Here is a 257,287-nt window from a genome sequence, read left to right as displayed (position 1 = left end):
CAGCCTTTGCCAAATCGCGTGTGCGGTTTCATTGCGATTAATCGTGCAGCCCTAATAGACAGACAGACAGATGGATGGATAGATAGATAGATCAACCCGATCTCACGGTAATTCGTACGAATTTTAAGTGGTGGCTAATTCGTACAAATTTATACAATCTCACTCGTACGAATTCGTACGATTTTTGCTAAATCGTACATATTTTACGAGTTGCCCAATCCGTATGAATTCATACGAATGACCTACTCCTGACCCCGCCCCTAAACCTACCCATCACTTGGGTTTAAACAAATCGTACGAATTAGCCACCTTTTAATCACTCGTACGAATTGGTCGTGAGTTAGATAGATAGATAGATAGATATAGATAGATAGATAGATAGATAGATAGATAGATAGATAGATAGATAGATTTTAGATAGCCACATTTAACATGAACAGGTTCATCTCACTCTGTTGCCTGCCAGATATACTTGTATGATGTTTTCATTAGCCACTGACCAGCACACCTCCACATCGCAACCCAGCCTAGATGCGAGAGCGAGACACTGATCAGACCAGGAGCACTGTGGGTAATGAAATCTGTGGCTTGAGAGTTAATTAGCTGAGCTGACCCTTAAATCATGTCACCACAAGAACAGTCACATCTCAGAGAGCGCCGTGTTTTGTAACTAAAATTACCGCTGTGCGCAGTTTGCGCTTATTCAAGAGATGCGACCTGCATATTCAGTGAGATTAATCTAAATACACCACACCCCTAAAATGAATTACTCATAATTAGCCTGGAATGACATCCGAGCATGTACACCGAGTTCGTTTAAGGAAGTCCAACACATTAATTTCAGTATTTAGACATATTTTATGATATAATGGCTTGTGTGATATATAATAGCCATTGTTTATGGTTGCATGACGAGATGCTTCTGTCTCCTGATGGGGGGCTGGAGCACTGAATCACACACGCTGTCTCCTTGGGGGTACACACAGGATTTTATTCGATCATTCGTTCTTTCTACCTCTTTGTCTTGCGTGAGCTTTACAGTCAAAGTGAGACCCGCTGTAATTATTCCAGTCCATCACGGGTCTGTGATAGCTGATCTTTTTTTATAGTTTTAATATAATTTACAGGCTTTAAAGCACACCCACAGGTGGCATATGTTAGATCTTGACTGTTGCAATCAAGCAGCGTGACATGTTGTGATTTAACAAGCTGTGGGAGGCTTGCGGGGAAAGGAGACAGAGAGGGAGGAAGAAATAAAAATGGATGTGAAAAATGGTGAGAAACGCTCGCTGTCAGACACCTTTGAGGAGCCGCTTGACGGGAACTGTACAGGACTCTGTTGCATCTGTCTTCGTGAACATACATTATTTAAACAATAGGTTCATCTTTATTTTGTGTGTTTTTGTTATATACTGTCATATTTTGATCATTCTGAATAGAGGGGACTGGGCTAGTTGTCACACATTTTACTTTACTGAATAGCCTATTTCTCACGGTGGACTCTTTTAAAGTGAATTTCTGTAAACACAAAAATGTAACTTACTCTTGAATATAAAAAGTGAACAACTGAACATGTTGTTAATAAAGTAAGTTGTTACACTTCTGCTTATGCTATTTGCTATCAACACTGTCCCGTCAGCTGATCTGCTCCAGCTGAGCCGCATTAGCTGCACTGTAAAAAAATTGCTGTAATTATGCAGCTGTTTGCCAGTAACTTACTGTAGATTTAAATTGATGTATATTTACTGGCAACAGTTTGTTCAAAGTTAAATGAACATTAAACATTAACAAGTCTTTGTCTTTACAGAATAAAATTATAAAATAACAATCTAATGCAAAGCATTCTGGGAACCAGAAATCTTCATCAACCTTTTTCTGTTTTTTTCCTTCAGATTTTGGTTCCCATAATGCTTTGCATGAGGCTGTTATTTTAGTTTTATTCTGTAAAGATAAAGACTTGTTAATGTTTAATGTTCATTTAACTTTGAACAAACTGTTGCCAGTAAATAACATCAATTTAAAACTACAGTAAGTTACTGGCAACCAGCTGCCAGTAATACTGTAATTTCTACAGATTTATTTTACAGTGTGGTTAACTCCCCTCGCTGCTCAATGGCCAAGCTCAAACAAGGCGCCCTATTTAAAGCTCATTCACCTTGCTCATACATGCTTGCTGCTCGCTTCTGCTGGCTCGCTGCTCGCTTCTGCTGCCCGCCACCTCCCCAGCTCCTCCTTATGCATAACGTGGCATTTGCTATGTCATGTTGCCTGCTCTGTTCACAGGGGGATATTTTAGCTCTCACAGTCTAAAACTGTGTGAGCGTTCCCTAATGCTGCTGCTGTCGTCCTCTGACTCTCTGCTATTTCATGGTGCTCATGAAAGGTCAGAGGACTCCCTGAACAGAGCCATACCGCCAAATTTCAATTCAGGAACATCAACCTGTTTGCAATCTATTCAAATAATTCTTAATTATTTTGTCTGTGTGTTCTTGACTTAATGGACCTGACAGAAATAAAATAAAATCTAAGGTAAAAATACCAGCATAGTTGTATTTCAAATATATTATAGGTTTTTAATAGCTTTTCAGCAACATTCAAAAATAGTTTGGAAACAGAATAAATAAATAATGAATTGTATAACATTTTAAATGGTAAAAAACAAAATGTATGAGACAACTTGCCTCAATATCAATCAGTTTTTTTTTTTAAAGATACCCCTATTTATGGTTTATACAACAGTTAAAATATCAATCAATCAATCAATCAATCAAGCAATCAATTCACCTTTATTTGTCCCCGAGGGGCGATTAGTATTGCTGCAGTAGCAAGGAAATCAACATACAGTACAAGACAACAAAGACAACAACATCAACATCGATTAAAATAAATACAGGGTCAGACAAATGAAAATAAAAACTAACACATTTTAAATTTAAGTTTGAGTATGTGCAGACTTTACCTATTCTTTACAGAGTTAAGCAGAGAGATCGCAGAGGGTACAAAGGAGAATGCATTTTAAATTCTACATGCAAGGGGTGAGAACTATCAGACATGATGGATTCTGCCTTTTTAAGTACATGTCTATTGTACAGTTCAGTTAGTTTTATCTGCTGAATCCAGATGATTTTGCTGCTAACTTTGTTTACCATTGATAATGTGTTTTTCCGTTTTAAACTAAGAGAAGCATACCAGCAAATACATGAAAAGGTAAAGATTGACTCAATAAAAGATTTATAGAACAATGTCATCAGGGATCTGTCTACTTGAAACTTAGCTAGCTTTCTCAGACAGAAAAGACGTTGCTGACTTTTTTTACTCAGCATGTCTGTGTTTTGTTCAAAGGTCAACTTGTTATCGATGATGATTCCCAGATACTTGTACGACTCAACAATTTCAACCTCTTTTCCATCTATAATCGGCTTTACAGGAGTTACTGGTGACGTCTAAAATCAATGCACATGTCCTTTGTCTTTGTAACATTTAAGTCTAAAAAGGCTTCTTTGCACCAGTTTAAAAAATACGGTAGTACAGGGCCGTGAGATGTTTCAGTGGTGTCCATTAAACGTACTATGACTGTGTCATCTGCAAACAAATAATTATTGGGCAGTTGCAGAAATGCATACAGAAATGTAAAAACGACAGGCAGAAATAAATAGCATTGAAGAAATAAATAGGGTAAAAAAATACAAAGGAAGAATAAAACAGACAAAAATATTATAACATGCACATAAATAAATACTTCAAAAAATAAGTAATTAATAAATAAAGTTGAAGATTATAACGGACAATAAATAAATAAGGTAATTATTACAAAGGTGAATAAATAAAGAAGCTAATTAAAAGATATATATATACATTTATGTCTCACTGTATAATTTAATTTCTACCTATTTATTTGTTTATTGTATTTTTTGGGACAATTAATTGTATGCTTATTTATTTATTGAGCATTTATTTATTTCTGTATTTATTTTTAAATATGGTAGAGTTGGTCCTCCATATATGTTGGCACAAAGACATGTTAAAAATATAATAAAAAATGAAGCCTAACTGGTCCGCACAAAGGGTCAGCATGCGGCTGCTAATGTTTTCGGGGCCAGAGCTTGTACAAGACTTGCTATGTTTAAAAGTGTTCACAACATTGCGTTCAGAAAAAAAAGGAGTAAAAGGACCAGAGGTAATTAGACTATCCCTTAATGCACCCGTTATGACAGATATGACAGAATTGGAGTTTGGAAGACAGAATTCTCAAAAAAAAAAAAAAAAAACTTGAATGCATACACAGACATTTGTGTCTCTAACAATTGATGTTGATTCATTTCTAAATGTTACTGTCACATAAGGTGAACTCAGAAAACAGGTATAGCGGGATCAAAAGGATAGTTGTAATAATGATAAAATAAAAATGGGACACAATGAGCAGACATAAAAATCACATAAATCAACATAAAAACATCCTAAAAAGGGCACGACCTCACCAAGAACACAGGAAACATTAGTTCGCATTATGCTGATTTTTTGTAGCTAACATTATTTTGTTGTTTACTGTAGCCTACTTCGCTTCCAGTTATTTATCTATAGTGGCTAATGAATCAGAAGTTGTGCACATTCACAGAAAATAGCTTAGCTCTGCATTGCAAAATACACAGGGTAAAAAACAAAAACAAGACACAGGTCAAGTCACCTTTATTTATATAGCGATTTTTACAATACAGATTATATGAAAGCAGCTTCACAGTGATAACATGAAAAAAAAAGAAAAAAAAGTTTGTTTCTAGAAGAAAATTGCATCATCGTCCACCTGAAGTAAGGCAGATCAATAATATTGTTGAATATTAAATGTCCCCAACTAAACAAGTCAAAAGCCAAGGCAACAGGTGTGAACAATCAGGAATTAATGAGGGGAACAGGACACTGGAACATAACAACCACTAGAGATGCACCGGAATCGTCCGGTTTTACGTATGATCGGCCTGGACCGGTGATCAGCCGGTCAGTCTCACGTCTTTCCGATTCTGAGCCGGTCCGTTTTGTTGCCAGCGGCTCAGGCAATAACGTCAGCTGCTCGTTCTTGCTCTCTTCTCTCCGACGCCTTCTCTCACTCAGGATTTGCTCAGGATAAGAAGTGCTTGTATTGCACATAATTTTACTCATTCCTGCAGGTTTACGGCTCACAAAAGCACACGCACCACTGATCTATATGAGAGAAGCACACAAGCTGTCTTGGCGAGTATTCAGTTAAACACAGTCAGATTTGGAACCTAATTAGTTGTGAAAGATAAGGCAAGTTGTGTAACAGTATATTGATCTGTGCATAAACTCTTAACGTGACAGCAGCCTAATATTCCTGCTGTTGTCTGTCATGTTATTAAAAGAACAAAAACAATTACTCTTTTTTTGACCGAATAACTTTTGTAACTAATTGTAAGCATTAATCTGTATTTCCAGTATATCCAGTAGCCTGTATATCTAGTGTTATTTTACATTTGATTACTTTAATATCTGTAGAATTTCTTGAATATAACCACCTGAAAAACTTAAAGCTGTGTTTATTTCATCTCTCTTTATTCTTTTGTATTTATTTGTGCTGTTGTTTGAAATTTGTTTATTTGATCTTATTTAAATTACTGTCTTTTTACTTGTTTTTTTTTATGAAAATAAAAATTTCCATGGAAGAAAAGTAGATTTTTGTTTGTATATGCTATTTTATAATGCAAAGTATTGAAAATCAAAGAAAAGCACTGTAAACACTTGCATTTTTGCAACAATATAAGTGTGTCCCATAGGTTAATCAAATGTTCTACACCCACTTGCAGCCTTCATGCCACCTCATACATTTATAAGATTTTTAAACAAAACAAACCATTTTTTTCTGATTTATTTTCACACAAAATCTATTGCTCCATCAATGTTCAATACAAACATTTTTGTCTGCAATCATACACTATGGGAGTAGTGAAAAGCACATGTTTCTTATCCCCATTGTATGCTATACCCAATACGAACCTCTAACAACCCACTGCTATCTGTAGATATAGTACAGGTAGATATACAGACATTTTGTTAGATAACCACTAAGACGAGGCCAAGAAAACCTCTTATATGTTCTGTCACAACTTTCATTGCTAAATACAAAGGACAGCACTTGAAATGCGCTTGAAATAGTGCACTCATGTTTTGTCCAGATCATTCAGAAATAGAAGGTCAATGTCATCTACCGCAGCAAGCTCTTTGACATTGTGTACGGCTGGGCAGAACTGCCTTGACCTGATGATGACACAGCGAGCAAAAGAGCCCATAGACTTCAAGGAATGAATGCTTGTGTGAGCCCAGGTGTTAGCCATGGTAAAGAGACCTTGAGCTCTTTGAGCCATTTGACTCTAAACTGTCGCACTTGGTGTGGGCTCTCTCTTGTCAGTCCAGACAAACATATTGATTGAGAGTGGTGTGTTTGGAAGAGAAAGATCATTAGATAAAGCTTTCAGGAAAGTGGAGAGTTGGAGGGCTCTTTTTTTTCTTTCCGCAGTTTAGCCTCTCTCTAAACTTGCTGCTAGAAATAGTGTCAATACGAGTCAAAACAGTTGATTGTGACAAGACTGTGTAAGTGTAGTACCACTGAGAGTCATGTGGTCAATAAAACCGGATCGATATGTTGTGGAAAAAGGTCCGACAGCAAACTTAGCTTTCATCACAATTTTACAGCCTGAATCCTAATGAAATCTTGTTTATAAAAACAACAGCGGCCTTGCCCTCATTTTTTATTTATTTTTTGGCTTTGCTCATCTCACTCCCAGAGAGTGTCCGCTTGATTGGCATCCACATTTAGCCGACAGAACTGTTAGACATACCCAGAGATCCAGCCTGAGCGAGAGAGACAAGTCGAAAGCTGTTGACGTGGAAAAACAATACGAAAGGAGTAAAGATTTTGTCTGCGCGCTGTGAGACTCTTAACTAGAGCTGGCATTGTCTGAAAAGAGTGTAAGCCGATGCTGACATGTGATGGGCCGTGGAACCTAAACACACGTGCCACATCCTCTAGAGGTCAGACGACGGCCAGCGGGTCTTGAACTCCTTGTGTTCCATTTGTTTATTGAGTTTATTGAGAAAGATTGTGCTCCGTGTTTTTCCACACTGCATATTTAACACCAAAAATTGGGATTTTTTTTCCACGAGTTTAAAAGCAAAAAAAAAAGAAAGTAAAATCAATTATTCATCTTATGATTTGCACTCCCTTCATCATTCCAGACTGGACGAGCTAATAATTCAGGATTTGACTTAGCCTGCAAATCACATTTTCATGGATTGTCAAAGTGGATTTAGGGGAGCGCCACACTCGCAGTCAGCATGAATTCTAAGTAGGTTCTTCCCAGTCCAACACGAGAGGGGGATATGTTTATCTTCTTACATAATTCTAGACAAGAGAGGCATGATCCCACATTTAAAGCTTTTTAAAAGCACTAAGCTTCACACAAGGTGGAAAGACCCTCCCTGAATGAAAACCTTTCACATTTGAAGCTTACTCAACTCAGCTTTTGTTGTCATATATGTGTGTATATGTTGATTAATCTGAGGTATATGACACATAGTATTTTTATTGCTTGTAAATGGTGGAACCGTTTTGGATTAAAGGGATAGTTCACCCTAAAATTACATTTCTGTCATTCTAAACCCGTAAGACCTTTGAAACACAAATGAAGATATTTTTGATGAAATCCGAGATCTTTCTGACCCCTTCATAGACTGCAACGTTATTACCAATTTCAAGGTCCAGAAAGGTAGTAAAGACGTCTTTAAAGTATTTAATGTGAGAATTTTCATATTTGGGTGAACTAACCATTTAATTACATTTAAATCTAATTTTCTTCAGTTGTCAGACAGTCTGTGAGAAAGAAGCAAAGTCATACGTTAAAGTGAAAAGTTAAAGTCAGCATAAAATGAAAATTTAGGTCTGCACGATTAATCGAAATAAAACTAAAATTGCGATATGGCTTAGTGCGATTATCAAATTGCAAAGGCTGTGATTTGCAATGTGTTCTCCATCTCTGCATCTACTATTGCTTTAAAGGGGTCATATAATGCCATTTTTGTACAAGCTAATATGATTCTTTAGGGTCTAAATTAAAAGTTTGTAATATACTTTAATTAAAAATTCTCATTAGTATTGTAAGAAAACACTTATTTTACCTGGTCAAAAACAGCTCTGTTTTCAGCACGCCGTTTCAGTGCATATGACTTTAAATGATAATGAGCTTTGCTCACCCCGCCTCTCTGTTCTGCGCATACACCGTTTGTAACACAATAACCACACGTTGTTCATTATAAACGTGGGATTATGAATTATATTGAGAACGTTGTACATAGAAAACATGCTGTAATGTACCCTGAGTGTAAACCGACGCATTCATCGTGAAGCGTGCAGCTGGCGATTTGCAAAGATTATATAAATATTAATATAAAGATTAATAAAACGTTACACTCACTTTAGTTCTTCTGAAGGTTCAGCAGGAAGACGAATAGGTTCCGATCCTTTATTCAGGTGCAGCTTCTCAGCAAAACCAGCTTTACACTGATCCTCGTTTATAAAGCAGTCCACTGAGAAATGATTCGGCAAACATGAGAGCATTGACGTTGCTCGTGGGGAATATTCCCTTCGAAAACAAACTCAGCCACTGCGTCTTCAGCGGTTCGGATTCAGGAACATTAAAATGACTGTGTTCGTTATTGCACCCAAGAACAGAACACCACAATCGATTAGACGCCATTCTGCTCATAGACAGTGCTCCAGCATATCAACAATGACCGCGCCGATCCGCGCAGACTATGATTGACAGGACGAGCGAGGGCGGGTCTGTGTTGAATCACTGCTGTCAATCAACAATCGTGGGAGGGGCGTCCGTTTTATTGACGTCACAAAAACGAACGGCTCAATTTGAGGCAGGGGAAAACATATAAGGAGATTAAAACAAAAACACTGGATGGATTTTTATCATTATATGATGGTTGTGTACAGGCACTGCCAACACACATTTCAGTACAATCAACTTGTAAAAGTGCATGTACCATTATATGACCCCTTTAATGTGCATTTGGGAACGGAACATTCTCGTTCACCATGGTTTTTGCTAATGTTCTTGGATCAAAATTTTGTTGATTCTGGAACAACATTTCTGTCCCAAAATGTTGTCCTAATCCTATCCCTACCCCTAAACTGAACCCATGAGTTATCCTTAAAATCAGAGGGAAATGACAGTTGAATAACACTGATGTAGAAGCACCTAACCCTGGTTGTAAGCCTAAACTTGACACAAACTGTAAACCTGTCCCACAAATCTGATTGGTTGATTGGAATGTTGTTTTCAGGATCTCCAAAGACGTTGATCAAGGAACATGTTGTAATTGGTCAAATCATGTTCACCTACAGCATCCTCTCTATTTTTAAAAATGCATCTTATTGTGAATGATTCATCCATGTGTTTAAATTTTTTAAGTTGTTTTGACCATATAAGAAAAGATCTGTCTCTACTTCCGTTTCATCACCACTCTGTCCCACTAGCTCCACCAAATGGAATTGCATTTTTTTTTTTAGGTTTCCCCGAACTGCTGACTCAGATGACCCTGTCTGCCATTGGTAATCAAACTCATGGCATTGGTTGAGCTTAATGTCGCATTATATGTTGTCCTTAAATGGTTATTACCAAGAACATTTTTTTAAAACAATGTGTAAACATATCCATTTGATTAAGACGAATTGGACGTCTTTTGTACTGGATAAATCTGCTACGCATCAACTCATTTGATGCCCCCCAACAGCTCCCCTCTGCGAAAAGCTCTTTTCCCCTTGATGGAGAGAGTGTATCACACCAACTCACTCCATGGACGTCCTCTCCTGCCAGTTTCACATTCACAGCTCCTGAGGAGCCCATCAACCTCTCGCTGAGACTTAAGGCCCCTTAGCTTGTGTGATATCACTTTGAAATGAGGCAAAGCCAGGATTACAGAAGCCTATAAGTGATCTTTATTTTAGATCAGTGGGGTCAACCCATTTTTTATAAGAATAGCAACAGTATAAGGTTAATACTTGTTGACTTTGCCTAATCATATGAATGTATGAGAACTGATTTATACATTTATTTATGTATTTATTTAATATTACATGTCTACTACCATTGTAAAGTTTGGAGTCAGTAGGTTTCCCTTTATTTTGATGGTAGCGTTAACACATTCTTTTGACTATAAATAACAATGCACCTACATGTCTTCTAGCTCTCATTAGAGGGTTAGTAGAGTATTAGACTGGTAGGGTTAGAATAAGTTTACATGTAGTTGCAAAGTTACTTATAGTTAGCAGAATGTCTGTTGAAGGACCATCACAATAAAGAGTTATAGCAGATATTAAGCAGACAGTCTATTAATACTCTAATGAGATTTAGTTGATATGTAAGTGCAACGTTACTTATAGTCAACAGAATGTTCAAAAGGGATCATCAAAATAAAGTGTTAAAGTCCCCCTGTAGTCCCTGTAGAAAACTAAACTAGAGGTATTTCGGATTTCATGGAAAGAGAGCTCGATTGCTTACAGAGAGGCTTTAAAAGCTGCTAGATCTGCTTATTTTTCAACCCTATTAGAAGAAAATAAACATAATCCAAGGTATTTATTTGAAACAGTGGCTAAACTAACGAAAAAGAAAGCTTCAAGCTCAGAAGTGTCCAAGCAACACAGCAGTGATGACTTTATGAACTTCTTCACTTATAAGTGAAATTATAACTATGCAACCGTCTACCACAGTATCGCATCAGGGAGTGCATTGTAGTCTCCCTGAGGAAAAATTTGATTAATTTGTTGCTATAGGAGAGAAAGAATTCAGCAAACTCGTTAATTCATCTAAAACAACAACTTGTATGTTAGATCCTATACCGACTAAGCTACTGAAAGAGATGATTCCAGAGGTCATATATCCTCTTCTTAATATCATTCATTCATCTTTGTCTCTAGGATACGTACCAAAAACCTTTAAACTGGCTATGATAAAACTGCTTGTTAAAAAACCACAACTTGATCCTACAGAATTAGTCAATTACAGGCCGATCTCGAATCTGCCTTTTCTGTCAAAGATATTAGAAAAAGCAGTATCCTCACAACTGTGTTCCTTTCTAGAAAGAAATGATATTTGCGAGGATTTTCAGTCCGGATTTAGACCGTACCATAGCACTGAGACTGCTCTCATTAGAGTCACAAATGATTTGCTCCTATCATCCGATCATGGTTGTATCTCTCTATTAGTGTTACTCGATCTTAGTGCTGCATTTGACACAATTGACCACAACATTCTTTTACATAGACTAGAAAACTATGTTGGCATTAATGGAATTGCACTAGCATGGTTTAAATCATACTTAACTGACCGTTATCAGTTAGTAGCAGTAAATGAAGAGATGTCTTATCGATCACAAGTTCAGTATGGCGTACCACAAGGCTTAGTACTAGGACCACTGCTGTTCACTCTGTACATGCTACCATTAGGAGACATAATATATATAGGAGTTAGTTTTCACTGTTATGCTGATGATACTCAGCTGTATATTTCTTCAAAACCTAACAAAACGTACCAATTCACAAAATTCACGGAATGCATATCTGATATATAAAAATGTGGATGACTAGTAATTTTCTACTACTGAATTCTGAAAAGACAGAGATTCTAATTATTGGACAAAAAACTTCCACACGTAATAACCTAGAATACTGTCTAACACTTGATGGCTGCTCTGTTAAGTCTTCGTCGTCGGTTAGGAACCTGGGTGTGCTCTTTGATACCAACCTTTCTTTTGAAAGCCACATGTCTAGTATCTGTAAAACTGCATTTTTCCATCTTAAAAATATATCTAAAATACGCCATATGCTCTCATTGGGAAATGCGGAACAATTAGTTCATGCGTTCATGACCTCAAGGCTAGACTATTGTAATGCTCTACTGGGTGGTTGCCCTCATGCACGCTTAATAAAAAAACTACAGCTAGTTCAAAACGCAGCAGCTCGAGTTCTTACCAGAACCAGGAAATATGACCATATTAGCCCGGTTCTGTCAACACTGCATTGGCTGCCTATTAAACATCGTATAAATTTTAAAATATTGTTGATTACTTACAAAGCACTAAATGGTTTAGCTCCGCAGTACTTGAGTGAGCTTTTAAAGCATTATAGTCCTTCACGTCTATTGCGATCTCAAAATTCCGGCCAGTTGATAATACCTAGAATATCAAAATCGACTGCTGGCGGTAGATCCTTTTCCAATTTAGCACCAAAACTTTGGAACAGTCTTCCTACCATTGTCCGGGAAGCAAACACACTCTGTCAGTTCAAAGCTAGACTAAAAACACATCTCTTTGACCTAGCATACACATAATACGCGCGAGGTTTCACTTCCGGCGCTTTCCGGAAAAGACCGAACCGCCGGTGCCGTCAGATCACTTGGACGTGGCTGTGTTTACAAGAGGTAAAAACGATATAAATACTGTTCGTTTTCTCACACAAACCGCTCGTTTCGTGTCGTAGGCCATCAATGAGGACTTACATTTACGAGTCATTAAATCATGTTTAATTTGGACTTCTCTGTGTATGCTCTTTGAGGTGGACCCCATAGACAGACAAGAACGGTTTGACCTAAAAATATCAAAATTGAAAATACTGTGGACACAAAGACACCTACATCTTGGATGCCCTTGAGGTAAGCTAAAACATATCAAAAAATAATTTCAAAGTGAACTATCCCTTTAAAAGCTGGATTTTCACCACGGGGACTTTAACAGTATTTTTTTTTTTTTAAAGAAATTATTACTTTTGGCAAGGATGCATTAAATTGATCATTACTATATAACTTTTTATCCTTTAAAAATATCCTGAAAAAATATTAAACAGCACAACTGTTTTCAACATTGATAATAATTAGAAATGTTTCCTGATCACCAAATCAGCCTACTATAATGATTTATAAAGAATTATGTGACACTGAAAAGTGGACTAATGATGCTGAAAATTCAGCTTTGCCATCACGGGAATTAATTACATTTTAAAATATATTCGAAGAGTGTAAAGACCAACGACTCTACCTGCGACTCCACCGAGTAAGGACACTGTCAAGGCACTTGAGTATTAATTTCTTGTTGTTTCCTTTCTCTTCTACACAACTTTTCATCTGATCTTTCGGTTTGTGAGCTCTTTCAAATCCCTAACATACGTAAATCAAATGTCACACGACGGAGGCAGTACAATCCTAACAACCTGCGTACCTTTCCGGTGTCTTCTAGTACTTTATTCTCTTTTCCTATTGGTTCCTGGAACTGCCAGTCCGCTGTAAACAAAGCTGATTTCATTACATCTATTTCTAGTCATTCAGGTCTCAGCCTATTGGCCCTGACTGAGACCTGGATCAGACCAGAGGACACTGCCACACCTGCTGCCCTCTCCACAAACTTCACTTTCTCACACACCCCTCGCCTGACCGGAAGGGGTGGAGGTACTGGTCTGCTCATCTCAAACGACCTCAATCCTTTACCACCTCTGTGTGACAACGGCTCATTTGAATCACATTCAAGTGTGATTGAAGTAGCCACTTTCAAGAAACGGCTGAAGACGCATCTTTTTCGGCAGCACTTGATCCAGTAATACTAACACTTTCTCTTCTCCTCTATTCTATTTTTTTATATATAAATTTTTTTTACATGTACTGCGTTAGATTAAACTGAGAGGGGTCATAGCACTTGCATATTGTTGTCCTACTGTTAGTTTAACTGCTTCTATTGTTCTCATTTGCAAGTCGCTTTGGATAAAAACGTCTGCTAAATGAATAAATGTAAATGTAAATATTCAATAGAAAACAATTAAACTTGTTATAATATTTCACAACATTACTTTTTTAATGTGTTTTTATCAAATAAATCCAGCCTTGTTGAGCATAAGAAACTTCTTTTAAAAACACTAAACAAATCTTGCTGAAATTTTGAACGGTGGTGAAGATCAAACTTAAAGGGATAGTTCACCCAAAAATGAAAATTCTGTCAGTAATTACTCACCCTCATGTTTGTCCAACCCCGTAAGACTTTCGTTCATCTTCAGAACACAAATTAAGATAGTTTTGATTCAATCTGAGCGCTGGCTCACTCCTCCATAGGCTTCTCTGTAATTGAAACTTGCCGGCCCAGAAAGTTAGTAAAGACAATCTTTAAAATAGTCCAAGTGACTACAGTGGCTCAACCATAAGTTTATCAAGTGAGGAGAATACTTTTTGTGCGCAAATAAAACACAAAAATAACGACTTTATTCAACTATTCATTTTCTTCTGTGTGGGCCTCAGAGTGAGTTCACGTAGTGTAACTGCGCAGCGCTTCTGGGTTGTACGTCAGAACGTAGGCTCACTATTGGCCAACGCTGGTCATGTGTGTGATGCATCTAAACAGAACATTCCTTTTTTAATCCAGATGATCATATAACTCGAGGACCTTAGTCCACTTCAACTTTTATCCGGTTGATCTTTGTGAGGCTGTGAATTCACAGTGATCTGTGTTTCTGGCCCCCTTTTTTCAGCAGTCTACAATCTGCAGAACATCCTTGGCACTTCTGGAGCTAGACAGTTAGGAGGAGGAAAGGTTGTGTCCAATAAGGTGAAAGAGCCAGAGAGAAAGCAAGCAAAGGCCAGAATACAGGCAGAAGAAGCCAGCACAGAGCCATCTGCCTCCCTGGACTCGCCTGTCAAAGCCATCACGCTGCCGTATGCATGTACTACCTGCTCTGTAACGCACTGTGGCGTTTCTAAGCCAGCTGATGCGTTTTGCACAGTGCATTTGAGAGGTAATAATGACATTAAAGCCATCGGGGAGCCGATCTATTTCAGCAGCCAGGGCAGGCTCCACTGTCATCTCCTATTTTCTGCCCAATTGACGGCAGAATCTCCAGGACCGGTTTCTATTTCGGTCCGCTGTCAGTCCTGTCGGCAGGAGACAGTTATGACCTAAACCAAAGCAATAGTGAGACTCTGACTGACTCCACACACCAGCAAAGGGGAGCTGATCTGAGGATCAACAAGACAATGAGCTCTCTCAGAGACAGAATGAAGATGAGTCTTATTCACCCACAGGCGGCGAATACTGATACGATCCGTTTATCTGCCTGCATGGGGTGCTTTTCCCTTATTTTTTTGCTAGATGTTGGAATAGAAATTAAGCATACGAATAATCCACCGATGCATGACATAAATAAATGAATTCTTCCCCCTTTATCTTTCTTGTAAATATTTAATGAGACTACTTTTCGTCTTTAAGTTGGCATGAAACGGAAGTCTTCTTAGTCTTTTCTTCCCTATTGTGACGTATATCTGAGTGAAACAAGCTGTAGGAAGAGGGACTTGATTTTGGCCATAGGGAATTGATTGGGTGGTTGTGGTTTGCTATTGGTCGATCTCATGTGAGTGACAGGTTGTCCCGCCCTCACGCCAGTAAACACATCATCAAGAAAACAGATGAGGGGTTATTTTGGGATGATTAAGTTATTTTCATTAAAGATTACGAGAGCACATGAATAAAAAAGAAAAGAATGATGTGCACTGATTATTCATTTATAATAAATAATTCCATATTCACATGACCAGACAAATATTATTGGTTTATCTCTGTATCACCGCTTTTGTGTGACACTGTATCATGTCACCCCGTTTCCACCTCAGAGTAACAGTGTAAAAAATCCAGAGCAACATAGAAATACATAGGCATGAAACTCTAACCGAATGCTGATTGGTTCTTCCAACGCTGTGGTACCAGCCAATCAGAAGTACTTCCAAATCCACGTAACCAGATATATCGTACAATAGCCTGCGATCGGAACGCTGCAAAATGTGAAAGCTTCTGTTATACCTCCTCCTCCCCAGCACCACCTGTAGAGATCTGCTATACGGGGTTCTAACAGAAGCCTTTCCTTTGTTTGTTATTTTTGACTAAGCTAAACAAATGCTTGTATTTGATCAGCAGAAGCAGCATAGCAGATCTCGTCCGCCAAAATCAAGCCTATATCATGACCCACGTCAATGAACGCTGGCTGAAACAAGTCACTCCAAGAGTTGTCATGACTGAAATAGATAATGAAAAACAGGTGCCTAGTTAGTAGTGACTTTTTCAGTGTCTTTTGAAAGCTTCACCTACATTAATTTTCTTCATGGTAAAATGTAGAAATAGTACCTCATCTTATTAATCTTTTTTTTTTTTTTTTAAATACCTCAAAGGAATTGATTCAGCTGAGAGGGCACAGGAGACATTTTTACTGAGATTTGACAGGGAGACTTTTAATACATTTTGACAAGATATCTGAGAAAATGTAACCTCAATGCTGACAGATGCTCCCTAGAAACGTATAAATAATTGTCTCAGGAATGATTTTTAACATTGAAACAACACTTTGCCCAATTGCCAATGACAAGCTCTCAAATTATCGAACATTTAGAAAACTGTCTTCCCAGTACCTTGGGACTTCCTTCAAAAGTTCTACTTAAAGAGAGATGGAGCGAGACACTGAAAAAAGGACTATTGTGTGGGTCAACCTACATAAAGCTAGTGTTGAGTGGAAAATCGGAAACGACGTGCACCTGCGGTATACCTTGTGGGGCTTCAGCTTGGATCAGTGTCTCTGTGGCATGAGCTCTTTGACCTTTCCTGTGGTTTTGGGGAATGCACTGGGGCTCTGTCAGTGTCACCAGCACTGCCGTCCACAACACTCTGGAAGTCCTGATGATATAAATGTGCTTTATTTATTAAATGTGTGTTATTATTTTATAACCTTATGACACAATTTTACCTTTTCTTTTCTTTAGGCTACTGTTAGACAACTGATGACACAATCAAAAATGTTCAGCAAATTTTAAAATGTAGCCTACTATTTACCCCCTAAACCAGACTTTTGGTTTTAAAATGTTGAAAGGCTGCTGATATTTAGGCACTAAATAATTACTTTGCTACTGTTAAACAAAAGTATGTTCTATATGTTGAGAATGTAATCCAGATGTACTACATTTGTCATGTTGTCGTGAGACCTACAAGTGTCAGCTGCCGTTCACAAATCCTATCCAGTGGGATAGTAAAGTGTCCATTGAAAGCACACTTCAGAATCTCTCCGGATGTATACTTTGTCACCCGCTTTCCCCTAATGTTTATGAATATGGACTTAGATACATTATGTTTTTCGCCTATACGGTAGTTTGAACATTTCCCCAGTTAGCAAAATATGTTCTAAGAATGTTTGCTAACGTTCCCATTGAGTTATAAAAAAAGTTCATTTTGAATGTTCTCTGAATGTTAAATTGTAATTTAGTTGTAATTTGAATGTTAAGAGAACATCCATTTTATAATTTTGCAAACATTACGGGAACGTTTCAGAATGTTCAGAGAACATTTAAAAAAACATAAATAAAAAACCCAGTTAGATGAACGCCCAGCTAAAACCTTTTAAAAAAAACGATGTAAAAAATAAAAATGCTCTATGAACATTGTAGGCTACAATGTTTTTGTCCTAGGCCGTTTCTCAATATGCGTTCTTGTCTGTACTTGTGTTCTTGTGGACTTGTGAAACGTCATCAGTCACTGCCCAAGTACTGTTCCAATTCAAAGTTCACATCTAGCCAAGTCCAGTTCAAATCCCCGGATGTGTTCCTGATCCGCCCCGTTTACCGAGGATGCATCGAGAGGTGACTTGTGCGGACCATAGACAGTAAAAGAAATGGACAGAGCGATCTCATTGGAACTCAGTTGAGACAGTTGAAGCCCACTTTTAGCGATTTTTGAGAACTTCCGTTCCTGACGCGCAGACTCAGACCGACTCAAACTAAGCTTGATGACGTGAGCAACCTGTCTGACAGATGTTAATCTTCTAGTAGCTGTGCGTGAAAACTGCCAACGTTAATCTTGCAGAGACGGGGAACTTGAGCAAAGAGTTCTTTGGCGTGAGTGAGCAGGAGTAAGAATTCCGTTGCTTTTATGGACTCATTATCTATGGGCTTCTCCCTTGACGGGACGTCCCCCCGATTGCCTGCGAGCTTCTCCTGCTGTCTGTACGGTAACTTCTGTACAGCGCGACAGAGAGTCGAGTGGTTATGACGCAATCGTTAGCCTATTTTTACTAAATCTGTTTCTACGGGGCCATAGTGTAACATAGAAGGTAATGGAGCCCTTTATACATTGTCGTGTTTCTTTAGAAATAAATAATGGACAAATGGAGTCTTTAAACGCCTCAGATGTAAAGTTATTCGCTGTCAAAGTGACGCCAAAATGAATGGGAGTCAATGGAAATGCTAACGCAAGTGAAGTTCTGCTACAACATGGCGGCACCCGGCCGGCTTCAACTTCCGGTCGATGGATTACCCCCTTGGTGCGGACTTGAGACAGCCAGGTATCCCAGAATGCATCTCGCACCAACCAGCAAGCGTCAATAGCAGAGGAGAAAACCCGCGTAATATCAAAATACTACTGTTATTGTGTCATGAAATGTAATTTTAAGAAGATTTCAGGCGAGAATGTGGTTGTTTAAAGCTTAAATCTGTGGTTTATTTATAAAGATAGCGCCTATTTGAAAAATGTATCTGATGTTTTCGGAGTTGTGACATCCAGGCGTTCACCGCGGGTGTTCAATGCTCATCAACCCCGACTGGAACAGCCTTTCCTCGGCTAGTGCTTGACGTTTGCCGCTGGCTCTGATGTCTCTAGTCTAGTGGATAAACTTGACGTATAATTCGTCTTGTGTATAAGTCGATCTTTGGTCTCATTAAACTATTGTTTGTTCCATGGCAAAAAAATCGTTTTGGCTGAGGGCAAAGTGAAGTTTCATAATGTCACGATTTCAATGTGTTTTATCTGTCTTGAGATCTTGTTTCCCCCGTCTTTTGTGACTTTTGGTTCAGTCCTGTTAGTTTTCCCGCCATGTCTGATTAGAAATTCCCTGCACCTGTTTTCTGTTAATCATCCCATTAGTCCCTGTTCATTTAAGCCCTGTGTTTTCCCTCAGTGTTTGTTGGTTGTCGTCCGCGTATGGTTGTGTGTTTTGAAGTCCTGGAGTTCCTTTCCCTTTGTTCTTGTCTGTTTATGGAAGTTAAGTTTGTTAATAAATATCTATATTGCAAGTTCCGTGTCCTCGTCTTCAGCAGCCTGCTACAACCTGACAGAACGACCAACCATTACATAAAGAAGTAAGGAAACCGAAGATGACCGAGCGGGAGAGAGGACATCCATTTGCGGGGACCCGTTTGGCCATATTTCGTGGGACCCGTGGAGGCCGCAGTGGAGGAGGTGGTCGAGTGGAAGCCCGACACCACTCTATATTCTGGCCTCTTTTCGACCCTGGGTTGGTGATGACCGAGCCTGAGCTTCCCTGCACGCCTGCCGAGCCTGAGCTTCCCTGCACAGTTAAGGTTAATTCCGAGTTTGATGACTTCACCGATCTTCCTCCTCTCATCGGTCCCGAAGTGCCCGAGTTTCCTTCACCGCTGGTTCCGTCCAGCCCAGCCAAGCCCGCACCGCTGGTTCCGTCCAGCCCAGCCAAGCCCTCACCGCTGGTTCCGTCCAGCCCAGCCAAGCCCGCACCGCTGGTTCCGTCCAGCCCAGCCAAGCCCGCACCGCTGGTTCCGTCCAGCCCAGCCAAGCCCTCACCGCTGGTTCCGTCCAGCCCAGCCAAGCCCGCACCGCTGGTTCCGTCCAGCCCAGCCAAGCCCTCATCGCTGGTTCCGTCCAGCCCACCCAAGCCTGCACCGCTGGTTCCATCCAGCCCAGCCAAGCCTGCACCGCTGGTTCCATCCAGTCAATTCGTGCCAGAGCCCATTGATCCTTTTGATGACCTGCCAGAGCTTCTTCCCCCTGAGACCGTCCAGCGAGAGCCCGTCGCCTGCCCGCCAGAGCCTGAGCCCGTCGCCTGCCCGCCAGAGCCTGAGCCCGTCGCCTGCCCGCCAGAGCCTGAGCCCGTCGCCTGCCCGCCAGAGCCTGAGCCCGTCGCCTGCCCGCCAGAGCCTGAGCCCGTCGCCTGCCCGCCAGAGCCAGAGCCCGCTGATCCTGCGCCAGTCCTGTCTAGCCCAGAGTTTCCTTTGCCACTGGTCCTGCTTAGTTCAAAGTCCTCGTCACTGCTGGTCCTGCCCAGCCCAAGACTCTCGTTGCTGCCGGTTCCCCCCTGTCCTGTCAAGTTTCCCATTAAAATTTTGGGGGGGCGCCCACCCGAAGGGTCTTCACCGCCCTGGCCGCCTGAAGGGCCTTCACCACCGTGGCCGCCTGAAGGGCCTTCACCACCGTGGCCGCCTGAAGGGCCTTCACCACCGTGGCCGCCTGAAGGGCCTTCACCACCGTGGCCGCCTGAAGGGCCTTCACCACCGTGGCCGCCTGAAGGGTCTTCACCACCGTGGCCGTCCGAAGGGTCGTCACCGCCCTGGACGTCCGAGGGTCCGACAGCTCCGCCCTGGACGCCCGAGGGTCCGACAGCTCCGCCCTGGACGCCCGAGGGTCCGACAGCACCGCCCTGGACGTCCGAGGGTTCGACAGGTCAGCCCTGGACGCCCGAGGGTCCGACAGCTCCGCCCTGGACGCCCGAGGGTCCGACAGCTCCGCCCTGGACGCCCGAGGGTCCGACAGCTCCGCCCTGGACGCCCGAGGGTCCGACAGCTCCGCCCTGGACGCCCGAGGGTCCGACAGCTCCGCCCTGGACGCCCGAGGGTCCGACAGCTCCGCCCTGGACGCCCAAGGGTTCGTCTGCTCAGCCCTGGCCACGCCCACGTCCAGCTCCACCGTGGCCACGCCCACGTCCAGCTCCGCCGTGGCCACGCCCACATCCAGCTCCGCCATGGCCACGTCCACAGCCGGTTCCACCCCGGTTCCCCAAGCTACCAGCTCCGCCCTGGAGGCTTCCTGTCCCTGCATCACCATGCCCTCGTCAGCCTCCAGGGCGCCCACCCTCCCACCCCTTTGGATGTTGTACGGCGCGAGGTCGCGCCTTCGGAGAGGGGGGGGGTACTGTCACGATTTCAATGTGTTTTAGTTCTGTCTTGAGATCTTGTTTCCCCCGTCTTTTGTGACTTTTGGTTCAGTCCTGTTAGTTTTCCCGCCATGTCTGATTAGAAATTCCCTGCACCTGTTTTCTGTTAATCATCCCATTAGTCCCTGTTCATTTAAGCCCTGTGTTTTCCCTCAGTGTTTGTTGGTCGTCGTCCGCGTATGGTTGTGTGTTTTGAAGTCCTGGAGTTCCTTTCCCTTTGTTCTTGTCTGTTTATGGAAGTTAAGTTTGTTAATAAATATCTATATTGCAAGTTCCGTGTCCTCGTCTTCAGCAGCCTGCTACAACCTGACACATAACTTTATATATTTAGGCTATTTAACTTTAACTTTGTAGCCTATTAGAGAGCTTATATGTTTGAATTGTTTGCCTTATTTATCATTGTAGATATTATTGATCTTTAAAACTGACATTTAACAAAAAGAGACAGGGTTGTGTAATTTTATTTTATATACTTAAAAAAAAATATATATATATATATATATATATATATTTATATTTATTTTAACATTCTCTTCACTATATGTACAATAAAATAAAATGACACAACCCTGTCTCTGTTTGTTAAATGTCAATAAAAATCAATAATGTTTCCTATTTTTAAAATGAAAACAAAAAGATCATGTTCATGTTGTTATAAATAAATAAATGCAGTGAAGCGTTGCCTGAACCCATTAGGCTACTATGTTTAAGATTTTTAAATGAAAAGAGGCAGAGTGGTGTTTTATAACATATTTCGTTTTATTGTTGACGAAAAGAGGCAGAGTTGTCGCATATTTCGTTTTATTGTTGCCTAAAATATACATAAAGAGATAACCGGAGTAGCCAGAGCGCGCTGAGTGACGCGATCAAGAACGCACTGTTCCATTTGCAGAATAACCGGACTCGCGTCCTCTCGTCCTCGGGAGTTCGTTCTCCTGAGTCGAACTTGGCAAGTCCGAACTACCAAGGACGCAAGTCCGAAGTTTGCGTACTTGGTATTGAGAAACGGCCCTAATGTTTTGAGAACATTATTGAATACCTGATAACTTTGAAAGAACATTCTGTTAACATTGTTCATTAAGAGAACCTTGCAAGAAGAACCTTTGCCTGTTGCAGGCACCGAGAGAGCAGAGGCTTAGATCCAGGGCAGCAAATGTCATTTTATCTACAAAACTACAAACATACAATAAAATAAAGGAAAGATCTCAGGAAGAACACAAATGTAGAGCACCATTACATAGACAATAACCGACAAGTAACTGAACTCACTAGGAAACTACACGGTTGTGTTTGAAATCTTCAATCACTATTCCCTACATTACTCCACTAATATAGTTCACTTCAGTGAGTGAATGAAAACGAGTGAGTGATTTCAGACACTGACGGTCGGAAGGGCTGCCGCTTTTGCGTTTGTGCTTGCTGTTTAATAATTATTTTAAAATTAGCAAACATGGCTGATCCAGTGTAATGAAAAGATTTATCTTGAACTCTGTCATTGTAACTAGCCAACGCATTCTCATCCCAAAGCGTAATATATTGACTATTTTGACAAAGCGTCTATATCCAACGCACATGGCACCCTTTAGCGTCAATATAACACGCTTCGGTTTTTGGTTTAGGTCTGGGGCAGTGTTAGGGTTAGACCACTAGGAGGCGCCATATATCTGCGTCTCATATGACGCTAAAGGGTGCCATGTGCGTTGGATATAGACGCTTTGTCAAAAGAGTCAATATATTACGCTTTGGGATGAGAACGGGCTGAACTAGCATAATCTTAATCAAACAATTTAATAATCAATTAAAAAGGAATGTATGCCTGTATGATTTTAGGTTGTAGCCACATTGGACCAGTGGTTTGGAAAATGGATGGATGTATGATTCAGATACGAGTGCCATCTTCTGGCGAGACACAGGAATTTATTGGGCGCGACCGTCACATTGCATTATGGGGTGTATGCATTACAGCCGTTGAGCGTACATCGGTTCTATACTCATTATTGCAGTGCATTGTGGGATTGAATGAGTACACTCGATACTGTCCATTATGGTTTCGGACACCAATACAAATGGCTGTCCTGTCTAATATTGCCGGGCGATTTCAGACACAGCCTAGGTCGGCGCCTGAAAGCTTAAAAATGCTTCTTTCGGAGGATGATGGAAGGCATCAAGGCCCGTCTGAACCCAATGTTAGCTTCACTTACTGTTTCCTGAGATACTGTCATCTGGTACATTTTTGAAGGCAATATCTTTCGCTGCCTTTGATATCCCACAATCCTGTGCTTTCCATTCTGTGACAGTTGAGCTAAAAAATAAAGTTGAAAGTTATGGTTTGTGGTCAATTTGTGTAAATGTACGTTTTTGACCAACGTTTTCCACTTCTGATGTCATTTCTAGTGAGAATTTACTATTGTAGTAATTAAATATTTGTTTAGTTTTCACCAAAGCTCGCTCTATTTTGCTGTAAATCATTAAACCGTTATGCTGCCTCAGAAGTCTGTCTGAAATCAGTTTTGTTAGGTAACTTTGTGTGTAAACGCTGTCTGCAGAGAGTCATTGCCTGATAATGCAGCGAGGCAACAAGTCAGCTGCCTAAGATTTCAGATGCAGCCATGATCAACTATAGGGAAGACAAGAAATGAAAACAGGAACCAGCAACACAGAGAACAGAACAAAGCTAAAATCCATTATAGAAAAAAACAACAGAATATAAGCCGGACATAGCAAAGTTCTGAGAACATTCCCTGTTAGCTGCGTCCACAGACTTCATTTTGAGTTTAGGTACTTAAAATGATATTTTATGGATTTGTATGCCAAAGAAATTTAGGGAACGTAGATATTTGAGTTAGAATTCCAAAACATGCCAATTTAGATAAGGTTTAATTAATGGACCCTTTCCACAGACTGTGATGACATGTTTAGAAAACATCGTAAATGTAACGCTTTTTTAATGTTTTAAATGTTATAAAAATACATTTTTATCACTTTTAACATACTTTCTGTTTGCTTGCTTTGGCATTAAATTACAAAAAACTACTAATACTGCTGAGTGAGTGTTTTTACAACAGCTGAGAGAATGATGGAAAATTTGTCATCTTTCTCTCTCTGACCAAAGTAATCAATCTCTCAATATGTTTTTCCTCTTTTGGAAAGTCATAAAAATTATTAGATTTTTTTAAATTTTGCTATTAGGGCAAATGATAACCCAACTATTATTCAATGATGACCCACATTACACAGTAAATATGAAAAGTTTTTTTTTTTTTAATGACTTCATGGATTTAAGATTTACAGTGTGCGGTAATTTTATTAATACTAGTAACAACAACAACAACAACAACAACAAAATAGAATAAAATAAAATAAAAACATTAATTTATTTGGTTTGAGATAGCTTTAGCATTCTTTAGCAAACTTTAGTTTTTAAATTTCTGCGTTTTTAACATTTGTAAGTAAAGGATTGACTAGATTGGCATCGGCACCCTGTTATTAATTCCAGACTAAAACTGACTGGCTTCCAAACTCCAGCTACTAGAGCAGAGGTGGTCCGTGTGCCTTTCCAACCCTGTCCGTAAATCTGCATTAATTCCTCCTCACCTGGGAGAGCTATTAAATACCAGGCTAAACAGCACACTAACTGCACTCTGTTCCATCCGCTGGCTCAACACAATAGCGAGAGGACCAGTAAATAACATACGATTTGCTTAAAACTCATTCTGTGCTCCCAAATGGACCTGATGTGGCACATTATGAATAACTCATGCATTTCACATCGACTTTCCCAAACAGAAGCCTACAAATACAAACAATCATCTCACAGTGGTAAAACAGCAGTGCATGATAAGGTCAGAGAGTGACTTTAGTGCCTATTTCTGTATTTGAGAGCGGACAAAGAAAGCAAGCAAAAACAGAATAAAGCCATACACTTTGAGATCAATTCCGTTATTGAACTCTTAATTGTTTTAATCTTATAAAACTCATTTTGCAAATCACTTAGCCTCCTCCTCCTCATTCTCCCTACCTTCTTTTCTCAAACCTCTTGACTTCAATTAAATGTGATTGAAGAAGAGAAAAGGAAAGTAGAGAAGGGAGATAACATTCTTTAATTGCTATCTCTCTTGTGTAATTACTCATATCAGACAAAGCATTATGATTGTGAAATGCTCCCCTGACTATATCCACTTCAGCCTGTCCTGATTGACACAAGCAAATTTGCACAATGATTTTTTTTTTGTCTTTTTTCATCCAAACATGAGGTATTAATGGAATAGCAGGTCACAGCATCATTGCTTTAATCATCACAACATTCTGAGTTGCTAATTAACATTTTTTTCTCCTGTCAGTGTTAGTAGATTTTAATCAGGTAGTCATTTGTTGAGTTAAAAATTGTTTGCCTTCATCAGACATGAATAAGAATTCAAACAAATTCCTCATTCATACCGGTCAACTGGTCATGTAACTTATTACCGGTGGTGTAATTATATTAGGCTATGTAATGTTGCAATCAAGTTCCAGATCGTTTCATTTAGATTCAAGAGACGGGTGAAAATGTCCACATACTTTTGTGAATTCACCAGTTTTCAACATTGAAATTTAAATGATTGAATCCTTAGTCTCTTTCATAGATGTTAAGGATAACGTATTTGGTGGATGGTTTTATTATGGATTTCTTGTTGATATTCCTCTTTTTTAACTTCGTACTGCATCTCTCCACACAGGAATCGCAATATAAAAGATACTGGGTCACATACTTTCTTCGTTGAAGCATATAAAGCGTTTTGATGTAGAAATGCAAACTTTGAAAAGTATTTATACAGCAGATAGAGATACAATTTTCATTCCTTGCACTAAGTGAGAAGCAATCACACACACAAAGCTATGAATTAATGAATAGCACTGGGTTTGTGTATTACAAGGATCTCTGAAACACTAGATTTTGATTGGTCTGCTTCTTTTTTTAACAAAAGCTGTAAGATAATATTCAGGTAAGATTATAAAATAATTTAAACTGCGTCTATGTATTTATTTATCTAGTGAGTCTCAGAATAATGTACATTCAGCCGGTCATTATTGCAAAATAAACCACTCGATTGAAACTGGATTTAAAGGCCCCACAATAGGATATTGAATATTTCCAAACATATTCACATGTACAAAACATAAGCAGTATTTTCTGACTTAAAACCTAGAAGATCATTTCAACCAAAAGTCCAGGTCACATTTAGTATGTGTAAAATGTTTTGGTATTTTGATTGACAGCCCTGTTCTAACAAGTCTGAAAATATAAACAAACTGTTAAGCTGCCCAACACAATCCCCTGTTTAATATGCAATATTGCTTGATTTCAGTCAGGAGTTGTGAAATGCTGCACTGACAGGTATGAGGGTTTGTCTGCTCAAACTCCACAGATATAGTGGCTTTTGTTAAGTGCTCAATTTTTCCTCCAAAAAATGCAGTGACAATTTCATAAACCTTCTTGTTTTTATGAGTTTTTAAAATTCCAAATAAAGATGTTTTTGTTTTGGATAGCGATATGGGTTTTTGGTGGCAGCCTTGAGTACTCTTCACAGTGGTGTGATAATAGGTTTTTAGACAGCAAAGAAAGGTTTATTGAAAATACGTGTATGTGGGACACTTAAAATTGTGCTTCAGCTCCAGTGTGAGATGAAAAGCGTCTTTATTGCTCAATGCAGCAATGTTCAGCCCTGAGGGTACTTCTGAAATCATGTGTTTTCGTTGGTCTCTGGATCTGAAGCTGGTGCAAGATAGATATTTCCTGCGGTGCATTCCAATCATCCAATAGTGCCCTGCAAAGTGGACTAAACAGAGATTCCAAATCACACAGGGCAGATATATGTTTAGTCTGAAGGGCACTGCACAATGCAAAGAGAACAAGGACTGTTTTCATCACTATATCACTTCATAGGAAGTTTTCAGGAAACTCGGAAACTCTCCTGATGACATTGTTTACACAAGCTGATTGGATCATGATGCATCTGCAGCCAATGAGCTTGCTGCTCAACTTTTAAATAGCTGGTTTGCTTGAGTTTGCTATAGCAGTTTGCAGCGCGCTTTCAGGGTTACTCTGAAACCCTCCACCTTCCCCAGCTCCACCTGTATAAATATATCCATTACCATGCTTAAAATCTTCAAAATTGACTTGATAGAATGTGTGTGCGTGTGTGTTTTGATGAAATTGTATTTCAACTGAATGAATTTCAGTGAAACTTCTGCATGACAGTGAACACTGCGTAAATACAGCTCTAAGCGTTCTGCCTACATAATTTGTTTTGTCATCTGGTGCAGTACGATATCCTTCAGACCTATAGTTTAAAAAGGCCAAACCTTGACTTTCGAAAAATGTCACTGAGCAGCATAGTATTCACAATTTCGCTATGTGGACTCGTATCTTGGCTTGCAAATTCATGCAAAATGCATAAAATGCCATTTATGAAAAAATATATTTATACCTAAACAGAAAAATAGTTCTAGATCCCTCATTTCTCAGTAAAAAAAATAAATAAATGCATGTGTGTGGGTGGGTGGGTGCTGGGTGTGTGTGAGAATTCAGAAAGACAGAGAGAAAGTGTGAAAGGCTGCACACGAAACCACTGAATGTGCTCATTATGGTCCTGGCCAGAGTGGCTCTCCTCCTTCTGCTCTGCTCAACCCTGGAACATAGTGACCTCATTCCTCAGCCTGCCCAACCTCCCTGCTAATGACTGCAGCTCGGCATTCTGGGGGAGAGTGGACCACTGCCTTGCACTCATCACCATCATGTCATCAGCTTTTAATGAGTCATTTCTGCTCCGTTAGGAGAAATGATACCATTCTTTTCTGACAGCTCTCTGGGGGTCCATGTGAGACCATAACTTACAGGAATAAACAGCTGTCATCTGAATCTTCCTTCATTTGAACAACACTTGAGGACTCTTAGGTCCAATTTTCAGTTTAGTTGGTAATTATTAGTGTGCAGCAATTTAGCTGGTCACAACCATCATTATGACACTTGACTGGATGCAGACTGAATGTATAGTAATATTCCTAATGTAATATAATATAATATAATGTGATATAATATAACATCATGCAAATAATTGGGTCTGAAAAAATAACAAAGTTTCTACGATTAATGTTGGCTGTTAAAAATAATGATTGTATTTAATTGCATCATTTGCTTTTTTGGGGGGCTATGATTTTCTTTTTCCTCACTTCCTGTGGCTTGTGTTATTGCTTGTGTTTATTTTGTGCTTTATGAAAATAAAACACTAAACACTTTTCGAGCTCAATTTCACCCAAAAACATTTTGTAAATAAAATGATACAGGCATAATACAGGAATGGTACGTCAGTGGATTATTCATATTTAATTCAGACATCCACTAAAAGTCACCTTGACAGCATCTGGTTAAAACTCATTGAAAAAACTTAGTTCTGAGAATATATCTGGTATCATTTGTTTGCAGGTGCACTTGGTTTAATATTTTGATATGTGATGCAATGAGATTCATACATTTTAAAGGGTGGCTTATAAGAGTCCAAAAATGTCCAAATCATTTTTGCGGCCACTGTATATACCAATGGTAACCGGATGTTTTGGACTATGGACATCATTCACAGAGACTTTGTAATTATCTTCCATCAGCAGCCAGCTGGATTGTTGTCTGAAAGTTTGGCTTGAGCCCTTGACCATCGAGTCAGTTTGTGCTATTTGTGAAACTATGAGGCCTGTCTCTGGAAGGTTGGCTGCCATCAATGGCAATTATCCCATCCCTCAGTGCGTATGATTGCCTCTGTGAAAACCTGAGGCTGCCTAGGATTCTGGGGTGAAAAGATTAAACCAGTTGCCATCTGCCCATGTCAGGCTGCTTGTAATGAATGGATTTCTTTGTAAGTGCTCACAGTATATCAAGCTGATGTAAGTTTGATTGGATGTGAGATATTTTCTAAACGTTAATAAATGCTGTAGAAGGATTGCTCATTGTTGGTTCATGTCAGTTCTAATGTTAACAAATTAAAACTTATTGTAAAGCGTTACCAAAATCTCCTTTGTGATAGTAGTTTTAACAGAATGCAAAGGCATAAAGTGAAATAATTTTATATGGCTGGATGGCATTACACCTGCAGTTCTAGTGAGAATTGCTGCCAAGTCAGCATCAGCTGGTGAAATGAATCTCAATATGAATTGTCAGCACTCCTTTTCCCCATTTAAATAATGTTTTCCTGCAATCTGTGATTATATCACAGTGACCACAAAGGAAACGAACTCAACAACACTACAAATTGCATAGATCTCTGTTTTATGCAGGATAGGCTTATCGTCCCCAGAATAGTATAGTTATGGCATCTACCAGCAGGAGCCATTTGCTAACAAGTCAAAGCTTAATCACTTGGATATCATTTTCTTTTGTCTATATATTCAAAAACACTTTTGTCAAGCTCTGATAGAGGTTGGAAAAATGATTTCACACATCCAAACTTTGAACATAATTTCTGCACAGCGTTCTCAGCAAGACTAAGTGCTATCATCTTAAAGTACATTGATGTTTTTTGAAGAAATATGAACATAAAAAAGTTTTATGAGCACATATATAAGCCCCCCCTCCACGGCATAAAGCACTAAAGCTTCAGATCAGACTTTCCCCTGATGGCTCCCGTGCTTTTGCAAAGAGAAACCTCAGTAACATCCTTGTACTGGTATAATGAAACTCTTCAAGTGTATCTTGAGTGTGTTAATCAGTAGGCCACCATATGGATTTTTATTACAGAAACTTTAATTAACATTTAGCTCATCTGTGGCTTCATTAGTTCCCAGATGTCTCGCTGCATCTCTGCAGACCCCGTGGTGCTTGTGCAGCCGGTTGCAGGTGTTGTGAGTCTGGATTCTCTCCCAAGACTGTGGCTGTGTGGATGCTGTGCTAGATCTGGAGGAAACCAGCCCTCACGGTATGTTTTTCCTCTTATATCAGCACTCTCTCTTTATCGTTCAGTACTCAGTAATAATTTCTTCGACACTGTCTCCTCATGCTGAAGCTTAAGCCCAGGGCCCACAGCCTGATGGAGCGACCCAGTGGTGCAGGAGAAAAGTATGACGTATTAAAATTGATTGCCACAATTTATAATGTGTTTGCTGCAGTAGTGAATTCTGGCATAAGTGATATATAGGCAGGCAGAATTTTCTTAGGTGATAAAAACACAAACACACACTGCGATTCCTCTTTCACTTCTGCTTGCACCATAGAAATAGGAAAAGTGGTTTGCCCATGAAAAAGTTTCTTCTGTTAAAAGCCCAAAATTTTATATTATACACCGTTCGAAAGATTGAGGTCATTATGATTTTTAATGTTTTGAAAGACAATTTTTATGTCCACCAAGCCTGCAGTTGATCAGTAAAGTCAGTAAAATTGTGAAATATTATCACAATTTAAATTATGGTTTTCTATTTTAATTGATTTAAATATAATATAATGCTTTTTTTTTTTTGGTGTGTGTTTAGAAATCCAGTCCTTGAATTTGATTGTCATTGTTTGCACATTCATACACCAGGCGCAATGCAGCGCCAGGCAAGTGTTTTTTGCTAGTTTCAGCCCGACGCAGTTATCATTTTCACGTCCTGCGCCACGTTGTTGAAATAGCAAATGTGTTTGCGCCCATTTGTGCGCCCATGGACGTGCTGGTCTGAAAACGAGGTGTGTTCAGGCTCATTGTTGACACGTTGCTATTTTGAGGCAACTGAAATAGACTGCGCCATTGACCAACTGAAACCTGGTCTAAAGTCAATGGCACAATCTTTTTTTTTGTTATTTAAAGATCGCGTTAGTAGCTAGTATGCGCCTATAGGCGGGTCCACAACGCGTGTACACTTTGTCCCGTAGATGCTCTGCTCGAGTGCTTTAACCTCGCGCACGAGCAGATCCGTTTCCTCGCTAGAGAAGCGGTCAGTTTTTCCACTTGCAAATTTGGCCATATGAATAGCGAATCCACCATGGCGTGAGCACAACTGGCTTTTAAAGGGAATGGGAGATGAGACTCTGATTGGTTTATTGCATGTTACGCCCAAAGCACACCAATTACTCATTAAGAGAATAGGTACAACCCTTTTAGACCATGCGCTGGGCTTCACCGACCATTTTTCCCGTCGTTAAACTAGCAAAAGTGGATTTGCCTGTGCGTATTTGACCATGCGCTTAGATCGTTAAAGCTGCAGTCCGTAACTTTTTTTGAGTTAAAAATGATCCAAAATACATATTTGAGAAAATACATAATCAGCCAGTGTTCAAAACTATCTGCTTGCCTTAGCTCGATTCAAAAAGGTAAGCTTGTAATAATGTTTTTAATTCCAGTGGTACTGGTGGATTTCCGCGGGAGATTCGAGCATGTCTTTGAGTCATTACGTCACATCTGTACACATAAAGAAGGAGTTTCGGCTAGTAGGCTGTATTGCGTGTGAGGATGTTGGAGGTGAAGATTTATAACCTTTTCTCACAGCACTTTATATAATTAAAGTTATCAATTTGATGGCGGATCCAGATAGGTTCAACAATCTCCAGTGACAACAGATTCACCCGTTGTAAAATGCAAAAGACTTCGTTCGAACTTCGGAGTGGCTACAGAAAAAAAGAGACTGCAACCGGACCCATGCGAAAACAAGGATACATAGGACATTACATGTAGTCACGCAATGCTGACGTTGTTAACAGGTTGAGAACAAAGTCTAATTTGCACGGTTTTGCGTGATAAGCGATTTTTAGATTTAATCAGCGCGATTTACTGCAATGTCAGAACCAGAACAAAAGTGGATGTTACTTAGGCTACTTGTTCAGATGACATTTTCCGGTGAAAATTATTATGTTAGTCATACTTCCAAAAAGAATAATCTGTGATTCTGAATGCCAGTATCGAAACCGGCGCGGTGATTGACAGCTGCACACTCTCCTTAATGTGTTCATCCGCGCTGTGCCGTGTCGAACTACAGCTCACGTAAAGTTGATAATTCCGCGAATGACTGCAATTGCAGATTTCGAACTGAGATGGCGACAAAGAGGAAAAAATGCGGACTGCAGCTTTAAAATAGGGCCCAAAACAAACAAACAAACAAACAAACAAACAAACAAACAAACAAACAAACACAGGCTGCGTCCGAAATCGCATATTTTGAATTGTAATTACTGTCCGACTGCTAAAAAAGTATGTTCTATAGTATGAATGTGTGTAGTGCGAATGTAATCTGGACGTACTACATTCACATGTTGTCATTATCATGTGACCTGCATCAGTCATGTCGTTTCACTGTCATTCATGAATACTCTCCCGTGGCCTCATGGGATAGTAAAGTGTCCATCGTATGCACACTTCAGAATCTCACCGGAAGTAGGTCATCCTGGTACTGTGAATTCGGACATATTTCTATTGTCACATACTGTTTTTTTGCCAACTATATAGTAGGGAAGTATGCCATTTCAGATGCATCCAGATAATCCCAAGATAAACAGTAACAAATTAGAGTATTTTTTAAGTATCACTATTATGTTTTGTCAATGTTTTAATGTTTTTGTTAATGTTCACAACACTCTCACTCCGAATCACACGGCGGAAACTTCAGATCCATGTCGCAGGAGCTCTTGGAAGGTGAATTGAGTTCAGCGCTTTGCCTTCTCGAGTGGAAGATGGAACGTCATATGCTATCAATGGACGAATTATGACAAAAGAGTCTCCGGTCGCGTCCGAGATGGCAGAGCTTCCCATCAGTGCGGTCTCTGTGGTATTTGCTCTATTTGTGTCAGGGAGGTCACAGATGTGGCGCGGGCTGGGCGCTTCTGAGAGCTTCCTCAAGCAAACACAATTTAGCATGGTGTCGGGGGCAGTGGCACAAAGCTGGCTGGATTAAGGGGCTGTCACACTCTGTCTCGCACAACAGGATAACAAGCAGTGTTCAAGCAGCTTCCCCCAGGGGGTAAAAGTGACCTGCCTTTTGGTGTGGGGACCACAGATGTAGGTGCAAACGTGCGAGCGCGCATGCAAGTAGACATAAATGCTTTTTTATATTAGGCCTACTCATTACACATGCACTCTCAGGGAGCGCAACACGCATCTTTATTTTTCTGAGATTCTCTGGTGTATTGTGTGTGTGTTGAAATCATTATGTTGTGAACAGAGATGCAATCGCTCTCTTGTGGTTCTAATGAGTATTTAACACCAGTGGAGTTTGCTTGACCTTACAGCGCTACCGTATGCCTGACATGCAATTATACACAGGGCCGACTCATCCTATAGGCGATATAAGCGGTTGCCACATCATGATATAAATAGCAAGAAATACATCAACAACAGCATAATTAAATGCAGAAAATAGTAAGAAGTCGTAATCTGTATAATTTATTCATGCTGCGGTCTACTTATTAAGAAACTGATTTTATGACTTGAATCTGAGGTGTGCATATTCTTAAAGAGATAGTTCACCCATCATTTACTCATGGCGTTCCAAACCTGCATGACTTTCTTTCTTCTGTTGAACACAATGCTTTTTTTTTTTTATTGTCCATGCAATGGAAGTCAATGGGGTTCAGTGTTGTTTTGGACCCCATGACTTTCCTCATATGGAGAAAAACATCTGAGACTTTTTTCTAAATATTTTTTTGTATTCCGCAGAAGAAAGAAAATGTTGTACAGGATTGGAATGACCAGTGCTGTTATTGTTAAATAAAACTATTATTAATCATTTTCATTAATTGAAATGAATATTAGATTCAATATTTCTTACATATGGAAATATGCACTTACACTGAAAATTAGACATATTGCCTTAACTGAAATAAAAATGTTTGTTGAAATACTAAAAATAAAAAAATAAATGATTGCGAAATAGAAATATAAAAAAAACAAGCAAAAATGACTTACATTAAACTAAAATTAAAATGAAATATGAAAATAAAAGCTATTTTAAAAATAATAAACAGCATATAAATAATACTAAAATAACACCTGGACGATACGAGTAAATGATAACAGAATTAAAACAAAATATAGACCTATCCCTTTACATGTTTAAAAGCACATTTGCTTGGAAGAAACAGCATTTCTCACATTATGAAAATATGTGAGGAAAATGCAGAGCAATTAATTTTTAACCTTTCTGCAAAGTCCTGCTCTGAAAAAAGGTCTGTGTACATAGTTATTACTTTATATTTTTAAATGAATGTTTACTATTTTTTTTTATATTAAATGCATATACACAAATCATTTATTTCACATTGCTGTACATGTTTCATTGACTGCTGACTTTTTGTTTGTACAATCTTATAGTCACTTCTTCATTTAGTTATGCCCCAATTGCTGTTTTTTTTGTACATCCTATAATTTATTAACACCATTTATATGAAACATTTCATTTATTCATTTAGCTGACACTTTTACCCACAAATTTGGAAGCCTATATGTTCAGTCGTATTTCATTCACATACATTAGTATTGTACTGTTGTGAGAAGTATTATTGCTGCAATGTTATGTGTCTAATTTCGATGTTATGGTTCTGGATTATTCTATTTTTCACTGTTGGGCCCATTTTCATAATACCCATAGGCCCTGCACTTACACCAGCTGTAAAATAACAATGAAGTTTCAGGCTCTGAGGAAAAGAATGTCAACAGCTACAAACATTTATTCCAACATTAATTCAAAGACTTGAAATAACCTGCTTTAGTGGACGGCAACTTGTTCGGTACATATGCCTCCTTTTTTAAACAAGGACAGACGCGGAGTCATTAATGTGAGCCCACGTCCATTAGGCATCATATGCCGCTGAGCACAGTTCATGTGTGTGTGGTGAAGCCGTCTGCCCCTCCGCACTTGCCCTCTGTGACACCTTGTCAGGTTACAATGTGCTTAAAATGAATTTGTGTGGCAGAATGAAGAAACCAGGCTCCTGTTTGTGAAGAACCATTCTCCAGAGACGTAGGCAGAGGTGAAGAGGTTAATGAGATTTATTTGTACAACCGTTTTTTTTAGCTGAATGTCTCCATGGAAACTGCCTCAGTGTCACGCACTCATGGAGATAAAGACGTGTTTACATGTTGTAAATTATGAGACAAGACACGCCTCACCTAACTTTAAAAAATGTGCAAGAAAGTGTGGAACACATTGTTAAAATCCATCATTTTGTCATTTGTGCAGAGGCCACAACGACACGGCTAACATAACCTGGACTATATTTATAGACCATAAAAAGCAAACTTTGGGGATTTAAAATGTATATTTAATAGACATCAGTCATATAAATTATTATCTGTCATGATGGTATGACAGTGTGTGGGTCTTCACAGATAAATGGTTCTGAAATGTTCATATTTTTGAGCATAGCTGGAAAGAGATCCATGCAGGGCTTGGTGAGATGTCTTAAACCTTGTGTGAGTGTTATAACGTGTTTTTGTTTAAAATTTCACATTTAAGATTGTTTAAGTATTGTGTATATTATTGCTTGATTCCTTTCTGAAATATGTTTTAAAACTTAAATTCCTTTAAAAATTATATTCTTAAATATATAAAAACAAATTGCTGCCTTAATTTTTTAAGTACAATCAACTTGGATGTTTAAGTCATATCAACTCACAGTAAATTAAACTGACTTATAAAATTTAACTGACTTATACATTTTTGTAACTTATTAAGAAATTGCTTAACTTGAGCTGACGGAATTATAAAAACGTGTTGTCATAATTTATCGATCATATATTTTTTACAGTGTACATTTAGGCATATGGTAGATGCTTTTATTCAAAGCAGCGGTGCCACTTTACAATAAGGTTTCATTAGTTAACATTAATAACAATGAACACAACATTTGTTACAGTATTTATTAATCGTTGTTAATGTTAGTTAATAAAAATACAGTCGTTTATTGTTAATACACGTTAGTTCACAGTGCATTAACTAATGTTAACAAATACAACTTTTGATTTTATTAATATTTTAGTAGATGTTGAAATTTACATCAACAAAGATTAATAAATGCTAGAAGTGCAGTTCATTATTAGTTCATGTTAATGAATGTGTTAACTAATGAAACCTTATTGTAATGTGTTACCAAAAATGATTTTATGTTGTTCCAAACCTTTATCTTTCTTCGTTCTAGAACACACAAAAAATGTTTAGTTAACATAACTTCCATTGTATAGACAAAAGAAGGATTCTTTTGATCAAAAATACAGTAAAACAATAATATTGTGAAATATATTTAATATATATGTTAAAATATTAATACATAACTGTTGACTATTTTTGAGCAGCCATTTCAGCATCATTACTCCAGTCTTCAGTGTCACATGATCTTTCAGAAATCACTCTAATAGGCTGATTTGGAGCTCAAGAAATATTTATCAATGTTTAAAACAGTTGTGCTGCATCAGTTTTGGGGAAAACTGGTACATTTTTAAGGATTATTTGATGAACAGAAAGTTTAAAACAACAGCATTAATTAGAAATATAAATTGTTTGTGACAGTGTAAAAGTATTTACTCTCACTTTTGATCAAATTAATCAATCCTTGCTGAATAATGGTGTTAACATTATTGCAACATTATTGTAAATGCCATTGATGTAGTAGTGTTGCAATAGTGCCGTACTGTTTGAGCTACAGCTTTTAGATTAAAACCTGACTTTTCATTCTTGGAACATTGAATTGATTTCCGGAAGTGCGGCAGCATTTCATTTAGACTATATAGCAATTACAGCTCAATAATTACTTTCATTTGTGAGTGAGCACAACAAATACAAACACTGCCTTTCTCTTCATTTGTCTGATATAGAAATATTATCTCAATTAGCTTAAGGTAGGCTATTTTTGTCTTGTGCATGGAAAATCAATCCCTCATCTGTTGTCTTCTACTGTATGTTAAACCTCATCCATCAAGCAGGGTCAGGAGCAGTGGACACAGCCCATTATAGCAGAGCAGTGCATGGCAGGCCAGCGGAGGAAATCTGAACACTACTGTCCTGTCTGCAAGATGAGGTGGTGGCCTGCTAAAGGAAGCGGGGCGGAAATGTGAAGTGCCCTGACATTTCAACAGACACGTCTGAAATCACAAGCCGTCACTCCCAAAGGCCACTCGGCTCAACAAGACTGTGAGTGTAATAACTGGTTATTCACCTGATAATGGCACTTTCTTTTTTCACTGATGTTTTCTTACAATAGAGGGGACTGTCCAGATCAGAAGAATAAGTTGACCATAAGCATCTGTTCATTTTTTTCTCTCTCTCGAAATCTGCACAGTGCTGGTGATAGACCTCTGCTGTTGGGTTATTTTCTTGGAGGTCACACAGGTCAAACAATAAAGCAGCACAAGACTACACCACAGGCCCAAAGACAAAGAGTAAGAGAACAAAAAGACGCTGGAGCATCTAATTGGAATAAAGAACTGATTAATTTAACCAGCATTGAGAAAACCTATTCAATATGGGCCGCAGAAGAATGACGGCACAGAATTTATCTTAATCTTTAAAGGGAACTATTTCGCTTTTATTGAGCATTCTAATGGGATCTTTAATTAACATCTATAAGTAATTTCCAGACTTGATATAATTTGATTCAGGAGTGAAAAGTAATCACAAATTGATTAGTAGCCTAAGTCCTTGTCAAGTTTCCAAACAGTAAAAACATTCAAGTTTATGGAATAGTTGACAAGAAAATGAGTTATTGTTAACTAAATCTTTTATAACTTCTATTTTTTTTTAAATCGCGTTACTTATTTTGATGAGTTAAAGCAATCTAAAAACATATTTTGTCATAACTTATTGATCCTATAATTTTTATGTGTTACTGAAATTAATAAGTTGAATTACTAAAATTACTAAAACTGAAATAAAAATTAATTAAAGATAAAGAAATATAAATGAAAAATTACAAAATCACATACAAATGACTTCAACTTAAACTAATGAAAAAATAAATTCAATATCAATATAATAAAATAACACTAATTTCTCACCCTCATGTTAGGATTTCTGTCATCTATAGAACTTTTTTTTTTCTTCAAAAAAAATTCTCAGGTTTTTTTCTGCCCATAAAATGTAAGTCAATTGGTTCAAGTACAGTCTTGTAATTTTTTCAATGGTATGCGCTTGATTCAGTTACTAGATCACATGTAATTTTCACCCCTCACCATTTTTTAAAAATGTTTTATAGAGTTTTTGTCTTCTCAACAGTTTTTGGAAAGATGTTTCATCAGCTGAATAATGGCATTGTTAAACTAGTGCAATCCAGTGAACACTACTTCTATCCCTCACAGCTTCATTTTCATTCCTTTCATTGAAAATCTTCTTTTGTGTTCTTTATGTGTTCATTTTCGCGTGGACTAACTGCACAATTCTGTTCATATAAGAGCAGAAAATATGCTTTATACACATTTTGAATGCTTTCACAAAGCTAATTCACTAATAACAAGACTTGTAGGCCTACTAACCAAATGAAATTGAAAACAGCTCACCTGTGGGGTTTGAATTACAAGCATGGGCAAACTGATCCAAAGCGGAATAAAGCGAGAAAAAAGTTATATTACAAAAGGAAGTCAGATTCAATGTCACGGTCAGAGATATAAACTATTTAAAGAGGGCTAAAAGCATTCTTTATTAATATGAAATGAATATCGACAAAAGGTAGTTACACAAAGATTTGGGCTTGAAAATGGTCCTGTTTTTGTTGTTATTACCCTTCCCTGTCCTCTGGGTCCATACAGGCTTTCTGAGAATGTTGTAAAAGGCTTTAATCAACAGAGGCAAACAGATTGTAGTGATTACAGAGGGGTCAGCGGGTTCACCGTATTGAACAGTTCACCTGAGTTCAAGCTAAATGAGATGCACAGCGCTGTTTGAATAATTAAGGAAACGCTATATCAGGTAAACATGGCAGATCGAGCCCTGCAGCAAACCTAACGGCAACCACAGACAGAGTCATGTATATTCACACTGTGACCTCTTACCAATAGCATTAGCTCTGCTCAGTTTCTGCAGGGTTCACAGAAATAGTGGACACCCGCTAGGACTGGCAGTTTTCCACAGACGGCCGAACTGGTGTTGGACAAGCATAGGGTTAGGTAAAGGTTACATGAAACACTATAGCCAGAAGGCCCACTTCTCTCATCAATAATCTGATTCAGTGACAAAGGACTGCAAGCTCCCAATTCACTTGGTGACCAAGGCCCCAGAGGCAACAGTCACATGTGCTGCGTATTGGAAATCAATACATGCTATATAATGATGCTCAGGCCAAGCTGTTACATTTGGTGCTGAAATTTGTAGTAAACATCTTTTCATCGGTGGTCAGTTGAAGCCGTCTGGCCCCCTCTGTCCAGCGAATGATTGCTTTTTCCCTGTGGGCTCTCAGAACAGTGAAGTGTGATGATCTTACGGCAATCTGCAACATCGTTTAAAGGGTCACTGAGCTGCTGCGTTGAGCAAAACACAAAGGGTCGCTCGAGTTGGTTTTTGAGCACTGAGGTTTCCACGCTTATTCCACTTATTTTAATGTTTCATATTATTACCATAGAACTGTCCTGCTACACAAAACATAATTTTTCATAGACATGTAAAAAAAAATCCTGTTAAATTTACGCCAGCTGCTGTTTCACCGTAAACAATACGGTGACAATGTTTCCAGTAATATGGGATAAGTTACCGATTGAACTTAAATCTGCTTGTTTACCCTAAAATGTTCTGATAAACAATTGTTGTACAGGTGGTACGATAGAAAGCCACATGATCAATCAGAGTTCACTGTAAGTGGCCGGTTCATAAAACATGACCAATACTTATGTAGATGGTGCACAGAGTCATACACAACATCAGCGTAACACGCATGACGCTAAAATAATGCAATAAACATTGTACATTAGAATAATGTACATTACTGATGACAATAAGTAAAAAAAAAATATTTAAATAAAATGTCTCATGCACTAATAGGCTTTTACTATGCCATTTTTCTGTAGAAATTACACATATTGTTTTTACAGTCCAGAATAAAATGCAAAATCTTGCATAAAGACATTGTCAGATTTTAGTTCTGCAACAATACCGTTACGAAAAAAGTTTATTCAAGTGTGCTATTAGTATACTTCTTTTAAACTAAAAATAAGAAAGTATACCTTCAGTCTTTTTATGTAGCTACTTCTCAGAAATATACTTAAAATTGCACTTAAATACTTGACTTATACTGACAGAATAGTCTAAGTATATTTGGTCTATACTTGTACTCAATCTTTTGATCGAGATATACTTAAAAGTATAATTAAGTATTTTAAGTAAGTTTTTTGGAAAAGTAGCGATTCATTTTAGGAAAGTAGTGATTCATTTTGAGAAAAGTAGCGATTAGTTTTTGAAAAAGTATCGATTCATTTTGAGAAAAGTAGCGATTAGTTTTTGAAAAATTATCGATTCATTTTGAGAAAAGTAGCGATTCTTTTTTGAAAAAGTAGCGATTAATTTTAGGAAAAGTATCCATTCATTTTGAGGAAAGTAGCGATTCTTTTTTGAAGAAGTAGCAATTCATTTTGAGAAAAGTAGCGATTCATTTTTGAAAAAGTAGCGATGCATTTTGAGAAAAGTATCGATTCATTTTTGAAAAGTAGCGATTCATTTTGAGAAAAGTATCGATTCTTTTTTTTTAAAAGTAGCGATTCATTTTGAGAAAAGTAGCGATTCATTTTAGGAAAAGTAGTAATTCATTTTGAGAAAAGTAGCAATTCATTTTTGAAAAAGTAGCGATTCTTTTTTTTTTAAAGTAGTGATTCTTTTTTGAAAAAGTAGCGATTCATTTTTTTTAAAGTAGCGATTCTTTTTGAGAAAAGTATTGATTCTTTTTGAGAAAAGTATTGATTAATTTTTGAAAAAGCAGCGATTCTTTTTGAGAAAAGTATTGATTAATTTTTGAAAAAGTAGGGATTCTTTTCAAAAAGAATTGCTCCTTTCCCTAAAAATAATTTCTACTTTCCCTAAAATGAATAGCTACTTTCCTTAAAATAAATCAATACTTTTTCTAAAAGAATCGGTACTTTTCCTAAAATGAATCGCTACTTTTCTAAAAAAAAAAACACACACGACTTTTTCAAAAAAAGAATCGCTAATTTTTCTAAAAGAGTTGCAAAATTTATTTGAAAAGAATCTATAGACATGTATATTCCAAACTAGCTATATTCATTCGAAATGAATCGATTTGTTTATTTTTTAAAAATCTCTACAATTCCTAAAATGAATCGATATTTTCGTCAAAATGAATCGCTACTTTTCAAAAAAGAAACGCTAATTCTTTTTTTAGAGATATATCAATTCATTTTAGGAAAAGTAGCGATTCATATTAGGAAAAGTAGTGATTCTTTTTGAAAAAGGTAGCGATTCATTTTGAGGAAAGTAGCGATTCATTCTAGGGAAGGTAGCAATTCTTTTTAGGAAAAGTAGTAATTCTTTTTTGAAAAAGTATCGATTCATCTTAGGAAAGTAGTGATTCATTTTGATAAAAAGTAGCGATTAGTTTTTGAGAAAGTATCGATTCATTTTGAGGAAAGTAGCGATTCATTCTATGGAAGGTAGCAATTCTTTTTAGGAAAAGTAGTAATTCTTTTTGAAAAAGTAGCAATTCTTTTTAGGAAAAGTAGCAATTCTTTTTAAAAAGTAGCTATTCTTTTTTGAAAAAGTATCGATTCATCTTAGGAAAGTAGTGATTCATTTTGAGAAAAGTAGCAATTCTTTTTTTTGGAAAAGTAGCGATTCATTTTAGGAAAATTAGTGATTCTTTTTGAGAAAAGTAGCGATTCATTTTGAGGAAAGTAGTGATTCATTCTAGGGAAGGTAGCAATTCTTTTTAGGAAAAGTAGCAATTCTTTTTGAAAAAGTAGCAATTCTTTTAAGGAAAAGTAGCAATTCTTTTTGAAAAGGTAGCGATTCATTTTAGGGAAAGTAGCAATTCTTTTTTGAAAAAGTATCGATTCATTTTAGGAAAAGTAGTGATTAATTTTGAAAAAGGTAGCGATTCATTTTGAGGAAAGTAGCGATTCATTCTAGGGAAGGTAGCAATTATTTTTAGGAAAAGTAGCAATTCTTTTTGAAAAAGTAGCGATTCATTTTGAGGAAAGTAGCGATTCATTTTAGGGGAGGTAGCAATTCTTTTTTAGGAAAAGTAGCGGTTCTTTTTGAAAGAGTAGCGATTCATTTTGAGGAAAGTAGCGATTTTTTTTTTTCTAAGCTGGGATAGTTAGGATTAATTTCCAATCGATCTTTCCTGAGAGAAGGAAATAAAGGAAACTTCTTCTTTTTTACTGTAATTCAGTTTTAGAATATATTCAACATTTCAGTTCACAATACTTAGTGTTAAGATTTGGTTACATAAAAAAAAACATATGTAATCAGGCCGGCATCAGCTTCTTTCTGTTACTGTCACTGGACCACAATTTGAACCGTCGCTGCGGAAACCGTATTTTACCCAACAGCCAGGTTATTACTAGAAATGACCCAACGATTTAAAAAAATGACCCAACATTTTTGGAAAATAACCCAACATTGTAACCCAATATGTGTAACCCAATGGTTTTTATAGGCTATGTTTAATGTCTCACGCTCTTATGCATTTATTTGATAAAATTACAGTAAAAACAGTAAAAACTTTTTAACTGTACTGTAAATTTACATAAACAAATTATATATAACATATAAATAAATAATATATATATATATATATATATATATATATATATATATAAACTAACTTAATTTAAGTGAGTTTTATATTTATCCAGGGTACTAAAACAAAATGTTGGGGACATGAAAATAGGGTGCATAATATAATTGAGTCTGACCCACGTCATCCAGTACGTCATCCGGTTAACTTTAGGCTTGTTTGAGATGCCCCTTGCCTCGCCTGCAATGTAGTCGAGAGTAGGCGGCTGCAGTGAGAGGAGGAGTGAAAAAAGCGCAGGCATATGGCAAGCCATTTTAACATTTAACAGCTAGACTGGATATGTGTTGCAGATATCTGTAATTCAGTTTTGCCTAGTCAAAAAGAACATTTCAGATATCCGCAATTACATTCTTCCTATCCATAATTATCATTTCAGATATCCACAAAGACATTCTTCCTAGGACAAATGACATCACTTTTGCCATTCATTTGTATGGGGTTTGTCATTACAGATATCTACAATTCAGTTGCAGATATCCACTATGTGAATTACGGATATCTGCAACTGAATTGTAGATATCTGTAATTCTAGTTTAAGATATCTACAATTTGATTATGACTAGTACTAACTCCAATTCAAGATATCTTTAATTCACCTCAATTCAAGATATCTACATGTTCCTTTTCAGATATCTTAAATTAAGTTTGGACTAGGCGAAAGTATGTTGTAGATATCTGTTACTGGAATTATAACTAGTCAAAATGGCATTGTAGATATCTCAAACTGGAGTTAGGGATAGTCATAATTTAATTGTAGATATCTATTATCAAGTTATAGATATCTTAAAATGAATTTTGATTAGAGATATCTGAAATTTGAGATATCTGTAACTTTCATTCTGCCTAGTCAAAATGTAATTACAGATATCTTGAATTAGAGTTTTGACTAGGCGAAATGACGTTGCAGATATCTGTATGCAAATTAGGCTCGGCCGCATCCCACTTTAGGCGGGAGCAGAGCGTGTTGTTGTTCAAATCATCAAATCACATAGCACCTGTTAACTGTTCACTTTTAATTAGCACCATGTCGAGGGTGAAGGAGTTTTTAATCGTCTTTTTAATGCTGTTAGCTCATCATGGATTTTTACTGTGGGAAAAAAAAAACTAATCTGAGAACTGTTTTTTCTCATCTAAGGAAGTTCAATCAATCAAATGTTATTGCACTTCCATGGCAAGAATTGCATGCATGTAAGCATCTTCATTAAAGTGAATTAGTGTGAATCTCTCTCAAGCATAAATCTTTCGTCAACAATAATCTACTAATTTTAAGCATGGTCATAAACATAGAAATGCATGGCATTGCATGTTGCCAATATTTTTGAGAGACCCCCAGGCTAATGCAAATGAATACAATTTGTGTCATGCTGGAAACATATAAACATTTTCTGGTGTTTTTTTATTGTTGTTTTTTTTCCGATTAAAGCCAATGCAGCTTCTTTCTTCTTCCAAATAAGGAAATTAACCCACTTCTTTTTTGATTATGGTGGGGAGGGGAAATTACATCATGCACAATAATTTGCACTAGTTATAATGACGTTTGAGATATCTTTAACTTTCATTCTGCCTAGGCAAAACTGAATTACAGATATCTGCAATTGTCATTTAAGATGTGTGACGAGTTGAATGTCGTTTTCAATGACGTCATTGCTGATATCTGTAATTCAGTTTTGCCTAGTCAAAACTGAATTACAGATATCTCTATCTGTCGTTTCGACTAGTCACAATTACGTTACAGATATCTTGAATGACAATTCCAACTATCCAAAATGTAATTACGACTAGTCAGAAAGACGTTGTTGATATCTACAATGTTAATTCCGGATAGTCAAACTTAGCTTTTAAATGCTAAAATGGCTTGCCATACAGGCAAGCCGGACAGATCGCTCTTCTCGCAGTGGATCTGACACCTGTGAGATCAAAGGCGGATATCGCGGGATTCACGGGATTCACGTTCGTGCACGGTGTTGCTAATAAACTGGAAGTAAACTGGATGTTTTGTTGCTTTTATATGAAAATAAATATAATGAACAAGACACCCAAAGTACTTATTTAATTCCATTTTAAATAGGCCTACATGTTTATATGAACCATTTTAAATAGGCCTACATGTTTATATGAATCATTTTTTCTTTAATACAGATATGTGTTTTTTTGTTTTAAATTAAATCACATAGATCGCACTGTCAGAGAGTTTGGGGATATCCACACATAATTTATACACATAAAACATGATATCAGAGTTTTAAAATCAAACATTTTAAAAGAGAAAAATACATCAAGGTTGTTTTTTTTATTTTTTTATTTTTATTATTATTAACAACAACAACATTTCAGTCTTTCCAGTTCACATTCGTTATAATAGTAACAATACAATACGTTAAATGTTGAAAAAAAAAAAACACAAAGAAAAATAAACTTGTGACAGATTTGTATCCCATGACAAAAATAGTTCTAGTGACATATTATCCATTAAAAATTTCTAAATGAATGTTCATTACTGATATGCATTTCTTGCTTGTAAATATTTTCTAAAAATATTACATAACATATAGCCATAAGATGTACATTTCAAGATTTCTTGATATTGATAACAAATGTACTTTTTGTAAAAATGAACTTGAAAATGTTACCCACTTGTTTTATGGTTGTTCATACAGTATTGCATTTTGGAAAGAACTTGAGAATTATATATTATGTAAAACAAAACACAAAATCAACATTGAGGGGAAGAACATTATCACTTATTTTGAATACAAAGAAAATAAACTATGTACTATGATAAACCTTTACATTTTGTTAGGCAAGTTTAATATCCATAAATGTAAATTCCAGAATACATCACGGTTGTTTAAACCAATGAGCATTAAGCTGTGCCGTCAGCAAGTCGTTTCCCATCATGCTTTTGATCAGCGCAGTCGGTGGAGAGCAACTGCGCGCGACTGCAGAATCCGACAAGTGCGCCTTGCTGTCGCGAGAGTTTTTTGACACACGTCAGCATGACATCAGAGCATTTCTAACCGGCATGCATCTCGCGCTGATCACCGGTAATCGGTTCTGCCTGCGCAGATTTTATGGCAAGCCCTTTTAACATTTAAAAGCTAAGTTTGACTATCCGGAATTAACATTGTAGATATCAACAACTTCTTTCTGACTAGTCGTAATTACATTTTGGATAGTTGGAATTGTCATTCAAGATATCTGTAACGTAATTGTGACTAGTCGAAACGAGAGATATCTGTAATTCAGTTTTGACTAGGCAAAACTGAATTACAGATATCTGCAATGACATCATTGAAAACGACATTCAACTCGTCACACATCTTAAATGACAATTGCAGATATCTGTAATTCAGTTTTGCCTAGGCAGAATGAAAGTTAAAGATATCTCAAACGTCATTATAACTAGTGCAAATTGTGCATGATGTAATTTCCCCTCCCCACCATAATCAAAAAAGAAGTGGGTTAATTTCCTTATTTGGAAGAAGAAAGAAGCTGCATTGGCTTTAATCGAAAAAAAAAAAACAACAATAAAAAACACCAGAAAATGTTTATATGTTTCCAGCATGACACAAATTGTATTCATTTGCATTAGCCTGGGGGTCTCTCAAAAATATTGGCAACATGCAATGTTTGCCATGCATTTCTATGTTTATGACCATGCTTAAAATTAGTAGATTATTGTTGACGAAAGATTTATGCTTGAGAGATTCACACTAATTCACTTTAATGAAGATGCTTACATGCATGCAATTCTTGCCATGGAAGTGCAATAACATTTGATTGATTGAACTTCCTTAGATGAGAAAAAACAGTTCTCAGATTAGTTTTTTTTTTCCACAGTAAAAATCCATGATGAGCTAACAGCATTAAAAAGACGATTAAAAACTCCTTCACCCTCGACATGGTGCTAATTAAAAGTGAACAGTTAACAGGTGCTATGTGATTTGATGATTTGAACAACAACACGCTCTGCTCCCGCCTAAAGTGGGATGCGGCCGAGCCTAATTTGCATACAGATATCTGCAACGTCATTTCGCCTAGTCAAAACTCTAATTCAAGATATCTGTAATTACATTTTGACTAGGCAGAATGAAAGTTACAGATATCTCAAATTTCAGATATCTCTAATCAAAATTCATTTTAAGATATCTATAAATTGATAATAGATATCTACAATTAAATTATGACTATCCCTAACTCCAGTTTGAGATATCTACAATGCCATTTTGACTAGTCATAATTCCAGTAACAGATATCTACAACATACTTTCGCCTAGTCCAAACTTAATTTAAGATATCTGAAAAGGAACATGTAGATATCTTGAATTGAGGTGAATTAAAGATATCTTGAATTGGAGTTAGTACTAGTCATAATCAAATTGTAGATATCTTAAACTGGAATTACAGATATCTACAATTCAGTTGCAGATATCCGTAATTCACATAGTGGATATCTCCAACTGAATTGTAGATATCTGTAATGACAAACCCCATACAAATGAATGGCAAAAGTGATGTCATTTGTCCTAGGAAGAATGTCTTTGTGGATATCTGAAAATACAATTACACTGTAAAAAATGATCGTGATTTTAACGGTAAAACACTGTAAAAATGCTACAGTGAAAAACTGTTAATTGGTTAACAGAAAGTTTCCTTATTATATACAGTAAATAACTGTGATATATATAACGGTGCATTTAATTTAATTTTACTGTAAAATAACGTTAAATTTACAGTTTTTGGAAGTGAAAAAGAACAAGTCATTGTATAATTTACAGTGAAAAAATGTAAATTGACATTCCCACAATTCCCTGCGTGACACTTCACATTTGATGTATTTTGTTTTTAAATCACTGTTTCTTCATAATTTTCTTAGTTTTTTTCTAATCAGTTATGTACATTAGGGTTTTATGTTACATTTAATGTTGTTAAATTAATGCTTATTGCATTTTTTAAATTTCAACATGTTACCATGATGGTGTTTAATGTTTGTGTGAATGACACTGTGCAGCTTCTGTATATTAGTATTAACTCTCTTGTGGATGAGCTGCTTATGATGAGCTTTGGTTGACCATTTGACTCCCATCACTGCTGTGATTGTTGGCTGTCAGTGTATTACAATGGAAAAAAAAAACAGATAATACTTCAAAAGGTCAGTATATTAACATTATATCAGATAATGAAATACGGTTTATCGCTGTAAAATTATATACGGTTAAAAGTTGTAAAACCTAAAACGTTGCTACCGTATTTTTAACAGGAAAACTCTGGTAACCACAGCTGCCAGGGTTTTCCTGTAAATTTAACGTTTTTTTTTTTTTACAGTGTATGGATAGGAAGAATGTAGTTGCGGATATCTGAAATGTTCTTTTTGACTAGGCAAAACTGAATTACAGATATCTGCAACACATATCCAGTCTAGCTGTTAAATGTTAATATGGCTTGCCATATTTGTAGGAAGAATGTCTTTGTGGATATCTGAAATGACAATTATGGATAGGAAGAATGTAATTGCGGATATCTGAAATGTTCTTTTTGACTAGGCAAAACTGAATTACAGATATCTGCAACACATATCCAGTCTAGCTGTTAAATGTTAAGATGGCTTGCCATACTGATTTTGCTCATCTCAAACAAGCCTTTTCTTATGTAGTCTACGTTGAATGAAACTGCGCATTATTTTTTTCCGAAGAGCGCGGAATTTTATGACCCAGTATTCTCCAAACCCAACTAGCCTACCTATGTTTTAAAGCATAAAAAAACTTTTATGCAGCTGTTTATGTTTTAAAACATAAAACATAGGCTATACTGTTTTATAATAAATTATGCCTGATAGGCTACAACAAAAGGCAGGAGCAGAAATGTAGATTCACTAATGAAATGTCCATGACTTTCACATAATAGTATTATAAATGATTAAATGTCCATATTTTAAAGCCTGGAAATAACAAATTTTAATAATTATATATCGTATTTCTAGGGTTTTCATAACAACGGGAGCCCCGGTTAATGATGATGCAGCTGTCTGTGCTGCAAAAAAACCCTCTAATTATTTTTTTTGATTTTTTTTGTCGTTTTGATGATGAACTTTTAATGTAATCCAGATCGCTGTGAGCGTCTGCTCGTCGGTTCGGCGGTGTCTCGGCTGTGCTCGGGTGATTCCGTGAATAACTGACTCTTCTCTATTTTGCATACTAGTTCCGAGCGTGTGTCGAAGGCTCTCTGCTCCTGCGATCAGTATCATACTGTGAAGAACGTTTTCCCTGCAATGGACGGGTAAGACTGCGTTGTTTACAGATTATGTGAAATATGTCATTTTCAGAGTATCTTTAGATCGCTTTGAAGCAAGGTTAGTCGCAATCTTTTGCGTTCTGACAAGGCCGCTCACGCAGACTGGTGATGCATCACAGGCAACATTGGCTAATAATAACAAATGCGCGCTAGCTCCGCAGATCAAATGGTATCGCTAAATAGATGCAATATGTATGCACAGAAAATCAAATAACATTCCGAGTCATTTAATATCAGTCTATAAAATGATTCGTGTTATATGATCAACAGGGACATGTAATGTAGTTTAGCTCCACGGCTAACGGTACTGCTGTTGCGCGTGCGGGCGCGTCCGATTCCCTTTGTTTGAATGTAACGGTCACTCACTCCATCCGCGAGCTGAATATAAATGTGTAGTTAATGAATATTACTATAAAACGGCGCACAAGTATTTTTTTTGTGAGCTTTATTCGGCTTATTATAACAAACTGCTGCCAATACTACTGTCCGCATTAAATTGTTTTATGTTGTACTGTTACTGTAACGTTAATAGTTGCAAATGAAAAATGATTGTACCAATGACATTATCTTGTGTTCAGTTGTGACATGATGTGTATTTGATTAAGTGAAACTGTAACAGATCAAACGGCAAAAATGTATCGTACTTTTTCTGTTTTCTCCCTTCAGCATTGCAAGCGATGTTGCAGTTGGTGTGAAGGTAAGTGGTTTTTGCCACTTTTTGCCACGAAGGGAGGGGGGAGGGGTTACAGAATTTATCAAAACAAATCTGAGAGAGTAAACCCGCAGAGGACCATATTATCTTGGGTTGATCTCTAATGTGAACAATAGATACAAATAACAATTATATGAGTTAATACTATATTTTAATCATTTGAACGATTTACTGAATTTGCAGTGTACATCTGTGTCTTTCTAGAGAAGCTCAGATGAATTGCTGTCTGGCAGTCTCTACAACAGTCCAAACTCTTCAGTCACTGGTAAGAGAAATAAACGGACATCAGCTATTGTGTAAAAAAATGCTTTTATAAAATATTTACATAATATACCTGGCAAGGTTTCGTAAAATATACACACAGCAACAAAAATGTAATGATTTATTAGAGTATTTTATAAACAAATGACATCTAAATCCATTCTGCACAATCCCACTGATATTTGTTTTGCAAAATCAGCACAGGAAATGTGAAACAAATTGGCAGATTCCATCTTAATAAATCAGCTGATAACTGAAAATTGCACTTTTTTATGTTTAACTCTTTCTACTGGTGTGGCCATTACCTAATACCACTCACTTGCTAAAAAATAATTCTGTTACCATTCCAGAGGCAGTCATTTAGGGGCTGTTTACACCTGGCCACTTCATGCGTTTTCTCAGATCGGAAACGACCAGGTGTAAATGCCCACCGAAACGCATTCGAGACGGATTTGAATCCGATCGCTCAAACCACTTCAGGAGGAGGTCTGGGCCACATTCCAGATGAAACTGGACAAGTGTAAATGCAACTGGTTGTTGAAACCACATATGTAAATGTTACTCCTCCCAAAAATGCTAAAAAATAAACGTGTGAGCGTGTTATATAGGCTATATGTCATGTTATAGTCAGATATATGACGACGCTACTGCAACACGCTTCACTGCAGCTGAGCATCTATTCATTAAGCCAACGTGCAAACTATCGCAAATGAAAGTGAAAGTAAGCCGCAGACGCTTAACACACAATCATCTTCATTAAAAGTAGCTAATGAAACGAAATTATCTTACCAGGCTGTTGCCGCTCCTTATTGCGGTCTTTGATTTAAAAAATTTAGCTGATGATCAATAAAATGCAGCTTATATTGCATAGCTTATTGTTGCTTTCGGTGACGTGCACTCCATTAAATCTGCATATAGTGCGGGAATTGAAGATCGGATTTATATCCGTTTCGCAAAAACACATTTATATGACCAGGTGTAAATGGAATCGTTTTGATAAATCAGATAGCTATCCGATCTGAGAAAACGCATGAAGTGGCCAGGTGTAAACAGCCTCTTAGAATCTGGGGCTGGATTGGCAAAAATCTTCTTAAGAGAAGTTATGAAAATTCTTAAGATTCATTATTAGCCTTTAGCATCACATATAAATATATTTCTACTTGATCAGAATCCCCATCAGATCTCAATTGGAAGTTATTTCAAACTTGTTTTGAGCTGAAAATTGTTTAAAATGTCTTGAATATTGAGGTTAGCTGGTAGCCTGATATGAAAACATGGGAAATGAGCAGCGGTGCTGACCAATCCTGACTCGGATAAACTTCGCCTTTGTCCATAACCACTCCCAAGTTGGCCTGCTTTGGACCAAGGTATTTGACGGGCCAAAAACTCCTTGCCGTTGGCCCTGAGGAGCCACGATCAAGCCCGGGAAGTGACAGTGGAAACGCGTCTGGCTCTGGCACACACTAGCACACTCGCTTATGGTCCCGACAGTGAAAACGCGGCTCTTGGGAGGTTGGATAACTGTATCATGGCCCAATGTAAGCGGCGTGCGTGGGGAAAGAGCAGCAGAGGCCGTTTCAGCAGTGGCCAACTCCGTTAGGGATGTTAATGGGTTTAAAAAAAAAGATCTAGGCCTAAGTTAAATACTGTAGTATACTATAGAGTATTTATTAAAAGTTGCAAGTTTTATGATCTTGTACTGTTTAATATATAAAACAAACCAATACATTTATTAAAAATCTTACCCTTTGGGTATATACGGCAAGTTGCCAGTTATCCTAACTTTAAGAATTTATTTACAAATGATTTTTAAGAACCTTCTTCACCAGAATTTGAATTAAGTTTTGTCTAAAGAACAATGATAAGAAAAACACGAACATTCTTAAAAGATTAGTTCACTTTAAAATGAAAATTACCCCATTATTGACTCCCCCTCAAGCCATCCTAGGTGTATATGACTTTCTTCTTTCAGACGAATACAATCGGAGTTATATTAAAAAATATCCTGGCTCTTCCAAGCTTTATAATGGCAGTGGAATGCAACCAACAGATTGAAGCTCAAAAAAGTGCATCCATCCATCATAAACTCCACACTGCTCACTTTTTTTTTTTTGCTTCAATCTGTTGGTTGCAATCCACTGCCATTATAAAGCTCGTAAGCGTTCAAAAGTGAACTACTCCTTAAAGAATTATTTTTTGGGAGTACAAATGTTCTTAACTTTTTACTTAACTGCTATTTTATTTTTATTTTCTAAATGTGAATCCCGCCTCTGGACTTTATAATGGACATAACTCTTAACAGACTTTTTTAAATTTGCTGAGGAATTATACATTTTCATTTTATAATAAATGAAATAATGATCATAATGATATATAATTATAATATGACTGTGCAACATACAAATGATACAAAATACACTCACCGGCCACTTTATTAGGTACCCCATGCTAGTAACGGGTTGGACCCCCTTTTGCCTTCAGAACTGCCTCAATTCTTCGTGGCATAGATTCAACAAGGTGCTGGAAGCATTCCTCAGGGAGTTTGGTCCATATTGACATGATGGCATCACACAGTTGCCGCAGATTTGTCGGCTGCACATCCATGATGCGAATCTCCCGTTCCACCACATCCCAAAGATGCTCTATTGGGTTGAGATCTGGTGACTGTGGAGGCCATTTTAGTACAGTGAACTCATTGTCATGTTCAAGAAACCAATTTGAAATGATTAGAGCTTTGTGACATGGTGGAAGTAGCCATCAGAGGATGGGTACATGGTGGCCATAAAGGGATGGACATGGTCAGAAACAATGCTCAGGTAGGCCGTGGCATTTAAACGATGCCCAATTGGCACTAAGGGGCCTAAAGTGTGCCAGGAAAACATCCCCCACACCATTACACCACCACCACCAGCCTGCACAGTGGTAACAAGGCATGATGGTTCCATGTTCTCATTCTGTTTACGCCAAATTCTGACTCTAACATCTGAATGTCTCAACAGAAATCGAGACTCATCAGACCAGGCAACATTTTTCCAGTCTTCAACTGTTCAATTTTGGTGAGCTCTTGCAAATTGTAGCCTCTTTTTCCTATTTGTAGTGGAGATGAGTGGTACCCGGTGGAGTCTTCTGCTGTTGTAGCCCATCCGCCTCAAGGTTGTGCGTGTTGTGGCTTCACAAATGCTTTGCTGCATACCTCGGTTGTAACGAGTGGTTATTTCAGTCACTGTTGCCCTTCTATCAGCTCGAACCAGTCTGGCCATTCTCCTCTGACCTCTGGCATCAACAAGGCATTTCCGCCCACAGAACTGCCGCTCACTGGATGTTTTTTCTTTTTCGGACCATTCTCTGTAAACCCTAGAGATGGTTGTGCGTGAAAATCCCAGTAGATTAGCAGTTTCTGAAATACTCAGACCAGCCCTTCTGGCACCAACAATCATGCCACGTTCAAAGTCACTCAAATCACCTTTCTTCCCCATACTGATGCTCGGTTTGAACTGCAGGAGATTGTCTTGACCATGTCTACATGCCTAAATGCACTGAGTTGCCGCCATGTGATTGGCTGCTTAGAAATTAAGTGTTAACGAGCAGTTGGACAGGTGTACCTAATAAAGTGGCCGGTGAGTGTATATACACGTGACATACGTGGGGCCCTATGATTTCCGCGATGAGGAAAACGTGAACGGAATCACAGAATCATAGAATTTCTGGGGGGGAGAAAGAAATTTCATAGATTTTTTATTTATTTTTTATTTTAATACATGTAGTTGTTTTTATGAATTTAATTAGAGATGCTTTTTGGTTATTCAAATTGAATTAAACCATTAAAATGGAATCCAGAAAACTTGAATTTGAACAATTTGGTAAAAATAAAACATAATTTGAGAAAAAAAATTAACTTATTTCATAGGACCCTCACCCTATAATAAATTTATGTTAAATTGTATAGGTTTCGTGATTTCAATTAATTACACATGCTTTTTGATTATCAAAATTTAATTTAACTATTAAAATGAAGTCGAAAAAAACTGAAGGCAGAAAAATTAAAACATAAAAAATGGAATTTGTATATAAATAATACGGAATTTGGGGAAAAAATAAAACAGATTTCATGGAGACCTACATACTGTACATCAGATAGGTCTCAACTCAGAATACAACGAGCATTGTTATTTCACTAGCCAACTATAGTAAGAGTTTGTATGTGAAAACTCTCTGACAGAACGGGGCATTTATTCATGGTGTGTTCTATTATAAATAATTAGATCATGGAACGCAAAGAAATTAAGACAAAAACTTAAGATGAACGTGAGATGCAATGTACTTTTAAAACTACTTTTCACTTGACCTGCTGTCTTCAAAACATGATGCTCATTGTGTGAGATGCTGAAAAACAGCAAGGGATAGTAAAATGGCCAATAACTTTCACCTGACACATACATAGGTCAAAAATTATAAGGAGTGCAAGCAAAATACAAGAACAAATCCTGTGTGAATGGACTTTAGGTGGTATACAGATGTCACCTGTTTACCACATTTTCACTTATCAATGAAATACAAACAGAATATGGGAAATACCATATTGCTTACAGCAGATGATCTCGAATGGTCTGTATTTTTCGATAATTTCCCCAGTTATTGCCAAATAATATATAGTTCAAATGGTCTTTTTTATTAAATGTCATATAAACCTGAAGCCAGCTTTTGGAGTGCAGCTGTATTTCTGATTTTTTGACAGCTAATGGAGGTGACACTAAGAAACTGAGGGTGGAGGACAGCATGGATAGCCCACCGTCTAGAGTCATTCATATTCGGAAACTCCCCAATGAGGTTTCCGAGACGGAGGTCATCGCCCTGGGATTGCCCTTTGGAAAGGTCACTAATATCCTGATGCTTAAAGGCAAAAATCAGGTATGTGATGAGTGGTGGTGGTGGTGAGGAACATTAAACCCAGCTCCTGTTGAGAGATCTTCTGAAATTCAGTTTACTGTTTAAAATGGCTTGCTAGAAGCTGCTTTTAAATTGAATGAACAAAGTTTTTGCTCAGCCATTTAAGGAAAACACCCGTTTCTTCATTTTGAACACTTTCCCACAATTAGGCATTTTTGGAGCTGGGAACAGAGGAAGCAGCTGTTACCATGGTGAACTACTACACAGCTGTTACACCTCAAGTGCGGAATGTCCCAGTGTTCATTCAGTACTCCAACCACAAAGAGCTCAAGACTGACAGTGCGCTCAACCAGGTTTGAAAACACGTTTTAATGTTTCATAACTAAAATATGGCAGCAACAGAAGTGTGTAACTGGCATTGCTCCTGTCCTAATCTGTTCCCTTGGTTTCCTTCTGAAGCGAGCTCAGGCCGTGCTGCAGGCGGTGTCGGCAGTCCAGGAGGGCGGCTCTCCAAGCTCGGACATGGCCGGTGAGAGTGTGTTAACACCTGCCCCCAGCCCAGTACTCCGAATAATCATCGACAACATGTTCTACCCAGTCACTCTGGACGTCCTCCAACAGGTCACTGCCCACAGCAGGCATCCATCTGGAATAAACTGCAGTTAAAAACACAAGCCAAATGTATTTTTACACTCTCATGCCTCTGAATTAACATGACTTTGCCCTGATCTCTCTTAGATCTTCTCCAAGTTTGGAACCGTCATGAAGATAATCACATTCACCAAAAATAATCAGTTCCAAGCTCTTCTGCAGTTCAGTGACCCCGTAAATGCCCAGCAGGCCAAACTGGTGAGTGGACGAAGAGGAGGATTGAAACCACCGCAAACTCCATAAATGTGTAATGATGTGCCAAAGCACTGTTATGAGATTTTTAATGTAATGGTTATGGCCACAGGCAAATTATGATCCAGTCATATGTTGGTTTAGTACCTTTCTTTCAGTTATGTGATGAAATGACTGCAGTTGTCATTACTTGTAGAGGAGCGTTTTTATTACTTTTAGCCAGGGCCCTACAATATGCGCTGGATGTAATTATTCTTATCCCTTTTCACCCTTGTCATAGAATAACAAACGTGGTGCACTGTCTCTCTCTCATCCTCCATCTCTCTTTCATTAAAGTCTTTGGATGGCCAGAACATATACAACTCCTGCTGCACTTTGCGCATTGACTTCTCCAAGCTGGTCAACCTGAACGTAAAATACAACAACGACAAAAGCAGGGATTATACCCGTCCCGAGCTGCCCGCAGGAGATGGCCAACCACCTGTGGACCCGTCTGTGGCCGCCGCTCTCAGCAAAGATTCCACCTCCCTGCTCGGTATGTTAGAAACGGCTCTCATGTGTGCCTCTAACGCAAACGTTGCTCAATCACACCTTTTAAGACCCATCTTCCCTGTCATTCTCTGACATGCATCATCATCTCCTGTCTGCTTAGCTTTAGTTTCAGAGCAGGGTAGAGGTGTGAATGCTTCCCCTCTATTGTGAATCATGAGAGTTTTCTAGTTCTTTGTGGAAAATGGGTCAATGGTGCCTGAAATGCAATCCCGTCTAATTGATGTGCCATTCAAAAACGTTGCTTTACGTTTATGCCGCTTCCACGGCCCCCAGTCTGTGTTTGATCCCGTAAGACTTTGACTGTACACGTTCTCCTTAGGTACTCCCTCTGGAATGGTAACTTCCTACTCTAGTGGTGGAGGGTTTCCATCTTCTCTAGGTACCTATGCTTCCATTTACTTTCCTTTATCCTTTTGATTTTCTAACCCTACTTGAATGCGCTCTTCCCTCTGAAGGACAGGGACTTTTCCAGTGCTGTCAGAATTGGCAGGGCTTTCATGTTGAAACCACCCCAACCATTTGTCCTGACTTGACATGCAGTATTCATAAACAGTGTCGCTATTTGTCAAAGCATAAATCTGAAGCTGCAACAATAAGCCCTTCCATTCTGCATTATGGGCCTGACGCAATAGATTGACACACACTAATTAGGGGCCCGTATTTCAGACAGACTGGCAATCCAAACTGCCAAACACAAGTTCCCTTTAGCTAAAGCAGAGTACGGCCTATCGAGCGGCTAACTACAGCAAGCAGAAGGGGCCCAAAAAGCAATTTCGTTTTCGGATATTGCTCCAGAGCGCCAGTCTGTGTGAAATCGGTTCAGATAGCGATCTGCTTGGCGGCAGATATTGACTCTGGGATGTGGGTTTGCCCGAGGTGTGTGGTGTTGGCTGGGTAACTGGATGTGCTTGGTGCGTTGGGTGCAGAGAGTTAGAATGCATGGCCACAGGGCAGATCTAGCTGAGATGCTGAGCCGTTGGCTCTTCTTGGTTATGTGGTCTGACACGGTCTTTCCTCTCTTCTTCTTTCTCTCTGTAGGGGCCATTAGTCCTCTGAGTGCAGCGGCGGCGGCGGCGGCAGCTGCAGGGAGGGTGGCGCTGTCCGGACATTCGACACCTGGCGGAGTGCTCCTGGTCAGCAACCTCAACGATGAGGTCAGTACACCTCCACAGAACACCCTCACACAAACATATCCCTACTCTCTTTGTTCACAGTCTTCTCATTGTGTCAGTCAGGTCACCAGTGCACTGTATGTCTCAGGTTGTATATGTTCAGTCCTCATCTGTTTGAGTTATTTTTAGTTTAAGGGTCCCTCAACATCACCTTCATGACATTTAGCAGCAGAGCAGTGTTGACATACTTGAAACGCTGTGTTGCAAGATCACAACATAAAAAAGAGGGATTCTTGGTGATGTCATAAACATTTTCAAAGTTGTTTAATTTGAAGATATTTTTCCAGTAAGTACTAGGGCTGGGTGAAAATACAGATTTTTCATATTAATCTAGTTTTTCAATTGAAAGATCCGATATCAGTAAACCCCATGATGCTTTCAATGCATGCTTATTTTCAGTGCCTAAGTGAATTTTTTTTAAACATCTACAGGTACCTGACACATTTTGTGCTTTCAGTGTTTCGTTCCAAATCTTTCATTAACCTGTAATGGCCCAAAATATTATGATATAATATTATATCATGTCATTCCAAACCCATAATACTTTTGTTACTTTTCAGAACACAAATGAAGACATGTTTAATTTTCTCTCTTAGGGATCTAGACTAACATTTGTGAGCAGTAGCCACTCTCTACAGATAATGGCACCCTCTTTGTTTCTTGGAAATGCACATTTTACAGTAATTTTAGCTGACAGTAGCTTGAGGTGTAAGGTGTAAATTAATTTTTCATTTGCAAAAAACATCTGTAAAAATTGTATCCTCATTTTTATAGGGTAAAATCTAAATATTCTGACCGAGTTAGAACTCTGATTAAAATGGGTCTTTTATGGTATCATATCATACATTTGTAGATCATGATAGCCAGAGGTAAAACCATGCATAGCACCTTACTACCATGCAAAAAGTAACTATGGTTTTTATATTTGTTATAATAGCCTAAACACATTTAGTATAAATATAAATGCAAACAATTGATATATCCTAATAACAAAACAAAAAACTAATTATATTCCATTACTTCTTTAGTACATGTCTACATAATAATAATATTATAATAAAATTTGTCATGATTATCCCATATTTCTGCCACAATACCATGTTTACAGTTAGTGTTACTATAGTAAATCCATGGTAAATGTTTGTCATTTGTGGGTTGCAAAGCTTTCTCACTGGATCGTTGTTGTACAATTTCGATTTTCTGCATCAGTGTTTTTGAGGAAGTACAGTAAGCGCTGTTTTATCTGGCTCTAAACTAGTTTAAATCACAGAGACATTAGTTCGCCTGGCTATCGATTCAGATGTTCCGATTCGATATCGATTTGCAAGTTCTTAATTCGATTTTGATTCTAAATTCGATTTCCGATTCGACTCAATGAATATAGATTTAATACAAATCCTATATTTATAAAAAAAGAACAGTGAACATAAGATTACAAGTGATTAATTAATAAAACGAAAATTAAGAGCCACAAACCTGTATATTAAACTTTTTTTATTCTAGGTACACTTGGGGTACATTAAAACAGAATCCAACTCTATATTTAAAATGCATGCAATGAATATACAGGATTTTGATGCAAGATGAAAAAATTGATGCTGAAAATTAGACAAGTCAGAACAGTCGCATGCCTTGATCGAACAGGATCAGGTTATTTTATGTTTAAGATAAAACAAACATAAAATCTCATAGCATTAGCTGTAACGTGGAAGCTGCAAGCCAATTAACAGTGTAGGAAAACTAATACTGGCTTTTGGGTGATAGATAAATAAATATGAAAAGATTCCTGGCCTTTGAGAATTGATTTTGAATCGACCACATAAAAAAAACAAAAAACGATTAATCGGAAAATCAATTTTTTTGCCCAGCCCTAGTCATTAGTGGTTTGTGTAGGAGAACTCTGCGCAGAACTTGAACGCTTCTCACTGGATCTCTGCGCTGTTTAGTGGTTGTCTTGATCAGGACCTGTCGGTAAGCGAACGCATTCACTCTAACTCGTGCTGCTCTGTCTTTTGGGCCGAGCTATTTAGTCGCAGTTTAGAGCCCTGCTCTTTTCATTTGTCTATCTATTGAAAGTCAATGCAACCAAAACTATTATAAAATAATAATACAAATAACCCCTATTAACAGAGCAGTTTAATCAAATTTTTCTGAAGAGACTTACACCCTAGAAAGTTAGTGCCAGTCTGCAGACTTTGGGCAGTCAGATTTCACAGAAAAATCATAGTGTATGATGGGCACAGACTTTTTTATCTTCAGACTATGATTCCATCTAGTCTGAAAGAAAGTAACGTGACATGACAAATTCCATACTCTGAATTTGTCCTCTGCATTTAACCCATCCAAGTTAGTGCACATATAAACATTATGTACCCCTGCCCCATTTCAGCGCTGTGCTCATTGTGTTCTGTCTTCTGGTAAGATCCTACTGATTTATTAATGAACTGTTTGTTTTAAAATCTACTGACACTTGTTATGACATCCGATTCAAACATTACAATGCTCTTGATAACTTTCGTAAACTCTACAATAAGTAAATCCACTTCACCAGCTAATTACTCGCTGACAGCGACGCCATAGAAATATACAGAGCTACCTCACAAATGCAAGTCCAAACACGTACTTTTAAAGATGGCTATGTGCTTGTTTCTCAGGCGCATAAGGTCTACTTAACACACATAACATATGTAATTGCGTTTATTTGTCACGTCTCCTATTAACAAGGCACATGCTAATTGTTAATGAGTTAGGCCTGTAGTGTGTTTGTCTCTGTGCACCTTATGAAAAAAAAATCAGTGACAATACCCAGTCCTACTAAATACATTTTTAATACAATCCAGGGCTTCCTTTATTATCCCCAAACCACTGTAATCACATTCCCATGTTGACTTTGCTCTCTTGCTGGATGTTTTGAAGCTGATGTCAAAGTCATTTCAGTCACTTTTCTAATGTGCAGTAGATTCAGAATGATATGTTCAGTCACACACAATAAACAATAAGCAGGTGACTTTGTCTTGAATTCAGATTGACCTGTCTCTCATTTCCATCCTCAGTGTATTTCATATATTACGTTCAATGTTATTTCAGTATATTTGCAGTTAGTAGAGAATTGATAGCGAGTAGTAAATGAATTGAAACCTGTAGCTCTTTGTTCTCTATTGTGAAATTTATACTTGCAGAAATATACTGAAAGCATTCTCAGTAAGGTTTTCGTCAAAATGGAGGGTCTCTCTGCAGTCTCTCCTCTGTGCAAATTTTGATCACTGTCTCTCCTCTCTCTTTATCTCTCCCCCTCTCCTCTCTCTCTCTCTCGCACCTTTTCACGAGCGCTCTGTCTGGAAGTAATATCTAACTGTCTTTTCTCTCTAAGCTGTATCTCTCTCTTCCTCTCCTGATGCTCCACTGCCTCTCTCTAAGCTATTCAAAGTTGGTATGAAATGTGGTAGCCCCACCCGCCTCTCTCATTTCTCTCACTCTCTCTCTCTCTCTCACTTTGATTTCTGTCTTTTTTGAAGTGTCTCAGTAATTTCCCCATCATGGTTTTTTGTTTTCCCAAACACTTGTGGGTTTGTGGAGTTTTCGACATGACGTGCTCTCTATTGATGCCATAACTCTGCAAGGTGGTTTTCATGCCTACCCGCTGCATGGCCCCTCCCCCTTTACAACCATAGGCTGCTGTTTTGTTTGGTTATTGTTTCTTAATGCTTTCTCATACCAAAGCCTTCCACTTGCTCTGCATGCTTTGTCCTCCTCTCAGCGTTTCTGTGCTGCAGTTAGCTTGAGTAAATGTGCCCTGCCCACGTTCGGTCTCGGGTGACTACGTTTGGCACTGTTAAACATAGTCGGGGGAAGCAAAAGAAAAAAGAGAACCCTGCCATTTTCTGACCAAACTCCTGCATTTCCTATGTACTGACCTGTATATTATTTTTGTCCCCCCCCCCCCCCCCCCCCCCCTCCTCCAACTTATTTTCCTTTTGTGTATTTTTTTCTCCCTTTTATCCCACGCTGCTTCCAACCCCTCCTTTTTTCCTCTCCTCTCCTCTTCTGACTCCTCTGTGATTGGTTGGCCCTTTCTCTCCTGCAATCCTGTCTCCCCGCCCTCCACCCATTCATGCTTTGTGCCTGAACCAAAACAAATGTTCCTTCTCGGACCGACTTGTCCCAATTAACTGCCTTGACCCATGCTCCATGACCACCTCACCATTCTACGGGAAACCACCCTCCGTTATGGATGATCTGTTCATCTCCGCTCTACCTCGACTCTTCTCTCTTCCTGTCTTATGCTGCTTGCTCTTCTCTCCTTCTAAAGATGGTTACGCCCCAAAGTCTGTTTACCCTCTTCGGTATGTTATCGTTAGCAATCTACCTCTTTTTGTTTATCTATTGTTAATTTCATTTCAGTTGTTTTTTCTCTTTCATTTACCATTTAAGGGTTAGTTAATAATCTGCCACTAGTCTATCAACAGTTTCCTAGTTTTCCAGTTTAATTTTAGTTCTATTATGCCAAATTTCAAATGAAATAGTATTTTTTTTTTTTTTTTTTTTTTATCCTTGGCTTTCGAAGCCTCTGTCTCTATCTTGCTCTATCTGTCTCTCTTCATGTACAGCTTATATTAATGCATGGTTGATTATTTTGCATGTAGGCTTTTGATTTTAACTTTCCCATATCACATGAGCTTGTTTTTGGAGGGCGTATCAAAATGTGTTGTGTCTGTTAGAAAAAACTGTTTTGGACTCTTTGGTGTAGATAATTTGGAAGATTTGTACCATCATCTTCACCTTTCATGTCAGAACCGGAGCTTCTGAAGCACTAACTTGTCCTTCCTGGTTCACTCCTCTCCTCCTCCCTCCTTCCCTCCCTCTTCCATCTGCCCGTCGCTTAACCGAAGGTGTCTACGGTGATGTGCAGCGCGTGAAGATCCTGTACAATAAGAAGGACAGTGCTCTAATCCAGATGTCTGATGGAAACCAAGCCCAGTTAGGTAAGCTGATGCGCAGTTTTTTTGTGATTAACACCATGTAATGTGCTTATTTCATGGCGCACATCCGTGTCTTCGTGATCTAGCCATGAGCCATCTGAATGGGCAGAAGATGTATGGCAAGATCATTCGTGTGACCCTCTCCAAGCACCAGACAGTACAGCTGCCTAGGGAGGGTTTAGATGATCAGGGCCTGACCAAGGACTTCACCAGCTCTCCACTGCATCGCTTCAAGAAGCCTGGGTCTAAGAACTTCCAGAACATCTTCCCCCCTTCAGCTACACTTCATCTCTCTAACATACCGTGAGTATGCAGGAGAACTGTCTTCCTATTACTGAAGATCTGCCGGCTTTGCAGACTTGTACAGTCCTAATGAATGGGAATGGTGATTTTTCTGTAGGTTTTGTCATTGTATTAATGCATGTTGTGTATTGTTCTGGCATCATAAATCTTTGACCAACTGCTGACCATCTTTTTCAATTAATCCCTTGCAGTGTTTTTCAGTTCAAGTCTGAGATTAAAATGTGGCTACTAAGGAAAATTTGTTTTTCTTTTTATTGGTTCATGCATCATAATAACATTTTACCATTTACTCTGAGGAAATGCTAATAACTGCTTGTTTCCCCTCCAGTGATAATGTGACAGAGGAGGATTTACGACTGCTCTTCTCAAACTCCGGCGGTACAGTGAAGGCGTTCAAGTTTTTCCAGTAAGAACACTGCATTTCATTTCTCAGCTGTTCATGCATAGTCATCGCTTTGACTGCCATGTTTGTTTTTCCCTTCTAGAGATCGCAAAATGGCTCTGCTGCAGATGTCCACGGTGGAGGAGGCGATTCAGGCTCTCATCGACCTTCACAACTACGACATGGGCCGTGGTCACCGCCTGAGGGTGTCCTTCTCAAAGTCCACCATCTGAGGATTCCCTGATGCTATGTCACCTTTCCTTTCACCCCCCGCCCAGGAGCCTCAAGTTGAATTCAATTTTACCAGTCATTCCTTAACACCATATCAAACACTTCAATGAGAATGGCCTGTTAAAGGAACACTCGTTCTGTATCTGCTCCTGCTATTATTTGTTTGGCCAGCTGTTATTCTATTTTAGGATGGATTGACAAAAATGTGCCTTACTTAGCAAAATAGCGTCATCTTTTTGTTCCTGTCATTACAGATTATAGAGGTACTTTGTGCGTGATGATTTTTTTTTAACCTTTACAATCACTTTGCTTTGTTGTTTTGAAAGTGATAGTTTACTTAGCTCTTGTGTCCTCACCATGTCATTTTTTTAACAATTTTCTAGCTCTGAAAGCTAGTCGGCTTGCTTTGATTCAAAGGTAAAAGCTACATTTTTTATGGTCTGTTGAATTGAACCTAATTTCATTTGATTGAATATACTCCCAAGTTGTAAATTATCTTGTGCATTTGTAGTTTTTTTCTCTTTTTCTTTGATCAGGCACCCAAGGTACTTTTTGTGATTGAAACCTGTGGTAAACAAAACAATGACAGTGGGGAGCATAGTGTGTGACGTATAGTACCTGCTTTGATATTTCTCACTCACTTTTGCTTCAGTGAATTCTGTTACCCATTTTTAGAAGAAAACCAAGAGCATGTGCTGATGGATCTCAGCAGTTGCATGTGTCAGATAGACCATGTTTGATGTTGTGATGTCTCATTAATGTAGGGACTGTTGGGACCAAAGTAAATGTGCCTTTAGTCTTACTTTATTCTGCATTGTACACATGGTTTTACCTCTGGAATATTTTTAGTAATGGAGAAAAAAACAAAATCAGACTTTCCAACAGACATCACTCATACAAATGATCCTTAATTGTCTGTGATTGTAATTGTGTGAGTCGCTCACTAAATCTACTGAAAAATGCCGTGTTTTTTTTGTGGTTTAGGTTGTGGAAAGGGGAGGGGGGCGTTCTGTACATTTTCTACATGAATTGAGTTTTTACATCTGTAGGAATGTAAAGTCCAGTATAGATGCGGCACAATTAAAAGTTAATTTTTCTACCAAGCTTGTGCTTAACGGTCCCTGTGGTGTGGTGTTGTGCTTTTATCCTGTAGCATGCTGAATAAACTCTTCTCGCTCTACATTCACCTCTGCCTCTCTGCTGTCTCTTTCTCTTCCTCTACTGTCCTTTGTATCACACTTTGCTCATTTTCTCTGATGCACTCTGTCTACGGTTGAAAAAAAACTAGCTTGCCTCATTATAAAAATACTGGAAGTCAATACACCCTGGAAGTAAAACGTTAAAACTGCAATCTTCGACTTTATTTGCAGTAATAACTTTGCCAACCTGTTGTCATGTGTCCTCTGTCATTCTCTATTTCCTCATGCTTATCTCCAAATCTCTCTGTCCACTTTTGACTTTGCAAAATTAAACTGCATATCAGTGTGGCTATAATCTCTGAGAGCAGGGTGTTGGGGTTTCAGATTGATACCCGTGTGTTTGCATGTAGTTAAACGGGAAAAAAGTTGCTTGCCGTATCCAGCCTTTCAACGTGTGCTGATTGTGCGTTGAAGCAATTGGTTGTCTGCTGGAGAAAGGACAATCATCTGGCACTGATTTAAGCTAAGGCGCAAGGTAAAAAAATTGCAGCTTGCACCGTTTTTGTGAACTGGTATAAACAGTAAAGTAATGCAGTGCCAGAATCTCTCTGGGAGAGTGTTTCTGTTTTGTTAAGCATGGCGTCTTTTTTATAGAAAAAGCTTTCAGAGTACAATGCTTTTTCTACAGTCTATCTTGAAGGAGATTTAGCGTAATGGGGTTGTGTTGCCTCTAGGATAGGTTACTTGGCATCATGAAATCTGAATATTTTGGATTTTGCTATGTAGAACAGTGTGATAAGGCTGTTTTTGGCAAATGTCATTGGCCTTAAAAAACATTGAGCCAAAACTAGAAAAGTAATGTGTGTCTTTACACCCAGTAGTTTCTTAAACTTTTTTTTTCCAAAGGATCAAACCAAGTTCTGGTGTTTTTTCTGCAATTGACAAAGCTGCTTGTTTTCAAACTAGGTAGTATTGATATATTAAATTAAGCACGATTCATTTTGTTCTTCAAAACAGTAGTTGTACCCTCAGTTTCACAGACAAGGTAGCCTGGTTTAAACCAGACCATTCTCAGTTGTAACTGAGTTATGGTCTGGCAAAGCGTCATAGACAAATCATTTCCAGAGGGGCGTCACCAACGGACGTCGCGGATAGACCTAAAACCAATCAGAGCGATGAAGGAGATGACGTATGCAGAGCGGCAGAAACATCTCCGAGTGTTGTTCTTTGCTCGGTTTTTAACAAAAAGGAAACGTTTAAATCGCTTAAAACAGACGCGATAGCTGATTCGAACGAGTGATGTTCGACGGCGGCATCCATCTTTGTAATGTAGGTAGGCTACAAAATCTGCTTCAAAATCCCAGCGCTGTCGTCATCGTGTAAAGCCCGCCCCAACGCTTCTGATTGGTGCCTCGATTTCGACGGATTGGAAATGGGCTTGAATGAGCTCTTTGCCAGACTAAGGCTGTGTCCGAAATCTCCCACTACTCACTATATAGTGGACTATATAGTGAGCTCGCCATTTTGTAGTGCTGTCTGAATGTATAGTGATGATTATTATAGGCCTACCCTATATAGTCCACTCAATGTATACCAGAATGCATTTTGAAAAGTAGCGTACAACCGATGGTCACTAACCCAAGCCCTACATACCATCATGCATTGCGCTGATCGTAAAAGACCTATCAGCATCATCTTCATCTTTAACTTACAATTTGACGGCGTCTCGCTAGCGTAGCAAGAACGTACTCGGTTACTAACGTAACCTCGGTTCTCTCTAGAGAGGGAACGAGTACTGCGTAATAGCTTTACGCTAGGGGAAAAACTCTTTTCCCCGAGATATTGAAGCCAAAAATTATCCTTAATTTTTTATTAATGTAAAACGCTTTGCAGCAGCAAGCAGACATAGGCGAAACAGCTCGCGTGCCTATTGGTTGCTCTTGCGGCAAATGCAGCAGCCTATCGAGAGAGACTCTGCGTGACGTAATGACCAATGGGGGCAATTCGCGCCCATATCGTCACGTCCCGCCAGAAAGGGCGTGGTCTCACCCTATAAATATGCTCGTTAGGCTGGTACAAGCTGTTTTTTATCGCTGAAGCGAACCAGAGCGTATTCCAAGCACGGCAAGATACGCAGTACTCGTTCCCTCTCTAGAGAGAACCGAGGTTACGTTAGTAACCGAGTACGTTCTCTTACGAGAGTATCTCTCGTACTGCGTAATAGCTTTACGCTAGGGGAACACAATGCAACACGCCGTGCGTACAGGGATCCAACACCAAAGTCCCAAGGGCCGAAGCCCAGGGCTCATGTAGTGCACCATAAACTCACATAGAGTGGAGGAAGAGAGGCTGGAAGCGTCATTCCCTATAAAAAAGCACCCAGCGGGGCTATCATATGACAATAAAACGCGCAGCCAGGGTAAAAGCTTTCAGCCTGATCTGGGTGGCCATACGTGTGTCAACACTCATGGGGCTGCAGTAAACTCAGCATCTGGGCCGCACAGCGGGGCAGATAGCACTGAATTTTAGACCGCCAAAAGCTTAGCTTGTAAGGCGGGTACCTCCAGGTTATAGTATTTTATAAATGTAGACGGCGAGGCCCAGCCCGCGGCCGTACAGATATCTTGCAGGGAAACCCCGCTCGACCAAGCCCACGAAGAGGCCACGCCTCTCGTGGAGTGCGCTCTGACACCCAAGGGGCACTGTAGGCCCTTTGCAGAGTAAGCGAGCGCAATGGCATCCACTATCCATCTGGATAGGCTCTGTTTTGAGGCGGCGAGTCCCTTGGAACGCCCGCCAAACAAAACGAAAAGCTGCTCCGTCTGTCTGAAAATAGACGAGCGTGACACATAAGCTCTCAATGCCCTGACGGGGCAAAGGAGACTCGCGTCCTCCTCCTCACTGAGAACCGGAAGGGCGGACAGGGAAATTACCTGGGCCCGAAACGGTGTATTGAGGGATTTCGGGACATACCCGTGCTTAGGTTTGAGAATGACCTTCGAGTCATTAGGCCCAAACTCCATACACGACGCGCTTACTGAAAGCGCCTGCAAGTCCCCTATGCGCTTCACTGAAGCGAGAGCCATGAGAAACACTGTTTTGAACGACAGGTGTTTCATGTCCACCAGCTGGATTGGCTCGAACGGGGCGCCTTTCATGGCCTCCAGGACCGTGGAAAGGTCCCACGTCGGGACTGAAGGGGGCCTGGGAGGGTTCAGCCTCCGAGCTCCCCTAAGGAAACGCACAACTAAGTCGTTTTTCCCCAGCGACTGGCCAGACACCGGTTTTGCAAACGTTGCTATGGCCGCCACATATACTTTGAGCGTGGATGGGGTCCTGCCCTTATCCAGTAGCTCTTGAAGGAAGGAAGCACTTCCGAAACCCCGCATTCCACAGGTGAAAAGCTCTGGGCTTGACACCATGCAGAGAAAACAGACCATTTCGAGGAGTAGAGCCGCCTGGTAGACGGAGCTCTAGCCTGCGCGATCGTGTTTAACACTCCATCTGGGAGGCTAGCGGGTACCCGTTGATGGCCCATGCGTGCAGGGACCACAACTCCGGGCGAGGGTGCCAAATCGAGCCCTCCGCCTGAGAGAGGAGGTCCCTCCTCAATGGTACAGGCCATGGGGCAGTGCTGGTCAGCTGCATCAGGGCAGGGAACCACGTCTGGTTTGCCCAGAGCGGAGCTACGAGCAGCACTGGGCAACCGTTCTCCCTGATTCGTTCCAACACCTGAGGCAGGAGCGAGACAGGAGGAAAAGCATATAGGGGGCAGCGGGGCCAAACATGAGCCAGCGCGTCCTTGCTTTTCGAGAAAAACTCCGGGCAATGAGCGTTTTCGTGGGACACGAATAGGTCCACCTGTGCTCTGCCGAACGTTTTCCACAGCAGCTGGACCGTCTGCGGGTGCAGCGACCATTCCCCTGCTGGAACATTGTTCCTGGACAGTCTGTCTGGTCCCACATTCAGGTGACCAGGCACGTGCGCTGCTCTCAGTGAGAGCAGGCCGTGTTGAGCCCAGACCAGGAGGCGTTCCGTCAGCCTGTGAAGGTTTCGTGACCTGACGCCGCCCTGGCTTTTTATGTATGCCACCACTGACATGTTGTCCGACCGGACCAAGACGTGGTGGCCTGTTACCTGGGGACAAAAACGCCGTAGCGCTTTGTCGACTGCTATCATCTCCAAGCAGTTTATGTGTAGGAGCAAAATCAGCCCCAAAATCAACCCCAGCCATCAGCCCCAGCATTTTCTTAAACCGTTTGAGCTGAACTATCGAGCCGTGGCGGAAGGATTTCGCGACGCGCTGAATATTTAGTCCGCGCTCTGGTGACAGGCGTGCCGTCATGGATAGCGAGTCTAACACTGTTCCCAGAAAAGGACATTTTCTGACTGGGAGACAGTGAGCTCTTCGCCCAATTGACTGTGAGGCCCAGCTCCTCGAGGTGCTCGAGTAATGCGGCCCTGTGTTCTATGAGCTCCGATCGTGATCGAGCTAGAATCAGCCAATCGTCCAAGTAGTTCAGGACTCGCATGCCCTGAAGTCTCAGGGGTGCGAGCGCCGCGTCCATGCACTTCGTGAATGTACGAGGTGCTAGGGACAGGCCGAACGGCAGGACTGTGTATTGATATGCCTGGCCCTCAAAAGCGAATCTCAAGAATCGCCTGTGATGGGACGCTATTTGTATTTGGAAATAGGCGTCTTTCAGATCTATTGACATAAACCAGTCCCCGTGGCGCACTTGCGCGAGGATTTTCCTGGTCGTAAGCATTCTGAACTGGCGCTTCACAAGCGCTCTGTTCAGCTGTCGCAGATCTAAAATGGGTCTGAGACCTCCATCTTTTTTCGGTACCAGAAAATATCTGCTGTGTAGGCCCCCTTTGCTCTGAGCTTGAGATAAAGGTTCTATAGCACCTTTGCTCAGTAGTTTCGCTATCTCGGCTCGAAGTAGATGAGATACTTCGTTTTCCACCGTCGTCTCGACGCGCGCCGTATAACGGCGGGGACGTCGAGCGAACTGTAGCGAATAGCCTCTTTTTATAGTGTTCAGCACCCATTCTGATACCCCAGGAAGCTGTGCCCACACTTTCGCGTGAATAGTTAGGGGTAGAATGAGATCTGGGCTCTGGCCGAGACATAGTGACGGCAAGAGAGCTCTGGCGTGCTGTAACGCAGACACTGTGTTTACAGTGTGTGAGGCGGGGGGCGCGCCGATCGCGGCGGGCAGCCTGGCCGCGCTCAAAACCCTTATAGCAGTTTGCTGAGGGAGAGAGAGCGGGGCGAGCCCCGTGGGGCTTAACATGTCTGTGAGTGAATGTGGGCGCAGGACAGCGGGCACATTTACTGCACTGAAAAACACCGTCGGCCTGAGCTGACTGAATGCGTGTTGGTTTCGTTTTCACAGAACCCGTGGGACATGTGGTGTGTTGTGTTTGTGGGCACTGAGATGTAGGCACATTCACTACATTTAGTGCACAATCGACATGAGGCGATTTTGTTTGTGCGAGCCCTGCATTTTTGCGGGCTGTGTTTGTGTGTAGAAATGAGCCCTGGGTTGTAGGCATTTTCAATACACTCATAACACCATCGGCTGTGGCCGGAATACCAGAAAATACACCATTTATGTGATTTATCTGGGTCGCCGTGGGAACAGCATTTGTGTGCAGGCAAGCGGGCATGATACTGGCTTGCTTACTGCAAAATACACTGGAACAGTCACATTTTCTGGAACTGAACGAGCGAAAATTTCAGTGGAAGTCTGGCCACGGCGAGACTGAAACACCGTCGATTTCCTAGGAGGCTAGGAAGACTTGTGTTGGTTTCGTTTTACAGAAACCGTGGTAGTGTTTGTGGGCACTGGGTTGTGGGCCCATTCACTACATTTAATGCACAATTGACATGCGTTGATTTCATTTGTGCGAGCCCTGTACCGTGGCGGGCTGTGTTTGTGTGTAGAAATGAACACTGGGCTGTGAGCATTTTATTACACTTATAACACCATCGGCTGTGGCCGGAAAACCAGAAATACAATGATTACATGATTTTTCTGGGTCGCCGTGGAAACGGCCTTTATGTGCAGGCAAGCGGGCCGTGGTACCAGCTTGTTTACTGCAAAATACACTGGAACAGTCGCATTTTCTGGAACTGAACGAGCGAAAAGTTTCGGTGGAAGTCTGGCCGCGGCGAGACTAAACTTTTATCTGCTGCGAGAGCCGGGATCGAACACGGGTCTCTCGCGTGAAAGCTTCGGGTTCCGCCACTGGGCCACAGGGAGAACTGCACTAGCGCAAGCAGATAAGAGAGCGTCATCACAGTTTTGTGTGTGTCGGCGTTTGTATGCAGGTGTGCGTGTTATACAACAGGCTCATTGCTGCAATAATGACATTTTCAGCCGCTCAAACTAGGAGCTGAGAAATGTTTGAGAAATGGAGATTAGTCCGGCCTCGGCGGGGACTAAAACACACTCTTTTCTCATTTTCCGGTGACGCACGCCCATGGGGGGCGGGGTAGATTTCTTATAACGTAAAGAAAGCTAGCCGCAGTTTTAGGGCTCGCGGTCTTGATGCTGGCCCGTTTCCTTGACGACTCGCGGACAGAAGGCGGAGGTCCACAGAGCTCGCCTGTTGCGCGGCGGTTGTGCGGGCGCCTCCCAATCGAGGCCGATGCTTTCCACGGCCTGAGAGAGCAGACGCATCAGCTCAGTCTCAATGCCGGTTCTCTTACCAGTGGTCTGGCGGGAAACGCTAGCGGAGGGGAGGTCCACGGAGCTCGCCCAATCCTCGCTATCGGATGCCAGAACACGCCTCGGTGGGTTCGTCGAACTCGTGGACGGACGCGGCGGCAGGCGGCGGCCGTTGTCCGTCAGTGAGCGACTCGAGCGAAGCCGGCGGGCGAACCGGCGAGCTTTGGCGGGCTGGAGAAAGCTCGGGAGCGCGCTGGGCGCGGCGCTGCTTGCGGCGCGGCACCACGGCGGGCTGTGGTGAAGGCTCGGAGAATGATGCCAGGCGAGTCCTCAGAGTCACCATAGGCAAAAGCTCGCAATGAGGGCATCCGCCGTCAGCGAGCGCGAGAGCCGCGTGATCCTCACCCAGGCAGGAAACACAGATGACGTGCCGGTCTCCGTCGCTGAGCGGGGCGCGGCACGAGCCACAGGATGGCATCTTTAAAAAGACCCTTTCTGGCGGGACGTGACGATATGGGCGCGAATTGCCCCCATTGGTCATTACGTCACGCAGAGTCTCTCTCGATAGGCTGCTGCATTTGCCGCAAGAGCAACCAATAGGCGCGCGAGCTGTTTCGCCTATGTCTGCTTGCTGCTGCAAAGCGTTTTACATTAATAAAAAATTAAGGATAATTTTTGGCTTCAATATCTCGTGGAAAAGAGTTTTTCCCCTAGCGTAAAGCTATTACGCAGTACGAGAGATACTCTCGTAAGAGAACAGCACGTCGTTTTCTGTGTCTAGAAATCCTGTTTCTTTTGCTAATCCGCAAAATCTTCTGAATCACGAGAACAAACAAACAAAAAAGATAAATATTGAGTGGCATCTCCACAGAGTCTAAAAGCTGTTTTATTAAGAGTATTATGAGCAAGATATTTGATAACGTAGATCTGTTTTTTTTTCCCCTAATGTCGACAGGCAAGAGAAAACGGTGTGGTGCGAAAATGAAAATATATAAAATATGTGTATTCATTTTATTTATGTTTATAAGTTATAATCATGTGTGGAGTAACGCATTATAACAGAAACGGGCAGAAATGACTTTTAATTTTACAATTTTGGAGAAATAAGCTCAATATAATGTAATATAAAAAAAATTAAAAAAAATCTATTTAGCCCAGAGCTGGCTCAGCATCAGCTGATAGATGATGGCGCGTTTAATCAACGGCGCGGAGAGATGATCGAGTAGTGTCCGAAAGTGGTGTTTCTATTATGCTGGTGAGCTCACTATATAGTGCTCTACTCCCTACCCCCTACATAGGGGTTAGGGAGTAGTGGTTTGAGTGGAGATTTCGGCAGCCTAACTTTCAGAGCAAATCTCAATTTGCCGGAAGTTGTCTGGGTTTTCCCAGGCTACAGACAAGGCTTAATGCATGTAAATAATCCAGACTAAAATGCATGTATGAGATGTTTTCATTTAAAGCAACTTGCACTGACATCTTAAAATATGTTGGTGCCATTGTTTTGTCTCAAGATGCACACAAGTATTTTTTTTTTCTAAGGCACGTTTATAAAAGCTACTTAAATGTCCTAATTGAACTAAATTCTAATCCTGGCTTAATCTAATATCTGTCTGTGTAACCAAGCCACAGAGTGGGGGAAATATTGAAATTATGAAATTTCAGTTTACATCTTGATTTTGATTAGCAATTTAATTTTGAGTTGAATTAATATTTTGTAATAATTAATAAATTAAAACACATTTAAGCTAAGCTACCCTGCAGGCCCGCTCCGTGGTTGAGAACCACTGGTTTAGACAAATTGCTGTACTGAATTGAAGTGGCCCATAACCATATTATGGTGCATAAGCACCCTTTTTTGGCATTTGCTTTCATTTACTAGTTCAAAAGCCTTCAAAATGAGAGAATCAAGATTCTTCAAAATCAAGATTTTGCAAAATTAAAATATCGAAGGCTGAAGACTAAATACTAAACATTTTCCAATTAAAATGTATTTTTAAGTTGAAAAAAAGTGCTCTTTTGAATGTGCTAATTTGAACCTAACCAGCCTGCTCTGCAGCTCAGGCTTTTTCCTGAAGCTTTGGGATCTTGTTATTGTGTTGCGAATATTCTGGATGTCAAAGCTCCCCTGAGCAATTCAAGCCCACTCTGCTCATTGTGTTGTTGCAAGGCCATCTGTAACTCTCCACGTAGCCTTTAATACTGTTCATGCCTGGCGAAAAGAACTGCTGTTTCTCTCCGCTCTGAGAAAAGACTGCCATGAACATTCTTCTCTTAGAAAACAAGCTGTAGAGCCCAATACAGGTCAGTTCAAAGACCAACAAAAACTCCTTGCATTATTTGACTTGCCAATTGATCTGTTTTCCTTCAACAACTGATGTAATTGTAGCATAATTGTGGAAGGCTATATTGAGACTTCACGCAGTGCTAAATAGGAGTCTTCAGATGTACTGTGAGAGTGTGTGACTGTCTGGTTCAGAGCCGATTCTCCACTGTAAGTACAGAAATAGTGTCATTGTTTTGCCCTTCCTTAGTCTTTGTAGGTCAAAATGATTTCCCAAGGAGATTAAATATTTAGGAGAGACAAGTATGATCATTCCACTGTCTTTACTTTGGGAAATTGGCATTGGTATTAGAGGTTGCACTGGGTTTGAATTATTAAACAGCTCTCTGACACTCAGCAGATTTAATTAGCATAGCGTAATTATGACCCAAATGTCAACAGACTCCATGGTTCTCCATATATTAAATATATCTCCAACCGATCTCCATATATTACTCTATTTTCCCTTTAATCACTTCCTGTAATGTGTGTCAGTTTGACAATCATGCTCTTTCTCCAAGGTTTGTATCCTCTAATGTGATTTGGGGCATATACCAGCTGTGAAGTTCAGTATGCAGAGTAACCTTGAAGAAAACCTACAGCTCCTGCTCTTAATGCAATTGTTTAGACAAGAAGGAACATTCAGTCAAATTTCACATTGTTCTAAAGCTGTTTGGCTTTCTTCAATGAAACACAAATTGTGAATATTTTTGAAGAATATCTTGGCAACTATTTTCATTATAAGGAGAATGTATGAGGACTGGGGCTGTTACACTACACCTTTTGTTCCATTGACTTCCATACGAATGCTGGAGACCTGAAACAGAAGCTCATGCGAAGAAGTTTCATATTTCGGCGCATTCCAAAGTTTAAGTTTGATGAATTCTGAGCTGCAAATTTGTGAAGACGTGTGACCAATTAGAAGATTGATAAACCACGGCTTGACCTCTTGGCTAAATTAAAATAATGCACATTTTGCAGTAAAGTGGAGTATATTCTATAGGTTTACTTAATTTATTATTTTTTATATGTTGATTTTTATAAAAAGACACCGCAGTGAGTGACCTCAAATCCCGTTGCAGTGTCCGTAATGTTCAGAGGTTAATGTTCCGACGTTTTGAATGTTCAGAGAACATTGAAAATAATGTTTTCATAATGGGAACGTTAGCAAAAAATATAATTTTGTTAGCTGGGAAGCTGAAAAAAAAGTACCAAAACTCATGTGATATAACTCTGAAGTCTAGCTTTTTGTAACAGAATGCATTTAAAGGGGCCGTTCACACAGAACAAATTTTTGCATGCCACTGCCCTGCTTTTCCGTTTTTTTTATTCTTCATAGAATCATTTCTTTTGAATCGCTTTATCTGTTTCACAAAACTAGTCTAAATTATTTGTTTGTGAATAGAAGTGATGGTTTTCGAGTTCACGTAATGCGATCGTGTAGCTTCAGAAGACTTAATAGCGCAAAAGTCATATGACTACTTTTACGAAAGCTTCTGTCCCGCATTTATTAAAATTGCATGGAAAAAAAGCGAAGTTTGCTTTGCGAACATTAAAAAAATCACTTTGTTTTCTACAGAAGAAAGTAAAAAAATAAATGGTGACAGAATTAAAATTTTAAAACTATTTTAGAATAGCTGTTGTTTATGTTGTTTATGGAAGCTTGTTTCCGCCACTGAATGAAAAATAAAAAAGGTAATTGCGACTTTTTATCTCACAATTCTGACTTTTTTTCTCACAATTGAGTTTACATCTCGCAATTCTGACTTTATTTCTCAGAATTGCGAGATGTAAAGTCAGAATTGCGAGATATAAAGTCAGAATTGCGAGATATAAAGTCAGAATTGCGAGATATAAAGTCAGAATTGCGTGATATAAAATCGCAATTGCGTGTTATAAAGTCAGAATTGCGAGATATAAAGTCAGAATTGCGAGATATAAATTTAGAATTGCGTGATATAAAATCGCAATTGCGTGATATAAAGTCAGAATTGCGAGATATAAAGTCAGAATTGATTGATATAAATTCGCAATTGCGTGTTATAAAGTCAGAATTGCGAGATATAAAGTCAGAATTGATTGATATAAAGTCGCAATTGCGTGTTATAAAGTCAGAATTGCGAGATATAAAGTCGCAATTGCGTGTTATAAAGTCAGAATTGCATGATATAAAGTCGAAATTGCGTGTTGTAAAGTCAGAATTGTGAGATATAAACTATTCTGAGGGGTAAAGTTTGTCTTTTTTCCCCCTTAGAATTGGCCTGATAACTCGCAATTGCGAGTTTATATCTCACAATTCTGAGAAAAGATGTCAGAATTTCGAGATATAAACTCGCAATTATGTGTTATAAAGTCAGAATTGCGAGATGTACACTCGCAATTGTGAGAGAAAAAATCAGAATTGTGAGATAAAAAGTCGCAATTCTGTCTTTTTTTCTCGCAATTGCGACTTTATTTCTCATAATTGCGACTTTATATCTCGCAATTGCAACTTTATTTCTCACAATTCTGACTTCATATCTCGCAACTGTGAGATAAAAAGTCGCAATTATTTTATTTAATTTTTTTATTCAGTGGCGGAAACAATAGTTGTTAGAATGTTGTTGTATACAGCATATCGTTTAGACAGCACGTTCTGATTTAGCAGAGTTAGACATATTTTGTTGATCCTGGAACAACATTCCTTTTCAAAAAATATCTGGGAAATGACAGTTGAATAACACTGATAAGCACCTAACCCTTGCTGTAAGCCTAAACTTGACATAAACTGTAAACTTGAACCTCATATCTGATTGGTTGAATAGAATGTTGTTCCAGGATCAACAAAGATGTTCTGCGTTTAGACATTGAGGTGAACATTGATGTTTTAGGCCTTCATGCCAGCGGTTCATGACAGAACAGCTCTGTCAGCGAGTACGAAACACAGTCGGTATCAGCTACAGGAAATTCACATCTTAGCTCAGAGGCTCAGCAGAAATGTGAATGTCTGGCCTCCAAAATGACATCTTTTTACCCACGCTGACAAAGAGATGTAAAAATAAGGAGCGGGGAAAGTGTGTGCAGGACGTTTATTCTTAGATTAGAGTCTTATCTCCTAGACCTAGATCACAGAATGAGGTAGTGATTTCCCAAATCAAATGGGCTATACTAGTGCAATACCCGTGCAAAATCAGTTTTTGTGTGTTTTTAGTAATTGTTGGTTTGGTATGTTTGATTTGCTGAATAGCCTAGGCTACTATTACACAGGAGCCTAAACTCTGAGAAAACGATAATGTTAAGCGCACCAGAATAAAATATAATATTCAGAATTAAACAGTGTGACTTACAGATTCAGTTAAATCGCTACTTTTTCAAAAATGAATCGCTACTTTTTCGAAAGTGAATCGCTACTTTTTCAAAAATTTATCTACTTTTTCAAAAAAGAATCGATACTTTTTCGAAAGTGAATCGCTACTTTTTCAAAAATGAATTGCTACTTTTTCGAAAGTGAATCGCTACTTTTTCAAAAATGAATTGCTACTTTTCAAGTGAATCGCTACTTTTTCAAAAAGAATCGCTACTTTTTCAAAAATGAATTGCTACTTTTTCAAGTGAATTGCTACTTTAAAAAAAAAAAAGAATCGCTACTTTTTCAAAAAGAATCGCTACTTTTTCATAGTTCTATACATAGTTTTTCATAGTTCTATACATAGTTTTTACATTGTAATAAACGTATAATTACATTGCAATAAACATAATTACATTGTAATAATTGTATAATAAGACTATAACAAATGAATAATTACATTTTTTACAATACTTTTTTCAAAAAGAATCGCTACTTTTTCAAAATGAATCGCTACTTTTTCAAAATGAATCGCTACTTTTTCAAAGAGAATGTAACAAAATAATAATGTAACAAATGTATAATAATAATAATGTAACAAATGTATAATAATACTGTAATAAATGTATAATTACATTGTAATAAACGTATAATAAAACTAATGTATAATTACATTGTAATAAACGTATAATTACATTGTAAAAAATGTATAATAAAACTGTAATAAATGTATAATTACATTGTAATAAATGTATAAGACTGTAACAAATGTATAATTACATTTGACACTACTTTTTTCAAAAAGAAATCGCTACTTTTTTCAAAAAGAATAATGTAACAAAATAATAATGTAACAAATGTATAATAATAATAATAATGTAACAAATGTATAATAACACTGTAAAAAATGTATAATTACATTGTAATAAATGTGTAATAAACGTATAACTACATTGTAATAAATGTATAATAACACTGTAATAAATGTATAAATACATTGTAATAAACATATAATTACATTGTAATAAATGTATAACAACCTTGAAAAGAATCGCTACATTTCTCGAAAAGAATCTGTACTTTTTTACTTCAGAAGTAAACAGTGTAGTGGACTTAATGCTTAGCTGACAGAATGTTTATTTTTAAACCACAATTTTTAAACCACAACTCACTCTAATCCCAGAATGTTTATTTTTAAACCACAACTTCAATGTGTGCTTCTTTTACCGATATATGAAGAGTTTGGTTCCAAAACGCGATAAACGCCATTTTGAAAAAAAATTAGTTACTGCAAAAATCAGTATTGTATCTGGTTGGTATTGAAAAGTCAATGTTTAATTTTAAGTAAAATGCGATATCCGCCGTGTTATTCTGTCATGTTTTCTCCCTTTCTTTCCAAACCGCGACAAACACCAGTCTCCCTTCTCTGCAGAATGCGATATATCCGCTCTCAACCAATCACAACGCACCATTCCACGCAATGTAAACAGTAACGGAAGCGCTTTAAATACACCCGGCTTCCTAGTTTTCTTATCGATTTTGTACTTTTCGATCAACAAACAAACAAAAAAAAGAATAATTTTGAGGCATTGATGAACCTGTGGTTGTTTCTGCGGTGGGTAAGAAACGCAAGGCATCGAAATCGAATCATTTACGTGAGGAGATTAAGAAGATGAGGCACTCGGGAGGAGGAAAAATGTTTTCAATCTTCTTTACAGTTCTTAATAAAAAATATTATACTAATAAACTTACGTTGTTGTGTATTTTCAACAGTTTCAATATGAAAAAAAAAAACTTTTATATTGATTCAATGGATTAACTGATTTTGATTTTTTTTTTAAATGGATTTATTGCATTTTGGGGGAAAAAATAATCCGTTTTTATAATAAATCTTTGAAAATCAAAATCTGGATTTTAATTTTTTTTGTTATTATGACCTATAAATGCTATGTGAAAGTTTGAAACAGAAAATAGTGGTTTTCATCTTTCCACTTTCTTGGTAAAGAAAACACATTTTTACTCAAATTAATCTAAATGGATTTATTGCGTTTTGGAACCAAACTCTTCATATTTACCGATATCTTTTGCATTTCTAATCCAAACAATGTCAAACTCGGCACTGCACTTACTCGTGCCCGTAGAAAGACACCCGTCAAGTTTGAAATCCATCGGACTAACGGTTCGAGAGATATTCGATTAACAGACAGACAGACAGACGTTCCTGTAATTTATAGATAGATGCAAATTATAAGATGGTCTTCTTGCATTTATTTTTAATGACTTAAGGAGAGGTTGGCTGTAAGATGCAGAGCATTCACAATGGACGAGATCTCGCTGTGAATGTGTTCAATTTCTCTATTCAGATCAGTGTATTATACCACAGAGATAAAGCAGTGTTTTATGCTTATTGAAACAAAGACCGGCTTGATTGGCCAGATGCCTGCCTTTGTAGGGCAGGCTGAACTTTGGATAACTTTAAACCTAATGTATGAGGAGGTTTGTCAAATTTGGTCTGTGAAAAATGATATACATGATTTACAGACATCTCAACTCACCTACACTGATGATTGAAGAAAAGGAGAAATGCTTTGGTGGAGTATTATTCATTCTAAGTGACTTCAGCTTATATTCAGCCAGTGGATAGTATTGTTATGCTGCGTACACAGAACAGCAGACATTGTAAATCATCTTATTGTTGTATTTTACTTTTCGGCACTGGAATTGGTTCTTGTGAAAGGATTGCTACGCTAAAGGGAATAACCAGAACATCTGTCATGTTCCACAAACTAACAGCTGAAATAACAGTAACTAGCAACTAGCCTACAGACATGTTTAAGACAAATGGGTGATTCTGTATTTAGAGATACATTTGACATCAACCAAAAGTCAAATGTTCTTAATAAGCATTTATTCAGTGTTCAGTTTACTAATTGGAAAACTAAAGAAGCCATGTTTTCTCCATTCATATATTTTAAGGAAAAACTTGACAGGACAGTTTGCCAACTACAAAGAAAGTGTGCGTGAGAGACTTTTAAGTTTAAATAGTCTCGTGTCTATACATTCAGATGTTAAAAGATTTTTTAAGATTATATAAGAATTGTGATATTCATTAATGTGATTTGCAGTATGCTCTTTGAAAACAATAACATGTTTTGTCATTAATCTGCATTGTGGAAAACGTCCAAACTGTGTTCAAATGAAATATATTTAAAAGGTCAGAATCATTATTTACATCTACATTTATACAAGAGAGATTACTGACAATATAATTTTTGTATTATTATTACTTAGACTACCATTCATACGTTTGGGTATAGAGAAAGATTTTATTTCAAAAGTGACAGTAAAGATCTTGTTACAAAATATATCTATTTCAAATGATAGGATATGTTTTCTGAGCAGCAAATCAGCATATTGATTTCTGAAGGATCGTGTGACACTGAAGACTGGAGTAATGATGCTAGTAATGAGTTTTTGAAATAGTAATAATATATTCACAATATTACTGTCATTACTGTATTTTTGATCAAATATGTGCAGCCTTGGTGAGCATAAGAGAGTCTTACACCAAACCTTTGAATTGTAGTGTATATTAAACATGTTATATTTATATATAAGTTCTGCAAGTGGAACGTTGAATAACACATAAACGACTATAAAAAAGTTTTTTTTTTTTGTGTTTTTTTTTGTAGTACAATCAAAAGTCTGAAAATATGGTTCTAATGAAGTCATTTAAGACTTGTAACCCATAACAATTTACATAAAGTTGATGTTTAATTAATATACTATAAGAGCATTGCTGCCACTTGTGTTGATGAAATTTTGTGATTCAGTTCACATGGTCAATCCCAGTACAGCAACCTGAACATGTCTTGTTCGGTCCAGAAAGTCTTTGTGTGATATTTTACCTATTGGTAAAAATCTGATATTCTGAAATAAAATATTTGGAATGAATGGAGATTTGGAATGAAATACAATACAATCAGTCAGTGAACAACAAATATCCATAACCAATCATCCATAAATATACATAAAGAGAATTAGTCCTGTTTTGTCTTCAACTTCTCAGTCTTACAAGGTTTAAAATTAGCAAGTGGCTTCAAAATCTGATTGGCAAACTGTGGAGGAACAGGCAGGGGGGTTATTGGCGTGAATGCTTGAAAATTGAACTGGGATTGTTTGCACCTCAATAATGCTCGAGATGGAAAATTGAACATAATTTCGACTCACTGATTCTCAAGAAGGGGAGAGCGTTAAAATAACTGCCAGTCGTGCACTGCACTGGGCTTTTGTGTGTCACTATATCACACAAACCAAGTTTTGCTTCTCCTCCTCCTCCTCCTCCGTGTAGGCTTCATTTACGTTTGATGATAAAAATAATAAGGAGAGAACTCCATGACTCGATGCAGATTCGATTAAAGACCTACTTACTTTTAACAATAAACTTTTAGCGCTATAGCTCGGTGCCGTGGCTGACTGCTAAAGAAAATCAACTTTAACCTGATCAACCGATGATTCTCCCTATCCCTCATTTCGGGGCTCATTTTGACAATGCTGTAAAAGCTATTTCATAGCCATTGTAAAAGTAGAGATCGATGGTGAGGGAGGATTGCCATCGGATCGTATCTCCTTTGGCCAACTCAAAAACCCAATTGATCTGCTGAAATCCAGGCTCAAAGGGAAAAGCACGAAAGCCTGCTCGCTCGCTTCTTTGCCCCGGCCCCGATAGGCTGTAGTTTAGAGACCATTTTATCCCCTTTTAAAGTAATCACCCCCATTACCATCTATCATTGCATTTGTCAGGGGAGCTTCATTTAACATCTGTGCAGGGAGACCTGTGGAGAAGGCCTACAGTCCACGCTGCTGGACCAGCCGGTCCGTGGGTCAGGACGGGAGGGAGAGACACTTCACTGGCAGCCTGCAGCTTTAGGTGTCTTCATCAGAAAGGGTAACTCCTCTCCTCCGTTGAGGAACGACCTGCAGCGCAGATCTCACCACCGGGGGAAGGAAAACGAGAGCTCTGAAGGTGTTTTTCACGGGGGTGTGCCAAGGCTTGGCAGGAAGGTGCATTCGTGAAGAGAGCAGGCCAGGACTGAGCTCCGGCGTAATGGCTGACCAAATGAGATTAGCATTGGCCAGTGTTCCACAGACATCCTACCTCCACCAGTCCAATTGAATTAAAGCAGCAAACAAGACTTTATATCTTTATGACTGGGAGGGAGCCACAGTATTGAAAACACTGACAAGGGCCATTGTTGCATCCTGGATAGGATCGTTTGTGTTCGTGCAGCTGTGTGCGTGTGGTGTACCATCCTGCCGTGCACCGCTTTCTCGTTTTTAAATATACCTTCCCCACTGTGAGAATTGATAGGTATTTAAATCTACACAAACAATTCAAAACGTGCATGTGATAAACTCATTTAAAATAAACTTGTTTAATTAAGTTACATATTGCAGCTATAAAAATAAACATTTTAAATTCTTATTAAAAAACACAAAGACAATCATTAAAGGAAATTAACTCAAGCATTTAATCATTGGCGGCCATGGCTCGGTGCTGTTGTTTTATGGAGGAAAAAAATAAAATAAAAAATTATATATATTAAAAAGGAAAATTTAAAGAGTCACATATCTTGCAGAAACTTCACCAATTTTTTTTTAATTCTGTCATAATTTCCAGTGTTTTTATTGTTAACCAAAACTATTAAATTGTTTACAGTAACAGAAATAAATCTAAAATAAAATAAAATATTGGATGGAAAGACTTAAACTTACACAACGTTTACACTTACGGTCTGTCGTGATGAAGAAGGAGCCGAGCCGCAAGGCGAAGCTCTCGATTTACCGGTCAATCTACGTTCCTACTCTCACCTATGGTCATGAGCTTTGGGTCATGACCGAAAGGACAAGGTCCCGGATACAGGCGGCCGAAATGAGCTTTCTCCACAGGGTGGCTGGGCGCTCCCTTAGAGATAGGGTGAGAAGCTCGGTCACTCGGGAGGAGCTCAGTGTAGAGCCGCTGCTCCTCCACATCGAGAGGAGCCAGCTGAGGTGAGGTCAGCTGTTCCGGATGCCTCCTGGATGCCTTCCTGGGGAGGTGTTCCGGGCGTGTCCCACCGGGAGGAGACCCCGGGGGAGACCTAGGACAGGCTGGAGGGATTATGTCTCCCACTGACCTGGGGACGCCCCGGTATTCCCCCGGAAGAGCTGGAGGAAGTGTCTAGGGAGAGGGAAGTCGGGGCATCTCTGCTTAGACTGCTCCCCGACCCGGCCCCGGATAAGCGGAAGAGGACGGATGGATGGATGGACTTAAACTTATTTCAGTTAGTTGTCAAGGCAACATTTAAATTTTTTCAGTACTAATTAAAATATATATTTTTAAATGAATTAAAGCTATATAAAATATTTCTAAAATACAAATGTTATTATAATAGTTTAAAAATTAATTTTAAACTTTAATGAAAATATAAAATGAAAACCTCAAATATAAAAATAAAATATTTAAAAAAAAAATAATTTATTCACCCTCATGGCGGTTTAAAACAAAATTGTGATATGTGATAAACGATTTTGTTAAAAATGACCAACTGCTTTTTAAAAACAAGACAATACTAAGTGAAAAAGCAAAGTAAATACCCAATGATGGCCTTTGTTTCATATGTTTTTTTGCATTCCATTTTTGCACTCTGTGCATTCCGGGCCTGCAGTGAACAACACAACGTGGCTCGGTGCTGTTGTCTCTCTCACCTCTTCAGTCTTTCATAGTGGAGAGAAATGAAAGGCTCTCTGCCAGCCTCCTGCCAATGCCAATTAGCCCAGGTCAGAGGTCACAACCCTCACCAGTGGCTGTGATTCGCTCCATGCTAATAGCTTTAATGATTATTGTCACATCCACATCTACAACTTTGCAGGTAGCAACAGTCAAATTAGATTTGTCAAGGGACAGGTCAAACCCGTAGACAATAGGGCCGTCATGGGAATTAGAGGAAAACATGTTCATCCTATTGCAGTCAAAGGGAAAAGCAAAAAGTTAGTACTTGTATATCAGAGCAATGCTGGAGGATTGCCTCAGAACAACATCACGTAAATACCCTTTAGGTAGAAGATGTTCTGGTGATCTTGGTCCATTGGGTCTGATAATAAGACGTTGTGGGGTTACTGAGGTGAACCCTAGTGCAGGCATTTTAGAGCAGTATTCATATGTAACGTTCACAGCATGGTACCCTCTACTGGTTAGCTTATGAAATTTCTACTTTTTACAAGGCCTAGTGAAGAAAAAAAAGGTCTTTTTATGAAAAAATTATTAAGAAAAAAATGGATATTCCTTGTTAACACCAGAAAGAACGAAGGAGTATTATTAGAGGAGAACATATTTTTTTTTGTGCGTAAATAAATCAAGATTTCTGTCATTTTCTCTAATTCAGGAATAATCTATTATAGATTATAATCTATAATAACCTATTAATAAGTAGCTTTAATAGTTTTTTTAACATAAAACAAAACATTTTATGTTAAAACAACTTTATGAAAAAGGAAAGTTTAAAGAGTCACATAGAAGTGTTCTTTTGCGTGGAAAATATAATTTTTCTGACATAAAGGGATAGTTCACCCAAAAATAAATAAATATAGCGCTATAGCTATAAATATTCTGTCATTTGATATTCTGCTATAAAATTCTGTCATCATTTACTCAACCTCATGCCATTCCAAACCATTATAGGTGATTAAAAGGCTAAATTCAATCTGTTCATCATACACTGTTCATCATTAGTTTTGCAATCTCTTTATGAACTTTTTGAAGAGTGGTAGTGGTAGTTGCGTAGATGGTCAATGGAGGGACAGAAAATGCTCAGATTTCATTACAAATATCTCAATTTGTGTTTCGAAGATGAAACGAAAGTCTTATGGGTTTGGAACGAGATGAGGATGAGTAAATGATGACAGAATATCCATTGTATGGGTGAACTAACCCTTAAAACAAAAATGAAAATGAAAACTGAAAATATAAAAGCAACATTCTTTATTATAAATACAGTAATAGTCACCTTCATGTCATTTTAAACTTGTATGATTCTCTTTTTTTCTGTGAGATATTTTAAGAATTTTTTTTCATTCAATGGAAGTCTATGGTAACCAAAACTGTTTGGTTCCCAGTAGCATTATTCAAAACATCTTATTTGTATTCCACAGGTTTAGAATAACATGAGGTTGAGTAAACAATGATTTTTGGGTGAATTATACTCTTATGTGCTATTAGGAAGCCCTGCGATTATGTTAAATTATGACATTATGATCACATCATTGTTTTTTAATAAACATTTATAGATTGCAGAACATGTTTCTTTGCTTTTTCTCAACCTAAGCGAGCATTGAGTACATCCAACTCATACAGTTCTGTATATGTCAGAGAGGAAGAGCCCGTCTCCATGTGCCTTTCGAAAAGACATGGACATTATGAAAGAGCCGCAGCTTCCCTGTGTCACATGTGGGCGTTACGACGGAAAGGTCGATATTATTTTTCTAATATGGCACTCAGGAAGGGGAGCCAGAGGAGGAAAAGAGGGAGTGCTCTCGCTTGTCTTATTAACATTTATGAATAATTTAACCTGGCACGCCTGGCCATGGTCCAGGCACATCATTTCTTAATTGCAATCAGAGGGAGGAAGTAGGTTGATGCACAATGATGTATGAATGACAGGCAGGGGAAGAGCTGCTGCTTCTCCAGCACACAACTTACTGACAAAACTATCACTTTTACTTGTTATCGACCTGGTATTTAAAGGATTTTGTCCCTATATTAAAAAAAGAACAATTTAATATCAGGCAATGAAATGCAAGAGCAGTGGAAATGATTTAAAGCTCTTTAAAAAGTATCTGCGATTTTTTTTTTTTTTCCTTTCAAATGCTGTTCTGGCAGCTAATAATGAGTGCGCTTAAGGGACTTCAGTAAATTTGCTGAACCTTCTCATCGTGCTTGGCATGGTTGCTAATTTTTCAAAGGCAAACATTTTTACAAAGCAAGTTAAGTCTCAGCCAAATTAATGGAGCTCCAGTGCAAACTTTAGATTTATGGAGGCCCGCTTTTCTTTCTAATCCCTTGTTATTGTGCGGCAATAACAAATGATGAAATAACTCTGACATGTCTGGCTGCTGTTTTTCAAAAGCAGCGTTTTCCTGCATTTCAAACGCCAAACCACTCAGAGAAGGAGCGGTCTGCATCTCGGAGATGAAAACGATAGCATTTTAATTAACTCCTTCTACAGCCTTGTCCACTGCACCCAATCGGATGCTTGTTCGCAGATGTAACAATTATAGGAAGATCATATTAACACAACAGAGACTGAGCATAAACCTTTCAGACGGTTTGTATCAGCTCCAATGAATGCGTTGTTTTGCAAAACAAATCAATTGGGACATTAGAGGAACCGTTCTAAACATCATCATTAGAACAATTTGTTCTGTGTCTGTGTTTAAACCTAAAGCTGCTCTTCGAGAAGCCTAAACAATCTGACAAACTGTAAATGAAGCTGTTTAAACTTTATTCAAATTAATTATGGCTCACACTTGACAATTATTTAAAGAGCATGTTTTTGGAGATAATTAGCTGATCGTTAGAAATCTATTTATACATAAATACGTCTTGTGATTTAATTACTTATATTAAACGGCTTAGATATTAGATGTTTCATTATTATTAATCACAGTTAGCAGTCACACAATTCATTTTCCCAAGTTTCAAAATTTGTATTGTGAAAATGAGACTTCAATACTGTCAATTATTAATGTTCTTGCTTTGGTATTCATTTATTTATTTATTGTCATTTATATCAGAGATAACAAAAGCACTTAACCATCTTTCTCAGTCAATCCCCCCCTTTCACTTTTGATTGTTGTATCTTATGGGAAAGGGACAAAAAAAAACAAAAAAACGCACTGTGTTGTTTCGAAATAATGCAACTCTTTTGTGCCAGCACAATTATTCTAGCATAACTGGCTTGGGAATATAAAGCAATTATTTCTGCTGGCTAATTATTCGTTTTCATAATAAAGGTAATTTTTCACACAGCAATTATAAGTGGAATCGATGCTTTGAATGAGATGTCGCTCTTTGGTTTTCTTTCTCTCCGGTCAGGTGGAGCGACAGTGTGCTTTAGTAAATGGGATTAACAGGCAGGCCCCTCTTGGGCACGTACGGCGTTGTCCTGGTAACCATTTTGATGCAGTCGATGATGGGGCACACGCTCAGGCAGAGAGTGCAGCCGGTGCAGCTGTCCATGATTACAGGAAGATGGGTCTCAGGGTCAAACTTAATAGCCTGCAAAAGAAGAGGAAGGGGAGGAAAAAAAAAAGCTATTACATTAGAGCAATTATCGACTCTCCATAGGAGGATTTCCCCACTCTTGGGAGAGCTTTTCATAGAGGTAAAAAAAGCAACAGCAATGACAGCAACGAGCACAACAGTGCCGTTCTTCAAGGGAACTAGCCGGGCTCCTTCATTGCGCACTGGCTTTATTAATTTCAGACTCTTTATGTTTTCCAAATGAGGGGGCCAACGGCGGTGAATGAGCTCTCCAATCGAGTGACCTCCAAAGACAACATTTAATCTGAAAACATTTGCTATCTTACCATATTTCAGCTAAATTAAATCCAGTAGTAATTGCTTTCCCATAAATAGCATGTGCCATAATGTGTAATTATCTGATCTGTGCGTCTGTACCTGGTAGCCCGAGTCATTGCAGGTCATGTAGCATTTGCCACAGTTTATACACATCTCTGGATCGACGAGGGCCTGCACTTGTTCTGTGTTGTCCAGCTCCTGGTAGGCGCCAATATGCTTCAGCGCCCTGGCAATCACATCCTTTTACAGGGAGGAGAGGCAGGGATTACAACGGCAAGATAAACAGCCGTAGCGTCTCAAAGAAACAGTTTGAAAGGCAGCATTCCGTTCTTAAGTTAGCTTAATTAAATCTGCGCTGGAAGGAGCGGATTGGTTTTGATGTCTGACTGGTAGTTTGTGATCTCCATTTCCTCCTAGAGATCCCTCACAGCATAATCACCTCGAGGAATAAAGCCTTTTAATGTTATGAGCAGCATCACTGCGTGTGCTACAAAAGACAGCGTCAGATTACAGGAGGACAGGCTGCTGGAAGTCTATGGTAACCAAAACTGTTTGAATATCAAAATATCTTCTTTATGATCCACATGTTTGGAATAACATGAGGTTGAGTAAATAATGACGTTGACGTGTACGTTTACGTATCGTATGTATTAGAGCTGTCAAATCAGCGTGTTAATGTAGGGTGATTAATTATTAAAAAGGAATGTGATTGAAAAAATGAAATGCAATTAATCATACCCCCTGACCTGTACATATTTTTTCTCTTTTTTTCTTTAAACATGTCTTAAATAATGTGACACTCGCAGCGTAAGATACTTAAAAACAGCGGGACATGATGCAGCAGTCATATGACATTTGCATGTGTACTTATGACAACAATTACAAAATAAAAAATAAATAATCACTGAAGCTAATTAACACTACTGTTCAGAAGTTATGGGTCGGTAAGATGTTTTTAAAAAAAAAAAGTATCTTATGCTCACCAAGGCTGTGTTTATTTGATCCAAAAATTATAGTAAAAACAGTAGGGATGCACGGTATTGAAGAAAAATGCGATATTCAATATGCAATACGATAATGCTTTAAGTGTGTTAAATCAACTTAAATTATATTTAAATAGATTCAAAAACTGAAAATTATATAACCAATATATATATATGTTTCACGTTCTTCTTGGGAAAAGAATGCATTACTACAACTTCTGTAAGTGAACAGCAGTGTTTTAGCAAATTTGACAATGTCATTTTAACATCAATGTAAAAAAAACTATTTTAAATACCAACTAAACTGAATAATTAAATGTAAAAATAAAAAACTGCTTAGTCTTCACATGAATTAAATATACGGTATGACTGATGTATGACTGATGCAACGTCGAACGTGACTGACTGAAAGGGAACTAAATTTGGGATAGCACCCAGTCTGAGAGGTGGTTTTCTGTGCGCGCACTTTTGGGTGTGTTAGTCAGCGCGAGTACCGCAATAAGATGTTTTCCAGCAGGTTATTGCTCTTAATAACTCTACTTAACATTAAGCAAGTCACACGTAAGTAACAGTCACGTGCCTAGTCAATTCTCTGCTATAAGCGTCAACCGAAAACTTTCACATCTTTTTGAAGTAGCCTATTAAAATCATTCAGATATCGCAAGTCGTTGAGATATGCATATTGTGATATGTTCATTTGCGATATTTCTATATTTTCGATATATTGTGCAGCACTAAAAAACAGTAATACTGTGAAATATTTTTTTTCTATTTAAAATAAACTGTTTTCTATTTTCATATCTTGTAAAATCTAATTTATTCCTTTGATGTTAAAGCTGAATTTTCAGCATCATTACTCCAGTCGTCAGTGTCACATGATCCTTCAGAAATCAATTATGCTAATATGCTCGAGAAACATTTATTAGTATTATCGATGTTGAAAACATTTGCGCTGCTTAGTATTTCTGTGGATACGTTAACAGTTTTTATAAAGCAAATACCAAATGTTGATCTGATACTTACTTTCACACTGGGGACGTGTGTTTTGGGGATGTTAACTCTAGCATCACTGGTGTCTATGATCACATTGCCACTGGCGTCTTTTAGGCTTTGCTTGTACTTCACCAAGGCTTGAGTCTTCGTCTGTAAGTATGGTCCAAAGCTAGGCAGACTCTTTTGGAGAGAAGGATGACAGTGTAAATAAGTTCAATTTAATCAAAGGAAGTCTTAAAATATTTGAGAGATCAGTAGTTAATGTACTTTCAGGTAGTTTGAAAGATCATTAAACTTTGATTTGTTCAATTCTGTGTTTGTCTAGATGTACATGAACTACTGATCTGTTCAGCATTCTATAATGTATGATAATGGCGTTTTAATTAAACTTATACCAAGACAAGTTTGAGATGGACGTCATGTGAATTCATATCCATATTTAAATAAAACTCAGCTTTTTACACCAATCTAATCGAAAGTGTGCTAAAACATCCTTGCTATCACTTCCCACATCCATTTAGAACAAAAGTGGTTGTAGTGCTATCTTTGCCTCTGAGTCTTGCACACATGCCTGACCCTCCAGAGCAGCAGGGCTAAAGAGGCGATTCGTATTCACAGTCACACTCTCGTACCGATGCACCGAGCCTGAGAGGTGGCCATAAAAGTGCCTTGAGGCTTCGTTTCTACAAAGGCCATTCGACAGGAAACGCCGGCTCCACTGACGAGAAATCAAGTTTGCCACAAAATTAGCCATCCTTTTAATGGAGCCATAAAGAGGATCTGCAATGAATTGTTAGGAAATCGTATAATACTACCGGTAATTGCAAGGATTAGCTGGTCAAACTAATGGTTTGACACTAAAATGGTAATGAATGGTAATTTGAGGGAAATGGACTTATGGGTTGCTGATGGGCACCGCTTCCAATAACTGATATTTTCAGTTTTATAAATGCTCTTTCATGAAAACGTCTTTTTTGGATTTTTTTTGGGGGGCTAATTATCATATTTATAATTTGAAACGTTCGAGCAAACACTGAATTGACGTAATGACAGTTTCGTTTTGCATCTCTCTTCATGACCTCTCTGTAAAAGAACGGTTCGGTTATTCAAGCATTTTAACAATACCCTATTACACCTTTCCCGCAACAAGTATACCTTACAACGCCTGCCACAAATCCATTCGTCCCAACGAGAGGACATTTAAATTGGTCTAGCATTTTCCCAGTCACACAATCTCCACAAAGCTGTCATCCACAACCCTTCATTTCCACCATGGCCAGATGGAAGTGTCTCCGCTGCAAAGCAAAAGAATCAAAACACGACAGGAAAGGATCAATTATTAGCCGCCCGCATCAAACTTCTCACAAGTCTCTTGGTTTTCGTTTTTTTTTTTTTTAAATAGCTGCCCGAAAGAGAGCGAAGGCCTTTGGTAAAGCAGGACCTATCAGATGAATCAGAGAAACAAATCTACGGTGGCGGTGTTGACTGCAGGACTAATGGCCAGCTTGGGGTGGGGGGGAGGGGAAGGCTCATCCTCCATGTATTTATTTCCCTGTAGAGCTAACACTGGTGGCCCTGTTCTAATCCGGCATAAAAGCACTACTCTCTCGGGCACAGGCTGACAGTCTAATGAATCAAGCGCTCCAGCCCTGCAGCAGACAGTCTGAGGAACCCGTCGGCGGCTGGGGAGATAAACGTACACACACTGACTACACACACAGACCTATTCTCATGCACGCAAAACACACAGGCTAGACAGAGATGTCATTAACAGTGCATTAGTCAAAATAAACAGAGAGATGACTGGCTCGCTTGTGAGACCTTGATTACATGGCAACTTTGAACGCTACTTTATTTTTAAAGTGGAGACAGTTTACTAGTGTGCCATAAAATATGAATTTTTAATATATTATTTTAGGTCTTTTTTGGCTATTTTTGACAGTGATAGTCAAGAGCAGACAGGAAATGATGGGGGAGATCACGAACACAAGCTGAACTTGAATGATCACCACAGCTCAACCACTAAGCCACATATGAAATATTATTACATTAATAGTGCAACATATAGGCACCATATTGATTATCGGCTGATATTAAAGAGTTTTATCATTTATCTGTTTCAGCCGATACAGGTTTTATTAATTGTGCATGTGCATATACCCTATTTTTACTTTTAGATTTCCTTTAAAGGGGTCATATGATGCTTTTTAATGTTTAGTGTGTAATGTTTCCGTTTGTGGATGTATACGATCTGCAAAGTTGCAAAGCTCATAGTCTCCCACAAAGAGATTTATTCCATCAAACAGGGAACACTGATCCAGACTAAAACGCTTCGATCGAAGTCCAGATATTACATTCTCAAATGTCTACGTCACAATGTAAAATATTAGCATAATGCCCGCCCAAAGGCATTAGCAAATAAAGAAAGCGAGGCTTCAGTGAATTGTAGCGTTGTCGTCGCGTCGTGGAAGCACTGTGTGTTTGGATGCGAAAGCAAAACCGCTTTGTTTGGCCTTCTGAAAACTGATACAATTTATTTATAAAGTTGTTCCTGAGCAGTAGAACACAAAAGTTTGCTTGTGCACAGCGCATTTTACAGAGGACAGCTTCTTGTACCAGGGGGAGTACAACACCGGCTAAATACAAAGACTACTTACCACTGTGAAATGTTCTGCTCAAGTCGTGTTTGCAAAGTTGGTTCCGATCGATTGGCTTGACCATCCGCATTTTCAGAGTCCGACTCGGCTCAAACTGATACGGTAAAACCGATGACATTAACTGTGTGTTTACAATTGCAAAAAAAGCCTTGGAAGCTGAAGCTCACGATTCTAATAACGGGCTTTACATTTCCAACACACGCTTGACCAATCACAACGCACTGGGTCAGCTGACCAATCAGAGCACTCGGAAGGAGGGAATTTGTAGAAATCAGCACGTTTCAGACAGACTGGGAATAGAGGTACTGCAATAATATACTGTACAGTTTGTAAACAAAATGTTTCTTGAACATTAAAGCATGTTAACCTATTCTATTGCACCCATTAAACAAAATAATGAACTTTTAAAATAGCATCATATGACCCCTTTAAATCCTAAAGTTAAAAAAAAAAGAGTTAAATCTTCTCAAAAGAAATATCCATTTTTTTATACTGTTAAAATTATGTTGTGATGCCTAAATTTACTTGTAGCATTTATAACAATTGATTTGTTTAATTTTGTATTTTTTTCATTTGATATTGGCCATTTAAAGACATGAAAAGTAAGTATTAATAGTCATGAATTGTTCAATAACTTTATAACTATAACACATAAACCACTGTTGTCCACTCAATCTGACTGATCGGAAAAGTATGAAGCGTGGAGCTAAAAAAAAATGGTGGTCTCGTTTGATTTAAGGCTTGTCGGTTAACATTGAATAGCCAATTAAAAATGTTTGCTTATCGGCTAAATTTGAGCTCATGTTGGGAGTCCATGAGTTAAACGTATAAAAAATTGCCCCTCAGATTTACAAAGAGTATTTCTGTGTTTTTCATATGCTATATATTCATATGCTTGTACAAACTTGAGTTGAAATTCTTTTCTGTAGCCACTAATCAACATGCCACAGATGCTGTACATTCAGCTTTAAACACCATTTCTTCAACGAGACTATATACAATACTCAATTTCAGTTTTCTATTTAGCCTAAAAACAAAAAGCAAATCTACTGTTCCAAAACGACACAAGACCTTTCAACAGAACAAACATCTATTCTAACACACAGCCCACACACACACACAGGTGCCATGAAACAGAACCAACAACACTCGATCACGCCTCACTGGCTTACACGTCCTTCTCAAATCTCACCAAAACCACACACAAAGCAACTGACCACCATTTTGCCTCCGGCAGTCTTGTGAGTAAGTAGCGGGTATTTAAATGGAAACCAGCGGAAATCCCCTACGCCTATAATAACTTCATGTCTTCCAGACACACAAACTGCAGTCTGCCCGACTCACAGCAACCCATTCAGTCCTATTAGATGAGCTCTTCCTGTCTCGCTCTCTCTTTCTCTGTGTTTTCCGTTTAGCGACGAGTCACAGCGTATCTGCTTTATGCTAATTCACTCTTAGATCATTCAAAGGATTCAAAGGAGAGTCTACAAAGCAATACACTTAACAATGAAAAAGAAATATAATGATAGGAGTTTTCACAAAGAATGTTTTTCCTTTTCCAAAGAAACACTGAAAGAAAAAGAAAATGGCATTTGCTTTGGGCGTCTGCTAAACAGACAGGTTGAATACTTGCATATAAAAGCGAGCACACTAAATAACAGTTATTCAAACGTGTTGGTGGAAAAGGAATCTTTCCTTTTTCTTTCTTTCTATTGAGATGGATTTAATTTATTTTTATTTTTTTTGCTGGTCCACTCCACGAGGAGTGCTGTTTTAATGAGAGGAGCTACACGCACTGCCAAATCTCATGTCCCGGGCAACCAGAAAGCCTCTGCTAATTAGATGCAGAGCTTTCCAAAACACAAGGCTTGTCAATTCTCCCATCTCCCCTCTGGATTATAAATCAAGAGTGCAGTGGAGGAAGGAGCGCACATTATGTCAGTGTGGGCTGAGTGATTTAAATTATACGAGAATTAGAATGGCCTCCTATGTTCTGTAGCATTACGCCGATTGCCAAGGGATTCGGCGAGAGAAGCGTTAAGCTTTATCCTTGCCTTGTAATGGCCGCTAATCACACTTTAAGAGCCAAACAGACCTATGCTACGGAAAGCATATTTCAGTAGGACATCAGCTGAATCGTTATTGTTGTCTAGATGTGACTCCCTAATTCTTACACTTATAAATCCTACTGTATCATATTTGATATGTACATTTCTAAGGCCTCTAAATGATCAATATGATCAAAACTTTGCTGAAGAATCTGTTGCACACCATTTATGCCTTCTGTTTTCTGATTGACAGTTTACATTTTTAGTAAAAGTTATTTTTAGTCAAATTAAAAGTCTTTTTAGTATAATTGTAAAAACGTCCCCCGTCAGGTCGTGTGGACATGCCTTTTTTGCTATAAAAAGTAAATGTAAGAATAAGTGATAAACAATTGGACTGAAGCAACTTGAGTTGACTTGAATTTTATAAATCATTATTAAATTGCTTTGCATTATATGTTTTGCCCCCTACAATTAAACTAAACAACTTTGATAATAAAACTAAGCATTTAAATATCATCTTACTAAGACATACTGGGAAATATAGAGTGACAACTCATTTTTATAAAAGTTTTATGTAAGTACTCATGCTATACATACTGTTATAATGATCTCACTGATTTACATTACAAGCTATCAGATCTTTGTTTTTGCCCATATAAATATTAGAAACTGCTCCAAATTTTAGGCCTCTGAATGAAATTGAGGTGTATTTTCTTCCTCGAGTATGAGCTCCATATTCTACATCACAATTTATGAGCCATAAAAGCCTGATGCATCAAATATGATACTCAACAAACAACACATATGCAAACTTAAAAAAAAAAAAAAAATTAGTCTAAAATTAAATGTTCAATCATGTTCCATTATTTCACATGTCAGGCTTTATAAGTTTGACACTTCATAGACGATGAGGGTAAAAGCTCTTATAAAACTCACAGCTATTTTTTAAACACCGAAAAAAATGGGCTTATAATCAGTGTAACTTCATTATTTAAAGTTTGGCTTTTTTTTTTTTTATCCAATAGCGCGTTTTCAATTTACAGGACCTCTTATGTAATGGCACTAAATAATACAGAATAAAATAACAAAACATAAATCCCACAAGCTCATTTTAATTTAAGGAGCTCAGTGCTGGTATCATGGTGGGCATTGATCTCTGCACTTTAATTGGCTTCAGGCAGTGAATTTGCTCTTGTTTGGCACAGAAAGAAATAATGTATTAGTCAAGACCACACATCAGATAATGGAAACCTTTTGCCAGTGTCCTCACTCCATTTCTGAACAACAGCAAACATTCAGATAGCCGTGGGATCTGCTTTACATGCTGTTTTTCTTCTTAAAGGGATACTCCACCCAAAAATGCAAATTCTGTCATCATTTACTCACCCTCAAGTTGTTGCAAACCTGTATGAGTTTCTTTCTTCTGCTGAACACAAAGGAAGTGAAGAGCGATTGGAACTTTGGCACCATTGACTTCCATAGTATTTTTTTTTTTTCTACTATGGAAGTCAATGGGGCCAAACAACTGTTTGGTTCCAATCGTTCTTCAAAATATCTTCCTTTGTGTTCATCAGAAGAAAGAAACTCATACAGGTTTGCAACAACTTGAGGGTGAGTAAATGATGACAGAATTGTCATTTTAGGGAATACAGCGTTCCTTAAAATTAAACATGTAACAACTCTCTAAAGCAAACCAGAACTTGTGTGACCAGCATGATTTGGACCATAAAAAAGACAGAAGTACCTCACAAAAATGACTACAAATCAGACAAAACACACATACACACCAATTCATAAGATTCTATGTCATGTTCTCTCTCAGTGCTTGGATTATAAATTCAGCTAAGAATATCTAAACATCATTAACAAGATAAATATACTTGATAAGCAAAACTGCCAAAACAAAGACTTGTTTATACTGTATATATATTAGATCAGAATAAATAATTTTTTACATATATAATATAATACTTTGCATAAATTATGTAATAAATCATATATTTTAGCTACGTCGTCTATTTTGCACAATTACAAGGTTTATCATCCTTATCTTTAAAATGTTTAAACATTTTTACTGGACAACAAGACATCTTTCAATGTTTTAAAATAAAAGCAAATAAAAGTGTCTACACACCTTCTTATCTCCCAAAACTGTGTGCTTGTTTCTGGACAGAGCTCTACAGACACCCTGTTGGAATGAGAGATATTTCGCCCCTCATGTTTAAAAAAAAAAATCATGTCGTAGTCGAAGAATAGCACTTATCAGTTCACAGTGTTTCCCCCCTCCATCACTTTTAACAGAAACACAAAGCTGTTTATGGAGAGAGAAACATTTGCATATGTTTGTGTGCTTTCGTTTTTATGCTGAGTGAATACGGTGTAGTGATGGGGAAAATATCTTTTTGTGCAACTATGAGATTTCAATGGAGGGCTGAGTTTGGCTGAGACCAAGAGAGAGAGGCAAACATAATCACAATTCGAATAATTTAGTGATATTAAAAATAAATATATGGTAATTCTAGTCGAAAAACACACCAGCTTTGATTATCTAACATTTCAACACCCTCACATTGTTTTGCTCTCTGTGTGTAATGTAATTCACAACTAAAGCCCAAAATAAAATAAAAACTCTCTTCGTTGATATCGATCACAGAAGTATTTGTTAAATTTGTGCAAAAGTAGATGGGTTTCACACCACATTTGACAGCACAGCACAGCTGAGGGCCACCATTGGTCAAACGGTCACGGGGTCACTAACTGGCCTGAGGAAGCCTGGGGCTTCTTTCACGCCAAGCAGAGGAAAGTAAATTACACTCAATCCTTTTAGCATCACCCTCATGGCTATGTTACTAACACCCACAACCTTAAACATCCTTCATGACTCAATAAAGCATTATCTCCACACCAGGCGGATTTTGCCTGTTTAATTGCAACACAAATCACTAAAGGTTAACCAGAAAAAGAGTTTTGTTTTCTAAAACGAGCCTTAGGCGACCAGCCACAGAGATGCTCACCTTTCCGACGAGCTCCTCCACGCGGGGGACGGGTTTGCCCTTCTGGTGGCGTATGGTGGGAGGAGACTGTCCATCCCAATCGTGCAGCTCCTCTATGCTTTTTAGATAGAGCAGCGCCTTCAGGCCTAAACAGTAGTCCTCAATCACTGTGAAGTCCTGGTTCTGCACAGCACTGCACACCTGTTAAATATGCACAGATAAACAGACCTCAGGGCCAAGACTTAGTGAAACACCAGTGATTACACTATCCACATCATCTTTTAGTGTGTGTCTTCTTAAAAGCAGTGTGTATTCAATGGCTCAATGCAACAAAATAGAAAGAAAGCAGATTGTGTGGTTTCAGAGCAATAGGACCGAGTTTCATTTAATTTAAGTTATTTACTGATAATCATCCTCTCTGCTGAAGCCCTGAAATCTCATTCACGTTCACATTCAAAAAATGGCCAAACCTTTGAGCTCCACACAGCCAGAAACAGCTCAAACTCTATTTAATTCTACTGTTTAAGAATAATAGCACCTATTCTGTTCACTGTTTCTGAACATTGAAAAGTTTGGGGTCAGATATTTTTTTAAGAAGTTAATACTTTTATTCAGCGAGAGAATCCACAAAAGATTTGTATTTCTTTTGAACTTTCTATTCATCAGATAATCCTGAATTGTGTCAATAATGGTTTCCACAAAAATATTAAGCAGCACAACTGTTTCTTTAGCATAAAGCCATCATATTTGAATGATTTATCATAATTTGTCATAATATTTTACAATATTACTGTTGTTACTGTATTTTAGAATAGACTTGACAAACATAAGAGTTTCCTTTCAAAAACATTAGAAATTCTCACTGACCCCAAACGTTTTAACTGTAGTGTATATGTCTGTCTGACATCAGGAAGTTGTGGAAGAATGAGTCGTTTCATTTTGAAAGTTCATAATCCATTTTTTCTCTCTCTCAAAAGATCAAGGAAATTTGTATTCCCCATGATATGACCTCCTCAATAATGAGATAATGTCTGCCAGACAGTCTCAAGTTAAACAGACACAGAGACTATCCAAGATTTATCTTCTCCACCATAGAGAGGCTGTTTAACCCCTCACCTCAAACATCATCTATCCGTTTCCCAACAGAAAAGTACTTTGCATCGTTCTTCACTGATAAAATCCAAGGCCATCAGACAAACCACAGCTGGCACTAGTCCTTTTGGAGTGGTTTCTAACTCTCCATCTCCTGTTGTAAAAAGTAAAATGTTCATTTTTCCACTCATCAGCCCAACTAATACTAATCAGGTCACATCACTTATGAATTCTTTAAGGGTCTTTTTTTTCTTCTACCCATTACACGCTAGCTTGCTAAAAACAGTTTAAACTCCTAATTACTGGACATCCTGAACATTGTTAATCAGTTCCTCCAGCAAGGATTTTTCCACATAATTTAAAGACAGCAATTGTTAGGCCTCTGGTGAAGCAAAGTGATTTTCCTCCAATCTTCTATTTCTTTAAAACATAGTATTATTACTGCTCAATAACTCTCTCAACATTAATAATCCTAATGAGACATTCCAGTCTAGCCTCACCATGGACCTAAAATTGCTTTTAACAGATCTGCAAGTAATAAGGTCTTTCTGTCAATCTTAGATCTTTAAGATCTCAGTGCATCTTTAAAACTTTGGTTGATAAGATTGTGCTTGATTGACCAACCTATCAGTTTCAGTCCTAGACTATCCTATTTAAGTGACAGGGAAAACGATGTTGCACTGGGTGCACAGACACCTTCAGATATGTTGTGGTGTTCCCCATGGCTCAGTTCTAAGTCCTTTATTATTTAAACAATATAAGCACCCATTAGCTGGTGTAATGAATCGATATCCTTCATCAGTATGCAGATGATTACAACTTTCATTTGATTTTTTTACTTGCACCAGATGCCCACAAAACAATTAACACACTGCTGGACTGCATACAGAAAGATACTTTAAAAGTTATAAGTGAAGATTAGCCCTTTCTGAATCTAAAGACTCTTTAAAAGTAAATATAGTTTTTACTGTGCAGCATATTAAAAAACAGCATATTATCACTTTCACAGCACTTTCACAACATCTCTTTCCCCTATTGACAGTGAGAATCTCATCTTTTGTCACATCAAACCTTCACCACTGCAATAGTGTGCTGGCCTTTATAAAAGCTCCAACAAACACTTATAAAGAGTTAAGAAAGCATGCTGTACGAACGCTGACTCGTACTAGACCGAGGAATCACATTACTCCAGTGATTAAATCTCTTTACTGTTACTTGTGTGGATTTCAAGATCCTTTTAATGTTGAAATGTCTTTATGGTGTTTCCCCTACATACCATAGCAAACTGAAAACCTGACAACCTACATGCAGTTTTAACAAGTTTATGTTTCTCTTCTCTTCTTGTTCTCTTTCCTTTCATATATATGTATGTGAATGTGTTTATATGTACACTACTGTTCAAAAGTTTGATTAAAATGTATTTGATTATAAATACAGTAAAAACAACAATAATATTACCGTTTAAACTAAAATTTTATTATACTTTAAAAAGTCATTCCTGTGATTGTAAAGCTGAATTTTCAGCATCATTACTCCAGCCTTCAGTGTCACACGATTCTTCAGAAATCATTCTAATATGATGATTTGCTGCTAAAGAAACATTTTTTATTATTAATAATGTTGAAAACAGTTGTACTGCTTCATATTTTTGTGGAAATCATGCATTTTTCAGTATTCTCTGATGAATAGAAAGTTCAACAGAACAGCATTTATTTGAAATAGAAATCAATGTACATGTCTTTGTCACTTTACTGTTAATTTAATGCCTCCTTGCTGAACAAAATGATTAATTTCTTTAAAAGAAAATCTTACTGACCCCAACCTTTGAACGGTAGTGTACACTCTTGCTATTCAGCCAAAAATGCACTTCACGGGTCTTTTAAAGACACTAATATGCTGTTTTTTTAGCCACATGCTTTTTGATTTTCTCATTTTTTATCAATTTACTTTTTTATTTTGAATGATGAAAAAACAGCAAAGTGGCTTTGAGATAAATTAGATTAAAAAAAATGGCTTTCAGATGAAAGCAATGTTCATAGAGTAACTCTCTCTCTCTTCAGTTGTTAATAGGCAGATAAACCCTAGCATTCATCTTTCTGGAGTCACCCTGGAAGACATGCTGAAGTGCTCCTCAAATTGCCATATTAAAAACATTACTGTACATTACTTCTGAATCTGGATATTTTATCTTTAGTAGGTTGAATATACTTTAATATTACTGATAAAGTAAGAACAATGCCACAACAAATAGAATTGCAGCAATGTTTATGAGATCCTAGATAATTACCTCAGTTATATATTTATGTTTATAGAAATATATTTATAGATGAACTACAATTATTCTATCAATACTTGTGCATTGCACACACAAAACATAATGATGGTGATACTCAAAACCACAGCATTATGGGAAGAGATGCACTCCAAGTTATCAACACAACATATAACTCAAACAGAACACCAAACCTGACAACACCGGAGCAAATTATGTACAAAAACGAAAGACGGAAGTAGTAACTTACATGAATTATTCATGCCACATTGGAACATTAAATATATATGACGTACACTCACCGGCCACTTTATTAGGTACCCCATGCTAGTAACGGGTTGGACCCCCTTTTGCCTTCAGAACTGCCTCAATTCTTCGTGGCATAGATTCAACAAGGTGCTGGAAGCATTCCTCAGGGAGTTTGGTCCATATTGACATGATGGCATCACACAGTTGCCGCAGATTTGTCGGCTGCACATCCATGATGCGAATCTCCCGTTCCACCACATCCCAAAGATGCTCTATTGGGTTGAGATCTGGTGACTGTGGAGGCCATTTTAGTACAGTGAACTCATTGTCATGTTCAAGAAACCAATTTGAAATGATTAGAGCTTTGTGACATGGTGGAAGTAGCCATCAGAGGATGGGTACATGGTGGCCATAAAGGGATGGACATGGTCAGAAACAATGCTCAGGTAGGCCGTGGCATTTAAACGATGCCCAATTGGCACTAAGGGGCCTAAAGTGTGCCAGGAAAACATCCCCCACACCATTACACCACCACCACCAGCCTGCACAGTGGTAACAAGGCATGATGGTTCCATGTTCTCATTCTGTTTACGCCAAATTCTGACTCTAACATCTGAATGTCTCAACAGAAATCGAGACTCATCAGACCAGGCAACATTTTTCCAGTCTTCAACTGTTCAATTTTGGTGAGCTCTTGCAAATTGTAGCCTCTTTTTCCTATTTGTAGTGGAGATGAGTGGTACCCGGTGGAGTCTTCTGCTGTTGTAGCCCATCCGCCTCAAGGTTGTGCGTGTTGTGGCTTCACAAATGCTTTGCTGCATACCTCGGTTGTAACGAGTGGTTATTTCAGTCACTGTTGCCCTTCTATCAGCTCGAACCAGTCTGGCCATTCTCCTCTGACCTCTGGCATCAACAAGGCATTTCCGCCCACAGAACTGCCGCTCACTGGATGTTTTTTCTTTTTCGGACCATTCTCTGTAAACCCTAGAGATGGTTGTGCGTGAAAATCCCAGTAGATTAGCAGTTTCTGAAATACTCAGACCAGCCCTTCTGGCACCAACAATCATGCCACGTTCAAAGTCACTCAAATCACCTTTCTTCCCCATACTGATGCTCGGTTTGAACTGCAGGAGATTGTCTTGACCATGTCTACATGCCTAAATGCACTGAGTTGCCGCCATGTGATTGGCTGCTTAGAAATTAAGTGTTAACGAGCAGTTGGACAGGTGTACCTAATAAAGTGGCCGGTGAGTGTATATCTTCAAATATCATCAAATTGTGAACTGGATATTTTATGAAAAAAAAAAAAAAAACGAATGAGAAAAAGCTTGATCATCATGAGTTCCATGGAGAAATATATGCGGAGCCTCTTGAGTCTAAGAGAATTTAACGTTGTTCACCGGGGCAGCTCACTGGACTAATCTAATCCATGCAGGAAATGGAGCTACGATATGTTCCTGTAACCCGCTGGTGACACCGATTCAACTGTAGTGTAGTGAGGACTTGGCTAGTTTACAACTCCTATTACTACGAGCCAGCACTCTGCTATTACATGTGGGTGTGATTAAAATGTTTTAATTCCAGTCTTTTCCCCCCCCAGAACTCCCAGGCACTTGTGAAACGTTATTTCAGCACATAATGAGTGTTTTGATTTATTTATTTAAAAAAAGATTTCGGAGGCTGTGGCATCATGTTGAGATAATGGGTTTATTTGCACTAACAACTTGTTCAGAGCCATGTTGTAAATTGCAATTTGCTTTGAGATTGTTGTTGCTCCTCGGCTGTAGGAGCTCTGTGTGAGCATAGCCATTTCTAGACTCCTTATTAAGGATTGATTAGAACAGACTACTTAATGCACATGTTTAAACTCAGGCGTTAAGCGTGCATATCGTATAAAACAAAAATAATGTGTTTTTACCCAAGCCACGGTTCTACAAATGAGGACATCATCAGGCTGAGGCATGGTATAGCCTAGTGGTTTAAAGTCTGATAAATAAAAGATTGTAAGCTCCAGTCTTACATTCACTGGTGGAGTTGATGGTAGTTGGTGATGAATGTAAGTGGTTACCTGCAGGACAGATGCTCCAGTATGAAGAAACTGTAATCCAGACTCTGCTGAGTCAATGCCACCGGTAGCCAAGATTGGGAAGCCAGGAAGTGCTCTTGCTATAGCTGACACCGCGCGCAGAGCTATGGGACGAATTGCATTGCCTATCCAAATTCAGGACAGAAAAACATTTTTAATTGCACAACAATAATTATATAAAATCAATCAGTTCAAACATATTACAAATTCAACATGTGATCAGAGCACATTTCATACATTTACTACCATTCAAAAGTTCAGGGTCATTGAGGACATTATTTTGAAAGAAATTTACACGTTTATTTAGCAAGGACACATACAAATTATATACATTTACATTAAAGAAATTAGAATGATTTTTGAAAGATCACCTGACCATGTGAATTCAGCTTTGCTATCACGGGAATAAAAGTATTTTAAACTTTCAAATTTGACAAAACGGTTATTTTAAATTGTAATTAACACTTCACAATGTTACGGTTTTAATGTATTTTTGATCAAATAAATGCAGCTTTGCTGAGAATAAAATGTTACTGACCCCAAATTTTTGAATTAATGTACATATCACTATTGCTTCAAACATAAAACTAAAGACGTAACCAATAGACAAATTATTGCTCTGTTTCAAAACTTAGTGAATTTCCTATGTAGGCAGCATTTTAAGACCGTAATTTAAAGTCATAAGCACACTCCTAATGCGAAGGCTGTTCAGAAGGTAAGCGTCTTAATTATTACGCTGCCTTCTAAGACACCTCGTTTTAGTCAAATTCTATAAAAATCTCTATGATTCCAGAATGCAGCTATTTTCTTTTTCTTTTTTAGTACATGGTTGTCGTGTAAACATACCCAGTTAGAATATTTTGCACAAGCGTGAGTATAAACATAACAAGGCTGTACAAGTGGATTAGTAAGGAGCCCCTAAGGGGACATGGTGATGGGGAAAAAGAAAGAAAAAACGAGATTGCAGGTAAAATCTATCACAATGTCCCTTAGGGTCTGTGAAGATTAGTGAGTAGATGAGTTCACCTGTTCAAGATGATGACATTTAATGTCCCTGACAATCTCTGTAGTCAAAAAAATATTAAAAACTCAAAATCATGAGTATGGGATTACTGGTGTATTTTATGTCATAGAAAATATTTTGAGCTTGTTTTAACCACAGACCTTATTTCAGGCATTTAACCAAAAACCCATTAAAAACCCCATTGACTTCGGAATGATAAAACCGGAAGTGCAAAAATGCTTGTTTCTAGGTTTTAAGACTCTCTACTGCAGAACTCTATTGTGAGTCAAATCTCTATTGTGAGTTTTGTGTGGCAGAGTTGCTGCCTATGTAGAGCATTTCATAACAGTCACTTAAGAGGTTTCACATCATTTAGGGTAGACATTGAGGCTTTTTTCTGAGGTCTTGGATCAGAGCGACTGTGTCTACAGGTGTCTGAGTTCACCTATGCAGCAGCACAACCCTCCTCTCCCCGTGCCTTTCTGTCTTCATCTCTGAGGATGGCAGGATTCCCTAATGAAAGCCGAGCGGCTTTCTGATCAGCCAGACAGATGGAAGTGTTTATCACATTACATTTAACCTCATTTTCCCAGCAGGTTCCCATTCATTGATCACAGCCGCACGTTTGTCCACATTCATTTCGTCGGCACGGCTCAGAACTCCACTTCCACCGTTTGATGGCTCGAGACAGCTTTCTTTTTTAGCCCCATTCTGGCGTGCTAAACGATCCTCATCACCCACACTATTCCCAGATTGGGTAGATAAATTCAATCACGGCACATATTTTTTTGCATCCCCATGCCGCATGGTTAATTATGTACATATGGGCGCTTCCCTAAGCCTCTGGCATTTCCTGCCGCCCTCACTTTTTTTTCTGCTCTTCCACCTGTTGGCTGAATGGATGACACGTCAGGTAGAATTTGTCATCTCTGCTCTGTTCTGACAACCTAATATCATCAGAAGACATTACTCGGCTCGCACCGAAAGCCATTTGGGTGTGATTTAGAGATGGGGGTTCGGCTCACTGCAGCTTAAGTCGAGAGGCTGGAGCTCTGAACACATCATTCCTTAATGTCAGTGCGAGTCAAATATGTTTCAAGGTAATAATGTCCCAGTAAGACATCTGGTTCCAAACGCTACAGCTCATTCGGCGATGGGCTATTGCACTTTGAGTGATGTCACAATCACATTAATATGGACACGACTTGTGCAACAGAGGTTGAGAGCCATCAAAGCACTTGTCATCCTATGGCAGCCGACACCGATAATGTTGTCAGGCAGCACACTTCCACTCAAGGAAAGCTTCAGTCCTGTGATATTGTTGTGATGTTATTGTGGCACTGGCTCTGTCCTTCCCTGCGCTTTGTTCTTGTTTTTCACGCCAGCCGCGCTGACAGCTCCTGTTGCTCTGACAACCCCAACATGTCCTTGTCAAACAGGGTCGCTCACGCCTGTTTGTCACCAGTACCTGGTGAAGTTGCACAATTTTATTTAAACCTTCAAGTACAATTTCAATGGTCATCATGGCATAAATTTATACTCTAAATAAATGTTTTGTCTCACTCAACTAACAAGTCAAAACTCATTTTCCTGTGAGTTTTACTTAAACTATAAATGAAATGCATACGATTATAATTTTTATAATCGTATCCAGGGCTTGACATCAACACCAGCCAATATAATAGACATTTTTCACTTGTAGTCTTTAAAAAAGGCACCTGAAATAATAAGTACAATGTAGTGTTGTCGACACATAAAATCGATACTGAAATTTCTGAAATACTTCCAATACTAATTTTCTGCTAAATAGATACACGATACCAGCTGGGCTTTCTCGTTCTCTCATCTCTCAGACAGAGAGTTGACACACAAACCCGCCTCCCCTCACTCACTCATTTCATTTGTTCTGCAGATTTTGTGCGTGCACATAAAACCGCCTCTCAGTACTAAACTGCGTTCGCTTAACAGTCAAATACACACAAAATAATGTTAACATGCCAGTTTTGGCGAGTATTCACGTAAACACAGTCAGTTATGTTTCAAGTGAATACAAACAGTTGGGAAAGAAAACCCATGTGTAACAGTATAATGGATATGTGCGTGACAGCAGTCTAATATACCTGCTGCCAAATTATGATAAAAAATATTTATAATGGCAGGTTTTCCCCATGGTATCGATGCCAAAATTGTGGCCAGTGAAAATGCTGAGTGGCTAGTAACTTTAGAAAACCACTAGCCAGTGTGGCTGGTGAGCAAAAAAAAAGTTAAATGTCAAGCCCTGATCGTAACCATGTTGAAGACAAACTTGACCTGAGAGTGGTCAGATTATAAACTATATTCAAGTTTCATACGCTCTAGTAATTTCCATAGCTATCTGCACTCTAGCGTGTAGTTTGCGTGAGGGTGAAAGATTTCCCTAGTCAGATTCCCAGCTCGGGTTCAAGCTGGTCACTCAGACATGAGGTTATGGGCACCACTAGTACCGTATTTTTTAAGTGTACCAAGTATTTGGGATTGATACATTAATACAAAATTTCTTAACACTTATTACACGCTAGCTCTGTGAAAGTACTCACGGTTACTGAGGCTTCTGTTAGGAACCTACATGTCCTAGGCCTTTTCTTTTCTGTATACTGCTAGTGTCAGCGGTATCACACGAGCTTTATGGAGAGCACAGTCTGTGCTTAGAACAGAGACTATCCTGGACTCGGTAGCGCTCTGTATCTTTCATCAATACCTCATTACTCTAAGCAGTGTCCTATCACAGCTTCCAACGTGAGCGAACACAGCTCCGGACGGGTGCCATCCTCAGTCTGGTCCCGTGCTGAGGTGATTGACAGCTCAGTGAGGACATCGGTGGCATCTGTTAGTGCGAGGCGTCCGCTCCCAGTGCCAGACTCTCTGATTATTAATCCAAACACAGCGCGAGACAGAGCGTGGGGTCTTAGCATCCTCTACGATTTCTATCTTCATCCGAATATGTTGTGCCTCAAAAACACCCAGCTAGATAACAAAAGCAAATAAGAGACGGGGATGACGGTGTAATTACGCCTGCCGATGCTGCCAGGGCGTCTGGGGAACATGGTTTTCCATGCACAATGAAAGAGATGCAATAATATATCTGTGACAGCAGACTAGTCGGTCGGCATGACCAATCATTAAAACACACATCAAATGAAGAGCACGCTGCCAGCTAAATGAAATCACAGTGGGAGGCACAACCAGAGGAAAAATAAAGTGACCATATGATCTAGACTAGAGGTCAGCAATTACCAGAACTGCGGCCTGGATCTGTACCCCGTATTGGCAGATACATAATCATAAACATAGCTGCATCTGAAGCAATGTACACGACTACCATCACAGACTATATAATATGTTACTTTGACAGCAACAAATGTATAATGTGTATATATAAAAAAAAATATATATAAAAAAAAAACTTTTTAAGAAACAGAGAACTGAAGAAAGCCATTCAAGTTTCTTTATGTTGTTGACAACAGATTTTTAAAGGGATTTTTCAACCAAAAATGAAAATTCTTTTGTTCATCTACAAAACACAAATAAAGAGAATTTTATTGAAACGTGAGAGACTTAAAAGCCCTTTTCACCAAATTACGGAGCCCCCCTAGTCCCACTTTGTCAAAAAAAATACTATCTATACTATACTATACTATCTTGAGGCCACGAGTTACTTATCTTGAGGCCACGAGATAGTTATAATAATTTTTTTTGACAAAGTGGGACTAGGGGGGCTCCGTACCAAATCGATGATGCATCTAAAGAAATTAGCGATTTTCTCTCGGTTTATATGCTAAACTGATTTAATTTCGGCTTTTATTCACATATGAATATTTAACAATTCACATAGATAGAGCTCATCAAATATGGTAAACAGGAGCTCAAAAGTGCTTGCTTAACACACAAGAACCAGTGTGCTTTGTTCTTGCATGTACGATTGAGCAGCTTGAAAGCGTAATGGACTTTTTAAATGGAGGGACAGTAATCTTGGGTTTGGAACAATATGAGGTTAAATAAATAATGACAGAATTTTTCAATAATGATCAATAAAGATTGAGATGTTGTCATCTCCTTCTCGTCTTGACCCAGTTTCATATTATTAGATTTGTATACTAACTTAAAAAAAGGTTTGAAGTCAGAAAAATGTGAAAGGAAAGCACTAATTGTTCACACCATAATCGAACCGTGCCACAAAATTAAAGGGATAGTTCACTCAAAAATAAAAATTCTGTCATTAATTACCCGTAACACAAATTAAGATCTTTTTTTAATGAAATCTGAGAGCTTTCTGTTCCTCCACTGACACTCCAAAAACATAATTTACCACTTTAAAGTGGAAAATTATGTTATTTCTTTTGCGCAAACAAAGCACTCGTGTAGCTTCATAAAACTGAGGTTAAACCACTGGAGTCACATGGCTAACTTTAATGATGTTTTTACTAACTTTCTGGGGCTTAAAAGTGGTAGTTGTGTTACGGCTGTCAATGGAGGAACAAAAAGCTCTCAGATTTCATTTAAAAGATCTCTATTTGTGTTTCGAAGATGAACAAATGTCTTACGGGATTGGAATGACACGAGCATGAGTAATTAATGAAACTGCTTAAGATTTGTTTGTTTGGTACCTTTGCATGTGAGGAAACCTTTTGATTATTGAATCAATGGAAAACCCCTGATCTGAACCAAACTAAGAATAAAAACAATTGTGGGTGGGGAACTAACAGCACTAAACAAATATTTATTAATCAACTAATGGTTATAATTAGTCTAAAATTTAAAAATACCCCCTCTGTCTCAATACTAAACATTAGTGGCAAATGCAAAAAACTTTCATAAAAACGGATTTAAAAGTTGTGAGAAAAAAAAAAAACATGTCAGAAAAGATTGATTTTCAACCGCTTGCCACATAAATTAAAGCACCTTAAACCTGGCCATTGCTGCCGAGTTAAACATTAAATTACTGAATACATTAGAGAATCAAGCCAGTTCCACCGAGAGCTCGGGGCGGCACACATTTATGTGCCCCTGGATGTTCTTCACATGCTTTTATGTGCTCTGGATATGGGCTTCTGAAACAAAAAGTCTGAGGAGAGCTACTGTACTGGGAGTAGATAAAATATGTGGGGCCGCATGGGCCCTTTAGGGCCCCGCTGATCAATAGGTTGGTCTCGGGCAGCGTCTTAGACCATTGCTGCAAGGCTGGGTCCCATGGGAGAGCTGCACGGTGAGGCCCATAAGACTTTAAAAGTGAAAAATATGACAGCCAGTCAGTTTTGCTTGCATAAAATAGAGCCTCAATAGTATGAGTATTAATTTTTAATGCAGGCCGTGTTTCTGACCCTGTCCTTGCCTCTGCAGACATTGTGGCAGCTCAGCTGAAGGGAGAAGGGAGAGGTGTGCTGACGTGAAGCTTAAACACACTGAACTCTACACAGCTGAAACTATAAAGCACATACTGTGTGTGAATCATCTGTCATTTATTTAATCTGTTAAATGTTGTTTTATATGTGTGACCACAGAGATTGTCTTTATTAGTGGTAATAAGTGCACAGATGCATACTGACCTTAATGTTCTTTCCGAACACTAATAAAATAAATTTTTAAATACATACATTGTTTGTATAACCTTGACTGTAGTGTACACACATTTGCAGTGATATACTGTATGTACAAAAATATGACACAATTGCAAAAAAAAAAATTAATTAGTTATCTTGTTTATCAGTAAAAATATCTAAACATCCTTAAATGATCAATTTACCGGTACTTTTGTTAAGATATTAAACCATTTTTTTTTCTATTTTCTATTATTTTTTAAGCCTCACTAAATTAGTTTGATTTATGCTTAAAACAAGAAAAAAAGAAAATTACCAATAATGTATGAAAAATAATTTTTATTATTGATTATGATAGGATTAATTGAATGTTGCTTCTCAAATTAATCTATTTTATGTATATTTAAGTAAGACATTTTTACTGGAAAAACAAAATCCTGATTGACATTAAATTTAAAAAATGTTTTCGAATTAAAACATTCATTTGAATCTTAAATTAAGTTTATTTTCCTTACCCCACTGGTAATTTATTTTTTGTTTAAAGTCTAAATTTAGTTGGATTTATGCTTAAAACAAGAAAAAACTATTAACCAGTAATGTATAAAATATATTATTATCAATTAAAACAGTATTATTTGTAGTTTTTAAATGAATTTTAATAAAAAAATTATTTAATTTTTTTATTTAATTTAATTAAAAAAATAGCGATTGGCAAATTAAAGCATGTTTTGATTTAAGACTAATTTGAATCTTGAAATAAGTTTAGCTATGTTTCTTACCCCATTGGTAAACTAGATGTTTCTTGCTTTAAGCATAAGTCACACACAACTTTGTTGAAATTATGCTTAAAAAAAGAAACAAATATTTATCAGTAATGTATCATTTTTTTTATTATCATTTAAAATAATATTATTTAATATTTAAATGATAAATATGTAATTGATTGAATAATATGTAATTATGCTTCTCAAGTAAATCTACCTTGTTTTAAAGATATATTTAAAATATTTTTACTGGCAAAATAAGCTAAAAATACAGATTAACAAAATTATTTTATTGCAGTGTCTTCAAGCTGAATTCATGTCATTTTTACTACAAGCCTCCCACACTGTAGATCCATTTCTAGAGAGCAGAGAGCATGCCCAGTACTTTCACACCTGATCTAGTCCATCTGTCTGCGCAGGCAGGACCAGACCAGAGCAAGCCCAGACATCTCTGCAGCCAACACCCCACACACACACACACACACACACTCTTACCAGAAACGCCACCGTATGTAGTTCTCGCGCCTCTGCCAATCCCAGGCCAGGGTGTGGCGTCGGCTTTGAGAGCCATCAGTCCAGATACGGTGTTGGTGGCTGTGACTCCATCTGCCCCGCCTACAAACATCCACAGAGGGTCTTACAAAAGCCTGAACCAGCCACACTGTGTTGAAGAAGCTGTTTCAGTAATGTAGCAACATATGAATACCCTGCTCTTGGTAACCCTGTCAAAAAGATCAGCATCACCTCACCAGGGCCTCATTTATAACTGCAAGGATGATTCGATTTTGATGCTAATTTGTATGGATGTTATCCCATGTTACGCAGGAACAAATCAAGATTTATAAAAGAACAAATTGAATGTAAATCAATACACAGAAAATCTTTTATTTAAAAAGGTTACTGGCCAACATTGAACAATGTACCCTTCATCCTCTTGTCTTCTATTGTAAAGGACATGAATGAGAATGAATGATGGGGTTAAATGACTTTAATTGCAGTGTAATAAACGGAATGAGTAAGCAGAAGTGAATATCAGGGATAACATGTCTTCGTTTACTCAGAATATGCTGATTAGCACTTAGGTCTGTACACACAGATACAACCGTTGTACATTCTATGGGATAAATAAACATCTAGAAGTAGTAGTAGAATGATTATGCATGTCCTAATTATAATGTCATGATTATGGAAATGTAATTTGAAAACGACTGATTAGGTCATTTAAGATAATTTTTAAAGGTAATTTTTCACTTAATATTCAACAATATTATTGATCTGACTGCACTGACGCTGTTGTATGAGAACTGAACTGAGCTGGACTATGAGATCATTTTTTGCAGAACTGCTTTATAGATGAAATGAACTTATTTAATAATTGATGATCTCTACAACAAAATTGAATCAACACTGAATTTATTTCAGTGTAAAGTTGCTGTGAAACAATCTGTATTGTATAAAGTGCTATATAAATGAAGGCGACTTGACTTGTTGAATGTACACTAGTGTTCAAAGTTTTGGGGTCAGTAAATTGTTTTTTCAAAGAAACTAACACTTATTCAGCAAGGGTGCATTAAATTGCTCAAAAGTGACAGTAAATACATGTACTGGATAATGTTACAAAAGAGTTCTATTTCAAATAGATGTTTTTTTTTTTTTTTTTTTTTTTTTGACCATACATTAAAATTAGGGATGCATATCGGTATCGGCCGATATATAAACATTTTTAATGTTATCGTTATCTGTTCGGTAAGAAAATTTGGCCGATATAAAATATTAAAGCTCATAAAAAATATGATTATTTCCTTGAGCTGAGACAGGTCAGATGCGCACTGTTCACCATGATGGTTTTGAATTGCTTAAAATATGACTGAAATCACTTCAAAAAGGAAAATGAGGTTAAGTGCAGTGCAAATCTGTCATATAGGCTACATACAATTACAATGAGAACATTATAATTGTGTGTTTGAGTCATGGCTTTTAATGGTGAGAATTTTTTTTTTTTAATCAGGCTCTAAAAAATGATTAAAAAAATTGGATTTAGATTTATCGGACAATATATTGGTTATCGGCTTTCAAATACAAAGGGTTATCGGTTATCAGTATTGGCCAAAATTTTCATATCGGTGCATCCCAAATTAAAATAAATTATTCAGCAAGGATGGATGGTCAAAAGTAACAGTTAATACTTCTATTTCAAATAAATGCTGTTCTTTATAACTGTTTATTCATCAAAGAATCCGGAAAAAAGGTATCATAAAAAATACAACCATTTTCAACATTGATAATAATGAGAAATGTTTCTTGAGTATCAAATCAGCATATTAGAATGATTTCTGAAGGATCATGTGACACTGAAGCCATCACAAAAATAAATTATTTTAAATGACTAATTTTAAAATATATTCAAATAGAAACGTTATTTGAAACCGTAATTACAAAATATTACAGTTTTTACTGTATTTTTGATCAAATAAATATAGCCTTGGTGAGCATAAAAGATTTCTTTTAAAAAAGAGTGAGACCCCAAACTTTTGATCGGTAGTGTGTATAAATATATATATATGTGTGTGTAGGTGAGGCTGTTCATACCCTCATATGCAGCTCTGGCGATGTCAACAATGTTGGTGACGTTTGGTGTGAGCTTGGCGAAGAAGGGGATGGTGGTAGCCCTTCGGACCCAGCGACAGATGTTCCTCACCAGCTCGGTGTCCTAGAGTGATGGGGATGAAGAGTCAAATTTCATTACAGGCTTCTGTAGATCACAGAAAGAAAATGCTATTTAAGACTTGTTTTGACATTCATTCTGGACATTCAGGAACTTCCTGCAGTTAATTCAGGGGACCCAAAACGACAAAAAGCACAAACTGGGACATTTGAGGTGCATACCCCATTCATCTGCTGGTCCATTTTAAAGCAGCAAGGCTGCCCTAAATATTCACCGAACACTGGCCACAGAGCACAGAGGCAATGTTCAAAATGTGTTTTCTCTCAATCTCTCTTTTTTTCCCTCACTGACATTCAGTCTCTCTCTTTCTGCTGCTCACCCACCCATACACACATACACACACACACACACACACACACACACACCAAGGACTCCAAATGGTTTAGCGATCCCCTCATGAACTCTCTCAGATGTGGCCAGGGAGGAAAACGTTGTTGTGTCTGAGCATGTCGTCTGAAACACATCGCTGCCTTCATGTTGCTTTTTTACTTATGCGGCTGCCTTTTCCCGCTCCCTTCCCCCCAGCCTTCTCTCAGAACAGCTCAGGTCTCTCATGTCCTTGTCATTCAGTAAGCAACAATATATAATATATAGAGATATAATATTTAGATTAAAACTAAGTATATTGCGTGTGCAACTTTCTGATAGGATTGCAGTCAAGTCCAGTTACACAAATGTGTCTCTAGCAGTGATTTTGCATGTTTGTTTGAAACAAAAATTAAATTAGAATAAATGTAAAACAACCTTCTACTATTGTTACAAACATTTAATAGACAAGTAACCCCGATCACCCCTATATCTTATATTCTTTTATATCCAGTATGCACACCATCATTCAACAGTTTAAAGTCGGTCAGTTTATTTTAATTTTTGAAAGAAATCTCTTATGCTCCCCAAAACAGTAATATTGTGGGATATTCTTACAATTTAAAATTCTTTTTTTTCCTTGTGATGTAAAGCTGTATTTTCAGCATCGTTACTCCAGTCTTCAGTGTCACATGATCCTTCAGAGATCATTCTAATATGCTGATTTACTGCTAAAGAAACATTTATTATTATTATCAATGTTGATATTGTGCTGCATAGTCATTTTGAGCAAACTTTAATACATTTTTTGACGATTCTTTGAAAAGAAAGTTCAAAAGAACAGCATTTATTTGAAATAGAAATATTTTGTATCATTATAAATGTCTTTACTGTCACTCTTGATCAATTTTATGCATCCTTGCTGTAAAAAATGTATTAAATTTTTTTTTTTTTTTTTTTCACCGAGCCTGGTAGTGAACGGTAGTGTATATAATGCATTTGTTTCTTCAATTTCACCACAGAAATAAAAGTGTAACCAGGATCAGTTTTACCCCATGCTATACTAAATATATATGCTATAGATATATAGCACTGCACCTTGCTATTGTCATTGACGTTATTTTTGACGTTTCTAATATTTTTTAAATCAATTTCAATCTGATGTTTTGGAGGTTACGACCTGCTGTAAAAACACCTCCCTCCCTGATTATAGAGATAACTAGGTGTGATTATGAATGAAAATAGGGGGTCTTGGCCTCCCCTAAACCGCTTGTAATTTGAACACTGGTTCTCCTTTATGAGACAAGACTGTAAGTGCAACAAGTCAAATTTAGCTAAAATGTCCTGCATACAGAAATAAAACATTGAATCGGATACAGCTCGAGTCTCTCAGGACTTTTAAACGAAGGAAAATAACCCATCTCCAGCAACATCTGGAGCAGAATAAAGTGTGTTTTATAGTGTAGCCGCATCTCCTCCTCTGTTGTGGTTCTAGAGAGCAACGTGATGGCAGTCCTCCAAATCACCGGCATTCATAATGAATGAGATTTGAATGGCGCGCATCTTGAGAGTAGCGCATCTTGAGAGTAGCGCAAACTGTCATAACTCAGAGATACGGCTGAGATGTGCCAAATGGAAATGTGATGTGCCTCTGTCGTACCAGGCTCCGGGCTCCTCAGACATCTGTTGGAAATGCGATGCTTCGGGGCATTTCTGTTTTCCTCTGAATATGAGCGTGTTTGTTCATAGCATGTGTGGGCCCATAAAACATCTCTTTCTTATGTTTTTTTTCTTTCCTTTTTTTTTTGGCGGAAAAGTGTCAGAGTGAGTGAAAGAAAAGGGATGAGCACAAAGCAACAAACAAAGAGATAGAAATGAGGCGCTTTTGAGGAAAAGCCCTATTGTCTAACTTGCTGTAGCCCATCACGTTTGATTGAAACGCAGCCTCTGTGCACAAGAAACTTATTGTGGATCGTACCCTCCAGCTATAGTTTCTGACTCAAGATGTTGCGGCCTGAACACGACAAGCCGATGGCCGACGCTGACATGGCGTGAGAAGCGAACAACGCTTGAATGATATTGGACAAAACTCACAATGCGATATTTACTTTTTACGCAATATATATTGCGATATGAAGAAATACATTAATGTTTATTTTTCAAATAACAAATCGAGTGTTTAATAAAAATGATTTGATCGTACAGTACAACTGTAAAATTACAATTACCAACTAAATATTACTAATATTTACATCTTAATTCCAAGTTCTTTCAAACGCTTAAAACAATCAAACTTTTATTTTGTCAGGTTACAAATGGATGCATGCTTTGGATGAGCAATGCCAATCTAGAGTCAGTAGCAAAGCTGCTTAAAGGCAGGCCTCCAAGGTTAGCAAAAAAAAAAAAAGAAAAAGTAATGCTTCAGTACACGGGGAAGGAGACCAGAGGCTGTTTTTTTTTCTTTTCTTTTTTTGAATGGATGCCAATGGAGAGAGGCTTCACTACACTCAACAAACTGCTTTAGTGGGAAAACAGCTTATCATTTAATGAATCGACAGCCTATCGGCTAATCTTCAACATGTTTTCCATTAAACATACATTTTGGATTGATCTATTTTTAGAGTTTACTCCAAAAAAAAGCTGTTTTTTAAGAGAAGTCGCATACAATTTGGCAGCAGGTAGGATCCAGTTTACCATTCATTTTGATGGTATCCGCAAACACTGATTGACTGTGGTACAATTCTAAAAAGAAATGAACGGCAAGGCTGTAATGTGATTGGTTATCAAGGTATACGTGATCCAGGTTGGCTATTATGCTTTCTCCAATGGTTGAACCACAGACCCTGGTATCTCTCAATAATAACACCATAACTGTCAGTTGCGCATATATTTATTTAATTAAATCGCAGTCTGCACTAAGCCATATCACGATAGCCATTTTATTTCAATATATTGTGCAGGCCTAATCTGAACAAGTTTCTTTTTGTGCCGAGGAACATGAGGGGATGATATGTGGTGCATTGGAGGAAAATAGCCACCAGTATGGGCCGTGGGAGGGATGTGGGCAGCAAGCATTTATAACAAGGCTGGCAAACCACACACACACATACATGCACGCACACGCACACACACACACACACATACACACTAAATCTTGTCAGAGGGTAGCAACCAGAATGTTCTACGGTCCACAGAGAGAAGACAGAAAAACCCAAAAAGAGAGGGAAAAGAGAACTGTGCAGAGACAGGGTGATCAGGGATGGCAGCGCCAGGGACCCGAGCGCCCTGAGGAATGAAATGCTTGAGCGAGGAGAAAAAACAGCACCTTCGGGCTCGCAGAGGAGATTGAGAGCACATTAAGATTTCCAGAAGCATAATGGAGGCTGGCCAGCAGATGTCTGCGAGAACAAGTGTGTGTGCGTGTCCATCTGTGCATAGGTCACTGGTGGCGGGGCTAAAACATAGTGGCTAACAGCAGGGAGCATGGTCAAGGGAAGGTAGAAAAGCATTAGCGGAGCGCTAGGGCCAGAGGCAGGTGCCTGGCCCTGAAACAGATGCTGCTTGTAAGAACTTAATGTCCTCGCAGAGGGGTGCTCAGCGGCGGTGGGAAGGCCTATGACAGCTTATTAAAGGCCTCTGGCTGACAAGTGTTTGTAAGCTTGGCTTTCAAGGCTCCGAGCTCAGGGCTCGCGCTTCGCTGGTGCTTTGAATGCAGGAAGAGAGGCACCTCTGGCTAGACGTGTCTGGAACCCTTTTCCTCGAAATCCTGGAAGAACTAGTCCCGGTGAGGCTCGGGACACTTATGAGACGCATCAATCTCAAGGAGAGGGCATTGAATCCTAGCCTGGGATCACTCACTGTGCGCACACACATCCGACTCTAAAACATGGGCAAACACACATGGTACGACTGAAGTTGCAGTGGAAGATCAATGAATATGTTGCGGAGGTAATGAAGCTCAGGACTCGAACACATCTGAAACACGGCACGGGCAGTGTAAAGTAAGGCACGGGCGCAATATGTTGTCCACCGGAGACAATATCACATGTAAGGTGGATCTATAAATATAAATCAGGCAGGAAGGGAAAGTACTTTGTCCTGCAGATTGTATGACTGTTTTCAGCACCACTGACAGCTCCTTCAGCTGTGGTGATTGTCATATCACTGATTCTTGAGCACTGCTACAAAACTAAAGAAATGGAAGTATTGTGTATCAAAATAATTATTTGGGATTCATAAAAATGTGTTTTTGCCTTGCCTATAAACTCAACATTGTTAACACTGTTAGACAAAAAAAAGTTACAATTATTTATTATTAAAATCCTGACAACCTGTGCTAGAAATCTTATAACGGGCCATGTTTGGATCTTCCAACAGGACAGTGATCCAAAAACAACCATCAAAATCAAAACAAAAATGAGCACAAAACCAAGCATCTGCAATGGGCATCCCAGTCCCTGACCTGAACCCTATAGAAAATGAGTGGGCTGAACTGAAGAGAAGAAGCGCCAACATGGATCTGGGAATCTGAAGGATCTGGAGAGATTCTGTATGGAGGAATGATCTCTGATCTCTTGTCATGTGTTCTCCAAACTCATCAGGCATTATAGGAGAAGACTCAGAGCTGTAATTGTTCCCAATGGGTTTTGGAGAAAACATCTGTCTATCTGCCTATCTGTCTGTCTGTCTGTCTGTCTGTCTATCTATCCTTGTTGACTTCATAGTAGGTATAAAAATATATATTATTAAATTAGCAACACAGTCTCATGAAAGTGCGTATCTATACCACGAATGTCATTTCTCGTGCCATTTATACGCCAAAAATGTTTTTTGCGTGCATATGCTACGCACTGAAAACCCCTTGGGTAGGTTTAGGGGGGAGGGGGGTGGGGAGTGCGTGCGTATTACACGCCATAAAGTGCGTATCATATGCACGCGAAAACTGCGTATCATATAGACGCAAAAAACATTTTTGCCGTATAAATGGCACGAGAAATGACATTCGCGGTATAGATACGCACTTTCATGAGATCGGGCTCTAAATTAGTAATCTTTTACATTAAACTCTTCCTTCTGTCAGAATAAAGTAACTTTATTAAGAGATCAAATTAATGTAATATAATATAATATAAAGCATTAAGTGAGGACACATGGTTTTAGAGGGTGTGAGTCATAATGTACTAATATTTTATCATAATTTTGATCAAACATGATAAAATAAAACTAAAATGATACATCCGTGTTAGAACATTCTAGTGATCATCTCTGATTAATCACACAGTGACATTTTTTAATTTTTAAACTAATAACAGGTACATTTGAAAATATTTTGTCCTGTGTCTGAAGAATCAGTGATAAACACATGACGACCACAGTAACCCAAAGCTGTAGCACAAACATTTGCCATAAATCATAAACAGACTCTAGTACAGAACAATACGTAGTTCAGTTAAAAAGAGAAATCCAGCTACGCCTCAACCGAAACAATGCATCGCTTCAGATTCCTGAGGTTCTCCAGCATCCGCGCTCGGAGAGAGAAACTGTTTAGCATTAGCATATTTACATCTTTGTGAGTTGATTTCTGTCTTTGTAAAATGTAAATGAGTTTCCCCTCCGACAGTGCTGTGTCCAGATAGAGCTGCATTAGCCCAGTGTGCCGTACGCTCCAGGGTTCAAAGAGAGGGCCATGCTCCCTGATTAAATACCCAACAGTATGGGGCTGCAATCATACATTTTTGTACCGGTGCACAATTTCCTACTTATTCTCATACAATCAACGAGACCTCCTCCTGTTCCCCACAGTAGAAGCAGGAGAGACAGAAACATACAGATGGGGGTGATCAAGACAGGGAAAAATAAATAGGAAGCAAAGACAGAGAGAGACAGACAGACAGACGGAAAAAGCCAGCAATAGAGAGAGAGCACGAGAGAGAGAGCGTGTGGCAAACAGTGTGATTAAATGATATTGCCTTGCGTTAGTTCACACAGAGGTTAGCTGCCAGGAGGCAGGCTGTGATTAGCTTCATATATGTGTGTGTGTGTGTGTGAGGTAGCGCAGGGCTCGTTTAGAGTCTCTGCAGGAGCACAATGGCTTTGTGTCCTGTTTGAGGGGGGAAACAGCTCTTGCTCTCCTCACAACCATAACGAAGCTGAAGGGAGATGGAGAGGAATGAGGTGCCATTAGATGCCTTCTTATGACCAGCTCTGTCCATTTCTTCTGCATTTGAATGTCTTGTGAGGCTTATAGGATCTCCCGGCTGAAAAACACACAGCTTGGGAGCGGAGATGTGGTGCACACATGCTCCATCACCAATGCGAAGTGGCTCTTCTGCAGGTCACCTGAGTTTGAGTCCAACTCGTGCCATTTCCAGATTCATCTTCCGTCCCGTCTGCCTGTGATTTCCTGTCACCTCGCCACTGTTTTCGCAGGAGAGCTCTGAATAAATTCCCAGCGTTGCCTTTACTGATATGACTTTTCTCACTTGCTTAGAACACAAAAGTTTTTCACGTTCATGCAGTTCTAATGAGTGGGAAAATGAAGCTTTTAAACCTCATAGAGGATGCAAAAGCACCATAAAAGTGGTTCCTATGAATCTTCTGCTGTATACCAAGTCAAACCATTTTGGTGAGGAACAAACTTAAATTTGTTATTCACTGACCCCCATAGACCATTTACCAGATCAACTGAAAAAAAAAAGACCTTACACGGAAAAAGGTGTGTAGGATCCACAAAACTATTTTCACTCAGAAGTTGCTTGTAAATGCCAAGTAACACCGAAATAAATGTGCAATTTTGAAGTAGAAAGTCTAAAATTGTATTTTCTTGTAAAACGAACTCCAATCATCTTTGTTTTATTTACATCTTTGAAAAATATATATTTTTTTACAGTGGAAGAACTTTCATGATTAAATCATGACTTTAATCGAGTCATGATTTATACATCACATGAAAAGCTGGATAAATAAGCTTTCCATTGATGTATGGTTTGTTAGGATAGGACAATATTTGGCCGAGGTACAACTATTTGAATATCTGGAATCTGAATCTGAAACATTGAGAAAATCGCCTTTAAAGTTGTCCATTTATGTTCGCAATTGTGTTGCATTCACACAGAAATTTACTAAATATCTACATGGAACATGATATTTACTTAATATCCTAATGATTTTTGGCATAAAAGAAAAATCGATAACTTTGACCCATACAATGTATTGTTGGCTTTTGCCACAAATATACCCGTGCGACTTGTGAATGGTTTTGTGATCCAGGGTCACAAATGTGTTTTCCAGAGGAAGGCAAATCACACAGGTTTGGAACAACATGAGTTAATAAAAACAGAATTTTGTTTCTGAAATGAGGTGCTATGCTATGTATGTGTAATCTTACCTGTCCACAGGCCAGTCCCATACCTCTCTCTCCCATGCCATGAGGACAGGACAGGTTCAGCTCTAGAGCATCTGCATTAGAGTCCTGTTGAGCACAGAAGAATCAAGGAAAACACCAATGAAATAAGTATAAGAATCATTGCACTGCAAAATTAAATAAGCTGAAATATGACAAAATTTCATGCAAAGGAAACAAGATTGCTTCATGGATTTCTACAGATGGACACTTTACTATCCCATGAGGCCACGGGAGAGGATTCATGAAAGCGACGTAACTGATGCTGGTCACATGATAATGAAAGCATGGTGAATGTAGTATATCCAAATTACATTCATACTACACACATTCATACTATATAGAACATACTTTTGGAGAGAGCTTTGGTATATTTCCATATAGTTTAGGAGATGGAATTAATATCTATTTTTCATGTATGTGGCAAAATGTAAGTGGAATCCAATCAATCAAGACACATTATACATGTTTTAACAGACCTTTCAATAATAAGGTCACAAATGACATACAGTGAATGAATGTCCTTTGTTAACAAACCAAATTATATTTACTTTAAAGTCAGCAGAACACTAGCAAAATGTTTCAAAAAAAGTTTTTTTCTTCCATTTTAAAACGATAAAATATATCTATTGATCAAAATAAAGACGTAAAAAGCATCTGGGCACTTCCTTAACAAAAATAAAATGATCATAAAAACATTGTTAATATACTATATAAAGTGTCCAAACACTTTTTGGGGCAGCTGTATGTAAAACAGCAGGAGCCTCCTAGAAACAGGACAAAGAAAAAGAGACAAATCTATAACAAAAAGAAAAAAAAAAAACACCTTGAGCACTTCCCAGCATTCAAAAAGCATAAAATGGTGTTCTTAAAATAGACCCAGAATAACTCTTTGACATGTCAAAGCTGCCACAGAGTCGTCTTATAAAAAGGGAAGCAGAAAAAAGGCAGCACAGGTGGATGGGGAGCGGGTGAGTGAGCGAGGGTGCTGGAAGTGGGAAAGCATTCAACAGGCAATTACGCTCTGGCGGCCGTTCTGAACCGCACTGAAATGGGGAGAGCCAGAACCATTTCTCCTCTACACACCCTACAAACCTGCTGCTTCAGACACACAGCCTTGGCTTTCCGAAAGCCTGACAGCCATTAGAGAGGAGAGGAAAGAGAGAGAGAGAGAGAGAGCGGGATAGTAAGTGAGAGCGAGCGAGCGATTTGGCTTGGTTTGAGAGACACAAAATGACAGACAGGAGATAGAATTGTGCAAATCTACTCCAAGGTGTGCTGATATAAGCTGCGTAATTATATTATATGGCCAAAAATATGAGGACATCTGCTTTGTGAACATTTCATTCCACAAATGATGGAGAATAATATGATGTTGGTCCATACTGCAGTAACACACTTCTCTGGAAAGAGTTTCCAGTCAATGCTGAATTTTTTCAGTGGCTGTTTCCTTCCTGCATCCACATGAACATAACTGGGGTCAGTACTGATGTTGAGCGAATATTGAATTTTGATTAATAATGAGTAAAAAAAAAAAACACAATACGTTTGCGGTCAATAACTGTAGACTCTTGTATATAAACAGTATACATACATACTAATATTCAAACATTTGAGAATTTATTAATGTTTCTGAAAGTCTTCTCACTAAGGCTGGAAAAATCCCAAAGTACAGTATGAACTAACAGTAAAAACTAATATTATGAAGTTTTTATATTTTAAAATATATTATTATTGTGACAACAAAGCCGAATTTACAAAATGACACACCATATGCACCATATACTCTTCATAAAAGTGGTCCATACAGCAATATAACAAAGTTTTTTGTTGAATGTTGAATTTTCATGATCCTTCAGAAATCATTCTAATATGCTGATTTGCTGCTCAATAACTTTTCTTATTATCAAATGTTGAATACAGTTTTTTAATATTTTTGGGGAAATTCTTTGATGAATACACAGTTAGTGGTCAATACTGTCCCTTTTGATCAATTTAATGCAATTAATGCAGTATGTGCATATGTGCACACAAAACACACATTTATATACGTGTGAATGTGTTATAACATCCCTGAAGGAAAAACACTAACCTAAACCATGAAAAAACAGCCCTAGACTATTCTTATTCCTCCTCCGTCAAACTTTACAGCTGGCAACATGCATGCGTGGAAGGTTGGGAATGTGAGTCGCCCTCTCAGTCAGATTCAGATTCTCCTGTCAGTCCGAGATCCGTTTGTCAGACTGCCAGATGGTGAAGAGTGAGTGATTAATCAAAGAATGCATTTCCACCGCTCCTGAGCTCTTCGCCACTCCAGCTGATGCTTGCCGTTGCTCATGCTGATCTTAGATTTGTATGCAGCTGCATGACCACAGAAATCAAATTTATAAAGCCCCTGATGAACAGTTCTTGTGCGGTTCTGTGTTTCCAGAGACTGGCGGACTCAACAAGGAGATTCACAACCAAGGACAGATGATATTTACACACAATGCACCTTAACATTCAACGGCCCCTTTCTGCATTTTTCCAACTGCGACTTTTGTGGGAAAGATTGCATCCTTGGACAGATTTCAAGTAATTCTATTTGTGAATCCTAACAATGCCATGGGCAGAAACAAGATCATGTGTGTAATGAGAGCTTTTGTGTACCACATACAACGGAAAACTTCAAAGCTGATTTCTATTATTCTATAGTATAAATACATCACATCAAGGCTCCCCACTTAAACGGGAAACAAAAGCCAACTGTTGCTTTTGTCGAGACGAAGATAAGTACTTGCATCTATAGTAGGTTTCCATTTGTAAGCTCAGATGATTTCAGTCTTCACATACGGACCCGGCTTTAAGCTGTGGCTTACCTGCAGGACTCTGAAAAATGTTGTGTGTGTGTGTGTGTGCGTGTGTGTGTGTGTGTGTGTGTGTGTGTGTGTGTGTGTGTGTGTGTGTGTGTGTGTGTGTGTGTGTGTGTGTGTGTGTGTGTGTGTGTGTGTGTGTGTGTGTGTGTGTGTGTGTGTGTGTGTGAGTGAGACAGAGTGAGTGGAGGATGTCTGGATACGCTCCATTAGACAGCCAGAGGCCTCAACACAAACACTGATCAGACCTGACACTAACTTTGACAAGAACTAACCACTCCAGTGTGATCAAAGCCGTGCTGCCCGGCCCAATCCAGCTCATAGCTACATCAAGGGACCTTTGATAGACAATTCTGTTGGGCCCTTTAACACTGTGCACTTCTTTAATGAATGAATTAAAGGCAAGCATTAAGAAATATCTCAGACTCTTCTCTCAGCTAAAGTTAGGCTTCGTCGCCACAGAAAAAGGCAGCTCTCATATCTTCTGTCTTTGAAAGTTTCATAAAAGCACAGCGTGTTTAGTAAAGGAGAGCATGACATCCTAATTCCAAACAGCCCAAGTTCAGTGAAGAGCAAAATACACTTTACTCCTGGTGCTAAGATCCGTTTCTGGTGGTCACAAGGGGTCGACTCAGTACAGCTGGTCCAATGACACAAAGTTTCTGATGTAGTAAGTGATGTACACTACCGTTCAAAGGTTTAGGGTCGGTAAGATTAGATTTTATTTTCATATATTAAAATGTAATTTATTCCTGTGATGTCAAAGCTGAATTTTCAGCATCGTAACTCCAGTCTTCAGTGTCACATGATCCTTCAGAAATCATGCTGATTTGCTGCTCAAGTCTCTATTATCAATGTTGAAAGTTACAAAATAGAGAGTTCAAAGGAACAGCATTTATATGAAATACAATATTTTCTGAACAATATAAAACTTTACTGTTATGGCTTTTCATTCAAAGAACTGGTTCATAAGAGAGGCGTTCGTTTCGGCAACGAGACTATACCGGCTGTGCTGTACAGTATGTTTTTGATTCATTGAAAAGAATCAGTTCATAACAGACATTAATTTCAGGAATCAGACAACACCGGTTGCACTGTATATCCTTGACTCACTTAATAGAATCGGTTCATTAGAGTATTTTGCCTTTTAAGAAGATGCAGAATTCGGTATTTTTATAACAGCACATTCAAGACAGATCATAATACTATGTGTAAATAGGGCCAACTTGTGGGTTGTTTTGTAATGTGTATTATATCACAGGGATGTTGAGGAGGACGAAGATTGTCATAATGATACAACACAACAGTAGAGAATAACTTACATGATTGTACATGAAACTTCCCACTAAACTCCCTCACAAACGTCTTCCTTATTCGTCTTGAAGCTCACCGTCACGCCAACCTCCTCTTTGCACGAGCCAAATCTTCTCCTGGGTTTTTCTCAATGTAAACGCACATGTGTGGGATCGTTGAGCGCATTTGTATGTGTGTGTGTGAGGGCGTCGAGGAGTTAAACTGGAAGGTACGAGAGCGTACAACACCTCAATTAGAGCAGCAACAGCAGTAAGTGTTAGTGATGGCAGGGTCCTGTCCGTTTACATACTGAAGGAAACAGCTCCAGCGAGGACACACACATACGTCGGCTGCAATAATGCCAGTCTGCAGAAACCCTCAAGTATGTGTCAAACAAGAAACTCCATTGCATTTGGGAATTTTAGGAAGAGGTTGCCTGTTGGTGCTTCACTCTTGTCTTGTTAGGAAACAGATTGTCAAAACCTGATAGGTTTAAAGGGATAGTTCACTCATATATATATATATATATATATATATATATATATATATATATATATATATATATATATATATATATATATATATATATATATAGGTTTATCATTTACTCATCTCGTTTAAAACCTATATTATTTCTCTTTATCTGTGGAAAACTAAAGTTAAGACAAAAAATGCTATAAAGTATCATAAAAGTGGTTTATACTAACTAGTGGATCTAAACTGGACATTGCAGACAGCAGGTCTGTTCAGTTAAAGTTGCAGACCGCAGTGAAAGAATCATTACATATTTTTGGTAAAGGCCCGTTCACACCAAGAATGCTAACTATAAAGATAACTATAATGATAACTATATTTGCATCCACACAAGCGGACAGTATGTTCTGTTTATTCTAAGCGCGCTGCAGTTTTGTTGTCCGTCACTTTAAATGCTCAAGCTCTTTAAAGCAGGATGGATTCTGATTGGCTGTCAATGTTTTTATCGTTCATCAGCTGGAAACAAATAGCTCTGAAAGTGATTCCAACAATATAATTTCTCTGTGCTGTTATTGTTATAGCTGTGGTGTGAACTCTGCTATTCTTTTATATTTAGAACAACTTTTACAACTATATCTTTATATTATAGTTATGGTTCTTGGTATGAAAGGGCCTTAACACTTTACAATATGGTTACTTTTGTAAACATTAGTTAACTACATCAGATAATATTAAGTAACAATGACAAAAAAAAACACTAATCTTAGTTAATGTTAATTTCATAATTTATTAACACATTTTTCAAATGAAAAGTTGTTTGTGTTAAAATAACACATTTAAAAAAAAATATTAATAAAAACTGTACCAAATATATTTCACATTATCAATGCATTAATTACCTAATGTCACCTATTGGAACCTTATTGTAAAATGTTACCTATTCTATTCTATTCTATTCTATTCTGGCACACTCAAAATTAATGTTGTATACGAAAGTTTTCGGATGATACTGCCCTTGTGGGTCTAATTAATCAAGGCAACGATGTGGACTATAGAAGAAAGGTTGAGTTATTTGTTAGATGGTGTGATGAAAATTTCCTAAAATTGAATGTGGAGAAGACTAAGTAATTGATAATTGATTTCAGAAGAAAAAAAGAAGTGATAGAACCAGTGATTATTAATGGTCAGAAAGTAGAGATTGTTCAGTCTTATAAATATCTTGGTGTCCATTTGGACAGTAAACTGAACTGGAAGAAGAATAGTGAGGCTGTTTTTAAGAAGGCACAATTCTTTCGGAGGAAGTTGAGTTCTATTGGAGTAAGTAGGAATCTTATTTATGTTTTTTTATCAGGGAATCGTAGCTAGTGTTTTGTTTTATGCAGTGCTCTGTTGGGGATGCAGTATCACTGTAGATGATAGAAATAGGATTAATAAATTGATTAGAAAGGCAGGCTCGGTTATTGGCCTTAATCCTGATTCAATTGAGATTACTGTGGAAAAGAGAACAAGGGCAAAATTAAAAACTATTATGTGTTACAAAGGTTATCCACTACATTGTACCTTTAGTGGACTTAGGAGCTCATTTAGTGGAAGATTGGTAATGCCTCAATGTTCTACAGAGCGATTTAGAAGGTCTTTTATTCCGAATACAGTTAGGTTGTTTAATGAAATTGTGTAATTTATTGTAGTGATTGTTGTTGTTTTTTAATGTTTATTTGTTTGTGGTGTCTTTAATGTGCAATGGTGGCGAATGAGTTTCCCCTTACAGGGATTAATAAAGTTTTCTTACTTACTTATATTATATTATATGTATGATTTGTTTTGAAAGAATGCATTCAATTTATCAAAAATGACAGTAAAGACAACGTATCATGGTTTCTACAAAAATATTAAGCAGCAAATCCATTTTCAACATTGATAATAATAATACATGTTTCTTGAGCACCAAATCAGCATATTAGAATGATTTCTGAAGGATCATGTGACACTGAAGACAGGAGTCATACTGAGCCTAAACATGTCATGTCATGTCATATTATATATTGCTGTATGTATCACTTTCATGAAAGTACAATCTTCAACATTTCTCATTTTGTGTTTCACAGTAGGAAGAAATGCCTAGATGAGCTGAGTAAATGATGACAAATGTTCATATTTGGTTGAGCTATGCCTTTAAGTCAAGCCTTTGTTTAGCCACTAGATGAAGAAAAGCACACTTACTCTGTCAAGGTCAGTCTGGCTATGATAGAGGAAGCAGGTTTGTTCCAGCTATGGCAAACCTACATTATATAAAGTTTTACAACGTCTTATTCACAGTTTGTGAGCACAGTTGGCTTCTGTCACCCGAAAGGCTGAAATCCAATGATACAGTATCTAATGCAAATTTAATGTAAAAGCCTCTTTCCACAGAACCAATGAGGCTTTACACTATGAATATGGATGCGACTGTGTTTATCACTGTGTTGAGAATGCGTGTGATAAACAAATGCTTCTTTTTGTGATTTGCTGAGCAAAAAAAAAAATCAGACTTCACAAACAATTCACATTAACAGACTTTCAAACATGTAAATGGAATGGATATCTTGAGGAACAAGATCTTCAGAACATTAACTAATTTCACGGATTCATGTTACATTTACTTTTCATGCTTCCAATAAGCCTGATTACTCTCAGAAGTTGGGAGATGTGTAAGGAGCAAACAGAGCAAACTTGACAAACACACGCAAAGAGAATGGCGGCTTACCTCAGCCATCTTTGCCAGCTCAGTCCAGTCCGCTTGGTTGTAACCGCACATAATACTGGCAATGATAATCTAGACAGAGAAGAAAAGAGTGTGAAGAAGAGAAAAAAAAACCTTAGGGAGAATGAAAATGACTGATGAAGTGTGATTTCACCTGACGCGCTTGCACAAAATCCGCCAGTTTTTCTAATCCGCATTTATTTATTTCATTTTTTAACAGCCCAGCTCACAGCAAAAGCTATTACCCTGCCTTAAACTGTGCTGCTTTATAATTCAGTGCGTTTGCAGATGCCCAGTGGCATGCACGTATTATTAAAACAATAAAAACAGCACGCTGACGGCATTATTCAGCTCCTCTGTGGCAAGGCAGGATTTAGCTGTATTACTCTCTCTGTATGCGGAGACACTGTAATCGCACCATAAAGCGGAGAGATATACGCCACGTGTCTCCTCCTCGCCAGGCGCTTTTAAGGGAAACAAATCGGCACAGAGGGTGCTGGGAGGAATGCTTGGCGGCCAAAGCATGTGTTGAAGTTTATGAGTCCATCCATCCTGGATCTTGCTGGGACCTGGGGGACCTGTAGCGGCTTTAACCCCACCTCCTCTCATCCGCTCACCCCTGGGAGCTCCGCTCAACCGCACATACTGACCACGGCTAGAAAAGCAGCGTCGATGTTTTATTGGTGTCAGGAGGATAACTGAGGGCCGGGTCTCCCTCTGTACATGTATATCTGTGATATAACATCCAGTCGGCTCTTTTTGCTGTCTGGCATTTAGCAGAAAATCGAGCTTGAGATGAAATAAGTCTGTGAATGTACATGCAGGGCATTGTTCTACTATGGAAGCTTGTTTTTGCCACAAAAGTCATTGTTTTGAAATCAAGACTTTTTATCTCACAAATCTGACTTTTTTTCCACAATTAGGAGTTGATATAAAATCGTATAACCCTAATGGCAAGTTTACATCTCATAGTTCTCAAAAAAAAATCTCAGAATTCAGTTTACATCTTGAAATTTTGACTTTTTTCTTGGAATTCTGAGTTTACATATTACAGTTCTGACTTCATGTGAAAAAAAAACAAAACAAAAACAAAACCCAGGTAACTGCGACTTTTTAATCACAATTCTGACTTTTTGCAAATTTATATCTCAAAGTTCAGACTTTTCTTCTCAACTCGCAATTCTGAGTTTATATCTTGCAATTAAAAGAATTAAAAAAGAGTTTGAATTGTGAAATACTGCATAAACTCAAGAATTGACAAAAAAGTCAAGAATTGAGAGATAAAAACTCAATTTTTTTTTATTCTGTGGCGGAAATAAGCTTCCATACTCTACCCCTTTCTAATCAGACAGGGGAAAAAACGAAAGAGAGAGAGAGAGTGAGCAAGACAGGCTGCGTCTCTGAGGAGCACAGGAATCACCCTGTTATCGCTTTAATAACACTGCGCTGAGGTAACCGAGCCCGTCCGCCAACACTAGCAACACTGACCCTCTAGGGGACCCCCATTGCTGTGGAAACTGTCAATCACGCGATGATGTGAGGAAATTAAAAAAAGAGAAGGGGGGCGGGGTCGCATCTTTTTCTACGAGCCACGTCTGTTCTTCAGTTACAGGACTCTCGCGAGCCTCGCGGGCTCACAGAGAGTGTGTTTGTGGGGCTGAAATATGTGAGCCAGTATAATTTGACATTATTGCGGTGGTTTTGTTATTCATTACGCTTCTCTGAGTATTCATTTCATCCAGCGGCATGCGCCCATCACCCCTGACCACGAACCAGTCACACGCTGTGATGAGCTCCGCTGAACACACACTTCAACATTCCCCTAGAGTGTGTTCTGTGCTGGCCCGCGCGGGTCACGACGTGGTGGCAAGGAGCGTTGGGGAAAAATGGAAATTGTAAATAGTAAATGGAGATAATGGGCATGTTGAATAGCTGAAATCTCCCCAAAATCAATGAGCATTATCAATGAGAGTCTTACTAAACAATTCAGTGTGCATATTATGTTTATCTCGCTAGATGTGTGACAGGCAGAGAAAGATGCTCTTTTCCAAAACCTAGTGTGCCGCCTACAGTGGAAGCATTTTAAGGAAGCATAGATAAATACAGACATTTTAATATTGATAAGATGCCTTTTTTTTGGGCATATTCTAATATATCCTTTGTGGAGAAGGCAATCTTGGGAAGCACTGTGGCGAGAAGTGAAAACACAAATCCAAGATGACGGACAAGCTGAAGTGAGAGTAGTGTTGACCATAAATAAATGTACATTTCATTTACAAAGTAGTTAAGTGTAAATACAACTGAATAAATTTACCCACACAAAACGCACCGATTCTCTTGTTGCATTTCTTTATATAGACAGAAACTTCTTTCACATGGAAACGTGTGCTAACAAGGGAAATTTGCATTCAGAGGTTACACCTTTTGAGAGCAGAAGACCATTTGCCTGAAAGTCCCCCTTCTGTGTGCAAGATATTTCTAAACTCTTAAGAACTTTATTACCTTTTGGTTTACTTCTTTGGGAAAGAGACATTTCAAATGATACCAAACATTTATAAAACTGTAAAATAATTGTTCACATTTAAACCATATAGATTTTTGTGTAAATTTCAGGTGATCTCAGCATGAGAGAGAGAGGGTGGGGGAAGAGGGAAAGAGATGTATTCTGAGGTGAGACCTTTGTCTCAAATGGTGAGTTCAAATGGTAATTTTCAGCAAGGTCCTTTGTCTTCTCAGGGTCTGGTCACTCCTCAACCAGACTGTTCCGCATTTTCTAATTTCTCAATTCTTACAGGTGAAACCTGTGCAGTACAATATTTGTGAAAGCCAAGTATTGTAGCAATGTTTACCAGAGAAAATGTCATTAGCCTAGCAACATGCTAATTTAGTCAGACATTAGACGTGAGTTATATAACTTTGTGCTAGCTACGTACATTAAATTGTATTGTATGTCCCTCATTTATTTTCAGATTAATCTTGCATTATTAAAACAATAACAATAGACAGTTAGGAATTATTAAACAGAAATATTATAACTACATTTTAATGCTGAAGCCTCTGCAACTAGTGTTTTGAGCGTTTCCGCATTCTGAGTTGGAATGCAAATTAAGTTGTAACTACAAGGATGTGAGTGCTTTTTGCAAGTCTGAATCTCGTAATTGCGGAAAATGTCGGCAAATCAATCAATCACATAGAGTATATGATATTTCATTCAATACCAAAAAATTTGACTAAAACTAATTATTTTTCCAAATATACTAATTATGTGCTACGCTTTTTTGTTTACTAGTTTATTCCGGTGTAACATGCTACAAAATGCTAACTTCAACAACAAGCTAACTTCAAACTCTAAAAAAAGCACTAATTCAAAGTTCAATTTAGGATTGGATGTTGCCTAAGATAGCTTCCTATGTAGACAGCGAGGTAAAAGCCAGTCTGAAAAAAACCAACAAAAAAAAACAGAGACACATCTGTGTGAAGGAGGGATTCATGGGGTTAGTGTGAAAAGTGACATTGTGCCTCATAATTACACCCTGTAATTCAAAATTAATCTCACCCTTGAGTGAAGCAGGCAGACAACAAAAGTTGAGGAAGTTATTTTGTGCTCAAACGGGCTGTCTCATTGCAAATGATTAGAGAGAAAAGAGATGGCTGATTGCGATGAAAGGAACACTACAAAAAGCTATTGTCATCTGCATGCGGAGCGACAGAGGAGGGAGAAGAAGAGAATGAAGGCCTTGGAAAATCTTCTATTAGTGAGATTCTATTACACAATTACTCGTGAAGCAGTTAACATGCACAGAGCAAATGCGACTCGAGTTACTGAGGGACCGAAAACGAGGGAAAAAGATGGCACCTCTATTATAGAGAATTATGGCTGTTGATAAAACACTGACAGGCTCCCCAGACTCACAAAGTGAGAAACAAAGTAATGAATCACATTATAGAAACAACTCTGCAGGAATAAGAGTAAAGGAGAAAGAGAAATGAGAGATAAAGACAAGAGAAGTTAAACGCTGAGCTGAAAGTGAACTCACATTTTTGGGGAAGTCAGCTTTGAGTTCAGCCACGCTCTTGCACCAGTAGGCGGCTGATTTTTCACTAATGAGCTCGATGTTGAGGAACGAGCCCTGGCCAGGACCGAAAAGGTGGCCTGAGGTGGTCCCACGCACGATTCGAGGTGACACATTGGTCACCAAATCCTGCAAGAGAGAGAAACTTTGTCACTTTTCACTAAACTGCAATTAGCAGTGAGAGAGCACACAAACTGCATTCGCTAGGCTGAAAGTGATCAAACTTGGAGGATGAATGCATTTTTCCTTTGAAACCTTTACACACACATCTGTACTTTCTTTATCATAATGTCAGACTCCACAAATGCTTGCTATATATTCATGATACTAGCATCAATCAAACACATTTCAGCCTTTTTTCACCATTAAGAGAAAACGATGATAAATGAACTGATAAGAGCATGGCCCATTAGTAAGAGCAATTAGGATTCATTTGCATGTGTTAATTAGGAGCCACACAATTTTAAACAATTAAGATAACTAGGGGCATCATGCATTATTATCTTATTTTTATTTTTATTTTTGAGGGGGCACCAGAGGCAAGATAACACATGACCAGAGAAAATAAAAACTTTTTAACTACTCCACTACTTTGATGCCCATGACCCTCAAATATGATGATAAAAATAACAGTACAATAGATTTTATTTGTATATACTGAAGCACCCTTAAAGGTGGCTTCTCAAGGTGATTTACAAAAAGAGAAAAATATAAAAGGCAGCTTTATATTTATGTATGATGACCCACTGTATCATAAATATTAAACATGACTTTTTCCCCCCTGAATTAAATAATGGTCTTCATTCTTGTACTAAAGCTAATATTTTTATATTATTTTATAACAATTAAAAATATTTTGTATTGAGTTAACTTTTTTTCTACTCATTCATGTAAGATGTATAAACAAACCTCTCCAATACACAAACTTTGTAGTTTGCTGTTGTTGTGATCTCATTGAGAGTTTGTTCATCTCATGTGCATGATATAACATAATTTGACAACGTGTTTTATTTGCATCAGGTACACACTGTGTAGGTAACTGTAAAGTTTACTCTATTCTCCTCCCAGTTCACCATCCACTTCCTTTCATGTATTTTGGGAAAAGTGGATGAATACACGCGTTTTAATTCCAGTGTAACACCAAATTCTGAGACCTATCGAATTCTGTGAATTCTACTATGGAGACAAATTTGATTGTCACATAATTTGGTATGACACCGGCAGCTCTTTGATTTTCAGCATTGCAGCGTAAACTAACATGGTGGCGGTCATTGCCTGTTATACATCAACTAACATGATCATTATAAAAGGTGTTTAAGGCTAGCGTTTTTGATCATTGTTACAAAAATGTCATGGCCCCGGGAATATTTTGTTGTATGAATATCTGAACATGCAACATATCAAAAGAAAGAACAGATTCTCTGCTTTTAAACAAACAAACAAAAAAATTCTAGCATCATGCATTTTTTTAATCAACACTTGAATGCAACTTTCATAAAAAAAAAAACTAATTTTTTTTTCAAAGACTTTTCAGCTTGTTTGCCCCACTGAATAAATAATAAAAAGGTAATTTTTAATTTTAAGATTTTTAATTTTAAGAATTTTTATCTCACAATTCTGACTTTATAACTTGCAATTGCGAGTTTACAATCTCGCGATTCTGACTTTATAATTTGAAATTGTCAGTTTATATCTCACAATTCTGAGACAAAGTCAGAATTGCGAGATGTAAACTCACAATTGTGAGAAAAAAAGTCAGAATTGTGAGATAAAGGTCTCAATTACCTTTTAATTGGTTTAATTCCGTGTCTGCTACTTTTTTGTCCGTGTTTTGATCTGGAAATGCTCTACTCTTTCAGAAGATATGTCAACACCCCCTACCGTATAACAGTGAAAACACAGAAAGCCGGAAAAATTTCGTCAATGGTGGAGAAAGAGTTAAACAACAAAATACATTTACTTACGGGATATCAGATATGTTACAATTTAGTCAAAGACAATTTTGAATGAAAAGTGAAATAAAAAAAGATACATCAGTCATAACTCATACGGCATATTGTCTATTATGGCATCGGTGTTGTAACGCTTGGTTCCCAAATGACGATGAAGACACAAATAATAAGAGGATTTATTACGAACACGATTACTAGCCAACATACGAAGCAGTGTGCATCAAACAAACAATAACCAACCGTAAAGAAAGAACAGAGAGGAACTTAAATACACAGATGAACAATGAAGACAAGGTGATAACAGGTGAACATGATGATGATAATCGCTGGCAGGTGCGGGTAATGGTGGAGTGAGTGCAGGTGTGAGCCGGACAGGATGATGGGAAATGTAGAGGGGGAGGTGGAGATTAGCTGGTGACTGTCTGTGACAGGTGTGTCACGTGACAAGCTTGACGTGTCGGCATGGGAATAATAAGGTGATTCATTCCAAAATAACAGTCGGCTTAAATTCACCCCAGCTAGAATATTTTAAACGTGCATATGAACGTTAATAACTAAATATTTCAATTCAATAAAATAATACAATCTTTTATTCCACCTGTAAATTTTCTGTTGACCCCTGTAATTGACTGGTAAATTTATTTCAGGTTTTTTTTACCTACAAAATAAACAATTCATTAAAAAAAATCTGTGGCTCCATGTGAGCTACTAAAAATAACGACAGCACAATCTGTTACCGTATTTAGAGTACAGCAGGCATATGTGAGTTTTCCTTTTGAAAAATAGCAAGAGAAAAACTATTATTACAATGAACCACATGTGATTTTTAGTGAAACTAGAGCATCTTCCGATCACCAACGCCTTCATGAAATGCCTCTTAACGTGAGAACCTGCCAGCGATTTGGTTGCCTTTGCTTTCCTTCCGTTTCAACAACATCTGCCTTCAACACTAATGCCAAGAGTGTCTCCACAGAATGGTATAAGATGCTTGGGTTAGAAACTCAGCGTAATCGTTATTGCAAATGAAGGAGACGTGGACAAATTGTCTGGAGGTATTTGAGATAATGAGAGAGTAGAAAACACTGAGATTACCAAGTACATATACTCACATTACCCACATTTCCAACTACATTTACACTTTCAGCGCGAGTACTCTCTTTAAGGTAATGTGTGTGAAGAATATCCAGTGGTAAGTAAATAATATCTGGTTCTCTGAGCCCATTAGCATGTGTTAACCTGCCAAACATTAGCCTGGGTTGAATTCACACACTTTCTTTAGCATGATATGAGGTCAGTGGTTAGCCGTGGCCTCGTGTGTGGCGTTCAGCAAACTGAGGGGGTTTATCACACCGGCACAGCCCAGTAATCCCCGCTTTTAAGCCAGCACCTCTCCCAAAAGGAACACGCATGATAAGAGAGTGATCAAATGTCATGCCATGCGCCACACTCGAGCGTCGGAGGAAGCCGGCCCGGAGGCACATCCAGGGTAATTACAGACGCCGCGGTTACGCTGTCCCGACGAGCTGCTAACCCCCAATTCCTCTTTCACACTCTCCTCAGAAACAATCTCCGGTTAAATATTAGTCTGCCTGCCATTTAAACAGTTCAGCTATGTTTTAAGCTGACACAGGAAAGCGTTCGGCCACAATTATCTCTATGACTATAGCCGTCATTATGTTGACACAGAACGAGCTGCGAGAGAGGGTCCGGAATCTGTTCCCGCTGCTATTTTGCTGTGTCCTTGCGTGATGAAGGGACGAGTGACCGTGACTGGAGATTGCAAAACAATTAGACTTTACACAACCACTGGCTGCAGGTTTATGTAAGCGAATTCTTTGAAGTACATGTTCGAGACCGTGGTTGTTGACTGCAGATTAGATGTATAGCTAAACAGCTAAATGGCCTTGATGGAAATGACGTACATAACTGCTTTTCCATCTGCTAGCACAGTGCATGTTTTCAGACCTTAATGCCAATGATTGGGGCAAAATAAAGCTTTCAATTTACTGCCTATGTTATTTACTTTTTTGTGGTTTTTCGAAGCAGGTTTTCATAAATCGAACCATTCATGTAGCGTGGATGTTCTGAAAAGTCTAAAAAAAATGACCTTTACTTTTTAAGTCTATACCTTTTACTATTGGAAATGTGCAGAAATCCGTATGTGCAGTATATTGGCTGTGGCCTTAAATCACCATGTTTCAAAACTTTCAGCAGTCATGGCCACTTTACTAATTGATACATTCACTTTTACAGAGCGTTTTCTCTCTGCTTTTCACTAAGTTCAGCAGTCTGGTCCTTCAATTCTGTAAAGTGAAGGGAATCTGAGCTTGTTTGGTGAGGATAAATGTCCTTGTGAAACTTCACATCGACACGTATAGACGGCGCCTTCTGGATTCAAAGGAGCTGTTACAAAAGCTAAAAAACATCGATGGCCACAATCAAATTCTTGATATTTACGGATTTTATAATCAGACCCTCATCTTTCGTACTGTTACACAAATCTATAAATGTTATATTGTGCATAAACAAGAAGCATTACATTGGTTTCGCTTCATATACTACTAGAAAATCACGAACGTTCCACGAATATGAATTGCTTTGTGCAAGGTGTACAGGCAGTAGGTTTCTGAACATCACAGATGGCGTGTCACATCTCGCTAATGAAAAGATATACACTCACTACACGTTTCAGAGCAGATTTCAATGGTATAACTGAGTGTCATTAATGTAGGAAGTCATTGAACAGCACTAAGGACACAATGATGAGAAGGTACAACAACAAGCAAAGATCTCAGTCATTAAAACCCTCTAAGAAAATGATGAATGCTGCTTGTCTGAAATATTTTCCAAGGCCTATATAAAACCAACATTTAGCAGAGAAAAGCAGTGCAAAGGTGTTTTGTAGACTTAGCTCTTGACTTCACTAAGGATATATAAATATTTGTGCTAGTATTATTAGAGTAATACTTCACCCAAAAAAAGAAAATTATGTATTCTTTTACCTACCCTCATGTCTTTAGAAAAGCATAGGTTCTTTCTTTTTATGAAAACACAACTGAAATTATTTAGCTGAATGTTCAAGCTGCTTTGTTCCATACAACAGGGCAACTACAAAATATCCCTATTTTCTGCTATTTTTCGTAACCTGAGAGTGTTTAAAAAATAAATAAAAAAATTTACTGGCACCAAAACATTTTTTACATTAATAATTTAGATAATAAATGAAACAAAAATATACAATTTAATATGTCATTTAATATTATTAAAATATTGTTCCATATACATTTTTCACTCATATACATTTATTAATAAATAACATATTTTTACAAAGAAAACTAGCAATAATAACTGAAAATAATACAGTTATTCTAATTATACATGAAAGTCCAATACAGCCAAAGATTCATAACCACTTTTGCAGGAAAATGATGGCAAAACTGTATTGATTTGCTTATAATTTTCAGCCCTTTCTTACTGATGCTACAAATACTATCAGGAGTCATTCTTTCAGTTTCATCTATGTTAGCCAATAATTAAAGTTGACACACAGAATTCACAGATAAACCTCATAGCTGAACCCTGAACAATGAAAGTGAATGGTGACTACGACTGTCAAGCAAGATTTTCAAGGTAACATTCTCAGTGAATTCAATTTCAGTCTGTTCCACACACAAAACTATCATTTAAAACTTTAGTATTTTTTTACAATTAAACATGAATTTATAACTTTCTTCTTTTTTATTTCTCTTTAGAAAAAAACATGGTGCTTATTTTATTTATCTGTTAATAAGTCAGAGCTTCAAGCGCTGTAGAGAAAAATGAACTCTCTTAACTCTTAGACCTCAAAAAGGTGAGTGTACGTGATTTACATCTTATAAAAATATCTTTGCAACAAAGTATGGAATGAAAAGTTAAGGCTTAAAACTCCCACTCTTCACACACACTGATTAAAAAGTCACTACGAAGCTTTCTCTTCTGTCATGAAACTCAAACTTCCCACACACGACACCTGCATTTAACAAACATAAAATTAACCGCAACATGTTAACATCACCACGCAGGTTTTGCTCTTGCACACACCTGCCATCTCAGTGTGAAGTTTTTAAGAAAATCTTTTACTTTCCGTGCTATATGTCAATTAATGAAGGCCTTGGCACTGTTACACCTATTCAGCACCGTTGAACGCCGTTCCAGCATCTGAAGCACACGTTATAGGCTGAACAGCTATCATACAGCACGCCTGAGGCGATAGTGAATTAACGAGCAGACTCAAGGACACAACAGCAGTATGTTAAGGAGGATAGTGCTTATTGATATACATGTACTGCATTAATGAATAAAAAAAAAACAAAAAAAACCTACAGCTACTTTCAACCCTTTGTTTCTTTGTTTTATGTCATGCGATTTTTGTTTTCACCAACAAATATCACAGACTAGTGTGAAGATTTTTTATTTATGGGCTTTTTGCCTTTAGATAATGACATTCAAAGAAATGACAGGAAACAATAGGTAAAATAAGGGGGTGGGAATAAGAAATGACACAAGCCCGATTTGAACTTGCATAAGTGCCACCTTAGGAGCACGTGCACATCTTCAAATGGAGAAGCTCATCTTTTGTTTGTAAATTCGATATGTTATGCTATTCAATATTTAGGCATTCCTGTAGCTCAAACAGCAAGATCATGGGTTCAGATCCCAGGGAATGCATGCACTGAAATAATATATAGCTATTTTAAGTTTTTAACATTTCCATCATCCAGTTTTGAAAATGCCACTTAGTCAGATGTAGGACGTTAGCAAGATCTATATTCCCTCACAGCATAGTAGCAGCAACTTACAATCCTTTGAAAATGGTTCAGTGTATGTTAATAACAGCACAAAACATGCCAAAAACATCTGAATAATTCATTACAATCATTCATATTCATGCAAACATTACCAATGTAAAGCCATCTAAATTCACCTCTGGGAACAGACTCTTTATCTAGCTCTTTCTCTGGAGTTGTGTACTCAAGGTACCTGAATCAGTACGGGAAAGTTCCGCCCACACCATGTCTCCCTGCAGAGATACGTGCACATAACAAATTGGCATTAATTGCGGGACGGCAGCCGTCTGTCCCCAGCCACCATTGATTTCCTGCCTGCTTCGGCTGGCCCACATGGGCGTGAGGGACTGAGTAGGCTGCCTGTGTTTTGTTAAGGGCCTTAGCAGAGAGTAAGAGAGAGCACAGACGTTCAAACCTAACTGTGCAACAATACATGGAGCTCCTGTAGGGGTTACAGCCTGTCAAGAACGTTTTCAATGTGTTGGGAATACTGTATTCTATTCAGACTCTACTAACTATAGGAGAGTATAACTCTTAAAGAGTGCACCATATTCTAGAGAAATGTGAGCTTTCTGTTTGGTCACAGTCATGCCATAAAAAAATATTCTAATTGACTCGATTGGCGTGAAAAAAATGGACAAACCCTGCTCAAAGCCCACAGTTCAACCCTACTAAACACCTTTGAGATAAATTGGAACAGTGAGCCAGGCACCATCAACCCATCATCCAATGTCAGACTCAGTACCTGACCTCAATAATAGCCATATGTCATAAAATCTGTTCACACATCAACAGAACATGGTTGTCAGTCCTGGTTGGAGTGCTATGTATTGTTAGGTTCACAAAAAGTTTGGTTATGAAAGAGACTGATAACTGCATTCTATAAACATACTGACAGTCTAAAAAAAATGCACGAATTTTGAGATCAAGTTATATATCTGCTGTATAAATGGAACCGCAGTGGACAACTAGGTATCGCTCTTGTTATTGAGTTGTGGGTTGTTCATTGCTGTCAGTCACTTATGTTAGGGCTGTCAAACACTCTCAGGTTACGAGAAATAGCAGAAAATAGGGATATTGTGTAGTTGCCCTGCTGAAAAAAAAAAAAAAATGGTTAGTAGGTCTTGGCTCCTGGCCTGGCCAGGTTGGTATTGTTTGCTGCTTTTAGGGCTCCCATTATGGGAGCATTAAGCATATTAAACAACATTGTGTCAATTGTGATCAGACCTTCTGATTTGATCAAAGTTGCCATCTATGGCTATTGTTAGAAGAGTAGCTTCATTTCGGTTATTTGCTCATAGAGGCAGTATTCAAGACACTCTTGTAAACTGTTGTATGAAAAGGACTATTAAAGAGTCAAAACTGCTAGTAAATACGTTTGTCAATCCCAAACACTGCATGAAGGCAGATTTTGGCTGGGGGTGGGGGACTAAAACCTGTTGATAAATACAGTTGTCAATCCCCAACACTGCGTGAAAGTAGATTTTGGGAGTAAAACCTGTTAGTAAATATGATTGTCAATCTCCAACACTGTGAGAATGTAGCTTTTGAGAGTGAAACCGGTTAGTAAATACAGTTGTCAATTCCAAACACTGACTGTATGAACACAGCTTTTGAGACAAACCTGTTAGTAATTACTCTTATCAGTATTCATCATCGGTGAATGCAATATGTTTAGGTCAAACCAGTTGATAAATATGGTTGTCAATATCAAACACTGATTGTGTGAATATACTGTATTCACACAATATATTCCACTGAGTTTTATGAAACCTTACATGAGAATATATCTGCCAAGAGAATCAGACCAGACTAAAAAGAACACAATGTGCTCACATCCACCGTTATAAACGCTAACTTAATTGGACAAAGCACTATGTAATTAGAGGCTAATTAGGAGATGTGGATCTCATCTGCTCTACTATCCCAGTTTTATGCTGCAGATATTAAGTCTCGTAGCCTGGAGTGGTGTGTTTTAAAGCTTAGGTATGATAAGCTCCTGTCTGAGCTACGACAATGATTGAATGTGTTTCAAACAGCAGGGGATGGGCTTATTTCTCATGCAGGAAGCGAGCAAGTTCTGTCTCTGCACTTCACTCCGATCCATAACCAACCGGCTAAATCAGTAGTGGGGAAAGTGTGTATAGCTGCGGAGCTTTGTCAGGAGCAGCCCAGACAGTGTTATGATGAATGTGTCAGCGAGAGGGAGATGTATTTTTCCGCACACGAAAATCTGGCTCACCTCCTTTCTCGCTAACTTTAAAATTCATCATGACTCTGCAGGGGCATAATGAACTCCATCAAAAAATCAGCCGGCATTAACATCATCTCCAACCAGCTGATCCGACGGCTCAGGATACCGCTCATGTGAGCTCAAGAACACGAGTAATAGGCAATCAACCTCGCATAAAAGAACAATAGCAGCCATCATTCATTCTCATGTACAATTAGCGTAGCGCTGACTGAGTGATGGCCCCTTAGCCCTCCGGCGCTCTGACATGCCACTTCCTGGCTGCCTGCATGCTATGGCACCATGGAGGAAGAGCATGACACTGTGCGAAGTTTCTCACACAGAAATGACTTAAAAGGCTAATTGGGCCTGGAGGTTCTGATACATCAGAGATCTCAGCACCCATCAGCTCTACAAGTCTCGTTTGCCATTTGATGGCTACGATCTGACCATGTGACCTTCTTGTCTGGATCTGAGGACCACTGGGCTCTTAGATCATCAGAGACGAGGAATAACAGAGAAGTGCCACTAACTGTCATGCAAAGCCATTCCTGAGGCTCATTCCAAGTCATTGTGGTGACAATTCCCAAGGGACTCGCATCTTGAGACAGAAGGGAAAAATAAAACATTTACATATGCAATGCATCTCATTAATTATAATTAATGAAAGTGCTGCCTGCTTGCTCAGTGCTCCTGATAGCACTAGGTAAATTAGGTATTCGGCGCACATATACACAGGCGGCTATTTTCATATCTATCGTGACAATGGCTGGGTTGTCCGGATGCTATTGATGCAGCGCGGCCTCGATGGATGTCGCATCTTAGAGTGGCTCAGGAGAACAGGATATTAAAAAAAAAGTCCCCTATGTTCTAATGACAGCACTGCATGGAGACACGGAGAACATGTTGACACTGAGGGGTTTTCTTTATCCTGACTGCGAGAGAGAATGAAAGAGAGAGAGTGCTTCTGTGCAGTCATTCCAACACGTGGAGAGCAATATGAGTTCTATTTACTGAAATATGGCCTCATCTCGCCACAGCAGTGTAAGATTCCAAGAATTATTAGCTAGGGTTCGCTGTTGACATGGGCGCAGTATCCAGTGAGGTGAGTTAGATGTAACATGACTCTCAGTCCTCTGCAGAAAAACAGCTGAACTAGAATGATCATATTCCAGGAAGAGCATAAGTACTGATTTTATAACAGACTGGGAAGAGTTTCAATTTAGAGTAGCATGGCAAAAATGGGGGTTTAGGTGATCAGTATATTTGATATACCAGCCAAAAGTGGGTGCATTTTGAACAATATAGATTTATTTAGTAGTTTTTGTTCATGACAATCCACCTATGCTTTTATGTCTATTTGTTTATTGATTCTCTAAGAAAAAACTTCACAGATTGTAATAAGGCGAAGGGTAGATACTAAAGAATGAAATATTAAATCTATATTAACTTATAGATTATGGTCTATTACGGTTTCAACCCAACATAATACTTTTAAAAAAATCTTTCCATTTTATTTGCTTTGTTCAGAGACTTTAAAATCATAAATGGCAAATCATGGGAGACCTCCTGGGAAAACTGCTGGAAGAGGTGCTAGTGAAGCCAGCAGGGGGTGCTCACCCTGTGGTCTGTGTGGGTCCTAATGCCCCAGTAGTGATTGGGACACCACACTGTCAAAAATTCCATGTCCTTTGAAAAAGAGAAGGGGTGTAACAAATTTGTCCATTGGCCTTTGTCCATCATCATGGCCTCCTAATCATCCCCATATATACTGATTGGCTTCATCTCTCTAGTTGCGTCCCAAATGACACACTATACAATATGTACTTATGCACTATGCATATCCGTGTAATGTATGAATTTGATATGGTTATTTTGTCATTCACCATCGGAGGCTGATAGCCCCTCCCCTTCTGTTGCGTAATTAAAGCTGTGACAGTTGAGTACATGAAGTACCCAACATTCCACACTTCATTTTTTTCAGGTTAATTAAGTGCATCATCGTTCATTTAAAGTGCACTTTTTTTATTAGGAAACTACACACTACTTGCACTATTTATACTAAAAAACACAGAATAGTGCATAAGTACGTGAATTGGGACGCACCTTCAGTCTCCTGTCCACCAACAAGCTGGTGTGTGGTGGGCATTTCGGCGCAATATGGCTGCCGTCTCATCATCCAGGTAGATGCAGCACATTAGTGGTGGTTGAGGAGATTCTCGAGTGCAGAAAAAAGCGCTATATAAATGTAACAAATTATTATTATCATTTGCTTTCTGAAATTCTTTGTGAAATTGACGCTCTGTTCAAAGAGCTACGCAGACGCCTCGCCGTTGCCATGGTGACGTCTGATAGGACTCAAACCATGTACTCTGCCTCTCTTCTTCTTTCTTTTTTAATTCTATTTCCATTTCTAGCTCCACTAATCAAGGACTGCCAGTAAGCCCAGAACAAACAGATGTTACCGATTAATTTTCCCATCACTTGAATTAGAAAGTAAATTAAAACAAAAAGATTTTCTGCCGGAGTTCAATAAACAACTCATGCCTGATTCTTTCTCTTTTTTTACCTCCTGTCAAGAACAATGTTACACCGCTAACAAGGCAGATGCATGGCTGCCTAATGGGAGGGTTGTTGGTTTTGCAGTGTTTTTTTTTTAAAGGCACCAGAATGTGGCTCATTATTGCTGGTGTTAGTGTGTGCATTATGTGTATGAGTGTGTGTCAGTGAGCTGTTTCACAAGCTGGAAAGACTTGCATTATTGTTAGCAGTGCCCAGTGCTGGTGCTTTCATATGCTTATGACCTTTCATGGATTTTTGCCAAGGTTTCAGTTTCTATGATGTTGTACAAAAGACTCTGCTCTGCTGATACTTTGCAATGCAGTGTGCACTTCCCACACAAACATACCACCCAAATCCTACCACGAGTGAATGTGGAGCCTATGGCATTCTCCATGTTGATTTTCTGTGTTCTGTAAATATACCTTGTCCAGGCCAAAGGTCTTGGTGAGGGCAAAGCCCCAGCCCTGCTCAAAGGCCCTGCGGATCATGGCTGCACTGGTTGTGGGTGGAGCGCTGGCCAGCCCAAACGGGTTAGGAAATTTAATCCCGCACATCTCCACGCTGATGTCCACTGTATCGATCTCGCAGTGGAACAAGGGCAGTTTAGGAGTGGTGCTTACTGTGTTACCATGAAGGGACTGCAGAGAAAACACACACATTTAAACCATTATTTTTTGAGCTTGTCACAAACAAAAAATAAACACATGGTTACAGAAAAAAAAAAATCGACATCCCAAGGGAATAATAGTACATATTTAATAATCAGTAATACTACTGAACAGTTTTCCCATTAATATGGTTCTTTTAGAATGTATTTTTTAAAGGAATTTTCTAAATTACAATTATATTTGAGTTGAAATGCATGCTTCTGTTTATATATACAGCAATTAGTCAAAAACAGCCTTCAGCCAGTTACTGCATTCAATAACACACATATTATTATTAATAATAATAATAATAGTAATATATAATAATATAATGTTTTATTATTAATAACAATTTCAACTTTCACACCACATTTTTTGTTGTTGTTGTTGTTGACAATTTCTCACAAGTTGTCACTAAGGCAGGGAGACTTGCTGAGCCTGTACTGAGAGTCATCACTCTAGTTTGTTTGTGACAGGAAATTTATTGTGTTAAAACTGCCTCCGGTATTACCTACCAGCAAAAAAAAAAAAAAAAAGAAGTTTTTTTGCAAGCTAAAAACCCAGACAAACAAGTACACAGTGCGAGAGATCTCATTCCACTGAAGATCCATATACAAAGCCCTAAAACCAAAATTTAAACACAGCACCCACAACAAAATGTGATCTCCTCTTCCAATGATTTACGTGATCTTGAACCGCTGAACCCATTAGCAAATATGTGAACAGCTCTTTCTCTGTAGTCCAAAATTACAGAATGGTTTTGGAGAGGGGGAGGGGAATTGACGAACAAACACTTCAATGTGACTTCCTCTGGCCACAGTTACATTAGCGATTAACCTCTGCATGAACCTTCTCTTTATGCTGCTACTTAGGTCTATGTGCAAAATCTCAGAAAATAGTCTTCTTCTAGGAAAAACGAAGGAAGAAACTTCTACTGTTTGAGTGTTGAAGCCAAAAAGCACTCTGAGAAAAAAAAATCCCTGTGGAATAATGCCCTCGCTATAAAAACAGTGAGCGTAAAACTTGAGTGCTACGCTAATACTGAAAATTGCTGGCACTGACACATAATGTGAAGCAGGCTCTCAGAGCTACACAACTGTGGCCAAACACTAAGTATGTTGTGTAAGACGTCCAAATGCAGAATGAGATGGATTGGCTTATTGAGTGGAGAGCCCACCTGGATGTACTTGTGGATGTGCCAGGAAGCTTGTTTGCCATCGTTGACAGACTCCACGGTGGTGTTGGCCAAGCCGGCGATGTCTCCGCCGGCAAACACCCAGGGTTCACTGGTCTGCATGGTTTCGCAGTTCACCTTAGGTGTCCCCCATCCGTTCAGCTTAACTGGTTCCAGGGCCGCCTTCACTGTTCCAGCACACAATGTTCCAAAGATCAGAGTGGTTAGAGAGTTGTAAACTATACATTTTCATTGAGTTTTCATATAGAAAGACAAGGAAAGGCACACTAGGTATTTAAAATAAATTAATTAATTCTCAACAGTTCAAAAGTTTAGTCAATAGGATTTTATTATTTTTGAAAGTAATCATTACTTTCATTCAGCAAGAACATTTATAGACATTTATATATAAATCATAGGCAACAAAGGATGTATTTTTTTGCTGCCTTCACAAAAGAAGCAAATGATGCCACTTTGGTAGACTGAATGTTACACAAACACAGCATTCAAACGATGCACTGTTGCTTTCCAACCTATGTTCAATGCATTTCAGCTTTTAGACACATACATACACATACACTTTTTAATAGATGTATGTAGTTCCCTTTCAGTCAAGAGCGTCAAACGTAGTCGACGTCTCCACCCCGCCGGCTGCCTCCACCCCGCCGCCGGTGGCAGTTCCTCCGCCTGCTCGTCGCCGAGGGTGTTCCCCTGCCGCCACTCCCGCTGGGCCTCCGCAGCAGCCTCCAGCCAGGCCTCAGCATGGAGCCGGCCGCAGTAGGGAAGCCCAGCTCGCTCCAGGCGCTGCCAAGCCAGGTAGCAAGCGACAGCAAAAGCATTCCGGAGCGGGCCGCTCAGGGATGGAGGAGGATGCTCTTGGAGTTGGTCATCGATCCACTTCCTCCCCCCGGGTGAGGGCCGGGTGGAGTCATTGTTTGTGTGTGTGTCTGTTCCACCGCTGCTCCCAAAAGAAGTGGAGCAAGCGGTACCCACACTTCAAAGAAAGAGCAAATTCCTCTGTTCCTGGGTCCCAAGAGAGTAAGTCTGGCGGTGTGCGACCCTGTAAAGCCTTGCACCCCTCAGTTCCCTCTTGTTCGTCAGCACGGCAGCTGGGTGCGGTTTGAGGACCCGGTCATCTGCCTTCTCACGCATCCCTGACCGTCTCGTGGAGACAGGTAAGTGTCGTGCACCACTTTCAGACCCTGCCTCGGGCCGCCTCCCGGCCTTCCGAGCTAGGTCCCTGTCCTCCACCTCGCTGCCCCACCTCGCGTACGTCTGTGGTTCCCTGGCCCGTGGTGTGTAAGCCTGAAGATGCTTCCTACCGCTCCAGCTGGCCCAGAAACTACCAGCAGACTCGGCTTGCGATTCATTTCGCTTGGCTTCGCCCTGGCTCAGTGATATTCATCATACCTAGGTGTTGAGCTGAGATGCTCCTAAGATTAGTGATATTTATCACACCTAAGTGTTGAGCACTGCTCCTGTCTTGTGCGTGCATGTCGCTTGCACCTACTGTGCTAAGTCAGGAGTGGAACAGGTCTTAAAGGTATTGTAGGTAGGATTTTTTTTTTTAACTTTTTGCCAAATTTGTTTAAACTTTCTATATATATCAATGCATAATTAAAATGTAAGTACTCTGGAAAAGAGAGTATAAAAATCAAGTGTCTGTAGTCCTCTCAGGGCTGTAATAAACACAGCTACTTATCTCCATTCACTTCCACCCCCTCCATTCTGGGCTCCTTCCAAAACCACGCCCCCAAAACACATGAACGCGCGATGCCGACAGCTCACAGCTGGAGGACGCGCTTACCAGCGCCCAGCGGAGAGGAGCAGTGCATGTAGTGACATCATGTCAGACTCACATGTAATAAAATACCTAACTTTATCATTATGAATATAAACAACTAACATGGCTGTTAGTACTCACTATCAAGCTAGCATATCGATACTGGTAAAGTTTAAAATATATTGAGTTTGATTCGTTAACGAGCTAGTAACATAAAGCAAAGCTAAAAACAGGTTGCATTGATACACGTTTTCCCATTACAATCAGTTACACTGTGATGAAGGTGAATTTCGTGCAAGATTCATTATATATACGCCGTGTTTTGCATGTAATTGTGTCTCTTACTAGTCTCTTACCCTCCTCGAGTCAAACGAGTGCGCGCATGTGGGCAGCGCATGTAGCAGCGGGGGTGTTGCCATGGTTGCGAGAGAGTGACAGTCGCCTAAGCCAATCCATTGTTTCGTCCCGGAAGGAAATAATGAGCTGTGTTTAGTGCAGATTAAACGGTCTAGAGTCACTCGATTTTTATACTCTTTTTATCAGAGTACTTACATTTTAATTATGCATTGATATATATAGAAAGTTTAAACAAATTTGGGAAAAAGTTTTTTAGACCAAAAACGACCTACCCTACCTTTAATAGTTGCCCCTTCTTGGCCCAACCAGATCTAGTTCCCTCGACAGCCTTCCTGGGATGGGGCATGATGGCACCCGCGTTCAAAAAACTGGACGGGGAGGTTCAGGTGGCTACCACAAGGATATGGACCATCTCTTCTGCAAGCACCCCCTTAAGATAAGGCAGTTGTGCTTCCCTCTTTATCCTCTTGGGCCTATCTCTGGTGCTACTGCACTGCAGAGACAGCCCCTGAGCCACTGCAGGCAGTGAGTTAAAAATTCTGTTTTTAAACAGTTCTCCTGCTCGCATGGTCTCTACTAAAGGGTCAACGACTTGTGCCTGGAATTCCGGCCGGCTAACTCTCACTAGCTGAGACCCCGGCCTGGATATGTGACCGAAGGTTCCTACCTCTCCCTTAAACTGGGACCAGGTGGTGAGCCTGCAAGCGCTGGCTGGAGGAGGCAGACCCAGCCCTGGCTTTCTCTGTCCGTCCGCTTCATTGCGGTTTTACGTGCACAGAACGCAAGCCTTAGGACCTCAGACCAGCTCTTATCTGTTTAGGAAATCAGCAGAGAGGGAAGACTGTTTCCAAGCGAGGTTGGCCCACTGAAATGTGGCTGCCTTCATCTTGGTGAAATTCCCGAGATGCACATGTCCACTTAGGTGTTGAGCTCCTCTTTACCCCCTGGCGTCGGCGGTCTCGCCGGCGATACCAGCTCACTTTTTTTCTTATCAGTGCAAAAGAGACTCAAATAACTCTTTCGATTTTTGTGATACAGGCAAGTGTTATACATCATTCAAAACTGTTAAATGTCTACTTTTATTTGTGTACGCTAATAATAAAAACAAAATGTTGTGTTTTTCATAAAATAAAGAAAATAAACATGGTGCGCGTTTTGTCGTCTTTCTCAATGTGAAGTTCATTCTGAAACGTGACAGAAAATGATTTTTAACTCAGCAAATACTTGCCACCCACACGTGAGAGTTATGTCTTTATAAAGCTTTAAGTCTCCATTTTTAAATGATGTAAAACATACCAAAAACAAATATTCTCTGTTTAAGTAATCCGTATGAAAGCAACGACATGTACAGTTTCTTCAGCCCGAGCTCATTAGATCTAATGTGACCACGCCCACACGTGCGCGAGTTCAAATTCAAATGATCCACGCGGAGGAACGCAACGCCCTCATCACCTCTAAACAAAGATTCAGCGACTTCACTCCTGCTCTGCTTTTCGTCGAGTTTGGAAGTGTTTGGTCTGGGCACCTTGGATTAACCTCAGACGAATTAGAAGAACACGGTTTAATTATGAGAACGATTTTTAAGGTAAGACACATAATAAGCGTCTTATGGTTGTATATACTTTACATTGTAGCTACTAGTTAAACTGGTTCCAGACTAAAATGTTATGAAATGAGATTGGAGTGAACATACATGTACACACAAGAATGTTTTTATCTTCGATAATTAAACACAGCATGATATAAAGTATGCTTATTCTTCAATGGTGAAAATTATAATGTTTAGACCCGTGTTTACTGTTAAATACTGTGTTTGTTGATATCTGCTCAACCGTAGATATGTATAATGTAACAATAATGTTTCATAGTTTGGAGCGGCTCGATCGCTTCAGTAAACGTTCTCTGCACGCCCTGAGTTTGAGTCACTCGCGCTGCCAAACATTAGGCTTCATGTTTTTCTCCAATCTTATTTCATAACAAATGGAAACATTTGAAGTAACATGATTATCCATATATTTTTGTCTAGTGTTACTGAAGTGTTCCTTTTTAACGATATATAGGCTGCCTGCTATCTATCTGTTATTATTTTATGCAGCCCTATACATAGGCTATAACAATGCACAGCAAACGTGGTGTTTTTATACAGTATATATTTAATTATAATTTTAACCAGAAAAATCTAAAATGTATTCCCAAAATCGTGCAGCCCTATAGTTTCTCTTGATATCAGCATGTTCACATGTGTTTATTTTTTTATTTGATTTTTTACAGGGACCAGATGCCACTGATGAGTCCTGCTGACTTCAACATTCACAGGAGACTCTGTACATGAAGATGGTAAAATGAAAAATCAAACACCTTGGAAATGACAGGTATGTAGTATGTTTCAGGAATGGCACAAAGTTGTGTGACTGTTCAAGCCTCTGTCTTTAGATTTGTCCTTTGTTGTGTATCTTTGGATTATGTTGTGTTTAAAATAAATCCAAACAATTTAAAAGCCATTCTTTTTTAAATCTCATTCTTTGTGCAAGGCTCCTCGTAATGATAGGGCCTGATAGCACCTAATAGGGCCATTTGGGGAGGGTCTTTGTCTTTCTCAGGTGTCAAACCCATCAATATTAATGGTTGGTTAACGCCTCCCGGCATAAAGCTTTCTTACACAAAACACGTCATACAAATTTTAAAAGACTTTATTGACTTATCTGAATGCGTAATCAGGATGATTTTCACATAGTTTTGAAGCAAATATTCTAGGCTATGTGATACAATTTTCAAAAGTCTTGTGAATAAATAGTTAGTATGGGTTTCATGACCTTATTTCAGTCACAATGTTTTTTTAGTTTTTTACACAAACCACGCATAAACATCATTATCTCAAAACTAAAAACTTTTACATACATGCTGCTGACATATTACTGTAGCAGAGTTTGTGCTGCATACAGTGTAATCAGACTTTAGCCATGAAAATGTCACAAGTATCAGAAAAAAGCATAAATATCAGAGCATGTCAGAACACCTCCAGGGCCCAGAAAACACCTCAGACCCCAGAGGGTTAAATGAGTGTGTGCTCCCGCTTAGGCGTTGACACAGAGTGCTTCGCTGACAGATATTCTAGAGTTGGGGGCTGGGCAACACCTTAGTCGAACCGCTGCTTCCCGTGGGCTCCCTTCACATGAAGCCAGTTTCACTGTAAGCACGGTTCGTTGTGTCGGCTTGCTGCGCCATTCCACTCCTATGGACTGGATACATGCGCAATTCTTACTCCAGTTGAGTTCCCCTTTTTTAACCGAACCCTGTCGAGTTCCTCCATACCCTTCGGCAACGGACGTGGCGGAACATCCGAGGCCAGGCCTATCACTCGTATGCACTGGTGGAACCTGTGTTAGGCTGGGTCCATATGCTGTGATCCCTACGGCGATCCCATATGTGTATTCTTCCACGGTACGGCTCCCTGCGGCGAGCCCGTGGTTGAGTCTCCCCCCTGTCTTAGGCTGGAGCCACCCCAGTGACATTCCATATGGTGTACTGCCTAGTCATCCGCCCAGTTCATATGTGTATTCTCCACGTTACCTCCCTTCGGGCAGGATGTGGCTTCCGCAGCGTACCTACCTTCCTTGTACAGGGAACTCTTTCCCAGTGGTCCCGTAGGAACAGCAGTGACTTCCCTGGCCTAAGCCCTGTCCCTTCCCGCCTTAAATTGCGGGGGGATCTGGAGGCTTTTGTCCAGGCACTGGAAGGTGGCAGCTTTAGTGACGTGTTCAATGGTTATCACCATTCAGTCGACGTCGACTATGTCTGACGTTCTCGACTGAAAGGGAACGTCCTGGTTGTGTATGCAACCTCCGTTCCCTGAAGGAGGGAACGGAGGACTTAGTCCCCTTGCCACTACCGCTGGACCACCGCTGACTCCGAGTTACGCTCGGCTCCTCAGCGAAAAAGCAACTAGTGCGTGCATCCACTTCCGTATTTATACCTGCACTGCGGGGGCGGGGTGTATGATGTCATCATGCACGCCAATTCCCATTGGCTCGTTCAATAGTACTCGAAGATGATTGGCTCCCTGGCGTGATCCCCATACAGTCGACGTTGACTAAATCCTCCGTTCCCTCCTTCAGGGAACGGGGGTTGCCTACGCAACCAGGACGTTATTTTTCTTCACAGCCACACAGGTGACCTTGCAGAGTAAACAGTGGAACTTGGCACATGTGAACTACAGTACATAAGTTATGTTTAACAACCATAAACTGTCATAATACTTTTAGTCTTAATTTAATAATTTAAAAAAAACATAGCAAACTTTTTTAAATGTTTTGCTAAAAAAAAAGAACTGCTGTCTTTCAAATAAATGCCATTTGTTCTAATATTTTATATCAAATGCATTTTATTTATTTGTTGACATTTCATATTGATAATTACTTATTTTTGTTAAATAGTCAATAGGCAAGTTGCAAGCGTGCATGAACCATGATTTGCTATTCGCTAGTCAGCTGTAGGTAGTAAAGTGCATCAGTCAAGTTCTGGAAGTAAAAAATCCTATTAATTTTCTCCACAGGGGAATTTGAATGGTAATTTATAAACCTTTAAAGACAAACCTACTGTAAGCTGTGAGTTCCCTTTCGAGGGAACTCGAACTGCGTCGTAAGATCGACACTTTGGGGACGCTCCCTAAGCGTGCGCCTCTGAAGTAAGAATGAAACTAATCCAATCCTGATTGGTGTTGCGTCGTGACGTAACATGTGACGGCATAACCGGATGCATAAAAGTGACGCTGACACATACACATATCAGCTTTCGCTTTTCAGCAAGCGCTCTCTGTGAAACTGTCTGTCTTATTTGGTGTTGTTTGTCTGTGCAAAGCTCTATATATATATGGCGAGTGAACAATACACTAAGTGTGTGCACCCCTGCCCAAGATTATATATATATATATGTGCCACGGGTGGGGACACGCATCAGCTGTGTGTGTGTGTATTGTTTAGGGGCGCAGCACTCACAGTCAGCTCTCGAGAGGGCTGCCTGTGAACACTGTGAAGCACTTCCTATTAGAGTGCTGCGCTCCGGCTTGGTTATATTATTTCCTGATGATGGCCAGGCTCGCGATCCCCACGATTCGGGTCCCGCGTCCGTTGAGGCGGCGCGACGGCTTAGATCGTGGAGATCGCAGAAGGATCTCGCGGATGAGAACGAGACTGCTGAGGCACCTTTTCGTTCATCATCCGCAGATTCTATGACACTCGTTCACGACGCAGAAGCCCGCGATGCGGTTTCTTCTGCCCATGACGAGTGCCCAGTGCCCGGTGCTCGAGCTATCTGTTTATAAGGAAGTAAATGTGCTCAGCATCGGGAATGAGCAACATGAGTCACACTCGCTCGTTTCTGCTTATGTAGAGCTCGTGGAGGTTGTGATGCGTGCTGTGGCCAGACTAAATAAATAAATAAATAAATATATATATATATATATAAAATATATCAGCTGGCCACAAAATAAGCAGGATGATCCCTGTCAAAATGAACTAGACGAGAGATTCCTGCAGCACCGTTCACAACCTCAGAGGCGGGGCTTACTGTTTTTCCCAGATCTTTATAAAGTATTTATTTATGTGTAGATCCTGGGAAAAACCCCACTTTTTACGTATCTCACCACATTCATTATGTTTATTCGAATGTGGTGGGTGCGAGAGAGTCGGGTTATGGCAAGATGCCGCAGATGGAGGAACCTTTAGCGAGCTATCTTTCTCCTGATCCGGCATCTTCGCTTTAAGCCCCGGCGCTGCCCAACAAACCGTGCAGGGACACATCTGCACTGGTTGGCTGGGCTTATATGGTGCAGGAAATCGATGTTGCTCTTTCGCCGTTAAAAACGTTTCGAGACACATCGGTTTCCAGCGAACGCAGGCTGCACTGTCCGCCCCACAGGCTTGCGGCCAGGCAGCATTCGCGTTTGCCAATCGAGAATCGTTTTCGGTCCAGCCCTGCCGGAAACCCGCTTCAGGGGGTCGAGAACGAATCCCGATTAATACCCGAAGCCAGGCTCGAGAGCCTGGTTCCTTTGGTAAAATATTTAGAAAAGAAAAGGTCAGGCTGGTGCGTGCCTGCACTCTATGACGATTTTGCAGGCGTACCAGGCCGATCTTCTTAAAGATCTAAGTGAGGAAAATATTTCCTGTTGGCCGCTCCGCTATCTCCTTCTGGCCTGTTTTCCAACGCTGTCACTACAGTCGTTGACAGGTTTCAGGAAGCAAAAAAAAAAAAGAAAAAAAAGAGTGTTGCCTCTAGAGCCCCTCCTGCGGGAGTTTGGCAACAGAGGAAGCACTCTCAACCGAAGTCCTCCAGCCAGAAGGGTGACCTGAGGGCCGTCCTTCAGGCGGAGAAGGCTTCGGGAAAGAGGTCCTAATGGTAGTGTAGGACCTCTGAGGGCTGCCCCCCCCCCCGCTGTGGAACAATCGAGGTTGTTCTAGCAGCAGGTGCCCTCGGGGAAGAAGATGTTGTCCCGCCGTCTTTGACGCTTCGGGCCACATCGATTTCCAGCGAACGCACACCGTGGCGTTCGCCCCAAAAGCTTGCAATAGGGCACCAACTATGGTCACAAAATCTGTATCGACTTTTTTCCTGCCGGTCCTCCGCTTCAGGAAGTTGAGAATAGTGCTCGAAAAATACCCGAGGCCAGTCTCGAGGGGCTGGTTCCCTTAGTAGATTTTGTAGAAGAATGGCAATGCCGTCCGAATATATCTATATGGGTCCTGTATATTATAAAATATGGTTACAGATTGCAGTTCGGTCACCGACCTCCCTAGTTTGCTGGGGTGGTACCGACTGCAGTGGTTCCAGAACAGGCTCGGGTTATGGAACAAGAGGTACAGACTCTACTGGAATTAAGGGGCCATAGAATGTGTTCCCCTACCAGACAGGGAGTCCGGGTTTTACAGCCGGTACTTTATAGTTCCAAAGAAGGATGGCGGACTGAGGCCAATTTTAGATCTAGGGCTTTTTGAATCGTTCTTTGAGGAGATTCAGGTTCAAAATGCTTACTATTCCCATTATCGTGAACCAAATCAGATCCGAGGACTGGTTTGTCACGATGGATCTAAAAGACGCTTATTTCATGTCTCCATCCTTCCGTGTCACAGGAGGTTCCTGAGGTTGCTTTCGGGGGCGAAGCATACCAAAATCGGGTTCTTCCGTTCGGCCTAGCACTCTCTCCCCGCACGTTCACAAAGTGTATGGATGCGGCTCTGGCTCCACTGAGGCTTCAGGGCATCCGTATACTGAATTACATCGACGACTGGCTCATACTGGCCCAGTCTCGAGAAATGGCAGTTCGGCATCGAGATGTCGTCCTTGGCCACTTTCAGAACCGGGGGTTGAGGCTCAACACTAAGAAGAATGTGTTGGACCCAGCTCAGAAGACTACTCTTCTGGGCGTGGTATAGAATTCGGTACAATGCGGGCACGTATGTCTCCCGCTCGTATCGAATCCATCCTGGCCATGGTGTCCGGGATAAAGCTAGGCCAGGCCATCACTGTAAAGCAATTTCAAAGACTGCTGGGCCTCATAACAGCGGCATCCAACATAATTCTTTTGGGCAAGTTTCACATGAGGCCCCTTCAGTGGTGGCTCAAAGCCAAGGGTTTTTTCCCCAAGGGGAATCCATTCCGTATAATAAAGGTTACGCGCAGATGCCTTCGTTCTCTATTAATATGGAAGAAACCTTGGTTCTTGTCCCAAGGGCCAGTGTTAGGGGCGTCATGTCGCCGGGAAAGTGTTTCGACAGACGCTTCCCTCGCTGGCTGGGGCGCGGTCTCGGACGGCCGCTTTGCCAGGGGTCTGTGGCAGGACCATCATCATTCTTGGCATATAAATTGCCTAGAGATGTTGGCTGTGTGCAGGCCTCTGAGGAGCTTCCTCACAGACATCAAAGGTTACCATGTCTCAGTGGTAGCTTATCTAAACCGACAAAGGACACTCAGATCGCGCCCTCTATCCAGATTGGTGCATCAGATCATTTCATGGTCCCAAGGGAAAATATTATCTATAAGAGCATTATATGTCCCGGGGGTTCTGAATCAGGGAGCAGGCATCCTGTCGAGGCAGGGGCTGAGGCCCGGGGAATGGAGACTCCATCCAGAGGTGGTGGAGTTCATATGGCAGAGGTTTGGACCAGTGGAAGTGGATCTGTTTGCGTCTCGAGGGACGTCCGTCCCACTGTCCACTTTGGTTCTCCCTCACTCATCCAGCCCCGCTGGGGTTGGATGCCATGGTACAGGCCTGGCCAAGGCTTTGCCTGTACACTTTTTCCCCCGATCGCTCTGCTCCCGGGAGTCCTAGAGAGGGTCCGTCAGGAGGGCATCAGTCTTCTTCTGATAGCCCTGTTTTGGCCAGCCCGAGTATGGTTTTCAGACTTAATTTCACTCCTGATAGCTCCGCCATGGCAGATTCCTCTGAGGAGGGGTCTGTTGTCTCAGGCGGAGGGCACTATATTCCATCCTCAACTAGAGCTGTGGAAATTGTGGGTCTGGCCTCTGAGGGGGCTCAGTACCTAGATGCTGGTCTATCATCTGGGGTGGTCGAAACCATACTTATCTCTAGGGCTCCGACTACTAGGAGATTATATGGCCTCAAGTGGAATATTTTTCTACTTGGTGTAGAGAACTTGAGTTAGGCCCAGTTAACTGCCCAATGGCTTCAGTTCTGGAGTTTCTTCAAGATCGTTTCTCTGCGAATCTCTCCCCATCCACACGTAGGGTGTACGTGGCTGCCATTGCGGCGTTCCATGCACCACTAAATGTTGGGCCTTTGGGGAGGCACCAACTGGTCATACTATTTCTCCATGGTATTGGAGGATGAGACCGACAGTCAGGTCCAGGGTTCCTTCCTGGGACCTGGCGGTGGTTCTCGAAGGGCTATCCCTGGCTCCCTTCGAATACCTCTAGTCGGCTTCGCCTAGGACCTCACGTTCAAGATAGCCTTTCTCTTAGCTATTTCTTTAAAGAGACTGGGAGATCTCCAAGCCCTGGCATTATCGCCAGCTTGCTTGGGGTGTGCCCCCGGCGGAGTTAAGGCCATCCTGCATCCGAGACCCAGCTATGTGCCTTAAGTGCAATTTATCACGGCTAGGTCCATGGTCCTGCAAGTATTTCATCCTCCACCTCATGTGTCGGCAGAAAAGGAGAGGTTCCTTGCTCTGCCAGTCAGAGTTCCGAGTATTACCTTGAGAGGTCCTCTTCTTGGAGGAGGTCGGACCTACTGTAGTGTGTTTTGGATCACCTATTAGGGGCTCCCGGCTATACAAACCATAAGTAGGCCTACAAGGTGCACAATTTGCCTTCACCTTTGGCCGTTAGGGCTCATTCTACTAGAGGCATGGCGTCCTCTAGGGCCCTCCTTTCGGGAGTTCCCATCAAGGAGATCTGTGAGGCAGCCGGTTGGGCTACCCCACACACTTTTGTTAGGTTCTATAGTCTGCACCTCCCTAGTACGCCTGGCGCACATGTGCTCTCGTCCTAGCTGAGTGCCTGAATCAGTTTCACTCCGGGGCAGGCCTGTCTTCGGTGCGTGGCCTAGTGGGCATTCGTTCCCCAAAGTGTCGATCTTACGACGCAGTTCGAGTTCCCTCGAAAGGGAACGTCTCGGGTTATGACTATAACCCTTGTTTCCTGAGAAGGGAACGAGACACTGCGTCGTCCCGCCACGCCCCTCGAGGCCTGAGAGCGCCTTGCTTCATCGCGGAGCTGATATGTGTATGTGTCAGCGTCACTTTTATGCATCCGGTTATGCCGTCACATGTTACATCACGACGCAACACCAATCAGGATTGGATTAGTTTCATTCTTACTTCAGAGGCGCACGCTTAGGGAGCGTCCCCAAAGTGTCGATCTTACGACGCAGTGTCTCGTTCCCTTCTCAGGGAACAAGGGTTATAGTCATAACCCGAGACGTTTTTTTTAAGCTTATTTTAAACAGCAGAAATCCTGGTGAAAAACCACATTTATCCACGAGTCTGCAGAAAAAGTTCCACCAATCGGAGAATTGCAACAAATTGCGTCAAAAGAACACTTTAGTGCCCACCCACTCCCATGAAGCACTGTGAATGATGTACAGTAATAGAGTCAGTCTACCTACGCTCTAAAACTACTTAAATATTAGTGTAAATATATGCATATTTTTACAATAAACTTAAAAGATATTGTTTATATACACAATCAACAACTTTAAATCAACAGTTTTATATTTCTTATAATTTTAAGTCGATTATATCAATGCTTTGCAATGCTTTGTGGGATTGTAGTTCTTTCCCTCATTAAAGCAGTTAAGTATACTCCCAGCCAACATGTCCATGTGGGACCAACAAGGTTTTTGTGTGGAGCCCTCCTTTGCCCCATTATTAGGGGCTTTCGCACTGGAGGAACCTTTTCATAGTTCCTAGAACTATTGGCGGAGGAACCCTCTTTTTGGCGTGTTCGCACTGCAGGAACTAGGAACGATTTTAGTTCTAGGAACTCCTTTTGGGGGAACTAAATTTGCTCCTGCTTCAGAGTAGGGTCTAAAACATCACTATCCACCTTATTCCTGAGAAGCTTACTGCGTGTTGAATTATGGGTGGCACTTCCGGTTTGGGGAACTTCCATTCAAAAAGACTGAAATGAATCATTTCAAATCATAAGGTTGCCCTACAAATAAAGCTGATCCATCAGTTTGACTCAATGAGCTGTCAGTTTTCCTTCATGTTTTATTTTCAGACATCATGAGAATAAAGTAACACTTGGTTATTTTAACGTGACATGTTATAACAGGAATATCTATGGCAAAGAGCTCTTTTCAGTCGCAGCATTTTTTTCCTCATGGTTATTTTTTTTACCTTTGCATTCTGCTGTAATAGTATGAAAAAGGACAGCATATACTTTGTGGTTTGTTCTCCGGATTTAATTTACGATATATCCAATTAATAATTCACTGGAATGCATGAAGAATCTCTCAATTTTCTCCTCAAATCCTCACGTCTCTTTCCAGGTTTGTTTTCACAGGTAAATACAATTTATTATCTGTCAAAATGATGGAAATCACATTGAAATAGTATCAAGTTAATGAACATGTCTGATTAAGGCAACGTATGTTACATAATACAGATATATATTACTACAGTGATATTTAACTGGTCCGTTATTGCTGTGGAATGAATCGCTCTTTTGTGGTTATTCATGGTCTGTTGAAAGTACCTTGTTGATGCTTTTACACTTTTAAATGTCCTTTTAATGTTCGATGGTTGAAGGGTGAGTAGAATAATGTCAATCTCATTGTGACAATTAAAAAAAACAACGTATTTTTGCGTTCATAGAGCGAGCCTTTCACTTATTGTTTACAGCTTAACGGAAGTTACACCCATAATTTGTGCAAAGCGTCATGGGGCGTAGGAATAAGGTTGATAGGAACTACCGGTGATGTAAGTGTACGCTGATTGGCCAAAAGCATACGAAACGGACATGAACAACCTCTCAAGTCTCAATTTGTATGTGACTTCAGAAGTGCGAGGTGGGAAATTTCTGATAGCACATGAAGGCAGCATTACTCCACGAACATGGAGAACAGAGATAACAGCATTTACCTGTTGTCTGTGGGGTTGATATGTTGATAAGTGTTAGTATACTTCTTTGCAACTAAAAATAAGAAAGCATACTTTCAGTCTACATTTTATATAATTCTCAGAAAAATACTTAAAATTACACTTAAGTGTACTTGACTTATACTGAGAGAAAAATCCAAGTATATTTGTCCTGTACTTGTACTGTACTTAATTATACTTTATAAAAGTATAATTAAGTATTCGAAGTATACTTGGCTTGTAGTTGTGTTGACTCTTTTGATCGAGTAGCCTATTAAATATACTTTTTTTACATAGTTTTTCATATACAGTCTTATGAAACTTACATTGTTTGAAAATATTGATTAGAATATTGATATAAAACAGATATGTTTCTAATTCTGCGTATCTGAATTTTTGTGTAGGCTAATCCACTGGCAGTGTACATAAGAATTAACTTTAATTCTACTTTACTCTTTCCCCACCATTGACTGAATTTTCCAGCTATCCATGTTTTCAATGTTATACGGTAGGGGGCGCTATGACATGTCTTATAGTACAGAATTTCTGGATCAAAACACAGGAGAAGAAGCTGAAACAAGTGATAGAAGATTGCTCACTCAAGTGTAAAATAACGTGATCATCAAACATTAAACAGCGTGTAAATTAAAACTGCTTAATGTTTCCAAATGAAATGAAGCGCAACACATGAAGATGAAATGACTGTTGGACTCGATCTACTCCATCTGTGTTTTGCACTTTCCACAAACAGTCTAAAACATAGTACCTGAAAAAGTATTATTCAATTATAAGTAGTCAAAATCTATACAATTAAAAGCCTAAATAGGATCATATATATATAAACACAGTTATGTATGAATTGGAAGTATACTTCTTTTTCGTAAGGGATAGGAGATTTCGGGACAGATTTACTAACAGCTTGCGCCAGCACAAACCCTCTTTTGGCGTTAAACACTACTGTCAGGATTTACTAAAGACATGGAGTGAAAAATGAGCACTGAAAAGGCATGGACAGTGATTTTTGCGGCTGACCTTATTGCATATGCATTTGTAGGAGTTTCTAGCCTGGGAAAACCCAGACAACTTCCGGCAAATTTAGATTTGCTCTGAAAGTTAGTCTGGCAAAGAGCTCATTCAAGGCCATTTCCAATCCGTCGAAATCGCGGCACCAATCAGAAACGTTGGGGCGGGCTTTACACGATGACGACAGCGCTGGGATTTTGAAGCAGATTTTGTAGCCTACATTACAAAGATGGATGCCGCCATCGAACATCACTCGTTCGAATCAGCTATCACGTCTGTTTTAAGCGATTTGAACGTTTCCTTTTTGTTAAAAACCGAGCAAAGAACAACACTCAGAGATGTTTCTCCGCCGCTCTGCATACGTCATCTCCTTCATCGCTCTGATTGGTTTTAGGTCTATCCGCGACGTCCGTTGGTGACGCCCCTCTGGAAATGATTTGTCTATGATGCTTTGCCAGACCATAACTCAGTTACAACTGAGAATGGTCTGGTTTTAACCAGGCTAAGGAGTTTCCCTTTCAGGCGCAAAATTATGGGAGGATATTATTTAAATGAATCGCGCAAGGTGATTTACTAAGGTTTGCGGTTGTCAAGGTACTGGTGTTTGCACCATTATTTACCAGCCAAAAAAAGCACTTCTTAAACCAGACGCTACCTGGTAGATTACGTTGGTCATTATGGAAATAATCTGCCTGCGTCTGTGTTCTTTTATTTGCGCGTCGTCAGTAGATCACGAACAGAACTTTCCTCTCCCATCGGCGCTGTTTTGGAATTGCGCTCTCACGCTAATTCGCCCTGTTTAGTAAATCTGCCCCTTTGTCTCTTAGCCCCACTTTTTGCTCTTTCAATCACATAAATTATACATTTACATTCCATCTCCGTCACGAAACCCACAACACACAAAAATGCAGTGTTTAGAGTTTTAGAGTTTCTACTGCTGGTGTGATTGCAACCAGGAACATGGCCCGGGGGTGGTGGAGTTAGTTCTTGGGGAACTATCCTAGTGTCTAGTTCCTAGAAACCCCATTTGGGTTGCCCATGGAGGGCCCAAGTGACAGCCCATCAAAAACTCAAATGGGTACCACATGGAAATGTTGGCTGGGCTGTCTTGTACCTTTGTGTTTTTGTTTGATTTTAAATTACTTTCTTTCTTTAAATCAAACTTTGTCATGTTGTGATTCACCTTGTAGCTGGTTGGTTTGGTTCAATGCTTTATTAAAGACCTATTTTAAAATTCCGACGGGCAAAATACTTCTGGAACCAAGGCCACTGAAAAAGGTGACTGTCACTGTTGCACTATATTATGGGGAGGGACATTCTCATTCTAATAATTATTTGATTAGACTAAAATCTGTGCAGGATGAGTCACCAATATTTTGGTCTATTTCCAAGAAAGGACCTCCGCATACAAGCATATCCATGTTTTCAAAGCTAGTAGACGTCGATTCAAAGCCACAAAACTTTGATTTCGATTGGCTGGGCTCTATAAGTGACCAAATACTTTTTGGTGCCACTGAGGACACATAACTGTTCACTTAGTGAGTGCTGGATATTGTTTAAGCTGAAAAATGAAGACATGTCTTTGATGGAGGAAGAAATGACAGTCCCTCTGGATTCCTGCATGAGACAAGCAGAGGAATTTGTAACCCTGACGGCCCTGTTGATGCTTTGCTGTGGCTGTTATTGTTGAGTATATTTTCCCTTTTCTTTTTTCAAGACCAATCCCCTAGTCCCTCCGTCAGCTCTCCTCGCCTGACGCTCCAGTGATCATGAAGACTGCCGGCCTCATCACTTTCAGAAAAAAAAAAACATCCTCACACCCTCCTGTTTGTTTCCCTCCTCCCCCTCCCCCCTCCCCGTCTCACGCAGACACGCGCGGGCTGTGGAGTGTGACAAATCTAAGAGACTCCTGAGATCTTCCCTTTAAATGAAATGGCCTCCTCTCAGAATCCAGTAGTACTCTCCAGAGAAACTTCTCATACAACTAGTCATTGCTAAGCTGCATTAGAAGATGGAATGCTGTGTGAAACATAGGCAGGAGAGATGCTGACATAAAGAAATGCAACAGCTTAGAGGACACAAAGCCACTTTGGATGGACGAAAGGGGGGGAACAGGATGCATTACTGAAAATGCACACATATGAATTAAAGTCACAAGGAAATCCACATTGACAATTCTTATTTTTGTATGTAATATTAGTGCTTATTATAAATGATTTATCTGGCACATCATTATATACATATTTTTTAATCCATGTTTTTTTTTTACAGGGACCAGTTGCCACTGATGAGTCCTGCTGACATTCACACGAGTCTCAGTACATGAACATGGTAAACTGAAAAAGCAAACAGCTTGGAAATGACATGTATGTTGAACAGGAACCGTTTCAGGAACGGCACAAAGGTGTGAGACTGTTCAAGTCTCTCTGTTAAGATCAGTGAGCTCAATAATGTGCCTTTTTGTTCTTCGTTATGTATCTTTGGTTTTTGTTGAGTTGTAAATAAATCCAAAGCCATTCTTTTAAATCTCTTCACATTCTTTGTTTTAGTTCCCTCACAGTCTCATTCACCTGATAGGGCCATTAAACCATGCATAAACGTCATTTTCTCAAAACTACATACTTTTACATACATGCTGCTCACATATTATTGTAGCAGAGTTTGTGCTGAATACAGTGTAATCAGACTTAAGTCATGGAAATTTTACAAGTAACATAAATAAGTACAAATGTCAGGGCATGTCAAAACACCTCCAGGGCCCAGAAAACACCTCCGACCCCAAAGGGTTAATATCTTGTTGAAAAGAGGGTAGGGGACCTGCAGGCATTCTCAGTCTACAAATCGTGCCTGGAATTCAGACCGGCCAACTCTCACGTTTTCCTGAGACCCAGGCACGGATCCGTGCCCAAGGTTCACCACTCCTTTCAGGGACCAGGTGGTGAACCTGCAAGTGCCACCCTCGGAGGAGGCAGACTCAGCCCTTGCTTTGCTCTGTCCCGTTTGCACTTTGCGCCTATATGTGAACCGAACGCAGAAATTCAGGACCTCAGATCAGCTCTGTCTGTTATGGAGGCTAGCAGAAGGGAAAGGCTGTCTCTAAGCAGAGGTTGGCCCACTGGATAGTAGATACCGTCATCTTAGCGTACCAAACGAGTGAGTCGTACCCCCTGGGGGTGAGAGCTCACTCTAACAGGAGTGTTTCTTCCTCCTGGGCGCTGGCACACAGCGCCTCGCTGGCTGATATATGTAGAGTTGTGGGCTTGGTGACACCCAACACGTTTGCCAGATTTTACAATCTTTGTGTAGAGCCAGTGTCCTCCTGTGTACTTGCCTCAAGTAACCAGTAAACACAGAGGACCCACTCGATGTCTTGCCTGCTGCGAGATTCCCCTCCTAAAGACCGGATACAAGCACCTATCTCGCTCCTCAGATTCCCTAGCTAGCGAACCCTGTTGGGGTTCCTCCTGTACCCTGCGGCAGCATGGCGGAGACGTCTGATGCCAGGCCTAACACTCGTAAGAACACCAGTGGTTGATCCCTGTGCAAGGCTAGGTGCCCATATGCTGTGATCTCTACAGCAATCCCATATGGGTATTCTTCCACAGTACTTCCGTCTTCCCTGTCAGCGAGCCCCTGTCTTTCCCTTGGCAGAGCCCCCTCTGCCAGTATTGACTCCCCCTTAACTAGACCGGAGCTACCCCAGAGACCTTCCATATGTAGCACGGCCCTAATGGCCGGTCCATATGTGTGATTTCCACATGACACCTCCCTACCGGTAGGATGTGGTCTCCGTAGCACTTCTTTATGCTTGGAAAAGGCATGCTTTCTCAGTGTTATCCAATAGTCTCACTTCATGGGATAGAAGGAACAGCAGTGATCGACCTTCTCTGCATAAAGCCCTGTCCCATCTTCAGGTGGCTTACGCGGAGCGCTGGAAGGGGCAGCACCATTAAAGGGGTGGTATAATGCCCTTTTCACAAGATTTTAGCTCAAAATACCTCACAAATATGTTTATGTTTAAGTTAAAGTTGTCACTTTTTGAGGGTTAGCAAATGTTAATATTGAAATATTCGCCAAGGAACACTCAGGTAAGATGACGTAACATAAGAACAGCCTTCTATCTGTACCGTGTTGACTTCTTTGCTCGCTGTTTCGCTATTATTCTCGTGCACTGACTCTTTCACTAAGCTGAACAGCCAATCAGAGATCCCTCTTTCACCGACGGCCCGACGCCGATTTAACATGTCGAATTGGCCGAAAAAAAGGCGACGAGGACCAATTTCAGCCGACGGTGCGGAACACACCGAGAAAACTTAGTCGGCCGACGCACAAAAACTGCCCAACAAGCCTGTTGTACTGATGTGATGACCAGTTACAGTTTTAGTGCTAGTAAGCCTATTTAGAGGTGTGGATTAAAGCAACACCAAGTAAGAATTTTTTGCTTAAAATAATGTTTTCAAAATCGTTTCAGTGGTTCATCAAGTCGTGACATGGTGAAATGCACTTATGCCACCACTTTGCGGTCCTTTATCTGATATATCCACGCTATGTAAGATTGGCAGATCGGGTCGCGTTTCTGTAGTGTGAATGAGACCTAAGAAAACTACAAATTTGACTTGCTTTACGGCAAGCGTTACAATTGCCGATAGGTAGAGCGTACTCGACAGTAGACTACAACTACACTTTCATAAAATTATGCATCATACTCTACCTTGTCTGTGGCCATTGTTGATTCCAAAGCCAGTGCTGGATAAACAGAGAGCATGTGCGTGTGCGTGCCACAGTAGGATGCGGTAGGCTAAATTATTTACGACAGCAGTAATGGACAATTCCGCTTCCAACCTGTAGGGCGACCGCAGAGGAAAAGTCACTTGGTGTTGCTTTAATTCAGGTAGGACTGTGTGTAGACATATTTTATTCTGTGTTTTATGAGGTGGTCCGCGAAAATGTTTGATTACAAATAGTGGTCCACACACACAAAAAGTTTGAAAACCCCTGGTGTAGTCCATACCAGCCATTTGTTGTAGTCCTTAAAAAACGATTTCTTTAAAAGCAAATATCTCCCTTTGCTTTGAACTTTGAGCGTTGTAACTTTGCAGATGTTATTTATGCTCAAACAGCAACATTACACACTAACTAGAGTTAGAAAAGTGAAATCATACTCAACCACCCCTTTAACATGTGGAAAATGCATTACATGGACTTATCCACCAGGAAGTACCACACATGGAAAGAAGTCATGGGGCCCTATCTTGCACTCGGCGCAAATGACTTTGTACACTGACGCATGTATCATTCCTATTTTGCACCCGCGCAAAGCGGACTTTTCCCTCCACAGACGCACGTCGGTTAAAGGTGCCATGTGGAATGTCTGCCAAAAAATAAATTCATACTCCACATATTCCATACCAGATGGGGGCAGTATACCTCCAGAAAGTTGGCCTACTCTAGTCTGTTTTTTAGTTTCGGGTTGTTAATCTTCTAAAACCGTCAAATCGTCCGCTTTGTCCCGCCTCCATCGGTGAGTGATGTAGAATATAATGACTGCTGCGCTTGACAGGGCTTATAACGAGCAGAGAGAGAGAGCGCCCCGGCCGCGCGCGCGCACTCTTACGTCTTCAAACAACACGAGCGCAGTCCTCCTGCTCTCTCTCTCCCTCGCGCATATTAATCAAATCAATTGACACGATAGTAAGACCGCAGTTCATTTGGAAATTTTTTAGAGATTAGAGACTCAATGAACAACATCTCAACACTAAATTATAAAGGCCGGTCTCATATAGACGCGATTGACATCAGGTTCAAGTACGCCCACAAGCCGTGCGAGTTATTCGTGTACTGCAGTTTGGCTGGTGGTTATGTATGTTGCCCGCATACCGCCTCCCATGGCCGAAACTGGTATTACGACACCAGTCGGGCCGGCGCTAGTAATTTAGCATGCTAATTTAGGTTTATATCTCGGCAGCACTATAACTTGTCAACTTTTTAATGACATCATTGCACTTATTTCTTCTCATTCTTTTGATGCGTGTAGCTCATTTTTTGGATAATTTTACCTCAATTTTTACATAGGGCACCTTTAAGAAATACACTTGCGCTCCCCGGGGCGGTTCAGCGCAAAGAGGAGGCGTGTTCCGGCGCAAACTTTCCCTCATGCTATTTTGCTGTTCTATAAAACAATTGCGCCACTGACCAGAAAAAAACTAGTCTAAAGTCAGTGGCGCGTTGCGCATACACGTTGATTCTCTCATCTAAGCAGCAGTTTTCATTTTTGCAAATCATACGATGGATGGATGGATGGATGGATGGATGGATGGATGGATGGATGGATGGATGGATGGATGGATGGATGGATGGATGGATGGATGGATGGATGGATGGATGGATGGATGGATGGATGGATGGATGGATGGATGGATGGATGGATGGATGGATGGATGGATGGATGGATGGATGGATGGATGGATGGATGGATGGATGGATGGATGGATGGATGGATGGATGGATGGATGGATGGATGGATGGATGGATGGATGGATGGATGGATGGATGGATGGATGGATGGATGGATGGATGGATGGATGGATGGATGGATGGATGGATGGATGGATGGATGGATGGATGGATGGATGGATGGATGGATGGATGGATGGATGGATGGATGGATGGATGGATGGATGGATGGATGGATGGATGGATGGATGGATGGATGGGTGGGTGGGTGGGTGGGTGGGTGGGTGGGTGGGTGGGTGGGTGGGTGGATGGACAATTTATTATAAAAGCATGTAGCTTACACATTTACCCAAATTATCATACGCCTGTTTAACAGAAGTTAATTTGGGTGGGTTTCTCCATCCCCAATGTCACTTCTCTGTGTTTTACGGCCCTGACGAGAACTTTGTTCTCCTCGGCTGTGAACCGCTCCTGGCGCGCGCCTGGCAAATCCGCCGTTATAATAGGAATCCGCTTTAGAACAAGCGCGCCTGCTCTTAAAGGGAATGTGAGATGACGCTCTGATTGGTTTATTTCACGTTACGCCCAAACCACACCTATGAATAATGAAGCTACTTCAGACCAAGCCCTTTTAGATTTGCGCCAGGCGCAAGAGGCATTTATCCCGCCGGGAAAATAGCAACAGCGCTGGGATCCGCCCACAAAGTTACTTGCGCTTTACGCTTTGACACTTGCGTTTCAGATCGTTAAAATAGGGCCCTCTGTGGTAGGTCCTACCTGAAGAGGCACATTAACTGGTGACAGAGAAGGCACTCTGCCTAGGGGAAGTAAGACAAGTAAGACCAGAAATCCAATGAAAGAATAAGGCATGGGTTAGAAGGATTAAACCTCCTGGCGCATCTGAGAAAATCTGATTCATGATGTGCCAGTACGGCGGCCACATACACTTGCAAGGTAAAAGGGTAGGAAGGAAAGCACTGACCAAAGTGCGAATCTCTGTGGGTCTTCCCCTCTGGAAGAACACCAGTTTGCGAACAGACTACACTTAAAAGCATATAACCGCCTCATAGCCCGGCACTCCTGGCTCTGGCTTGAGTGATAGTATCTATCACCGCTGGTGATATGCCAGGTCTACCACGTTCCGTCCAAGGCCCAGACGTGGAGATTCAAGAGGGTGGGTGTAGTTGTCAAATTGTGCCCAGTCCCTGAAAAAGGAGGTCCTTCCTCAGGGGATTTCACCAAGGAGCGACTTTCGTAAGGAGCATGAGCTCCAAGAACCAAGTCCGCGAGGGCCAGTAAGGTGCAACCAACAAGACCTGTTCTCCGTCCTCCCTGACTTTGCACAACATCTATGCAATCAGGCTCACTGGGGGAAATGCATATTTGCGCAGCTGTGTGCCAGCACGTCCATGCAGAAGGGGCCTTGGTCAGGGAATACCACAGCAGGCAATGGTTCCTGGAAAGCGAACAGGTCTACCTGAGTTTCGCTGAATTTACTCCAAATCAGCTGGACCGCTTGTCACTTGTTATGAGAGCTTGTCTGCTGCGCTATTGAGTTCGCCTGGGATGTGAGTGGCCCGCAGCGACTTCAGACTGCCGCTGTCAGTTTAGTCCGTCCAGACCAACATATGCTTGTCCTGAAACAATGGTCAAAACCTCCACAGGGCCAGCAATATCGCCAGCAACTCGAGGCAGTTGATGTTCCACTGTAGTTGAGGTCCTATCCAGGAGCCCAATGCAGAGTGACCATTGCACAAGGCATGTCTTGGACAACAACACGCGTGGACACTTTTTCTAAGGGAACCCCTGCCCGTAGAAATGCAAGGTCTGTCCAAGGGCTCAATAAGAGATGACAAATTGGCTTGATGATCATGCGATGTGTGCCGCTACACCATGCCCATCTCGGGACTCGAGTCTGTAGCCAATACTGAAGCGGTCTCATATGCAACAACCTGAGTTGAGTCAACAGTTCACAGGAGAGGAAAAATAATAAATGAATAATGATTGAAATTTCAGAATGTGCCAGTGTTGTTTTAGTAATATTTATATACAATTTGTTAATATATATATATATATTTTTAATTTAAATTGTATTTTAATAGTTTATTTTAAGTTTTAGTAAGTTAAAAATATGCTTTTTATATTTCTATTTAGCTTTAATTTATTTCAGTTTTAGTTTTAGTAATTTTAGTACTTGAACTTAAACTTGTTTTATTTATGTTAGTTACAAAGGCAACATTTCCAATTTTCGCTTGTCTAAGTTAAATTTTTTCATAAAATATTTGTATTTTATTTTATTTTAATTAAAGAAAACAACAACAACATTTAATAGTATTAGCTTTAATTAACAATAACAACACTGGTCTTGATTCTTAAAAAAATCACATTTTGAGTTCCACGACATCATAAAGGTTTGTAACGAATAAGGGAAAAAAATTATGACAGGATTTAGTTTTTTGGTGAACTACATAATTGTATGTCTCAAAACTGCATTGCTCTGAGACCTAGAGGCCAGAATACAAACAACGTCATGCTTCATGGGCTCCACAGTGGTAAAAGTAGCCAGTCAGCTGCTGATCCCGCTGGCCAGTGGTGACCTAATCACAGACCAGCTTGCCCACCCAAGATTGCAGGGGGTGAATTTCTTGCTATCTCAGCTTTTCTCTAACGCTGCAACGCAAACCTCTTCTGTCGGCTCCACCGGCCATTGAAGTGGATAAGTAATTCATATCTTGGGCAAGGTGCAGGGAGTGAGTGGCATTTATAAGCTCGCTATCTCTGAGCTTCAAGCTGGTGATGAAACGACTCTCCGCTCAGAGACATTACAGTGTTTAGGATGGATGACAGGTTCGCCAGAGAGCAACAACATTGGGACAACAAAACGCTAAGTAAAGAAGAAAAAAAAAAACACGAGGAGATGAAAAATAGCTGGATGAATGTGTGCCGACAAATAAACACAATGATATACAGCGGGGTACAAAAGTCTGAGGCCACATCTGGCCTTAAAAAAACAATTTAAACCTGGAAATAAACAGTTTTAGGATCTTAAAAAATATAAAGCGAATGAACATAAAATGCTTAAGATTCTGTACTATTTATAGATCACTCATCAAATAAGAACATTTGTGACACTGATAATGTGTCTCTTTGTATTGATCAGATGTTATTGCCTCCATTTTAAGTCTTTGGATCGGTAAAGCAAAATGGGGACAAACCAAATTATGTTATATATATATATATATATATATATATATATATATATATATATATATATATATATGTTATATAATTTATAGAGAAACTATAGAAACGACAACTGTAAAAAAGAAACAACTGTAAAAGAAAACTATATGTATGTTATAATAGCATTTTTTAAAATGATATAATAAATAGAAAATAAATAAAATACAAATAAAATAGGTAATAATAAAGATAATATATATATAAAATAAGATAATATAAAAATATATAATATTAAATATATAGTCAAAAAGCACAACATTTGTGATCCAGACATAATATGTGAATGTGTGGTTGATGTTTTTGGCTAATCTACTGAAATAAGGTTGTATTTGCGATGGTGGATTGATAAAGGATTCCCATAATGAAACAAGGCTCTCGTTTTGAGGGTCTTATCTCCTGCCTCTCCCTCAGAGTGATGGTTATCACACTGTGGCTACTAAAATCTGCTAAGGAAAGATAAGTGGGGCGGTGCTGAATGCTTATTGACGAGAGAACAGTCTGGATTTTGTGATGGCTCGCTGGGGAAATCTTTCACATGGAACACAGGTACACCAACATGCTCTTTTAAACTACATGAGAAACTGTTTCTAACTGGCCCAGTGTGCAGCACAAAATAATGTGAATGGAATCGTTCATTTGGGTACCTTCAAAATACACTATCTGGTAAACAAATAAAACCATTGTTTCTTACTACATACAACATATTTAGCTTCAAAAAGGAGTTGAAAACAATAATAAACCCATATAAATGTAAGCTCATTAAAACCAACTACAGCAATTGTCCTTTCTGAAGCTCACCTGCTGGATCGTTCAGTATGGAGCCAAAGGCGCTGATGATGAAGTCTGCTTTCAGATGGACAATTTGCTCCTCATCCACAATCCAGGTGCCATCATCCCGCTGCTCTGTGCGGCAGAACCGCAGGCCTACGACATGCCCATCTTTCTTGATTACCTCACAAGGGTACAGGAATGGCAGGAACTCACACTTTTCCTCTTTGGCCACCTCCATCTTAAAAAACAGAAATCGAATGAGAAGCATGTAATCCTAATTGGTATGCTAACATGGAAATGCTTTAAAACAGAGTGAAGAGAACTTTACGCATTCATCTTTAGAATGTGGTCATGACAGTGAAGTTGAAGTATTGGCTATAAGTAGGACTCCTAGAAAACATCACAGAAGACCTAAACATATTCCTAAGCCTGCTTACAGACAGCATTACCATTTTACTGTACCGTGCCATTTACTTTTTGGAGACCCAAACCTCCTAGGGAAAATAGTCAGCAAAGCATTTCTGTACCTTCCACTTACTACTTCACCCACTAGCTTCTCCTACTCCTTCCAGTCTATCTCCTGGTATCTGTACCAGTGCATAATTTCTTTAGCCTAAAGAATCTACTTGAATAAAACACTGCAGTATAAACCATTTGCCAGGTTCACAACCGTTTAGAGTATAAAAACCCTTCCACCTGCACTTTCGACCCCCTCTTCGAACCTGCTTTTCTTCATCTTAACACTCCTATTCATCACCTCCACCTTAACCTGACCTCTCCCAACTTCAGGTTATCTTCACATTGGCTTGTAGCCATGGACATCTGGCAGGTTATGGGGATCTTTACTGCCCTTCCTCAGCAGTGAATAGCAGTGGTTCTCAACTGATGGGATAATGAACAGCAGTGGGAAAAAATAAAAATGAATAAAATAAACCAGAATGGAGAACCACATGGAGTGTGCTCTGTTCAAGTGCATCTCAGGCTACACCTGCAAGAACAACTTCAATGATGAAAATTAGTTTTAAAATGGCACACTCAACAAAAACAGCCCTAATCACAGTGATTGAATTACATGGTCTGCACTCACATCGTTTTCATCATACCTTTAGAAAAGAACCTACAAGATATAATGGAAAGGATCAACTTCATCTCCACACCCATTGGAGTTCCACAGGGTTTAGTACTCAGACCAATTCTGTTCTCTCTGTACACCAAATGGTTTTGTAGTTAACATCACCTCTCCTGTCTTTATCCATCATTCTTATTGAACTGATATTACATTTTTTTTCTCACTTTTCCACCCTCTGATAACCAAGTACCTCACAAAACAACTCATGTCTGGCAAACAGTTCTAACTAGATGAACAGCTGTCTTCTGAAGTTATATTTATTAAAAACAACCTTCTGTGCATCCCATCTAAAAACTACCTTGCCAAGACCTTGTCATTTCAATAAACAACTCTCACCCACACAGTGTCAGGGATGGAACTGGACTCAGACAGGTGGTAAGTGAAGTAGTTTATTAAACAGGTTTAGCAGAAGCAGTCAGAGGTATGATGAGTATGAAGACAGATGATACTTGAATGTTAACTTAACTGAAGATTAACTAGAGTCTCTTTTGCAGATGCAGGTGAAGGATCCCGGGGACGGATGCAGACGAATGGCTGAAGACTGAAGACGAGTACTGAAGGCAAGGTTTGCATAAAGTCCACAGGAAGGCAGGTAAGTAGTGTTGAAGAGTCTGTGTGTCACGTAGCGACGAGATCAGACCCAGAAGTGAGGGGAAAGAGACACTTTATGGGCCTGATGATGGGAAACAGGTGAAGGTGATCAGTGATTGTAGAGTGCCTGCAGGTGTGGGCCAGGGAGGATGATGGGACTTGGAGTGAAGAGGAGGAGCTTAGGTGGTGACTGTGACAGTACTCCCCCCTCCCGGGAGGCGCGACCTCGCGCCGTAAAGGAGATGGAGGAGGTTTGGGAGGAAGCGGAGCAGGCGACGGGCTGGAAACAGGGCTAGGCACAGGGCTGAAGACAGGCAGGTACCAGGCAGAAGGAAGACTAGACAGACTGACGAGCCATGGTGGAGCCGATGGAGGGAGGAGCCACGGAGGCTGAAGGGCAAGGGGTTTGGTGGCGATGACAGACAGAGGCGGAACCGATGACAGGGAATGACAGGGAGAAGACGGAAGTTTGTTAGGACACGGTGGAGCAGAGGGTTCAGAGTGACCGGGGGAATCCGCAGGCTCAGGCGACCAAAGTGTAGCTGGGGGTACTGAAGGGCGCGGTGGAGACAGAGGGACTGAGGACAAAGGATGAGCAGAAGGGAGAGAGGAGTCCAAGGGAGCCGGGGGGATGAAGGGACGAGGCGAAGCCAGAGGAGAGAAGTCCAGAGGCGAGGGAAGGTCGACGAGGGACCCAAGGGAGCCGGGGGGATGAAGGGACGAGGCGAAGCCAGAGGAGAGAAGTCCAGAGGCGAGGGAAGGTCGACGAGGGACCCAAGCGAATCCGGGGGGACGAGGGAGCCTGGCGGAACTGGTGAACTGAAGGACCACGGTGGAGCTGAGGGAGGTAAGAGCCAAGGGTGAGACAGTGGAGTGATGGGCCGATGTGGAATCCTGGACGAAGCAGCTAAAGGCGGAACCCAGGAATCCACAGTCCAGGATGATGCTGGGGACTGGAAGCCCCACAGCGAGCCCACTAATCCACTGAATTCTAGAGGGTGAGTGACAGGGCTGACAGGAGGCAGAGGAGATGAGGAAGGCTGAAGACAGACGAGAGGCGGCGGGAGAGGGAGGCTGGGTGGGACTTCATAGACAGACTGGGGAACAGAATTTTCAGGTTCGACGGACCAGGCAGGAGGCGCTGGCTCAGGACTGGCCAGAACCAGCGGGTATCGCTCGGGGCTGGACGGAACCAGCGGCGAAGGAAGCTCTGGGCTGGACGGGACCAGCGGCGAAGGAAGCTCTGGGCTGGACGGGACCAGCGGCGAAGGAAGCTCTGGGCTGGACGGGACCAGCGGCGAAGGAAGCTCGTTGCTGGACGGAACAAGCGGCGAAGAGGGCTGGACGGTCTCTGGCTGGACGGTCTCTGGCTGGACGGTCTCTGGCTGGACGGTCTCTGGCTGGACGGTCTCTGGCTGGACGGTCTCTGGCTGGACGTGAAGCTCTGGCTGGACGTGGCTGACGTGAAGCTCTGGCTGTGAGATGGCATACTGAGGGATAAAGGACTTCAGGCATCGATTGATCGCGTCTTTCCAGTCCAGACCGGTCAGATCTGGAAGCTCCCTCGGATTGATTTGTCTAGCCCCCATCCGGTAACATGCCTTGATTGCTTCACTGTCTAGGGTGCTGGTGGCGACAAGCAGAACAAACCTTTCTGTGTACTCAAACAGATTTAAGCTCTGCTGAGCCGCCGCCGCGATATGACCAGCTAGTTCCCAACTCATCTTCGGGTCTCCGCTGGATTCTGCATTGTAGGTCTGATCTTCTGTCAGGGATGGAACTGGACTCAGACAGGTGGTAAGTGAAGTAGTTTATTAAACAGGTTTTGCAGAAGCAGTCAGAGGTATGATGAGTATGAAGACAGATGATACTTGAATGTTAACTTAACTGAAGATTAACTAGAGTCTCTTTTGCAGATGCAGGTGAAGGATCCCGGGGACGGATGCAGACGAATGGCTGAAGACTGAAGACGAGTACTGAAGGCAAGGTTTGCATAAAGTCCACAGGAAGGCAGGTAAGTAGTGTTGAAGAGTCTGTGTGTCACGTAGCGACGAGATCAGACCCAGAAGTGAGGGGAAAGAGACACTTTATGGGCCTGATGATGGGAAACAGGTGAAGGTGATCAGTGATTGTAGAGTGCCTGCAGGTGTGGGCCAGGGAGGATGATGGGACTTGGAGTGAAGAGGAGGAGCTTAGGTGGTGACTGTGACACACAGAGAGCCACGAACCCTGATGCCACACTGGACAACAAACCTGTCATTTGCACCACATAAACCAACCACAGACAAGCCACACAGATTCCTCCTGCTAAATATCTAGAGTCAGCATTTTCCTTAAAAGAGAATAGTTCCAAAGGTTTCATTCGTACATTGCGTGCAAGTCAACCCCCGTCACCCCCATTCTGCAAATTCACTCCATTGCAAACTGATTATTATTATTATTATTTTGAAAAGAAACCTTGCATTGGCTTGTTTATTTGCACTAGGTTTTATTGTATCTATATAAGCTTTATTTGTACCAGTAAGCATTTGTATGTGTACACAAATATTTTTTTCCCTAGCAGATAATGTTCTAAACTGCATGCCTACCATCTGTTGATCACAATGGTACCATACGTCAAGCTAAAACACTTTTTAATAATTCATTCTAGATAAAAGCATCAGCTTAATTCCTTAAATGTACATGAACTCAGAGTAGAAGTAAAACTACCCCCTTTGATAAAAATTCCTCCATTATAATTTACGGCCACGGTGCTTTAGCACACCCCTATTTGAACGTTCGCACAGCAAAGGCAGAGCTAATAGTTTCTGTGGTTACACATTTCTAAGTTTAACTTTCTTGACACTGTTGCCATGGCAGCATTGCAACAGTTGTCATTGAGAAAAGAATATGTCTTAATTACTTTGTTAAAAAGCTCCACAGAAAAATAAATCTTATTATATAAAGTGCTGCCCATTAAAACAGCTCAACATGGTCACCTTTACAGAAACTTCTCTCACTTTGTCTCTTTTACTTTTTCTTTTTCCACTCTGCTTTTTGAGATCGGAAAGTATTTCCAATGGTAATCCCAATAAAAAAAATACCTCATCATCTAGCCTATTGTGTTTGACACTACCTAACCTAGACACCAGGTACAGTATATACATTTACATTGTATACAATATAAACTGGAAAAAGGTGAGACTTTAATTAAAATGATATTCATAAACTGTTTAGAATAAAGTGAAAGACGATATCGCATCTGAACCCACAGAATTCTGTTCAAGTCATGACAGTGCACACATGTATTGAGAATTTTTCGCTGCACACACATTTTTCTACCACCATTTACCTACAATAGTTCATTACATTTACGTAATACTTTATACGTATCCAAATGCATAAAAGTACATTGAATGCATTACAGTGCATTCAATACACCATATAATAATACACCATAATTCAGTGTATTATGAAGTCCTCATAATACACCATAATTCAGCTTTATGTTTTAATGTACGTATAATTCTGAACATGTTTATTGTATATAATTTTAGTTGTTTGTACCTGAATAAAAAAATTGTTTTCATGTAATGTGATAACTGTTTAAAAAAAGCTTTAGCCTTCTATATGTTAATAAAGACAAGGTGCCTTTAACATGGACCTGTGTGCTATCCAACCATGGTTTCACATGTTTATTTTTATCTCAGACCTCTCATTCACAGACAAAGATCTAAATTTAACTCCAGCTTAGACCATTCAAGATTTTACACTAGATTTCAGTTCAGTTCTCAAAGATATTTAACTCTGAATCTTTTTACTGTCAGCTTATTCCATTAAGTAAGGCTATTCAATTTTTCTCCGCTGACTTTTATCGCTTTTATTCTGACTGTCTGTTGTGTAATCTATGGCTAGCGGTGTTAACTTTGATATGGTTCCATTTGAAATGATTGATATTTAATGTAACATTTCCACATTACAGATAGAATTTTGCAAGATATCAGTAATAATGAGACAATAGCTTTCGAAACTGGGCTATGTTCTCAATTGAGTTCTAGGAGAAATGTGGATAATGAATATAAATTCACTCATTTTTTGAAAGTGAAAGTCCCTTGAATACATCACATCCATTTGGGAATATTTTTTGTTATTTTAGGGTTTTATGCAACAGTCTGTCAGGCGCAGCACAAGATAATTTGAAGGTGAACTGTGTTATTTCTGTCCACGAGCAGCACCAAAATAAATTAAGCAAAATAATAATAAAAAAAAAAAAATACAAGTAATAAAAATACAAGTAAATAATAATTTCAAACAAAGACGGAATATTTCTTTCTGTAGAGGTACACAGTAAACTGTTAGTTTATCTATTTACTATTAGTCATCTCAGTCAGCAGTAGAGATGGAGAGAGAGTTTGCCCAAATTCTAGTGCCACGAGCAGCACCAAAATAAATTAAGCAAAATAATAATAAAAACAAATACAAGTAATAAAAATACAAGTAAATAATAATTTCAAACAAAGACGGAATATTTCTTTCTGTAGAGGTACACAGTAAACTGTCAGTTTATCTATTTACTATTAGTCAGCTCAGTCAGCAGTAGAGATGGAGAGAGAGTTTGCCCAAATTCTAGTGCCACGAGCAGCACCAAAATAAATTAAGCAAAATAATAATAAAAACAAATACAAGTAATAAAAATACAAGTAAATAATAATTTCAAACAAAGACGGAATATTTCTTTCTGTAGAGGTACACAGTAAACTGTCAGTTTATCTATTTACTATTAGTCATCTCAGTCAGCAGTAGAGATGGAGAGAGAGTTTGCCCAAATTCTAGTGAACCCCCCCCCCCCCCCCCCCCCAATCCCCCATAAAAGAACATGTCAGATCCACACAAAATGTAATTTAAGAAGACAAAAAGAGAAAATGTCTTAAGGACGTAGGGTATACAGATGTTCCTTCAATAGAAATTTATCACTGGCTGCAGGTGCTGCTGAATTGATTTTTTTTTTTTACCTCTTCTGGAACAGCACGAATGTTGGTAAAGCCCTTTCTAAAGACCACAAAGACTCGTCGAGCTCCGCAGCGGAGAGCAGAGGTGGCGCAGTCAAACGCTGTGTCTCCTGCGCCTAGGACTATCACATTCCCATGTAGCTTTGGCAGCTGCGAACGGCAATTACACATGCCTGCAAAAAACAAGTGCCACAGAAAAAGACACAACAAATAACACAAATTGTAAGTAAAATTCAGTGCACAGAGACTTAACCAATATCAAATACCAGATGGCACTAACAGTTTGACCACTGAATCTCACTAATGAAAATTATTCAGGAGAGTCGTGTAATAAACACATTTATTTTCTCCCAGTAAGTGTAATATTGTTAAAAGAGAACAGGAAATAAGTAAAATTACTGTGAAAGGATGGCAACAGGTAGCCAGTTTTTCAAAAGGAAGCCAGTAATTTCACATAATTTTCATGTTAAAAAATATTTTCTCTTCTGGTACCTTTTTTACTGGCCTTTGCAACCAAAGGAAGGAAATCCTTTGATGTGTAGAATCCCTGTTCTGTGGTCAAGTCTTCAAAGATCTTGTCCCTGTTTGCTTGTGGAAGACCTGTATAGCATGAAAAAAGAGACAAATTAATAAATTGTGTGTTAAGATGAATACATTTGGAGGCAATGTGAGACAAAGACTTGTTGCTGAAACTGCTAAAAATAAACGTATAAGTCTGCAGTTATATTCATCCTTACAAAGTATTTTCCCCTAACTTGCACCACTATTAGTCTTGCGTTTGCTTTAATGCTTCATTAAAGATACATTTAACAACATTGGATGTATTGTGCATTTAAAAAATGTAAGCCAAGTGGATTCTGAATGCAACTTTTATATATATATATATATATATATATATTATATATATATATAAATAAGTTGTATAAATTACGCATACAACTCTGTGGCCTAAATTGTCTATTCTAAAAATGTCTAAATTTCATTTCTGCAGATTATTTGCTTTAAATCGAATTTATCATAATCTACCTACCTTCACGTCACTTTTAACTTGGCAAAATTAGCTATTATCAGAATTAAAAATGCATGGTTATTACCTGCTCTCTGTAACGTATATTCTTTTATGTTGTGTTTTGGTTTCGGTTTCACTGTTTGCTCCGTTCCCGGTTGCCTGTGTTCATGAATAGTTTCCTTGGTTGCTAATTAATCCCTCAGCTGTTCTGATTGCTACCCCTTGTATTTAAGCCCTTGGTTAATTTTGTTCATTTGTCCTATATGTGTTTATGTTTTCCCCTGCGAGTTTTTCTGTTGTGGATTTAAAAATGACTGTTTTTGTTTGATCCCTAGTAGGCTTGCTACGATAGTCTGTGTTACTGGTGTTCAAAAGGAACACCGGTTACATCTCCTGCTCACCGCGGCACTGTTGGTTTGATAAAAAAAAAAAAAAAATTATAAAATAATTTAGTTCAGTTAGAGAACAGACACTATTAAACTGAACATGTCTGCTTAATAAATCGTGAGCCGAACGAGAGTTGCCGCACAGATCAGCAACAGGAGTCAGGTTTCATTCATCACGAGAGTGAGGAGCTGACTGACAAGGTGACTGCGGAATATTTGGTGTCAAAGCGAAATGTAAAAGCGCCTATTTAAGCGAATTTGTCATTGCACTGTTTTGTTGTTGTGTTTTTCATTAAGAACAATAGGCTAATGATCTAACCATTCAAGTAATCCGCCCCGAATTGGCACTAATTTGAAAACGAAACTAAAATATGCTCGGCCACACGAGTCAACGGGGTGCGGAGCATCTGTTCTGCTCGCTCTGCTCTCGTTGATATGTGCAGCCGTGCACATGTTAGTTTTGTTTTCAAATTAGCGCCAATTCGGGGCACAACAACAAAACAGTGCTGCTCCGCACCAATTTGAATGCCCGTGCAAATGCGTGCATTTTACGTTCGTCTTTAAATTAGCGATTTAAAAGCCCCCGCCGGTGATACCGGTGTTGTCACACGCCGATTAACCGGTGGGAAAATATCTTCAGCGTCACATCCCTAATCCCTAGTCTTCGTGCATTTCTACAGCCACTTTGTGACAGAATACTGGACCCTCAAATTGAGTATTATACAAATGGTTTACAGGTCGTACAGCTGCTCTGTTTAGAGCAAGGCAATAATATCGAGGACCGCACCAGTGACATTCTAGACCTGGCATGCCTTACTACCTTCCCTGACCACACCCTGAGTGTATTTTTTCAAACAAGCCTAAATGAACAGTGTAAGTAAGGCACGCCTGTCCGGTGTTGGTCCTCGAGATTGTGAAGTGGGTGCTGCTGAACAACAGATCAGCTTACACCATTATCTCAGCGGAGGACATCATCAACCCAACTCTGGACCCAGAGCCAAGCCAGCCACCTGCCACGCACGGAGCAAACGCCAGAGCCCACCGCAGTAGGAGAGCCTGAGCCTGCCGTGATGAACAAGACAGACAAGAGGACTGAGCCAACCATCGCCCCGGAGCTTGAGCTCCACAGAAAGTCTGACCAGGTGCGTGAGCCGGCAACACCGTGCATTGCCGTGGGACTGCTCGTGGAGTTTGAGGGCAAGGAGGAAAGCTCCACCCACACATATTATTTTGAGGAATTGGAAGAGGATGTTTCCTGAGTTCTCCCATCCCCACTGGTCCCGCCCAGCTTCAAGTCTCCGCTGTCTCCACTGGTTCCGCCCAGCTCTAATTTTTTCTCTGTCTCCAGAGATCCCACCCAAAGCCAGCCAGCCGGTCGGCCCCGCCTTCGCTGGTTCCCGTCAGCTCCTCTCTAGTTTTACTCCACTATGCTGTGTGGAATTGCCTTTGGTCTTCTGGTCTCCAGGTCCGCCTAGTCAAGTGGATCCCCATGCCGAGCCCATCTCTCCACCTTGGCTCATCGACCTATCGGCTCCACCTTGGTTCCTCCCTCCCTCGGCTCCACCTGGGACCATTGTCCTTAAGGCTCCACCCAGCTTCCTTGTCCCTCCGGCTTCTCCTTGTCAGACGTCGCCAATTATCCCTCATCTGTTCTGTTTTACCTTGATTACTGCTCATTTTGTATTTAAGCCCTTAGTTCATTCTGTTCATTTATCCGGTAGGTGTTTACATTTTCCCCTGTGTAAGGATAAAAATCAACAGACTATTGCTTTACTGTTTCAACCCCCTCCAAGGGCCATTTGGAATTCCTAAAGGCAAAAAGGTTCTGATAGTGATCAAGGCCTGTAGGCCAATATACATCAGGGGTCTATTAATTGTCACACCTTTAGTATGGTGGGGGAAGTTGTAATCTGATTGGTTAGTTTGAGAGTCTCACATTTGGGTTTTGGTCATATGTTCAAGGAACGTATAAAAGAAGATTGCAACGATTGATCTGTCTCTTCTTTTTCTGGGCTCTTCTTGGGGCACTCTTTCTTTGCCTCCTCTTTTCTTTGTCTCTTCTTCTTGAGGGGCTTTGATCTTCCACTCTACCTGAGCTCTGCCTTCCATCTCTCTGATTTTTCAATATCAATAAATATTTATCAGGTAATATTTCACATACATGCTGGGTAGGATTAATAGTATATGTTTTTATCATCTCATACATCTGTTTTGTAACTATTTCAAGTGTAACCATAACCAAATACTGCTATTAAACCCTTTCAATTACAAATAATGTGCTTACTAGTTTTGATTCGGTAGTAACTTTGGAGTGCTACCTATTGTGATACAATATTGTCACACAATAGCAACACTCTTCCACATATTACAGTTATATTACAGTAATGAATTCCATCCATCTATTCTCCAAACCATTTGTCCACTGTAGGGTCACAGGGATGCTTGAGCCTATCCCAGATTCTCATACCAGTCCATTACAGTAATACATTTTATATTATATTATATTATATTATATTAGTACTCTTACATGCTATACAAAAAAAAAACAATACAAAAAACCCATGAGGACCAATATTCATAGAGCATCTGGCATATTTGTAGTAGGGCAAACGACCCGTGTTAAAAACTCAGCAAAGTCATGATTAGTTCAGTTTATATCAACATTGTGACAACAAACAATAACGAGTGACTGTAACTATTGAGCATAATCACACTTCAGCAACTGCATATAAATCAATGATCTAATAGAGTTTGTTTGGAATTATGTCGTCCTCAGACATGTAAGGTTAAATAATGAACTAGAGGAACGGCAGACGGCTTCCTTAAGAAATATGTCGATAAGACAAAGGGCAAACAGAAATGGATCTAAGGGATACTTAACCCCCTGTCATTTCAAATCTGTCTATTAAGCTGGCACTCACCCCAAGGATGTACTGCATGATGGAGGCTATCAATCTCTATCTCATTATGCCCATCATCACGGTTTGAGCGATGAACACCAAGGCCTCGTGTGTGATGGTAAGGAAAAGCCATTCTGTGCCTTCAAGCATCAGACGAAACTTTGTACAGCGAAGCATCAAAGAACAGATTAACATGTACAAACTGCAGGAGGTTACTGTAAGTTAACAGATGCTCCAGGTACAAACATACTGTTGCCTGTACTTCTCTGCAATCATTATAGGCTATTTAAAGTCTGTCCTGAACAACATCGGTGCTTCACAAAGTAACATAAGGATAACGGTTAAATACACAACGTTGTGCAGCTAAAAGATGTCTAAAAATGTATTTTTGCTAAGAGCAGTTGTTTCGTAGCAGCATTTGACACTTTTTAGATCAAATCAATGCAGAAATTAAATAGTCTGTTCCTGTATGAATGTAATTCATTAGGCAACTGCAAGCAGTGGCTGAAGAGAAATATTGTGATAAACAGACTAATGGTTCTCTTACGAGAGGTTCTCTCGTATTGCGTAAGCTAGCTTACGCTGCGGGAAAGATTCATCTTTGCTGAGAGTTTGAAGCCAAAAAATTATTTCATAATTTGTATCCATTGACAACGCAGTTCCTCTGCGGCAGACCTAGAGCAGGCTAGCTAGCAGCTCATTGGTTCGCTCAGAGAGAACTGCTTAAGCCTATGGGAGAGCGGGGCTGAACCCGCTGCCAATGAGAAGCGCCCGCGCGCTCATTGCATCATGGCCCGCCAGAATGGGCGTGGCTATGGTGTATATAACAGTCTCTCCCAGGCTTATTTGTTGATTCATTTCATCTTCAGCGAGCTACACGCTTCTGCTGTCCTGAGAAAAGCCGTCGCCGTCGAGAAGGCATCACTCTAGCGAGCTCCCGGACCCTGAAGAAGCCGGCCGTCTTCGCCACCTTCAGCCGCCCTGCAAGCTAGCGCCATCCGACGACTGTATCCTTTTTCTCTATATCTAAAAGAGCCGAGCGTCTTTTTAAAGATGTCTCGTTTTTCCTGCGGCTCTTGCCGCGCTCCTCTCGAGGACGGAGACCGCCACGTCATTTGCGCTCTCTGCCTGGGACTCGAGCACGCAGAACTCGCCCTCGCGGATGGAGGATGCGACTTCTGTGAGAGCCTGCCGTTGTCGTCCCTGCGGGCACGACTTCTGGCGGCAAAATCCGCTCCCGCGCCGCCTCTCTCTTCGCCGCGTAAAAAGAAACGCCGCGCCCAGAGGCCGCCGGAGCCCCCTGCGGAACCATGCGGGCCACCGCCGCGCTTCCCGCTTCCCGCTTCCCGCTCTCCCTCCCCGCCCCAGCCGGACATACAGTTGCCGCCGAGTGGCCGCTCTGTCGCTTCCGATGACGCCGCGGAGGAGAAGGATTCCTGTTCACTGCTCGCGTCAGACAGTGAGGAATGGTCATCTCTCGGATCCACGAGAGAGTCGGCGGGGATCCGCGCCGGAATAGAGGAGGAACTAATGCGCCTCCTCTCACAGGCCGTCGAACGCCTCGGTCTCGAGTGGTCTCCTCCACCCGAGCAGGCCCCGAACCGGATGGACGGCAGCTTTTTTCATCGGCGCTCGACCCCCGCGTGCAACCGGGCCGCCCCATTCCTGCCTGAACTTCACACAGAGCTGACGAAGTCCTGGAATGCCCCGCTCTCGGCTAGAAACCGCTCCGATATATCCGCCTCGCTGCGCTCGGTGGACGGAGCCGCCGAAAAAGGTTATTCAGCCATGCCGCCCGTTGAGGACTTGGTCGCCGCACACCTCTGCCCGCCTTCTGCTAGATGGCGCTCTTCCCCCACGCTTCCTTCGAAAGCTTGCAGAGCGACCTCGAGCTTTCATGCTCGCGCCTATGCCGCCGCCGGTCAGGCCGCCGCAGCGCTGCATTCTATGTCTGTCCTCCAAGTGTTACAGAGCGATATTCTCCGTGAGTGGGCCGAGAGCGGTAGAAACCCCTCCTCCGCTGTCACGGATCTGAGAAGTGCTACGGACCTCGCCCTTCGCGCCACTAAAGCCGCCGCACAAGCTCTGGGGAGATGCATGGCCAGCCTTTGTGTATCCGAGAGACACTTATGGCTCACGCTCGCCGACATGGGAGATTCTGAACGCGCCGCGTTTCTTAACGCGCCCCTCTCCCCGACGGGCCTTTTTGGATCTGCTGTCACGGGAATCGTCGATCGCTTTTCCGAGGTCCAGAAAGCCACTCAGGCCATGAATTTGTTTCTGCCCCGCCGCGCTAGCTCTTCCGCAGGCCGCTCTCGCGAGCCTCCTGCCAGAGCTCCACCACAGCGCCCTCCTCCGCAGACTCAAACAGCCCAGCGCAGACAGGGCGGCCGCCCTCGCTCTCGCTCTGACAGCCGCCGCAGACCGCCGCCCCCACGGGGCCCGCGACCCAAGATCACGCTGAAGCCTGATCATCAGAAGTCTGCCTAGCAAAGTTAAGAAAACGACGGCGCTCTCCCGCTGCGGCCGGACCGCCGTCAAAGCTTCGCCCTCTGCCAGTCCCCGTTGTTTCGCCGACTGCTGTAGTGTTTATCGCCACAAACAAGCCGGTGTCCCAGCCCGCTTGCGAGCGACAAAAAGCCGTTTTTACGGCTACCCAGAGAAATCTCAAAAAGAGAAAATATGCCAGTTGTGTAGAAAATGTGCCCACAATCATGTGTTCACCCATACACACAAGCATAACATATCCCGTGTCTCTCTCAGAGCCCCATCACATGAAACGGGCACAGCCCGCTCTAATATCAGAGAACATAAACACGCCCACGAGCTCATGCGCGTGTCCCCTCTCTGCTCGCTCTGTTTCACGGCCCATAGACTCCTCTCTGAGTGCAAGTCCCGTTGCCACACACATTCAAAGCGCGCCCACACACTGTGTCCAGCCCGCTATGTGCAGCAATCAGGGCGATATAGCCATTCGGCCACTAGCCGCATGCTCCAAAGCGTGGGAAGCAATTCCAGGCATTTCCCCGTGGGTGCTAAGCATTATAAAGAACGGCTATCTGCTACAGTTTCGCCGCCGCCCGCCTCGTGCGCGCGCTCGGCTCGAATCTACTGTCAGCCCGCTGGCCGCCGGCACGCTCCGCTCAGAAATTGCGACGCTGTTGCAAAAGGGCGCCATAGAGAGAGTCCCGCCATCTATGACCGAGTCGGGGTTTTACGGCCGTTATTTTCTGGTCCCCAAGAAAGACGGCGGCCTCAGACCGATTTTAGATCTCAGGTTTTTGAACAAAGTGCTCATGAAGAGACCGTTCAAGATGCTCACTACCAGGAAACTCCTCGCGCAGGTGCGCCAGGGGGACTGGTTCATCTCTCTAGACCTGAAAGACGCCTATTTTCAGATCCAGATAAATCCCCGTCACAGGCCATTCTTACGTTTCGCCTTCGAGGGTCATGTTTATCAATACGCCGTTCTCCCGTTCGGCTTATCCCTGGCGCCCCGTACATTCACGAAGTGCATGGATACGTGGATGCATCCAACACGGGTTGGGGTGCAGTCTGCGAGGGCTCACCGGCCTTCGGCCATTGGTCGACACAGGAAAGCCCCTTACACATAAACTGTCTGGAAATGCTTGCGGTCGAGAACGCGCTCTCGCGCTTCCTCCCGCTCATTCGGGGACACCACGTCCTGATCCGTTCGGACAACATGGCTGTGGTCTCCTATCTCAACCGTCAGGGCGGTGTCAGATCCAGGAATCTCTTCCTACTGACACACCGCATTCTAGTTTGGTCTCAGAGCCGCCTGCTCTCGCTCAGAGCGACGCATGTGCCGGGCCATCTGAACGACGGTCCAGACATACTGTCCAGAACCCTCATCTCCACAGGAGAATGGTCCCTGAACACACAAACGGTCCAAATACTGTGGCGGCTATTCGGCAGAGCAGAAGTGGACCTCTTCGCGTCAGAAGAGAACGCTCACTGCCCAATATTTTTTTCAAGGAGCGAGGACGCGCTAGCCCAGGAATGGCCTCGCCGCCCGCTCTATGCATTCCCTCCGATCGCTCTGCTACCGCAGGTAATTCAGAGGATCAGGGACACACGCCACTCGGTGCTCCTCATAGCCCCGCGTTGGGAGAGTCAGAATTGGGTTCCGGAGCTCACTCAGCTGTCACAGACAGCCCTGTGGCCCATCCCAGTCAGAGCAGATCTCCTCTCAAGCTCGCGGCACGATCTGGCACCCCCATCCACGGCGCTGGGCGCTACATGCATGGGTGATCAACGACTATTCGTCGATTTGCCAGAGGGAGTAAGAAACACTATCATACAGGCTAGAGCACCTTCCACGAGAAGGCTCTATGCGTCTAAATGGTCTGTGTTCTCAAAATGGTGCACCGACAAACATCTGGACCCACGGTCATGCGAGGTGCCGTCTTTGCTTGTTTTCCTTCAAGAGATGCTGGACAAGGGCAGGTCCCCCTCCACTCTCAAGGTTTACATGGCAGCAGTCGCGGCGTTCTCTGAACCCCGACGCGCTCAGTCCCTGGGCAAAGACGAGTTAGTCGTCCGCTTCCTCAGGGGAGCTAAGAGGATGAACCCTCCGCGCCCCCCTTCGGTTCCTATCTGGGATCTTTCTATAGTTCTCGAAGCTATGAAAGCACCCCCGTTCGAACCGCTCGAGTCTGTGGACCTCTAAATACCTCTCGCTCAAAACCGTTTTTCTGACGGCTCTGTCCTCAGTAAAACGCGTGGGGGATCTTCACGCGCTCTCATCCAGCGCCGCGTGTCTTGAGTTTGGACCGAATGATTCTGTTGTCATTCTCAAACCTAGGCATGGCTATGTCCCGAAGGCGATTGGTACCCCGTTCAGGGCTCAGATTATTTCCCTATCGGCTCTGCCTTCATCCGATAGTGAGCGCGACGCCAATCTCCTCTGCCCGGTGCGGGCTCTGAGATTGTACACTACGCGCGCTGCCGCGTTCAGACGCGCTGAGCAGCTTTTCGTGTCGTTTGGGGGGCGCACCAAAGGTCTGGCCGCCTCTAAACAGACACTGTCTAGATGGATAGTGGACGCTATCGCCTCTGCTTACGCATCTAAATGCCTGCCCTGCCCTCTGGGCATCAGGGCGCACTCCACTAGAGGCATGGCCTCATCGTGGGCATGGTCCTGTGGAATTTCCATTCATGACATTTGTGTGGCCGCGGGATGGGCCTCCCCGTCCACTTTTGTCAGATTTTACAACTTGGAAGTTCCCGCCTTGCAGGCAAAATTACTAGCTGTCTAACGATCAGCTCCCTAAGAAGCTGCATTACTGGGAGTCCCTCACACAACCGGTTCGCCCCTTGTGCTCTCCTTAGATGCTTATGTATACACTTCATGTGCCCGCTCTGCCGGCCTCATATTACATTCACTCCACGTTAAAAATCCCCCGGTATCACCCTGGGATTCATGAGTGGATTCATAGCGCGCACGGCGTTGACCAGGTGTTCCCGCAGCGTAAGCTAGCTTACGCAATACGAGAGAACCTCTCGTAAGAGAACGAATCGGTTACCTAACGTAACCTCGGTTCTCTCTAGAAGAGGGAACGAGTATTGCGTTCCCGGCCGTGCTTGCGCTACTAGCGTTTCGCTTCACGCTGAAATAAATCAACATATAAGCCTGGGAGAGACTGTTATATACACCATAGCCACGCCCATTCTGGCGGGCCATGATGCAATGAGCGCGCGGGCGCTTCTCATTGGCAGCGGGTTCAGCCCCGCTCTCCCATAGGCTTAAGCAGTTCTCTCTGAGCGAACCAATGAGCTGCTAGCTAGCCTGCTCTAGGTCTGCCGCAGAGGAACTGCGTTGTCAATGGATACAAATTATGAAATAATTTTTTGGCTTCAAACTCTCAGCAAAGATGAATCTTTCCCGCAGCGTAAGCTAGCTTACGCAATACTCGTTCCCTCTTCTAGAGAGAACCGAGGTTACGTTAGGTAACCGATTCGTTTTACAGCAAAGGTTAGTACAGAAGTAAACATGGTTCTATAAATGAAATCGTGTGCAGTACCCTAAATCTCATTGATCTTTATTCAAATCGGATAACACCTACATTAATCTTCACCACCATTATTTTTTTAGAATGATCCAAAGAGCATCTTCAGTTGAAAAACAAAACGGCAGTACAAAGTTTATAAAGTTCACACATAAATTTTTTATTTTTTTATTAGTGACCATAAAACTGAAAATCAGTTCTGTTCAGTGTTTGTTTTTGTTTTTTTGTTGTGATCTTCTTCTAACTCTACTAATAGAATGACCAATGAAAAAAAGCTTTGAGTTTTTAAGTAATGATTTGCGAAGTTTTTTGGATTGTACTGTTCTTGGATCAGTGCAAGCACATAAATCGAAGTCTGTGTTGTAGTTTGAACTGGCAGTGACTAACAGCAACACTGAGAAGTAATATACTACAATAAAAAGTAACCAGCAAAATTTTTGGAGTACTGCTATAAATGTAAAGCACGACATATTGATCTCCAATATACTATCTGCAGTTCAACTTTAGTTGAAAAGTAGGGACCACTTTCTTCAACAGCTTAAATACCACATGCAGTAAAACGATGCAAAGCAGTTAAAAAGACAGTTTTATCCTTCACAGACAGTGATTGCTTTAAATCCAGAGTTTTCCCCCAGGAGTCCCTGAAGGCACTCCAGGAAGTCCACAGAGAATATATGTACCTAAAAAATATAGCATTTGTACATGTACGTAGCATTTCTAACTAAGAACTTATTTCTAGCTGTCAAAATAATTCTCTTTTAAGCATTACGTAAGGAAGTATTGTTAGATACAATTAAGTAATTATAAAGTGTCTTTTTATTTTAAGGGTTGGCTGACAGTCGGCATGAGTGGGTGCCTGAGTCTTTAAAGATTAAAACCCCTCTGCAACATTTTTTTATAATCTAAGAAATATTACATTTATTTGGCAACTCTTGCATTTCAGAAGCTTTTGTAAGAAACTCAACTAATGTGACAATATGATATACATACCGACCTTAGTAAGACCTCCTCAGAGTCATATACATTAGAACCGAACATCTAGACCAATCTGCCTACCCATATGGTCTAGTTTAGATGCTGCATTCATCTTTTTCACTGCTTCAGATAAACCCACATGACTGCTGCTAACCTTAAAGCATTCCGGGCTTAATTTCCTCCATTGTGAATGATTTTGTGATGGGTGTACACAGAAAACAATATTTTCAAGGCGACGGTCCAAAAATGTATATTTTGATGATAGCCATTACTGAGACGGAAAGCGCACGACATAGCAATCACATGATAAAATGACACACAAAAAAACCCAGTGTGTGTGGAACATGTCGGTTATTTTTACAGGCCAAAAAGAAACATCCTTATCTGTGTTTTTCAACCATTTCTCTCTCTCAAAGGCAAAGGTACACATTTGCATGTCAATCACTGTAGAGGCTGACTTTAGAGACAACATGAGAGAAGTGGTGAAAAAATATCACAGAGGCGCAAATGTAATCATTTCCTTTATGATTCCCAGCTTATTGCTGTTGCTTTATGAGAAAAAGAAATCCCAGAGCAGTTCTGAGACTTGCCCGTCTCAATAACAATGAAGCTTAGCTACCAAAAAGTAGCGCTTATTCAAACATAATAAATGATACGTATTCCTTTTAATTATAAGGAGAAGAAAGAAGCACAAAGTACACAGTCACCCTCGAGGAATGTTTGAATTTCTCAAATCAAATCAACACACACAATATTTCCTTACTTTAATAAAAATAGAAGGCAAAATGACTCAACGGACACATTTCTTTCTGCATAAAGAAACCACAAATGCCACAAGCTGGCAAGCATTAAAAGATTAGTTAAAAAAAACTTGAAATTCTGTCATCATTTACTCACCCTCATGTCAATTATAAACCTACGGTATATGACCTGTTTTCTTCTGTGGAACACAAATGCAATCTTTTACATGTAATTACAGTAGATTTAGACTGGAGTTTTCAAAACTGACCATAAAAGTGGTTGACACAACTCATGCTATATATTCCAAGCCTTCTGAAGTCACACAAAATATGTATGAGATGAAAAGACTGAAATTTAAGTCGTTTTTTGTGGATGACCTTCCCTTCAGTGCGACTTGATTCGTGAAGTGGATCTGACTGAAAAGAACGATTCCTTATGAATAAAATTTTGTTACTTCTCACATGAACTCCAAAGAGCTCTAAGGTGGATGTCAAAACTTACGTACAAAACTTACATCTGTTCCAATCCTAACAGCTTCATATCTAGACATATTATGAAGCATTTTTATGATTTGTGTGTGTGTGTGTGTATGTGTGTGTTTTGTCATTTTTATTCACTTTCATTATATTGGTGACATTAATGTGGCAATGTAATCGAAGTAGCGACAGATCTTTTCTTACATATTGTGATGCACATTAAGGTTCAATACGGACATCAAGTCTGGATGGAAAAATGATTGAGCCATTTAACAAGGAGGGCAGATGTGTGAGTGTTCAGAGTGAAGGACACAGAAGTCCCTTGAGGGGGAGAAATGAGTTTAACTTCCCTCAGTGGCCTCCATTGAAGGAGATCACAATTTTTATGCAGAGACTAATTAGTTAATCAACACAGGGTGTCAGCAAGCACATGACAAATGGATGCATAATTTTGTTAAAATAAAGGAAAAAGCACACACAAAAGAGGCAAAAGTAACTCTAGAGAAGGACTGACCAATGCCAACGAAGATCACTTGGAAGCCCTCCTCCTTCAGCGAGGTCAGAGTCATCCCATTCTGCCCCAGCCCCTTATCAAGAACAACCTGTAGGGGAGAAGAAAAACTGCATCTGTCTTAGCTGTCTCCATCTGTCTGTATTATTCACATAAAGAGGATGTTAGCGTCAATTATTCTACGCTGCTGTGAATTCCAGGACATAATTACATCAATCATCCTGCAACCTTTGTGACAGCAGTACAGACCAGTATAGTTATGATACATTAGTGCAAACAGAGTGATTCTATGGTCACATGGGCCGCTATGTGTTGGGGTACAAATGACAAATAGACCCCATGGTTCACAAGCTGTCGGTCTCAGGTCTATTCTTAAAGGGTCACAGACTGCAGAGGAAAATAATGCTGAATGCAAAAACTAAAACGTAATATAATCATGTATAGTTAGGAAAGCAAAATATACAGGTTTATCCACTTGGGTTTTTTGAACCGGATATAGCACTTCCCTATATTTTGTTGTTGACAAAGGCAACAACAAATCAAGTCCAATCAGATTGTACAGTATTGTACAGCATTTTCATCTGTAACTTGTTATAAGCCAGTTAAATTAAGACAGATGCCAACATGGACTTTTTTTTTTTCTTGGTTGTCATATAAGCTATTCAAGGTAAAGGAAAAGTAATATAGCAATACAGAATTTTCCATTCTAATAAGCCAATAGTCAATAGTTTCATGTGCAAATATTTAAAAATAAATGACTAAAAACTAAAATTGAGCAGCACAATTAAATTTCCAATATTGGCAGAAATACTCACAAAAAAAGTTTGAGGTAAAAAAAAAAAAAACAGTAAAAACAGTAATATTATGACCTATTATTAGTTTAAAATAATTGTGCTACTTGGCGTAAAACTGTGATCCATTTTTTATTTATTTTTTGCCATGATTCTTTAATTAAGAAAAAGTTCAAAAGAACAACATTTATCTGAAACAGAAATAACATAAAGCGTGGTCTTTACTGTCACTTTAGATCAACTGAATGCATCCTGGCTAAATAAAATTATAAATTTCTTTGAAAGAAAAACAAATTCTTACTGACCCCAAACTTTTGAACAGTAGTGTATATCAAACGCTATCTCACGACCAATTCGTACGAATTTAGGGGCAGAGTCAGGGGTAAGTCATTCGTACGAATTAGCCACCTCGTAAAATACGTATGAATTGCCGTGAGATCGAGTTGGTATATCCAATATCAACTGATATGGTAGTGACTTGTCATGCATCCCTAAATCAAATACACAATAATTTAGCATATTGTTAAGCCTATGCAGTTAATAGTAATATTAGTAGGCCTACATTTCAGCGCTCGATTGTAAAGATGACTTGTGGGTTGTGAACTTGGAGGTATTTCTTGGGCAGTATGTGATTATAAGTCTGTTTAGGGGCAAGGGACCTGAAGAATTTCATGTTTTGTATATAGTGCAATATTGTGGAATTCTCATCAGAGGCTCTAAAACGATTGAAGCAATGAAGATAGAATTTCTTTGCTGAAAAAATGAATAAAGTGTTGATGTAAAAGTCAGCTCATGGGAGTCAGTGTACTACCTAACCTTAACCAACCCTCATTGAGTTTGATAAACCCTTTCCCTCACCCTCCCTCTCTCTCCAGCTCTCTCAAGACTAAAATCAAATTAATCATGGTCAGGTGATCTGGATGAGGACTATCGATTGCCATTTCTTACCATCACAGCTCTCAGGCAATGGACAGATGGATGTCTTTGCTACTTGCCTCACTAATGTGGCTTTTAATTGTTTTTTAGCTTGCTTTTTTCCCTGCACGGTTATTATTAATGTCAGTGACATTTGGCTGTTGATGGGTTGGAAGGATTTGACATCCTGCCATGTCTCTCTCACAGGTACCTTTACGCCAAGATCCTTCATCAGATCAATCTCAAACTGCACCACCTCGTATGGCAAACGGAACTGAGGAATTTCAGCAGTGCTGTGAACAAAAACAGGGAGTTAATATTTACAATTGTTTCTTTGTGGCATTATATTGATTAGTCACTAAGGATGCTCTGATCGATCAGTCTACTAAGCTCTGTTTTACTTTGTTGCATTGACGGCAGTCTTTCCATATCATGTTTGTGTCAACTCTCATTGAAAATGAATAATGTCCAGTTGCTTTGACACTGTGCAAATCGAAATCCGCATGAACACCCCAAGATGCATGTGAGAGGTATGGTGAAAATGACCAGCTCGGCAGCATCTCAGTCTCTATCGGGCGTGAGTAAAATAGTAATAACTGGGATTACAAGGTGGTGTATAATTCAGACTTCTTCAGTAAATAACCTTTAGGAGAAAAAGGCACCTGTTCAAACCGCACATGTGATCTCTCTGCACTCAAGAGCGTGTTCCCCTCATTAAAGCTCCAGGAGGAACATAATATTACCAAAACACACACATACGCAAAAAAGGAAAGACTATTTTCTTTCTAATATTCTAATTCTAATAAGAATTATTATTATGTATAATAATAATAATGTCCGGTATTTTATGTTGATATACACTATTGTTCAAAAATGACGGTGTCGGTCTCTTATGCTCACCAAGGCTGCATTTACTTGATCAAAATTACAGTAAAACAGCAATATTGTGAAATATTATTACAATTTAAAACAACTGTTTTCTATTTTAATATATTTTAAAATGCAATATATTCCTGTGATGGCAAAGCTGAATTTTCAGCATCATTACTCCAGTCTTCAGTGTCACATGATCCTTCAGAAATCATTCTAATATGCTGATTTACTGCTCAAGGAACATTTCTTATAACTATCAATGTTGAAAACAGTTCTGCCGCTTACTATGTTTGTAGAAAATATGATATTTTTCAGGATTCGATGATGAATAGAACATTCAAAAGAACAGCATTTATTTGAAATGAAAAAAGTTTTACTGTCACTTTTGATTAATTGAATTCTTACTGAATAAATGTATTAATTTCTTTTACATTTTTCTGACCCCAAACCTTTGAATGCTAGTGCAAATATCTCATATTTAGAAACAAGATGAATAGAATAAAACTGAGTAATAATAACAAACGAATAAATACAATTAATTATAAACAAAACTATTACATTTAATTACATCTGGGTTGTATTTACAACCCGTTTGCCTATCCTTAATATACTATTAATAATATAAATAATATCCTAATACTAGTAACATACTAGTTATACAAATAAGTTCAATAGGTTGATCCAAATCTACTTGTTTGTTTTTGTGCTTGTTTATTTGATTGACAATTAAATAACCTACTGTATTTTTGTAAACAAAAACCTAGACAGCTGTTTCTACATACAAGATAACTATGACAGGACATTGATTATGTTTTTTTATGCAAGACCAGCATGATCTTTTCAGAATGTTGTTAAGAGGATCCATAACTTCATATTTGTAGTAGTGCCTCATAACCTTTAGTTTAGCAGATGGAAATTCAGAAGCATTCACTTTACCTGAGGCCACCGATGTATTTCTGTTTCTCGAAGATGGTGATGTTGTCGTAGCCTAGCCGAGCAAGGAAGGAGGCGCAGCTGATGCTGGCAGGGCCGCAGCCAATGAGAGCGATCCTTGTGTGGTAGCTCTCTGGCATTTCCTTCGCCGGGGGAAGCTCTGGATTCCTGATCTGAGGGATGCCCATATTGCTGAACACCTGAGGAGAGCACAGGAAACTCCTCAAACAAACCTCGCCTTTATTCTGGCTCTCTACTGGAGCAAAATACACATTTACACATAAATCCTATTTCCCAGGCACTGTAAACTCTAATCAGACTGCAAATTACAGTTCAAAGTTGATCTCCCAAGAGCTTTTTACAGTAAAAGCACGGATCCGCTCGAGCCCAATGAAACAACATTACGCCGTGATTACCTTATTCCCTTTCCTCTCTTATTTAGCTCCAGAAAGCCTTTCAGGCCCAGTTTGCATCATCTCATCTCAACTGACTGTTTACCAGAAGCCACCCTGGGCATATAATGTGATTTACTGTATGTGATGTACTGTACAGTTCCTGTTTTACGCTAATGCAGGCACTGGTCTGTGTATGTCGGCGAGCTCGTGCTGAGGAGAGGAGGGAAGGCGAACGGTCGCTGATGGCCCTGTCTTGGGATTATCTAATCAACAGGCTGATAAACAACCCTGGCCTTTCACATTTGAGAATAGAGAAGCTGTCATCTCTACGGTAAGAGGTGACAGAGGAGCAGCTGACGGGACGGTTCAGTTGGCGTTCTCCTGCAGGACTCTCTGGACCTCTCATGGATGATTTTTTTTTCAAAGAAGGGGGATGTGAAAATGGAGGGATTTGAAGTCAGTTGAAGAGAAGATAGGACTGGGTCATTCTACAGAAAACCATCCATATGAGAACATAACTGTTGTGGGAAAGAATGTCAGCATTAACCATATGGGAAAAAAATAGTTAATTTATTTTAGTATGCAAATAGAATGTTAAATTGTATTCAACAACAAAAAATATGCTTAATTGGCCTGTCTGCATTATTTTTTTTCATGCTGTATTAGCAAATATATACACATTTTGATGAAAACACAATATACTGTCACGATGTGGGTTTGTGTCCTGTCATGTTCTTTGGTTCCCTGTCTTGTCTATTAGTTTTCCCAGGTGTTTCTGATTTCTCACGCCACCTTGTTATCTTGTCTAGCTCGTTTGTCCCTGATTATTTAAGCCCTGTGTTTCAGCCTTGTCTTGGTGAGTTCTTGTTTAATGTTTAATGCTTAACGCTAGTGTTGGTTGTTTCTGTATCCTGTTCCTGAGTCCCGAGTCTTGTATCCAGTCTAGTCTTTATAGTTTGTAGTCTGTTAAATAAAGCGTGTGCTGCATTTGGATCCAGCCTCTTCTCTGCTTCAACCGCACCACGTTACATATACAGTATAATCTTTTTTTTTTTAATGTAGTAAAAAAAAAAAAAAAAGTCTCACAAGTTTATGCTTTAATCCTGTTATAGTCATATTTTCCCTACTAAAATAATACACTATTCCAAGAAACCAGAGAATTGAGAACCACGAGTAAAACCCTAACCATACAGCAACAGGCCAAAACAATGACTGACAATATATATAAACTATATATAGGAAGGCTAACAAGGGACACACGGAACACCTGTGGAAACAATCAAGGAACAAATCAAGGTGAAAAACTACAATACTTCAACTATGGCACATGAGACAGGAAGTGACACAAAAGTCCAAGGACAAACACAGGCTGTACCTGAATATCTCATCCACGCAATAACGGATATATTACAGATTATAAAATCTGAAAAGAACTGTTTGTTAGTATATGTTTGTTCTGTTGTATTTATTTTGTGGTATTGCTCGTAATTTGATTATTTGTTCTTATTTTATTACTGGTTTTAACAATATTTTACATTTATATGAGTTAGGCTAGTAGTTTTTGGTGTCATAACCTTATTTATTAAGGTTACATGGATCAAAAACAACTTAAACAATAACTAGGCCTATTTAATTTAATTTTTTTAATTTATTACTTTTTTTGTGGTGGGGCCAGTGAAAATGTTGGCAGGGCAAGTAAAAATTTTAACCACTGGCCTGACAAGGGCCTGTAGAAAAAAATCCTTAGCGTTGAGCCCTGAGTAGGTCATCCGGGTACTTTTTGCCTACTCTTTTATGAGTATGTGAATTTGGACATACTTCTTTTGTCACATACTGTTTTTCGCCTACTATATAGTAGGGAAGTATGCGGTTCAGATGCAGCTGTCACGCTTTAAGTTTATTTTTGATCTGTTCATGTCTGTGTTTCTAGGTTGTTAATTAGTTCAGTCTTCCTTCGTCCCCTGCCAGTATGTCTCCATGGTTACTGATTGGTTTAGTTCTGTTCAGGTGTGTTTAGTTAATTAGCCCCTCTTGTTTGCTGTCTATTTAAGCCCTGTTTCTTTCAGTTCATTATCAGTTCTATGTCATTGTTACATTGGTCGTTCTGTTCCTGTTCCTGAGATTCTGTTTTGTGAAGATTTGAGTTTATTTCTTAATAAAGACTGCTGCAATAAAGATCCCGTTTCATCTCTCCTGCAACCAATGCTAACAACAGCCCCAGAGATCATGACAAAGCAACCGCTAAAAGTTTGGGGTCAGCAAGGTTTTAAGAATTTTTTTTTTTTTTTTAAGTTCAGCAAGGATGTATTTAATTGATGAAAAGTCACAGTAAATACCTTCGAATAAATAAAATGTTGTACGAATAAACACTATTTCAAATAAATGCTGTTCTTTACAACTTTCTATTTATCACAGAATTCTGACAAAAAAAAGTGTCATGGTTTCCACAAAAATATTAAGCAGCACAAATGCTTTTAAAATTTATAATAATTAATAAGAAATGTTACGTGAGCAGCAAAAAAATATTTCTGAAGGATCCTGTGATAGTAAAGACTGGAGTAATGGCTATTGAAATTAATCCCCATTAATAAATTACGCTTTAAAATATATTAACATATAAAACTGTTTTTAAATGTTAATAATATTTAACAATATTACTGTTTTTTTGTCATTTAAAATGCAGCTTTGGTGAGCATAAGTGACTTCTTTCAAAAACATTTTTAAAAAATCCTACAGACCCCCAAATTTTGAATGATATCATGAAACTCTAGAGGGCGCAGGATGATAGGTACTTTACATAAAATCTGCAAGCAATCACATCTGCTGCGTCCCAATTCGCCTACTTATACTACGCCCTAAAAGTATGTACTCTTTTTGTGAAGAAAAAGTACATACTTTTGAGTGTGTAGCAAAAGAGTAGGCAAGCTTTGGGACATACTACTTCGTCATCTTTAACGGACAGCTCTGTCGCGTGCATCCTGTCACCGTAAACTGCCCTGTCAATCATCTCGTCACAGTTAAAATCCTCCATTCAATAAATTTCTTACGGTTTCGGAGAGAAATGTTGTAGCACGTTCATCTGCCAGTCGTGGGTCTTTCATGTGTTTGGATTTTGAATATAATAATGCATTTAAAAGTTAATGGCTAAACATTTCTTTGCAAAAGTTCACAATGCTGCTGCAGATGCAATATAATGTGGACAACATTGAATAAATACATTTTCGTAAGGTTAGATACTGATAATTAATCACTCAAACCCCTTTATCTAAACCTCTCTACATAACCGTCGGACTCACGTGTCCTCCATGTCTGTAGTTTTTGAACACTTTTCACTTGTGTTTGTAGTTCTAACCGAATCCTCGTCCAGTGCGCGATGGGTTGTGGGCAATATTAGCTGTTAGAGTGTGCAACGATCTGCACTTCGGATTCTGACCGGAAATAGTAGACCATCCGGGTCTCTTTGGAACACTCATTTCAACATACTACGATTTGTGACGTACTAATTCTATTTTCGAATACTATTTAGGACGGATAGTATGCGAATTGGGACGCAGCAATCGTTACCGCATGGTACAGCCAATGAGATTGCCTGCTCAGCATGTAAATAGTCTGGTTCATTTTTTGATATAAGCTAGTCATGCAGTGCGAAAATAAAATTCCTCTGAAACCCTCCATCTCACCTAACTCCACCTGCTTAGATCTGATCTGCTATGGGATTTATGTCTATTTATGCAGCAGCATCATATCTTTCAGGCTCACCGCAGCATGTCTGTGTATCTATTAGCAGTAGCAAGTCCATACTTGCACTGCACCAGCAAGAGCAGCAATAATCAACAGCAGCATAGCAGATCTAGTCCGCCAAGACCAAATACATTAACATGGGCATATTCAATAACATGCATTGAAATATGTATATACTGAAATGCATTATATGCAGAGCCGTCGCAAGGGCTGTGCGAACTGTGCAACCGCACAGGGCCTCGCGCCACTAGGGGGCCTCGCAATTTTTTTTTTTTTTTCTCCCCCCAACAAATTAAGGGGTTTTTTCATAGGGCTGTAATCTCCCAGTCGTTTAGTCAATTTATTGGTCGTACGTACGATGTTAATTTCATCAGGTGGAAAACACTAATTGCTAATGGGGGTGTTTTCAGAGCACCACTATTTCACAGGTAACAGCCTGTCTTCAGAACACCTCCCTTGTTTTCACTTTTTTGGATTAGCCAAAAAACTAGAAGGCATTGGTATGGAGGTTTGCTGAATATTAATTTAATTGCGAGCGTTTAATTTACTGTCAGTCCTCCTTTACCATGTCAAAGACATCGACAGTGTGGCAGCATTTTACGAAAATAGATAACGGCATATATGGCATATCACCTAAAAACGGTGAGCTAACTTGTCTGCGTTAGGTTGCCCCGTCTGTTTTGAGTAGGCTATATGAATGAACATATAAGAATTGGCATTGAAATATGCCAATTAGTAGGTAATAATCATGTTTATAACTGCAGGCGCACCCGCACGCAACGACGGTATTGCGTAATTGTGCTGTATTTGTTTTGAGCAAGTAAAAAAAATTAAGTTAATGATCTCCATACGGGTGATTATCCGCTTATCATTATTTAATATACCCACGAACTAAATTTACACTCTATTCAACAGATTTCAATGTAGTAGCCTACCTTTTAAACATTTGAAAAATATATTCGTGTCTCAGCCGCGAAGCTGCTCTGTGCAAGGACATGCACAGAGCGGCTGAAATGATAGTGTCTGTCAGTTATTATAACATTATGACAAAAACAATTGTCTAAATTATGTTGCATATTCCTCAACAGTTCTTGTGCTGATATCACTAGTTGACATAGTCCTATTTTCGGAAATCATAGGCTTTATTGCGCAGGTGCACATGATGCAACGCCGTCAGAGCCTACAGAGTGTGTAATTTCAGTACTAAATAATTAGGTCAAAAACGATTTAATATACTGCAAATAGCCCATTAGTTTTTTATGTTTATTTATAATTCATTTAAGCGCACAAGGCTAACAAGTAGGCTGCGCAGCCAAATTATTCTAACGTTCAGAGCCTGGGAGGGGCCTCGCATTTCAAGTTCGCACAGGGTCTCGCACCCCACCTGCGACGGCACTGATTATATGTCTAATAGAATGTTTAAAATCTGTGTTTATAACGACCCAGCTAAGTCAATCCTAGCAGAGACAATAAATACAATAAGTATTTACCAACAAATAAGCCCATATAAGCTAATAACCAGGACAGTGCAAAGTACTAGGATACTAGGCAGGCAACATAAAAAAACCCTCAATTTTAAAGTCCTTGTGTTCTACTTTTCCTCAAAAAGATTAAGAACTAAAGAAAAAACAAGAGAGCAAAGGCTAACTTTCTCTTTCTCCCGGAGCTTGTTCTTGATTTATACCTTTGAAAAAAAAGTCCATTCCATCAGAGAAAATGACTTTTCCACTGACTTTTCTCAAAGGAACTAAAAAGGAACTAAAAAGAGCCTGGCGATTGTTATATGGATGTGAGTGAGGAAGTGAAAGTAGTGCAAGACAGCAGAAAGAAAAGAGGAGAGCACTGAAGGACTGATTACATTAAATCACCATTAAAGTTTAAAAATAAGATGTGGACTTCCAGACAATATTTTTTCTGCATTACTTTTTTAGCTTTGAGTTCAGCTGAACGATTATCTGAACATTATTTGCACACCTATAGTCCACAACAGACCTTTGACTTCACAGCAAAAAAATCTGCAGTTTTAGCAGTTGCACTAGAAGAGCTCCTTACCTCAGTAGCAAACTGCTGCAGCCCACCAATATTGATGGGGCCTTCCTCAGAGGCATAGAGGTTACAGCCCCCCACACACAGATCAGAGGTGGGACACACCATGCCACAGGTCAAACCCAGAGGGTTATCGGACAGTATTGCCTTGGCAGCACCATAGTAGTTCTAGAAGACACACAATAGAGCCAACGATAAACATGGACTCAAGCAGAGCTTTGGAGATTTTACCTGGCCGAATAAAGCCATGTAAGTGCTTATGCTTAACTAACTGAGAAATATAATACGCAAAGGATTATAAGATTATCACTTAAGCCAAATCAATAAACTCTGTTCGACGTTGCTGCTGAGCGAGCAAGTTCAAGCGTTGTAATAGGTGTTACCTTGTTGGAAATGCTGGTGATGAAAGACTTGATATCCAAATTGGTGGGGCAGCTTTTCTGACAAGGAGCATCTGCACATTTCAGGCATCTATGAAAAACAATACATTTTTATTTTGAAATCTTCACAGTTATAAAAAAACACATTTATACACACACACACACACACACACACACACACACACACACACACACAAAATAGGTAAAGCAAAAAAAAAAAACTTAAGTCTAATAAGCTACTGGCACTGCTGATGGTGTGCAGCAGTAGATAATGGTTTGCCCTTTGTGTGGTTCGAAAAAGGAGAGCTGAGAACAAATGGCTGATGCTTGTTTTATCTTAGACATGTCTCTGCACTGACTGTGGTGAAGACTGATACCTCTTATAAATACTGCTGACTTCATAATGACCAGGGAACTCCATTTTGGTAGACAACAACATGCCTGCTTTAAATTATACATGGGATAATTTGGCTCTAGCTAATTAAATATTCAAGGAGGAACAAAATGCATGCAGCACATTCCATCGGAGAGAACGAGCGGAACGGCTCTGGATATAGGTAAGGCTCGACTAGGTCCCTGTGAGCGTGAAATTCCAGTTGAAACCTAAAGCTAAAATATCATGGTTTTGACAAGACATACAACAACGGTGCGATAATCATAGTTCAGTTACCTGATTTTTGGTCAGTTTCACATACATCTTTTAAAATGTTTTGGCTCGTAGTAACCTGCAACTTTTTTTTTTTGCATTTCTGACTGATTGAGAGCAAACACATTCGGGCTCGGGCAAATGTCAGCGGGAAATAGAGGGGCTGCATGCATGCATAATAAAAGGATCACATCAAAATTCTGGCTAAAATCTGCGGACAATCAATGTGGATTAAGCGAAGGGACGGGAATTGTTAAGAATTTTGAAAAGATTCCTTTTACTGATTCCAGCTCATGCTTCCATTTACCATTCTTTTTCCAAATATGTATGTATTTCTTACAAGAACTAAAAGAAATGCAGTATTTTTTAAAAGTTAAATAAATCTGATCTAATAATTGGCCTTAACTACATATTAAATAACAATATAAAATAAAATAAAAAAATTGGTAATTTCATATATTTTTACATAAAATTCTGTACTACTGACAACACTCAATTTTGTCATATGAACAACCAGTCAGTAACTACACTGATTTAAGTCTCATTCGTTTTCTATATTACAGTCATGACAACTCTCGGGATAGGTTCTAAAACATTTTACGTAAATGGAATGTACATAGGTTTAGTTTTTCCGGACTAGATCTGCTACGCTGTTGCTACTTAAGCTATGGCTGCTGCAGAGCAAGTACGACTTGCTTCTGATAAACACCCAGAACATAAAATCAATTGAAACATGCTGCTGCTGCTGCTAGAGAGAGGGAGAAACCCTTTAGCAAATCTAGGCAGGTGGTGCTGGGGAGGCGGAGGGCTAGAATAAATTATTTGCATAGTGCACAGAGTTAGTTTATTCGTTTGGATGCATCGTGGTTATGAAGGAAAGTAGTAATGGATATGTGAAATTTATTGGCTGTGGAAGTTACAATGAAACAACCAATCAGAACACTAATTCATGGCTGAACTATTCAAACGGTTGACTCATTAGATTCATTAATTTAGGAAATTAACTGGCTGCTTTTGACTCATTTAAAATAATCTGTTCTTAGAGTATTTTTTTTAAAGAAATAACACTGGTTGCTAGGGCTGGGAGAAAAAATCGATTTACCTAGCTATCGCAAATTCTTTTTTTACTATTCTAAAATCGCTTCTTTTATTCCAGAATCGATATTACTTCAAATTCAAATGCTTTATTTTTGTCCTTGCTTGTAGATGAGGTTAACAGAAGTTAGCCACTTTTGTTCCAACAGAGGATGAAATGTGTCGTTATCTATGAGCGTTGAGTGACGTAATATCCCAAGTGGACGCGTGGAAGAGACGTGAGACTGAAAGCACTGAAAAGCCCTCCCGCTACTCATATGCTGAGAGAGAGATAAGACAATAGAGCTGCACAATTCATCTTTAAAAGACTGCGATCTCGCATTCAAACACCCACGCGATCTTTCAATTCGTCTGTCTATTAAACTTTGACAAAATCATATCGCAACATTCAAAGCTGTGTTGGCGCTGCCGCTGACCCGGAGAGAGTTGTCATGAAACAAGCTTCACAAACAGTCAACCTCATAGTATCATTATTTCTGTGATGCAATAGTTAAAATGATTATAGAAGTACTTGGATAAAAGTTTAAAGTTCAAATATGAACCCTGATGTCTACGATAGCGATCAAAATCAGCTTTTGATAGAAACTTGGTGCTTAAAATAACGCATTTATCGATTACATTGTTTCGCCACTTATTGGAGACAAGTGACTGTTAAAAAATGTATTTGTTATTGAATAATTTATTCAAGAGAATGTAGTATTGTATGATGCTTCTGAAATAAAAGATTGAAATGATTTGTTTTTGTAAATATGACTGTACAGTCTGTATAAGTGTATAATTGAACTTTTCCCGATGGTCTAGTGTTAAAAAAAATTGAAATATATTGCAATATCGAATCGCAATACTTGTAGAATCGCTATTCTTAAAAAAAATCACAATACATATCGTATCGGCACCCAAGTATTGTGATAGTATCGAATCGGATTATAGGTGTACCGTCCCAGCCCTACTGGTTGCACTGTATTTTGGATTCTCTAAAAAGAATCTGTTCAGTGGTGTTGCTGCCCTGGAACCAAACGTCATTCAGATGTTGTTGTTTTTTATCGGCTGCCAACTATATTTACAAGACAGAAAAGCACATTTCCAAAGTCTCATGTCTCACAAAATCAAACTTAATTGACCTAACGAAAGCATGGAATAAACTTAAAGCAATAAATTTGATCATATTCTGTAGCATGGGACTTCAAGGGCAAACATAGAGTCAATGCTGTACTGCTTGAGAAATGAAAAGCTTAGGCCTTAAATGTAATTCAGTCAAATAAATATGCATTTGAAGTTCGCTTTCAAGGGCAGAATAATTCCAGTATGATCATTAACGGAGTCAGCTCTCCCTGTGGGCTGCGACTGAGATCTCTGATAGATGCTGCGCGTTGTTGCTACTGGGAGTTTTCATTATTTAAGAATGGAGGCCGCTGGGATTCTCAATTATATCAGTTATGACATTATCTCACAACATTTATGCCTTAAAATATTTGCTTGTGTCTAATAATGCCACAATTCCGTTTTCTTGGCTTATTTACAGTACATGCATCCTTAGCATTGCACACAGTGCTGCGCTGGAGGCACATTCACATTTAAATTGGAAATGGGATTTTTTTTCTGTTGTGTGAACGCAGTAGAAGCGCTAAGCTCTGACCCCTGCACTCTTAAATTCAGCACCTTGTTCCATTATTTATTTGTGTGTGTTGCCTGGTCTTAGCACCAGCCGGTAAATGAGCCACAATGGGAGGTCAGACTAAACATGACCTCTGGAATACGCACTCCGCTCCAGCACTGTGTCAGCGGTAATACCTCATGTCATTACAGTGTCAAAGCGTTGTACACTCATTTCATTTGACAGAGGTCATATCTGACTGATGTTGAGGAAATATATGTTCTAGGCTCATGTGGAGTGAAGTGCACTTGGGAATCTCTTGCTGTTAATTATCCTCAATAGAGAATCGCATCAATAATCCGAATGAACCTGATTAAGTAGAGTTGTCTGCACTTAGCACAGCTGGAAGGAATATACAAAATACATAAAATGACAAGGGACTGTTTTTATTTCAGATATCTCTGACCGAGACAGTGTAGTTGTCAGAAATGTCCGTTAGATTAAAAACATCCTAAATAACTCCTGCAATAAAACCATAATTAAGTGCTAGTTATTGCATATCCTTGTGAATTTTTTTTAATAATAAATGAATACAGTGGTGAATAAAACATTTTAAGGTTAAAAAATAATAAACTCACTGAAGAGAAGGCAATTAAACTGAGCAGTTTACAGTTTCTATTTAAGCCGGCATTGGACAAACCCACTTATTTAGATGATGAACGTTATTATTGATTTAATTTATTTCCATGTTATACCAGTTCAGTGTAGTTACTTATGTTATGGGCAGTCGATGAGCATTACTTTGTGTTATTCTGAACAGTTATTCTTCATGTTCAAGTTTGGGTTGATTGATGAACTATGGTCATCGTATTTACATTTACAGTATTACTTTTATAAAGGTCATAAGCCTGACCTACTCTACTCTTCCCTCTTACTACAAAAACAGAGGGCTTCTTGTAACACTTCAGTTTGCATTCTCTTTTACTTGTACGGTCATCCTTCACAGGGATGCCCTCAGGATTTGCCTGAGGGATGATAAAAAACCTGACCAACGGTGGAAAATATGCATATATAAAATTCATAAAAAAAAAAAAACATGGTTATTGTAAAACATTTTATTTGAAAGGATGGCTTTTCAGCGAAATACACTGACAACCGATTCATTCTGGTGCCAACAGCTAACACATCCATTATAGATTCAGCAGCACACACACATATATATTTCTCACTCATTTCAATTGTGGAATAAACTGTGAATCAACAGAACACAACAAATTTCATAACAACAACAACAACAAGTGAGTTCTTGTGGTACAGTTGCACCACTGATCCTATACAATTTCACAGATGAAATATAGTCCACGGGACCACTAATGAAAATACTTCTATTAAAGGGATAGTTCACTTTGAAATTAATTTTTGATATGTTTTAGCTTACCTCAAGGGCATCCAAGATGTAGGTGTCTTTGTGTCCACAGTATTTTCAATTTTGATATTTTTAGGTCAAACCGTTCTTGTCTGTCGGTCATATAATGCAGGTCTATGGTCACCACCTCAAAGAGCATGCACAGAGAAGTCCAAATTAAACATGATTTAATGACTCGTAAATGTAAGTACACATTGATGGCCTAAGACACGAAACGAGCGGTTTGTGTGAGAAAATGAACAGTATTTATATCGTCTTGTAAACACAGCCAGGTCCAAGTGATCTGAGGTCGCCGGCGCTTCGGTCTTTTCCGGAAAGCACCGGAAGTGATCTGTCGCGCGTGTACTCACTCATACAATTGTTTTATTTTTTTGGAATTGTTTTCTTTTACGACGGTTTAAACATCCCGGATAAGCGCAAATTAGTAGTACCCTTTTATTTAGCCGTCTTACCTACAATCTCTGCTCTGTGTAAACAATGAGTGACGTAAACTCGCGAGGTTTCACTTCCGGCGCTTTCCGGAAAAGACCGAACCGCTCGCAACCTCAGATCACTTGGACGTGGCTGTGTTTACAAGAGGTAAAAACGATATAAATACTGTTCGTTTTCTCACACACACCGCTCGTTTCGTGTCTTAGGCCATCAATGTGTACTTACATTTACGAGTCATTAAATCATGTTTAATTTGGACTTCTCTGTGCATGCTCTTTGAGGTGGTGACCATAGACCTGCATTATATGACTGACAGACAAGAACGGTTTGACCTAAAAATATCAAAATTGAAAATACTGTGGACACAAAGTCACCTACATCTTGGATACCCTTGAGGTAAGCTAAAACATATCAAAAATTAATTTCAAAGTGAACTATCCCTTTAAGCTATTTTCTAATTTAGTATAATTCTGACAGTTTCATGACAGTTTCCTTGATCTTTTGACATATAAGAGGTCTTTGTACCATTAAAACATCCTGCAAGTTTCATAACTCAAAACGTCCTCCTCATATATAATGATGGTCACGCATAAATCATTTACAATAAATACTATTCCATAAAAAATAAAAAATGTATTTCATATTGACATTGAAGGAGCCGGCCCTTAAAAAAATGGATCATTATCCATAATACGCATATATGTTTCTTTTGTGTGCAAAAAAATGAAAAGTTCAGTCATGAAACTCATGTTTTATTTCTGAACTCTTATTCACATTCTGATTGGTTTGTTCAATGTAATGTTCTCAATCAATTTCCCATATTCAGTGCCATTTCCCTATATAAACATGACACATCCGCAAGAATACACTATCTCTGTTCGCTATGCAAATTCTTATTCTAGCCCTCCACCTCCCCCAGCACCACCTGCTACAGTGGGACAGCTTGGAGGTTAGGATTAGGGGGCTAGGGTCTCCCTCTCTCTAGCAGTAACAGCAGCATCTTTTATTTTAATTTTATGTTCTGAGCATTTAGCAGATTCAAGAAAAACCTAAAAAAAAACTATTTACATTACATAATCCATTTACATTAATACAATGATTTACAACCTATACACAGAGCTGTCATGACTGAACCTTATTAAAATGATGAAAGTGAACCTCAAGGAACATAGTAAAATAATGTTATGACCCCTTTAAAACCCGAAGACCAGATTCTCCAAAAGAGCATCTTGGAAGAACATCCATCTATACATGAGCAATGCCACAAATTGACTTGATTAGTGACCTAAAAGCGCAGAATCTGAAATAGTTTGGATTTAATTAATATGAATAACATTAGTTTTGAGGCATTGTAAATTGAGGATTAAATTAGATTTTAAAACCCAGGTTTTCATTGTGGTCTCTCTCTAGCACACTTGCTCATGTATTACTCAGTGCAACAAAACATGATACAATGTTAGCTCATTTCAAAACCAACGTGGGCATTAGCGAACACTGTCAAATCACCTCCTGCCTCCCACAACTACCAACTTAATCCCAAACGCTCTTCTGTAGAGATGATGAATTTATCGTGTGTGTGGGAGGTCAACTTGGAGAGATACCCGTCAATATCCTCACTCGTGAGGACATGTAACTTGTGGGGACCGAATCATAATGAGGACCCTAGAGAGGTGCCAGACCTCTCAGAGAATACATGAGGAAAGTGTCCTCTCGCAGACCGGCTCTGTCATCTTAATTACTTAAACCATTTTAGATACGACCAATTAAGCCTGGCTCTAAATCAAAGGGCCCTCCTTTCAGACTAGGTGGTGGGACAGCAGGGATGAGAGAACGGTTTTAATGATCAATCCACCTTTATATACTGTGGCTCCTGTGTCAAAGAATATACAGGAAAAGGAAAAGGGTTTCTGTCAGGGGTGTGGTGGAGCAGAGAATAATAAGAGGAGTTATTCCTCATTAGAGCTCATCATTTTAACAACGCAACATGTTACTTGACTTCATTCATCTGACATCTGTGAAATTGGTTTGACGACAGACACTAAAGGCAGCTGTCGGCTTGAGATCCTCGCTTTCATGCAGGAATGTATCATATAAAGCCAAATTCACCTTTCAGACCATTAGTACAAGTCTAGTGAAAACTCTTATAACTAGGGATGGAAATCGTTAAGAATTTAGTTATTCTGTTCCAATTCCCAAACAAAACTTTAAGTTATTTTAAGGAATAAATATTAATGAAAAGAAATGCAATTCAAATTATGAGATCATTTCAATAATAAATACATTTCTAATTTAATTTCATTAATAAAGATAAGTTTAATAATAACTTAAAACAATTCTTACAGTACCGTTCAAAAGTATGGGGTCAGTAAGATTTTAAGGGCCAGATTTACTAACAGCTTGTGCCAGCGCAAAACCACTTTTGGCGTTAAAAAACTACTGTAAGGATTTACTAAAGACACGCAGTGAAAAATCTATGCTGTAAAGGTGTGGACAGTTATTTTTGCAGCTGACCTTATTGCATATGCATTTGTAGAAGTTTTCCTTTCAGACGCAAAATGTATGAGTGGAGAATAATTAAATGAAGCACGCAAGTGCTTCATCCCAATTCACCTACTTATACTATTCCCTTAAAGTATGTGTTGTTTTGTGAAGAAAAAGTACATAGGCCTACTTTTGAGTGTGTAGCAGAATAGTAGGCAAGCTTTGGAACATACTACTTCGTCAAAATTACGTCTTTAACAGACCGCTCTGTCGCTTAGTTCCGTGCATCCTCTCACCGTATAAACTACCCTGTCAATCATCTTGTCACAGTTAAAATCATCCACATTCAATATAATTTAATTTCCTACTGTATCAGAGAGAAATGTAGTAGCACGTTGAGCTGCCAGTCGTGGGTCTTTCATGCGGAGACTCATGCGGATGCATTTAAAGGTTAATGACCAAACATATCTTTATAAAAGTCCACAATGCTATTGCAAATGAAATATAATGTTGATAACATTGCATAAATATATTTTCGTCAGGGTAGATACTGATTATTAATCATTCAAACCCCTTTATCTAAACCTCTCTACTTAACCGCCGGTCTCGCACACCCGGCATGTTTGTATTTATTTACTTTTACGCTTCATTGCATTTACATTTTAATTGTGTTCGTAGTTCTAACTGAATCTTTGTCCAACGCGCAATGGGTTGTGGGCAATATAAAGAGTGTGCACGGATCTGCACCGGAAAAAAGTATATCATCCGGGTATCTTTGGAATACTTCAATATTTCAACATACTACGATTTGGGACACATAATTCTAATTTTAAATACTATTTAGGATGGATAGTATGCGAATTGGGACGTAGCAAAAGTGATTTACTAAGTTTTGCACTCGTCAATAGGCTTTATGCACAGCTTCACTACTTCCTGAACTTCAGCCAGCTCCTTTGTTTCCTGTCTGCCATTATTGGACAAACTGATTAATCCAGGTGTGCCTTTATTGTTACTGAGGCCAGGCACACCTGGATTAATCAGTTTGTCCAATAATGGCAGACAGGAAACAAAAGAGCTGGCTGAAGTTCAGGAAGTAGTGCAGCTGTGCATAAAGCCTATTTACTGGTATATGCACCATTATTTACTGGCCAAAAAAAGCATGTCTTGAACCAGACACTAATTTGCGCTGCTCTTGGTAGATTACGTTGGTCATTATGGAAATGATCTGGCTGCATCTGTGTTCTTTAATTTGCGTGTCGTTAGTAGATCACTCCCTCTCCCATTGGCACTTTTATGGGATTGTGCCTTCACGCTAATTTGGCCTGTTTAGTAAATCTGGCTCTAATACTTTTTTTTTTTAGCAAGTATGTATTAAATTGATCAAAACTGACAATAAGTTTTAAAAGTTGTTTCAAATAAATGCTATTCTTTTGAACATTCTATTCATCATAGAATCCTGAAAAAGTGTCATAGTCATTGAAAAAAACTTATCAAGTAACTGTTTTCAACATTGATAATAGTGACTTTAAGCAACAGCTGCTGATGGACCGTCTACTACGCGAGGGCAGCTGATTTGCCTTAGTCGTTAATACATGACAGATTAGATAAGTAATTATTTTCATGTACGGTTTGTGTATTTAGTTTTGTGTAATTTTGTAAAATTTTTAGATAAGTAATTTTTTAAACAAGTAAATATTTTATTGTTATATGACATTTTAATTGTATTTGTATACAATTTTATGCCAAAAGCAACCCTTCTCTTGCTTAAACCCTTCTCTCATTTTAAATGATAAATGAAAATGGTAAATGAAAATTTGTTAAATGATTAAATTTAACAAATTTAATCATTTAATCATTTAACTGCCCTCGCATAGTAGACGGTTACAGTAGAAACTAAAGTCATGAAGTAGCAGTTAATGTCGGGCATGAGCGCCAGAATGCCGTTGCCGTTCCATCAGCAGCTGTTATTTTAAATTACAATAATATTTCACAATATTAGTTTTTATTATATTTTTTTATCAAATAAATGCAGCCTTGGTAAGAAGAGACTTCCTTTAAAATCTTACCAACCCCAAATCTTACCAACTTTTAAAATGGTGGTGTATTTCAGTAATTTTTTATAAAATATCTCTGACAAAACACATAATGTGTATCTTTAACTACATGTAGTCATATGAACAAAAGTGTAGTTACTCATGGTTAAGTCTCACAGTTGTAAGCTGTGTTTGATTCCCTAAAAAACAACTGCCTCATGCGAGCCAAATAAGAATTGATAAATACAATGTAATGATTATTTTATAAGTTAGAAAGATCCACCTGTCTCCAATAACTGAATATGTCAGGAACGTGTCAGAAACTAGCTTTTTAGAACTAGGGTTTTAATAGAAATGTCTTACCATATTAAAGTAGGCCCTATAAAGAATTCAATATGACAACTGTCTTACCACATAATCATCAAGAAATACCTCTGGATGAAACATCACAATTTTCCTTAGTCATTATCTGATTTATTCTGAAATCAAAGTGAATTCATGCTGCGAGTGCTTGGAGTGCTCGATTTCACTGGCATGAAGATAACTCATCAAAATACAGTTATTTAAGCTAAAATGCAGCATCTTTGATAGAGTCGAGGTATGAAAGTAGTATTTCAGTAACTTTCGCCTCACTATGTGAACCAATCTGTGGTCCTTAATGAGGAGTCAACTTCCTGGCTGTTTCATGACACTGGGGATCCAGACCTGGGGCTTCCTCCGCGCCCAACAAACAGGCCAAATAAGCCAGCCGCCTCCTGTGATGAGCACAAGAACAGTGTGCGCTGCTCAGACTTTCATGTCCAGCATTATTAGCAGTTACAAAACCTAAATCTTTCATCAAATCTGCAGACAGTCACTGCAGGGGTGTCTCGTTTAGAGAAGGATTAAAATCAAACCTCTGCAGGACAAAAGTGGGTATTAATGTCTCCAATTTCGCTCTAGCTCTCTTTCTTCTCACAACTCTGGGTTTTCGCTGTCGTTTTGGGTTTCGTTTTTTATTCGTGATCAGCAGATGTAATGCTGTGCTCATGCATATTCGATGGCATGCAGAATTAAGACATTATTCAAATTAAGTCATTATGTGGTGCTATTTCAGTATAGTTTTGAATAGGTCATTACGTTTGGAAGACAGATGTGATCAGAACTGATACAAGGTAAATGATCTGACTGTCTTTACCGGTTGTGTCGTCAGTTCTAGTATCCTTTGGTTGACTGAGAAAGGCTCATAACACTCTGCTTTTAGCACTTTCATTTTGCTAAAAGCAACTAAATGTTTCAGAACTAAGTCCTGTTTTACACCACACACATAACGTCTCGGTTACGTATGTAACCCTAGTTCCCTGAATAGGGAACGAGACGCTGCGTCAAATGCTGTTGGAACGCCCCTGCGTGAGTGCGTCATGAAGCACGTATAGAATCAGTCCAATGGCGAGACGGAACGTCATAGGTGGGTGATGTCATCAACCAGGAAACTATAAAGCACCCCGAAATCAAAGCCACGACAGCTTCTGATAGGCCTGAAGCAAGTTGATCACGGGCATGCCGGGAGTATGGAAAAACGACGCAGCGTCTCGTTCCCTATTCAGGGAACTAGGGTTACATACGTAACCGAGACGTTCCCTTTCAAGGGAACTCGAGCTGCGTCAAACGCTTTGGGAACGCTAAAACCCACGTCGTCGACTGTGTTAAGTCAAAGCGCACATTCAGACGAAAGCACCCGTGCCCCAGGAGTGGAGCGGAGGTCTAGGTCGTAAAACTTGACGAATGTATGCGGTGAAGACTAGCCTGGCGTATCACAAACATCATGAAGGGAAACTCCTGACTCCTGAACTTTGGAAGCAGCCATACTCCTAGTCGAGTAAGCTCGAACAGCCAAAGGTGAAGGCTGACCAGCCGACTCGTAAGCAAGTGAGATGGCCTCGACCACCCACTTGCTCATCCTCTGTTTAGATGCAGGACACCCCTTCCTGGGTGACCCAAAGCAAACAAACAACTGTTCAGATTTCCTCCACAGGGCAGCTCTGTGGACATAAGCATCTAAAGCCCTGACTGGGCAGAGTAAGTTAAGTTTCTCCTGGTCTGACAACATAAATGGAGGAGGACAGAAAGCCTGCAGTACTATCGGTCTAGCAACATTAGTAGGGGAAGGCCTTCACCATACCGGGCGAAAATTCCAGACACGAGGGAGCAACCGAGAGTGCTTGAATGTCCAATTCTCTTAAGAGACGAGATAGCGAGAAGAAAGATAGTTTTAAGAGTGATGAACTTCTCAGGAACTTCTTCAATGGGCTCGAAAGGAGCGACCTCGGTCACGCCTGTACCATAGCGTCCAACCCCAGAGGGGCTGGATGGCTCAGGGAGAACCACAGTGGACAGTGTGATGTCTCCCTGGATGCAAACAGGTCTACCTCCGCACGACCGAAATGCTTCCAAAGGACCTCCACCACCTCGGGGTGAAGTCTCCATTCCCCGGGCCTCGGCACCTGCCTCAACAGGATGTCCGCTCCCTGATTCAAATACCCTGGGATATAAATCGCCCTCAATGAAAGAAGCTTCCCCTGGGACCATAGAAGGATCTGGCGAGCCAGCTTGTATAACGGGCACGAACGTAGACCCCCCTGATGGTTTATGTAGGAGACCACCGATGTGTTGTTGGACCAAACAAGAACATGATGGCCTCTCAGGTCTGGGAGGAAGTGTTTCAGAGCCTGAAACACCGCCAACATTTCTAAGCAATTTATGTGCCACGAAAGATGATAGTTCTGCCTTATACCCTGGGCTGGACGACGACTCATGATCGCCCCCCAACCTGTGAGGGAAGCATCTGCCGTTAACGTTACACGACGACAAAGAGCTCCCAACACAGGTCCTTGGGACAGAAACCAAGACTCCCTCCACATGACCAGAGCACGGAGGCAACGCCACGTGACTTTGATTGTGCGGGGAGATAAAGTGCAAGGGGTTCTCCCTCGGGGAGAACCCCTTGGTCCTGAGCCACCACTGTAACGGTCTCATGTGCAGCAGGCCGCAAGGTATAACGTTGGACGCTGCCGCCATAAGACCCAGCAGTCTCTGGAACTACTTTACAGTGAGCAACTGGCCTAGCTTCACCTGTTTTACGGCTGAGAGAATCGAAGTGATGTGGGCAGGAGACAAACGCGCCCGCATCGTTACCGAATCCCACAACACCCCCAGAAAAGAGGTCCTCTGTCAGAAAAGAGGTCCTCTGTGATGGAGATAGCACACTTTTCTTGGCATTCAGCCTCAACACCAATCTCTTGATGTGCGCGAGGACGACATCTCGATGCCGAAACGCTTGCTGCTCCGATTGAGCTAGGATCAACCAATCGTCGATATAGTTTAGGATGCAAATGCCCTGGAGTCGCAGCGGGACTAACGTTGCGTCCATGCACTTTGTGAATGTGCGGGGAGATAAAGCTAGACTAAACGGAAGAACACGATATTGGTACGCCTCGCCCCCGAAAGCGAACCTCAGGAACTTCCTGTGTTGCGGAAGGATGGAGATGTGAAAATACGCGTCCTTTAGAACTATCGTGACAAACCAGTCCTCGGATCTGATTTATGACACGATCTGCTTGAGAGTGAGCATCTTGAACTTGAGCTTCCCTACTGAGCGATTTAACAGGCACAGATCTAAGATTGGACGCAACCCCCCATCCTTCTTTGGAACGATGAAATATCGGCTGTAATAACCTGACTCTCTGATGGGAGGAGGAACCCATTCTATAGCCTCCTTTTGCAGAAGCGTTTTCACCTCCTGTTCCATTACCAGAGCCTGCTCGGGGCCCACCAGGTGGAGGAGATCTGAACTGGATGGCATAACCTTTCTCTATCGACTGCAGGACCCACTGAGATACTCTTGGAAGACTTTTACACTCCCCCAGAAAATCTACTAAGGGTACAAGCCTCTCGAGACTGGCCTCTGGAATATTTTGAGCAGCCAACGCAGAGCCCTGTAACGGCGCACCGGCAGGGAACGACTGGTTTATCTGCTCTGGACCCCACCTCGGAGAAAAGGAAAAGGAAAAGGGCGAAGGACGAAGCCTTCTTGGCCATAATAACTGTCCTCAGATCAGTTTTACCAACAGAAGACTTCGCCTGAGACTGCCACGTCTGGTCCCACTGTTTAGTAGAGGGAGCACGAGAAGCGACACTCTGTTTTTGTTGCACCCTGTGCGAGGAGCTTGTCAACGGCTGGGACTACCCCCGCCCAGCAGTCCCTTGGACGTGAATTTTAAGCGGTAGGTACTTTTGAAATGCTGCAGCTTGTTTATTTTTTTTCTAGGAATTTGACAGTGTTAACAGCGTCACCAAACAGACCAGAGGGAGACAGCGGAGCGTCCAGAAGAAAAGCCTTCTCATTCATACCGGACAAATTTAACCAAAGATGTCTCTCTGCGGCCACCAGGGCTGCCATAGTACGGCCCATAAGTTTGGCCAACTCCTTGGTGGCACGCAGGGACAAATCAGCAACCTGACGTAGCTCTCGAACCACGTCAGTACTAACCTCCTCCCTTTCACTCACATCCTTCAATAAATTGGCCTGATATGCCTGCAAGATGGACATAGTATGCAAGCATGCAGTGGCCTGACCTGCCGCCGAATATGCTTTGCCCACCAAAGCCGAGGTATTTCTAAGGGGCTTGGAGGGCAAAGCCAGTGCCTTAAGAGATGATGCAGACTCAGCAGAGTGTTGACTAGCGAGCGCTTCCTCTGCCTTAGGCATTGCCCCAGAACCATGAAACTTAGCCCCCTAAATATTAGAATAAGTAGAAGTCTGGGGGCTAAAAATACGATATGATACCGGCTTTTTCCACGACTTCGATACCTCGGTGTGGAGGTCGGGAAAAAACGGTAGGCACCAGCGTGGAGGTTGAACACGCAAGGACAGAAATCTCTCATCCAGTTTGCTTTTAGAAACAGACTCCTGCCTAACAATGCTCAATTTAGCAAAAGCACGAGTGAGCACCTCCATCAGCTCCTCATGTTCAGGGGAATGAGGTGACGAGTCCTCAGTACCCCCTGTCTCAACACTGACAACATCCAGCTCCTCAGAACTGGATAGTTGTAACACTGGTGCCTCAGCCTGGGTGGAAGAAACCGCAGAGCGTGCTTCCAAACCCTGGACAGAGGCACTGGATCTGACAGGTGAAGGCTGAGATAGGGCTAGGCCCGTCTCAAACCCCGCTGTCATCCATTTGCAATCGCCACGACAAGCGCCGCTGCTCTGCCTCAACAAAAGCGGGACCCGAGCCGCGGGGGAGCGCGAACCGAACCACTCCCCTCGAAGAGTGATCGGCGGGAGCGGAGCGTTCTTAGAGAAAAACGCTCGCAATGCTCGCAAACCTCAAGAGCTGACTGGGCATGCTGCACTCCCAAACAAACAACGCATAGATCGTGTGTATCCCCACCCGTGAGATAACGAGTACAGGGGGTAACACACTTTCTATACAGCTGCTCGCTCGCCATTTAAATATATATATAGTTTTTATATATCGTCGCTGTCCGATGAAAACCGCGTATGTCCATTTTGCCGATTTTGAGATTTTTCGACGGATAGAATGTCCAGGTTCATTTCCGTATACAGTATGCTTCACATGTCTAAATGACCAATGAAAAGTTGTGAAATCATGTCATCTGATTTCCACGTATATCCATTTGGTGTCAAAGCTGTCAATCACGCCGCGTATCTCCCGCCCTGTGGAGGCAATCTCGCAGGTCTAAGCGTCTCTGGAAGCTCAGGATTGTATAGCCGAATAACTCGGTGAGGTAAAGTATAAGCAAATGTTTGTTTTTGACAACACTGTTCAAGTTTATTATATATTCGCAATATATTCACAACTGTTATTTACCGGTAAATGGTCTAGAGGAAGTAATTGTCACTGAGATGTTAACGCACGGGTCTGTTAACAATAGCCTACTTTTAAGGTAGTCTAATATTTTTCTGACTAATAAATTACTGACAAAGTAAAGGGTAGATTTAAATAAAGAATAACGAATTTTAAATAAAGAAAAACGAAATTTAAATAAAGAAAAAACGAAAATTGAATAAAGAAAAAAACTAAATTTAAATAAAGAAAAACGAAATTAAGTTAAATTAAAAACGAGATTAATTTAGATTGATAACGGTAAAAAGGCTAATACATGTTGGGTCGGTGTACTTTTTCGTTCATTTCGGAATGAAAGATGAAATGTAAAAAAAAGGGTGCAGCTTTTTTTGTAGGCTACATAGCATAGCCTACTTTGTTATTGTTTTAGTATCATAATGATTAATAAATGCACGCACAATTATCCGTGAACATGATTTGAAGCCTTTTAACTTGTGTGTGCAAAATTCAGAATTAAATGAATGTGCAGCAATTTGTACAAAAAGAGCCTGTAGGTCTACTATAGCCTACTGTTGTAGCCATTAAATGAGCGCATTTAGTTTCATATTTGTTAAAATATTATGTTGTTTTTTCTTCCATTTTTGTTGATTTATGAAAAGTGAACAGCACGAGTAATAGGATGCACAATTTGAGACATGGAGTGTCAGACATGATTTTGACCACTTCATTAAGTTTTATTTTGTAGAAAACCTTTCTTGTGAATTTCGTTTTGTATAAATTGTATCTTAATTTTAATCAATTTTTCATCAACCAATTGCCTGGAGTGGATTCAATAAATAAGAAGAAAATATATAGCAGACAATATAATCACGGAGGCGCCCGCGCGGTCACTTGCATTGCACGTTAACTGGAGCGCATCTCATCCTAACTTAACAGTGTATGCCTCACACAGACATGAGAAATACATCAAATGCACAAAGCTTGAAAAGTCTTTAAACGAAATAATTCAAAACGAAAAGAAAAAGGCTACTCTCTGATTATGTATGATTATATGATCATATAGCCTAGCCTATTTTGTGAATTGTTCATTCCCGGTTGGCACACATTTTGCAGCCCAAAGTGCCGCTCTAGGCAAGCCTAGTTCGCCTATATGGACGCGCCGGCCCTGGGCTCAGCAATGAGTGTATTGACTCATTGTTCCTCCATAGTTTGCAAGAGACCTTTAATAAAACTGAGCGTATTTAAACTGAGACGTAGGCTATTTAATAAACTGAGCGTAGCCTATTCATCTGTCAATATGAAACGCGACTTGGCCATTCTAATTAATAATCGGAAGAACGCGTATCGACCACCGTTACTGTAAAATATGCACGTATGTCCATTTAAACTCGATTTTGGTCAAATGTGGATTATATCATTACACTGGTAATTATATGGTTACATTTAAAGATGCCGTACCAAGTATGACAACGCTACGTTCAACTGCTTTTGAATTACGGTGTTTTTTTCACTTCCTGAAAAGTAACCGTTTTGGACATCCGTGAGTTTCATCGGGCAGCGACGATATATATATATATATATATATATATATATATATATATATATAGTGAAAACTCCTGCCTAGTAGACACTAAATGACAGACAAAAAAACACTTGGACAGAATTCACACACTTTGATTGGCTTTGATTTCGGGGTGCTTTATAGTTTCCTGGTCGATGACGTCACCCGCCTATGACGTTCCATCTCGCCCGTCTTAAAAAGGTGTTTTTCAATTAAAGATTCAAATAACTACAGTAAAAACCATGAAATGATTAATGAAACAGACGATATTTAATCATTTTCATTTATACGCAATAACATACTAAAGAGCAATATTTATCTACATATTTTTTTTTCAGAAACTTGTTAATATAATACAAAGATTAAATGCTTCATGAAGATTTTTTATTGACACAAATATAGTTAAATGAGAGTTTTGAACTGATGCAAGACAAGGAAGGGTGGCAAAAGTAATCTAATGACAAATAAAAAGCACTTGCTAAATTTGATATTGTCTTTAAAATCATGACAGATATATTGTAGTCATAATATAAAAAGTCTCCATTGAACATTGACATGCCTTCATACTGCACACTTACAAATGTTTCCTATTATGCCTCTTACTTTTGCACTTTCCTTTCTACCTCATGATACCATTTTGCACTGATGTGGTCACTGGCCATTTACGTATACACATACCTCATTCTCAATAACGCAATTTCTGTGTTTATACTTTACATTTGCACCTTGTACTGCATTATGCAATATATTGCACTTGGTATCGTTTTTTTAGACAACTGCATTGAGCTGGTCTCTGCACCTGTATCCTGTATTTTGCTCTCCTATAATATGTTATTTTATATGTTTAGATTTATTAGTTTATATATATTTACTGTTTGCACTTCTGGTCAGATGCTAACTGTGTTTCATTGGCTCTGTACTTTTACTCTGCACAATGACAATAAAGTTGAATCTGAATCTGAGTTGTAAATATTCATTATATCACTCAGACCTAGGCTCTATGCAGAAAATAAAGTCATATGGGTTGCCGCATTCAGTGTTTCCTTTATATTTTTCCTTTAATATCAGCCATCATTTATTAAACGTTTGTTGGGAGTGAGCTATTGAGAATTATTACAAACTATACCATCAATGAATCTAATTACAGAAGGAGATCACATTATACAGTAATTAATTTACACAGAATGAAACCCAAGGGCCAAATTGTAGATTATATATAACTTAATCATTGCAATTTATTCGGAACAAACCCAAAATATGTCAGTTTTAAAACAATGAATGAATAGTTAATTCTTTATATTGACAAATAGATCTCTAGAGCAAAAAATAGTGCCTAAACACTACTTGCAGCACGACAGTTCTGCTACACAGCATGCTACGTGCTATTTTGCTGCAACCTGTTAACATGGGTGCAAAAATTAATGTCATACTTAATATATTTTAGATCAAGATTATTTATAAGGCTTAAATCTTTATCATTTGCATTGTTTTTAAGACTGCAAACTGAAAGCTGCATCTGAGGTCCTCAGGATCAAGTATTCGGATGTTGTCTTGGGATCCCCAAAAGCATTTTCAACTAACAAATTAAACATTTACATTTTTCACTGTGCACTGAGCCTTAGCATCTACTGCAGGGTTGAAGAGTCAAGGCAGAGCCCAGAGGGAGGCTTCCCTCCGACAAATTAATCCCTGAGAAAAGCAGAGCCAAGTGCTGCTGCATGTACACCCCTCTATTCCCTCAATAATGAAGAATGACTTACGACGCTATACTCGTCCTCACCCCGCGAAACGGCACACACATGCACACACGTTCCTTCGGCTGCCCACCCGAAACTTCTCTTTGCATTGACCGTGACTGTTGCCATGGAGACCTGCTTACCTCAGCGCTTCCCGAAGTGCCCCACGCTCGCTCAAAGTCGTGTGCTTGATGTCATCGAAGTTGTTCTCCAAATTCACACAAGACTGTGGGAGTGAAAAACACACAGAGACATTGTTGGGAATAGGGACAAAGCGTTTTGAACACAAAAATGTCTACATTCATGTCAGTGTGTCAAATATACAGTGAATTTATTACATTGAGGTTGACATTATTAAAGTAACTCTAACTATGTACTATGTACTTTTCAAGAGCACTTTTGTAATGCTAAGGCTAATTTCATAGCTAACTTTTTATGAATGTGGGACATCTGCGAATAAACACTTTTCATACAATAAATATCGATTTATGATTGTTTTACTCTTTGTTTAGGTTAACATAAATTAAAGATTTTAAAAAATCATTACAAAATCTGTATGACTTACTTTTTTTCTGTAGAACACAATAGAAGATATTCTGGGTATTTTGAATTAAACTGCTTGAGACCATTGAAGAAAAACACTTCCACAGAAGAAAGAAAATCATACCGTTTTGGAACTTGGAACGATATGAGGGTGAGCAAATGAGAATTTTATTTTTGGGTAGAATAGCTAAAATAACTCTAGGGGCCCTATTTTAATGATGTGCAATTAGGGCGTGTCCAAATCCACTTTTGCTAGTTTAATGACGGGAAAAATGGCCGGCGCATGGTCTAAAAGGGTTGTCTCGATTCTCTTAATGAGTAAGGGTGTGTTTTGGGCTTTACGGGCAATAAACCAATCAGAGTCTCATCTCCCATTCCTTTTAAATGCCAGTTGCGCTCGCACCATGGCGGATTCACTATTTACATGACGGAATTTGATAGTGGAAAGACTGAACGCGTCTCCAGAGAGCAAATGGATCTGCTCGTGTGCGAGCAGACCATATACTGGACAAGCCGGATTCCACCATATCTTTATGTACACAATATTAATGGTTTACATTGTAATCCTTTCATTTTGAATATTTGGCATGTTTGTGTGCTGCTACACTTCCCTGCGTGTTTAATAAGCAGAGTGTACACGCGTTGTGGACCCTCCTATAGGCGCACATTACTAATGCGCTATTTAAATAACAAAAAAAAATATTGCGACTGAACACTCTTTTTCAGACCAGCACCCATGGGCGCACAACTGGGTGAAAATGCATTTGCTATTTAAACAATGTGGCGCAGGGCGTGAAAATGATAGCGTGAAAAAGACATCGTTTACTACATGGCACAAGCTGATTGGTTCATGAACTTCATGTCGCATCTGCAGCCAATGAGCTTGCTGCTCAACATTTAAATAGCTTGTTAGAGTTTGCTGTAGGAGTTTGCAGTGCCATTTCAGAGTTCCTCTGAAACCCTCCATCTTCCCCAGCTCCACATGTATAAATATGCTCCGGGTAATTTTATATATGCTATTTGTGCAGCAGCAGTATGTCTTGCATGCTACAGCAGCGTATCGGTGTTTGTATTGGCAGTGGCAAGTTCCTGTACTTGATCTGCAGCAGCAGGAGCAGCAATAATCTACAACAACAGCAATATTCGTGGCTAGTTCATGTTAAATAATGAAGTCAACTAATTTTAACAAATGAAACTTTATTATAAAGTGTTACCATGATAACATATTAATGTTTTGAGAAAGCGCACAAGCTTCTATCTGTTTTGCGGCAGTTTAAAATAAGCATTCTGGCTCTGAAATGTCACTAATATAATATATGAATAATTAAAACTGTCTAGTGTTTTAAGATCAACCTTTTGTTTTGACTTCATTTGACTTAATTAAATAGAGGGCCAGACCAAAATCTCCTTGTAATTTGCACCCTGAATTATTACTTATTTATAAAACATGACAAATATACTGATTATATTACATAAATATGACCACACTGTAGGATTACGCCGTTGAGTAGACTGTTCAGAGATTATCCTGCTTTTAAAGATTTATGAGTTTCTACTTTAAAACGGAAGGATTAATTGGTGCCATTTAACACTATAACATGACATGGCTGACATTATCAGTGAAACATTAAAGAGGATTCCCCCACCCCTCCCTTTTTAGGAAGCAAAGTTCAAGCTGCTTAAGCTGTTTTCTTTATTCCATAAGCTAATACAGTTTCACAGAAGCCATTGTGACAACTGACTTAAGCTATTTAATGAAATTCAAAAGGATGAGCAGCCAGAAAATTCCCCCGCACATATATACGGCTGAGGCGCCAAGAAAATAAAATCACAACACGATTGAGATTGAGGCTAACCCGATTTCACAGACTAAGTTAATTTATGCCATGAGAGAGAGTTACTACATTTTATTATAACACAGATGGGTGGTGAATAAGAAACCAATCCAGTGAGCCATCTGATATTCTGAAATAGTTATTTTATGAACCTCATCTCCACTGGATTCGTTTCTTCCACTGGCCACCTTGTGTTGCAGAAACCTCTGCCAAGATACAGATTCAGAAGAGATAAATCCAGAGTACAGTCTGTTTTACATTGCTCACTTTACATTTTTCAAATGGTGCCTCAATGTGATGCCTTGATTGGCACGAGAAGGATTTGCTGGTATTATTGATACCACTAAAAAGATTTCACAGAATAACCTCACCACGTGCAAACATCTATATATAATTTTGACTTGATATCAGAATATTTGAGCAGTGTAGAGAGGCGTAGTTGTGTGGTTTTGCCTGGAGAGAGGCGCGTGTTTTTTAAAAGTTGAAGCTGAAGTTGAATGTTTTCACTCCCTTCACGATCGATCCAACACTGCTCCATCACGAGCATAACATATGTTAACAGCCCATAATACAACTGCATGTCAGCAATAGAGATGGGTGGATCAATTTTGAAGTACTTTTTGCACTTTTTTCAGATCAAGTATCAAAACTGTTGATTTAATAGAGGTATCAGTACTGTTATCGATATTTACCTTGATATAAAAACAATATATCACCCATCAATAGTCAGCAAGAAGTCACAGAATAACAGACTATTAGCAAAGAAACATGGAAACCATGATTAGAAAGATTAAAATGTTCAACGAAAAATAACAGTAGAGAGGATGGACATAGAAGAAAAAAACATAAATTGTTCCTCTCAAATATGGACATAATACGTAAAGATACATGTAACTGTCTCCTCTTAGATGTGTAATCTAGTCAACAGATCAAACAACCATATCATCATATTAGTATGATGAAGAATGAGAAGTATCTGTTGTCAGCAACTTCAACAATGTGTTTTTGTGTTGTCATTCCAAATGCAAAAATACTTGACCTTGGTCAACCCTGTGTCACGGGAGACTAATCTCAAAGCTTCTGTGTGGTATTAAATCTCATCTGTGTGGTAAAATGAAACATAATTACATTTCCAATTACACTGAGGCATTGTTGGGACTGGGATAACCATTGACATTTTCTCTTGAAATTATGTGTAGCATTTTCCCCTGCAAAGGATTAGTCTAATCCAACATCTTGGGGGCTTTATTATTATTAATTAGACAAAATGCTTAGTGCTGGGAATTGGTAGTATAATTTAACAGCTAATTAATATGCAAGCTCTGGAAACAAGATTTGGTATTTCATCAACACAGTCGCCACATGGTGAAAAAGCATTTAAAATGAACATTTGAATATGCTTATGAGCCTCGACTCACAGGACTTACAGGATATGATAATAATTGAGAGGAAATTTGGAATTTTTAATCCACTTGGGGGATTTGGGGGGAGGGGGGCATCTGCTTATGATGCATTTTCATAATGTCTCCTTTAGGCTTTTGCTGCAGTTTTCTGATGAGTGCTAAATAATTACTTACTGACAAATTGTAAGCAAAAGGGCAAAAAGAGTCAAAATTTAAATCTCTACAATAATTGGACAAACTAGGCTGCTGGAACTAATTATAGAATTATAATCTTCGGCCCTATTACTGCTCATCAGAGTAATATCATCACAGCCATCACCGACATGATCATTGAATCACCACACCATAAACTGCATCACAGAGTACTCATTATCATCGGTAAACTGGGACGAAGTATGCTCACAGAAGAGGATTTGAGGGCTACAGCTTCCAGGAGATTCAGAGAACCTGCCCTAACATATCGATGGCTTATAGTTATTTTTCTTTAACCTCTAATTTTCAGAAGTACTTTATAACCATAACGCATTGACACACATCAGCATGTAAACATTTCACAAACAATGAAAGACATGCAAGTTCGGAATGCCATGACAAGGGCTTTTCTTCCCATTGGCTGTTTATATTTAATGTAAAACTCAAAGGCAGCAGTATATGTGAGTTTTGGAAAAGTGAGTTATTTCAGCCAGCCCATGAGAAGAGATTATCTTTTAATTTATTTTTTTATTTTAACAATACTCACATCACAGCTCCTCTCTGGGTTTCTCTTCCAGTGCTTCTTCTCATTCTTCTTAGAAGCAGTGGAATGGAGATTTGCGTAAGTCTTCACCCGTGGGTTCAAGGCGAGGATACTCTGAAGAAAAGTTATATATAAAGAAAATCGTTATAAGTTTTAAGGACCAATCAATGCAAGATCATTATGGTATGATGTGTAAACAAAAAAAAAATCAATTTAGGCTAAAGTAAACATATAACTGCTGTAATGGTTCTACACACTCCAAGTTGCTGTCTCTGGAATGCAATTAATATTGCACCATTCTATGTTATTATGCTATTACAATTGATGCATGTTAAATAATCAGATCATTATTTTCATTAGATTATTGAGTTACATTTATTGTGTTCAAGGTGTCCTTGTTGCAGAGCAATTATACAATTAAGTACTAAGTAATAGTAATTAACTATATGTACTTACTATCTAATTAGGGTTAGGGTTAAGGTTTGGTTTAGGGTTAGTTGCATGAAACTATGCATAATTGACTGTTATTACTACAGTAACTACTGTACATATAAAATGTCTATCAGGGACACTGTAAAATAAAGGGTTACCGATTATTGATCAGAATATTATTAGTAAAGTAACTTATAATTTACAAAAAGTTGTCCTTTGATAGCGACATTGTACATTGTTCCATGTGAGTTTTGTGTAAATATAGTTATGGCATTTTTTTTTATACGTGATATACCCTATATATCATGGCATGCAGTATAAAAGCTGAACATCTCCAAAGCAACTCCACTCTCATTCAGTTAGATGTAATGGAAAAGTAACTTAATACGTTACTCTTCATAAAAAGTGTTTCCTAGTTTTATAGCATGGATGAAGAAAAAGCAAAGATAATCACGCAGTTGTGTTCCACAAACATGACAGCATTTTAAATCATTGATATGAACTACAAAGCATATTCAAGCCAAGGTCCTTCAAAGCCGTCTGTGACAACACTGATTAGAACGCCAGTGCAGCGGGGCCAATAAAGAGGGGTCCGACTGAAACAGTAAAGTGTGAAATGAGAGCCATGATGGGGACCATCATCATTTGATTCGGGAGCAACCTTCATTTCAAATACACGGCACCTTCACGCCTGCCAGTCAAATCACCCCACCACACTCGAGGAGCTGAAGGCAGGCACCGGTGAGGGATCTTTTAATGGCAAACACAATTAACAGGCAGTTTACTGAGAGAGAGGAGAACAAGTGAGGGAAAAGCAACCATTACCATCACACTAATACCAATTTCATGCTCTTCGTAGTGTAAAAGAATACCATGTCCACAGTCATTTCACTGTGCTGAAACACTATCTGACAAAGGCCAGAACAGGAGGCAGGAGCAAATTGAAATAAGCTACTTTGGCATTCTAGCCGGTAAGCCAGGTGTCAGAAAAACCTTCACCCAAAAAGAGGACACTGACATAAATTCCTGACATGACACTTGGACGCTGTGGTGACTGTGCGTTATCTGTGTGAATATTTGTCAAATTAATTCAGTTTACAGTCATGCACCATTCATTCTCTAAACAAATTTCAATGTTGTTTTTGCCATTTTACGCTACAAAACTTTCCGAATGACTTGTGAAGAAACATGTTTGACCACAAATATTGTGAGAGGGAGGAAAAAGTCCTTCCAGGCTGTTTCCATTTACTCTAAGAAGCATGATAGATAAATTATTGAATAACACTATTAATATGTAGCATGTGTAAATCATTCTTGGTTTTGTTGGGGGTATAGAGCACTGAGCTGGAAAGGTAGGTCTTGCATGAAACTTTCAATTTTTGATTTTTTTATTATAATTTTATTCTACAAGTAGGGATGAGCAAAGCCACCCAAGTATTTGAAAATGACAGCAATGATCGATCATGAAAGTATTCCTACATTTGTTTTCAAATCTCAAAATATAGGGCAACAACTATGGCAAGCATGGAGCATCAATTGGATATACACATTGAGCCAGCCATTACCACAAAATAAACCACGACAAAACACGAATGCTGGATGATGAATGGCTGACTAATGCTTATTACACGGCTACTCGTCGAATAAATAAAAACATGGACATCTAATATTGACTTAAGTTAACATTATTTTATAATCTTACCTGAATAATTGCTTCTGCAAAAAAAAGACAGTCATTTTAATAAAGGTGTAATAAAAGCCCACATCCAGTGTAGACAGCACCACTAATTATGATGGTTTCTACTGTCTTCAGTCGTGTTGCGTCGCTTGCATCCAGTGTAGTCCATTCTACTCCATCAGAGGAGACCTAATTCCTAAAACAAAGAAGTGCAAAGACTATACCCATGGATTTTATTCCGTTTTTAATTTGTTCCTTTTTTTGTTGTAACGCAAGAGTAGGACGGCCATTTTGAACTTTAATGTGTAATGTTTCCGGTGTTGCCTTGTTATTTTAGTTCATTTCAGTAGTTTCAGATAATTTATGCGGCTTGATGTTGCAAAATAATAATAATAATAATAATAATAATACATTTTATTTATAGGCGCCTTACATGACACTCAAGGACACCTTACAAACACAATAAAACAAATCAACAATAATCAAATACTCATTATTACAACCTTAGATACAAGTAAAATAAAAAATAAAAATAAAAATAATCACATAAAAGCCTGCCGGAAAAGATGGGTCTTAAGGCGAGATTTAAAAACATGAATACTTTCACTGTTTCGCACATCCTGTGGCAGCAGGTTCCATAAATAAGGAGCAGCAAAGCTAAAAGCCCGGGACCCCATAGAAGTAGTGCGGGTTCTAGGGAGAACAAGAGTGAGCGAAGAAGACGATCTTAAAGTCCGAGATGGAGTATAGATATTAAGAAGGTCCAATAAATATGAAGGAGCAAGGTTATTGAGTGCTTTAAAAATAAGAAGAAGAATTTTGAAATCAATACGATATTTTACCGGGAGCCAGTGCAAGTGTTTTAGTATGGGAGTAATGTGTTCAGAAAGGGGAGTTCTGCTGATGATGCGGGCAGCCGAATTTTGTACTAACTGAAGTTTATTGAGTACCTTAGAAGGCAATCCATAATAAAGACTGTTGCAAAAATCAAGACGGGACGTAACTAGAGCATGGACTAGAATTGACGTGCTCTTTACTGAAAGAGCCGGACGAAGTCGATTGATGTTGCGTATATGAAAATAAGCAGAGCGGATGAGACTGTTTATATGTGCTTCAAATGAAAGAGTACTGTCCAAAATGACCCCCAGACTTTTAACTTGTCTAGATATAGAGACCGGTAGATCGTCAATTTTCACAGATGAGCATGAAGATTTAGACAGATTGTTTTTTAAGCCAACTAGAAGAATTTCAGTTTTACTGGGGTTAAGTTTAAGAAAATTTAAAGAAAACCATTCTTTAATCTCAGCCAAACAGTCTGAGAGGACCGATGGAGGAAAATTAGCGGAAGGTTTAGAGGACAGATAAATTTGGGTGTCGTCGGCATATAGGTGGAATTGAATGCCAAATTTCCTAAAAATATTACCAAGGGGTAAAAGATAAATTATAAATAAAAGAGGACCCAATACTGAGCCCTGCGGGACACCTGTTTTGACATGCGAAGTCTTTGAGCAGAACTGCTTCAGCTGAACAAATTGAGTACGGTCCGAAAAATATGATTGAAACCAAGTCAAAGGGGTGCCAGTAATTCCAATAGTCTCCAATCTGTGCAACATGATTCTGTGTGATACAGTATCAAATGCTGCACTTAGATCAAGTAAGATTAAGATAGATAAAAGTCCAGAGTCAGCAGCTAACAATAGGTCATTAGAGATCTTAACTAAAGCAGTCTCAACACTATGGTAAGGTCGAAACCCAGATTGAAATTGCTCGTACAGACCATTGTGAGACAGATGACTCTGGACTTGAGCTGCAACACACCTTTCCAAAATTTTAGAAAGGAAAGGAAGAGTTGAGATGGGGCGAAAATTATCAAAGTTACTTGAATCAGCCCCCGGTTTTTTAAGTAAAGGAATTATCACAGCAGTTTTCAGTTGAGATGGCACAATTCCAGAAGTAAGTGAAGAATGTATAATTTCCATAATTAAAGGAGATAGAGAAGACAGGCAGGATTTAACCAGGTACGTTGGAATAGGGTCCAACTGACATGTGGTAGATTTACTCTTATTAATAATAGTACTTACTTCCTCGATGGTTGGTAGTTCAAAAGAGGTAAGCATAAAATTAGGAGGTTGATCAGAGCAAGGGTTAAATTGACAGCTGTCTAACTTTGTCACAGACATTTGTTGATGAATGTTTTCAATTTTCCTTATGAAAAACGACATAAAACTTTCACAGAGATCAGCAGAGTAAAGATGTGAGGGAAAAGAATCAGGTGGTTTTAAAATATTATTTAACACAGAAAAGAGAGTTCTTGAATTCCCTTCGCCAGAACTAATCACACTGGCAAAGTAATCAGTTTTAGCTGTAGTAAGGGCAACCTTATAATTTTTCATATGCTCAGAATACAGTTCTTTATGCACCACAAGTCCAGTCTTAACATATAATCGCTCCAGGCGTCGACCTTTAACTTTTAATATGCGTAGTTCTGGAGTAAACCAAGGAGCAGACTTAACAAATGAAACCGACCTGGTTTTTAATGGAGCACAAACATCTAAGATAGTTTGCAATCCATTATTGTAATGTAAAATCAGGTCGTCTGGGGTGGAATAGTGAACATTACTACAAAGGTTGGAAAATGATTCAGCAAAGATCGTAACATCAATGTTTTTTATGTTCCGGAATGAGATAGAACGGCATTGATTGTGCTTAAAAACAGGTAACTGAACATTAAACGACACCAACATATGATCGGATATGGACAGATCAGAAGTAGTACAATTATGAGGAGTTAGACCTGAACAACACACAAGATCCAGGGTATGACCTTTTACATGGGTAGGTGAATTGATAAATTGATGTAAACCAAAGCCATCAAGACATGATAAAAAATCCCTTGTGGATACACTACCAGTATTATCAATATGAATATTGAAGTCCCCAAGCAGGATCACATTAGGAGACAGTGAAGAAAGAAAAGTTAAAAACACAGAAAGTTCATGTAGAAAAACAGAGTTGGTCTTAGGGGGGCGATACACAGTAGCAAGAATCGTAGGAATTGACCCAGTAATTTGCAATGTAGTAGATTCAAATGAGGTGTATTCAGGCATGGGTATTTCTGAGACTTTCCATTTATCATTGTGTAATATTGCTAAACCCCCACCACGGCCCGATGCACGGGGTTTGCAGATGTAAACATAGCCCGGGGGAGTAGAATGATTAAGTTGAGAGAAGTCATTACTTTGTTGCCACGTCTCAGTTAGGCAAAGAAAGTCAAACTTACGATCCGAGAGCAGATCATGCACAAGAGGACCTTTGTTTGACAGCGATCGAATATTCCATAATCCAAAAGTAAGATCATTCTTACCCGCTTTTGTGTCAGCTGATCTAGGTAGCCTTGCTAACACACTATGGTCCGTTGGCCGTGGATATTTCTTTGATGGACGGGGGTTGGAAGACCAGAAAGACGGTATAGTTCTTGAAGTATCAGATACGTAACCTCGTCGGGACCCCCGATGAATGTATTTACGTCGTGGATGATAAGCAATGTCCCGATGAAAGTGTAAAACAGGATGTGGCTCGCAGAGGCGAAAGCGCAGTTCAAACAGTTCCTCCGCCGTGTATTGATGAGTTAAAATCACAGGGCGAAAGCCAGAGGAGATGATAAACCAGACGAATACAATCCAGGAAAGTGATTTAGTGAACTTCATATTCAAAATCATATTATGTCATCATTAACACATTGTTGCACAAAATAATTTAGCGTTTACAGCACTTTGTTAAGCCAGTTGCACACCAGACAAGAAGTGGTTAATGAAGTCACGTAAGCATATACACAGAAATAGTTACTTATTTTCTGCCAAGAATTTAAAAGCAGAATATAGGGGCTCATTTGAAACAAATTAGGTTAAAAAAAATATGTTTATGTTTAGTTAGGCGAATATATGAATTAAATGGAAATAAAACAAAAAATAATTATTGAAAATGAATGATACAAATACAGAATTGAATAGTAAATGGCAATGCTATAAAATAGAACAAACTGCTAATGCATACAAAAAAAAAACTAGGGTCTTAGAAATGCGGTCCTGATTCTACAGCCTCTGATAAAGCAGGATCATGCTGCTAAATTTGCCAAGCAACAGTAAATGTGACCGTACCTGTAACAATGTACGAAACAACTGGCCTGGCAACAAGACGAACACTGTAACTGTCACAGTCCTCGTCTGCACCTGTCTGTCCTTGTCTGCACTACACTACCCAGAATCCTCCTTGTCTCCATCCCTGAACTCACTCCCTCACTTACCAGCCTGTTCCTCGTTATCATCATCTGTGTCACCTGTCTTCACATCATTATGGTTCATTTGTCTCTGTATTTAGTTTCTTCTGTTCAGTCTGTCTTGGTCGGTTCTCGTCTATGTTAACTGGTGTTTGCATCCGCTCTGTCTACCTGTACCTGTTTGTTGTTTTGATTTAGTAAAGTTTATTGTTTATTTGAATTCCTCGTCTCCTCGTGATTCCTGCCATACACCACCCGTGACAGAAGAACCGACCAAAATATGGAGGACGCTATGGAGGCTTTTCTATTTAATCAGAATGGGAGTTCTCTGGAGGAATTTGTTGCAGTCTACCTGCATCTGCATCAGGACGTTTACTGGGAGGAGGAGTTCTTAAAGCAGCGGTTCTGGAGAGGACTGGATGATCCACTAACCCAGATACTGCTGCTAGAAGACTTAAATCTTTCTTTTGCTGAATTTATGGACAGAGCTCTGTGGGTTCGTGGTTCTTCCCTCACAGTAACACCAGCTGATCCAGAAATATCTGAGCCAGTTCCTGTCATCTGCCCAGCCGAGCCTTCATCGCTGGTCCCGTCCAGCCCAGAGCTTCACCTCACCACGTTCAGCCAGAGCTTCACATCCTCCACGGTCCTGCGCCAGGGACCGTCCAGCCAGGGACCGTCCAGCCAGAGACCGTCCAGCCAGAGACCGTCCAGCCAGAGACCGTCCAGCCAGAGACCGTCCAGCCAGAGACCGTCCAGCCAGCTCTGGAGGACGCAGTGCTCCTTGTGGGATCCATGGCTGTTTTGTGTGTGTGGGCAGCACACACATGCATTACAGCCCATGAACCCAGCCCTGAGCTTCCTTCGCCGCTGGTCCCGTCCAGCCCTGAGCTTCCTTCGCCGCTGGTCCCGTCCAGCCCTGAGCTTCCTTCGCCGCTGGTCCCGTCCAGCCCTGAGCTTCCTTCGCCGCTGGTCCCGTCCAGCCCTGAGCTTCCTTCGCCGCTGGTCCCGTCCAGCCCTGAGCTTCCTTCGCCGCTGGTCCCGTCCAGCCCAGAGACCCCTTCGCCGCTGGTCCCGTCCAGCCCAGAGACCCCTTCGCCGCTGGTCCCGTCCAGCCCAGAGACCCCTTCGCCGCTGGTCCCGTCCAGCCCAGAGACCCCTTCGCCGCTGGTCCCGTCCAGCCCAGAGACCCCTTCGCCGCTGGTCCCGTCCAGCCCAGAGACCCCTTCGCCGCTGGTCCCGTCCAGCCCAGAGACCCCTTCGCCGCTGGTCCCGTCCAGCCCAGAGACCCCTTCGCCGCTGGTCCCGTCCAGCCCAGAGACCCCTTCGCCGCTGGTCCCGTCCAGCCCAGAGACCCCTTCGCCGCTGGTCCCGTCCAGCCCAGAGACCCCTTCGCCGCTGGTCCCGTCCAGCCCAGAGACCCCTTCGCCGCTGGTCCCGTCCAGCCCAGAGACCCCTTCGCCGCTGGTCCCGTCCAGCCCAGAGACCCCTTCGCCGCTGGTTCCGTCCAGCCCAGAGACCCCTTCGCCGCTGGTTCCGTCCAGCCCAGAGACCCCTTCGCCGCTGGTTCCGTCTAGCACTAAGCCCTCTCCACCGCTGGTCCTGCCCAGCTCAAAGCCTTCTCCACTGGTCCTGTCCAGCAATGAGCCCTCACCACTTGCCCAGCCAGAGACTGTTCCAGAGCCTGTCCCCGACTCTATTCTAGAGTCATTGTCAGACTCCGTCACTCTCCCCAAGAATTTTTTTTGGGGGGGGGGGCCATAGGGCTCCGCCATGGCCACCTGAAGGGTCCCCATCGCCATGGCCGCCCGAAAGGTCCTCGCCACCATGGCCACCCGAAGGGTCCTCGCCACCATGGCCACCCGAAGGGTCCTCGCCACCATGGCCACCCGAAGGGTCCTCACCACCATGGCCGCCCGAAGGGTCCGCACCACCATGGCCGCCCGAAGGGTCCTCGCCACCATGGCCACCCGAAGGGTCCTCGCCACCATGGCCACCCGAAGGGTCCTCGCCACCATGGCCGCCCGAAGGGTCCGCACCGCCATGGCCGCCCGAAGGGTCTCCACCGCCCTGGATGCCCGAGGGTCCGACAGTTCCACCCTGGACGCCCAATGGTTCGTCTGCTCAGCCCTGGCCACGCCCACGTCCTGCTCCCCCCTGGCCACGCCCACGTCCTGCTCCGCCATGGCCGCCTGGTCCATCCTGGAGTCCATCCTCCTGCACCCGGTCCGCCTTCCCGTCACGGACTCCAGGATGCCCACCCTCCCACCCCTGTTCTAAGGCGTGAGGTCACGCCTACCGGGAGGGGGGAGTAATGTCACAGTCCTCGTCTGCACCTGTGTGTCCTTGTCTGCACTACACTACCCAGAATCCTCCTTGTCTCCACACCTGAACTCACTCCCTCACTTACCAGCCTGTTCCTCGTTATCATCATCTGTGTCACCTGTCTTCACATCATTATGGTTCATTTGTCTATGTATTTAGTTTCTTCTGTTCAGTCTGTCTTGGTCGGTTCTCGTCTATGTTAACTGGTGTTTGCATCCGCTCTGTCTACCTGTACCTGTTTGTTGTTTTGATTTAGTAAAGTTTATTGTTTATTTGAATTCCTCGTCTCCTCGTGATTCCTGCCATACACCACCCGTGACAGAAGAACCGACCAAAATATGGAGGACGCTATGGAGGCTTTTCTATTTAATCAGAATGGGAGTTCTCTGGAGGAATTTGTTGCAGTCTACCTGCATCTGCATCAGGACGTTTACTGGGAGGAGGAGTTCTTAAAGCAGCGGTTCTGGAGAGGACTGGATGATCCACTAACCCAGATACTGCTGCTAGAAGACTTAAATCTTTCTTTTGCTGAATTTATGGACAGAGCTCTGTGGGTTCGTGGTTCTTCCCTCACAGTAACACCAGCTGATCCAGAAATATCTGAGCCAGTTCCTGTCATCTGCCCAGCCGAGCCTTCATCGCTGGTCCCGTCCAGCCCAGAGCTTCACCTCACCACGTTCAGCCAGAGCTTCACATCCTCCACGGTCCTGCGCCAGGGACCGTCCAGCCAGGGACCGTCCAGCCAGAGACCGTCCAGCCAGAGACCGTCCAGCCAGAGACCGTCCAGCCAGAGACCGTCCAGCCAGAGACCGTCCAGCCAGCTCTGGAGGACGCAGTGCTCCTTGTGGGATCCATGGCTGTTTTGTGTGTGTGGGCAGCACACACATGCATTACAGCCCATGAACCCAGCCCTGAGCTTCCTTCGCCGCTGGTCCCGTCCAGCCCTGAGCTTCCTTCGCCGCTGGTCCCGTCCAGCCCTGAGCTTCCTTCGCCGCTGGTCCCGTCCAGCCCTGAGCTTCCTTCGCCGCTGGTCCCGTCCAGCCCTGAGCTTCCTTCGCCGCTGGTCCCGTCCAGCCCTGAGCTTCCTTCGCCGCTGGTCCCGTCCAGCCCAGAGACCCCTTCGCCGCTGGTCCCGTCCAGCCCAGAGACCCCTTCGCCGCTGGTCCCGTCCAGCCCAGAGACCCCTTCGCCGCTGGTCCCGTCCAGCCCAGAGACCCCTTCGCCGCTGGTCCCGTCCAGCCCAGAGACCCCTTCGCCGCTGGTCCCGTCCAGCCCAGAGACCCCTTCGCCGCTGGTCCCGTCCAGCCCAGAGACCCCTTCGCCGCTGGTCCCGTCCAGCCCAGAGACCCCTTCGCCGCTGGTCCCGTCCAGCCCAGAGACCCCTTCGCCGCTGGTCCCGTCCAGCCCAGAGACCCCTTCGCCGCTGGTCCCGTCCAGCCCAGAGACCCCTTCGCCGCTGGTCCCGTCCAGCCCAGAGACCCCTTCGCCGCTGGTCCCGTCCAGCCCAGAGACCCCTTCGCCGCTGGTCCCGTCCAGCCCAGAGACCCCTTCGCCGCTGGTCCCGTCCAGCCCAGAGACCCCTTCGCCGCTGGTCCCGTCCAGCCCAGAGACCCCTTCGCCGCTGGTTCCGTCCAGCCCAGAGACCCCTTCGCCGCTGGTTCCGTCCAGCCCAGAGACCCCTTCGCCGCTGGTTCCGTCTAGCACTAAGCCCTCTCCACCGCTGGTCCTGCCCAGCTCAAAGCCTTCTCCACTGGTCCTGTCCAGCAATGAGCCCTCACCACTTGCCCAGCCAGAGACTGTTCCAGAGCCTGTCCCCGACTCTATTCTAGAGTCATTGTCAGACTCCGTCACTCTCCCCAAGAATTTTTTTGGGGGGGGGGCCATAGGGCTCCGCCATGGCCACCTGAAGGGTCCCCATCGCCATGGCCGCCCGAAAGGTCCTCGCCACCATGGCCACCCGAAGGGTCCTCGCCACCATGGCCACCCGAAGGGTCCTCGCCACCATGGCCACCCGAAGGGTCCTCACCACCATGGCCGCCCGAAGGGTCCGCACCACCATGGCCGCCCGAAGGGTCCTCGCCACCATGGCCACCCGAAGGGTCCTCGCCACCATGGCCACCCGAAGGGTCCTCGCCACCATGGCCGCCCGAAGGGTCCGCACCACCATGGCCGCCCGAAGGGTCCGCACCGCCATGGCCGCCCGAAGGGTCTCCACCGCCCTGGATGCCCGAGGGTCCGACAGTTCCACCCTGGACGCCCAATGGTTCGTCTGCTCAGCCCTGGCCACGCCCACGTCCTGCTCCCCCCTGGCCACGCCCACGTCCTGCTCCGCCATGGCCGCCTGGTCCATCCTGGAGTCCATCCTCCTGCACCCGGTCCGCCTTCCCGTCACGGACTCCAGGATGCCCACCCTCCCACCCCTGTTCTAAGGCGTGAGGTCACGCCTACCGGGAGGGGGGAGTAATGTCACAGTCCTCGTCTGCACCTGTGTGTCCTTGTCTGCACTACACTACCCAGAATCCTCCTTGTCTCCACACCTGAACTCACTCCCTCACTTACCAGCCTGTTCCTCGTTATCATCATCTGTGTCACCTGTCTTCACATCATTATGGTTCATTTGTCTATGTATTTAGTTTCTTCTGTTCAGTCTGTCTTGGTCGGTTCTCGTCTATGTTAACTGGTGTTTGCATCCGCTCTGTCTACCTGTACCTGTTTGTTGTTTTGATTTAGTAAAGTTTATTGTTTATTTGAATTCCTCGTCTCCTCGTGATTCCTGCCATACACCACCCGTGACAGTAACCATATTACAATAATATTAATACAGAAGTCCTGTTTTTGCAAACCGTTGAATAATGCATTTGACCAATCAGTTTCACTTTCAAAAGAAAAACTTGCTTGGAGAGTATAGTCTGTACCCAGCTAACATAAGTTATTTCTGAATTGTCTTTGAATGTTCAAAACGTCCAGATTTGAATGCTTTTGTGCTAACGTTTTGAGAACATTATTAAAGATCATATAACTTTGAAAGCACAATCTATTAATGTTACTGGACAAATCTGCTGTGCAAAGGCAAAAGACCGTATAACTTCGTTTTTGGTCGAAAATGAGTTATTGATATTTTTGGCACATTCAAGACCTCCTTTATCATGTGGATAAGTATCTTGAGTCAATTCCGTTGTTTTTTCGAGAAAATAATGGGTTATCTTAACCGTAACTTCCAAAAGCCCATGAGAAAACAAGGCAGAATACCGTAACACCATGGCTTTGTTTTGGAACGCTCATATTGAGTTACGGTGTTGTGCCTAATTTCGACCCACTGCCAAATTATTACCCCCCTCGTTGAAGTCAGTACCTGATTGCCTAATCCTACCCCCTCCCCCACAACTAATCCTAAACCTACCAATGCTTGGGGGGTAATAATTTGCCGGGGGTCGAAATTCGGCACAACACCAGAATAAATCCGCGGGACGAGCGAAGTGCACGCACAATAATAGGTCAGACAGCTGAAACCAACGCATACTGAAAAGACGCAGGCAGAACACAGGAGGTTGTGCTATAAATGCATTAGTCGTCTAGGTAGTCCAGAACGCGCTCCCTACAATTACACTAGTTTCTAAGGGGTAAAGCACTGCAGAGGCTACTTTTCGTGAACGGAGCGTGACACCTTCGAACACGAATCTCGGTAAACGCCTGTGAAAGTATGCGTCTTTCAGATCGACCGCTATAAACCAGTCTCCGGGTCGAATGTGCGCGGGGATCTGTTTTATCGTGATCATTTTGAACGCGTTTTAAGTCGTATGCCACTCGGTACCACTTGAAGATACTCTTTAGTCTTTACCGCTATGGAGGTATTTTGTCATGTCTAATGTATTAATAGGGCCACCAGAATGCAACCAAAGCACAATAAGTAGAAGGCTATAGGTAATTGTAAATCATACAAAATAAATGCCATGATCACTAGATTTTATACAGGTGTTACTATAATGATTTTGTTAATGGTGATCAGCAACCAAATATTGATAATGTGGAAGTTACTGCCTTTTGCCTTGGCATGACTTCTCACTTTTTGCTGACAATACAAAGGCAGAGTACAGTAACTTTAAAATAGTGGTCAAAAGTCAAGTTTGACCTCAAAATTTTGTTATGTAGATAATTTTCATTACTTAAACATCTAATTGCCAGATTTTCAGTGTCCTACCTATAATTAATTTGGCGGGACAACTAAAAATCTTTAAAGTAAATTTTCTCAGTTCCACACTCAGTTAAAGGGATAGTTCACCCAAAAATGAAAATTCTGTCAGTATTTACTCAGCCTCATGTTGTTCCAACCCCATAAGACCTTCGTTCATCTTCGGAACACGAATTAAGATATTTTTGATGAAATCTGAGAGCTGGATCACTCCTCCATACTAGTCCATAGGCTTCTTCAGGGATTGAACTTGCCGGCCTCGAAAAGTTAAAAAAGACATCGTTAAAATAGTCCAAGTGACTACAGTGGCTCAATCTTAAGTTTATCAAACGACGAGAACACTTTTTGTGTGCAAAAATAACGACTTTATTTCAACTATTAATTTCCTTCTCTGTGGGCCTCGAGTCAGTTCACTAGTGTAACAGCGTACGCTTCTGTTGTTGTACGTCACACGCATCACCGACATGACCAGCGTCGGCCAATAGTGAGCCTACGTGTGACGTAGCTCTACGCAATTACACTAGTTTAACTGACTAGAGGCCCAAAAAGAAGGAAATGAATAGTTGTCGTTATTTATGTTTGTTTTTGCGCACAAAAAGTATTCTCGTCGCATGATATACTTTAGATTGAGCCACTGTAGTCACTTGGACTATTTTAACGATGTCTTTAATAACTTTTCGAGGCCGGCAAGTTTCAATCTCTGAAGAAGCCTATGGACTAGTATGGAGGAGTGATCCAGCTCTCAGATTTCATCAAAAATATCTTAATTCATGTTCCGAAGATGAACGAAAGTCTTACGGGGTTGGAACAACATGAGGGTGAGTAAATACTGACAGAATTTTCATTTTTGGGTGAACTATCCCTTTAAGGTCTTTTGACTTTGTAGGGCAGAAATGTTTTCTCCTAAATATGAGAGAACTTTGCCAAAATGCTAGCTAAAGTTCTGAGAATGTTATATATAGAAAATATCTATATTCCCTGTTAGCTGGGAATATAGATATACACAGATAGTGAATTCCTATTACTTCTGAATGGGAGAAACTGCAACGCATATGGCGGAATGCATCCCGCCGCAGCTGCCTCTAGAAGCGCCAGTTCCCATAGAAACCTGAGATTCGTGCTTAGGACTGCACATGCGCATTGGCTCGTCTAGTCTGAAAAATACGCTTTTTTAACACTATGATGAATATGACATTTATGATATCAGATAATGTCAGATGTTGTTGCTGATTTGAAATTATATGTTATTTAATTGTTAGCTCGGCAAGCAGTTTTTGAGATTCCAGGATTACCCTATTCAAATAGATAGGACTTGGTCTTGGATGCCCAAAATAGCTGCCTGGAGGTGTTGCAAATATGGCCACTGAGTGAACAAACTTTCCTTGAAAGGGACTTTGTTAGCAATTAGTTTGGCTATTTTTAGCACAGCTTGAACTAGATGGAATTTATAATCTTAAATAGTATTGTTTAAAGGAAATTCTATGTTTTCATTCATTCCAAAAACATGAGGATTGCACAGTATTGTTCCCTTGCTGGGACTGCTGATAACTGAGTCAGTCAAGCTACTGTTTATTTGCTATAATAGGCTCAGTCTGAGAAGCAGAAGTAATAATGTGCGAGTTAAGCCATGTTTGACCAGTCGCAGATGAACAGATTTGAAAATGGACGGCAACCTTAAAGTGGCACACAGTCCATACAGAGCCGAAAGGGATAAACAAACACGTTTTAATGATAAATAAAGAACACTTAATAAAGGCAAGTACAGAAATATGCCTTGTATGTTTAGAATGGCAATATTTTAGGAGTGACGGCTGTTTCTTGTAAGCAATGAAAAACATTGTGCACCTTTGCCAATTAGATCAATATTGTGTAAGGGGGAAACACATCTATAAGAAGAAAAGATCTATATAAGAAGAGATCAATATCTCTTCTAAAGTCCCTCTGTGACAGTTGAACAAGCTCTAGATGGAAATCAGTCTATTTCATGCCAAATAGGCTTTTAGTGGAACAAAGATGGAAATGAAAGCATGGGCCCATGTTTATGACCAAAAAAGAGGGTTACTATGCGTAGTTATTGCTTTTTGTGTATTCACTTGTAAAGGTTGTCAGGTAATTGTGAGATTTCATGGGTTTCTTTTACCATATATACAGTAAGCCTTCATGAGATTGAACTCTGTTCACAAGAGGCAATATCGCTTTGTTGCTTGAAATAAAGCCTGTTTTAAAATGTCAGCAAGGTTCGAGTTTCATCAGTGAGGTAGGCATTTCCTCTCAAAATACCACAGCATCGAGTTGAAAAAGAAAAAGCTGAGAAATTCTACAGAATGAAATCACAGCAGAATCGCATACTGAAGAGCAAGTGTATACATTTCATTAAAACATGCCAGGCTTTGGGTAGAAAGAGAATGCATTTTGAGCTGCATGTGATGTGCTGTGTTTCATTTCCACGGGGAGAGCTCTGGAGACTGGCTTTATCACTCTCTGCTGGTCATAGAGATCCACTGAGACAACAAATCAATACAGGCTTTTTCCTGCCAAAGTAAGCAAAATCTGCTCCCTATCCAGAAAAAGAACAGTGAATATGATCAAATGATAGGGAATGATGTCATCTGATATCAGTCATATATATATATATATATATGTATATATATATATGCCATTGAAGTCCACTTGAAATCAGTCAATTTTTGATATATACAGTGCTGGTCAGAATTATTTGCCCCCTTGATAAATATGATCAAAGATGGCTGTAAAAAATAAAGTTGCATTGTTTATCCATTTGATATTTTATTTAATAAAAAAATGCAAAAATCTAACCTTTTATTGAAGTAAAATAATTGAAAGTGGTGGGGAAAAAAATCACATTATGAAATAAATGTTTTTCTCCAAAACACATTGGGAACAATTATTTGCCCCCTTTTATTAAATACTTTTTGCAACCTTCTTTTTCCAAGATTACAGCTCTGAGTCTTCTCCTATAATGCCTGATGAGTTTGGAGAACACCTGACAAGAGATCAGAGACCATTCCTCCATAATCTCCAGATCCTTCAGATTCCCAGATCCATGTTGACGCTTCTTCTCTTCAGTTCAGCCCACTCATTTTCTATGGGGTTCAGGTCAGAGACTGGGATGGTCATTATAGATGCTTGGTTTTGTGCCAAAAAGCTCTTTTTTTTTTGTTTCATCTGTCCCTAGAACGTTTGAAAAGTAACGGACACTACTGGAACTTCAAAAGGGACGGGTTCTATGGTCAGATGAAACAAAAAAAAAATGCTTTTTTGGCAGCAAACACTTAATATGGGTGTGGTTCATACAGGGATACAAAAAAGTACCCCATGTGTAAAATGAAATACTCTGCTGTATCTTTAATACTATGGCCCTAATTTTCTGCCAGAGGTCCTGGACATCTTGTTCAGATACATGGCATCATGGATTCGATCAAATACCAACAGATAAAAAATCAAAACCTGACAGCATGTGCTAGAAATCTTATAATATAATGGGCCATGTTTGGATCTTCTAACAGGACAGTGATCCAAAAACAAACATCAAAATCAAAACAAAAATGAGTCACTGAGCACAAAACCAAGCTTTTGCAATGGCCATCCCAGTCCCTGACCTGAACCCTATAGAAAATGAGTGGGCTGAACTGAAGAGAAGAAGCGCCAACATGGATCTGGGAATCTGAAGGATCTGGAGAGATTCTGTATGGAGGAATGATCTCTGATCTCTTGTCAGGTGTTTTCCAAACTCATCAGGCATTATAGGAGAAGACTCAGAGCTGTTATCTTGGAATGAATGAATGAATGAATGAATGAATGAATGAATGAATGAATGAATGAATGAATGAATGAATGAATGAATGAATGAATGAATGAATGAATGAATGAATGAAAGGTTAGATCTTTGCTAATTTTTTAACAATGCAGATTTATTTTTTTACAGCCATATTTGATCATATTTACCAAGGGGGCAAATAATGCTGACCAGCACTATATACACTGAACAAAATTGTAAACGCAACACTTTTGTTCTTGCATTTTTCACATTTTTCATGAGCTGAACTCAAAGATCTAAGACTTTTTCTATGTACACAAAAGGCCTATTTTTTCCCAAATATTGTTCCCAAATCTGTCTAAATCTGTGTTAGTGAGCACTTCTTTGCCGAGATAATCCATCCACCTCAAAGGTGTGGCTTATCAAAATGCCGATTTGACAGCATGATTATTGCACAGGTGTGCCTTAGGCTGGCCACAATAAAAGGCCACTCTAAAATGTGCCGTTTTACTGTATGGGGGTCCGAAAAAAAAAGGTTGTTGATTGTGGCCTGTGGAATGTTGGTCCTCTTCAATGGCTGTGCGAAGTTGCTGGATATTGGCAGGACCTGGAACATGCTGTCGTATACGCCGATCCAGAGCATCCCAAACACATTCATTCATGCTGACTGCAGGAATTTCCACCAAAGCTGTTGCCCGTGAATTGAATGTTCATTTCTCTACCATAAGCCGTCTCCAAAGGCGTTTCAGAGAATTTGGCAGAACAACCAACAGGCCTCACAACCGCAGACCACGTGTAACCACACCAGCCCAGGACCTCCACATCCAGCATCTTCACCTCCAAGATCGTCTGAGACCAGCCACCCGGACAGCTGCTGCAACAAGCGGTTTGCATAACCAAAGAAATTCTGCACAAACTGTCAGAAACCGTCTCAGGGAAGCTCATCTGCATGCTCGTCGTCCTCATCGGGGTCTCGACCTGACTGCAGTTCGTCGTCGTAACCGACTTGAGTTGGCAAATGCTCACATTTGATGGCGTCTGGCACTTTGGAGAGGTGTTCTCTTCACGGATGAATCCCGGTTTTCACTGAACGGGGCAGATGGCAGACAGCGTGTTTGGCGTCGTGTGGGTGAGCGGTTTGCTGATGTCGACGTTGTGGATCGAGTGGCCCATGGTGGCGATGGGGTATGGGCAGGGGTATGTTATGGACAACGAACACATGGTGCATTTTATTGATGGCATTTTGAATGCACTAGGGCTGCAACTAACGATTATTTTGATAATCGATTAATCGGGCGATTATTTTTTTCCGATTAATCGGATTAACAATTAAATTAGATTTTTTGTTTATTATAACTAAATCAGGGTATTTATGTGTAAACGTGTACTTTAAAAAGTGCAAAAGCCACACATTGAGTTTTACTAATATCAATATCTGCATTGTTTTTAATGATAGTTGCTGATGGCAAGATGACAACCATGATTAATGTAAAATAATAATAATAATTATATCCAACATATTATGTTTTAACACAATTTTTGTTAAAACAAATTTACACAGACATGTTGTTCCGATGTGAAGATATAAACTAAAAACATCTAAAATATATAATTCATTTAATTTTTTATTTAAAATTAATTGAATTATAAGGATAAATTTATAAAAATAAATATAGAAAGAGTGAAAACAAGCGTGTGAACGTAGAGCCGCAGTAGATCGCGTTTGAAAAACAATTAAAACTTAATAGTAGACAAATGCTATAAAAAGAGAACGGAATGGAGGTACGCAGAAAGCTAACAGGCTTGATAAAAAGGACAGGGGAAATGATGCATTAGTGCACAAGCATTCGCTGAAAACCACTGAGTACAGTGACTCGGAAGTTCCGTGAGTCGCCTGCATATTGATAGCGGCTCCCTGATGCCCGTAAATTAGTTAAAACTCACGGAATCTAGAGCGCGCAAGCAAGAACGCGCATGCGAGACAGAAGAGACTGTGCTCAAAACCGTGTAGCGCGCGCGCACGGCAGAGCGGCGGAGGGAGAGAGACCTCGCGTGTGTGTGCCTCATGAAGCGCATGTAAGACAGAGAGCATCATGATTGGCCTGTTTCAACCAATCACCAGTAAACGCTCCCCGTGACATAAGCAGACCAACTAATCGATAATGACATTCGTTGACAATGATTTTCATAATCGATAATTATCGATTTTATCGATTAGTTGTTGCAGCCCTAGAATGCACAGAGAAACTGTGACGAGATCCTGAGGCCCATTGTTGTGCCATTCATCCACGACCATCACCTCATGTTGCAGCATGATAATGCACGGCCCCATGTACACTGTACACAATTCCTGGAAGCTGAAAACATCCCAGTTCTTGCATGGCCAGCATACTCACCGGACATGTCACCCATTGAGCATTTTTGGGATGCTCTGGATCGGCGTATACAATAGCGTGTTCCAGGTCCTGCCAATATCCAGCAACTTCGCACAGACATTGAAGAGGAGTGGACCAACATTCCACTGGCCACAATCAACAACTTTCCTTTTTTTCAGGGGGATCGTTTTTTCTGTATTGGGACCCCCTCCAATACAGTAAAACTGCACATTTTAGAGTGGCCTTTTATTGTGGCCAGCCTAAGGCACACCTGTGCAATAATGATGCTGTATAGCATCTTGATATGCCACACCTGTGAGGTGGATGGATTATCTCGGCAAAGGAGAAGTGCTCACTAACACAGATTTAGACAGATTTGTAAACAATATTTGAGAAATAGGCCTTTTGTGTACATAGAAAAAGTCTTAGATCTTTGAGTTCAGCTCATGAAAAATGGGGGCAAAAACAAAAGTGTTGCGTTTATAATTTTGTTCAGTGTATATATATATATATATATATGATTTGCATGGTCACAAATTTGCTTTTTATTGTTTGACCTAGAAATATATCTTATTTTATTCATTCTTGTGTATTTAATAACATTTCTTTGTTTCGCATTTTTTAAAGCTCTAAAACCTTGTTTAAGTAAAGTTTTAAATTAGATTTTGATCCCCAAATTGAGTTTCAATGTTGAACTTTTAAATGGCACTTTTAAATGTTAAATTTATAAATCACAGCAACCCAGAACATAGAGTCCACTAAAAGCAAGCTTTTGTCTCTGTCTAAATGAGTTTGTGTGTTCTCCACTACAATTAATACTAATGAAACATCATCCAGATGCAGAAAGGGGCAAATTCATAACCAAAAGCATTTATGCAATGATCTCAAAGTAGGCAACTTGACCCCTTTCCAAAGCACACTTCATTTTTCATAACACAACCCCCTCCCTCCCTAAGGCGGAATAGTTAAACACAATCTACAGAGATTCTTGCCTAGTCTTTTTGCCTGAAATCAATACAGGAATTGATCCTCCATAGCTGCAATGAAGCCACAGCGCTCCAGCAGCCCAGCAATGTTCAGCACAAGCCCAGAATATCATTTAGTCCAGTAACATAATTATAGAGAGCAATACAGATCATTTGGCATCAACATCATCTTGCTCAGCTAAAGGTCTCCTGAAGCTTCTATTCAATTTTCATACAATGTAAAGACTGAAAAGGGGGTTTATTTACGCAGAAAAGCATGGCTGATCATTGGCTAGGCGTCTATTAGAGGCCTGCTAATATTCTTTTGACCAACCATGTTCACACATGCTTCACATTATCTTGATTAAAAAGGTATTAAACATTCATTAAAGACATACTAAAGAATGTTTTTGCCCATACAATGAAAGTCAATGTGGTGCAGTGTTGTCTTGGACCCCATTGACTTTCATTGTATTTGTATGGACAAAAAAAAAATTCTTTAGTATGTAGTATTATTATTTGGACAGAAAAAAATTATTTTGTGTTCCACGGAGGGGAAAAAAGTCATACGGGTTTGGAATGACATGAGGGTGGAAAAATAACAACAGAATTTTTATTTTTGGGTGAACTGTCCCTTTAAAGCCCTTAAACGGTTGCATAAACTGATTATCAAATCAATCAATCAAAACTTTTATTACAAGTTAGTCATTATAACTACAGTCAGTAATATTGGTCTGAAATATAAGACTGGTTGGCTAAGTGCTAGTTAGACTAGTTCTTAAGAGACAGTCTTGGACTAGGACCAAACTGAGAAAATCTATGTGTTAATCTTTATCATTTCAAACTAAGGGAAAGGTAACAGGGTGGAAAGAGTTCAAAATCCTGCGTTCCAGAGGAGAGGCCAGCCATGCCGTCCAAAGGGTCTGAACAGGGTGTTTGTGAACAGATTTCTTAATACCGCTCACTAGGATAATCATTGACTTAGGGTCATGAACCAGCTGAGTGGATGACAGTATGATAACCCAAGCTGAAGGGTTGCTGGCTCATCAATCTCCTTTTAAACATGTACTTTTTTAATGCAACAGCAAACAGCATACATTTTTTTTATTTAGAGACTAAATGTTTTTACTCTGTTGAATTCTGGTATCTTCAGATCTACAAAAGGATTCTGCTAAAAATGTATTAAAAATACATCATAAAATGATTAAAAATATTTTGTTTTCCTCACAGAGAAAGAGTGGTGTATCTCAATCACACTGCATGTGTACTATTCAACAGATCACAAAACTCACGGTTTTAATGTTTTTGAGTCACGGATAGGACCATTGTCACAGCAAAAACTACTTACTAATAAAGTTCAATCATTGTTAAAGACAAGTGTACAGTCAGTGAAATAAAATAAGAACAAATACACTAATTACAACAAGCATGGATAAATACAACCTAACAAAGTTACAAATAAAGTAAGGTCTAACTGTAGTATTGAGGTACAGAAATATAATAATTAGGCCTAAAATGTAACACTAAAGTGTTCACTGTCTAAATTAAATAGATTCATCTTTGTTAAAACTGGGGGGGGGGGGGGGGGGGACACTATTTAAACATAAAACCATGTCTGCATTTGTGATCGTAGAAACGACAAACTACTCTATACTGCTCAAAACTCGCGTTTGAATAGTCAGTAGCAAATTCTTAGAAAAACACAGCGTCTCCACGACATGGCGGCAACAATAATACAGCGAGAACAAAAGTCTCTATACTTTGTGTATTTGGGCGGTGTTATGACCCTCTGCCCCCACATACTGACGTAGATTTGTGGGGGGATGTTTGAATGAAGTCTTTCAGGAAGGCGTGGCTGAGCGTTAACTTTTACAAATAATATATCTTTGGGTTTGAGACTTTGAGCTTTATAACTCTGCAGATCTTATACATGCACAAACAGCTACATAACACACACCACAAAAAAAGAAGAAATTGCATCATATGACCCCCCTTTAAAGGAATAGTTCACCCAAAAACCTCATGTTGTTCTTCACCCTCATATTATATTATTTCCTACTATGGAAGTCAATGGCTACTGTTAACTGGTCTGGTTACCAACATTCTTTAAAATATCTTCTTTTGTGTCCAACAGAAGAAAAAACTTCATATAGCTTTGGAACAACTTTAATTAGCCTATAAACTTTCAATCTATGATGGTTAAACTTTGCAATTAATCTGCTGAATCATGGGGCCTGGTCCAGATCCCGGATCAACTAGGATTTAACCCTCTACTATGTAACCATACAAGCATTTACATCAGTAGCATATGTCATGAGGTCAACGTCTTGGTAAGCACCACATGTAATCGCAGACTATTACTGGATTATAAATATTCCCCCAAGACTTCTTTTTAAGGCGCGGATAAAAGCTCCAGCAGGTACAGCATCTGACTTTGACACCCATGATATGGATGTCTGTCAGCTAATGGGGCTTTCATAACGTTCATATTGCAATTTTGGCTTTTAAGTCGACAATTTTCTATCATGGTACTTGACTCGTTATCAGGAAGTGGTCATTGTCGTGGTTCGGGGCCTTCCATAAAAAGCCGTAGCCCTTTGTGTAAGCGGCCACATTAATCTGGTTTTTAACGAACACTGATGGCCATCCCGGAGGATTTTTTAATGAATCCGTGAGCACACACAAAGGCACACGTTTAGCGCTCTCGGAAAAGCAGGATATTAAAATGAGACGTCTGACAGCACTGCCAAAATGAATGGCCAATTTAATTGCCCCATGGACAGCCATTATTATGACATTTAGTGAGGTATTTTCAGTGGCAGACAGGAGTCGTTTAGAGCACGTTTTAAGTGCACTCTGCACGCCAAGGTCACGTTGCCATAGTCATAACACTTATGAATAGAAATGCTAATGAGAGTCGTCAGTAACAGTTCTATTTTCTCTATGAAAGTCAATGCCCAGATCTGCTCAACTTAAAAGAGAAAGCTTTATCTCACCTGAGCAGAGATGTCATCCGGCGTGTGCTGTGCATACCAAGACGCTCTCTTAGGCTCTCCGCTAACAGATAGGATTCATGTAAATCAGATGTGCTAATGCTAGATCAAACATGGCAAATCCTACGGACAGCTGGAACTAATATTGGAAATACAGAGAGTGCGTCTCAATCAGCTCCCTAGTTCAGTAGTCAGGGCACTGATCAGAGTCTGCCATTTTAAGGGCTGGTTAAATCGGAAAATACTCTCAGTACACTGGAACTTTCGCTCCCTGAAAAATCCCACAATGCATTGCAAAAACCAGTGAGCATCGATGCTCACTGCTCCCTTACCGTAAATGTCACGTTTCTGAATCACAAAGAGTCAATTCAATAAATATAATGACACACAATAGAAGACTTGAAAAGACAAACCGTTTTTGTATTATGTCTCAGCCCAAACACAAATCACTAGACAGGTAGAAAACGCATCTTGTTAACATTTATAATTGATATTTGGCTGAAATGTTCTAAGGATATGTAACAGAACAATGTGTTTAAATGGAATAAAAATTCATTTTAAAAAGATAGGTCTTGTCTGTGTTTGATTAATACCAGCGGTGATATTCTACAACATTGTATGTTGACGTTGTACGTAGTCATGTCGCCTGAAATTGAGTAATACCTGTCCCAATGTGTATTCAGCCAGGGTCTTTACCAGTGCAAGGATGTGTGTACATGATATACTGATTCATGAGCTCGAAGCTAGGAGCTGATTGAGATGCACCCAGAGGCACTGACGTTGAGTAAGGGTCTGTCGGGCCTAAATTAAAATACTCCACCATTTCAGAGGCACAAAATTAAAACTTTCAATTACGTTTTGATTAAGTTAATTGGTTTTAATTCAGGGACATGAAGTCTTTTTTTTTTAAAAGAACATTTAATGCCTCTGTTTTTGTAGACTAATTTAACCACTAAATTAGCAACCTGCTTGCTTAAGTGCACTTGATAGAAACAAAACATGTTTTAATAGTCGTTTCTTGTATAAAAAGAAAGGAATGAAAAGCACCTGACATGTCAATGTCTGTAAACTTGCTTTGGAAAAATAATCCTTGTCATATACAATGTAGGCCATCATGCACTGCTCACAAATCAAAGGGCTTGTTGTTTCTAAAGTGCATTGCATATCAGAAGAAAATGTGTAACATATGTGACTGTACACGTGTTTATCTGGAGGAAATGATCCTTAAATTGGAACTACATTTTCATTAAGCTACTAATTACGGCTCCATCAGTGTTGAACAGCTAACTGTGATCTCAGCCATTGAGTGGGTCCTTGTCCAAGGTCCTGAAATCTCTTCCTAGCAGCACACAAGGCCATATAAAAAAAAAAAGAAAGAAAAGAAAAAAGCCTTTTCTCATCTCCACCTTTTAATAAATATTTAGGGGGATAACTGTGCTTCAATTTGAAGTATTAAAGACTGGAGAAGAAAATCCTCATAGGTAGCTTTTTCCATAACTTAGAACTGCAAATTAAGTGCAGAAATTAAAAACCAATAAACAAAATCATAATTTATAATAATAATACCACAATTACCATCAATACGCTGCTCTGAAATCACCTTATTTTTTAGGTTGAAATTACCCATGCTGAACAAGTAGGCTATATTATAAGTGCATTATTTTAATCAAGTGAGCAATGTTTTTATTTATTATAATTCATCCTCGATGTCCCTGTGTTTTGCACAAACAGTGCAACTTTCAAAAGTTTTGTCTCTCGCAGTCTCCCACACAAATCACCTTACCTGACTTTCAAACATGGACACGTGCCCATGCAGCAAGCAACAAAGTGTGTAAAAACGTCTTACCGAACAATACAAAGCTCAGTAACACTCTGCGTGTCGCTTTACCTCGATATCCGGCAATTCTTTGCTCAACATTGTAGCCATTATGTCCGATCTGCAGTATATGATCCGATCTCCAATCCGAGCGCTTGACACGAGTAGATCTGTCTAGGCACGCGCTCAGAACTTTAGTGAGCGCGCTTAAAACACGCGACTAGTCCATTATGACACCGCACACATCTCACATCAGCAGCAGCTGTGAACCTTTTGTATTGACGCAGACATGATAAAGTGCTATACTTAAACCAACGGTGCTCACATCTATTATCTCTTTTCAACAGATTTTTTTTTTTTTTTAATTGACACGAACAGGCGACGTGTTAATAGTTCTAGGAGAATATATGGTTTATTCCGTCTACAGACGAAGTTTAAAGGGTCAAAGTTTACATTGAAGGGAAGCTCGGCTGCGTGTGCACACGGTGACGATTTTATTAACCCCATTTTCAATATTTAAATAAATATATAGTCCTTCAATATCTATTTATATATCCAGTATATGTAAAATAATGAATCCATTTTATATTGGCATAGTTTTTATATTTTCATGTACACATTTGTATTACTTTTTATGAATTCATATGCATGTTATATTATTTTATATTAATTGTTCATTTAATTAGAAGCTTACATACATATTTAAATAGGCTATATATTCATCAGACCAGTATACTGACATGTTTAAATTTTAAATTGTACATGATGCACACTCCTCTCTTTTATTTTGTGATTGCCTTTTTTTTCAGATCTAATCTGAAAATAGTTATAATTTGCAAGTTTATATAAATTCACTTCTTTGTGTGGCTTGGGTATGTATTTGAAAATACGTTATGGGGTCAGAACACTCTAAGAGAAATAACTTGGCGTTGGGAAGTTTAATTCAGCCTGTCTCAGAGTGCAATGAGGGGTTAAATATTTTGAGCCAGTATCACAGTAAGGGGAGTGGCTTATCCAATCTACGTCACTGGCCCCTCCCCCTCTTTCTTTCCCCAGTAAACCACGCACGAGGTTCAAAGTCTGATGACTCCAAGTGACCATGTCTCTGCTGTGGTATTATGCAATATTCAAGTATAGTACTCTCATTTTGTTATAGTTTAGGCATTTTTTTAAACACGGATTTTAGCTTCAGCAGCCATAGAAAATCAAATATGGAAATGGAAATGCTGGTAATCAAAAATTAATTAAACTGGAAATAATTGAGATTTGTCTATGATCCACCTCATGCTAATACATCTCTTTTTTTCATTTAAATCAGTGCAAACTTTAGCTGAATATGTGTCTAAAAATGTCAGAGCACAGTAAATCATCACACAAAGCCATTTACAGATTTCTGCTTTATTATAAAACGTACATTTTCAGCAGATGTATTTTTCATCATACTATTGTGCTGAGTACATTCAGAATGAACATACAGAATGACTTGAAATTCCCTTGAGCCTTAAGACAAGAAGCTTTGTTTTCGTGTTTTTATGTAGACACCTCTGCCATCACACGTAGAAATAGGTCACCCCTTCCATTCACTAGTGTGTATTCCTCATGCCTGCTTGCATCTCTCGTCTTTGCAGTCAGAGCGGGTTTCTCTCCAACCCAACGCAGCAGGCCAAACGTGAGCAGAGCAGGGCTTGATGTTAAAACACCTGCCGACTGCTGAGGAGCTTTATTTTTCAAATCTGCAACTCTGGAGCTGAGCTGAGCTCAGTGTGTGTGTATGCGTGCGCGCGCGCGCCCCCGGGTATGTGTATGTGAGCGTGCTGCGTGTTTGCACCTCAAGAGTTTTTTGCAGCATCTATGTAGCCTTCAACGAAATGTTTGTCACTCATTAATGTTTGCACCTCAAGTGTGTTTTGCAGCATCTATGTAGCCTTCAACGAAATGTTTGTCACTCATTAGTCCTTCAACACAATGTTAGTAATTCTCTCAAGACAGTTATTCTTTGCCACTCATTATAATCACAGCATCAGAACACAAATGCAGAGTTTAGTGCTCTTTGAATGCAATTTTCAGTACAAATCCTTCATTTAAATGTTACAACACAATGACACAGAAATAATATTTAAAAACAAAAACAAGGTCCCAAACAGCACTTGCTTTTAGATTCATATTCGCCCTATTTATTTTTCTAAATCTAATATTTATGTTCGGGACAGCAGCCTCCTCATGCTGAGAGCTGATAAGCCTGAGGCAACTTACTGATCAGAGGGATTGTGGATCCTCTAGAATCAGCAGGGGTCAGAATATCATTATAATAAAGCAGCTGTAGTAGTACAGCAGACTAGTGTTCTAGCATATAGGCTATCATGGACCAGAATCCTCAGCATTGTCATCACGCATATACAGACTCTGGCAACAGATGACACACTTGGCTCCCGTGAATTTTCCCTCTCCTCCGTGTTGGCCAATTCGGTGAATCAGCGTTTGATTGATTCTCGTCACCCAGCGTTTGTGTGCTGAAAGAGAAATGATCTCAGTCCTTGGGCAGTAACAAACCTGACATCAGATAAGTGTCCTTTCATTTTCAAAGCGAAGGAAGGCGGCTTGATTGGTCGTTTGTGAACGGAGCTGCTGTCAGTACACTGGGATATTTCACTGCCCTGCTGTAAAACAAAACAGCCGGCTGTATATTTAACAGCCTTTAAACAGTTTTGAAGAGGTATCATACATTCATGTACTGAACTAAAAGGACTTCTGCTGTTACATCATCAAACTATGGATTAGTGGTCGACCAATATGAGTTGTTTGATGGCTGGTATACAGGCCTGCCTATAATGTTTACATATGTTACATGTACTTACCATAGTAATAACAGTAAATTATGCAATTATTGCATGCAACTAACCCTCAACCTAATCCTACCCTAACCCTATATAGTAAGTACATGTAGTTGCTTAATATTACTAAAATTAAATATTATCCAAAATAAATTCTTGAGCAGAGAATATCAGAGCTATGTGCTTCTCAGAGCTATCTGCTTGCCTTAGCTCGATTCAAAACGGTAAGCTTGTAATAATGTTTTTTATTCCAGTGGTACTGGTGGATTTCCGCAGGAAATTTCGAGCATGTCTTTGCGTCATTACCTTACATCTGTACACATAAAGAAGGAGTCTCGGCTAGTAGGCTATATTGCGTGTGAGGATGCTGGATGTGGAGATTTATAACCTTTTCTCACAGCACTTGATATAATTAAACTTATCATTTGATGGCGGATCCAGAAAGGTTCAAACGACAATCACCGGTGACAACTGGAGACTCACCCGTTGTAAAATGCAAAGGACTTCGGAGTGGCTACAGAAAAAAAGAGACTGCAAACGGACCCATGCGAAAACAAGGATAATATCTGAAGGGCTTTAAATGTAGTCACGCAATGCTGATGTTGTTAACATTAACAATAAGCGATTGTTAGATTTAATCAGCGTGATTTACTGCAATGCTTTTTTTCCCTTAGTTGGTCAGAACAAAAGTGGATGTTACTTACTTGTTCAGATTACATTTTCCGGTGAAAATTATTATGTTGGTCATACTTCCAAAAAGTAGAATCCGTGATTCCGAATGCCATTATCCACACCGGCGCGGCGACTGACAGCCGCACATTCTCCTCAAAACATTGGATTCATCCGTGCTGTGCATTGCCGAGGCACAACCCACATAAAGTTGATAATTCTGCGAATAACTGCAATTGCAGATTTCAAACAGAAATGGCGACAAAGAGTAAAAACTACGGACTGCAGCTTTAAATATATAATTATACTGTAACAACGACACCTTAAAATAAAGTGTGTAACCGAACAAAGACATTAAACTACATTTAGTGAATTTTGAATATATAATATATATTGATTTTTTTTTTAAAGTGTGCATCCTAATTCTAACATTAAATTGCACTGCATATATTATGTATATTTGTGTGCATATAAACAAATATACTTAAAATACATACAGTCATTAGAAACTCATTTATATAATTATTTTAAATACTAGCCTACTGTTTAAAAGTTTGGGGTCAGTTATTTAAAAAAAAAAAAAAAAACGTTTTATTCAGTAAGCATAGAATAAAACGTTTCAGTAAAGACATTTATAATATTACAAAATATTTATATTTCAGATAAATTCTGTCCTTTTGAACTTTCTATTAATCAAAAAATCCTGACAAAAATATTTATCAGCACAACATTTTCAAAATTGATAATAATAATAAATGTTTCTTGAGCAGCAAATCGTCATATTGGAGCGATATGTGAAGGACCATGTGACACTGAAGACTGGAGTAATGATGCTGTAAAAATTCAGCTTTGCCTTCACAGGAATTAATTAATATGATAAAATAGAAAACAGCATTTTAAATTGCAATAATACTGCACGATATTAAACAAACAGTTTTTACTGTATTTTTCATAAAACAAATGCAGCTTAAATGTTGAGCATAATCAAAACCATTAATAAAATCTTACTGATCCTAAACTTTTGAACTGTAAAATACAATGATAGCAAATTAACATTTTGAACACAAAATATCCATCCGTCTATTCATCCATTGGCAAGACTGTCAGTGGATTTCGGAAGTTTTACATGACACAAAAAAACAGCCAAGCATTTTACAGATAATCTCAAAATGGCCAAATAGCAGCCGATCAATCTGTCTATCAATAATAAGATCTATGAATTATTATAACATTTGAGCCATTTTTTTCAGGGGTTCAAAAATAGCTGATTTCCTCAGCATCAATAGGTCCCTTTCATTTGCAAGCACAAGCACATTGCTTCATCATCAGAGTGGATCTATCCTTAGTGACTGAGCTCTGAGTGTGTGTGTGTGTGTGTGTGTGTGTGTGTGTGTGTGTGTGTGTGTGTGTGTGTGTGTGTGTGTGTGTGTGTGTGTGTGTGTGTGTGTGTGTGTGTGTGTGTGTGTGTGTGTGTGTGTGTGTGTGTGCGCGCATATGGAATGTGGTTCAACACATCTCTGGTTTTAACTAACCTGCACACTTTCATGCATGCTTTGATCCGGTAGGCAACGATTCAAAAGGGAACGACAAACAGCGTTGTGTGGCAGTCAGAGACAGAGAAACACACCAAACAGTTTCCTGCGTTTAACAGGCTACCTCCTGTGACAGTGGCAGCGACAGAGAAGAGAAAAAACAGACTTTTTTTCTCACTTTCTCTTTTTTCCCCCTTATCCTTTCATTTTTTCTTGTTGGGCTCTGCAGAAAACCTCTGTAAATAATGTTTGTCACAAAAAAACATTTGATGTTTCTCAAAAGAGTAAAACGTGGAAATGTCCTATTTGCAGCATGCATGGAAAATTACAGCTCTTTCATCAATTTTCAGCTTGGACTTTTGTTGCCGTGATTCTAGGAGATTTTTCTTCCTTCGCTCCACCTGCACACTCAACAGTTCCTGCATTCTTTATGGCGGAATTGGAAAATTCCTATTCATTTCTGTTGAATTTTTTTGTTCTACATTTATGTCTTCCTTGGATTAGGACAAAGCATTAACAAATGTCAAGCTTCGAATGTTTTTCTTCTCTGCCAACCACAGTAGGTCTTAGCATTCTGGATTGAAAATGCCTGCCGTCTGGCAACACTGCCTGTGTAGAACTTGGCAGACATCCAGAACAAAAAGAATATTGAAAACCATAACTATTTCTGATATGATGAAACAACAGAGAAATATACTGCAATATTGTTCCAGGAGGAACCACGCAGCTTCCCAGTCATTTCAATTAATTGATACAGTAATTCATATAAATGACAGGCCTGTGAAAATTCAGATCGAATGAAACGTCGAGGTTCGAAATGCATGACATTTTATATTAACTTCCTATTCTCTGTTTTTGGTGGAGCATTAAACATTTACAGTCTTTCATTTCCCCTTCAGTGTTCCACTGAGGCCTGAATCCAGCAGCTCATCTTTGGTGGAGACATGAAAAAGAACATCATTTGAAAACAAAGAGGTCTGAGAAGACAGCCAGTCACTTCACAATTCACGGCTATGCACAAACTATCACAACCAAGATTATATATAACCGGTCAATTTCAAATCTGAAATGTGTGGATTATGCAAAAATCACACTGTAAAAACAAAACAAAAAAGCCTTTGAATTAATTAAAACCACAATACCATTCAAAAGTTTGAATTCGGTTCAATTGTTTTTGAAAGAAGTCTATCATTCTCACCAAAGCTGCATTTTTTGATAAAAAAAAAATCCCCAATAAAAACAGTAATATTGTGAAAAATTCTATATGTAGTTCAGGCATGAAACTCTAACCGAGCGAGCCAATCAGTACTTCCTAATCCACATAACCATATATCTCGTACCCTAGCCTGCGATCTCCCTGCTACGCAATTATAAAAAACTTCTGTTTATCCCTCTTCCTCCCCAGTGCCACCTGCTACCATTTTCCTTTTTGTTTGTTATTTTAACTAAGCCGAACAAATTCTTGCCCAGCAGCAGCGTAGCAGACCTCGTCCGCCAAAATCAAGCTTATGCCAATAAATACTGGTTGAAATGATCCACTCTGAGAGTTGTCGTGACTGAACATAATTTAAAATAACTGTTTTATATTTTAATATAATTTAAAAAGCTATTTATTCCTGTGATATCAAAGCTGAATTTTCAGCATCGTTACTCCAGTCTTCAGTGTCACATGATCCTTTAGAAATCATTCTAATATGCTCAAGAAACATTTCTCAATGTAGAAAACCGTTATTGCTGCTTAATATTTTTTTTGTAGAAACCGTGATACATTTTTTCAAGATTATTTGATGAATAGAATGTGACTTGATTAATTCAAGGCATCCTTGCTGAACAAAAACAATAATAAAAAAGAAACCTTTGAATGGTAGTACATGTCAATATATAACAAGATCATATTTCATTATTTTGCTTCAAGTAAATTTAAGTTTTCAGATAATATATCTTGAATGAAGATTATTTTTCATTCCATATTGGCAATCTTTTTCTTTTTTTAAGAATAAATATAACAACTATAATATATTAATAATAATCTTATTACAGTCTCCAGTAAAATGATCTTGTTTTTAATAATGTTTAGATATTTTCATGTGAAAACTTTGGCAAAGTACTATTTTTAACCAGCTCTATCTCTTTAAACATCAGAGGTTAGAAGCTACTATTTGTTGTCATCTCTGCTTTCCTCCATCTGACACTGATGGAAGACTGCAGAGAAAAGCGTGTTGAGTGATAACAGAGCAGGTTCAGGCTCACTAACCGTCAGCCATAAGGCAGATCCATGCCGTGTCTGTTTGTCATTGGATGCGTCCAGACTTGGGCTGAGCTCTGAAATGCTTCTCACCATCACCTTATTTCTCCCAAGCAAGCAAAGCCTAAACTTCAGGCCTGGGCTCAATTCTGTCAGAAAGCATCGGGATTAAAGGTGCCACGGCCAGCCGGGCTAGCAGAGGATTAGAGGCGACTTGAAGGGATGGTTTGCAAAGCGCAGACGAGAGGCAGTCAACTACACCTCTGATTCTGCTCAGGGCTGTTTTGACTGCCAGTCAAGGATTTCAGGGCACTGAGAAAAAGCAAGGTGTTGGACAGCTTTGCCGGCAGCTCTAACTGGATTGGAAGGATCGGGCTGTGGCTGACCTTTGGGTTACTTTAACAAGAAAAGCGTCAGCCCTTGCAGTCCTCTCCACTTCATCCCCGTACTCACTGGAGGTCTTGCAGGTTTCCATCAGCAAGTGCTGGAGCAACAACTTAAGTATATGTGACAAGGAGCAGCATGATACGTTCCACTATAAAGTCTAGAAGTGATATGAAATATCTGCTGCGATGGAAATATTAATTAACTGGTGTGACGTGTAACATATGGTGTTGCTTGTTTGTTAAAAATCTGTCTTAAAGAAGTATTAAAAGTCTAATTGAAAGGTTATATGGTCAAATCTCAGTGTTGGGCAGGATACTTAAATAAATAAAAAACCTAGCAAAATATACAGAAATATTTTCCAAGCTAAACTGACAGGGATTCCTGCACATGGAAACAATGTGGTTTTAAAGTTTGTGTGTACTGATACTCTTGATAGTCCTCAAAAGTAAACCAAACCACTGTAAATTTACTACTTTAGTAAGCTGCTGATTCAGTGCGTTACTGAACTGTGCGAATGATTCAGATTGAATTGTGAAATGATTTAGTTAATTTTGCCAACCCGTTTGGTCAATTCATTGAAAGGAATCGACTCATAAAAGAATGATTCATATACGAACAACGCTATTTTTTTTTGTAGTACTGTACTAAATGCACACTGCACATCGCAGTGGAAAGAAATGTCAGCTAAATGACAAATTAGCTAAATCAACTATCTAATTCAAACCACGTAGAGTCTTCCAAGCGCAACCAGCAGTCCTAACCTGTTATATAGCACAGGGGGAAGAAATGAAGAAGATGAGCAATTGGCAAGCAAACAGTAAATATCTGTTAAACAACTCTGGGCAGGATTGAGATAGAGGCCAAAACAGAGGGCAGGGAGGCATTGCTGACCCAACGCACGCCAGATGGCTGTAGCAGCACAGACTCTCTCTGCAGGGTTCTGGCCAATCCTGTGAGAGTTAGATGTA

The 257,287-nt window shown here is 39.9% G+C and overlaps 2 protein-coding genes across 5 annotated transcripts; one reads left to right on the top strand and one right to left on the bottom strand.

Moving 5' to 3' along the window:
• The first annotated feature begins 48,899 nt into the window (after positions 1-48,899).
• On the top strand, positions 48,900-63,689 carry ptbp2b (polypyrimidine tract binding protein 2b). Of its 2 annotated transcripts, XM_056256978.1 has the most exons (15): positions 48,900-49,034; positions 49,716-49,746; positions 49,966-50,026; positions 54,758-54,930; positions 55,119-55,262; positions 55,369-55,530; positions 55,648-55,758; positions 56,089-56,287; positions 56,624-56,683; positions 57,343-57,458; positions 61,786-61,819; positions 62,366-62,458; positions 62,542-62,758; positions 63,087-63,164; positions 63,244-63,689. In XM_056256978.1, the coding sequence occupies exons 1-15, from the start codon at positions 49,027-49,029 to the stop codon at positions 63,371-63,373; spliced, it is 1,617 nt and encodes a 538-aa protein (XP_056112953.1). In that variant the 5' UTR covers positions 48,900-49,026; the 3' UTR covers positions 63,374-63,689. The 2 variants fall into 2 exon arrangements, with proteins under 2 accessions (XP_056112953.1, XP_056112955.1); XM_056256980.1 differs by lacking the exon at positions 56,624-56,683.
• Positions 63,690-86,607: 22,918 nt separating this feature from the next.
• Positions 86,608-248,914, bottom strand: dpydb (dihydropyrimidine dehydrogenase b). Of its 3 annotated transcripts, XM_056256973.1 has the most exons (23): positions 248,728-248,914; positions 223,832-223,942; positions 219,455-219,537; positions 200,462-200,549; positions 200,085-200,246; positions 193,900-194,096; positions 192,302-192,383; positions 190,388-190,475; positions 177,850-177,957; positions 177,361-177,530; positions 170,677-170,887; positions 145,426-145,610; positions 144,024-144,239; positions 131,996-132,160; positions 127,962-128,030; positions 120,585-120,668; positions 112,756-112,876; positions 110,662-110,781; positions 102,809-102,951; positions 97,149-97,328; positions 89,460-89,609; positions 87,553-87,693; positions 86,608-87,150 (listed from the first exon to the last, which is right to left on the bottom strand). In XM_056256973.1, exons 1-23 carry the CDS (start codon positions 248,764-248,766, stop codon positions 86,986-86,988), a joined length of 3,078 nt encoding a protein of 1,025 aa, XP_056112948.1. In that variant the 5' UTR covers positions 248,767-248,914; the 3' UTR covers positions 86,608-86,985. The 3 variants fall into 3 exon arrangements, with proteins under 3 accessions (XP_056112948.1, XP_056112949.1, XP_056112950.1); XM_056256974.1 differs by lacking the exons at positions 223,832-223,942; positions 248,728-248,914 and adding an exon at positions 219,878-219,948; XM_056256975.1 differs by lacking the exons at positions 219,455-219,537; positions 223,832-223,942; positions 248,728-248,914 and having other exon boundaries at positions 193,900-194,118.
• Between the last annotated feature and the right edge of the window lie 8,373 nt (positions 248,915-257,287).

The sequence above is a fragment of the Rhinichthys klamathensis genome, unplaced genomic scaffold (assembly GCF_029890125.1).
Source record: "Rhinichthys klamathensis goyatoka isolate OS25496 unplaced genomic scaffold, OSU_Roscu_1.1 h1tg000134l_1, whole genome shotgun sequence".
Classification (NCBI taxonomy): Eukaryota; Metazoa; Chordata; class Actinopteri; order Cypriniformes; family Leuciscidae; genus Rhinichthys; species Rhinichthys klamathensis.
Note: the sequence above shows the minus strand (reverse complement) of the source record. Positions and strands in the feature narration are given on the sequence as shown.

Coding starts and splice junctions, on each gene's coding strand:
- dpydb (XM_056256973.1), bottom strand. CDS start 248,766: ATGGCTACAATGTTGAGCAAAGAATTGCCGGATATCGAG. Junction 223,943..248,727: donor AAGAATTGCCGGATATCGAG/GTAAAGCGACAC, acceptor ACTTTTCTTCAG/AGTATCCTCGCCTTGAACCC. Junction 144,240..145,425: donor ACATCCACAAGTACATCCAG/GTGGGCTCTCCA, acceptor TTTTCTCTGCAG/TCCCTTCATGGTAACACAGT.
- ptbp2b (XM_056256978.1), top strand. Junction 55,531..55,647: donor CTCTGGACGTCCTCCAACAG/GTCACTGCCCAC, acceptor GATCTCTCTTAG/ATCTTCTCCAAGTTTGGAAC. Junction 56,684..57,342: donor AGGGTTTCCATCTTCTCTAG/GTACCTATGCTT, acceptor TTCTCTCTGTAG/GGGCCATTAGTCCTCTGAGT.